Here is a 245,717-nt window from a genome sequence, read left to right on the forward strand (position 1 = left end):
GCGTCAAAGCAGAGTACTCAGGTATATAAAAAATAAAATGAACCCTTAATCAGTAAACAAAAAAACATCATAAACTATGGACAGAAACTAATCTCGTAACTGCTGAAAGTTAGAAATCAAAAAATAACCCACAAAATGAGGGTCAAAAAAAGCTCATAATAATGTGAGCTCTTAAATTACTAAAGTTAGTCTGTCTGTCTGTCTGTCTGTCTGTCTGTCTGTCCGTCTTGTCTGTGCAATTGTGTCCGGTCTATATCTTTCTTATGGAGATACATTGGAAGTTCTTACTTCACACAAAGATTGCTTATGACCTAAGGGTGTGTCATGACCTTGACCCAAGGTCATTCGGGCAAGGTCAAGGTCACTGGCAAAAAAAAAATGCAAAATTCGTGTCCGGTTCATATCTTTCTTATAGGGAAACATTGGAAGTTCTTACTTCACACAAAGATTGCTTATGACCTTAGGGTGTGTCATGGCCTTGACCCAAGGTCATTCGGGCAAGGTCAAGGGCAGAAAAAGTGCAAAATTCGTGTCCGGTCCATATCTTTCTTATAGGGAAACATTGGAAGTTCTTACTTCACACAAAGATTGCTTATGACCTTAGGGTGTGTCATGGCCTTGACCCAAGGTCATTCGGGCAAGGTCAAAGTCACTGGCAGAAAAAATGCAAAATTCGTGTCTGGTCCATATCTTTCTTATGGGGAAACATTGGAAGTTCTTACTTCACACAAAGATTGCTTATGATTAAAGGGTGTGTCATGACCTTGACCCAAGGTCAATTGAGAAAGTTCAAGGTCATTGTTTCAAAAAAGCTAAATTCTGTCTGTGTCATGTCTTATTAATGGAATTATAGAAGCTAAAAATTAACAGTTTCCAAAAATAAAGCAGTTGTTATTTATAAAATATGAAATAGATTCATCCAATATTTTCTATAATAGCAAAAATACACGCGTAATGATTTTTTTTTCTTAGCGGGGGGTATCAATTGTGAGCTTGCTCACAGTACCTCTAGTTTTCTTTTTCAAAACACGTTTTATATGCAGGCTTTCAATCACAACACGTTTTTATAACAAAAGCAGAACTGAACTTAATAATTATAATCGTTTGACACCATATCACATATATTTTCAACTCGCAGCAACAACGGAAGACCTACTCGTGGCTTTGCCACGAGCTCTGCTCTAGTTTAATATATGTTTTCGATATTTTACTTTGTGGCCTTTAGACCATTTGATAATGAAGCTCCAGCTATGAAGGGGGTTGGGGGTTCAAAGTTTGATATAAGAATACTCTTTATTATTTTAAATAGTTCAGACATTGACCCCCAAACTAATATATACTGGGGTTTCTGGAGAGGTTCACAAATCAATATTTTTATTAAATACAGTTATATTAACATATTCGTATCAAGAAATGCAATGCAATAATTTGCATTATCATTAAAATGTATTAAAGCATCTTTCTGTATTTAGTTGTGATTCTAGCAAAATATGCCTGATTTGATTAAACACCGCTGAAATTCCAAAGGGCTCTTGATTTTAAGGTGCTGTATAATGTAATGTATTATCTTCAATTCAAAAATATTTTTAGCAAGAAAGTGTTATGTCCAACCGAATACTTTAAAGTTTTGTAATTTTTTGACGAGCATAAACTCTGTATTTAAAAAAAAAATACGTATATACCGGTATTTTCATAACTCAAATTTATGGGATATGTTCAAAACAAGCTTAAGCAAATAATGTAGCTCTGCTCATCAGACTTTTTGTATTTATTATATATATCTTGTACCATCTGTATGGTTTTGAGAGAATAAATGACTTGAAATTGAATTGGGTGCATTATTACAACAACCTAACATAGCGACGTGCATTCAAGGAAACTTGTAATAAATCATCTAAGCATTTTCAAATATGTAGTTATGCTGTTCACTGTATTTGTCCATTTGATACCTATTTATTTTTAAGAAATAGCTTACTTATAATAAAAGTTTACTCATAAAATAAAAAAAAAACCCAAACAAACAAATAATGAAATTAATCAAGCGATCCGAGCGACAATTGATGACCAATGTTTTTCTTATCTATTCATTTATATACGATATTAACAGAGCACTGATGTTGTATACTATGCATGTACATATAGTCATATATGTCTGCAAATTGTATTCACCATATATCATTTATAAATTTGCATGATCTTCAAAATTCAGTATGGTCACCATGGCAATGAATATTTGATAGGATAACAGAGTAAACTGTATTTTTATTATATAGTGACGTGTACTTAAAATACAAAATAATGTAACAACGTATTTTATAAACATGTATACATATGGAACGCCATAGCTGCCTTAAGGTCAATTTCATATTATATGAACTGGTATTTCATTCATATGCAATAGTAATATCATTATATGCAGTGGTAACATCATTATATGCAGTGGTAACATCATGATATGCAGTGCTAACATCATTATATACTTTTATTTCACCATTATATTCAGGGGTAAAATCTTTATATGAAGTGGTAACATTATTACGTTATGTCGTAAGATCATAATGTGCAGTAGTTTATTCATTATATGCTATGAATAAATCTTTATATGATATGATAAACTCATTTCATACAGAGCTAAACTCATAATGAACTATTGTTCAATCGTTGTTATATGATACACTCTTCATGTGCAGTTGCAAAATCCTTTTATGCAGTGCAACTTCTTGACATTAGGTGATAAGTTCATTATATGCAGTACTAACATCATGTTATGGTGTATTAAAACCATTATGTATGGTGGTAAAACCTTTATGTATTGTGGTGAAAACTTTACATGCAATTGTAAATCCTTTATATGATGTGACAATTTTATAATATGCCGTTGTTGAGTCATTATATTATGAGGTCAGTTCTTTACATGATGTGATCATTTCATTATATTGAGTGGTAACTTCTTTATATGCAGTCGTAACTCTTTATGATGAGGTTGTAAACTGGTTCTCGCTGAAAAGTTTTAATGGAGAAGAGGTCCAGTTTTATTTTTTAAAAGATGCCGCGTTCGTTGTGACGATGCACATTTCCTGGTCAACTTGTCGTTTGTTTTGAAAAGAGAGAGAGAGAGAGAGAGAGAGAGAGAGAGAGAGAGAGAGAGAGAGAGAGAGAGAGAGAGAGGAGAGAGAGAGAGAGAGAGAGAGAGAGAGATACTCTGTTCTTGATACATCGTAATAATGTTACCTCTTCATATAAAGATTGTACCCCTGAATATAATGGTGAAATAATAGTATATAATGATGTTAGCACTGCATAATGATATTACTATTGCATATAAAAAATATACCAATTCATATAATATGAAATTGACCTTAAGGCAGCTATGGCATTCCATATATACACGTACATTACACCCAGCCAATTGGACCTATATATATTTACTTTAGGACGCTATGGATATATACAATACAGCAATTTGTGTACCAGTATTATTTACTCATAACCGTAAATTGAAAAAAATTACATGCATGACAATTATTCCAACATGCAATTAGATTTCTGGCTATTGCACATTAAGTCAACACATGCAGCTACACAATATATCTGTTTGTATTTCTCCTAGCGCAAATTTTCATAATAGCGAGCTCTAAGAACCAGTGTGCGCGGGAAAAAGAACGAGCTAAACCTGCAGTTCATCAAACAAAATTTTTTGTCTACGTCCCATAATGCTCTCTAATGTTTTCACCCGTGGTGCTATGCCAAAAATGGCCGACTTTTAATTCGTAATTTACCGTGACTTAAAGTTTGAAGACACGTTTTGAGTACCGCATATGCTTTGGCGAGACTCAAAAGATTTGTTACATGCTTCCATACCTCCGTATTGAGTCGAGAAACGTAAACAAAGAAGAACATAGTCATGGATGACGTCACAGTGCACTCGCGCTATATTTCCCGCGATAAATTTAGAGGTGGATCAAACATCTGTAATGAGTGTACTGGCTATTTCAGTATAGTCTGCGATACCTGCCTCATTGACATATGATTTGTTTTTATTTTTTTTTAATATAGAGATTTTATGTATATATACTAAGCAAGAGCCATACTTTGCTGTCATATCGATCCATTTTTAAGCCAATTGTGCATGCATGTACAGTAGGCAGGTATATGAGTAGTGAGGAAATAAACAATAGGATATTATTTTGAACTAAATAAAAGGGAATGAAATGAAAAAATAAACATTTAAACAAATTATGTAGATATTGCATATAGTCAGACCATCAAATTTAAAAGTGGGAAATTACACACCTACAAACAAACCGGTCTCTCTCTCTCTCTCTCTCTCTCTCTCTCTCTCTCTCTCTCTCTCTCTCTCTCTCTCTCTCTCTCTCTCTCTCTCTCTCTCTCTCTCTCTCTCTCTGGGTAGGGGGTTGCGCTGTATGTATCATAACCATTAAAATAAGTACCTTTGGCATACTTATTGTAGAGCAATACTATCTCAAAAATTCTTTGACGTTCGTTGATACCTAAATAAAACTATAAGCTGACAATGATGCAAGGTATGTGTAATTCTTGCTGCGCTCGCCAGAACGGTAGCACCGTAAAACATATTATGTAAAAAAAAAAACAACAACAACAAACAAGACATTTATAAAGCTGCATTCCATTTCTATAAGTTTTCAATATGATTTGTGGTGTCAATTATCTTTGACGAGTACTGCATGCACCATCTTAACACGTGCGTGGATCTCGAGAGGGTCGGAAGAGGATCGACCCCCACCCTATAAAAAAATCAAATTTATTTTTTGATTTTATAAAATTTATTTTATATAACATGTATTCACAAATCTAAGAAAAATGCCAATAGTAGGCCTTAGATCCCCTCCCCTGCAAACAAAATCATTCACTGAAACCTCCCTCCCCCCGCGGAAAAATTTCTTGGACTCTGGATCAGTGCTTGACTGATCAATGACTAATTGAGATAACATATACGAATACATGTATGTATTTTAGATGTAGCAACTCCTGTGTATTAATAATAGCCAAATTAATTGCCAAATAAAATGAATTATAGTTTTCTGAAAGAACCCCCTCCCGACCCTACTTGGTAGTTTGGATCCATATACATGTAATTGCATTTAAAAAATGTATGAAGCGCCAGATACACGTATCTGTTTTTAATATATTAACAAATAAAATTTGATCTTTGAATTAATTATTTTTTGAAATATTTTATCACATACACAAAGAAATGATATTATGCTTTTTAAAACTTATTTTCCATCCTTTATCCACGTGGAAAATATATACATGAAAATCGAACATTCCATTCACTTGAGGCATATTTTGACCATTTCATGCAATGGCGATTACTTGATCTTTGTGCAATTTTACTTAGTGTCTTTTAGACATAATTTGCGCTAGTGTTCAGACTTTCTGCAAATTGAATTTCAGCCATGATCACATCAAAAGGTGAAAGGTCACACATATATACATCGTATTCAAATCTTAATTAATCAAAAATATTTGGTCACGGTCAAAATTTTAATCTTTGTAATTTTACATATTAGTAGCGGGGACAAATATCGTGCATATGCTGTTTAATTTTCTTGAAAATTTAGTTATACAATTCCTTTTGAAGACCTATAGCTTTTATAGTGTTTCAAATTTTCGTCTTAAAAGGTTATTCACATGCGCGATTTTTACCATGCTTACATTATGTTACATCAGAATTTACTGTAAGTTACAAATTAAAATTCCTAAAAATAGCAGTAAAACATTTGTAATATCTTTAAAGTAACATTTTATGATAATCAGTGTAATGTTATGTGCTAGTACAATCTTTTGGATACCCCCCCCCCCCCCCCCCCCAATAAAAAAATGACATGAAAGTTATAGATATGAATTGTATGAGATTTTTTAAAGAGATATATAATCATCATGTTCATGTTTAATTGTAAAATTCGCAAATCAAAATTTAAAAATATGCCATATGATATTTCTCTCTAATTCTTCGTTTCGCGAACGACAACTCCTTCTTCTGTATGCATCTGGAACACCTCGGGCCCTGTACAGAAAGAGGTATTCCGGATGCTTACGCGGTGGCGGGAAAATGATGATGGTCGCCACAGCAAGGTTTGTTTATCCAGCATCAGTCGTAGTGCTCACTAGGACACGTATTGTTATCAGAATTAATGCTTTTATTTCAGATAGCACCAATGTTCAAAAATACCTTTCTGCTTTTTTTTGTTTTGAAAACTTGATTTGTAGTGTATTCGTAGTGGGGGTTAACTCGATTGGACGATTGGACCTGCGATCGTTCGACCCGAGAGATGGTTAGACTTGAATTGCACATGTCACATCACATCTTTTTTTTTTTTTTTTTTCTTTTTTTTTTTTACACACAAAACGTTTCTCATTTTGAACAAACAGACATGAATGTATACAACTTTTTCGTTTTCAATAGTCCAATCCACTCTCTGCAAAAATTGTTTCCCTTTGTTGGGTAGTCCGATTCTTTGACCACAGATTTATTATCGCTGAAACAAATACCATAAACGGTAAAATCAATAGTATTTGAATATTCGTGACGGCTATTCTTTTTGTGTTCAAATATTCTTATATGTCATCTACAAAGAATTTTGCATTTTTCATATATGTCTGTGATTTTAATAATTTTTTTTTGAAAATAACATTTTAATCAACTACAATCAACAGATAAACTTTATTACTAGTTTGATATAGTGCAGTTCTGACCCCTGAGACTGATGCGTACATCATTCCAAAGGTAACTGCAAATTTGCTAAAACCATAATGACCTAAATTCTGGAAAGACCCACTTAAATTCAAATTTATACAGAAAAAATTACATAAAAAACTTTCAATATACCTCTTGATATCACTCTGTAATTCCAGTGTGGGGGGGGGGGCTGATTTGGGTCCAGGATTTGACCCCAGTCCAAATCGGAAATTTCCTAATATTTTCGCAATTTCATACCCAAATTTGTCAATTGTAATTTTAAAAGGAAAACTTTTAGAGTTGTAAAAATTTTTAAGAAAGATAGAACAGAATAATATATTACAAGAACTCTAGGAAAAAAACATTGTGCTTTAATAAGTATTTGAATAAATGATAGAAATTATTGAATTTCATTATAATCATAAGATTTTTCGAATTTTTCAGTTTTATCGCTATTTTTCCCAATCAAAAGGGCCTCAGTCTCAAATTGATGAAAATAATCACTGAACTCACATTCGTTCAAATTTATCTAATATTTAATTCAAAGGTGCTATTATCAGTCTATTTGGAACTCTGAATATTTTTTTAAAAAAAAGTTATATACACTGTAACTCTGAAAACAGAGCACACTGGATAAGTGCCTTAAATATATAAACTGAAATTGTAGATAATATGTAAAAGTTTTAATCACATTCAATATGTCAGCTAGGAGATTTTTAATGTCGCCTGGCCTAAAAGACAAGTTAGAAATTGAATTTTTGTAGTAAATAAGATAAAGCAACGCATTGAAATTTGAAGTTTTGCTTGAGAAATCATCATTGACATATTGGAAACGATATAATTAATATACTTGTCTGATGCAATAACAGTAAATAACTTTTAAGTTTTTTCCTCATTTAGAGAATTTCAGGCCAACACCTTGTTTTACATAAGATTATTTATGAAATAAAAAAAGAATGATATTTTTCATTTATTTATATTCTTAATAGAGTCACCCAGAAAATAAGTAATTTTTGGTAACCATTCACCAAGGGTAAGAGACCTTTGAGGATTCTAATGTTGACCTTCAAGTATTTATATTTTTATCACCTTCAGTAAGTATAAGTAAGGCAGTAAACTTAGTTTTCTGCTTTGAAGTTTGATTGGACAATGGTCTAATTGATTTTAAAGACAATGAACTATCTTCCTTTCCTTTCCTGGTATTTAAAGGTTTTGTTTGCCGAAACTGCCAATACAGATTTAACTCCTGTTTTTATAGGACTGTAAATTTAATTTTTGCTGCAGAATTTGATTGGTTTGATCCAAACTTTCAGAGCCATTGAGCTTTCCTATTTTTCATTGCTTGGATTTGAACCAACGACCAATAGATCATTCCCTCCACTCCGGAAATTTATCGTCGGTGTTGATATCGCCATGTATGACTTCACAGTGAAACATGGCGATATCAACTCACTACGACACTATGTTTATAGCGCCAAATTTTGTAATCCCTGTAGCCCAGTTGGTATACTTTGGTTTGCTGACATGCAAGTCCCATGTTTAAATAGAGCAGGGACTTTTGTTTTTCTGAATAATGATATTTTTTAAAAAAATTGATATTTTTTTTCTCCAAAATTTAAATTTTTCAAGACTAGCACTTAATTTCTGGAATTTCATATCTCCTAGGAATTCAATATTGAAGTTTGAGCTTGTATGTGAAATCTTTCTGAAAGGTGTGTGTGGGATTAATATTAATATTGTATGATTAAAATGACATAAGCAAACTACGTCAATTGTTAGAAACAAACATGCCCAAAACAAAAATTTCTTGACAAATAACTAATGTATAATTGAGCTTACGTCATAATCACAGTCTCCTTCCGGAATGGGGAAATTGATAAATCTATTGGGTTTTTTATTAACAAATTCATTGTCAACTTCTTGTTCAATGTCAATTTTGCTTATTTTGAATTTTCACATCAGAATGGGGATATATCACTAGTGAGCACTGGCTCTCAAATATCTTGTTTAAAAATTCTTGAAAAGGTAAAAACTGTAAAATCCCTGGTAACTTTCAAACCCATGACCTGCAAATCAACTAAACTCTTAGTCATCAAGGTTGCTAAAGAAACGTGAATGACGTTTTAGAATTGAAGATTGTTGTTTGTTTCGAAAGAAAGCACGTCACAATTTGAAGGTCTAAATCTCCTTAAATGGCATGAAAATTAATGCTCTCATTTGTTTCAACTGTGAAAGTTACACAAAAGTGCACAAAATACCCTCGATGTCATATCATTTCTTGATTCAAGGCGGAAATAAAAGAATGCGTGAGCTAGATGTATTATAAATCAAGTTATTAAAGTCTCGTCAACTGAAGTAGTGATAATAAAAGTCTATGATATTAAATTATTGCATCATTAAAGGTGGCCAATGTCCTTTGTAATAAATATGAGATATAATATTTTGTTGCGGAAGTGAAGTAAACATCTACATATATTTCCTTGCATATTTAAGGAATGAATTCAATATTTATTTGTTTTATACGATATGAAATGGTTTGGGGCAGTTTACGCTTTATAAACCGCGAAGCGGTTTATAAAAAAGCGTAAACTGTTTCAAACCATTTTATATCGTATAAAACTAAAAAATATTGAATTCATTGCTTATAATTTAATTTTTTTTACTTTTCTTTGAAGATAAAAACGGTCATTTGACCTTTAAAATGACGTAAAATTGTACAAAATTCAAACGTAACGTCAGGCGTAGTGATACGTTTTTGACGTTAGTCTTACTATGACGTAGGCAACATTCTTTATACAAAATAAAATAATTTTTTAGCCAATCAGAAATCGCGTTACAACCAGAATTAAATTATTGATATAAGAAACATGGGTACTGATGAACTACAGTATTACAGAATATCTCCTTTAACTAAATCATGTTTTTGAAGTAAATGAGTAATCAAAATACTCGCAGTGTATACATGTATATGCGGGCTCATTTAATATGAACTGAAAATATTTTCATAACTTGGCATTATTAGGGCCTCGCTCTGCGAGCGCCTTATAGTGATCAGTTGGTCTGTCTGTCCCTCTGTCCATCTTTCCATCCTTCCATCAGTCTGTCCATGTGAGATCGCTTGTCCGGAGCATATCTTCTCTCCCCTTGGCCCAATATGAATTATACTTCACCCACAGACTGCCTTTGGGTAGCAGAATTACATATAACCAAGTGTAATTATTAGGGATGTCAATGAGTACTCGACTATCCCTCGGTCACACCGATCATCGACTAAAATTTTCTTTGTCGATTACCCGTAATAAAGTGAATAAATTTCTGTTGCAGGTTTTGAGCTATGAATGAAAACAACAGTTTTCTTTTCTCTGCATGTTTGATCTGTAGAATACTATTTCTATTGGTGTCCCTGGTGTATTTTTTTAAGCGGCAAATAATTGATCTCTTTTGATTTACTTAATAGGCAAACATGTACTTGAGGAGAACAATTTTTGTTTCTTCTAATCAGTTACCTATTGGTGTAGATGTTCATATACTAAATAAATTTAATAATGTTGATGATTATATCAATGTGTTTGTTTTTATAATCATTAATCTTTGAATTGTTGGATAAGGCACAAACAATTACTAAACATGGAACAGTTTACATTTGATTTGCCTGAGATGATACGGAGATCAATTATGTAAGCGTCACAAGAAAAAAGGAAAGCATGGACATTTGATAATTGATATTAAGATAAAAAATTTCAATTCATTTTAAATCAAATACATTTAGTACATATTATCGTAAGTTTTTAAATACTTTTTAGTTTAAGATAAGATGTATGTGAAAGTAGCATTTTTTGATTTGAAAAGGTCACGCAGTTTCAAATAATTGAACGAGTACTCGACTATCGCTCAACTAAAGCCCCTGATTAATTAACTATATAAGCCAACTGAGTAAAATTGACATCCCTATTAATAATATAATTAGTTTCTTTCCCAATATTGTCACCTAACAGCGTAGCGCACAGGGTTGAAGGGACTACGAATCTGTAAGTCATGAGTTCGAATCCTGCTGTGGATTTTTACAATTTTTACCGCTCCAAATATTTTTAAAAGCTATTTTTTAGTTAGATATTTTAAAATTTGAAAATTCTAAACCAGTGAAAGTATTTCAATTATAATGTACTTTAATCCACATTAATATAGACAGTTGTCCCATACCACCCTAAGTTGGAACTAGGGACATTTTTGTTCGGAGAACGATTTCAACAATTGTTCAGTCAACATCCGGTACCCTGCAACTTAGCTAGAGCTTGGCCTTTGCTTAGGCAATGATTATGGCTAAAATTAACCACTCAAATACAAGTGTACCTCTATTTGCATAGACATTTGATTATTAATTATTGTGGATGATTAAAATTTGAAGTAGGTCATTTTTTGTGGATCTTAATTGGGACCCTCATTCACAACTAATTTACATCCACTGGTTTTTCAGGAAAACTGTAATCTAACTAAAAATTTGAGGGATCAGTCACTGACAGTTAGCAAGATTCCAGTTTCATTCTATTTTCCTTGACTTTGCCATGCGATATACAGGGTTGGAAATAATAGCCCGCCCGACCGCCCGAGGCGGCCTGTTTTTAAGGCGGGCGGGGGCAAAACTTTAAAAGACAGCCCGGCGGTCGGGCTATTTTTAATATCCAGTTTCTATTTTTAAACCGACAGTTAATTACCTCATTCACAAAAAGTACAGGCGCCGTCAGGTTGTTAGGTATCGTTGAGAATTAGGTAAAATCTAGAAATTGTAATCTATTCGCGCATTGGTCTGAATGATTGTTATAGCCAACCAGCGTTTGCAATACAATTTTGTTCGGCAATATTACAAAGTGAAGCAACTTGTTAGATGATGCGCAAGTTTCTGAGGTTGTCACTCCCAAAAAGCGTTACTTGATTGACGCAGGATGTGTATATACGAGAGAAAAAAAACCAGTCTACGACAAAAACAAAACACGCCGACCGATAGTTCCGGGATGGAAAGTAGAATTTGAATGGCTGACAAGTGGCGAAACACATGGGAAGCTGTATTGTAAACAATGTCGGGTGACCACTATTAATTTTACTATTTATTCTTACCAAAATTACGCAAATTAAGATGTGGGTGATTGATTTTAAACAAACTTCTTTGGAAACCCCTCGTTACAACTTTTAAAACAAAAACAATTTAGTAACAAACACAGAGCCATCCACAAACTGACAAAGGCATGAAAGTTTGTTTACAACAAAACTACACGTTTTAAATTGAAGTACGAGTATTTCCATCCCCTGTCGAAACAGTGGGCATAAAAAATCAAGTGACCTCGTATTTTTACAAAAGTGGGAAACTCAGGCATTTTACATGTTGTTTTTCATCACATAAAAAAATACAGCCCCGGTCATCGGCGGAAAATCCCTTAAACAAAAACTGTTGGTTTTTTATTACCTTTCAATGTTTTGGATCTATTTATTGTCGAAATTGTTGTGAAAGTTCATGATAATGACATTGTTAGCTGCCTACCAAAAAAATGTTTGTAACTATAAACAAGTAGATGAATAGTTTTATTTTGTACGCATGTAAACCTTAATAATAAGCATTCTTTGGGTTATGCTTAGATGTAGTTTCAAATACTGTGTAAAAGGTGACGATTTACATATTACGCTTTGTGTGTAGTTCATTCATAAAAGTGAACGTTTTTATCAGGGCTGGCAGATTTTCGGCAGGGCTGGTAACTTTTAAAAGTAGCCAGCCCTGTGGCTGGCTGCTATTTTTAGTGAATTTCCAACCCTGCGATATAGGGTTGTTAGTAGGGATGGGACGATCCACCGATGCACCGGTGCATCGCGGTATTTATTTTGATGATATTTGGATCGATACATTTACCATTAATACAACGATACCTTACCGAACTTTTTTTATTTTTCAAAGATATCCGAGCTTCATATATCGGCTATTTTTAGTCCGCGCGCCTAATATGAAAGTACAAAGATGGTGGAAAACCTCGTAAAGTTGTCAAAACTGTTAGGAAGCTATATATGGAGTGTGGAAAACTTTTGGAGTACTTAAGTGTTTATGATAAACTAATGTACACGAGACTAAAGTAATTTGTAAATTGTGCAACGCTCATTATGAATATAACAAAACTTTGGACATGCGGTAATACATCGGCAGGTTGAATAAATTTTAAACTTTTATTCATGTTTTCATTTAATTGCAATGTATCGTGATATGTATCGTATCGCATCTCATGTATCGTGATATGGTCCGAATCGGCTCAGTACAGTATCGTCCCAGCCCTAGTTGCTAGCGCTTTTCTGAAACTGGCATCTTGCTGATTTCCTCGATGATGTACTTTTTAAAATTGTATACTGTTGCAATTTGTTTAGGGTTCAAAAGGAACCTATGAAATCTATAAGATTTAAACCACTGCAAAGGAAATGATATATTCATGTGAAATATGGCTCTCAATAAATTGACAAATTAAAATAAATGTTGGAATTTCTGTTTCTGTTTAGGCTGACCTAAACAATAAGTGTATAGATGCTGATGATAAACCTTTGGTAGATAAATAGCCAATACCTGATCCGACTTATTATGATCGACGCACCTTTCAATAGGGAGATTTGAACTAGCAACCTTCAACTGAGGAAAACATGCTGGAACTTCATGAATGATGGCAAAAGGTAATTAAAGAAAGTTTTTTGGGGGGGTTTGCTTATGGGGGCTGTACATTTATATACTGTGGCATCATCAGAATTCTCCATGATGTGAATTTCTTGTGTAACTTTACCCATAACAATTAAAATACAAAAAACACATACTTTTTTGTGCAGAAAAACACTACAATGTACTATATATTTCAGTTTTGTGTTTTTTTTCTTATAGGTGGGTATTTGGTGCATTACATGAAATGGGGTTGTCGGAATAACAAAAGAAAATCACCTGGTTGGGGATTTCTAGCTGGCTTGGATTAATACATACCGGTATATACTGTATACTCAAGGAAAAAAAACCAGGTGAGCAGTATTTTTAGTCATACAAAGACTGGAAAGTATCAATCAGGTAAAATTTAAGATATATATTATAATATATATAATTTAATTAACATAAAAAATATTCTTGTTAATTACCATGTGGTTACAAATGTTTTATAATTATTGATAGGAAAAACCCAGGAAATGACAGGTATTCCTCAAATAATATTATAACACTATCCTTATTCATTATGTATGCATGGAGTCATGAGTGTGCTAGGGAAGAGATAGAATCCTGCACTCTACTGATTCTGTATCTTACTGCACGGCTACCTTTGAGGTTGGTGCAAGCAAAATATTTCACGGGTATATAATGAGTAGAATGAATTTCTCTCTCTATATATATTAAAGTATGTTTAAGACAATATAATAAATTGTTTATGTATTAAAACGCTATCACTATCCTTCATCAGGTGTGGAATCATGAAAGAACTACGGAAGGATTTGCATCCTGCATGCCGCTGGTATCTTTCTGCTTGGTTGCCTTTTAGGTAGGTGCATGGTTTGACTTTGAGGCTCTTTCCCCACGTTTTTGGACTGAGGCAATAAAAATGATGGGAATATAGGCTACAATTTGGTGCTGTTGCTCATATTTTGGTACTGGGGACATCAAAGGTGGAAAAATTCTTTACGGACATTTTGGAGAATATTGAGAAATTCATGATATATCTAACATTGTCATGTTTTGGGTTATGTAATTTATCTCTTAATTTTTTTTGGTAAACAGATATACAAGTAACCAAGTTGTAAAATACTCATATTTATGTTCTTAATTTTGAGGGATTAAGGATAATTAAGAAAGCTTAATCATTTATTTAGGGAAAAGGTAGTACCTTTTTGAATTGTGACTGGGGCCTTTTGACGGCCCTATAACAAGACAATCAATAGCCCAGTATCAAACTAGTAAATATTAAATTCATTGCTTATAATTTAATTTTTTCAATCTTCATTGTAGATAAAAACGGTCATTTGACCTTTAAAATAAGTCAACATAAAATTGTACAAAATTCAAATGTATCGTCGGGCGTATTGATACGTTTTTGACGATTGTCTTACTATGACATAGGCAACATTCTTTATACGATATAAAATAATATTTTAGCCAATCAGAAAGCATGTTACAACCAGAATTAAATTATTCAGATATAAATTTAGATATAAGGAGGATCGATGGTCAGTGTATTACCCATCAGAATCACATAGAAATTATTAAATAAAAAATGATACAGTGATACAGTTAAACAAAAAATTCTAGCTTTAAAATTCAAAGAATGTTTTTAAAATTATTTTCATGCAGAGCTTGTCTTTTTTAAAGGTGTTTTAAAGTGCCCCACTACACCTAGACCTAAACTTTTTAAGACACTATGGAAAAACTATTTCAAGGTGTATTGAGCCACCCTAAATTGTGTAAGAATGGGTATTCATGATCATCCAGCCTTAATCATTGACTAACAGCTATACAAAGGTATTGTACTAACCTTGATTATGATACTGCATTTTTAATAGGTATTACAGCCCCAATATTATCTGTATTTTATTCTTTCTTAAGTTTTAGTTGTTGAAAATCATGAGGATTTTTTTGACTTTTTCCAGTTTTACACTCACACAATTTTAGTGTTAATTGATTTGACAGCTAATTATTGGAAATTTTGCTCAACAGCTGTAATACATAAACCTGAATCAAGCAAAATAATGTTGGAGTAAAATGAACTATAATTATTAATTTTATCAAAAGTGACCTATAGGTCCAATGGGCGGGGTGGCTGAATGTTAAATGTACAAACTTGTAATATACGGCACAATTATACATTATATGCATGTCACTATGAATAAAATACTAATACCATGTTACCAGATGCTGGCATTTTGTGGTACACTTGCAAAAATAGCCTAGAAATTCAAAATCTCCTGCATCTTACCACTGCCGATAAACCAACTTTTTTTTCATGCTGTTAAATTTTGCAATTTATCTATATTCTATATATTCTTTGAAGCTTATACAAATTGCCAAAAAAAAATGCAAGAAAAATAAAGGAACATGATGGCAAATGTTTCAAAAACATTTAGACAGACATTTTGTTTCAACTAATTATGTGAACTTTTGACCGAGGTTGTCTGCAAAGCATTAAAACTTGTTGAGGAATAAGGTAGGGACTGATCGAGGCCCGAGGTTGAGGATGGTTTTTTTAATTGAAGATGGCTCTTTAGGTTGTTTGAAGCATAATATTTTAAAAGAATATGATATTCATAATATATTTGTGAAATGTCCTTCTTTCATACACTTTCAAATTTAACTTGTAAATAATTCTGAATATTACTGTACTTTAAGGTGGAAACCTATTCAAGCAGTGACCGTTACATTTAAGTATAGTACTTTTGGATATAATCTGTAAAGTGTTGAATTGCTTATTACGTATGAAAAATCAATTACAATCCCACTGTGGCGGACAACAATTATAGTACTGGCCATTATGTAACAGTGTCCGTTGTGTGAACCCGGCGCTCAAGGTGAAATCCTGGTCAGTGAAGGGTCAGTGCTGTGTGATGTGATTGGCCGGTAGGTACTTCACTCTCGGTCAGTGTATGTACATAATGACTAGCCCTCCCCCAAGCAAAAATAGAATTATATTGCAACAACATGATCAAATTTATAAAGCATGTAAGGCCACTAGACGCAATAACTATATCGTAATTATGAACGAATCTCATTTACTACAGGGGCTACTGTCCTGGCCGGCCCACACTCATTGCTGTGGTATATGAATCATAATTATTATTGGACATGTATTCCTAGCCAAGATATATATCATTGATTGTTATTTTCACTTTATTGCAATCCATTCTGTTTTCACAGAAACCTGTACTTAAATTCTCCTTTTCACCCTTACAATGTTTGGTCATTTGGGTCTTTAAGGTGGAATGCTACACCAAAATTTTATTCTATGGATCGTTATATAGAGTATCATTTCTTAAGCAAGATTGCGTTGTTCAAGAAGGATATTATATATGCCCTTAATTTTTTTTATACAAATTATTTTGTATATATAGGCATATATCCTTCTTTGAACAATGCAATCTTGCTTCAGAAATGATACTCTAACTCTCCTTAGAAAACAAATTTGGTGTAGCATTCCACCTTAATTGAATGGTTGAGGATCGGTAGTTAATACATTAGCTATGGATTGTAAGTGACATGATGGAGATCATGTGTATTTCAACTATAGATATTAAGGTGGTATGGGACATATCTGTCATAATTATACTTTCATGTTAAATACTGAAATCTGATTGGTTCAGTTGATAATCCGTTCTATTACCCTCAGCGTTAGCAACTCACTTGGCAATGGATGACATAATGAATTGTTACATGTGCGTAAATGATGCGAGTACGGTTTGTCGTAGAATTCAAGTCATTCCTATAGAAAAGCAGTTAAGTTTTCTTTAAAATTGACATTCAGTATAATAAAATAAATAGTGTCTGTTTGGGAGGATAACAGTTGAAATTGACACCCTCGAACACCATTGTCAACCTCCGCTTTGCGTCGGTTGACAATGGTTTTCTCGAACAGGCACTATTTATATATTGTTACATGCGCGTAATAGATGCGTGTACATTTTTATAGAATTCAAGTCATTGCTATAGAAAACAGTTTTCTTTAGAATTATGACTTTCAGTATAATGAAATAAATAGTGTCTGTTTGGGAGGATACCAGTTGAAATAGACACCCCATTGAAAACCATCGTGAACCTCTCCTTCGCGTCGGTTGACAATGGTTTTCTTGGAGTGTCAATTGAAAGATTTTTCATTCAAATACTGTAAACCAACTTTATTTCTTGACAACTTTATTTTGCAATTTATAGGAGATAAACTGGTTCTCAGCAACTAATTTTCTTGATCAAAATATACTGTGGAACAATTTTTTGTGATCCAGACTCAAGTCACTTGTTAATTTCAAAACACTTCATTAAACATAATGTTAAACATAATGTTATGTTATAAAGTGGCTATCCAGTTAAAAATAATTACCAAAATATTTGGTCTGATTTGTTGCAGAATCTTAATACCTTTCGTTATGATAAAAATCATTATATACTCTGTTGAAGAGGATGAATGTGCTAAATTATTGAATATGTTTAACAGTCCCTGAAACGTTTTACTTTCCCACTTGAATAGTAAGTGAAAGGTGAGCAAATAGTAGTAATTGGTGAGCTCTCTCTGAACGGTATTTGTGAGCGCCTATGAAAGGGGAACGGTAAGCAAATGCAGATCGAGCCAAACGTGAGCGCGAAGTGAACGGTGAAAGCATGGTGAGCGATATGTGACGGCAAGATGTACGATTTAATATACAGAGTGCCTTGGGAGTTATAATCTTTAACATTATGTTTCATCGGTAATAAGTTAAAAAACCAAAAAAACTACATGTATGTATTGTTATCAGCCTAAATATAATATTATCTGACTGAACAACAAGTGGATGCTGAACGAACGGTGAGCGCAGGGTGAACACTTTGTGGGTGCACAATGAGCGCTTTGTGAACGGTGAGTGCAAATGAGCGGAACTGAGACTGCAAGAACGCACAGTGAATGCAATGTGAGTGCACAGTGAAAACACGGAAAAACGGAAACTTAAGGTAGAACATTTCAGGAACTTTATTTTGTACAAATAACATTTTGCTGTATGTAAAGTGCTTTATGAACACAGCTCAATATGTAATATATTATGAAACAATCCCTTAATCAAATTGACAGGAAATATCAGCAGCTCTCTGACTTTTGACGCAAAAAAAACCCCCAACGCAACGAGGAATTAGATGATTCACGAATGAGATATAGGGTCTAGGAATGGAGATTAGAGACAAAAATAATACACCGCCGTGAAAACGTAATAAGAAGGTGTGTTAAGTAATGGTGGATTAATATCGGGTGTCAGTCATCTCCGTCGGACACCTGGCCAAACTAAATATTGTAACGTCAATAGGAGAGGAGATGTCAGTGACCTGGGGGGATATGTTACATTGTTTCAATATTTACCTGCGGTTTTCGTTTTCACATCCTTAACCCTGAGTAAGGCATAGTATCTCTATTTCCCATTATCTACCCCCCTCCTCTGCCACCCATCCCTTAATCACTGTGTCATTATATATATAGAGAGAGAGAGAGAGAGAGAAAGAGTACTGTACTTGATTTTTTAATAATTTTTAATAATAATTGGCATGTGAAATTTTCATTGATTTAAAAAAAACATATTCAATAAAGAGATCAATGTATTTTTATGGACCTAGCTAGCTGTCTTATCAATTATATAATAGCTAGTATGAATCTTAATTTAATGGCTTCAATGCGTGAAGATTTAATTTTATGTATATTAGATCGACTCTACAACAAAACCTCAAAAATTGTCAAATAATCAGAAGATACAACTTCAATATCACTTGTCAATATATATATTTTTTGAAGATGTTTTGTATGAAAACTGTTAAAGATTTATATTATTTAATTTTATAAGTTCCTGTGAAAAAAAAGTTTCCTTTAAAAGCCGTGCAGTAGGTTAGAGTTGCTCCTCTTCTTTGGAACTTAAAGAACTAGACAGTTTTTTTCTTACTCAAAAAAAATAAATATTTGCATAGACATCATCTTTTATACAATTGTTTTCTTCTTAAATTCAAATGCTTTTTAATTTATTATTTGAGAGAGAGAGAGAGAGAGAGAGAGAGAGAGATTGTGTTAGCCATAAGGATAATTTGTTTGTTATAAAGGTTTTGAAATGTAGACTTGGTAAGGATTTTTGCTGAATATTATGGTCGAGGCAATAAATAACTATTTTGGGCCTATCAATTATATCAATTATTAATTATATTTCCTCTTATCAGTCTCAAATATGATATCTGACATTGATACATGCATTATACATGTAAGACCTACAGTGTCAAGTTGCATAAAGAAATTATAATGAAAAAGTTTTGAAATTTTTTATGAGGATACATGTTTAAAAAAAGAGAAAAGATTGATACACATGTTTGTACTAAGTGATGAAAACATCACACTAAGATATTCCATATTGCGCTGTCGACAATGAGTGTATTTTCTCTGGCATTGTTGGCGATGATTATATTGACTGAGAAATTGGCAGTGGTTAAGAAATCTTATAGCTTGCTTGCACCTGAGACCCAATCTCTATCACAGATTTATTTTCAATCTAGATCATGCTAAGTAATTTGTGAAAACCAATATAATTATATATCGCCTTTTTGATTTTTTGATTTTTTTTTTTACCAAAGCTTGGCATGCTAGAAAAACTTTTTATGATGAAATCCTTCAATCATTGCCTGAAAAGAAAAACTGATTATCTTGTTCTGTGACAACAGGTTTATAACCACTAAATTATACATGTTTTATAAATTATTCAAAATTTAATCTACAAAACATTCTAAACATTGCAACAACCCCCCCCCCCCCCCCCCCCAAAAAAAACCCCCAAAGATCTAGAATTGTGGCAGTACAAAATCTTCTTGTTCTGTGTAATGACATAAACATTTAAGAATATTCAATTTATGAAATCTTTAGCAAATTGTAAATAACACATTGCATGAAAAAAATAAAATAAAATGAATTGATTGTTATATTCATACACTGTGTTGACAGATTTAACCTCTAACAGGTCGGCCAGGTAAGACCCTGGAGTTAACTAGCACACGCCAGCTAGAAAAAAACTCGTACAGCCAACCTCTGGTGAATTGACAGTGTAGGTATGCCGTTGTCGGCACGCTGGGGTCATCCAGCGGTCATTGGCAGCAGGTTTTGTACAGACTATTGATCCCGTCAACCTGCCTCAGGTACGAATCTCAAGGTAGAGCTCCATGCACGGCTCTTTAAAGTTCACACATGCTAAATGCTAAGCCCCCTCCTCCTCTTCCTTTTCAATGATGGCTGTTATTTCATGGCAACAACGATTTTCAAGGTAGAATATGCTAAGCACCCTCTCCTTCCCCCCCCCCCCCCCCTTTTAAAAAAAAAATTTTTCTTTGATATTTGTGGTTATACGAAAAACTATACCATGCACAGATTTTTTAAAATTCACCTTGAAACTAGCTCCCCCCCCTTTTATTATTAAAGAAATGTTTTCAATGATGTTTATTATTGATTGAAAATTATTCATCCCATGCTGCCTTGGTTCTTTAAAATTAACACCCTACACTATCAACCCCCTCTTCCTCCACTCCAAAGCCATAATGCAAGCCTAGCTGCTACAGCTACGAAACTAATGGTATAGCCATTTAGAACTTCATGCACAGTCCGTCAAAGTTCACTTGCACTAATCCCCCCCCCCTTTAAACAGATACATTGATAATGATAACTATGATGAAAATTCATCCCTGCATTTTTAAAAGGGCAAGAAAAGATACATATGAAAGGGAAGTCGGTGGGGGGAGGGGTGGGTTAAAAAATGTGGGTTTAATCAATTACAAGTAGTAATAATTGCATGTTTTTGAACTTCAAGTAGGTTAGATTTTGGTTGACAAAGAATGAAAGGGAAGTCAGTGGGGGGGGGGGGGGTAAAAAATGTGGGTTTAATCAATTACAAGTAGCAATAATTGCATGTCTTTGAACTTTAAGTAGGTTAGATTTTGGTTGACAAAGATAACATTTGCTAAGCGTTTTATTGTTGTGAGAATAAGGTGTTAATAAGTATTTCTATGTAATCTTTTGTTTTCTGAAGGAAAGTACATTTTTATTTACGTCGATAGAAGTAACCATATTAACACTACACGCCTACTGAAGGTCAATGTTTCTTGTTGCTAATGGTAACGGATCATACTGCATGTGTAATTATTTATTTAAACAGCGATGTGACGCTATCATTGAAATATGATATATCGAACATTTTGGGGGTGATACATGTATTTTATCAGAGTATCTCAAAAGCTTTAATTTAAAAGGAATTGAAGGAAAATTGAACGAAGATTTTAAAAAAAAATCTGCCCTCTAGTGTTATTTATTTTGATTATGGAAGTCAGTATTTGAACCAAGCAGATTTAATATGAAGAGAAGCAAAATTGTTTGAGAAGTTTAAATGAAGGAAATTTTGATGAGAACTTTGATGGGTTGTCTGCAAAGATGATTTTTACCAGACAGTAAAGAAGATACTATTGTTAAAACAAATTCAACCAGGTTAATTGGGCATTAAATTATAGATTTATGCTCACTTTTGTTCCACGCCTTGCATTTCCACAGCATACCACACCAATCTACTTGAGTTACAGTTGAATTGTTAGTTAAATTAAGAGTTAAGGAGACTGGGACTGGTCAACCAACTAGCCATCAGACCTACTGATCCTCTTTGAAATTTTAGACATTTTTTTAAAGCATTTAATTTTGTTAAGTAAAGAGAAATTCCTAGTAATATTTTGGCTTTCAATTTTGAGAACTTTCCTGTATTTTTGTTCTTATTTAAATGGAGATTAATATAGTCCCAAAAATGGCCACAACCATTCAAGCCTTCTTAAACTGATCTAGTGATGTGAAATTAATAGAAATTTAAATTTGCAAACTTAATGGTCATGTTCGAAGTTAGACCTATTGGATAATTAGTGCAAATCTCAAGTATTCAGTTAAGTTTAAGGTACCTCTCTACATTCAAGGTTTATCCTTTTTATGACACTACATCACAAGATGGCAATTTCTGTGTTTTGCTAAATTGTTAGAAACAATTACTTTGGTTGAATATCACCATATTAGCCCAGTGGTTAAGTTTTTGGGTTTGTAAACTGCCGATCATGAGTTTAAATCAGCTTGGGGCTTTTGTTCATATTTTCTTTTTCATTTCTTAAAAATCAGGGTTTTTTTTATAATCCAAAATTGCATATTTTTTGCCTATTTGACATATATGTCTTAGGCATCATGGTATCTTTCATAACCATGTAATTTTCAGCTGATTGGAGAAACTATTTCAAGATGTAGTGAGCTTATAACCTTAAGTATGGAGGGTGATGCATTTAGCATGCCCTGTATTGAGCAGGATGGGGTCACATGAAATAATATTTCTGTATAAACAAGAATTGCCCAACCATATTGACTATGGATTTAAAATTTACTACAACATGATTCAAAATCTATTATTTAGTGACTGACATTCTTGTAGAGTAATTAATATTTGTTTAAATAATTTAGTTTTTAACTTTGACAGAAGTCATTCAAGAAAATGCAGCTCCTCCCAATATTTTGATATGGGCCTCTTCAGGAATTTATTCCCTTTTGATGGCCTCATAATCTTCTGAGGCCTCTAAAACCTTCACCTGAAGTGAACCCAGGTTGCCCTGCATGTCGGCTATTTTGACAGAGTGCTACTGTCTACGGCTACTGAGAGAGAGAGAGAGAGAGAGAGAGAGAGAGAGAGAGAGAGAGAGAGAGAAAGAGAGAGGAGAGAGAGAGAGAGAAAGAGAGAGGAGAGAGAGAGAGAAAGAGAGAGGAGAGAGAGAGAAAAAGAGAGAGAGAGATGAATTGTTTGAACATATTTAAATGTATGCATAATTATACAATATGTTTGAACACATACAAGTTTTACAACTTAATGGGTTACATGTAATATCTCACCCTTATGTAACTAAGTTATTTAATTGTCATAAATAAAAGCATCATGTATTGAGAAAAAGAAAAAAATTAGAATTGTTAACTTGGAGTATCAGCAGAAGTGAAAGAATTTAAAGAAATAGACACATATTTGCTCAGGGGGAGAAAAAACGAAAGGCAATTGTAGAATTTAGACAGTGTTTCCAATGAGCTAGCATTGAAATTAAATACGTGAGGAAAATGGAATTCAAATGAGATGAAAAAAAAATAGGGGCAGTGAGACTTTTTTAATGTTTCTCGGTGACGCATGTTCTCTGATACATCTTGTAATGTTGTTTCTTCTTGAATAAGAAATAGAAATCGGCGAGTATGAATTGGAAATTTGTATACAGGTGTTTTTGAGCGTCCAACAGGTGTTTCTTTTCCCATTGACTTTGAGATTCTTTGAGACAATGAGCTGTCTTCTTTATGCAAAGAGTCTGGCAATGTAAATCCAGGTTAAATTTCTCACATGCCATATTTAATTATAGTAGCCATACAAACGACCCCTTTATAAACTCTCTCTCTTCTTTTTGCTCTCTCTTTCAGTCTTTCTCTTTGTCTTTTTCTCTCTTTCTGTTCATCTCTCTCTCTCTTTCTGTCTCTGTCCCTGTCTCTTTCTATCTTTCCCTTTCTGTCTTTCCCTTTCTGTCTTTCCCTTTCTGTTTCTCTCTCTCTCTCTCTCTCTCTCTCTCTCTCTCTCTCTCTCTCTCTCTCTCTCTCTCTCTCTCTCTCTCTCTCTCTCTCTCTCTACCAGGTGTATTCCAACAGGTACTACTTAGAAAATAGCGATTCAAGGAAAAGATAAACATATTTGACGCTTTGTCAAAACAAACTTATCATCCTGACCCCCAAGTTTCAAGGTTGTTTTGAAACAATCCTCTTCTTTATTTAAAGTTTTGTTATGTCTGTAAAGGGGGGTTGATATATGGCTATTTTTTTTTGTCTTACTCCTTTTGAATATTATTTGGTGATGTAGGTCCTATTCGGTTCAGTTGTTTTTTCATTTAATTTGAAGAAGACAATCTGCCTTGAACGGAACAAGAGAATGAATTATGATTTTATTTTTAATAGAGTTTTACATAGATTTCCTTTAAGATTATCTGTGAGATTATCCCTGAAACAAATTGCCGAACATACTTTGTCTGCAGAATCACAACTTGCCAATATGCAAAACACATTTCCCATATTCCATATTTTTTGTCAGATTAACAGAACCCTCGTATAATCTCACTGCTTTGTGAAATTTATGTTAATTATCCTCATTATGCAAAGTTCAATTCTCATCTTCAATTATATTTTTTTATATTTTATTTTTTATATTTTTTATATCACAGATGAAGAAGATCACATGTGTATTTATAGTTAAATATCATAATATAAACCTAATTAAACATGTAAAATTGAACATTATTGTCATTCATTCAAACAGTGGAAGAGTGTTGATTAGGACCTGAGTAAGTTATATTAAAGGTCATGGCCATTTTTTGACCATGACCTTTTGACCTTGTTTATAAGTGATAGCGTTATCTAAGGTCATCAGAAGAGATGGCTATTCCTACAGTAATGAAATGAGCTGCTTGATAAGACATCCTGTATTTCAAAATTTTACTGTATCCAGCTTGTTTGTATGTTTTACACATTGCAGACTTGGATGTGTTTATAAGTGAACTGTTATTAATGACAGAGTTCCACTTCTGTTCAAAGCAGTTGTTGGACTTAACACACACACACACACTCTTTCTCTCTAGAATTAATTGTACTCATGTGATCGATGAACCCATTCGGCGAGTTAATTAAACATTACAGACCTTGAAACATGTACTCCAAAAAGATGTTTGTGATTTCAATGAGATGTAAAAGGAATGCTTGTTTTAATATTGTATTATCATGCTTAATACCTCTTTATTTTATCCCTTTAAGTGACAATCTTTGGACACTTTTAGGGGAAAACACTTGAGCATCTGTACTAATGTAGTTCATTACATATATACGTATATACGCACATAGAACCATTTTAACAAGAGCTTGGACTTTGGGTAGTTGTGTCAATCGGCCATATGACGTAGGCCTGTTTATTTCATTGCTGGCCACTCAGTCATGGCTCTTTGAAATCAACAAGATGTGTCTGGCTTTTGAGCGAAGACTACGCAATCGGTGTGTATTTCGCTTGAAACCAGCGTCATTGTAACTTGTTTTGACGCAAAAATAGAAAATTATATATTATAACTGAAAGTCAAAGGCCGGTTAAAATGGTTCTAAAAGAAAACAATGTAAAGACTTGCATACTTCAAAAAATATTTTTTCTTAGATAAATATTGCATTCTCTATCTCTCTTTTTCTAAGCAGCAAGATCTTCATTAGGGGTTAATTAATTAGAAAAAAAAAAGTGATCAAAGGAGGTTGGATGGTCAGCAAATTAAGATTTGCTTTAAAGTTTTAGATAGGATATATTTGGCCATAAATTATTTCTTTTTTTTAATTATTTTTTTTGACAACATTTTTCTGAATGAGGATACAGCACTCTTAGGCATAAAGGATGTAAAATACTGTAAATTCTTTATATTACGCGAGTACTTAATTACGCGATCCTGCTGGTTTGTATCAAATCGTGATAATATAAAATCGTGAATGTTGAACTTTTCTCCATATTTCTTATAGTTTTCAACTCTCAGAAAACAATGGCGAGATTTTAAAATCTGTGAAGGAGGCTTCTTGAGATTTTACGCAGATATTTATTCCTTATGTTTAATTAGGAATTTACAGTATATAGCCTAAAAATTGGAAATGCCATCCAGCCCTCTGATTTGTTTTGACAGCTGACGAATACTTGTCCTTTTTTTGCTGTCCCAGGTGCTAAAATTACTATTTACCTGACTGTATATTTTTTTTATTTATCTGCAAGGTCCCGGCGGAAACGTGGAATGTAATGGCCATCGTAAAGGGAGAATAGGTATAGTGATGTCTGAGGTGAATCGGCGGCCAAGTTATCCAACAGCCCTAATAATCTTTGATGTTTTGACGGACAGTCCAAAGTGTCATCCATCAAAATAGAACCACTTATTGAGCTGGTACCCACCGCAAATCGGATCTCCATTTGCATTTGGGAGGTATATCGCTATCGCGTCCAATTTATTGCAGTACCTGTACATGGTGCATGAATGTTTTGGCACATGTATTCAATCAATAAGTATTTATTAAACATTTATGCATTTGGACTGATTTGGTGGAAACTCATCTACAAACATTTAATATGCGCGAAAGGCAATAAAATCAGAGAGGATAGTTTAATGGTTGTATCACAAGCAAAGATGTGTTTTAAATCCATTATATAGCCACAATATATAGAATTTATTGTAAAAGGTTGGTGGTACCTGAGGTAGGAAAAAAATTCCCCTAACACCCCCCCCCCCCCCCCCCCCCCCCGAAAAAAAGGGGGAATGAAATATTATACATACCTAGCTAGATAGCAAGATATGACCTTTGAGATATGATCATGTCTACAGATTTAAAATTCACAGATAAATACTGTAAATGTACTACATTTGGCTGTGTATTCTATTTAGCGCTTTTGGCGGAATGCGGCGTCCGCTAAATCAAGTACATCGTTTATGTATAAGAATAGTCACATTCAGGAATACCCTAATTCAAATCCACGCCAACTTGTTTACAAACTAGATACCGCCAAATATTGTACACGCCAAATATAATATGTTTACAGTGAGTCATAGTTATATGTTTCATTGATACATACAGGCAGAAATTGCAGAAAAAAATTTATTGAAACTGAAGAATTGATTAATAGCAAGTTGACAATTTACATGAAAAATGACAACAGTCAATCAATATTCATAAGTACTCCCAATCTGATATTTAGCTCTTGACATAATTTTAATAGATGATAAGGTTTTTGCTATGAAGATCACAAAAAGAATTGAGGGATGAGTTGAAACTGGAGTTAGAATTTTTTTAGAACAGCTGTACCAGAGCTATTGCCTCGAGAAAGATGTGGAATCAGATGCGAGCTTGGAGATAATCGGCTGAAGCCACAGTGTTCTCAAATGATACAACACACATCGGCCAATCAAATTCTGATTAATTATAGGCCATATCGGAAAAGCAAAAAATATGGATGACAAATTGCAATTCAAGTGAATTTTTTTCAATGACTGCATCAATTTTTTCATGAAAAATATTGTTGTTTTTTTTTTTCTTTTTAATTTTTACAATTTTTGAGAACATTTTGATCAATACACATTAAGCTGGAAAAAAAATTGTATTTCACATGTACCTGTACAATCACTATTTTCCAAAAAAAGAATGACAAAATCTTTTATATGTATACATCAGTGTATTAGAAATCTCTCGCATGTATTATCTCAATTTATCAAAGAAATAGTAGATTACACATGTAAGTAATACACAAAATGTACTTGAAATTGCCGCAACTAGATTTATGTCTGTTTTTTCCATTGACATTTTAAAAAAGATTAAAGACAGTCACACACAGAGAGAGTGAGAGTGAGAGGCTGGAGACCTAATCAATAATAAAACTGGCACAAACTCTGGGCTGAGAACATTTTTTCTTTTGTATTTTTTTTTTTAAGCGTCTAAATCATTTTTTGTGGACAAGCTGATCTATTGATCTATTGATATGACCCTGGTCTCTGTTTCAGCATGACCTTGAGTTGACCCAGGAATGACCTCGATATGACCTGAGGAAAAAGCCAATTTCAGCACCGATGGTTGCACGGAGGATGCTAGGATGTCCTTTGGCCAATCCGATGTATTGATCTAAGGCACCATCAGTTTATACATTTCTTCTTTGGTCAGACGGTCAAATGCATACTGCTGGAGAAATGAGAAAAGCCTGCGCGGACAATGGATAGTAAATTAAAGTATATGATTGAAGATAAAGAGGTAAGTGTGTATGAAATAGTGGTCTGGACATGACCGCTGATGGCTTAGTGCCGTATAGGGGTCAGTTAGGTTCAAAGGCAATAAGGGTTCTATTGCTGTGGGGGGATATTAATTCCAAATGGCATTCATGAAAAGACGCGATTTGAGGGTGAACATTTATGTCTCCAGAATAGATGTTTTATTTTCTCTTCATGGCGATAAAATCAATTTTATGTGTTTATTTGTTTGAAAAATAAGAAAAGTTTTGAATATGGCGTCTTTGTCTGTCTGTCTATATATAGGGATATTATAGTTATTATCAGAAAGTATTGTCTGAAATCAATGTTAAAAAGCAAGGAAATAACCATGCATTTAAATATTGTGATTTGTAAATTTCTAGGTTTAAGATACATATATATGTTTACTTCGTTTAATCTACTGAAGAGTCCGGTAGGGTGAAAGTGCTATAGGTAAAAGTTGTTTGAGCATTGGACTTACTTTTTATGTCATAATGATTATTTTAGTGTAATCCATGATTTTGCTTAAGTTGCTGAAGATTTGGACCAATTTATAAACTGGTTAGAACTGGATCATGTAGATTTCAGTCCTGCCAGTTTCTATTCTGTGGAGCTATGAACTACAATTCATTTCCATGGGAAGTAGAGGAATACTAAATGGATGTAAATATATATTATCATTGTGTACAAAAAAATTGTAAAGACTTTTGCAACAATGATTTGAGCTAAAGCTGAAGACTTTTTTAAGCTGCTTCAGGTCCGATTTTTGTTCCAACTAAGACTATCAGTGGAAAAAACTGAAACATTTATTTTCAAATTCATGCAGTTATTAAGTAAGTTCTAATTTAGAAAGTGATACACTGTCCAAGTAGATGAACTTTGACCTTTTTGATTTGAAATGGTGGTCGATCAGCAACTATTGTGAAAAATTACAATTTTTCATGAACAAAAAAAAAAAAAAATCACCACTGTCAAATAAGTCGTGGTATTCGCATGATAGGTCAATCTCCAGAGTTTATGGGCAAGGCTCTTAGTGCGCTTTATCAGCTGAAATAAATAAATGAGAAATACCTTAGATCTATCCACAATTGTAGAAACAGGTTATCCCAATCAAAGAAGATTTTAATAAACTTAAAATCTGGAAATTTGGAAAAAATGTCCATTTTTACATGTTCTTCCTAAAGTCTCAAATAGGTACCCTTTGATGTTCATATGCTGTGATATTTTTCGCTCATGAAGATGTACTTCTGTTCATTTTAATAAATGAAACATTTTATAAGGAAGCTTATGTGGTATATAGTCAAGACAAATTTTAGACCATTTAAAAAATGAGATTGAATTTGAAAGCAAGTATTTTTAAATATTTGAATCATATATCTCTGCTAAATATGTTGAATAGTCATTACAATTTTTTGACTATATAAAAAATAAGATCGAATTTAAAAGCAAAAATTTTTATATATTTTCTTTTTGGAGTAGGTACTTATATTTTACAGCTAGAAAAATCATGATTTTTTATTATTATATTTATTATTATTATTCAATATATCCTAGCTTTAAAATTTGAATACTTTTTTGTATATCGATTTCTATATATCTTTTTCTCAAGGAGATTTTTAAAGTCTAAAAATATACTATAGCTTTTAATCCATGAATTCTCCCAACTGCTGTATTTTTTTTAGTACATAAAAAAACGTACATGAAAATACGAGCACTAGGTGCAGATACTGGTTACCTAATAAAACGCAAAGGATGTGAAAAGTTTTTTTTATGATTAATCAAAATGGAATACGACTGAGGACGACTTTAGGGAGTTGTTTGATGAGACTAATTCACTTGTAGGTTAATGCCAAATCTATTGCTTTTTACGGATTTCAAATGCATTTAAGAGAGGTTTGAGATTCTAGAAAAACCTGAAGTAGTCCCTCGATAGTTAAGTTATGGCTGCTGACATTGAAGATTTGTGACTGTCTGCAATTGCGGCCAGTTCTTAGGTTGTAGGAAGTACTCTTAAGTTTCAGACTTTCATATATTTTTAAATTTATATATTTTATCATTTTAATGTCCCTTTTTTGATTAAGATTTGATTAAGTCCATGCAAGTACAGATCTGGAATTTTTTTTTATATTGTGGATTAATTTTTTTGGTGGAAATGAGTAAGTCTTGCTTTAACCCTTTAATTCTGTTATCATCTAAATATCCTTTGATTTTGAATCTATTTTAAACTTATTCTGGCATTTCTGGCATTAATGCACAAGTATTTTCAACCAGTTGAAACTATACATTTTATATTGGAGTTGTAATTTCTATGCTCTAAAAACAATTGGGGGGGGGGGGGGGAGCTATTTAATGTGGTATGGGACATCTGTCAATATCAATGTGGATTTAAGTACATTATAATTGAAATAATCTCACCAGTTTAAAATTTTCAAATTTTACAATATTTAACCAAAAATTGTGTTTAAAAAATTTTGGAAAATGTAAAAAAAAAATAAAAATCCCCCGTGGGATTCGAACTCATGATTTACATAGGAAACCCTCTACCCACTGTGCTACTCTGTTAGGTGACACTTTGGGAAAGAAACATGGACGTGTCCCATACCATCTTAATGCATTATTCAGAGTTTTTTCTACACTGGGACATCTGTATGGTATTTCATATAGCTTCATATGTTATCATATTACATTTGGCTATGTATCCTTTTAAGCCTTTTTGGAGGAAAGCTACTTTTGCTTGATCTAGTACGTACATCATTAAAGTTTTATATGTACATATAAGAATAATTGCATCCAGAAATTCGTTAATACAAATTTAATCCATGAACAATTGTTGAAAAATCTATTTCTGCCAAATATTGTACATGCCAAATATATTATGTTTACAGAATATGTCATGTGTAAGTGCCCTGTTTTGGAATTTAATCTGCGAATTTCAACTATTGCCTTTCCTTTCATTTAAAAAACTGTCAATAATGAAGATTTCAGTGGATTCATTACGAAATACTTCTCTGAGGGAAAATTTTTGCCCAGGCTTTTTTAATTTTTCCATCCATTCTTGATCCACATTGAGACAAGATGGCAACGTACTTAACACTGGACTCAGGTTAGAATGTCAATCAGCAACTGACTTAAAACACAATTAAGTGAGAATAACAAAAATTGAGTTAAAAAAAAATAGTTAAGTGCAATGTATGACAGTAATTCATATCTATTTGTAGATTTAATTTGACACGTTCTACGAGTTCAGTTATTTTTCTCTCAACAAGTACACATTTATATACTGGCAGTTGCCTGTATATACCTACTTGTTGCTAAGGGGATTGATTTTTTGTGACTGATCTGAGTTAGATTAAGAACACTTTTGAACTATAGCCTGTGCCCATGTACATTATTCTGTGTGTACCATACTTGCCAACCTCCAACATGTGAAAATCTGGTCATGACCAGATTTGGAAAGTAAAAAATCTGGTCATAGCGCGTAACGACATTCACGACATATTTACCATGCATTTCATAGGTATATACAATAGAAATATGTGTTAAAAACTTATGTGTAATGCTTTATTGCAAAGAAGCATTTTAACTAACAGTTGCTGATTTTGAATTTTGCAAAGTGATCTGACACAGAAAATGGTAGGTTGTGTTCAGCTAAAAAAAATGCAAAAAGAGTTTCTGCTACATTAACCTTGCTTATGAACTCTGTAAATGATGGCATGAAAGTTGTAAGTGACTTGGAAGAGTTATGTGTATTAAAAAGCATCCTATACATGACTTAGCGTTTTTGAATGTTTAGTCAGATCATTTTGGGCACAAAATCCGATATTCAAATGTGCGTTATATAGAACATAAAAGCCTCGTTTTGTACTCGATTACTTTGTTTTACTTCTGGGAATTCATTTTCCCAGATATGTTGATAGGTACAAAAATATCGTTTTCTTTTTGTTGGTTTTGATTCCGCTGGCCCCGATGAAGACCTTTTCTTATTGGAAGCCATCACACTTAATGATTTAAACCTTCGCTTAGTCAAAACAACTCACGATAATAATTACACATAATGTGTCTGTTATAGCCATCGGCATTGTTTACGTGTTACGTAAATCCAAGCTCAGCTTGGGTTCATAACTGGAAGTCAAACGCGCAACGTAATTTACGAACCAAATCCGGAAATCGGGAGATTTTCGGGTTGTTCGACAAAAATCGGGTGAAAAGCATGACCCGCCGGGTCATAAAAAATAATCGGGTGAAGGGTTGAAAAATCGGGTGTGACCCGACGAAATCGGGTCAGTTGGTAAGTATGGTGTGTACAATAGTCTCTGTGTACATTTAAGTTGCTGTGTACACTAGTCTGTGTGTACATTAGTCTCTGTGTACATTAGTTTGTGTGTACATAAGTCTGTGTGTACACTAGTCTCTGTGTACATTTAAGTCTCTGTGTATAGTATGTGTGTACATTAGTCTCTGTTTACATTAGTCTGTGTACATTAGTCTGTGTGTACACTAGTCTGTGTGTACATAAGTTTCTGTGTGTACATTAGTCTGTGTGTACATTAGTCACACATTAGTCTATGTATATTAGTCTCTGTGTGTACATTAGTATGTGTGTACATTAGTCACACAATTGTCTATGTATATTAGTCTCTGTGTGTACATTAGTCTGTGTGTACATTAGTCTCTGTGTGTACATTAGTCTCTGTGTGTACATTAGTCTCTGTGTGTACATTAGTCTCTGTGTGTACATTAGTCTGTGTGTAAATTAGTCTCTGTGTGTACATTAGTCTGTGTGTAAATTAGTCTCTGTGTACCTTAATGGTTAAATTTTGAAATCTACAAATCATGGAGATACACTAATGGTTGATTAGGAATGACCTGCCAATACAAATCATTAAATCTTCTAGAGCATGAACAAATCTGGGCATGAAATGGTCGGAGGTTTTGGTATAACAGCAATTCTAACAGTGATTACTATTGCTTCAAAATATAAAAATGGTTAAAGATATTACATGTATATCCCTCCTGCCTACAAGTCCCCCCCTCCAAAAAATAAAAAAAATGAAGAAAAAATGCCACTAATCTACAAGTACTCAGGAACAGATCAACATGCACATATGATATTGGAGTCGGAATGGTAAATACTCCACCCCCTTATAGTTGCTGGACCTCAACTGTGTAGGTCCAGTGATCCTCTACCCTTGAATTAAAAATGGTATAAGGAGTGGAAAATATGAGTGTATTTTGCTGGTTAGTGATGTCATGCTTTAGTCATTTGGACTTGACATACACAGACATGTTTGTCAATTTGATATCCAATTAAGGCAGCAAAGGGTGTAACGATCCAACAGAAAAATTGAATTTTTTCATTTTTATGAAAGCCCGATATTTTCGACCTAAGAAATACATAATGAATATATTAGGGATGTTGCAAATTGAAGAATAATTTGCCTCTAGGGGAATCACATTGTATTTTAAGTATATTTTTCGGAGGAGGAGGAAAAATATCTGAAGTAGGGAGTCATTTTGAAAAGATTGAGGCCTTGCTGAGACTTTGTGTGTGCTGTGATAGATCCGGCATTTACTGGAATGTCGTAGTTGGCTTAGCGGGGACTCGAAAGTGAAAAGTAAATAGGATTAATGGGTAGCAAACAGCCCGTGATGATACATTGTGTGTTGAAGTATGAAGCAGAAAGTGGCCACTGTATCGTAGTATAATGAAGGGATTAAAATAAGACTAATCCGGTGGTGTGGGTCGTTAACCGGCGGTAGTACCGGGATTGGTGTATTTTTTCCTTCTTTGCCTTTTCTTGTGGGTGTCTTTTTGTTGAGTTCTTATACAAACACCATAGGTTATTATAATGCAAGTCACATGTATATATATGAATGTACATATCAGAAAAACTGACAGGTCGTTCGCCTTTATTAGTCAGAGTGTGTTTATCACATTCTGGGGTTGAACAGCTGCCCAAGAGTGTCAAGCGGGAAAGAGAATCAAAATGTGGCTCTCTGATGCGATCATAAGAATTTTGTGCTTGAGAATTTCAATCGTGTTTTTAGAGTGTTAAATGTAATTTAGAATCAGTTATGTTGGAAAACAGCTTTATTTAATCACTAAATGGTTCGATTTTTATGCTAACACATTAAGGCAGATGTACTGTGAATACAGATTAACCACAACATGGATGGGTGTGGCCAATTTTAGGCGATATTTTACCTTCCTTTAACAAAAAGCTGATAAACACATTTAATGTACAGAAAAATGCTAGAAAAATTGTTTAATCCAATATATTTGTATTTTATATCTACCAAGTAATAGTAAATGGCTAATGATATCGGGTTTAAATAAGGAATAAGGAATCATTCTTTGAGTATTATGAGGTGATAATTTTGGTCGGGGCGTGATCAAATCCATTAAAGCCCGAAGGGCTTTATGATAGATTTGATCACGCCCCGACCGAAATTATCACCTCATAATATTCAAAGAATGATTCCTTATTACTTATATTTATATAATCTTAGGCCATCGTACGATTAAATATTTAAATATAAATAAACAAACCCCGCTGGCGCCTCGATTTGGCGTCGTTTGTATTATGAGTTATATAGTACAAAATCGATACGTAGTGTTATCACAGGCAAAGACACTGGATAATGTAAATATAAGGTGGTATATGCTAGTCCGATGGGCAATTTGTAGACCATCCTGCCTCCCATCATTTACGCATCACTTGAAAATGCAAACTTTGATTGCATGCAATGAAGATGCAATTTGATTGCAAAGCATTTCAAAAAGTTTGATGCAGTGACCGACACATTTTACCACTGATGAAAGGAGGAATGTATATATATATATATATAAGTCCAGGGCTGCAATTTACTGAAAGAAGTGGGTATAGGACCAATAGATTATGACCATGCAGATTTATGAATGCTTGTTCATAAATTGGCAAATATGGTGTAACTATCAAGACAACATTTAAATTTACTTATAAGCATTAATACATTTTGATATAAATTGTTAATGTATTAATTTTACTCCAATGTTCATTTTGTGAGACTGAAAAGATTTACAACTTTGATTTATGTAATAAAATTTGTAAAACGCACCCAAAAAATGGAAAATTATGTTTTTGTTCAGAATTTTGTGCATAAAAGCCAATTTCTCATAAGTCTGAAAATCATACCTTTGTGCACTTGAGTAAAACCTGTTGTTATGTTTTCCAAAAAGTCATTGTCTTTTAAGGTGCAGGTTAAAGACATTTTCTGGCCTCCTCATAATTAGTGTTTAATAAAGATGACACATCAGATGTTTTAATTGATATTGGTGCTCATGCCAATCAAGAGAAGAGGGAGTCAAATCAAACTATCATCCATGTATGCATCCAGCGTATATACTATTGGATGGTTGTGGTGTAAATATAAACTATACATATGGCTTGTTCATCAGCGGCCGGGACCTGTTCAAGGTTATCTTGTTAATTTTTTATTGGATGCAAGCTTTGGGAGTTAGGAAACTTATGTTGCTTAGAATTCCCATGTGAGCAGTGACAATATTTTACATATATTAATATATATACACATATATAGAGAAAAAATCTACTTATCAAATATTATTCATCCAGAAAAGCTGTAACTTAATTGTGTGGAAGCATCTGCAGGTATGATAGATTCAAGTTTGTTCAAACTTGACCAAGGGTAGGGTTAAGCAACAGTGGGAGAAGGGGGGGGGGGGGGGGGGGCTAGAATTTTACATAGGAATATACATCATCGGAATTTTTTTTTAGAAAAGCCAAAACTTGTGTGGGTGATTTGTGTTTGTTTGTCTCATTGCTCTACAGTAGAGTGAGTATTGAAAATCATTTGGTGCAAATAATTTTTCATAATTGTAAAGACTCAAATCTCTTAATGTATGTATATCGATTTCATAAATTGGCAAATATGGTGTAACTATCAAGACAACAGTTAAATTTACTTATAAGCATTAATACATTTTGATATAAATTGTTAATGTATTAATTTTACTCCAATGTTCATTTTGTGAGACTGAAAAGATTTACAACTTTGATTTATGTAATAAAATTTGTAAAACGCACCCCAAAAATGGAAAATGTTTTGTGCATAAAAGCCAATTTCTCATAAGTCTGAAAATCATACCTTTGTGCACTTGTGTATAACCTGTTGTTATGTTTTCCAAAAAGTCATTGTCTTTTAAGGTGCAGGTTAAAGACATTTTCTGGCCTCCTCATAATTAGTGTTTAATAAAGATGACACATCAGATGTTTTAATTGGTATTGGTGCTCATGCCAATTAAGAGAAGAGGGAGTCAAATCAAACTAGCATCCACTGCCATGTATGCATCCAGGGTATATACTTTTGGAAGGTTGTGGTATAAATGTAATCTTTACATGGCTTTTTCATCAGTGGGGCCTGTTCAAGGTTGTCTTGTTAATTTTTCATTGGATGAAAGCTTTGGGAGTTAGGAAACTAATGTTGCTTAGAATTCCCATTTGAGCAGTGACAATATTTTACATATATTTATATATATATATATATATATACACATATATAGAGAAAAAATCTACTTCTCAAATATTATTCGCCTAGAAAAGCTGTAACCTGTGTGGAAGCATCTGCAGGTAGTATATATAGATTCAATTTTGTTCAAACTTGACCAGGGGTAGGGTCAAGCAACAGTGGGGGGAGGGGGGGGGGTTAGAATTTTTCATAGGAATATACATCATCAGAATTTTTTTTAGAAAAGCCGATACTTGTGTGGGTGATTTGTGTTTGTTTGTCTCATTGCTCTACAGCAAGTGAGTATTGAAAATCATTTGGTGTAAATAATTTTTCATAATTGTAAAGACTCAAATCTCTTAATGTATGTAAAACGATGAAAATTGATTTATACTAGTTGGTATTGGCTTTTAAATGAATAAGCAACGGGGGCCAGGCCATGAATTATAGCTCAGAGAAAGAAAGCGGATTGAATTTTATTCAGCCGGGTTCTCTATCACATTGTTTTTCAACACAACAAAAATCATTGAAATAAGAAAGAGGTTGAAATGATGTTTGAGGCTAAGTAATAGTCTGTTTGATTATTACGATAAATAAATTATTATGGTGAGTGATTAATTCTTCAGTACAATGAAACACTATTAGGGCCAACATGCTTTAAAAGAATTCATGTTTATCGCATTGTTAAATTCATTCTCTGAAATTCTACCAGGCATTGTAAAATAATTGGATATCACAAATTACGTTTATATTCCTCGGCATATCTGTGATAGCATCCGATTTAATGTTTTTTATAAAATGACATTAACAAGGGAGGAAGGGGATCAAGGTTTCTACCAAGGACTTTTATATGATAAGAACCTAAAAAGGCTCTGAAAATGAAACCAATAAATGAAATGTTATCTTGTTAAAAATTATGATTATTTATATAATTCTATCTTTTAATGCTTTCAGTACTTTGATTGTTAGGAAGATACACTCTGCTCACACTGAGCATCTAAACGATAATAAAAGATTTTAAAGATTTTTCACATGATCGTAAGCATTATAAACTGCAATCAAAAGTCTAAATTTAATGCTTTTGGTGTTACCAAACAGTGAGTAGTTTTGTCGGAAGCTGTGGTTTCTTTATGCATGCTGTATGTATCTTAAGGATACTGTAGATTCCTAATTCAACGCAAGGAGTTAATATCCGCATAAAATTGCGAGAAGCACCCTCCGTGGATTTTAAAATCTCGCCATTTTTTTTCTTTATTTAGTTAGAATTTAGAACAATAAGAAAAAGAGAGAATTTCAAAAATTCCACATTCGCGATTTTATATTTCTGCCATTTGATACAAACCAGAGGGATCACAGAATTAAGTACACCCATAATATAAGGAATTTACAGAATGAATCAAACTGTTTTGGTTGCTATTGAAGAATCAGGCAACTTGTTGTTATATTGTCAAAGACTGTATAGTTACATGTAGATTTCCATTATCTTAAAGCAATGTGAGTTGCAATTTTTATGTTGCAATTTTTTTTTAGGAAAAAGTTATTTTCTTCTAACAAAAAAACATGGCTTTTTATACTATTCTATAAGCTATATTTTTGTGGGAAAAGCTGTTTAGAAGCCTTAACTGAAGCAAAATTGAATTATTGTCATCCTGTACAAAAATTGATTTGCTATATATATTCCATATAAGATTTTCAAACTTTATTTACCATTAATTAAAAGTTTAAGTTACATGCAGACTTGTCATACTATCATGCAACAAAATACAAAATTTTAAAGAAATACAGCTCATATTGCTGTAAGGCCAACTTGATGTAATATTGTCAGATACCATATAGTTCTATTTCCATTATCTTGAGGCGTGGCAGCTACCCCGGCATATGATTTTCTTTTCTTTATAAAGTGATTGCCAACTGAATATCAATTGCATCTAAATCAGTTGGTATGATATTGCTAAGTCATAAAGAATATGTTTTTTAATTTAAAAAAAACCTAAATGTTGTATAGCTGGAAATTTTGTATTTTTCTCTTAATTAGACTATTTTTATTCAGAGATTTTCTCCAACAAGATAAGATAGTCTGAATATGGAAATGACAGACGAGCCCTAATTATGTATTTTTTAATAGGTCTCTCTTCTGTATTTCATTTGTTGTCCTCCTGAAGGTGAAGTTTGTTTCTGAAGGTTTTTTCAAACCTCACTGTAGACAAAATTAATGAAATCAGTGTTAAGAAGCAGTCATAATAAAAGATAAGGTAAGGGGGAGATAATTGTAGACATTAAACTAATCTGGAACAAAGGGAGTTAACTCTGTAAATCAGGAAATCATGCTCCACATCATTTGTCCATTTGAAGATAACGAACTGATGTGAAGGAGAGAAATCCGATCGGGAAATGGGCGCCTATTAAGTCGTCAATATTGATGACCTGCCCTCATCTCTATAGCCACAGCAAAGAGAAACAAGAAACATTTTAACGACTATTGGGAGATGATATATAATTGTGTGTGAGGCCTGCAGTCTTTGACTTAACAATCATCCTTATCTCGTTTTAGTTTTTGTATGTTGTCCCCTCCTCACTTTACAAGGCTTTTATTTTCTTTTTTTATTTCTTTTTCCAATCTAACTTACAATTTTTTGTTGTTGTATTTGTTCGATTTATAAAGATGTATATACCCATATCAGTACTGGTAATCTTAATTGTTGCCATGTTAATTTCTTACTGCCTTCTAATTGCCTTCAGGGAGGCCTATATAGATTTTTGTGCCCATGACACGTGATACGTAATGCATTTAATTTGAAGGATGTTGAGAAGTCGCTCAGTAGTTTTACAGATTAAAGAAAGAGATTAATAAGAACAGTAGAATTATTGAAATAAGAACTTTGATGATTCAGTTTGATTGATTGTTTAGCTGGAATGTCATTTTTGTGTAAAGCCTAGCGTATTTAGAGTTTGCTTGAGAAGTTCTGAAATTTACTAATTTAATACTTATTCTATTACTTGAACTGTATAGAGTGGTTATTTATGCACAGAAGAAATTCACCCTACTTACGCGGTAAGCTTAAAACCGCATACAGTAAAATACCCTCGCGACTATGGTAAAAAAATCAAAACTTAAGATTGGTGAATCCTGGGTCTGAGTATTTAATACATATATAGACGTATTGTTTGACCATAGAAAATGGGTACCTAACTAATAGCATTTAAAATAACCACTTTTACAGTATTTACCTACTCCTTCACTTTTTTTATTAATAAGAATATGAAAGGGAAAAAGAATAACGATTGAAGCAGTAATAAATAGCAAAAAATATTGGATCTAGAAGAGAATTTGTTTTAAGTTTCAAAATGATCATTTCAACCAATGATTTTAATATGTTTTACGGTGTGACCGTTGGGGCGAGCGCAGAAGGAGTCACACATCTGTCATCATTGTTAAATGCAACCCGTGGACTTACCCAAACCAAAAAACTTTGGCTTTGTCTCGAAAACTTTTACCACCGCAAGGAACCGGAAGATATCAAACTTTTATTCCAATGGTCCCTTCCTAGGTTTATACACTTAAACAAAAAACTACCACTGAGCATTAATAAAATGTTAAACAGACTTATTAAAATATTTTGATAAACACAAAGCCGGTTTTTAAATTTTTTTTATCTCTTCTTTACCTTTTGATAATGATCATTAAAATCAATAAATTGTGTGTCTATGTTATTTCTCATTTTGTTCCTTGTAGTTACCGGTGTTTTAGTTTTCCTCTGTGACATCAATTTTGTTTTTAATCTTTTTAATTTTTTACGCTATACGTTGTAGACATGTTCCCTCCCCCTTTTTTTAGTGTGTGATATCCAATATTATTGAAAGGTTTGACCACATATGTTGCATATAACAAATACATGTAGATATTTTAACAGTTTAATTTTTTTCTTTTATATATTCATTACAAAATGACGTGGCTACACGTAGATCTAATAATGATTAGACTTTTCTTTTTTAATAAGTTTTTGTCACCTACCTAACGTATACAATGATTGGATCAATATGACAATAAATTTAGCATGGAACTTGCATGCGTATTTACTGAGCAAAAAAAAATCATTAAAACAAAACTAATCAGCCAAAGAGTCACCGTTAATAGTGAGCGCAGTATCAGTATTAACGGTGACTCCCTACTGTGTACTTCCTACACGTTACATTCAGTACAGATGCTTGATCCACCTCTAAATGTATCGCGGGAATATAAAACGCCAGATCACTGTGATGTCATACTTAACTTTTTGCGCTCGACAGTTTTCGTAAATTGTCGGACAAATTCGGGGAAGGAAATGACGTCATAGGTACAGTTTTTTACGTAAGCATATGTGTTGTTTACTTTAATGTTTTTAAAAGGATTTTTTATTGTTAAATGAAAATGTTGTATGCGATTTACAGGTAAGAATTTTCCTTAGAAACGCTTCCTGTTCCGCCAAGTTGCTATGCACCGCAAAGGATCACTGGGATAGTAGAACGTTTTCACGCGGGTCCACAAAATTTTCTTTGAACAATGTGCAGATTTCAACTCGAATTTCCTCCGTTCGTACACGTTGTCTATGGAGCTCGCTACGCGAGCGGCGCTTCGCGCCGCCTCGCTGCGCTCGCTATTATTCAATACTGATTTACAGAACTTTTGTGTAGATATTACTTTCAATGGAATCGTAATTCACAGTTGGCGATGAGTTATAATAGCCCACAGTCATTCAACCCATATTGAAGGGAAATGGCCAGCAACAGAGCTTAATATAAATGCAACCGTCATAAGCATGAAAAAAAAAATAGGAAGGGGAAGTTTAAAGCCCCACTGACCATGCTGTGTAAATGACAGCATTGTATGTATATGCAGATAAAATCCGTCTGTTTGTGAAAACAGGCCGTGAGTGTCCGTAGAGGGAGAGTAATGACCGAGCAGAAGTGGACAGGAGTCCAAAGTCAGATCATGTAACGCTACAGTGAGTGGGGGCTGTACTTTAGTTAATCAGAGATAGATATATGTAGAGAGAGAGAGAGAGAGAGAGAGAGAGAGAGAGAGAGAGATATGTGGAGAGAGATGTAATGGAGAGAGAGAGAGAGATGTAATGGAGAGATAGATGGATGTATAAAAAGATTGATGTAATCACTAGAAAGAGAGAGAGAGAGAGAATGAGAGAAAGAGAAATAAAAATGTATATATAGAGATTGATGTAATCACTATAAAGAGAGAGAGAAGGTGTATACAGAGGGAAAGATAGGTGAGATATATGCAAAATGGGTGTGATAGATGCAGGAGAGAGAAAGAGAGAGAGAGAGAGAGAGAGAGAGAGAGAATTGTACACAGAGAGAAAAACATCCGGCTTTGTTGTGATCAGGGATCTGTGTTGATTGCATGTTATCTTTACCACGATGTCTGATCATTAAGCGACATGATAAGTTACATGCATGCATACAGATGTTAGTTCATATCCTGGGTTGTATTAGTCAGTGAATTTGAACAGTTTGAACAAATAAAAAAATAAATTCAGGACAAAATTTTTTAAACCAATATCTGATTTAAAAAAGTTGATTTTGAAGAAAAAAGATAAGTATCCTATCTTAAGTTCCACATTTTACAAAATATGTACACCCAATTGCTATGTTAAGTATTTATGTAAGTTTAATGATATGCATTTTAATGAGTCTCACTGGAACCTTAGCCTTTTCTGTCAGTTCATGCACATCAGCAATACATAAGTTCATAATTGAGGTGCATAATTAGTGTATAATGTCAATATATACATTTGACTAAACCAACAAATACATTGACATTGTAAATACACCCCCCCCCCCCCCCACACACACACACACTGCCACCCCAACCCCCTTCCCTTTCCTTCACCCTTTTCCTTTTTAATTTGAAGAGGATATCAGATTTGATCACCTCTCTTGACATATATATAAGTGTAATTAAAACTTGCAAGAGGAGGTGTGCAATAGTACATATATTAATATGTACATTCATTTAAAAGAGCAAATAGCCTCCTGACCTCCTTTCCTTTATAATTAGAAGAAGAGATGATCATTTTTGAACAGCTTTAACGACTATGATAAAAACTTTCAAAGAGGAAAGGTGCAATAGTATGGTCAGTGTAAAAATAGATATCCCCCCTCTCCCTTCTCTCCTTTCCAACACTCTGCATATTGGTCAGCTCTGATGGTAATTATCTGAATATTGACCGACACTCCAAGCGCCCAGACAAACAACTCGGGTCAGGAGATTTATACATACATACATGGCTAGTTGTCTTAGCCTCTGAATGACCCCTCGATGCTCGACCTTTTGAAAAGTGACCTGAGATTACCCCCATGTTAAATAGAAATCGACCCAGTAGCCCAGTATATGGCCGATTATTAACGCAGGAAAAATCTCCTCTTTTTTTTTTTTAAATCGTTCAATTGTTAGAGGCCTTTATAAATTTTTTTTTAACGTACCTTGTGTTTTTTGGATTGTGAATTTATTTATTTTTTTTGGAAAGGAATGTAGAATATTAATCATATAGGAGTTGATTTGTGAATTCTGGATCTTTCTGACTTACTTTTTCCACGTGAGAAAAGTTGGGTAAGTCCTTCACTGAATGGTTATGTAAGCTTAAAGTCTCTGACCTATTGATCTGTGAGGTATTTTACAAACCGTGGACATTGATTTGAAATGGTTTTCATTACAACTTTTTGATCAATATGGTAGTTTTAAATTGTGCATACATTTTGAAAGAAACATTTTATTATGTAGATATTTGATATTATATATGTCACTGTCAAATGTTATTTCAATATCAGGTAAAGGTGAATTTAAATTACATATGCAGTCAGACACTGTTTTAATATGAAATTAAAAGAACTCTAGAGAAAAATTTTCGTAGAAACGAAAGGTAGATTTTGTCAGAGAAATTAAATACTTGATTCTGAAAAAGATATTTATTTAGACCAGCTCAATATGTAAAAAAAAAAAAAAAATAATTTCTTAATGGAAAGTGAATGTTGGATTTAAGAAATAATTTTTAAAGGACAATATAGAAAGAGAAATTCGGTAGCCGGGCAGTGTGCGCACATATATCTATCCAGCAAGGTTTCTCTAATGCTACGGTACCTTGTTCAAGCTGAAATCCACTGTTCTGATTGGTCAATCATGCGCTACTGGCTATTGCATATTAAAACTTGCAATTCTCAGAAGGTATTCACCTCAAAGCCTGGTCATTTTCTGTTTATAGCGCACAACAGTGCTTTAGCTAAAAAAAAAGGAAGAAATTTTTTTTTACACGTTCATCATTATGGAGATATAATTATATTGAGCGTTATTGGATTTAAAAGCCATCCACTCATCTTTCTTATCAATCAGGAAAAAAACCAAAGGTAATCAGTATTGCGTGTATATATATTTGAATTTTTTCGGCTTTACTCTCATTCGTCTATATTTTTTTGAAGCGGATATTTCATTGGCTAAGAGTTAATGGAATGTAAATTAATTAAATAAATGTTAAAAGAATCAGATTTTAAAAATGAATAATTTATCTGTCTTAAAATAAAAAAAAGAAAACTTTGCAATTTTAAAGAATGATTGTAAGGATTGTAAATATTAATTGAATAAATGTCAAGTTAACTAAAAAATGAATATTCTAGATAAGAGATAAAAAAAAACAAATGAATATAAGAAACATAATATTGTGCTCTGTTCATTTGTGTTTCTAATTAAAATTATTAAAATATTACATAATTTGTATCATTTATATTCAGAATTTAAATCTCAAACTAAATTATTATATTCAGTATTACTAGAATTTGAAGTTGGATATATGAAAGGGGAAAGTTTATTATTAATTGTTCTCAAATCAGCATATTGATTTTTTTTCTGTAGGTATCAGTAAAAATTTAAAGACTGGGATTAAATCCCCAAAGTTAGAGGATGATAAGAATTTTTTTTTTCTTTATTTAAATGCACTAAAATACCAATATTTTTAAAAAAATAAAAATCAATGAAGCTGAAATGAGCAGTTAAATTTGCTGTATACTAATTTATTTATCAGCCAAGTTATATTCTGTATGAGAAGTTGTTTATCAGAAATTTTTTTTGATTGTTCCATAAATATGTTTATTTATTAATTTTATGTTTATATAGATAGTTTTTGGTTATATATTCATAAGATTTGTACAATTTTGTACTTCAAAATATTTAATAGATTTATAATTATAATTGGTGTCGAAGGATAAAAAAAAAATCATAGAAATGGCATTCATTTAATTAATTTATGAAATTGATCCCCTTTTCCAAAAATAATTATGAATAATGAATTATTTCAAATTTGCTGGCAAATGCTAATTTACAATATTTTCTATCAAACATGATTTTCATGTCAATTTAGACAGAGTATTGACAGTATTTACTATCAAAAATTCTACAAAAGCTTTAAATTCAGAAAACTGCTTTTCCTTTTGGCTAGAAGTTTTATGTTAGAAAATCCTATCCTTTTGTTTAAGTGAGGATATTTTCCTGAAAGAGGAAGTCTGTTATCAAATTCCAAGTAATGACTACTTTTGATATTTTATTTGATAAGGAAGTACATTAAGGCCACATAAAATTAATTTTTAGATTCTCATCCCCGCCCGCCCTTCTGAAAATGGCCCACCCCGATGCATTTTAATTGGTTTTAAAAAAAGAAAATTATGGAAAAAAAATTTCAGGAAAAGAAGGAGGGCTCAGCATACAAAAAATTCAAAAAGTGGCTGCCTGAACATGTGAACTACCGAGTTATTCCAGTCATGTTTGTCATCATAAGGATACATTTAATGTCTTCATGCATTGACAGTTGAGTCAAAATAAAATGGAATTAAAAGATTACAACTGGGTTTGTGTACTCATATTGATATAAACAACTTAAAAGAATAGAGCGAGCAGTTGTTATTTCTAGAACATGAACGGTGAAAAGGTGGGTTTTTTTTTAAATAGTAAATAAAGTCCGCCCACCCGCCGCATATTTTTGGCAAATTAGGATGAGAATCTAAATATTAATTTTGTATGGCCTTACTAACCAAAATTTATAAGGTTTTTATGTTCTCCTCAATGCTAATATTCTACCACAATATATATTCTTCTATATTGTTTGTAAATTTATAATGTACCTTTTTTACTGTTTATATGGTAATTTAATTAAGAAAAATAATGAACTAAATTGAATAGAAAGCCATATAAAAATATCATTGATTTAAAATCCCCCCCCCCCATTTCCAAAATGCAGATATAAGTTTTTACCATAATATGTAATTGCAGAAGAAATAAAATGAAATGTTAATTTCATTAACATGTTTGCTCAATATGCTGGGATAATGAATATTTGTAAGGGAACTGTCATCTTCATGTCATTTAGTAACACAGTTCTATGCCTTTAATTTCAAAGCGACTGTCTCCAGCAGGGGCTTGGTGAATGTCTTATTCAGGTAGAACAGGTCTTCCATAGATTGTGTTGATGTTGTACATGTTAAATAACCAGTATATCCAGAGTGCATTGGATAATGGTTGTGGTGCAATGTAGGAAATGCAATAGCAGTTGAAGGACAGAATCATTTTGGCAGGCTTCAAGAGCTAGGCTTTAACTGTTCCAATGGAAAGAAAACTTGCAAGCAAACATTCTCTCAAGTTGAGTGACTCAGAAAACCCTGTACATGCAGCAATAGTTTAGAGGCCTGTAGGCACACATATTGCCAACAATGTTTCTCCATGTTAAAGCTGTTTAGTTTATGGCTGGATATCACCGGTCACTCACCTCAGAGCTCTCGGCCGTTACATGTTTACCTGAGCTCAGGTAAAAATGGTCATTTTGTAACACCAGGGTGTGGGTTTAACGAGGTACTTTAAGACCATGTGACGTACAGATTGCGTTGTATCATCCAGCTAAAAATTTATTTTTCTTCTGTGTTCTTTTGTGTGGGTTTGATTAAAATTGTTCAGATAGATATACTGGTATTGACTATATTGATTTGCAGGCAAGCATATATGGCATTCAGTTGACATGTGGATATGAAATAGATACCAATTTTAAGAGGACTAAGTGGTCATGGCCATTTGTAGACTATTTTGATCTCCTTGAAAAGAAGAGCTCTGTTTACAGTTCAAGGAAATGTTCCAAATTTAGAGCTTAGTATTTTTGCCTTACTAGATTATGGTTAATAGCTAAAAAAATTATATCTAATTTAAAAAATGAATGTAGAAGTGATGGATAATTTGTTACCACTCAACTTTTTCAGCTGTTCTAGCTGTATGGTGAATTTTAAAGAGAAAGGGCTGTGAAAATAAACCTTGTCACCACCCCATACCCCACTTAAATTCTCTCCTACTTACAGCTGCTCCCCCAATTCTATTTTACTCTCCCACATTCAAACTTCACTATCTCCATCTACAATTATAGTTGACTTGATATTAACAAAACTATCCAACAACTTAAATGAAATGAAATGTCTTTATTTAGATTTACAGAGACAATATCATATTTTCATCCTCTTTCACATGTTGCAAATTTTAAAGCTTTTGAACTTTGGTCATTTTTTTGGGAACTATGATCAACTCTTTGGAATTATGGTCAAATCTATGGAACTTTGCAATATTGAGAAGAACCCTTTAAATTTTGGACAGTGATAATTTAGGGCCATATATATAAATTATTATTTGTACATGTACCTGACAAAAAGGGTTTAAGTTCATTGACAAAGGTCAAGGTCAAGTTTGGTTCCTTTGGACAATGTTCACAGTGCTGTACAAACACTGATTTATTCCAAGTCTGCTTTTTCCTTGACTCTTAAAACAGAAATAACACAACTTAACATTAAATAAGACCAAAAACCTACCTTTTATTGAACCAAAAAATTATAATTCATGGTACATGTATTAACATGCTAACAAATTGCTACTTGTAATGATTCCATATGGAGTGCAAAATGCAACAGATGAGGACCTGAAGTCTTTGGAAATTTTTGCCAGTATCATTAAAAGGAAACTGAAAGTATAAATTAGGTAAATTGATATTGAGGTTGAGTATGTCACAGATAAGACATGAGATGCAGCTACTTGTGTTGTCTAAGTCATGGGGGATCTGTAGAGAAGTTGCAGAGATAGTGAACAAATTACCCATAAGATCTGCCCTGAAATTTTACATATGATCATTTTGGCCATTATAAATTACAGTATAACACGGTTATAATGAAGTGCCAGGGACGGGCGATTTTGCTTCATTATAAGCATAATTTGTTATATCCGTCAAGTTAACAACATAAAATATAGTCATGATGAATGGAAATCACTTCGCTGTAAGCGTCAATTCATTATAAGCGTGTTCACTATAACCAAGTTTTACTATAGTTTTTAGTAAAGAAGGATCCAAATATTTTTTCATTATTTTTATATAGAGCTCTTTGTGTAAGGGAGATTCATATAGAATGAAAATGGCCAAACACCTGCATCCAGCCCGCCTTATAAGAAGTTAATTAACTGACTTAATGAGTAGAAGCACAGTGTTGAGGATTCCTTCTTTTTTTTTTTTTTTACACAAGATTTACTGTATTTGTACTATAGTCATGATTCCTAATTTAAAATGCGAGGAATTAATATCAACAAAAAATCGGGAGAAGCGCATCCTGCGGTTTTAAAATCTTGCTTTGATTTTCAGACATGTAAAGTAAACTAGCATAAAATTTGGTGATCACAATTTTATAATCTTGCAATTTGATGCAAAACTGTTGAATCTCCTCTTAAAGAAAGTACTTCAAGAAAGTATTTCTCAAATGTTTGGAATATACTTTCAGCAAAAATTAATAAGAATTCACAGTTTGAAAGGTCAAATTTTACCACCGTTTGTACATGCAGTGAAATATCTCATGTTACAAATGGATATTAATTTTTTTTTATACAATAGATATAAGGACATTCCTAGGGGCATTAAGTTCTCATTTATAGATCTTATTAATAATGTGGATTAAGATCAGCTAATAAGAGTTCTTGTAATTTACATGTAGGGCAAAATAAGAATTAGGACAGAACTCGTATATTGGTAGGTTTAATTTTACATTCCAGGAGTCTTTTGCCTATTATCTGCCATTTAACCCCTTGGCCAATTATTTTTAACTTTTGCAAAGGAAAGTTTCTCATAGATATTTATGAAAAAAGTGGTTAATTTTTCATAGAGACATGGTCATAATTGAAATATCTCTGGTAATCTTTTTTCTTGAAATTCATTACTGTTCAGTTTCCAGGACAATTGTAGCTTTTATAGAAATTCTGCTCCATGCAGTGAAAAGATACAATCTATAGTGTCAGAAATCTTCCATTTGTTTTTGTTGATCATCTCAGCAATGAATTTCACAGAAAATAATTGCTCAATAAATATTGATGAAATCAGTAAGCTTTTATCCTTGATTGATTTGTTGTCCTTTTCTCACTGCATTAATGACAATAGCTGGTTCAGAAATCTAGTATGAAAGATTTATATTCTCTCTCTCTCTCTCTCTCTCTCTCTCTCTCTCTCTCTCTCTCTCTCTCTCTCCAAAACATACTTTAGGATTAAATTTAGGGTAGAAAACAATGATTTCTGGATAGACATGAATTTCAATTATTGCCTTTGAAACATTAAATATAGTATACAAGACTTGATTGTTTGACTGTTGTCTAAGACTACGTTGGGTATGACTACATTAGGTGTGACTGTTGTCTATGACTACAATTGATTTGACTACATTAGGTGTGACAGTTGTCTAAGACTACAATGAATATGACTATATTAGGTGTGACTGTTGTCTATTTGACTACATTGGATATGACTACATTTAAGGTTTGACTGTTGTCTAATACTGCAATGGATTTTACTATGTTAGGTTTGACTGTTCTCTAAAAGACTATAATGGATTTGACCATATAAGGTGTGACTGTTGTCTAAGACTACATTGGATATGACTACCGTATATACTCGCCTATAAGTACGGTTCGCCTATAAGTCGGTTGCCTTTTTCCAGCTTTAATTTGAAGATTTTGCTGTTGACTCCCTTATAAGTCGGGTGACTTTTTCAGGACAATTGATGTACAGATACTCTCAATAAAATACCACATTTTATCATACATGTTTTGAGTTCTAAAAAAAATTGTCCTTTTTTTCACCCCATAATTTCTTCTAGACTATTTCTATCATGGGTCTATGATGTTAATAACTTTTGATTTAAATGCCATTATTTTTTGTAACACTAATTACAAGTTGTTAATAGCTTCAAAACTACCAGATATTAAAATAGAGTCCTTTTGAAAATTTGATGATAGTGATTTATTTTCTTACTGACTGATTAGGTTGGTAATTAGCCCCTTAAAATGGGGTGTTGGCTTGTGTTGTTTTAGGTGACATGACCCCTATATCTATTATCACCTTAGGTGTGAAAAACAGACTGCTTGAATTTTCTTTTTATGAACACAGGTTCAATGCATTTATCATAATCTGTTTATTATTTAAAAAGAAATATAACTTACTTCTCTCTTGTGAAATTTTTTTTACTATGTCTCGCCTATAAGTCGGACCCCCACTTTTCACTCAATTTTCTACTCCCAAAAATCCGACTTATAGGCGAGTATATACGGTATATCAGGTTTGACTGTTGTCTAAGATTACATTGGATATAAATACATTGTGTGATTGTTGTCTAAGACTACATTGGATATGACTACATTAAGTGTGACTGTTGGCTAAGACTACATTGGTTATGACTATTAAAGTTGACTGTTGTTTAAGATTACATTGGATATAAATACATTAAGTGTGATTGTTGTCTAAGATTACATTGGATATAAATACATAAAGTGTGACTGTTTTCTAAGACATTGGATACGACATCATTAAGTTTGACTGTTGTCTAAGACTACATTGGATTTGACTATATTAGGTGTGACTGTTGTCTAAGACTACATTGGATATAACTACATTAAGTTTGAGTGTTGTCTAAGACTATATTGGATATGACTACATTATGTGTGGCTGTTTTCTAAGACTACATTGGATGTGACTACATTTAAGGTGTGATTGTTGTCTAATACTGGATTGGATATGACTATATTAGGTGTGACTACCATCAGGTGTGACTGCTGGGAGTATTGTTACATAATGAGTTTGATTGAATAAGACAGGTGGGATAATAGTGGCTTGACATTGAAAGGTGTAAATACATTGGTTGTGACTAATATGACTACATTGACTGTGGTTACTATTATGGCTGTGACAACATTGGATGTGCCTACAAGAAGTATGACTATATTGGACGGGACTACAATTTTTATGGTAATATTGGAAGTAATTTGTATTGGCTATCACTAAATTAAGTGTGAAAACATTAGATGTGCATACAATGAGTATGACTTAATATTGGATGTGACTACATTGTCTATGACTATTTTAGATGTTACTGTATTGGCTTTGACTATATTGGAATTTTACTGTATTGGCTATGACTATATTGTATATGACTATATAGAATGTGACTTCAGTATATGACTATTTTGGATGTTACTGTATTGGCTATAACTAAATTGAGTGTGAATACATTGGTTGCAACTTATAAACACTCTTGTTTTTATTGAATGTGTCTGACATTAATTGATTTTGACTATATTGGATTAGCCAATATGGGCTGCAACTATATAAGGCCCATCCCTACAATGATTCTGACTGTAGAATTTATGCTGTGTCTTCATTGAGTTTGACTAATAGACTAAAATAGCGATGACTACATTCATGTAACAACATTAAGTCTGTCAGTGTATTGTCTGTGACTACATTGATTGTGAATATTTAGTGTGACTAAAGTGGTTTGATGACATAGAATGTGACTAAATTGATTGTGACTACATCCACTGCATTGGGTGTGACTAAAGTGGTTCTCATAACATAATAGATGGGACTGCATGGATTAGGACTACATTGATTGCAAAGAGTGTGATTAAAATGGCTGACTATTTTGTGATTCATCAATTTTTGCTTTGCATCAAATGTGACTAAAGAGGTTGTGACTAATTTTGGATGTCAATACATTCACTGTGGTTTCGTTGGCTACGTTATTAAAGTGGACTTATTTAGGAATTCAATGAAAATTGGCTGAATATGAATAGCAGTTTTCTTCAAGAAGCTAAAATTTTAAGTCGGAAAATTTAGTGATGATGAGAGCCTGGATCTTTTTCACCTGACTCTTCCGGAAGTAAAAACGCCCATAAATTTAGGGAATAAATTCAGGGCTATTTTGAAGGACAATTGCTCTTTTTACTCAGGTTCTTCCAGAAGGAAACACTTCCATGTTGTGACTTGCTATTTATCGAAATAAACAATGAAATCAAGTGTAATCTTTAAAAAAAAGTTTCTTTCCCAAAATCGTCACCTAGCAGTGTAGCAGAGTGGATTAGAGGGTACACTACAAATCTGTACGTCATTAGTTCAAATCCTGCTAGGAATTTTACAATTTTTACCTTTCCGAAAATGTTTAAATCATAATTTTTTGGTTAAATATTGTAAAATTAAAAAAATTTTAAACTGGTGAAAGTATTTTATTAATAATGTACTTTAATCCACTTTACTATTGATATATGTCCCATAACATGTTAAAACACTTATTAATTTAGGAAAGATAAATTAGATATGTATATGGATTAGAAGCTGGTATAGCTCTAGTTCACCTGGTTCTTCAAGAACTTTGAATTTAAGAAAGAAATTTGGGTGAGCATGAAAGACTACCTCTATTTCACCCAGTTCCTTGAGAAGTTAAAACACCGATAAAAAATTTTTCCGCCTGTGCGAACTTCAAGTGAGGCCTGTCTGGTGACCTTGGAGGAACCTTGGGGAGGAGTCGATACATTGTAGCCCATTCATGGTTCAGTCGACATCCTGCTTGCTCAAGGATCTCCCCCACTTCTCATAATTCTCTCGCATTTTCTTGTTTCAAGGAAATAAAAATCGGTGAAGCAGAGCGCCTGCGAGAAAGAATAGGATGCGCATTTATAGATATTAGGAGACAAATTGAAAAATCTTGTAGAGGAATCTTAAGGACATAGGATTGTTGTGTGCTCCTGAACTTAAGGATTTTTACTTATTTTTTCCTTAATTTGGTAATGATAGCATAAATATGTCACAATTGAAAGAAAACTTTTACCTAATTGTTAAATGCAGTTGAAAAGCTTTCAGATCATATCATGTACAACAGATAACCTCTTGTGTAGAAGATGTTAGGTGTATCAAAGAAAGAATAAAAAAAAGATTGAAGAACTTAAAAAGAATAGCAGCCTTTCTTCTAAGCAAAACTGAATTTGAAAATTTCTGCCTGGAAGAAAAATTTCCCAGAAAAAAACCCAAAAAAACAACTCTCCAAATTCTTCTGCCTTTTGAATTATCATGGCATCTAGTACATGTGCTTAGGCAGATGAACTCTGGGATATGGCCAACTCACCATGTAGGAGTTGTTCCGTAAAAAAAAAAATCGCCTTAGTCTGGTCAACGAGAGGTCAACAGCCTACCGATATACAAAGAGGGGTTATTTTTAGGTACACAGCCATTTAAAAAGCAGAAATATACTGACTCACTCACATGATCCCCTTGATTGACAGTTGTTTTTGTTTGTTTGCTGGTGGAGGTCTTCTCTATATTTTTTTTTATACACCTTTAGCCTTCATAAGTTGTTTAGCTTTCATAAGTTTATAGGCTTATTACAGCTATTTGTATATATATTGTGTAAAAATTTGTGAGTGCCAGAAAGAGAGTTTTTAGGGCATCTATAATTTTTCTCACCATATTTTGAAGAAGAGGGAGAAAATGTGCTTTTTTCGGTTACTGCTTTGAGGAATTTTACTTTCCAATGCCTTTTTGTATGGATTAAATAATTACATATTTCCTATTGGATCGAGTTCATCATTTTCTCTTACAATGATACAGCAAGCTGTATGTATATTATTTATTGGACATTATATTCCTGACAGAAAGATGGGTATACAAGGAAATATGAAGGCACGCCTTGTGCTAGCAGGTAAATATGTTATGATGAACATAGATATACTCATCTTTCAGGTGTTGTCAACAATAAAATCTTGTTTATCCTTTATCATCACCTAGCGCTGATTTATCGGAAGACAAATTTGGCCTTACAATGGCTTACTATTGACAAGTTTATATTTTATATATTTATAAATATTACTTTTTTCGGGGAAAGGGTGGGGAGGGGGGATGGGGGCAGTGCAAAGTGTTTTAGCTATAAAATTTAGTGCTTATCTGTCCTGATCTGAAAGCTCTATGCAATGAGAGAAAGGGTACAAAGAATGTAAGGGCATTCAGACTGTGTTGGTAAATGTCACTTCATGTAATATATGAAATATGACCACATGTACATTTTAGTGTAAATTCTGATTACTTATCATTTATGGATGATCAATAAATACAAATCTACGTATCCGTAAGGTGGTATGGGACACCTCCATATTGTGAAGTACTTCCTATAGAAATGAACAATAGAATTGACTATAATTTTATTATTTCTTTTTTTAACAATATGTTACCCAACCTAATGTAGTGCAATGGGTTAAGAGCATGTAATATTTAACTTGAATCTGTTAGTTGTGAGTTCAAATCCCGCTTGGGATTTTAGAAATTTTACCTTGCCAATTAATTTTACAACCTATTCGATTGTCATATACTGCAAAATTTGAAAATTCTTGAAAACAGCTTGGTTTGAACATTTTGATTATAATGTACTTATATCAACATTAATAATGACAAGTGTCCCATAAAGCCTTAGCAATGATTTTCACTTGCAAAATTTATGAACATTGGTGCTCTGACACAAATATTGATGAAACACAGTATATTTTTAATTGTGTACATTGGAGTGTGTGTGTGTGAACCAATTACACATACACCTCTGTCAGTATTTGGTTGTTAACATGTGGCCGGATACCATGTGTGTGGATGTGTATAACATACAATCATAATCCATATTAAGATACAAATTGAACCCTTCAATGAAGAGAGATAACTCTAAGATTGTTCACTTTAATTTGTTCTTATTTAAAGTTTTAAGAAATTAAACGGGTTGGTGATATTTGTCAAATTCAGCATTCCTAGATTGATAAAATTTTAAAAATTCAGTGCTATAAGACATTGTAAATCATTTTTTCTGGGAAAAGCATGGCATGATATTTAAATTTTGTTGACTATTTGATATGAAAAGTATTTAAAAGATTTGGACTTTTTAGATTTAAGTAACAATGATTTATAATAATTGACTGATAGAAATACATTTGAAGATTAATGTTATCATTAACTCCGCCATGATCATCTTTAGTACTTTGATTTTCATTCATGAAAGAGTATTTGTAAAATCAGAGATACTTAGTGATCAATGAATTCATCCCCCCCCCCTTTTAAAAAAATATGCCAGAGTTGCAAATTAATGTAACTAAAAAATAACTTCCTTAAGATTAAGAAAAATTTAATGAAAACAAAAAACCTTTCATAAATAGCAATATTTTTTTGGGTTAAATTTTTTGAGTTTAATAGTATGAAGTTATGATATGTTTATTGTTATCAAATCTTGTTCCTTCATGCTTGGATAGGTAAATATAGCTTATAAAAGTTCAGTGATAGGTCAGGAAGGCCGATTTCTCTAGAGGGAATGGAGATCACATGTTGGCTGTGAATAGAAAATTTGCATGCCTGTGCAGATTAATATTCCCATCCAGATAACTCTCGTTTGCATGTATTTAATATTAATTTTCATCTCCTTATATCTCAAGTATGTTCTTCCTCTTCTTGTGATGAGGCTCTTTATAAAGCAATCTTAAGCGTTAGAATGTATACAAAACCCAATTGTCAAATTAATGACCTTATAGAAATGGAATAGTGTTTGATTATTGAGTACTTTCAAGTATTTGAGTATATATGTACGGTGTCTTAAAATTTTGACCCATAATGCTCCATTTTTAATTTTTCTGTTCTTGAACATCAAAGTTAAAGAGGGTTAAAAGGTTGTGACCGTTTTTAGAATCAATTAATTAATTAATTTAGACCATTAATGATAAGAAGAGAATCATCAAGCTCTGTTTAACAAAGTATCGAACTTTTAGATCTAAGATAAATATTTATGGAAATTTTATTTAAAAAAAATGAGAGTTACTACATGTATAGTTTAATAAATTGTGACTAAAAGTTTAAGGTACAGTACCTTCAACGCGGATCCCGTATTTGACCGCGCTCCCCCCGCGGTTATTTAATCCTTTCCGCGTTACACCATCGCGGTTAATTCATCGCGGTCCTCGCTGCAGCCATGTTTAAACCGCGGCGGTGTGGCCTACCGTTGTACAAGGTGATCGGAGATTTTTACCTGTATGCTATTAGACAATTAGACGGCCACCTAACACTGAGAGTCATTCTATACTAGCCATGTCTGATGTATTGTTTTCATTTCACACATTAAAATGATTACGTATTTTAAATGCACGTTTTCAAAACTCCTTATCGATTATTTTAGAGATATTTAATTAAAGAATCATCTGCACCCGTAATAATTTTCATGTAACTGTTGATATACCTATTATTTCAAAAATATTTAGTCATTTTTATAATGTAATCTACATGACGGAGAGGGTTAGAACTATAAAACATTATTTTTCGATTTTTTAATGATTTTAAACATTTCCGACTACAAAAATGTTTTAATCCATATCAGTTTGTAGCTCGTTGTACGGCACTCTCTCGATGCTCAAGACAATTAATCTAGTCCGTGACAGGCACATGCTACACGGAGAACGTTTACCTACGGTCAACGGCATGATATGAAAATTTTACTCAACCCTAAAAATACTAAATTATATTGACATAATTTTATGTGAGTTCAATATGAAGCTACAACACAAATGTACATGTAGTATCAGCTGTGAATACCGTTTTTCGTAACCGCCCCTCCACCTCTTCAACGTTTTAATGACTGTGAAAGTACATGTAAATTGTACTTGACTTTAGTCCCAATTGTTTAACATAAAGGTGTGAAACCATCGCATTGACGGGAAATCACTCTACGCTTATATGCACAGAATACACTGGTACATGTACATATGAGACAGGTGGATAATCCGTGTAACGAGTGACCATCAGGAATTTCATTTGTTTTTCAAACAATTTTACTAACAGTAATAACGAGAGAGAGAGAGAGAGAGAGAGAGAGAGAGAGAGAGAGAGGCTGTCGATACTCAAGACAATTAACCTAGTCCTTGACAAGCACACGCTACGCGGTGTACGTATACCATACGATCAACGGCAAAATATGAAAAATTTTACTTTACCCTTAAAATATAAAAAGATATTGATATCATTTGATGTGTGTTGAATATGAAGCTACTACACATATGTCGTATCTGTAGCGAATTATAACGTTTTTTGTACCCCCTTTCCAACGTTTAATGACTGTCAAAGTTAACTGTATTTGTCTCAATTGTTTTACACAAAGGTGTGAAACCATCGCACTGACAGGAAATCACTCTTCGCTTGAACGCACAGAATACACGGGTATGAGGCAGGTGGATATTCCTTGCAACAAGTGACATCCAGGAATTCTACCCGTATATCAAACAATTTATATAACAGTGACAATAAATAATTGTTTCATTTTACTGCCTTCTTAAACTGTAAAAGGTGTTTAACATGTCTCTTCCCCCGAAAAGAGAGAGAGAGAGAATTAGTTTTCTTTTTAACAGTGTTTAAATAACGTTGTATACGAACTAAACTTCACAAACACAGTGTCAAGCATTAAACTAAACACCATAAACAGTGTTAACTACTTTATTGTTAGACAAACTTCTTTTTTCCCCGAAGACTAATAGAACGAAACTGTTTTCCTTTATCAAGGAAGAAGCACGTGGTGCTGCTCGCGGGCTGATTTGATTGACAGGTGAAGCACGTGGACTCAGACTGAAACTGCATATTGGATTCAATCACAATGTCTTTTATGAATACCAAACTTAGAAAAATTTTATATTAGTATATTTCAATTTAATGCAGTCGCGTCGTGGGGGGATGGGGGGGCTAAAGAGCATTACCCTCTCTCTCTCTGTCTCAGTCTTTCTCTCACACACACATAAAGATCGTAGATAAAATCAAGATCGGCGACACTCAATCAAGAAGCCTCCTCTGTAAGATAGGTGTACGGTTAGACGAAGCCGTACGCAATTTGGAGATTTTCTTTTGTCTTGAATAGGTGTGAAAACCCCTTGAGCATGTGGCTTTCTACCCTAGGTTTGTTAATCACTATACACAGGAAATGATCGCGACTTATAATTAATATACACAATGAAGGAAATGTGTACAGAAATAGTTGGTATTTGAGTTTTTTTAAAAGTAACTCGAGATGTATGCATTTAATAACATGTACAACTTCCCATTGTTTTGTGATGTAACAACCTCATTCCAATTCTTGTAAAGAAATGTCTATCTTCACGCACACCAGAACGCCTAGCCATTGTTTTATGAAAATCACAGAATATACGTGTATATACACTGTATCTTTCAGGGCAACACTTAGTTTAAAACTGAATAAAACCCGTGCGATGTGAATAATCATACAATCTTAATTATGAGTACCTTTTTCCTTTGTGTTTTAATTAGGAGAACTGATTTTTCTTTGAACATTTAATTGTGAGCAATTGTTTTTATGAGGCTACAACTAGTCGGTCTACAGAACTGGTTGAAATCAATTTTCCGAACAAATTATAATTTTTTTTATCAAAACAATGACGCTTGCTACAGCAATTATAAAGTCGTGATTTTCCGTAATATAAGCGATTAAGCCACTTTTAAATTTTGAATGAATTTTTAACGGTTTCATAGGATAAAATGATATTGAAAATAAAAATATACATACCTGAATATTTATAAAGTAAAATATTTAATTTAAGTAAATAAGTCTTATTAATTTTACATTTTTGGGGTTAGATTTTAAAATTTAATTTAATCGTATATCGATATATCAATAAGTTAGTAAAGCATGATTTTTTAACCACCTGCGGGCATGGCTCATTTTACCTTAGATTGTACAGATAACAGCTTTAAATGATTAGAATTCAAATATTACCCCAGTATTACCAAATAAACAGCAACTATAAAAAAAGAAATATTTACCTTCAAACTATGTGATTTTCTATAAAAGGATCATGATTATCTTTATGCATTTGTTAACTTATATTTATGTTTAATGCATAATATATTTTTTTAATCGAGGGAGATAACTCGTGTTCCTTTTCGATACTTTTTAACACCTGTAATCGATCGTTCAAACCGCGGGGGTGTTGTCATTATGGGTGATTGAACCGCGGGGGCACGCGGTTTTTACCTGAGACAGGTGTTTAAACCGCGTTGCAATTTGGACCGCGGGGGTGCGCGGAAAATACGGGATCCGCGTTGACGGTACTGTAGATCTCTAAAGGGTAAATATGTTGACCCCGCTAGACTCTTTGAATTCTTATAATATTAATACGTATTTATAATACACAATACAAATAGTCACAGATATTAATATATTAAGAGGTTATATAATTCTCAAACAACCTTACGATTGACATGGATATTTATTTTTCCATCCAGTTTAAAAATTATTATGATATGTCTTGATCTTTCACATGCACGAATCTGTTTTTTGAAATCCTTAATAAAGATATCTTCATTCAGGTAGTTGATTATAATGTTAAATTCAATACTGTAAACCATCTTTAAACTGCGTGCGAGAAATTTTCATGAAGTTCGCGAGAGCCTTTTTGTAGCAAATATTTCTCGCCGAAAACCAGCCCTTGTCGTCCGATTATTATCACAACATGGGTCTGGATAAGGCTTGGTCGCAAAAATTAGTCGCCGCGATCCAGTTCATCTCCAGTTAATCGCGAAATAAAGTCGCCGCGAATAAAAGTTGGTTTACAGTATCATTCATGAGTATTAAGGGGGTTAGATGGTCGTGGCCATATTTAGACTACATTATCTTCCTTATAAAGAAGAGCTCTGTATAAACTTAAGGTAAAGGAAAATATACAAACTTTAACGCTAAAATATATGAATCTTTTCTTTACTCAATAATAGTTTGTAGCTTAAAAAATCATTATCTAAAAATTTCAAAAAGATCTGATGGCTAATTTGTTGACCCTCCAGCCTCCTTTGTGACTGCCTACAGTATGTAAAGAAAATAAACGATTTTAAAAACTGTGAAAATAGAAATCACCATTAGGGATCCTCAACACCCCGTGACTTCTACTTTTTATGACAGTATGTCACAACATGGCGATTTTAGCACATTGTGAAACAGTTAATACCACCAAAAGGACTTTGTGCGGTATTATGCATTTTTCGCCCCCAAAATTAAAGTTTAATTTTTTAAAAACTTTAAAAATAAGGTGGAGTATAGTTGAAATCATATTGGAAATAAGTGCGTAAAAGGTTGTCACCATAGTGACGTCATAATGTAGAAATGACATCATGTAGATTGTCTTATTTTGATAAATTTATGTTTTGTAGCAAAATATGGGTGTGTGTTTTCCGAGGGTTTTTCGACTGGGAAACATGGAGCGCAGGCTTACTCAAGTACCAGTTTTTAGTATGATGTGTATATTTACAGAAAGAAAAACAAATCTTAACATCGTACTTGAGCAGGCCTGCGCTCTATACTTCCTAATGCAAAATATAAAGAAAAAATTACAATATTTTCATTTGTTTGCAAAATTGTGGGACTTTGTTCATTTAGGTGACGTCATAAATAAACAGCGACTGAGCAATGATCACTAAAATCAAGATTAAAGTGATAGGCATCCTCTGTACAATATGATTTATGAAGATTTGATTTTCATACGACACTACTTAGAAATTGGTTAAAACTGGGTGCAGATATTTGCCCATACCAAATACAGTTCTTTGTTTGTCTATCTCTGTGGCGCTGTGGTTGTTCCTTCAGTCTTACCAATTTGCTGGTCCTGAGTTTGAATACTGCAGGGGTTTTTATTTTCATGAACAGCGGTAAAATTTACAAAGTTGATTTTTTCCCCCCAAAAGTGAGATTTTTTATGTCATTTTCAAGTCGAACAAATGCTAAAAATCCATAATATAGAAGAATGGGCTTGTAGGCAGAACCTTTCCCAGGTGTGTGGAGGACCCTTAACATCGAACACGTTCCCATAGAACTATTGAGTGGAATTCAGTTGTGACGTCAAATTTGATTATGACATCATAATAGTATGAAGTTACAGGCAATAGACTTTACTTACATATTACATGTAGTTAATCAATCGAGAAGCCTGGAATAACAATTATGAGCCAGGCGTGGCTTTCAGTTGTTCTGAGCTGTCTGAAAGGTCATTGAATCTTTGGGTATATTTCATTACCAATTTATATATCATTGTCTTAATGCAATTATTGGACTGAATCATCATCTGTTTATGGGGAGAAGTAAACTATAAAAATTCATCGTCTAGTCTATCTGGCAAATTCTTCACTGAGCTTTTCTTACCTGTAGTTTGTTTTAAAATTGTGTCATAATTGTGGTTATGTTCCTGAACAGGTGAGAATGTATGTATATATCTGTTGAAGATGCTTGATATTTGTGTGAATAATTGTTAGAGGAACAGATAAATCTGGAACTGTTAAAATATTTGTATTGCTTGAAATTTTGGTAAAAAAAAAAAATATGGCTTTAGAAATTTTGCTACGTTTGACTTTTTTTTTTTTTAACAAACCTCTAGATATTTTTTGATCTAAAGAAAATTGCAAAAAAAAATTTAAGAATTTAAAGCATATAAAAAATTTCCATGGAACATGGGGTTTAGATAGGTTTTAGATGTATATAGATAAAGTAGAAACTTAATGTATATATATATATTTTTTTTTTGGCAGTAACAATATGTTGAAAGTTTTATAGCTTAAAGATACTTTGTGAGTTAATGAAATAAACTTTTAAAGCAAATTTCTCTGTTGCATCTGTGGAAATTTTCAATTATTTGTTCATTTTAATGATCAATATTATTTTAGCTTTTAAATCAAAATTGGCTTAAATCTGAAGTTAGAAATTTCTTCTAAATTTCAGTATCTTTTTGAAAACTGAAGTGATTTATTTTTTTTTAAAATAGATAAAGTTAATATTTTGGTCTTCATTTGTATATTGTAGATTTCTTATGACATCATTTGAGGAAGAAAAAAGTGAAAGGTGTTTGACCTTGACCTTCCCCTTCTTGTGTCAAGGATAAAATGAAGCTGAGATCCCTATGTCTGCAATCGTGGCGTACCAACATCCTATTCACCCCTATAACATGCATGGGCAGTATCCAGATCTATTTATAGATCCGTCCCGATACTCGCCCATCATGGGGAAGAGTAAGTAATTTAATTTTTGATTTCATTCACACATATGCCTTGCACAGACAGTACTGTTGATTCCTGATTAAACGCGAGGATTAAATATCGGCATAAAATTGCGAGAAGCACATTCGTCAAATTTCAAAATCTCGCTTTTTCAGACATGAAAACTACAGGAAATTACCTTTAAAATTCAGAATTTTATGTCCTCTCGATTTGATGGAAAACGGTTAAATTGTGGAATTAAATACTCGCGTAAAAATAAGGAATGTACATTATCCAGATCTATAGATCCATCCAAATAATTGGCCATCATTGGGAAGTAATATTTGTTAAGTTTAAATTAATCCCCAAAATCATACATCGTTAGTATCCTGATCTATATATAGATTCATCCCAATATTAATTCATCATGGGTAAGAGTAAGTTAATTTTTTTTGAAAAGCTATACAATTTGAAAAGTTCGATTTTTCAATACAAAATCAAACTTTTCTGTGAATTCACTAGCCATAAATATATTGTGGAATCAAATTTATTCGTGGTGGTAAATGTTCGTGGGTAGCCAAAATTTTCAGGGTTCATGGTGTTATTTTGTTGGTTATGTAATCGGGACAATTTTGATATTTATGAAGCAAATGCTTGTATGTACAATCGTGGGGATGTAAATTCGTAGGCAGTTGTTACCCACGAAAGCCACGAACACTGGTCCCATCAAAGATGATTTAACCCATTCTGAAACTATGTTCATCGCCAAATTTGAGTGGCCATCTCTGCAGTGCAATGGATGAATAGAGCTTCAGTTTAACCGCAGGGACTTTGTTCTTCGTATGAGTAGCTATGAATTTTTTAAAGATGATTTTTTTCCTCCAAAAGTTGAGGTCTTTTTGTTGTTGTCATTTTTAAGTTGAACCTTTGCTGATTAAATTCTTTATATGTAAGAAATATAGAAGTTCAAACTTGAATGTGAATTATTTTACATGGAGGACTCTTATTATATGGAGATTGAATAAAATATCTGAACTTCTTTTAATTGAAAGAATCCATACAGAAAAAAATGTCCCTTAAAAAAATAAAGCAATAAAGACAGGATTTTTTTAAAAATTTAAACTGATTTATCTGCTTAGAATTAGATGTAAAATTTCTCATCTTTTATACAGAGCGGGACTGTGATTCTGCCCATACTGTAGTGTGCAATTTGATTTGATAGAACTCTTTTAATTTGATAAAAACTAGTCTCAAATAAAAAGCATGAAATTGCACTTATAATTGATCAGAAAAAAATTATATTGCTGCATATATGATAAATAGCTTAAGAGTTTATTTCTGGAAATTTCATGGGCACTAGGTTAGAAAAGGGTCTTATTTCTCTGGGACTCAAGCTTTGAGGGATTATTTTGAGGGACAGAAAAAAAGTCCAAACAAAGCAGTGAACCTGTTAACTAAAATTATAATACTATAATGCAGTTCAAATGATGTCTGGCTAATGATATTTAATCTCTTAGATGGCCTGCACATATGGGCCAGGCCCTCTCACATAGCGCTATCATTCTTAGACATGCAGTATAAATAGAACTGATAAAGAACTATATATGCATTGATCAGTTGACTGATCATTTCTTTAGTTTATTTTTAATGCACAAAGTCATTTTTTAGTATTTCTTTGAATTTTGAGTAGAGAGAGAGAGAGAGAGAGAGAGAGAGAGAGAGAGAGAGAGAGAGAGAGAGAGAGAGAGAGAGGAGAGAGAGAGAAAGAGAGAGATGCATATAGAGGGAAAGATAGGTGAGATAGATGCTGGAGAGAGAGAGAGAGAGAGAGAGAGAGAGAGAGAGAGAGAGAGCACATTCAAAGAGGGACAACTCTCTTCTTCCAAAGAAAAAAAATTAAACAGTAATCATTTATATTTATGAAACACTAATCATTTATATTTCAACCCAAATAATTTATTTGATGAGAAAATAAAAAGGTGGCCTGCATATTTTTGATGCCCCTTAGCCAGGTGAAACCAATTGATCTAGATCTTAAGAATCCTTTGCTGGACAGACATCAAACTTGGTTGCATGATTTGCGGTTACAAAGTCAAGGTGAATGGGTCATAATGCTCTGGACGCTACAGGTGAATCACACGATGTATATTGGGAGAAAGGTTGACCTTTTGAAAATACTGCCGTTTCTATTCATTTGTAACATTGATATTGTTCAAGAAATCTTTCTGAAAAAAAATTATAGTGCTACTTAACTATTTGATCTCATTTTACACTAGCTTGCATTATTTTTTAACTCGAGATTAATATTTTAAGGACCCAAATCATGTACCATTTCCCACTGGCAAATAACAACAGTAGCTGCAATTATTCGATCTACCTTAGGGGACAAATCAATGAATTAATGATCATCCTTTTTTGTTGAAAAAAGTGCATTTATTTATGAAGCCAATATAAAGTTCGTTCGGAGCCTTGTACATTTTTAAAAAAAGATTTTTCCTTTGTATCCATTGGGGATTATGGTTTAATTACCTTTAATCCTGTTCTCCAATGTTTGTAAGTTGTATAATTTCCTAATTATGATGTAGACATACTTTTGCTGAACCTTGAAGCTACTGAAATGATGCGCCATCCAGTTCAGTTTGAATCAAGCTGTTTAGAATAAAAAACTGCAGGGAGCATAAATATTTGGAACATGGAAAATTTTAATCTAAACATTAATTTTTTTTATTTAAATGAATTTTCTCCTTTCATTAATTAAATTTTTTTAATTCAAGCTAATTATGATACATGCAGTTTAGATTATTACATCAATAGTCTAATAATTAAGACAAAGTTAAATGACCAGGTCTGACCTCTCACAAAACCACCTGTCCTCTACAATTTTTTATTTGTGGGGGGGGGGGGGGGTTGAATCAGGATCAATTAACTCTTCTAGTTTTTCAGAATTAATGAAGCTATTTGGTCTTCATCCTAGCCCACTCCTACATATATTTTTTTGGAGGGTGGCAAACAAATCCTTACTCCAACCCAAACAACACCTCTACCACTTTAACATATTTTGGGGTGGGGGGAAGGTGAGGCTGGGTGGGGATGAGTGATGAGCTTATAGAATTAGAAAAGATTCTATATTCCCCATATACCTACATACATGTCCTCAGCTCTCTTCCACATTTTTGTTAAAAGTAGGGGGTTTTAATTTGAAATGTAAACTAACTGATCAAATCCAAACCCCCCCCCCACCCTCAGGAACTCCCCCCCTCCCCCCCGCTTCAATTTCGGGGGAGATGGGATTTTTCTGTGTCACTCCATTGCCCCTACCTGGGGCCCCTAGCTTCCTTCTCAGCGTTCTATTTATATACAGTGTTGACCCGGCCTTCACACCGTAGAAGCAGGCCAAATAAAGTGCAATGTGTTAAACATGCTGCTCCATGCCACAGCTCTGGCGACCAGCTAATGATCTAGGAGATATTGAACCAGGAATTGATTTCAGACTTAACATTTGTTTTATTCCTATATTCTCCTGCTCTTTCCTCTGCCCAATACTCTCAGAGAAATGAATTTTAATGTGATCGGCAGGTTCGACCAAGTGCTTAAAGGAGACAGCCTGTTTTTTTACTGAGTGATCGTGGTTGGATTTTTTTTCTCTATTGTTATTGCACTGTGATCTCTTATTGATATCTTCTAGGGAATTGACGCATTTTGTACAGTGAGGAGATTAGCATTGGGAGTCATTTACTCTGGGATTTCTGTTGTGTATTTTTTGATGCTATGATTTCTACTACATGTCATTCGCCTGAGACTTTTAAATGAAGTTTCTTTACATAACTTGTTGACATTCGTCCATGTGGAACTGTGACAGTCCATTCCTATTTAAAAGCTGGGATATATAGTGTATCACTGATGGATTTATTACCGGTGCTGTACACTGTATTATAGTCAGACAATAATATAAATCTGTTCTTGTCCTGGTGATTATAATTTTCTACCTCATATCATGTTAATAAGCTAGCCCACCTGTATAAGGCTAGTCAGACTGTACGTCACTAAGTTGAAAGTAAATACAGGGAGTCTATTATTTTCAAGGCTGATCTTAACCTCTCTCTCTTCTCTTAATTATTGCAATGGATGATGGATATACTTTATGATGGTGTATATATAGTTGACAACGTTTCATTGTGTCGTATTTCAGTACCAAGAGAATTTTCGTTTAAGATATATTGGAATTAATCTTCTAGTGTATTGGTATTGAGAGCCAATTTATACTGCCTTTATAATTCAGATGTACGTGTGGGTTTCATAAGATACAGGAATCTTGACAAAATGTGACAGATATATACATGGATATATATACGCTCATTTATATATATTTATAAAGGATCTCCCAAAGATTACACGGATTCTTAGAACATGTAAAAACAAGGATTTACATAAATAATCACTTTGAATGGGATTAGAGCCTGTGCCGTCGAAAACCGAAACTGTTTTTTTCACTCTGATGAGAATTAAGCCAGAATTTTCTCTGTTGAGGAATGGTATGGTTCAATGCTGATTCTGATACAGAACTGGAGAAGCCCCCCACTGCTAAAGGTAACGCTACCCCTACTTCCCACTGCTAAAGGTAACACTAACCCCCACTGCTAAAGGTAACACTACCCCCCACTGCTAAAGGTAACAACCCCCACTGCTAAAGTAACAACCCCCCACTGCTAAAAGTAACGCTGCTAAAGGTAACAACCCCCCACTGCTAAAGGTAACGCTACCCCTACTTTAAATCACTTTAGACCCTGTAGGCTCCCCCTCCCAAACACTTAAGAGAATAACATACATACCCTGAGTGCAGCATACCCCTGCTGAACATGCTGAAGGTAAAATATCTGACCCTAGTCATTTTTGAGAAGTGGACAGGCATAGCCAACATCCAGGAAGTGGATATAGGCTATGCCTGTCCACTTCTCAAAAGAGAATAATCTGACCTCTTAATGCTACTATATAGGTATCTGTAAATGAAAATGGTAATGGTACATAATATATACTTTAAAGCAGGTATACTCAGACTCTATTGCTCCTACCCACACCCCCCCCCCCCCCACAACCACACCACACCTCTGAATTAAGGGAACAATTATACTCTACCCCTTCAACTGTGATGTACAGTATTTTATTATTGTACTTAGCCCATACTATGTGTAAATATTTTCTACCTCTAAAGATAAATGATACACTATAATTAGACATTTTGTAATACACTTTGTCTGAGGCTTTTGGTGAAAAAACCTTGGTTATTATTCCGTCCAACAAAGCCACATATATGATTTTGCATATTGGTGGTGATATAATTGCTTTTTCTGAGGCTTTCTGTGAAAAGACCCAGGATTGCATAAGGATGGAGATATGGTTGAAAATTATGTTCCAGTGATTCTTTAATTTAACTGCTTTGTATGCACATTTCATAATTATGTTTGATGACTGGTCTGAATTTGCTCATCTGTATCAGTCAAGCTGGTACTTATTTATAATGACTGTTTACTTTTGCAACTGCATCATCTCTAAAATAAGTGTGAATATGTATGCACAGGCTTGCATGCTTTCAGTAGGTAATGTGTCGGAGTAAACTAGATGAATAATTACTCAGAAAACTAATGATTACAATATACAAGAAATCATCATGTAAATCTCCTTATAGTCCACTAATGCATTTTCCATAGGCGGTAATGTTAACGTTAGGGTTCATAGCTCCCGCCCTAATTTTCGTTCAGCAACGAGGGACCTCTTGAATGAAAGCTCATCAAATTGTCTCTTTCCTGTTAAAATTTCGTGGTTTGAAGTCAGATTCGTTTTCCGGCAAAATGCGTCTGTATTGAAAAACTCTGAAAATGAAAGTAAAAGTAGGGAATTTCTCAGTTTTGGAAAGGGTGTACATCAAACAATTTCAATTCTTTTCTTCAAATGATAATTCAATTTTGACACTTGTTTTTAAAATTGAAAATCCTCTTTTCTGACATGTGTCAAGCATTCTGATTTAAAATGTCCCAATAAATGTATATACACTCTGAAAGTATAGGGACTATTTTGCTTAAAGGCACTACTTTGTTGTCCTACCGATTCTAAAAATAGTTAGAGGGATATACCCATGTAAATCTCCTTAAGAAGAAAAGCTCTGTATAAAAATAAAAGAAAACATTCAAATTTTTAAGTTTAAATGTTTTGAATTTTTGCATGCTAAATAATAGCTTCAGCTAAAAAATCGTTTTTAAAAGCTTATATAAGAGCAATCTGATGGTTATATTGTTGACCACCCAGTCTCCTTAATGCATTGAACAATTTCGTTTTGAAAGTTTTGGGTGGAACAATTTAACTGAACCTTAAATTTGAAAAGAGGTTAGGAAAGCATTTTTGGTAAATATTATAAGAGATCCAAGTTCAATCGAGGGTGTACGGGGATTTATCCTGGGTTGTGTTCCTCCATATCCTGAATGGTGTATGGATTATAAACCAGGGTAAATCTCGGTACACCCTTGTTTGGACCTGAATAACGAATTTATTTCCTATGTAAACCAAATATATCTGTTTTCTATGTCTAATCAACGGTGTATTACACTTTCAAAATATGCAATTTACGCATTCAACGCATTCTGATGTCACATTAAATGCATTGTGATGTTGGTTTTTTTTTTTGCCTCCAGCTCAAGTTGGGTGTACAGAAATTTGCACCCGGCTTGTTAGCCAATCAAATCTTGTGTCACAAGCTACATTGGAAATAAACTTATTTACATTGAATTAAATTGAATAATTTTTGCACCGTAATGTATTTATATAGATATGAATTGTCAAAAGAGGATCATTAAATGAATCGTACTCATGCCGGAATTTAAGTGCTTGAATATATAAAGTCAAGTTAAGAATATTTTGGTTGATTTGGTAATTCAATAGCTATTGACAGTATGTTAATACTTCAGACATTTGCTTTTTATGGGCTATATAATCTTTTTTTTTACTATATGTCAATGCATGGCATAAAAACCTTGCAATGTAGGGCCTGAATTCCAACTGTTCACGACTAAGGTTTAGGACTTTACTATTAATTAATTGAGATTTATGATGTTACTTGATCTAACATTATTTTATTCAGGCTCGTTATAACAGATTTTAATCCCTCTTAAATATTTTTTAAATACATTTTATTTTACGATGGCATTTTTTACATTGATGAATCAGGAATTGAGTTGGTCCGCTATAAAAGTAGGTTTACAGTGATGTTGAATTGATTTATTTTACTTTGGGAAATCTTGCCTTAAATATACAAGTTTTTCATATAAATTGATGACATATCTTGCTGCCCCCCCCCCCCCCCCCCCCCAAAAGTAAATTATGATCTGTTTGATTAATAATTTTTAGTTTCTCATGAACTGAACATTATATTGATATTATGAATATTATATATTATTTAATTTATGTATTTATATTATATAAGATATGATTCATCAATTTTCTAACATTCAATTAGGAATTTAAAAGTGACACAGTATTTTCAAATGTGATTGATCAGTTGACACGTCATTAATTTGTGAATGTATTTTTTGCTTAAAATAAGATCATACACTATACATTACTTAAATGTATTTTTGTCTCACTCAATAAATCTTTGGAGTTAGGATCAAGTTTAGTTACGAGAGAGGGGGATTATAATGCTGTGATAATGGTGTTTTAAAAATAAGTCAACATGTTCTTGAACAAAATTTTTTAAAGAAATATTCAAATGAAAGTTATAAATGCATTGAGTGTTATCAGATTGATCATTTTTAAGACATTTGAATTTGCATATCTCTGATACCTTTTTCTGGTGGGCTCAACAACTGACTGCCATATGACCTTGTCCGTCAAGCAGTTGATATTTAGAAAGTGTCCTCAAAATTGATTTATCAGTGCATGAATTCGCACAATTGATAATGTTCATTTGTTTTTTTTTGAATTTCAATTCTTAATTATATGCATGCAATGTGTATTTCTGTCTTCAGTTAAACCACTCGGCTAATTCTCATTTTCTGTAGAGGAAAAAAAATCGCCAAGACACATTATTAAGTTGCTGACTTCATGAGTGCAGGTTTATGCTAGAATATATGTCAGATAAAATGAGGGAATGTAAGAAATGCAAAGAAACATTAGCTAAAGCACAAAAGAACAAAAAAAACCCCAAAATCATTAAAAGCCACCATGCAGTTTGCATGCCTTGAGGTTTTAGTTAAATGTGTGTTTTACTTGTAAAGTTAGTGGAAGATAGGGGGATAAAAACGCTGAACTGTATGTATCTATATACACGGCCGTAAACTTATTTATTACAACAATCAATTACTATACTAATATTTTTTTTTTGGGGGGGGGGGGGGGGTGTTGTGTTAGGGTAGGGATATAGGTAAGGTCAGCTTATTAGCATAGTGTTTGCTCTTCTAACTTTACTCATGCATTGACACATGGCAACTTGGAATTATTCTGTTTTCCTTAGACAATTTGATAATTAAATGTGCACAGTTAATTTGTTTTTGTAAGATTTTCCATATCTATGCATATATTCATAACTTTGCAGATAAAAATCATGATTGTCAAGTATTATTTTGGGCCCTGCTCTGTGGGCGCTTGATGGTGATTAGTCTTTTCATCCGTCTTTCCATCCTTCCTTCTATCTGTCTGTCTGAGATGGCTTGTCTGCAGGAGCATAGTATCTCTCACCTTGGCCTAATCTGGCTCATACCTCACCCACAGAGTGCCTTTTGGTAAAGGGTGTCCAGTGACCTTGAACCATGTTTTTAGGTCTAAGGTTAAGGTCATAACAGAATGATATAAAATCCTTGTCAGGGAAATATCTTCTCTCCCCTTGATCCAATCTAGCTAATACTTCACTCAGAGAGTGTCTATTGTCAAAGGGTGTGCAGTGATCTTGAATGAAGTTTGTATTTAAAGGGTCAAGGTCATATTGAATTAGAAGTTCTATGCCAGCTGGAAAATTTTCTAAGTTATAGATCAAGGTCAAAGCAAAATTTTCTCAAATTCTTTTCATCCTATTGTCCATTATTTAAGCGGAGCCCTTTGAGATGGTCACTATCTCAATATTTTGTCTAGTTATGAATATTTTCTATAGCTATTATTAAAAAAAATTGTTTTAGTTATTTTGGGGATAAAATATTTAGCTAGAACATGGAGAAACATTATAAACATGGAGAAACATTATAAACATGGAGAAACATTATAAACATGGAGAAACATTATAGGAGGTAGATAGAAACAACCTATTGTTCTCAGTTTGACCAGTGTACTTCAGTATATATTTTACTCATGTACTGGTTACTGTAAATTGGTTTAATTCCACGGTGTTAAATTTCCAACAAGTTTTCTCAATAAGTAACAATCGCAATTGCTATAATTTTAAACACCACAAGAGAATCAAAATTTTAATTATACCTTTATTTTTTTAGATTAAAGAAATCATTTGAAATTGTGTATTTTTTGATGGGTTTAAAAATGAGAAATCGCAAACATATTGAAATATAAGTGAAATATGATTACTGAGGGATATATAAGAATTTAATGCATGATGATTTGAAATGAATGTTCTGTAAGGGACGACTGTTTTTTCTATTCACAACATAAGTAGGACTTTTTGGGAGTTGAAGCAAAAATGTGTTTACATTCTTTTGATACTGATGATAAAGCAGCTAGTACTAGCTGAAATAAATGGGAAAAGAATGATAATTATTACTATGCATGCCTCTCTTTGACAAATGTAAGTATAGGAGATTCATAGTAGGGTGGGGTGGGATGGGGGAAGGAAGCAAAAAGTTTGTACATTGCTTTGATACTAATGATACTACAGCTAATAGCTGTAATAATCTTGGGGGGAAAAAAGGCAATATGATGCCATAAACTACTCGTTGACATAGGGAATCATGGGAAGGGGGGGGGCGCAAAACTTTAATGCTTGTTGTGTAATAAAGCAGATTCTCAGTAGTCCTCAGAATCTCCCTTCCATGGAGATACTTAACTTTTAGTAGGTATTTGATAAGTGTTTATTTTAAATATTTATGCTAACAGTACCATTCCATCTCACACTGTGCCCATAAAGGATAGGAAAGTCTGGAATTCCCCCATCTCTCTCTCTCTTTTTTTCTCTCTCACTCTCTCTCTCTCTCTCTCTCCATATACATTTTTCTACAAAAAGGTGCATAAATTTGGATACAAAGTTTGTGCATGCTCTTGCAGTTTTAAAATATCTAATTTACTATATTATACTAATCTGCCTATTTAATCTGGGTCTGAATCCCTAATGTTTGTAAGCGTCAAGCATTGTAAATATGTGTATTATATAAAATTTTGTTATCTTGTTATTTACTTGCAAAAAAAAAAAACTTAATTGCAACAGCCAATGATGTATATTGTGGCAGTCATCATATGGCAATGAAAAAAACAACAGACACTTCCTGTTTAATACCTATGAATGAAACAACAAAATTAAAACCTGTGGTTAAGTTGTCAAATTTGAATACCTGTGCATATGATGATTGAGAAACCTTTTTCTGTATGATTCAGTACTGGAGAGACGTTTATTAATAGAATTCACATTTTGTAGACTACTGATTCAAATTTGAGACACTTTGTTGAAATTTGAGAACAGATACTGTTATGTATGTATGATGTGGGATGTAACATATACTAGAGCTCTACTTGCTCAAAGCTATTAAAATTATTTAAAGGAGGTTATTCAATTTCACATAACTAAAGTTGGTAAACTGCGTAGTAGATTTAGTTTTGTCTTTATAAAAAAAGGCGGTATGGACACATATATTATAATTTGAATTCAATTAACCAGCATCTTTTTTTAAATAAAATAAAATTTGGTTATATAAGGTCAATGTATATAAATTAAATCTCCAGCTTCCCAGATTATGCATTTGAATGAATTTCTAGACTTCTAAAGAATTGCATGAAACCATAGGTTCTGTATAACAGCAGTGTACATGAATACCTACAGTGAAGAACGACCATTGGGTCACAGTCAGCAACATTTGCACATGTAATTTGTAATGGTCAGCAGTTTGTATGGTATATATCCACACTCTCCCAAATGTTACAGCTGTGTTTCATCAGTTGCTTAATTATCAATTATCTGCATTGAGAGAGAGAGAGAGAGAGAGAGAGAGAGAGAGAGAGAATTGTATTTCTCCTTAAAATTTTCATTTTTCACTTCCTTCCAAACAGTTGAATTTTTATGCAAGAGTGGGATGTGAAAATGTTTTTGTGACAGTTCGATGGTTTTCTTGTATCGTAAAAATCAAAGCCCCAAAATTGAAAACTGAAAAATTCTCATGAGAAATCCATTAAAGAATGAAATATGAAAAAGGTGTGCATATATCTTAAAATGCTAGCTTACTGTCACATTATTCCCTTGAATGTATGCGTTTTTAATTATTTATAACATGTATTACTGAGAGTAGGACCCATTAGTGTAAGACCACAATAGTGGAATGAAAATGAGAATTTATGTGACACAATAGCTTCCTTAAAGAACACATGGTATAATTGTCTTTCCCTCGGACTGAAATCTTAACCTTAAAAAAACTCTGTTCGTTGTGCACTGTGTAAGTATGAACGATTCGGAATGTTTTATCCAAGATGACATCCGTTAAGACAAGGAAATTCATTTGATATTTGGTGCAATTGCAATGTGATCTGTTATGCAGTTTTCATTCAAGTTTATATTTCTATGGAAACCGATTGCCTTATTTTGTTGCTGTATATGACTAATCAAAGGATTGTGCTTGAGGATTGTGCTTATAAAGACTTAAATGGGGATTTATTTGAATTCGATTTTCAAATGTGATTTAAACTAGAATATGTCAAAAAAGAGTAAATTTTTTGCCTTAAGTCACTTTGCCATCATCTGAATTAGATGAAATGTATCTATTTGAGAAATCCCTGCGGATGAAAGTAAAACATATTTAAAATGTAAGTGTTTTTTGGTTATTTTCCACATTGTGCGAAAATTGATCATAAAATTCATTTTAATTTTTTATATTAAAAGGGGAAAAAATGTTATAAATTTGACAGCTGCCCATCTTAAACTCAGGACTTGTACAGCATTTAAAGCTGCTGCTTTAACTTAGTTGCACTGTAGAGATAAGAACAATGGCACTGTGAAAGGAAAAACATTAAGTTACATGATAGTTGATGCTATTACTTATTTCGAAAGAAAGTATGTCAAATCAAGATAGTGAACCATAATTAGCTTTTGAAGCTGGCAAACAATTTATGATTGATTTTTTTTTTCAACTAATATGGTTTGAGATTCATGGTATCTGATCTGATAAAAAAAAAAAATCAGGATAGATGGTTAAAAACTGATGATTAAAAATATTAGTACTTTAAGTTTCAAGATTTATATTGGAGAGCAGAGAGAGAGAGAGCACAGAAAGAGAGAAGTTCTCTCTCTCTCTCTCTCTCTCTCTCTCGCTCTCTCTCTCTCTATATATATGCAGATTAAGAAACTAAATTTATACACCAGTAAATGGGTATACATGTATCTAGAACATTTAAAGTTAATTGTCACATATAGTTTATTGAGAAAGTTTTGTACCTGTCAGTGACTGATAAAAAATGTGGATTCCCCCAATACCACACTGTTAAATACATATACTGTTGTATTAACACCACTGTGCTATAGTACACCCTGCAGGCATGTTCCGTGCAATTGCTCAGAAGTGCATCATAGTTAGTGTTGGTGCAGGTACAGCGGTAATAGTTGTTATTGCTCCATGTTAACATTCCTCCAAGTTATTTGCTTGGCATGGTTACTGTATTGAAGTTCACAGCTCAGCAGCTTCAACTACTTTTTGATGAGAGCAATGAATGTTAAGTAAAGAGGTGCAGTGGAGATGTTGACATTTTTCTATCTTTACTGCTCGAAGCGCTGATTTTTGCCGTGCAACTTTCACCAAAATTATAATTCTGGGGTTTTTTCCCCAATGCTTTATGATGATCATTTCATTAGACTTTTGATGACAGAAATGAATGTATCGAAAAAAATTAAAATAAATGTACATATCAACATCATATAATATTCTTAGATACATAATGCTTAACACACAATCTTCTACACGTGTATATCCACTGCCTTATTCTGTTCCTGCACAAATTTCAACATAATTTGAATTCTGGGTATAATTTTTTTTTTGCAGTACTTCATGACGATCCTCACCCCGACCCTCAAACCTCCCTAGACAATATGGTCCTGAGCCCCTCCGGCCCGTACATCCCCGGGGAGGGGGACTACCAGTATGGTCAGTCAGACAGGATGGTCACCAGTACCATAAACGACAAGAAGAAGAAGGGGGCGGGCGTTCCCGGCAAGAGCATCGAGGAGGAGCTGTGTCGGATCTGTGGGGACCGGGCCTCGGGATACCACTACAATGCTCTCAGTTGCGAAGGTTGTAAAGGTGGGTGATCACTCTCCAGGTGTTATTACTGTGTATTGTAGGATCGCGGAATTAAATACTTGCGTAATATAAGGAATTTACAGTATAACGAATGATAGCCTCTATTGAGATCATTGTGTGCATGAATTCTTTAAAGTTAAAATTGTAAAGAACCATATATGATATGAGTTAAATTTGGCCCCCATTATTTGCCATTTTTAAGTGTTTCGGGTACAATAAAATGTTAACTTATTTTTAAGAAGAGTTGATATAAATTATATTTTTCAACTATTTATTTGATTTATTTGCACTCACTGGCAGTATATGATGTCAGAAGTGACGCTATATTTAGAATTCAATCAAATTCAGTCAAAAATTGGCATTTTTCTTATCTTTTTACGAATGGGAAACATAGAGTGCATGCTTGAACAAGATAAAAAATGTTGTCACTTATTAGTCTTGGTTAGATACATCTCTGATTAAAATATTTTGTTTGTTCAAGATTTGCGCTCTATGTTTTCTGAAAGAAAAACTGCTTGAAAACAAGCTGTTTTATGCTAAAAATGCAAGAATGGCGGGAAAAGGTTGTCTTTACGATGTCATATTTCTAAATTGTGGGCACTTGAACCAAAGTGAATATTATGTAAACACATCACATATATATCTCTACTAAAATAACAAAGAATTACAGAAAAATGATGATGTTCATTTTAGGGGGCCATTTTAGGCCCATATCATATATATAGTCCTTTAGGTAGATCTGATGTTTAATTTGTTGACAATCCAGCCTCCTTTAGAAATTCACTTGAATGTGGTCTATATCAGCTGTTGATCAACACATGATTGTTATATGATTACTGCTTTGAAACAAGATACGTTCCTCAATTTTATATAATTTTCTTTGATATTTTATTCCTTATTTATTAACATTTAAACCTGTTAATTCCCCAAAATTCAGCTGGTACATTACCAGATTCTTTTTGGAGCAAGAATATTTCAAAATTTTTCTTAAAATAGCATGCAATATGTATTTTAATGCTTATAAATAAACCCACTATACATTTTCAATTGAACCCTTTTTATCTAAATAAAAAAAGTTTCATATTACATTAAAATATGATTGTAAAATTATTAATGGAAATCTTCACATTGTGGAGATAGGGAAAAATAGAAAAAATGGAAGATAGGTCGCGTCTGACCTTAATGTTGAAGCTGATATTATAAATTTATAAAAAAATTTTTACCTCGAGTGCATAATAACTGTCCTAATATGTAAGACCCAGACATTTTATCCAAAATAGTAAATATGCAATAATAACTCCAAGTAGGCAACAGCTTGTGATCGTTTCTGTGATAAGTTTTTACACTCTCTAAAAATAAGTACTGTCTCTTGAGGTAATGTTTTGCATAAGTCTATTAAAAATATATACTATGACTTTGTTTATAGGCATCCAAAATAGCATTTTGTATTTTTAACCGGGTTTTCCAACGGAAAAATCCGGTTATTAAAATGGTGAAAATGGCGGGCGGGCAGGAGGGTGGCTGCCAAAAGGTTACCCTCATTGTACGGATAACTCCTCCTACAGTTCTCAAGATAGGAAGTTGTTCTTTTGCAGATCAATTGTACATATATCAGAGGTGTGCATATTGCTAGGATTTTGATTTCTGATAATCTATCGAAAAAAAATACCAGCTTTTGAACTTAGTCATTTTTTGGCAAAATATTGCATATAGGGTACCCTCATTGTACGGATAACTCCTCCTACAGTTCTCAAGATAGGAAGTTGTTCTTTTGCAGATCAATTGTACATATATCAGAGGTGTGCATATTGCTAGGATTTTGATTTCTGATAATCTATCGAAAAAAAATACCAGCTTTTGAACTTAGTCATTTTTTGGCAAAATATTGCATATAGGGTACCCTCATTGTACGGATATATCCTCCTACAGTTCTCAAGATAGGAAGTTGTTCAATTGCAGATCAATTGTACATATATCAGAGGTGTGCATATTGCTAGGATTTTGATTTTCGATAATTTATGAAAAAAATACTAGCTTTTGAACTTAGTCATTTTTTGGCAAAATGTTGCATATAGGGTACCCTCATTGTACGGATAACTCCTCCTACAGTTCTCAAGATAGAAAGTTGTTCTTTTGCAGATCAATTGTACATATATCAGAGGTGTGCATATTGCTAGGATTTTGATTTCTGATAATCTATCGAAAAAAAATACCAGCTTTTGAACTGAGTCATTTTTTGGCAAAATGTTGCATATAGGGTACCCTCATTGTACGGATAACTCCTCCTACAGTTCTCAAGATAGGAAGTTGTTCTTTTGCAGATCAATTGTACATATATCAGAGGTGTGCATATTGCTAGGATTTTGATTTCTGATCATTTATGAAAAAAATACCAGCTTTTGAACTTAGTCATTTTTTGGCAAAATGTTGCATATACATGTAGGGTACTCCATTTCACTGGATAAGGGTTGACATGGATTATGGATACAGTTTACATAAAAGAAAACCCGGTTTGCTGTCACATTGACAGCTTTTCACTTGTATAATAGATATATTCAAAATATTATAATTAAAAAAGTGCCTGGTAAAGTGCCCTGAATTTTTGGGCATTTACAGGTTTAAATGCAAATAAATAAGAAATAATCTGTCAATTAAAGGGAACGTTTCATGTGTCCTTAAGCTACAGAACAGCTTGCATATACAGTCAAACCTCGTTATCTCGTACTAAAAACTTCAAGATATCCGAGTATTCGAGATATCAAGGGTAAAATACTTAAAGTTTAAATGTTTGGGATTTAAAATCACTTCGACATATCCGTTGTATTTGAGATATCGATGTTCGAGATACCGAAGTTCAACTGTATTTAACCCTGTATTGACCAATATTCTCTTAGACTGTACGTACTGCAAAAAATCTGTATTTTATTCTTTCTTAAGTTTTGGTTGTTGAAAATCATGAGGATTGTTTTGTTTGGTAGACTTTTTCTAGTTCTATGCACTCGCAAAATTTCAGTGTTATTATGTTGAGTTGACAGTTAATTAATGTAAGATTTTCTCAAAAGCTATAATATCATACACCTCTTGCTGAATCAAGCAAATGTTGGAGTTAAATTTGACAACATACTGATCAAAGATCAGTTGTAACAATCCAGTTAGTATCCCATGATGTATTGTTAATACAATTTGTTGAATATAAAATCAAAATCCTTCGTGAATTGATAAGGTGCAAAATTTTGCTGTAATGTTAATGCAGCAGCTTTTTTGTGGTTTAGAATTTTTATGGCAACATTATACTGATCAAAGATCGATTTTCACAATCCAGTTGATATCCCATGATGTATTGTTAATACATTTTGTTGAATATAAAATCAAAATCCTTCGTGAATTGATAAAGTGCAAAATTTTGCTGTAATGTTAATGCAGCAGCTTTTTTGTGGTTTAGAATTTTTATGACAAAAAAACTATATGCCAGAGCATTGATAAAAATGGATGCATATGCACTGTAAGATTTTAATGCTTCCTATTTGTTCCAATATGATAACGATAAACGTGACTAAAACAAAATATCGACTTGAAGAATGATTTATCTAACATGGAAAATATACAATTTAAAGCTGAACACTACTCGTAAATGGCATTGCATGCCATATTCCTCTTTCAACTCTGCTCTCCTTACAACCCCGTATATATAAGTAGCAGACCTCTTAACAGTTCAAAGTAATTTGCTGTAGAGGTTTAAACTGAGTGGATGTACATCTTGCATCTTGGTCGCAATAAAATTATAAATTTTTGCGCACTTTTTCCAAACCAGAAGATTGCTATCATCAAATAAACAGGCCAATGTAATGAATTATAATGCACATAAAACAAGAAATAAATGAGCAAAATCTAACTTAACGGCTACAAAATAAATACTATTAACACATGGGCCACGAGTTTCAAGTAATTGAGTGTAACAAAATTGAAGGGTTTATAGATAATTTTTGTATAGAGCAACAAAAATGAGAACTTTATTCAATTGGAGCATTTTAAAACTTTCTTTCTTTCAACACATATATTAATTAAAGCTTATGTAAACCAGTGTTTTTTTTAGGGTCTTAAAAGTTGTGAATGATTTTACACATAAAAATTTATGACTTTGAATATTGCAGCTGCATGCATGGTCTTACTGTTTTAATTTAACAATAAATGGACTAATTTAGAGCTTAGTAAAATTTACACACTACAATTCTAGTTATTTTATATGGCAGATGCTGTATGGGAGGAAAAATTTATTATCTTTTACAACGACAAAAATTGAAAACTCAAATTGACACACAAAAACGTGCTTCTTTAAGGTGCCTCACTACGCCTTAAAAAAGTTTCTCAAATCAGCAGAAAATTACTTGATAATGATAGAAAGCATGATGGATAAGAAGTATGTGTCAAATAGGTGAAATAATGTGCAATTTTAGTTTAAAAAATGATATTTTCAAAAATTTCATTCAGTAAACATAAACAAAAGCCCCAGGTGGATTCGAACTCATGACCTGCGGTTCACAAGTCTGATACTTTAACCACTGAGCTATGACAATATACATCTGAATCGATTGATACAAACAGTTTAACAAAACATTTAAATCGCCATTTTGTGACATAGTGTCTTAAAAAGTATAAGTCTCGGTGTAGTGAAGTACCTTAAAATCCATTCGGTGAGACTTCACATCTGTGCATGTCAGCAGTAACAAATGGTTGATGGAGGGGGAAGAAAGATGACAGGTCGACACAAGTGTGGTAGCATCTGCATGAGACATGCAGTGGGTGAATTTTGCCCATTTCTTAAAAATTGACATTTCATCGGCATGGCAGCGGGTGCATTTTGCCCATTTTATTTTTAATGACATCGCATCAAGAATATATACCTATGGAGTAATTATGCACTAATTATCAAATTTCTACTGCCCCAAATTCCCTTAATGGTGAAATTAACATAAGAACCTGTCTCTTTCTGTTACTGTAAATCTATATAGGCCTATATAATTACTGCTAATGCCGCAAGTTCATTCTATGTCTGCACACACATAGATCAACAAGGTAGATGTCAGTGGTAATGAATTTCACCTCAAAACAACAATTCATTATCAGTTGATTGCAGTGCACATTTGAATTGTGGATAAAAAAAGAAAGAAAATATGTTTGTTACTGACCCTGAAGATTGCTACTACACCAAAAAGGTGTGTGACCTCCATGTAAGAAACATTTTGTGTGAACAGTTCAGTATAATGTTTGAATTGTGTGAATTGTTGTAGCTAGTACATGAACATTTCAGGGTCTGTACCTATCAATAAATGAAAGCAATTTAATGTCTTTAAAGTAATTTAACTTCTTAAAAACCGAAGAGAAAATTTTAAAAATTGGATATATTGAACTTAAATTTCACATCAATAACAGCATTATTGTCCTGTTAAGTTTACGAGCATAAATTAAGAAAGTCAGGTCTTCACAATTGAAAGACAAAATATCTTCTTGTAGCAAGTGATATGTGCTGATGTCCTATGCATATTTATAGTGTAAACTTCAAGACAGCAGACTTAATTATGCAAATGAGGAGGCCTCCTTTAACAAAATTAATAGAAGTAGTGGATAAGATTTCATTAAGGCATCCCTGAAAAAAAAGACCAGTAAAGTAACGAGTCTAGCACAGTGCTCGTATCTGAAGGGTTGGGTAGAGCATGTATTGATTTGTATTCCGTAACATTTAATTTGATTGACCTTCAGATATAAACTTTTATATCCCCCTCGGCCTATAACTTCGGACAACATTATCTATTTTCAGATTGATCAAATCATATGCTGCACTACTACTTTGTCAAATTATAACTCAATAATGAAAGTTAAGAATTTAATGCTGTATCTGAAAATGTCGCATACTTCTCTTCATTGTCAATGCCATATGGTGCATGTTTGCCATTAATGTTGAAAAAACTCTGTTGAGTTAAAAAATTATTTTATTAATTTCACTATTAGGTACAACGATATTTGAATATCTCATAATTCAAGGACATATCATTTTTTTTCTTTTTTTAGATCTTTTAGATTCACCTGCGTGTACTTGAGTTTGCTCAACAGCTAGTACACTTAAAGTACATTACATAACACGCTTATAAGAAATTCATGCTTACAGGGAAGTCAGTTTCATCGCTCCCATTATTTTAAAACTTTATTATTGACTTCTTTGATAGGGATATAACAAATCATGGTGCAATGAATAAAATCAGTCTGAAAATTGGCTTGTTCTTTGTGCTTTACGGGGCTATAATGAACTAAAGTAGCTCGACCTTGGCACACTGCTATAACAATGTTTTACTGTATACTTTTACATATAATACAATGTATTTCTTTGATTGCATTAGATTGACTGATAAATGCTTTGGCTATTTCAGGGTTTTTCCGTCGCAGTATTACTCGAGGTGCTTCATATAACTGTAAATATGGCGGAAACTGCGAGATGGACATGTGGATGCGGCGGAAATGTCAGTCATGTCGCCTCAAAAGATGTCGAGAAGTTGGCATGAAAGAAGAATGTACGTTAAATCTATTATAAATTAAGCTTTCTTCAGTTTCGTTCTCCTGTATATGCATGTATTATTAATTAACATGAATCCAGCAATGATTTTGCAGACAGATTTTACATTTTTGAATGTAATACATTAACTCCATACCAGATGAATTTATACATTTTTTGAATGTAATACATCAACTTCATACCAGATGAATTTGCGCTGCAAGTCTCAAACTATTGTCTTTAGAATCAGTTGACATATCAAATTTACTTCATCTAGCTCTTCTGATGGATATGAAAAATTGAAAAAAAAACTCTCAGTCTGCTGAATTTGAAATTCGAAACATTTCTATAAAGCAATCAGACTAACAACTAGTGTCCTACATCATTTATTTTCTCGTGCCATAACCTGAAAAAACCTGTAATATATGGCATATAGGAATTCTTCAAGTTTCTATTTATGTCCTTTCTGGATTTCAGACATCTTGCTTTAGATTTATCAATTTCACAGTCTTGGAGTTAATTCTAATGAATATAATAGCTGAAATTCAAACATTTCAATATAACAACCAGACAGACTACTGGTGTCCTACCGAACATTTATTTTCTCCTGCCATAACCTGAAGATACCTGTAAAATGACATATAGGAATTCTACAACTTTCTATTTGTGTACTTTTCCGGATTTCAGACATCTTGCGTTAGATAATTATGAATTTTGCAGTCCTGGAGTCAATCTAATCAATACATTAGGAGTACCTACGTCCTTTGTTCTACAAAACTAAATGCAATCGACTTCTGTCTAATGGTTTATTTATGATAATTTGATAATTAGCAAAAGAATTTTTGTGTTATCCCAGGAAGAATATGTTGCTTAGTAAATTTTATGTAGGAAGTTTCAAGATCAAGTGAAGATATCATTCACTCATGCATGGCAGTATGCTTGTATGTGCAGAGAGAGAGAGAGTGAGAGAGAGAGAGAGAGAGAGAGAGAGAGAGAGAGAGGGACTGTTTTTACAAACATGCATGATATTATCTACCTATACCTGTATAAACCAGTAAATATAATCTTGATTGAATGCCACTTAAAGTTCAAGTCTATTTTCATGATCACAGCGTTCTCAAATTTAGGGCAAAATTAGCATAATTTTATTCTGGGATGAACCTGTATTGGGTTAAGTTTTATGACACCGGGCACTAAAACACACTCTGTAGTTACAGAATGTATGAGTACCAAATGTAAATCATGAAATATGAAAAAAAGAAATTATATTTATCATGGCAATTCGATATGGGTTTCGGACATAGTTTCATACAGGCAGAGCAAATTTTGCTGTGATTTGTTCGAGGATGATTAAATCTTTCCAGGTCAAACGTCAAATAAAACTGAAAATAGTTAAGTCACTTTATATTAGAAGATCAACTAGCTATCCAAATAATCATTGAAATGTGAACAAATCCTCAGGTCCTTTTTTTAATAGCTAAAAAAAAAAACACGGAGTATTTTTATGATAATGGAAAAGACTTCCTTGTAGATAGGATATGTGAGAAAATTAAAACTATACCGTAACAGAAAAAAAACCTAGTTATAAAGCCACAGGGAAACTTTAGAAGCCATCTAACCCAATTGATGCTTGATATTTGGCTGTGCTAGAAAAAAGAAAAAATGATCGATTCTCAGAAACTGATATTGCTGCCGATAAAAAGGACTGTTCTTGAGATTTTGACAGCTTCTGCTATTTTGATAATAATAATTAGTTTATAAGAAACAAATTGCTAATCCCAATATTTTCAAATTGTCAACTAGCTATATCATCTATCTCAAAATCAGGGACTTCATCGGAGGAGAGATTTCCCAGAACATATTCTATATTAAACCAGGGCAATTAAATGCTGCTAACCTTGTATTAAGTTGCCTCACAACACCTTGAAATAGTTTCTCAAATCAGCAGAAAATTACTTGATTATGATAGATAGCATGATGGATAAGAAGTATGTGTCAAATAGGTGAAATAATGTGCAATTTTAGATAAAAAATGATATTTTCAAAAATTTCATTCAGTAAACATGAACAAAAGCCCCAGGCGGATTCGAACTCATGACCTGCATTTCACAAGCCTGATACTTTAACCACTGAGCTATTACTATATACATCTGAATCGATTGATACAAACAGTTTAAGAAATCATTTAAATCGCTATCTTGTGACGCAATGTCATAAAAAGTTTAAGTCTCGGTGTAGTGAAGTACCTTAAGGCATGTTATCTGTAATTTTTACGCTGTTATCACTCACAGTTTGGTTGTATTTTTTCATCTCAATTCTGTAATAGACCAAAGCTAATTGTTGATCAGGTCCAATAGAGCATCGACCTTGCAACAGATAATAGTTCGGGATTTTTTTCAACACCCATTTGCATCTTAAGGCAGTGGGTCTTATGCATAGGTATACATGCTGTAAACAAATGCTTTAGGTAATCAGGGTGCATTAATTGTAGAAGTTGCGGTTATTGTGTGTAATTTTTTGCCTTTGTTGCTTGACCTCGATTGGGTTTATCCTTGACCATAAAAAGTGCATCTGAAACATTCTGATGCTTTAAAATAAGAAAATATTCAAGAAATGAAAAATTTGATTGATGGAGAGATATGCTGAAAAAAAATGTCAGCTCTTATGTGCCTAAGACTGTCTAATTTTTTGTTAAACAGAAGTGTATTCATGAGCATGTAACATACTGAAACGTCCTTTGAACTTTATCAGACAAGTGTATTTGTTTATACATGTACCTTAAGCGCTATATACGGTTGGACTTTAATAGATATTGGCACTGAAACTTTCTAATGTTAAGGTCTTAATACCGGACTGATTCTATGGTCACTATAATATTATAGATTCCTAATTAGACACAAGGAATTAAAATTAATATCAACTAAAAATACTGAGAAGCACACCTCATGGATTTTAAATCTCACATCTAATTTTTCAAACAGATGTAAAAAATAAAAATAAAAAAACTATCATTAAAAGTCGTTATTCCTGATTTTATGTTCTCATGATTTGATGCAAAACAGTTTAAGTGCAGATATAAGTACTTCTACAAAAAATAAGGGTTCTACAGTATTGGACTATTACATGTAAACCATGAGTCTGAAAGAAGAAGGATGTCACAAATTTTTTTTTATCTCAAATAATATTTATTTGTCTTTTTGTTACTTCTCAGGTCTATTATCAGAGGAGCAGTGCAAAGCCAGAGATGCACGACGGAAGGCCAAACAACGATATACTCAAAATGTACATGAAGGCAGCTCAGAGAAAAAGCCGGCCTTGAACCCCGAGTGCAGCAACTCAAACTCGGGGGAAGGGATCGAGACGAAAGCCCAGTCTCCCCCCGAAGTCAAGTTTGCCTCCACCCTGTCCCCATATGCTATCATTGACTCCCGGCCGATACAGTCGGTGTGCGAGGACACTCGGAAACTGATAGAGAAGCTCGTCAAACTCCAGGACAAGTTCGAGTTTCCCGAAGAGTCCAAAGTGAATAATGCTATTGTAAGTATAAACATGCATTTAGGGTTTTTCAACATCAACTAGTCAACTACAGTTGTTTCAGTCATTGTTTTTGTACATACAATCATGGCTTAGTAATGGAAAAGGCATGTACTGAAAGTTGTTTTGATTCTTAGTTTGAATCAAAGTTTCAATCGTGATGTTTTTTAGCTCACCTGAGCTGAAAGCTCAAGTGAGCTTTTCTGATCACTTTTTGTATGGCGTCCGTCTGTCAGTAAACTTTTTACATTTTCGACTTCTCCTCCCGGACCATTGTGCCATTTTCAACCAAACTTGGACCAAAGCATCCTTAGGTAAAGGGAATTCAAGTTTGTTAAAATGAAGGGCCATGCCCTCTTTCAAGGGGAGATAGTTAACAGTCATTGAAAATTTGTTGGTATTTTTCAAAAATCTTCTTCTCAAAAACCATTTGGCCAGAAAAGCTGAAACTTGTGTGTGGAAGCATCCTCAGGTAGTGTGGATTCAAGTATGTTCAATCACGATCTTTGGGGGTTGGGTGGGGCCACAATGGGGGGTCGAATTTTTACATATGAATATTTAGAGTAAATCTTTAAAAATCTTCATCTCTGAAACTGAGCAGTTAGAAAAGCTGAAACTTGTGTGGAAGCATCCTCACAGGATCATTGTTAAGATATTTTGTATATGACTCCATAAAGCTGATTTTATTATGTCTATTGTTGCTCAGGAGAGCAATGTGGCCCATGGGCCTCTTGTAATTTTATGCTTTAAAAAATCTAATATGTTAATATATACAGAGAACTTCTACCCTGTGGTATAAAGTACCAGAATTCATTTCGAGGAAAAACAGTAAATTGCGAACCGGTAGTTAAATCAAAACCATCATGTAAATTTCCCAATTGACAGTATATTAGAGAACCTTTCTGTTGGTCCAAGCTCATGTCTGTTATGCTTGCAAACATTTATGTCTGTAGAAAGTAACAATCATTTGCAGAACACATGAAGATTGAAGCCATCACAATTAGGCACTTAACGGATTTGTGAGATGACATAGTATTGATTTTTACAGCATTATTTGGAATCGATTATCTATTGCTCCTTTCACACGCAATGACAGTTATCTAGCTATTGGTTGACACAGCATGGTCTACATAAAAACGCAAGTGCACTCATATCAATGAAAATTACCATTATGAGGACCTAGACAATTTAATTTTTAAAGAATGAGGAAAAACCTAAAATTATAGAAAGCCAGAACTAAAAAGATTCTCTGTACAAGACCAGGAGAATTCATTAGAACCACATCAATGAAAATTGTCATTCTAAGGACCTAGACAAATTCACTTTTAAAAAATGGGTGAGAGAAAAAAAGGCAATTCAAGAAATAAATAAAAAAGACGGGGGTGGAAATGTGGTTGCTTTTACATGAATACTTTTAAAGGAAGAACAGTGGAGAAGTGGTAGATAGCTGTTTGCTACTGGGCATTTGTGCTTGCTACCCCTTTGATGAAACACAATTCTAAACATGTTGTGTTCATCAATGATGACAACCCAGGTGTTTTTTTAGGTCATACATTACATAAATGTAGTGCAGAAGAAAAGTAGACTGTGTAGGAATTAAGTTACACCAGCCTAAAGTGTAGGAATTGTAATGTCAACCTAATGTGTAGGAATAATATTGTCAACCTAATGTGTAGGAATAATAATGTCAACTTAATGTGTAGGAATGTGTACTCCTAATTTGAAGGAATTGTAATGTCAACCTAATTTGAAGGAATGTCAACCTAATTTGAAGGAATTGTAATGTCTCGAGACTTTTGATTTACAGGTGTACTGTTTCTGTCATGATTTGACAGACATGAAATTAGGGGCATACAGTGTAGCTTGTAATCTTTGAATACAAGGATTCCCTCTTTTTTATTCATGACATACATATGTGAATTACAGACATTTTCTGAAAATGATAATTAATATGAGTTAGAAGTCAACTGATAGTGACATTTTTTATTGCACCTCCGAGCGGTCTGTTATAATTCCAACTTGGCGTTCATTGCATTGTGTGTGTGTGTGTGTGTGTGTGTGTGTGTGTGTATATATATATATATATATATATATATATATATATATATATATATATATATATATATATATATATATATATATATATACATGCGCGGATCTAGAGGTGGGGTCGGGGGGGTCCCGACCTCCCCTGGAAAATGAAAATTTATTAAATTTACATAGTAAAATTATCGTGAAAATATGCCTCGGACCCCCCCTGGCAAACACAATTATCCTTCGGACCCCCCCTGGAAAAATTTTCTGGATCCGCGCATGTATATATATATATATGAGTGTGTTTATACTGAGTCAAGGGACATTATTATTCTCCACCTATGTGCAAATCATGTCATATCAGGAATACTAAAATTAGTTTTCAAATTGAATATTTCAATGCAAGAAATTAAAACCACTGCAATTGGTACTTTTTGCGAAACAATGAAAGTTTAACACTTGTCAAATTAAAATGACTTGCAGTTTCTTAATTTATAAATTACCATTATCGAACTAAAACTGCTACCTTAGTTAAAAAAAAATGGCTAATTAGCAAATGGGTTAATGTTATAAGTTTTGAAGTGTTCAAGTAAATTTTTTAACTTCAAAGTAAAATAGTGGAATTAGAATGAGCTGCAGTTTTCCTATGGGATTCCATCATTATCTAATGCTAGTTTTCCTATGGGATTCCATCATTATCTAATGCTAGTTTTCCTATGGGATTCCATCATTATCTAATGCTAGTTTTCCTATGGGATTCCATCATTATCTAATGCTAGTTTTCCTATGGGATTCCATCATTATCTAATGCTAGTTTTCCTATGGGATTCCATCATTATCTAATGCTTTAATTAGTCAAATTGATATCTTTAAAGAATGAAAGATAATGGCAAAATAGAGAAAAGATATTTGTACTGATGTATTTCATCTAAAAATTAGCATTAATAATCTTTATATTGAATTTAGTTGATACTAGTTGGTAAAGTAAGATATGAATTTAAATTGCATGATTGCCATGCATTGATGCTCCATTTCCTGTATTTCAAATGAGACCAAAATTAAATCTACTCGGGGAAGACCAATACTAAATCTACTTGGGGATTTAGAACACATTTTTTAATCCTTTACCTTTCAACTTCCTACTTTTCTTGACGTTCTGGAAATAAACATGGTTCCCTGAGGGATCAGTCTCAACAAACACCTGCTTAGCCAATCAGCTGTAGGAGTTTTGATGTCCTTGACATCTTGGGCTCTGCTTTCCTTATTTTTTTTTTATTTAGAAAGTCGGTAGACTAAAGAGGGAAAATTGAACACAGAAGTACAGTGAGTTTTGGTATCAGTTTTCTTTCAGTTAATCAAAGAAGGCCGGCTTTAGTTTTTATTAGGCATGTTTTTAAAAATTCTAGTGAAATTCGGAGAATTACCTTTTAGGAAATTGTTTCAATACCATTAAAATTGAACACAATAAGGCCACATAAAGTAATATTTAGATTCTCATCCTGATTTGCAAAAAATATGGGGCGGGTGGGCGGATTTTATTTACTATTTTTTATTTTTTGTTTAATCATCTCTAGAAATAACAACTGCTCTACCCTTTTAAATTGTTAATGCTAATGTGAGTACACAAACCCAATTTTAAACTTTTAAGGTTGATTGTCCCTCTGGTAAGAGAGATAACTTCTGTAGAAGATAATATCACTTTGTTTCTGTTAACTCACAATTATTAAGGCATGTAACAACAAGGGAGGTGGTGCTGGGTCCTAATTTATGTTGGAAGGCGATACACTTATTTAAATTTTAATATAGGAAAAAAAATTGACTGGAAAGAATTGAACCCCAGGGCTTTATGAAGCAGGGGGCAAAAAAATAAAGAAACTTTTACAAAATATTACAAGAAATGTTTCATAATGATAAAGTATTTATGAGGCAAAACATGTATCTACATGACTATTCCTCCCCCTACCAATCCCGGTGGATTAATTCTTTTTTTTAAATATAACAAAATTTTATGTACTTGTTCAGTACATTTACAGTTGATGTTTGATGTTTTAGGCCAGAGAATATTTGGATGGAATGTTTTTATTTCTTTATCTATAGCTCGTTCACGGAGCTGAATGAATTATAATTGGGAAAAATGTGACTAAGACAATTACAAACTCAATACTTAGTTATGATCGTTTAAAACTTTTAACATTTCAAATGTTTAAAATTTAATAAGGCTTTTCTATTCTGAGGGAGCAGATATGGGAAAACAAAATTAAAAAACCCAATATCTCATTTGATTCAAGACAATTAATCCCTATATTAATATTATACCAATTACTGGAAGATTATTCGCTTCATCCTATTGTTGTGTTACAACAAAATTTATGCTCTGGTTTAAATTTTTAGGATTTCTTAATATATGGATCCATTTACTATTATCTTATTCAAATTTGAAAACAGAAAACCTTTTTCTGAAAATTTAGAAACTGTGGCAATTTATCATGCAGTGTATGTAAAACATGTATGTAAACCTTTAAAAGTCTATGATAAAGAAAGATAACTCTTGCAGATTGAAGCAATTTTTGTTGCAAACCTATACAACAAAGTGCTATTCTGAACTAAAATGCAGCGCTTTGATATGTTTTGTAATATGATATGAAAATGTATATAACTATATATTATTTTCATATACATTTCGGATTTTTAATTTTATGCTGCGATGGTCAAATTTTGCTTTTTCTAATCACTATGTCTAGTTTTCTTCATATCATGATTAGACACATTATCAATTTTTGAAAAATCTAGCAGCGCTTCATCACTTCATTTTTGTTTCATATGAATCAATTGATATTGACTTTGATGAAAATCAATATGAATTTTTTTTAAAAATATATGGCAAAATTAATAGCAGAGGGATATTACACCTTAAGGTAGCTCCATACTCGTAAAATTCTCTGAGGAAAGTTGAAAAACCGAACTGATTTCGACTTAATAGACTTAAATGTCATCGATGGTTAGAAAAAATATACATGTCATCACACTTTTTGAGATGCCAGATAAACATAAACTAAAGCATATTTTAGCATTAGAAAAATGTATTTTTTTCTGTTAAAAGTAAAATCTTGTAGGCAGAAATTTGTTTTTCTTGTTTAATTTTAATGTCAACTATATCAGAAAACTAAAATTACAAAAATATTTTAAAATTAATCGTTGGAATAAGAAAAACTATAGCATTTAGACATACAACTGAAAGAAAAGTCAGAAAAAGAGTTATTTCCCCTTTGTAAAGATAAAATATATAAAAATTTGGAAATTTAATATAAAATTAAGTGCGAAAATATCTTGAACCTACCAATAATTCTAATTACATCCATGTGATTATATTCACATAAAATAAATAAAACTATCTTGCACAATTTTTAAAGAATTCAAAGTTTTACAAAAAAGTGTGACGTCACAGAACACTGGATCTACTTTAATTCCATTTTTTCAACTTGACTGTTAATGCACGGAGACATTTGTATCCTTATGATAACAATCATTACTGGAATCACCCAAATGGTAATCCACATGTTTAGGCAGCCATTAAAATGTTTTGAAGTTTTTGTATTCTGAGCTCATTTTTTTTCACCGAAATTTAAATTTTTTTTTTTTTCCAAAAAAATAAAATGCATTGGGACGGGCCATTTCAGAGGGGCGGGCGGGGATGAGAATCTAAAAATTAATTTTGTGTGGCCTAAACAAAATACAGATAAATTATTTTACATTTTTCATGGAATTTTTTTTTTTAAATGACTGTTGCGTTTTTATGTTATTATGGTTAAACAATGAAAAGTTTTGCTAATATAGTTTTTACGCAACCCCCCCTCCCCCCAATTGACTTCCTTAGTTGTCCATTGTTCATCAAGATAAAAAAAATGCAAGTTCTTGTTGATTACCTGTCATAACAATAATTTAAAATGTTTTGCAATGGTATCCATTTTTAGCGTACCTAAGCTGAAGGCTCAAGAGAGATTTTCTGATCAAGATTTATCCGTTGCATAGTCATTATTGTAAACTTTTCACATTTTCATCTTCTCCTGACTACAGGGCAAATTTCAACCAAACTTGGTTCAAAAATCATTTGGTCAGAAAAGCTCAAACTTGTGTGCAAGCATCTTTGGGTAGTGTAGATTTAAGTTTGTTCAAAACATGGTCCCCAGGGTTAGGGTGAGGCCACAGTGGGGAAATGAATCTTTACATAGGATAAGATACAGAATTTCTTTAAAAATCTTATTCTCAAAAACCAATCAAACAGGAAAGCTTAAACTTTTGTGGATGTATCCTGGGATAAAGTAGATTTTAGTTTGCCTATATCATGATCCCAGGGGTAGAATGGGGCTCTAATGGGGGTCAAATTTTTACAAAGGAAGAGTAAAAGAAAAGTTTGATCAAATTATGATTCTCTTGAGAAAAGTGGGGCCACAAGGCATTGGGGGGGGGGGGGGTAAAAATTTCAGAGAAAAATCTTTTCACAAATACTAAACCAACAAAAGGGGCTTGATATTTACCAGTTAAAAATATGGATAAATATTGAAAGATTTTTCAACTTTTTGTGCAAGAAATACTGAACTGATTAAAATTGTCAAGATACTTTAAATTTGAAACCGTAATGCTGATTTGAATGGCTTTTTTTGCTCAGGTGAGCAATATGGCCCTTGTACCTCTTGTTTTCCTATATGATAAGACAGCAACAAAATTTCAGTGTTTACAGTGTTTATATTCTTGCAATATGATACAAAACAGTTAAATCTGGAATTTAAGTAATTGTGCAGTCACTGGATTAGAATTTTACTTGTATGGCCTAATTGTTGTTGCAGGATATCGACACGGCAAAAGAAGAATCAGGGGAACATGTGCTCAGCAGCCTCTCCAAGATGACTGTCCTTATCACACATCTTATTGTTGAGTACGCCAAAAGTCTGCCGGGATTCTCCAAACTCAACAAAGAGGACCAAATTATATTGCTCAAGGTAAGTATACCAGGTCAAGGTCTATGATAACTAGGTCTAGGTCAAGGTCAGTTTACCAGGTTATGGTTATTTTACCTTGTAAAAGTCATTTTTATTAGGCCAAGGTCAGTTTATCCAGCAGACTATAAGATGGCTATTATAATGTTTTCTATAAGCATGAACTTTTTAGGGGTACTTGAGTCACCCATGCAAGAGACTGTATCAGTGCCCTAACAACAGAGCAGCAGATTTTATTTGTTTGAGTCTCTGTTTAAAAGGAGAAACACAAAAAGTCTATAACATTATTGGGTTTTGTTTTTGAAAAGTGAAATTGTATTGTCAGTGGTTTTGTTTGGCAATTTTATCGCAGAAAGTAGCTCTTATATTAAATAAACAGCTAGTAGCATATTTATGTGGGTATGTATTGATGTACCTCCCTCACAATGTTCTAGGTAATCTGTAGCCCAGTATTTCTGTTTGTTTTGATATTCCCCCATTTCCTGTGTTGTAGGCAGCTTCAAGCGAAGTGATGGCACTGCGAGCCAGCCGTATGTACGACCCCGCCTCCAGGTCAATCATTCTAGCCAATGGCATTCCACTGACCATGGACAATATGGTGGCAACTGGCCAAACAAAGGAATACACCGAGCTGGTCTTCAAACTCTGTCATGACATGGCCGACCTTAACTCGGACAATGCCGAATATGCCCTCTTTACGGCCATTAGTATATTTTCAGGTATTGAAAGTTATTGAAATTTTCTTCTGTTTTTTTTTTAATATTGAAAGATGAAGATTGTTTTTTAACCCTTTTGCAAGTTGTTTTGGTGGGGCCCTGTGTTGTTACTGTTGAACTAACTACTGATCATACAAGAGAGTGTCAAATTTGTTGCCAAATTAAGTTTGCTGATAAACTGTAAAATTGTTTTAAACAATTCCTTTTTTTAGGGATTGATATACACATATATGATAATTATGGGTTTTTTTCAAAACATGAAAGGTAACATTCGATCATCATGTGTAAATGTAATAATTTTGTCACCCATATATTATTAAGTAAGTTTAACGGGGGTATTTCCAAGACCAAGGAAAATTTGGATTTCTAAAAACTACCATAATTTGCACTCTGCTTTGAAATAGTTTAAATAAATTTATGAGGGCTAATTTTTTGTGGAATGGCAACTTCTCATCGGAAGGTGAAGTCGTGGATTTTCTAGTATAAATTATGACACTATTCCTTTGGAATATAAATATGTTGGTGAGGATTACCAAATGAATACACAAAAAATTGATCCATCCTAAATTTTTTGTGATTCAAAATAATGCTTATAACAGGCAATAATTTTCTTTATTTTCACAAAGAATACAATCTATTTTAGCTGACAGGGCGGGGTTGACAAATCGAGACCTGGTGGAACAGATCCAAAAAGTGTACGTAGACGCTCTCGAGGAGTACGAAAACAAGAAACGGGTAAAAGGAGGGTGTGGGCTGGCCAAGTATCTGTTACGGCTGATTGACCTGCGGAACATTAGTGCAGAACACTCCAAAATGCTGACAGTTCTCCCCATTGATGAGGAAGCGATGCCTTCTGTTGTCCGGGACATTTATATGCAGAGTGACAAGTGAGCATTGGTAATGGACTCAGAAAGAGGAGCAAAACGGGAAAACTTGGGACTGTCTATGTGAAGACAGAGAGGAGAAATTTTTATAGAAAGAATGAAATAAATGATGGACTTTTAAGTTAATTTAGTGGCATTTTTGGTGCAAGACTTGTGGAAAAGAATTTATTGAAAATGAGTTCTTGAGGAGAAGAGGAGAGAGAGAATTATTATGTAATTATCATATTTAGCATGTGTGAGGTTTTTTTTTTAATGATTTTCAAACATCTAATGTTGAAAAAAAATTGTATACATATATTATTATTGTTTGTGTGTACGTTAAAAGGGGGAAATTCAGTATGTTTCAAACTTTCCAAGAGTTGCATCCCCTAATCTTTGGATATGGTTTTGGATTGTTGTTATGGTGAGTTACTATGGTAACAGCCATGGTTTCTGTCTGTTAACTTCCAACTTCTGCTCAATAGCATTGCATTTGTGTTCATATGGACTTTAGTGACTCGTGTATGTATGTATGTATACAATATTTGTTTTTTTTTTATCTTTCCATTTCATTTTACTTTTCTGTTCGTAGAAATGAGTTGTTCCATTGCTATGTAAATTTCTATTTTGAGTCATAGCACATGAGAAAAAAGTTGTTTTTAATTCAGGGACTTGTTGTTTAGTATTGTACATACAGATGCCTTCTCAGGTTAATTCCTGAATTTAAGTTAATTTCAAGTCAATTTCAGGTCAATTTCAGGGCAGCGAAATTAGATACTGAAGTAAGTATTAGTAAAAGAAAAATTATGTGTGTGATTTTATTTAAGTTTTTACCTCCAAAGATATCTCAGTTATACTCAGTTGAAATTAGAATAATTGCAAACAAATTCAACGTGTAAATATGCAAAGAATTAGTTAATTTATTGCATGCATGTCCTGTATGAATAGCAAAGTCTACAACATCAATTTAAATAAATGTTTTAACACCTTAATTCAAATATCAATTGAAATGAAAATTTAGCTTAGCTGTACAGTTAGGTTATCATCCGTAACAGAACCCATTGTCACACATATTTTGGCACTCTGATTTTCTTTAACTTCACTGCCCCCTTGTTTTGCATCAGTTGATTTGCAGATCTAGCTAGAACCCAAAAACTTAAAAACTTTCATGCAAAGAAATTGATCTCAATATTAAGTTTGATTTGGCAAAACTTTATCTTTTTACAGGGGGAATGAGAAAAGGGTAACTATGTTGACTGTATTTTGTTATACAGAATCTGGCCTAAATAAATGATTCTAATTTGGCAGTCGGTAAAAAAGTTGCATTTGCAAACTGCCTTTACCCCTTAACTACCCCATCCCCACCCGTCATCCGCCAGGAATTCGGATGGGCCATCTTGTTGTTTAAAACGTTTTTTTCATTCCCTTGGATGTGTTGCCATTTTACCTCGTGTGTCACGTGACTCTTTTTTCCTTTTGCCGAGCCTTGTCTAACATATCTGTTACTTTTCTTACCTTAAGGGTGTTAAAACATCAAAACATGCATTCAATAGTTCATAATTCATTACAGTATCTTTTAAACATAAAAAGGGAATAGTAAACTAAACGCAATGGTTACTATATTTATGAATTATCTTCAGCTTTAATTTGGTTATCTAGTAAAAAGGGAGGGGGCTGGAAAAAAGGACTTGTCTGTAATCATTTTGTATGGACTTCAAAATGTTCGTATTTTTTGTTTCCAAAGAATGGCAATGGAGGAGCCCGTGTTAATTAATGAAGTATTTGTTTAATATCCGCTGAATTAAAAATCTTGGCAAAAACGCAATATGAAATCAAGTTCTTTGGAAGATGCAGGTTGTTATAAAATTGTCCGTTAATTTCATAAACAGCGCAAAATCTGAAACTTTACACCCGTTGACAAAACTATCAAGCTAAATGTTCGACATTCAAGTAGTCTTAAAAAATTGAAAATTTCTAGTGCTGTAATTGTAGAACGACTGCGTTAATAAATAATGCAACTGTATTTATAAGTAACGGTTTTTAGTTCATTTGTTTTCTTTACTCTTTCCATGTAAGCTTCTAGTTACAGGATGAAGTAAACGTGGAAAATGCATACACTAAATTTTAAACAGGAAAATATCCCGCATCTTTCTTTTATTTTTTTTATCCGTTATCATGTGCATATTTTTCCTGTTGGTAAAAAAAAATTGTTTTATGTTATGTGTTATTCTGTAAATTTGTTCAATTTTAAGTATTTCGATATACATTGAAAAAATTAAAAATACTTGTGGACATGGCATTCATTGAATAATTGTGAAGCGATACTTAGAAATTGTGAAGCCCTAGACAGACATTTAGGTGTTGTTGCAAATTGCTATTACGAACAAGCAAAAGATAATGCCAGCTAAGGAATTATTCCTGTTTAAGCAATGACTTGAATTCATTATACACCCGCAAACGAAGTTTTAAGGATAAACCGGAATCACTTTTGTGCTAGAAACATATCTGAAGTGAACCAATTAATGTTTGAAAACCCTTCTTCAACAGTTTAAATTGAATAGCAGACTTAACTTAATCAAATTTCTCTTTCAGGTTACTATTTTTGCGCCTCGATATGACTCAGGTCTATCTTAAGGTCTCAGGTTATTTACAAACACTAGATGGCTAATGGAATTACCTCTGTAGTAAAAGATATACTTTTTTGTATTCTTTCATCGTTTCAGAAATCGCTCTACCTCACTGTCTGTAACATGATCATTTTATAATGGGTATTTTAGAACAAGAGATGATATTATAATAGTACTTGTAGCCAAACATTATTTTTAGATTTATGTCCTTGAAGGTCCTCAATTGAATAAATTCTTGTAAATATAGATACTGGTTTGTTATGAGTATTTTTTACTGAGAGAGAGAGAGAGAGAGAGAGAGAGAGAGAGAGAGAGAGAGAGAGAGAGCGTGCACGTGTTATACAGTATGACATGGTTATAGCGAACACGCTTATAATGAATTGACGCTTACAGCGAAGTGATTTTTTCCCTAGCGACTTTATACTATTCTGTGTAGACTTTACTTTGAAGACGTACTGTGTATACTTCACTTTGAACGTCTCTAAAGACGTTACTATATAAGTGTTTCTGTATAGACTGTACATTGTACACGATTTCTCTTGGACTAATTTAGAGACGTATCTATGTACACTTCACTTCGTAGATGTCTCTGCATAGGCCTTATTCAATAGACGACTCTGGAAAGACTATATACTTTATAGACCTCACTTTATAAACTTTATTATATAGACAACTCTGTGTAGACGACTCTATAAACATTTATCTTTGTAAATGTCACAGTACTTATATAGATAAAACTTTGTTACCGTTTCTGTTTGTAATTAGTTTATTCAGACTTTTCTTTATGATATACTTCATAGACTTTGCATTGTCTCCGTACATACCATGCTTTTTAGTCGCCTATGTAATGACCATGCTATAAAGACGTCTGTATAAAGATTATACTTCATAGATTGTCTTCATATAGACTATATTTTGAATACGTAAAAATTATATGTCTCCGTCACAATCAGAATATGCTTTTTAGTCGTCTCTAAAGTGTTCATGGTATAAAGACGTCTATATATAAATTATACTTCATAGATTGTCTTCGTGTAGACTATACTTTTTAAGAGTAAACTTTATAGAACTCTTTGTTCAGACTATATATAATATAATAAAGGTCATTCTTATCTGCTGAGGTAAAGAACTGCACGTTAGACGCTCACCATCTATACATCATTGTGCCAAATATTCATCTCTTTTCGGGATGGATTTTTTATACACTGATTTTAGGTGGGAAGCGCCTATGGTAATTGCCAGAAAGAGCTATATAATATGTAATGAAATTATAAGTTCATAAGAGATAGATAACAAGAAAGTCTAATTAGATGGATTAAAAATGAAGAACCAAATAATAACTATTAATTGAGGATTAGAATCTGCATTTTATAGCAAACATGCACCTACAGTATTTTGGAAAATCAACACAATACATTCTCACATGTCTTTAAAAGATTAATATCAGATGAAAACATGAAATGTTTGTACAGTTGTTGATCCAATCAATTACTATGAGCCAGAGTTTAATGTTATGTGCAAATTAAGGTGAAATAACAAAAGAAAATAATTTATTATGAGAAATCATGAGAAAAATATCTGTGACATATAGGAACATTTATCCTATGTGAAAAATATATATATCCCATTTTCTTTATTATGTGGGATTTTTTGTCCTATATGGGAGAATTAATCCCATCTTTTAACAATTATGGGATTTTTTCTCCCACATGGGACAATTTATCCCACAGTACTTTTTCTCCCATGGAATTTTGGTGGGGTTTGAGATGGGATGAAAAATCCCACCAAAATCCCATGGGATTTTGATATATGAGAGACAATTATAAGAAAACTAGAGCAATGTGTACATTCATGCTGACATGATAGGATCAAAGTAAAATGTCCCACCAAGATATATAAACAAAAGTAAGCTATGTCCAACGGAAAGGGTAGCTAAAAGCCCGGACCTTGTCATGTCCGGACTTAAATGTCGCACTGTTATACGCTTTTAAGTTGTCTCTACATAGACCATTCTATAAAAACGTCTGTATAAATAATAGACTTTATACAAGAAAGCAACCTTTTCGGAGTGGATCAAAGTTTTAATCTAAGGTTGTCCGATCCTCAGCAGCCTCAAAGTATTTTTTTATCATCATAAAAATGTTATTTATCCTTCAAACTGTATAAATGAAAAGAAATAAAAAGAAGTTTTTTGATGGTATCCATTCACTATGCGAAATAATTGCAATTTTGACCACGATGAATTTTCAAGTCGATATCACATTAGAGCGAAATAAAATGTACTGCTGCATCGGAGGGTCGAACCCCTTTCCCAGTATGTAGTAGTTCTCCTTGAAACCACTGAACTAAGCGGTCCGTTGAATAACTGTACGTAATATTAACACTACAAAACGACGACAAACTAAATATTCTTTTTATGGTACGAATAAAAAATGAAATCCGGACAATTTTGAGTTATCGAACATTGCTGAGGATGGGAAATCGAAAAATAAAACGAGATTGATTTTGAATATCATGTGATATTCGATTGTTCGGCTTAAAGTAAAATGGAATCAATGACTTCTTCTTACACAACGCGCTTCTAATTTGAGAAGAAAATGGTGGGTTAGATTATCAATTGTTCTTTAAAGCCGTAAGAACGTTTTTGATTGAAAGGTCTTCCACGAAAATAGCACAAAATTCATATTCTCCATTTACCAAAATGACCTTTGCTTGTTCTGAATCGAACTTTTTTCAACATCCCCCTTCCCAAATTCATATTAAGAGATAAAACAGTGAAGTTATAACTTCCCCAATTACTTTTATATTAATTCAACCAAAGACATTATGTGGAAAAGACACTATACTTTGTCGGAGATCCACATTTTTACATGTTCATTCCAGTGTACGAAGCAGTCATCGACAATTTATTCAATAGTGGAAATAGGTCAATCATTTCTTTTTATATCTAATAGCTAGTTTCGACAACGTCCTTGACAGTTTTCACATCAAGTTAGAAAGGAATAAACCAGTCGTTTGTACATAAGGTCCTTTCATTCAAATCTTAGAATGCACACGTCGTTTGTTGCCTTTTGATTTCTGATACGGGTCTAGCAATACAACAAACCTTACGAGTATTAAGCACAAGAAATTTTTCTGTTGAAATAAATTAAGGATCACTTGTTTGACATTCAGTGATCGTTATGAACCATAACTCATTGTCCACCTAACACTAAGTCCAGGGTAGATCAGTCGGAACTGTCGCCTGATTTCTTCTTCTGTATTTAGTATGGCCTTGTCAATCTTTAGGTTTTGATTTCTTGACTTTATTGCTGTTATGATAAGAACTGCCATGTTTTAAATTTTGAATTTACAGGGTAGTCGTAAGTAAATACACAGGTACAAAACATTTGTGTTCACTGCCACCCTGTAAATTCAAAAATGAAAACATGAACAGAACAACAATGTTTCTTTATTATAGATCTTTGATGAGACAAAGAATTATGTGGAACAAAAAAACTTTTTTGGAGATCCACATTTTTATGTGTTTATTCCAGTGTATGAAGCAGTCATCGACAATTTAATTCAATAGTGGAAAGAAATCAGTCATTTTTCTAGTTATCTCAATAGTTTCAACAGTGCTCAACAGTTTCCACATCTGTTAGGACGAAATACACCAGTTGTTTGTACATGTAGCCCATTGATTCAATATCTTAGAATGCACAAGTCGTTTGTAGCCCTTTGATTTCTGATATGGACGTAACAATTAAGTGGCGTCCATGATAACGAAAACAAACTTACCAATGTTAAGCACAAGAAAGTTTGCTGTCGATATGAAATGAGGATTACTGTAAACAGGGTTATTTTCGCCTCGTGTAATTTTGCCCTTCTGTACTCGCAGTTTCGCCCCGTCTTGAATTCTCCCAGTTGTGTTTAACCAGTCTTAAATTGGCCCACAGAAAGCAAGGGCGAATGGGGCATAAAAAACTGTGCCAAATATTTCCTTGTATACAGTATCTTTTTAACATCCAGTGGTAGTTATGAACCATCATTTATTGCCCACCTTACACCTAGTCCCCGATGTGTCAGTGGTACTGTGGTGTGTATTTGGTATTGCCTTGTCAATTTTAAGGTTTTGATTTCTTGGCCATATGACTGTTATTGGACGGACTGCCATGTTTTGAATTTTGAATTTATAGGAAGGCAGTAAGTAGATGCATACTGTAAATTCCTAATTAAACGCGAGGAATTAATATCCGCGTAAAATCGCGAGAAGCCCGTCTCGCGAATTTTCAAATCTTGCTTTTAATTTTGTGACACATGTAAACAACATGAAAGTAAGATAAAATTTCGGCATTCGCGATTTTATGTTCTCGCGATTTGATGGTAAATCGTTGAATCGCGGAATTAAGTACTCGCGTAAAATAAGGAATCTACAGTATGTACAACACATTTGTGTTCACTGCCACTCTTTTGATTTGAAAAAAGATAAAACATGACAGAACAACAATTTTTCTTCATCATAGATAAATGACGTTGACATATGTTAACCTACGCCAACTCTTAGGGTAAGACCTTTAAAATACACAAAATCTTTCTAAGTTACGTTTTAGTTTATGTTTACGATTTTAGTTTCGACTTTCCGTAAAACTTGGCACTGGTTCCTCTCTTCGTTTTCGTGTTTAATGTAGAGTTTTTCGACATAACAAAGCCAAATTTTTGACAAGGTTGTTCAAGTTAGAAAAATACTAAGCAAATCGACACGGGAGTCGAAGATCTGCATTTTTATTTCGAGTTTCTTTGGAAACAACTTCTCGACGTATTTCTGTGTCGAGCGTGTTCGAAAACATAAATCCTTTTCTGTATCAGTCATTTGATATTTTATTGAAGTTATTCTAATTCTTGAAAAAATGAGGCATGAATAAAGTTTTCAGATAGATAGTATTTTGCTTCTTTAAGTTTTGAAAAGCATTTGTGAATGACGATATCATATTCATATTCTTTAATATTTCAAGAGTTGAAAAATTATCGTTAGAAAAAATCCCAAAACTATATTTGGCATTTAGTTACAATGTGATTCTTTATCTTTATGGAGTCTTATCGACGAATCGAAAGTATTACGTCATCACCAACCATTTCTATCAAATGTCTCTCAGTATTCGACAAACATAGTTGAAACTTAACACGTACTGTAAATTCCTTTTATTACGAGAGTACTTAATTCCGCGGTTCCGCTGGATTGTATCAAATCGCGAGAATATAAAATCGCAAACATTGAACTTCTCTCCTATATTCTTATAGTTTTCAACTCTCAGAAAATAATGGCGAGATTTTAAAATCTGCAAAGGATGCTTTTACGCGGATATTAATTCCTTGCGTTTAATTAGGAATTTACAGTAATGTTCTTTTAACGATTATCCAGAATATCAACCGTCATTAATCGAAATTCCTTGAAATGCATATGTCTGAAGAAGACTTAAATGATCTCTTTATACAGGATTTTTCCCACTACATTTTCCAGATTTTTGGTATATGACTCCATAAAGTTCTCACTGATTATATAAGTATTGTTGCTCAGATTAGAAATGTTAGCAATGGCAGTAAAATGATCCATCTTATACACAATGCGCTTTAAATTTGAACACAGAATATTGATTTGGATTGATATAGTGTTCTTTGAAGTCGTTGGAACGATTTTTCATGGAAAAGTCTTCCGAGAAAATAGCACAAAACTGATGTTTTCCATTTTTTTTAAAGACATTTGTTCAATCCGAATAGAGTTTTTTTGTCATCACTTTCCCTCAATTGATAAAAAGAGACGTAAAAATAAAGCATTTTTACCAATTGCCACCGCTAGACAATTGTGTAAGAAAAAAATTGAACTTTTTTGGAGACGCACAATAAACGTGTTCTTAGGTGACATAACTCAAGTCTTTGAGGCAGCCAGCTGCAACCTAATTTAATGGTGGACTAGAAGTAAATTCTCCTAGTAAACCTCTCAAGATTTATTCCAAGTCAACGACATTTTCAAAATCTATGCAGATAGATGAAGTTAAATATAAGAAGATAAAGTTTGAAGCCTTTGAATTCAGAATTCAGTATTCTCGAATGCGAAAGTTATTTGTAGCTCTTTGATTCGTGAGTATTCTGGAATAAACCAGTTGTTTGTAACCCTTTGATTCAATATCCTGGAATACACGAAGCTTTGGCAGCCCTTTGATTCAGAAGTGTCCTGTATTACAGCAGTTGTTTGTAGTCCTTTGATTCATGAGTATCCTGAAATACTCATTGTCGTTTGTAGCCCTTTAATTCATGAATATCTTGGAATACACCAGTTGTTTTTAGCTCTTTTAGTATCCTTGAATACACCAGTTGTTTTGATCTCTTTTAGCATCTTTGAATACACCAGTCGTTTTTAGTTCTTCAATTGATTCAGTATCTTGCATTTCTGATAAAGCTCTAAAAACCAGGTGATGTCAAAAATGGTAAATAAAATTGTCAACATAAAGCACATGAAATTTAGCCATCGATATGAAATGAGAATTATATTATTAGCTTCCAATGGTAGTTTTCATGATTCAATGTCCACAACTAATACCAAGTCCACAACGGTTCAGTCGAAATATTGCTCTATATTTGTTGGTGGGCCTGTCAATCTATAGGTTTTGATTTCTTTGTTTTGTTTTTGGTTTTTTTTTTGCCTGTCATGAAGCGAATTGAATAACGATCTTCCATTTATCAAAATTTGATCCTACAGGGTGGCAGTATATAAATACTGTACGAGAATTTTGTTTACTGCCAATATGTAAATTTAGAATTTACAACGTGGGAAAACAGCGTTTCTTTTTTAGAATTTTGACGTTAATCTACGACAAATCGGAAACACAATATCATTCCAAGTTACGTCTACATTTACGTTTCGAGTTGTGACCTTCATAAAAACTCAGCACTAGCAAAGGTACTCGCAAAAAAAAAAATACTCTTTCAACAACTTCTAGGCAAATTTGAATTTCGAGCGTTTTCGAAAACTTCAAACTTTTTTGTATCAACCATTTGATATAATTTGTTTTGAAAAGTTTTTATCAAATCTAGTTTAACTTACCTATTAGATCGCTTTAGCTCTTTATTGTTCTTGTTAAGTGCAAGTACAAAAGAAGAAAACAAAACTATATTAAATTTGTTGAGTAACTGTTCACTTTTTTTTAAGGTTTCTGGAGTCTTTGGTGATAATTTGAAAGTCTTACGATATCAAAAACTTCGTCCGCATTCTATCAAATCTTGCAGTATTCGTCAAACGTAGATATCGATGAAACTTAGTAAAAAGGAAACAGTAGGAAACAGACTTCTTTAACACAAGTTCATAGTGTAAACCTAGAAAAGACCTATGATGTCTTTAAAAGTTATTCAGTGTTAAACGCTGTACATGTAGAGAGTTACACAGTGTGGTCGAGGAATAGACATAATTAACTTAAAGTAATGAAAATTTTTAAATCAACATGTATTAATAAAATGTAAAAAAAAAAAAGAAAAAAGAAGAGGTCTATTTTTCTATAAAGGAGAAAAAAGTCATCTTTTTACCCTTGGTTGGTTCCTGAGAACATCAAATAAAAATTTTGACTTGTAAAGCTTTAATTTGACAAAAGATTATGCTATGATATATAAATGTCTTTTTTGATAATATGAGTTTCTTAAATGTTTCTAATTTGACAAAGATGTCGATAATTTTCCCAATTGATGGGGACCCGGTCCCTGTATCACACTCTGGTTTTCACCGTCGTGATGTTTGGGGAATAGCTCAGCAGATTTGTGGCTATGTGAGGAACTCACGTTCACAATACCTGAGGAATCAAAATCAAAATCCGTAGAAATTAATTAAAAGATGTTTATTTCGATGAGCCGCAATTGGAAAGTGGTTTCAAATCACAAATATAAAAATATAAAGTTGTACAATTTCAGAGATTAAAAGCATTATCTAAAACACAAATGATGATGTAAACAAACATGTAAACACGAGTGAAAATAACGTACAGTACACATAAAAAGAAATCAAAACAAGATCAAGCACACGGCTTACCTATAAAATGTTTCCTTTGTAACAACATGATGGATCGAAAATGAATTATCGAAAGAATAAAATAATTACTTAAGATTTTGACATGTTTTAGAATTTAGCGGATAACATTTCTATTTTCGTTTTGCATAGGTTAACTTGTTTATCTCTTAGCACAGAAGAGTTCTTTTAATTTAGCGCGGTAAAATTTAAAATTGAAATATGAAAAATTCGTGAAACTAATTAATTTATTAAGGATAACGAATTACTTACGTTATTTAGTTCAATAACAAAATTAATATAAGTTGAACAGAATCTTTATAGTTAGATTTGATAATTTAAGAATTGTCATGATTTATTAATCAAATTCCTTTACAAGTAAATAATAATAAAAAAAACTTTTCAAAATAGTCTTAAAATAAGATTTCCTAAATAAAAAATAACATAAAAAGTACTTATAAATAATTTTGAGCTTACCTGAGGAATCAAAATCAAAATCCGTAGAAATTAATTAAAAGATGTTTATTTCGATGAGCCGCAATTGGAAAGTGATTTCGTAAAAATCACTTACCAACGCGGTCACTCTACGGACTTGAAATTGACCAATCAGGTAACTCATTTTAAAAAGGTTAACGCCCAATTTCGGCAAAATTTCTTTGATGCTTGACACTGTTAACTAAGCCAAAAAGGTGTTACAACAATCACTCGCATTTCCGCAAAGAAGACCTGTAACAAAGACAGGATTAACTTGAAGCCGAAACAAAATAAATAAGTTTATCTACGTGGAATTTCGAAGTGTCAAGCTAATGCGCCAAAGAATTTATTTCCAAAGAAACCGAAAAACAAAATGTTTACATTACTACCTAACAGCCTGTCAAAAATTCTTTAATGTAAAATGACATTCTATGTGTTACATAAGATGTGCTAGTAAACCTTGGGAGTGAAAATTAGTCTAAATAAGATTTATGTAAGAATACCACTTTAAGTTAAAAGAATGTATAAGATATTTCATCGCACTAAACAAAATAAATTAATTAAACTAATTTCAATTATTAAATTTTGATACGTAATTAAAGGTCATAAACGCACGAATTTCTATTTCAAATAACAACATTTTTCAATTAATTGAACAGTGAAATATCATGAATTGCTGATTCATGTTACTTATAACTGTTACATTAAAAGTTTAAAATTTATCAATTTAAATTAAGTTTAAATTGATAAATTTTAAACTTTTAATGTAACACCTGTACCAAAAAATGCTGTGACAGCCCTGATAAACAAAAGGATATAAAATGCCTACACTAGACATAATTATGAATTAACACCATTTGATATATTTCTTGTTACATCTTAACTTTACAACATGATTATCCAATTTTTGACCAATTCATTTAAAAATGTCCTTAATAATATGTTCATTATTATGCTGATGTTACAAAAAATGTTAATATTTTTTTAATATTCCTAAGAAAAACTGCTATTTTTTTTAAAACATATAATTCCAAGAAAAAAAAACACTAATATTTTTATCAATACCCATATATTTCTAAGAAAAAATGATAAAAATTCATATTTGTTTTGAAAAACCTTGGAAGTCCTCATTTTTCAGGAATAAAAAAATTAGACAATTTACATAATGTTTACATATACAAATATAACGTTTTTCAAAATCATTTATCAGTTAGTTCATGATCATGACATTTTTGTTATAAATTCAATGCATAGTGTTATTTAGCGATTGACAAGGTTACTAATCATCATTAACAAAATTTATACAACAATGAAAGTCTTCGATTCTGTATTAAAACTTCTGTACTGGTATACGTATGTATTAACACCTTTGTTAGTATAGCCCTCATAACCATAAAGACGTTTAACAAAAGTAAGAAATTTACAGAATTAAAGTTTAACTATGATTTGATTTGAACTTATTTTATGATGCAAATATACATGCATTTACATAAATGGATTAGGCAGCAGGCAATGCCTATGTAAGCCTTCTCCATAAAGTTTAGCTGTGACATGCAAACCAAAACAAAAGTAGAAAATGTAATTTAGGATTGTTCTCCTTTGTTGTTGCTACATGGGATCATTTTAGAAAAATTACACGTCTGTCAAATTAACTATAAAAGACACAGACAATTCAACACTTTGTAGCACATTTTATGTTTTAATTTCATGGTCAAACACGAAATATATGTACATGTATACACAATCTATCACTATAAGTAACATACAAACCAGTAAAGTCGATATTTAGGCATTAATTTTATATCGCACATTTATACTTCAGGTTTGGTATAAAAGTAGATTGTACTTCAAATAATTTAGCGTGATGTCGGTGTACGGTAATATCTTTTTTTCTAGCTCTAAAAGTACACAAATGATTACAAAACACAATGTATTTCGAGATATTTGAAGAAATGTTAATAGTACAGCCATTAACAAGAAACAGTGTCAGCAATAACTCACAGGATGTCGCTAGATGCCATTAAGTATAAATGGAGGAATAACACTGATTTTTTTTCCAATTAGTATCACACAGTCATCTGATGAATCTGAGATACGTGAATATTGATCCAACGAATTACATTACACATGTTTTATAAACTCCGTTTTCATGTCCCTGAAAATGGATTTTTTTTATTGTCATGTAGAGATTATGGTAATTCAGTTTGATCTCGCAATTGCCTTTGCCCGTGATGGGATGATCTCGACCTATACATTGTTATCTAGTTAATGGATAAAACACAATTAACCATGAACTTTTACTGGAGTATTTATTACTTATTTTGATGTGTTTTAACACGGAGGAATTACAAAACTCTGAGAAAGGATGATGTGTATTTTACATAAAAAATATACACTGCCTTCAAAGATAATTTTACCTATATCGTAAAATAAACCTTAACATCCTTTTCCTTTTTGTTAAAAAATCAAATGTTATCGTTCCTCCTTCAGAATTATAGCGTTCCTTAATAGTGCATCAATGTATTCTTTTGTCGTTTACTGATTTGATTTCTTAATGCACATGTTAGTTTAATTGTGGTCATCTCTCAATTTTAAGAAACATTCTTATAAATCTCGCACTTGTATTCATAATCAAACACCCCCCCCCCCCCCCCCCAATGTAATGTTATGTTATTGCTGATCCATTGATTTACTTAAATGGCAAAACTTATGAAAAAAAAGGGAATTTGTTGTTGACTTTGATGGTGTTCGAAATATCTCCTTAATATCGATGTCGGTTAAAAAGACTTGATGGTCGAGGTCATTTTTAGACTATTTCAATCTCCGTAAGTAGAAAATCTGTGTATGAGGAATTTGGGAATTGATCAATTTTTTATTTATACTTTACTAAGTGTTAGTTTATGAGCACAATTTTCATAAGTCAAAGTTTAACGCAGATGTGGGCGTTAATTTGTAGGCCACTTTGCCTTCTTAACACAGAGATATCTCAGTCACGGAGGGAGATACAGCCTTAGTAGGTTTCAGATACTGCCTCACCTACATGTACATGTAGTCCAAGACAAGTCGTATCAGGGCCGATACACCCCTCTGTATTTGATTCACAGAAATGTACAACACCGTCAATTAAAAACAAGATGGCTGAAATCAAGTCGGGTGTGACGGCGGGAAGTTAGCAAATGAGACTTTCCTCCCCTCTCTCGTAGTTCCCGCTGGATTTCCATTGGATCCAATGGATTCTGTTAGCTCCACTTCTCTCGAGTCGGGTCTTTTAACGTTACTGGTATTTAGAAAATTCACCGGAACTACGTCATTTTCAGCTACGTCACAATCAGCCTGAGACGACATGGTCTGATTGGTGGAAATCGTCATCCGTCTCGGGAAGCGAAAGTACCTGTTGCTAAGGCGACGTCTCCAAGATTTCTTGATATTTGATATCACCTTTAAAAACCACATATAATTAAATTGTAACGTTTCGAATATGTTTATATCATAGTTAGCTTAAACATTAATTCTTCTTACTGAAATCATTTTGATTGTTGTTTAAAAAATAATAAAAAAAAATCATTCCTTACCTCGCCATTCATGTAACAGAAAACAATAGCCACGAACACTCCCTGTAATATTTACAAAATCTTACATTAAAAATAAGTAATAATTAAAAAATATTAAATAAAAAATTAGTATTAGTATCTATGTTATTGCACACTTAATACATGTAGGTGTTTAAGTTTAAGGTGTTAAAATGGATTTCACATACTGAAGAAAAGCAAAACACAAGTGCAGAAAAAAAATCTAGGTTAATAGGTATATTTGCACCTGATATACGCCTGGGTAACATACCTGCTGAAAATCAAAGTACTGAAAGTACTGGAAAGCAAATAGCAAGCTTTTTGTCAAGTTAATTGGAATATTTGCATTAAGATTTCAGTTTTGGGGACTGAAGAGTTCCCGTACAAGCTCAGAAAAATAAAATTCAATAGTCTAGTGCAAGACACGTCAACGTCCTTACTTTCTTAAAATACCGATGTGTTTATGATATTCTGGACATAAATTATTTCAATGATGTTTCATAACATTAGCTTTGTTTGATAGAGAGTATCAGGGCTTATTCTTTGTTAAACATTGTCATAAACAATTATGTGTAAGACTGTCATTTTCTATGAAATATGAAGAAAATACGAAGCAAATCTCAGAGTTTTGTCCATATTTGTCTAATGAAATATATCTAGAATGCCTAAAAACTACAGTAAACAAGCTTCTGAACTCATTTATTAAAATGATGTCAAATTGAATTTAGGTACTGAGATTATTCCCCCCCTGGTTTGATATAGAAATTGTTTCATTTTCTACATATTTACCCTTAATCTGTAAAGATTCATAAAATCAATTATGACGTCATAATGGCAGTAATGTTTTTTAAAATCAAGATATCAAATAAAAACACTTCTTTTTCTAATGTCTACCAGTTTATTTAAAAAATGCGTCAACTTTGAACTCACATTGTGTCCAGTATAAAACTACATTTTAAATGATTCAAACCACATTTCAGGTTGAATTCACACTTAAAAGAGGGACCCATCCTAGTTTATTGATACTTTTTCAGGTTTTTTTTTCAATAGAAAGGAAGCCAATTTTGCTCTTACACATAATAGAGAAATAGAACAGTTACTGCATTTTCAGTTTATCAAAGCAACATTTTACGCCCGTAACATAAACCATTAAAGATATGGGGGATCCAATCTTACTGCTTATTAAAAAATCGCGATTTTAAACACATAAAAAAGAACAGAAGTTGAGCGCAAAATATACAACATTTATAGTAATCAACTCCATTGGAACACGCACAATATTCATAAAATAACATTGTATAAATATGTTTATCTGTAAAGTAGTGTCTACAACTTACCATAAAATATGGCTTTTATCATCTCTGTCTGTCTGTCTGTCTGTCTGTCTCCGAATAACCCCCAGGTGTACATACCTGGGAATGGTCCACAATAATAGTGAATCTCTCATACTCCAGCCCTCCCTCTACGCTGATAGGGACTCTGTATAGGGTGACAAATAACTGGATCCCAAACAGAGGAATCAGGATGAACGTGGCCTTCACAGCTCGCCTGTTACAATCATAAAGGTCAAACTGTCATAGTGTCTGAGTGTCCATTGTGCACTATCGTTCATCGAAAAAAAATATACCCTTGGTTAATGTACAAAAAAAAGTTAACTGCAGGCAAAACTTTACAAGACATATTTTTTCAGACTCACACGAAAAACCGTCTTCGCAAGCCAAACTTAAGGGTTTACGCTTCGTATACAGTATGATCGTAGGTTCGTTAAAGATTTACCATTAGCTTTCTATTCGCATTTATACTTTTTCATACTGTTCATTTATGTATAAAGAAAAGTAACTCGCATCATTATTTGAGACATTGATTTTTCAAATGTCGACAGAGGAAAAATAATCTTGGTTTAAGATTCGTTTACAGTATGATCGTACGTTGGTTTAAGATGTACTGTTCATTTATCGAAGAAATTTCTGTTTGATTTATGTTTATTGAAAAATAACTCTCGTATAGATTTAGCAGATAGAGGAATGACATGTCTTTGCAAGCCAAGGTTTAACGTATGGTACTGTATATTTATAAAATTAATTTTGACTTAATATTAGCAGTTTACTCGCTCGTTTTAAGCGGGGCGCGAAAGGAGGGTTGTTGAAGTATCAAATCAGAAAATATTCTCTTTGTTTCTAGTTCAGCGATATTTATACATATGTATGTAATACACTTGACATTCGTAAACATAAGGCAATTACACAAAGCTTTTGATGTACGTGTACAATAAATTACTTATCGCTGGGATGTACGTACAGGTACATGTACACTCTATTATAATAATCGCCACAGTCGAAAAAAATAAGCTTAAACAGTTGATGTATTTGTTTGAACGTGTCATGTTAAAAACTGATCGCTCATTAAAAACTTCGCTTTAAAAGAATTTAAATGTAGATAACCTTAAGTTTGATAATTTCATGTACAGTTAATTAAGAGAAAGCTTTCAACATAACCAATAATGTATGCTTTCGAGCAGTATGTTCAAACCTGCGATGGATGCAACAATTCTTAGCATATTTCACAGATTTGCTTAACGGGAAAGAAAAATAAAAGACATCAAATTAAGATTAAAAGAAATTGACCTCAAAGTAGATTAATATACTGGGTATGCTGTAAAATTCACCAACTTTCGAATGAATTTAGTGACTTACACTCAAATGATTTTTGTAGGAAGTTTATACGCAGAAATAGTCTTAAATTAAAAATATATCATATTAAGATTAAACCTTAACTTACAGACAATCAAGTACACTCTAAAAAGCACTGAACGCAACTTTTCTTTTCTTTTTTCTCTGGCAACATTATGTACAACAAAAACTGACCTAAAGTTTCCTGGTTCGTTCGGATGAGATTGCATCTGGGTCAGCAATATCCGAAGTATATTTCCAAGAATTATCAAATTTGACTGAAAATATTAAGATAATTCATCTGTACATATTAGGAAAAACTAAATAAAAAACTAATGATAAAAGCAAATGGTTACATATCACTGTTGTAGTCTAAAATGTAATTTTCAAAAATTTATGTATGCCTATTGTCAACAAAATTATAATACAGAAATGTTCTTAACCAACCTTCACCTAATATGGACTAAAATTGTTAGATTTACCACAAGACACGTAAGATTTGGCGCATCAAATATCCACTCTGTAGCTTTATATGAAAACGTCCAGCACCTGCATTTATAGTAAGATACAATCATATAATAATCCGTCAAATAATCTTCTGCAACCACTAAGCTTTACCAGCAGAATTGTTTACACAAAAATAATCTTTAGTTATTATAGGTATATAGGCATGTAACTGTTATTAATGACGAAAGACACGTGGTTTGCTTCAGAAATTTTAAAGCAGCAGTTTAAAAAAAAAGTCAGGACAAATACTTATTTGAAATTGTTTTGATTTAATAACCATCTTTCTTGATGACAGTAAAGGGGTGCTTTTGTAAAACTGTTATCAGTTGAGAGCTGGTTAAAAACATTAAATATTCGAATTCTAAGAAAACGGGCTATCGATATGGGTTGTAATTCTCTGCATTTTCCGCCTTTTGGTCGGATCGTAAAACAATTCAATAGACTGATAACTCATACGTAGGTTGTATCAATTCATTAAACATTCATATTGTCTCTACTGTTCCGAAAATATCAAATTTTATGACACATAAAATCTTAATATTTTGAAAACCACGCATATTGACAAGTTAGTTGAAAGTCGTGGGCGTTGTTTCCCTTTGAACCATAACCTCGATATACCGACTCCTCGGCTATCTCGGAAGATTTCCTCTTGCCATGTAGAATTTTAAAGGATAAGAGAATTAACTATAATCATGAAATTTTAAAAGGATTGGTCATGGTCATGGTCAATTGAAATTAGATCTTCAGCAGTTTCCTTTGACAGATAGGTCCCACTAGTTTAATATCAAAAATATTTTTCCCTTTTCTTTACTTCATATTTTATCAATATATTCAAAATTTTCTTATCAATGTGTCCAGTGTGTCTCTTACGCATGTTTTGATAAGTTGAACACTTGTAACACTATCTATAACAATATGTAGGAGTTCTTAATATGTTGATAATTTGAAGCGTTACATAATCCTGGAAATATGCAAAATCATGATTATACAACGTAAACAGGAATTTCGTCACACTGTAGTGATATCAAAAGCATGACTCATATTTCTTCATATGTTGACCTATAAAAGAATTCATCTGAGAAATGTTTTTCTTTCATAATCGTGACTGATACAGATTAAAATCAACAACAAAAAAGGCAAATGCCTATAAACAGGAATTTCGTCATATAATATCGATATCAAAAGCACGTCTCAAATGTCTTAATATATTGATCTAAACTAAAAATTAATTTGAAAATTTTTCCTACATTAACGTGATATACGGATTAAAATCAACAAAATTAAAAAACCAACATGATTATAAGCAGGAATTTCCTCACATTATATTGATATTAAAAGCATATCTCAAATTTCTTCAAATGTTGACCTTTCCCTGAATTCATTTGAAACATTTCGCCATCATAAACGTGAATTAAATTGTGAAGCTAACTTTGTTATTAATTTGATATTAGAGCCTTGCCTTTCGTCACTCAGCGTTTTTCTGATAATGGCGTAGGTTCCCGAGAAGACCAGGGGTATTCCCCAGCCGATGACGTAGATGAGATGAAGGGACTGGGGAGGGGAGAAGGCGTTGGACATCAACCTGTGGAGGAATACCCCCTCACACAGCATCCACGTGTACGTGCAGCCCTTAAAGTAAATCTTCAGGAAGGAGAGGAGCTTACACCACGGCTAAAATTTTTTTAAAAATTGAAAGTTTATCATTCCGGTTGATTTTTGAAATAATGATATGCATGTAATGGGGAAAATGAGTTGAAACCTCGACTAAAATTAGTAATTAGAGCGAGTTTTAAGGAAACAAGCTGGTCAACAAACTACTTATTAGAATTATTAAAATTTAAACAAATTAGTTAAAAATTTTCGTTACTTCATTACTTAAAAATACTGTATACAGGGTTATTTTCGCCCCATGTAATTTCGCCCTTATACACTTGCAAGCTATTTTGCCTCGTCTTGAATTCACCCAGATGCAGTTGCTTTAACGGAGATATTATTTGCAGCATAGAATTCGCCCATTCTTAAATTCGCCCTCAGACAACGAGGGCGAAAGGGGCGAAAATAAAACGGGGCGAATATTTCCCCGTATACAGTAGTTTATGGCAAATGATATCGGATCTTTAACTATAAGGCAGGTCTGATGAGCTGTTTGTTGACCATCCAGCCTCCTAAGAGAAATTAGGCAGAAAACCAACGCAATTGTAAAGTGTCTGTCGTGAGTGTTGTTGTGAAACATTTTGCCTGTCTAAGAACTATTTACGCTGCATGACAAATATATAAAAGCTAATACTTTCAAAACTATCAGCAAAAATGAATCTTAACAAAGTATCGGGTGACGTCCATTAATCCACATTCCAACTATGTCAGTGCGAGCTAATAACTGCGGTCACGCTATTGTCACGTTTTTATGGTCTTAAGAACGGAACTTAAGTCACTTAATGAGCAATACTTCCACGTTTAATTTTTTTTTCGCAAGAAAATAACAAATCTCTTGGGTGGTATCATGCTTTTCTGGGTCAAATCAATGCTATTAACCATAACTGTTAAGACATTTCTGTTGCCGGATTATCTGGATTAATAGCTTTTCCTCACTTATTTTTGGTTTTTGTTTTTGTGGTCTTGTTGCTATTTTGGATTTGGGATGAACATTTTGTTTTTTGTAGAACAACAAATTTCTTGCACGTCTTAAAGGTATATTGGAATAAGTTGTAGCGTGCATCACGTGGACCATTATAAAATCCTGTTAACTTTCATCTTTGCAACTCGATGTATACAATTGTTAAGTTACGCCACTTCCTTTTTATAATGCTACTATGCTGTAGATTTATTTACTTAATTTCGCAAGATTTCATTTTCGCGTTAAAAAACGCATATTTTCACTAAGGCATATTTTTTCCTAAACTTTTGATAAGAAATTTTGCTTATATATACAATGTACATGTATATGTGATATTAGTAAATCGCAAAAATTTGATTATAGTAAGCCATGGATTCCAGCCAAATCACGCAATGGTGAAAGTTTCACCATAAAAAATAAATGTTATATATATTTCTGTATGCAATTAATAAAATAATTTTTTTTGAGACAGGTGTCTATAAAAACCCTTTTTAGTCATCCATTGTTTTATAGGTGTAAATTTCAAGAGTATCCATAAAAACAGAAAATGAACAAATTATGGCCCCCTTTTGATTTAGACTTATCATTTTAAAACATTGGAAATACCTACGCCATTCTTCATGAGGGCTGTTTGGAACACCTCGGAGCTTTTGATTTTGTCGTAGGTTATCAATATATCCCATAATCCCGATACGACTTCCTGTACAATAAGAGCCATGAAAAAGTTTATGTGCACGCGCACTCTGTTCTGTCGAGATAACGTTCTGCAAAATATGAAACAAAACAAGATACATGTATATTAACGAATTTAGCGTAATAATTATCTGCAATATTAGTAAAACTTTTCACGTTGCGGCTGCAAAGAACTAAGATCTGAACAAAAATTAAATATTTTCAGAAGATTTATGAACAAAGAAATTGGGATTGTTTTCCATTTTGGAACAAAAAATCTTAAAGCCTGAGGAACATATTTACCATATTTATACTCACCTGATAAAAGTTAAAAATACAATGTGTGCCTACGCATGTAAAAGCACCGACAATTTTACGAAGTTTTCAAAAACTAAGTTTACCGTTAATATTTAAGTTCAAATACAAATAAATTTAATATGCTTCACATTGTTGCACGTTCAGATGACCGTATTTTATACCAGAGCTTCCAGATATTTTGTTGTAACTGGTTTATAAACCACATCAAACTATAATATTTTTTTGGCAATCTAAGGCCAACCTTCATTAAATATTATCGCAATATTACGATATCTGTGGGTCGGAAAGACGATGACTATCAAATTGTATTTTTCTTTTTGGTATAATTGCCTCTTACCTTAACCTTAACCTTATTTCGATTTGTCTTGCATATCCGCTGTTAACACACCATTATGCAACAACAGCAAAACTTGCTGATGTATCCAACAGTTATTTATCATTACATGAAACTACTACGGATTACTCGTAATTAAAAACATGTAAACGGCACTTTGCATTTAACAAAAAAAAAAACCACCAAAAAAAAGCAACCAAAAAGCACCCCCCCCCAAAAAAAAAACAACCGCACGATTTTTTTCCCCAAATGACATCAAATGTTGTTTTTCGTCATAAGCTTTGATATCGAGTGAAAAAAAAAATATTGGAATAGAATTTCAATTGACAAAAACGCAGCACTTGCAAGATAACGTTTGATTTTGCAAAAAAGGGATCGATTTTCTATTTCATTAAGCAAGCATCTCTCTGACAAGCCCTTCAATCAATCAATTGCAATTTCTATTTTGCTGTATTAATTGCAAACTACAGTTTTAATGCATATTATCGCCCTGTATCAGCTCGACTTCATCGAACGGATTTCCCCAGGGGGCCCGAAACGGTCACCCCACGATTGCATTATTCTCCGCCGGAAGTTAACGAGTGTTGATTTAAGGTCGTTTGCTGTGTCGAGCCGAGCCGTTCTTGTTTAAATGTCGCGTTTAATTTTAATTAATGAAGGTTGAAATGCCTCGGAGATATTTTACTTCTAGTTATCAAAAGGAAAATGGCATAGATAGAAGTAAGGGAAAGTGAAACAAAAATCATGTAGTCTAAGATACTTTTACATGAAAAAATAGAGAAAATAGAAACCTTATTTAAACAACGGGAGAAGAGGAAGAAAAGGAATATATTGTAACAGCTGGTACATATAAAAAGGGGGAACTGGAAGAGGGCTGGCCAAAAACGTTCCTTAAACTAACATGTAGTAAAGTAATTAAACGTGCACACTAATCAGCCCTTTCACTTTTCGTCTTGCCCATTCATTTAAAAAAAAAACAAAACAAAAAACAAAAACACGATGTAACATGCTACACAGCATCAGAATTCTCGGTTAGACTTATATAATACGCTAGTGTTTCAGAGTGTGCGCCAACTTGCTGATATTTTCTCGTTTTCATGCGCTTAACCGATTAGTTCCTTTACCCTTTTGTTAGGGAAAACTAATTAAACAATCACAACATAAATGTATCATACATGTACATGTATCAAGAAGATGTTTACATAATATGATGTGTTTAAATTTCTCCAAAAACTACATAGTTCCTTTTTTTTTTAGTCAACCATTAACATTTCAACCGTGAAAAATTAACGGTTGAAGCCGAGAGAGTTTTAATCAATCACCAGTAAGTGATAATAGGCCTTGGCTTTCCTAATAGGACCCAACTTACCTGTATCTGATGAAGATGCAAACCGCGGGGACAAGAAATAGAATGCTGGTTATGCTGAAGCCCAGCCCAAGGAACAGACTCGTCTCTATCCCCTAAAGAAAACATCCTTCAGTAAGAAATGTTGACAATTTTAATTTTATATATTAGTGAAATGTTTATAAGTTTCAAAATTTATGTAATTTCGGAACACATTTTATTTGCGACTACCGATTTTTTAGTGTTCAAAGGGATGCAGCGTTAGAACTTTTATGTGTATCAATGAATGACAACTCGACACCATACTAGTCAGTGACGGCGAGAACAAAAATATTTGCGTTGTTATTGCAAAATTTTCTATTAAAATAATTAAGTTTCTGAAGAAAATAAATCAAATAATTTTTCGAGTCAAAATTGGGTTTGAGACCCGCTACATGAAGCTAACCATATCAACCACTAGACAGGCTAGATTTTGTTGATGCATGATTGATGCATGATTGATGCATGATGACGTGTTACTCGAGTGTTTGAGCCTTCCTCTACTATGGCAGAAATATTATTTTTTCTTATAAATATTCTAATTACCAAGACCGACATTGAACCTTTTTCGTAGAAATGGATACTAGCCTGTTTGTCCACACAATGGCTGTAGTCCGTGCGCTCTACCCATTGTCCGTCCTCTTTACACGTCTTTATAGCACTTCCTGTCATAAAAATCAAAGTCCTGAATTGACTGCTACATTATTATTATAATAGCATGCCACAGCATCATAACTTTTAAAAAGCTATCTAATCCCCTGTTTAAAATCAGCAGAAATATCTTTAATATTGAAATGATTGCATAATTTTCCTGAATAAAAAACAATATAGAAGACAAAGATTTAAAAAAAAACCTTTTTATGTACAGATAGGTTACCGAACAGGATTTCAAATTTTAATAAAATATGGGGAAAAAAACCCTGCAAAATTCCGAAAATAAAAAAACTGCAAAAATCAAACTGTATTGGATTACCGCGTCAGTAGTCCAATGAATTGTCACCTTTAAACTGTAAAGAACTTCGTTTTAAAAGTGTTTAATTTCGCTATTATTTACCGCTACAGGACTCAATATCAGTTCGCTATATCCGTAAATTCGTTGTATCCGAATTCGTTAAAACCGTTAAATTTTTCAAAGTTTTGTTGAGCATTTTACCGGGGACTCAAATAAACCTGCTATATCCGAGAATTCTCTATATCCGTGTTCGTACTAAACGAGTTTTACTGTACATATATTAAATCTAAATAAATGTATTGCAACGTACGTACTTAACAAAATACAAGTCGCAGAAAATCCTAAAAAGCAATAATGAACACGGATTGACCAGATCACAGAACGATAAGGAAGTGAGTTTCGTTGATTGATCGTGTGTAGATTGAGTAAAAGCTGTACTAGATCAGTCAATGTCTACAGTTATGCTCTGCGCTCTAACAGAACTATGTGTTCTTAAAGCACTTTTATATGATTACATAAGTTTTTTGATCGATAGAAAAAACTATACTCGTAAACAGTGCGGTTGAATATTAAATGTTATAAATAAGTTTAGATCATGATTTGTTTTACATATATATAATCAATAGATATATAAACGTTGTAAATTTATAGATTTTCATTTTTTTTCTGACGTCGTACTTGATTACGTTGAAAAAATAAATGTAAGACATTAACTTAAAGGTGGAATCATTATTTGAGTGTTATGAGATGATCTTTTGGGTCGGGGCGTGATCAAATCTAAACAAGCCATAAGGGTTTAATGTAGATTTGATCACGTGAAGATATCTGAATTTTTACGAAACATGAGTTTTGTTTGAAATTCTAAACTTTAATGCAAAAAAAATTTCAAAGTGGAAATAATCCGAATTATGTGAATAACAACAATTGACATATAAAACTGAAATTTAAATCATGCATGCAAGGTTTAATAAACTGACATTCAATCTCCACTTAGAGTTGTAAATAGTCACACAGTGGAATCGATTATCTACAGAGTACAATGTACAGTGTATGCACCAGAATACTAGAACCTTGCAATTCGTCTCATTTGGGCTTTTTGAGGATGTGTTTCAAAACAAATAAAGTTCATAATAACAATTGTTCAAAATCTGTTAATCTTGCCATCGCAATAATTCCAATTTATCGAAGAGCAGTAAAGTGTTGAATTATACAGCGGCGCCTGACATATTTTGGATGTTGGAATAAATTGTTCATCGAACCCGATGTTTGGTCTTTCGGGAAAAAGGTTCACTTGTCACAAAAGTGATTACAGAACTTTAACCGTCCCGATAGGTCAAAGAAATGGACACAAAATTCGATTTGACGAGAGAAAAATAAGCGACTCATCACAACAGTGGCCAGATCACCCGAATTTTCTAATCGATAGAAACTTAACCTCCGTCTTTGAAGTGCATAGACTTTATAGGCGCTGGATTTCCGAAATATGAAAAATACAAACGCAATATAAAGCTTTATTATTTCAGATTTCTTTCATCAAACACCGCAAAAAATGCAGATAAAAGTCGACTGGGGTTTGAATCAAAATTAATTGACACTAATGATATTGTAAAGCCCCATTATCTGTGATTACGTGGACGGCTTTTATGTTTTAGATGCTATAAATTAAATTCTACTTAATGTGCTTTAGAGATAGGCCGTGGCAAAAATTATTGAATATGATAGGACTCTCATACATTCGGATTTTGAGTTATTGCAGAACCCTTTTTAAAAGTATGAACATTTGATACATACATAATCGAAATTTTTGTTATCAAGTCACATGACTTAATGTTTCCAAGACCAAAAATCTGAAATTGTAATCTGTCAAGTAAAATTGCTGGAGACTGTCAATGATAGATTGAATTTTTGCCACTGCCGGGGCGAGAAATGCTTTTCGCAGGAACAAAAATGGGGGTGGGGGGTGGGGGGGGGGGTGGTGGTGGATCAGGGGACCGGGGAGCTGTTTCATTCGGAACAGACAAATGACAGAACAGACTGAAAAATGATTTTTGCCAAAATAACTTCTTCATTTCTGTTATTATTATTTCTTTATGAATAATTATAAAGCACATTTAAAATGAGATAATATATTATTTTAATGGTCAATTTGGATACGAATCCACAAAGCAAGAGTCTCTCTCTCTCTCTCTCTCTCTCTCTCTCTCTCTCTCTCTCTCTCTCTCTCTCTCTCTCTCTCTCTCTCTCTCTCTCTCTCTCCATTTATATAACATAAAACGTATCGCACTATATATCCATTGCTCGTCTGTAACCATTTTTCGGATAATTTTAATGTCTTGTACCGGCATTTAATTCGGTCACTGAACCTTTATTAAATGCCAAAGATTGCGTCAAACAAGTAAATGAAAAACAAAATTAAGGAAAGATTAACAATAGTGGTTTGCAACTTTTCAAGCAAAAAAGTATTCATTGCTCAAATTAAAAAAAAACATTTGACTTAAGTTCACTCTTACTTGACTGTGAGAAAAATGGCATGAAAAGAGGACAGGGAACGTAGTTTTTAGTTCCGGGAGCTACGTCATCCCAGCAACTCCAACCATCCCAGATACGACCACATGTATCGTTTACTTCCGGCGGAAGTGCAAGTTGCCTTTGACAACAGTCGTCTGCAGCAGAGCAACAAGATGTCCACTGATGACATTCATCTTGGCTCAGGTACGAACAGACGTTTCCACGTGCGGAACGATTTGTATAATCTAGAGACGGGATGATACGAATACGGCCATCTTGAATAAATAAAACCGAAGGCGTACTTCCTGTTGCGTTCACAATAGATCTGTATTTTATGTAGAATATGAAATGAAAACACCAAGCATAGGAAGTGAGTTGAAATTTTTGGACGGTCCTGTAGGTCCCCGCTTGCGATCGGCAAAACACCGCATGGTTCGAACTCAAGTTGTCCTGTCCAGATATCAAAGTTGTCTGAAAGAACATTATAAATCTATATTTTATTAAAGATGCGATCAGATACGTTCGGGGGTAATCATATCAATTAAAGCCAGAAGGTCTTATATGATAGATTTGATCACGTCCGATTGTATTCGAATACCCCATGATTCCTTATTACTTATATTTCAGTTATTGCTTTATTAGTTATCAATTAAATAATATACATTTTAACATGATTAATTATACAAACCCCGCTTGCGCCCCAACAGTACGTCTTTCGCGTCATTGGTGAACTGTATTGAACTTTACGTTATAAAATTAAAACAATATGCGCTGCAATTTTCATGCTGATTTTTTTTTTTACGAAAATGTTTTTTTCTACTAAAATGACAAAAAATATCATGGTTTTTAATTTCTGATAGCCCTACTTTTGTGGTAAAAGCCGTTAAGAAGCCTTAATTGAAGCAAAATTGAATTATTGTCGCCCTGTACAAAAATTGAACTGCTATTAATATATTCCTTAAAAGAGAGATCTTTCTTCTGACAAAAGTTCATGGTTTTTTCAAATCCCATTTATCATAAAAGTTTAAGTTACATGTACATGCGACCAAGTACACTAGCGGGATTTTGCAGCAAAGTAAAATTCTAAAAAAATACAGCTCATATTGCTTTAATTGATGAGTAGTGTTATCACAGACAAAGGCACTGGAAAATGTAAATATATCCTAATACTGGTATTTGCATGTATTCATTGATGAACGTATTTTTTTCCATAAGGTCATGATAACATAATTAATAAACTTGGGGATTGAATCGTTTAACGTCTTTTATTTAGAACACTTGGATCAAACTATAGAATTCATCTATGTGAAAGGCTAAATCTTAAATCCAATGGTTCGTCTTCTGTATGAGGTTAATCTTTCATGCCTTGCGTATCAAATACGTGTTGTAAAGTTGAATTGTAGCTGTCAATCACTTCTTTAAAACGTATTGTTTTGCGTCTGGCAAGAATGACGCTCTGCAATTTGGATACAACTTGTCATGTGATTGCGGTCTAATTTTCAATTGACGTCGTGTGACAAAATGACGGACGGAACTTCTTTTTTTTATTAAGGTCTTCCGTTGGAAACGGAAGACCTTTCTATTATTGTGCGGGTTAAGATTTTTCTTATTAGGGTTTTCCGTTTTTCAACGGAAAACCCTTCTGTTATTCTACTGTTTCTTATTATTATTTTTTTTTTTTATCCGCAAATTTTGTGTAGGCCATTTCTCGTACATTTGTTGTCTGATTGTTATGAAACTTTCAGGGTATGTAGACAATGTTAATATCTCGGGACGTTTTTTTCAAATTTTTAAAATTCACTTCCGGTTATGAGTTATTGCCCTTTAATTGAAAATTGGGGGGTCTTTTGTCCAGAGTTGATCTCGGGAACTACAGATGATAGATGCATGAAATTTAGCAGAATTGTTGGTAACATTTTATAGTTTTGCTGGCATGAAAAGTTTGGCAAAATGTTTTTTAGTTTTTAAGCTATTTGCCGGTAAAGTATAAAGTTTTGGGGGGTCTGAAATTTTGTTGTTCTTTGTATAATAACCTTTAAACTAAAAATATTTTGTTAATACATATAGAGCAAAAGTTGTTTAGAATAACGAGAGCTTTCATTTAAAATTAAGAAAAAAGGGCTGGCCCCTATAATTAGGGGTCAGCAGCTCATACACGTATTTTTCTGATAGCAAAAATCATTATCATTTAATGAAAAAAAATGAATTCAGTTATTGTTAATATATTAAATAATGTCATTTGGTATCAAATTAAACAAGTTCTGTGCTATATTTTTTTTCAAATTTCATAAAACAAATATGTGAGAATCGTACATGAACGAGTTAATATGTCTACATAGAAATGCCACTTTAAGGCCCAGGCATTTACTGCATTACGTTGTGTTGCGTCTTAGATAAATTGTTGTGATTCAATTTCATTTTTTTCATCTATATCATTTATGAATTCAATGAACACACATTATTTAAACGTTCTATGTGCAACTATTTGTCGGGGCGCCCCTGTATGTAACCCCTGCGCGCGCGCCGAATGTAAACAGTAACGAACGGCATTGTAGAAAAGAGAGAGCCGTAATGCAGAAGAGAAGTTGTGTATTCTTTCGGTGTATACATGCATTTTCAATTGACTGTGAAGCATATGAACATGCACAGGGAACAATACTACATATTTGTTTAAGGAGGATATTTTTCTCGTGTGAATCGTTTACGAGGAAATTCTGACAGCCACACCTCTGTCGACGATCAGCCGTTGATAAGCTACGAGTAATAAAGGAGAAAAGATGGACATTAAAGTGTGTGATTTATGTGGATGTTACTGAAGAAGGTGAGGCTTTTACTCCTTTTAAAGTTTCTTGTTAACTGGTTAAAATTTAGTATATAGTATAGATGTACATGTAAGTATGTGCACACTGTTAGATGTTTTTGTTATGATGTGGGTGTTTGTTTACTAACGTGAAATTTTTACATGTTTCATGGATGTTTAGACTCGCTCGAGGTTCATGGGGGACTGGAAAGGGTAACTGAATTTATCTATTTAAAAAAATAACAGATTGTGAATTTTCAACTCAAAATTCAAAGCAGGGTCTAATTAGAAACATATCATATATTCTTGTGCAGAAGACTCCAAATGTAGTCATGAATACCCTGTAGACTTAACTTCAAGTAAATAAAATTGTATACTTCAGACTTCAGAGTTAAAACATGACTTTAATATCTTTATGATGCCGATCATTGTATCATTAGAGAGGTTTAGCAGACCAACGGGTACCCGGTAAATGTACTTCTACATGTAGGTTACAAGTTAGAACTATGCGTACCATTCTACCAGTTCACATAATTTTTCTTGTTTAGCAGTTATGATGTGTACTTAAATTGTCTTTGTTAATGTTTTAAATGTAATTTTTTATTCTCTTTTTTTAATCTGACTACTGGCAGTACTGGCATGCGAGCAGTTCTCGCCGAGGACCATTTCTCGCTGGTGCACTGTTACATCATATTTTCGTATGTAATTTTATGTGTTGATAAAATGACGTAACAATGCACTGGTGAGAAATGGTACTCGGCGAGAACTGATCGCACGCCAATATTGATTAATTACAGACAAAAACTGAAGGTTGCGAGTGTTATTTTTTATTGAACAACATTGTTTAAAATAATTCTTTATATATGTGACGATCAGACCGGTTTGAATACCAGTGCCAGATAGCTCAGTTGGTAGAGCACCTGACTAGAGATCAGGGGGCCCAGGTTCAATTCCCGGTTTGGTCCTTCATTATTTCTACCATCCTGTTACAATATTGGTGTTGTGACCAACCCCTGGAACTAACAGGTTAACTCGATCCTGCCAGGGGTGATCTTCGAGGGTGAAGATCATTTAAGGGGGGAGGAATGTGACGGTCAGACTGGTTTGAATACCAGTGCCAGATACATGTAGCTCAGTTGGTAGAGCACTTGACTAGAGATTCAGAGGGCCAGGTTCGAATCCCAGTTTGTTCTATCGTTAGTTCTCCCATCTTTTACAATATACATGTATATCAGATATATGACAGATGATTAAGGGTCATCACATGTTTTGCAAGATGCAATAAGTGTTAAAAACCTTTACTTTACAACACAATACATTTAAGTGAATATTTATGTTTCTTGTTATTATTTGGTGTGGTTTTCTTGACAGTGTCGCATAAACAATTTACCCGCTCCTAAAACACAAACTTTCTTTTTGTGGATTCAGCTTACCGCTGATTGGCTGCTGTTGCAGCAGACAAATAAGATATGCACGCACAAAACACAATGAACTTATCAGAGAATGAGTTGAGTTTATTTCAACTGTTGGAATTTGGGTATTTTTTTTTTAAATGTATACTTGTGACAAAACATATATGTGGTACATACAGCTGTAGCTTTATGAAGAAAATTTTGGTTAGACCATATATACCTATCATGCAAGTAAATGATATTTACAAAAAACTTGCAATTTATGGCGCACGAAATATACGCTAGTTTTATAAAGATTGACATACATGTAATGTACCACATTCTGTGAAAAATAATCTATTAAAAATTCTTCATTAAGTTTACTCATACATGTTTTATGCTTATTACACATAGTATTGTTTTTAAAACATGTAATTTATAAGAAAATAAACAAAAACCCTCGCTAAATTTATTTGCCAAAAAAAACAAAACACAGCCCTTACAGAAAAGAATGCCATTGAACTTCCATTATTTCTGCAGTTCATTTCTGGCCATTGAAACCCCATTGCTTTTCCAGTTACCAAGATGTCACATAAAATGGCATTATATATTGTCTACCAAGAAAAACCATTGAATTTCCAGTTTCCAGTTAAAACACAGTGAAAACTCAGTGAAAATCCATTGAAACACCATTGAAAATGAATACTTATGCAAATTAGTTTGCACCAGTTAAATGATGTCATCTTTCAATGCTAAATTAATGGAAAAAGGACGGTTTACATAAATGTATTGAAAACCCATTGAAAACCCATTGATTTTCCATTGATTTTTATTTGATTACTTTATAGAAGATAAGTAGGTCAAGATCAAGTTGCATCATAAGATAACCCTGAACATTTTGCAGAATACTGACCCAGAGAAATCTCAATATAGATCAATTCAAATCTCCCCATAATGCTTGTTATACATGTAACTGTACATAATTCATATGAGCAATAATTAAGGACAACTTAATTGTACTTGATATAAAAAAGGTAATTATATTATCTAAATGTTCTCATGCATGCACATGCATACTTACATGCATAATTAAATTATTTACTAATTTATTGACTTCTAAATACAATCTAAAATGAAGTATATAACATAACTCTTTTTTTTCAATACATCCATGCACTATAGCTGCTTGCAACACTTAAATCACTTGATAGTGTGTAAATGTTAATTAGTCTTTACACAAATTTGTATCAAATCATACAAGTGTAGGAATTTAATATCAATAATATTACCTCAAATGATCGAGAATACATCCCCCCAAAAAGTTCCATAAATTCACTGTATGAGAATGTACATTACATTTAGGCTCCAAGATGAACATTCAAAATTTGCAACTCAACTTCCTGTTATGCAGTAATCTTAATTCTTAGTGGTCAGTTTATTTGGCAGAGGCCAGTGACCCAGATTGGCAACTCAGCTTGAAATACAATGTAAATCTAGAAATGTGTATAAGAATTCCATTTAACTGCTCCTGAAAATAAATGGTATTTTACTGGGAAACAGTAACATTGAAGTTTAAGTGAAATGGAAAACTGGTGTTTCACTGAGAGTTGCAGGCCATTGAAAATGCAGTTATCTGAAAACTGCTATTTAACTGGTAGGTATAAAACTGGTCAGATGAAGGCACAAGAAAAATAAATGCACAATCAATGGTGTTTCAATGAAAACTGGAAAATCAATGAAAGTTCAATGGAATTTCAATGGAAAAAAGCCAGTTCTTTTCTCTAAGGGAGTAGAATTGATAAAAAATGGTATACCAGAAGCTAATACCAGTACATGTACTTTGACGCTGTTTGGTGGGTAATATTCATTTGTAATTTACGAATTGAAATATTGACTGTTGCACTACAAGTACGGTACCGTAATAAACTCTCTCTCTCTCTCAAACTCTCTCTCTCTCTCAATTTGATAAGTGTTTATACCTATGAAAATTTTTTAATATTATATTATGACTTGATATGCAATTTTTTGATCTTGTACTGCCTAAATGTTATATCATGTATTGGGATATGTCATACTTATTACACTGCATGGTCAGTGTATTTTTTACAGAAATACTATGCATATGTTAATGTAAACACAGCTATTACTAGTACATGTATGTAAACACAACTAATTATTTTTTTTCTTTTATTTCAGCTCAAAACAGCCTCTTGTTACCACATGGCTTTTACCGGTACCTGTTGATTCTTGTGGGTCAGCTCCTGAGATTAACCTGTCACCTCTATCCACATGCATATTCCTTGTGTTCTACAGACTATTTACCGGTAATTCAAATTAAATCCGATAATGCATGAACAATAATGGAACTTGAAGAAAGCATCATGCCATGTTGTGGTTTGTGTTTGAAATGAAATTATGAAAACAAAATTAAGGCTGTTTAAAGAAATTCATAATTGCTGTGAAAATTTGTTTTTCAATAAAAGTATGCAATTATGTTTCCTTTATTTTTTATTTCATAAAGATATTAAGATGTGTTTACATAATTGAAAAATCCCCCCCCCCCCCCCTCTATTTAATTGTCTGCATTAAGATTACATGTAGGATATGTAAATGTACATTTGACTTTGAAATAACATCTGCTATAATAATTACTTTTGAAATGAACAAGAAACAACCTATTTCTACCTTTCTAAGGTATATATGCAGAAAAAAAGTAGAAAAACATGTCAAATTTGAACATTTTTCATTGAAATCAACTCTGTCTTCAGCTACCTGGGTGTGTTATAATTTAATTCTAATTTAAGGCAGATGTCTAACTTGTAGGTTGTAACTTACTGTTTTAGCATGGTTAGAAGGAGACTAGAAATCAGAATAGATTAGATATTCACTAAATATGATTGTTAGCTTACTTTTTTCATGAAAACAAAAAATCACAAGCAGGACAGCTGTCTATTTGTTAATTAAAATGGTACAAATCATACAATAAACAAATAAAGATCAAATTTTAGAATCATTGATGATTGTTTTCAAATATGTGTGAGAAATTACTCAAGGAAATTGCCACACGTTTCATAAAATTAGGTAAAACATTTCAAACCATGAATTTTTATGAAAATCAAAAGATTGGGGGGGGGGGGGGGGGTATACATGTAAGGGTATTTCTAAGTGATGTGAAGCTTTTATCATGATTATATCATGTAGGCATATGTTGTATTGTATAAGGTTTCTTTTTAAAGGTGGTTGAACAACAATTGACCTCTAAAAGGTCAGGTAAAGATGTTTTACTATGGAGAACCCTGTAAATCTGTGTTTACTAAAAGAAATTGGAAATGGTGGGTTCACTTAAATGGCCATATTTTTATTAAACCTCAATGGAATTGGCAATATGTAGTATTCTCTTTCTCAGAATTGCTTTAGCTTTCTTATTCTAAGACAAACCGTCTTTTCATAAAAATGTTAGTGTACTAAGTTAAAGGTACAAGGAACAGTTTCGGATAAAGTATCGTCAATATTTTTGTAAAATTGAGAGTGACTGTACTTGAAGGTTTATCATTGTTGCGTAGATTCATGAAATGAATTTTAACGATTATCAATAGTTAGAGGGATGTCTCTTGTTGGAATTGGTAAGCAATATTAACGCCCCTAATTTTAAGTACATGAGAAGCAGAAATAAATTGTGAAACTTGCGGCTATGACAGATGTGTTGACTTTACAGTGAAATTGAAGGTTACAAACGGGAGGTTATATAACATGAAATGTAGGTGGATAGGATATTATATGCCTATTTAGTATTTACTGGGTATGAGGACAATAGCAAGTTTATTGTCCCCCAAGACAGCAACTATTTAATGAGGCAAAGCCAAGGGAAATAGTTGCTGTGGAGTGGGACAATAAACTTGCTATTGTCCGAATAGTCAGTTAATTGGTATTTCATTATACAGAAGAAAACTTTATTTGTCAGCGATGCAGAATTTCTTGATGATAAACAAATTAGAGTTAAATCAAACTTTGTATTTAATGCGGCGATCTTATTAGGTCAGAGGTGTTCCGAGTTTAAGGTGATATGGGACACTTCCATGTTGTGACGTATTGTTTATCGAAATAAACAATAAAATAAAGTGTAATTATATAAGTACATGTAGTTTCTTTTCAAAAATGGTACCTAACTCCTTAACGCAGTGGGTTAGAGGGTTTACTAGGAACCTGTAAGTCATGAGTTCGAATCCCGCTGGGGTTTTTACAATTTTTACCTTTTCAAATATTTTTAAAAGCTATTTTTTGGTTAAATATTGTAAAATTTGAAAATTCTAAACCGGTGAAAATTTTTCAATTATATGGTACTTTAATCCACATTAATATCGACAGATGTCCCATACCACCTTAAAAAGGAGGGAAATCAAATTCTGCTGATGAATGGTTTTGATGACTATTCACCAAGGGCAGATAACATGGATACTATTTTAAATTAGATAAAAAGGCATGTTTATGCGGGCGCCTTCTAGTGATCAATTTGTCCGTCTGTCCATCCGAGATTGCTTGACTGGAGCATAGCTTCTCTCCCCTTGGCCCAGTCTGGCTCATACCTCATCCACAGGGTTCCTTTGGTTGAAGGATGCGCAGTGACCTTGAACCATGTTTTTAGGTATAAGGTTAAGGTCATAGCAGAATTATATATATAAAATCCTTGTCTGGGGCATATCTTTTTTCCCTTTGGTCCAATCTGGCTAATACTCGCAGAGTGTCTCGATGGTTAAACGATGTGCAGTGACCTTGCATGAAATTTCTAGGTAACGGGTGAAGATCATATCGGATCATGCAAAAATCCTTTTTTGAGAGCATATATACTTTCTACTAACCCCTATTTGGCTCAGACTTCACATAAGCAGAGCTTTTGAGTAAAGGGTGTGTAGTGACCTTGAACCTATTTTCAGTGAAAAGAAACTGTGAAGGTCATAGCAGAATTATATTTTTAGAAATCCTTGTCCGGAGTATATCTTCTCTCCCTTTGCTCCATTCAGCCTCATACTCCACCCACATGATGCCTTTGATCAAAATATATGCAATGACCTCGAATGATATTTGTAGATGAAGAGTCAAGGTCATATCAGAACACACAAAAATCCATATTTTAAGAGCATAGATATACTCTCCTTTTAGCCCCTATATGGCTAATATTTTACCTTTACAGAGTTTATTGGTTAATGGCGTGCAGTGACCTTGAACCAAGTCTGTCAATGTGAAGGTCATAGCAGATCTTTTTAAAGTGAGTTTTAGACAGTAGATTATTTTCCAAATATGCTTAATCTTGGTCAGATTGAACAAAAATGCATGTATGTTAGTGGGAATGAAATTGAATTAAAAGTTCTATGCCAGCTGGAAAAATTTCAAGTTAACGGTCAAGGTCAAAGCAAAATTCTCTGAAATAACATAAGCGGGGCCCTTTGAAATGTTCACCATTTCAATGTTGTCTGGTTCATAGTAATTTTACATAGAAAATATTCACAGAGGTACAGTAAAGTAAACTTAACATCGATAAGTTTCTGACAATTAATGACGCAACGAGCACACAGTACGAAAGGTCAACCCTTTGAAAAGCAGTGAAGAGGAAAAGTTGCACAGAATTATGTTTTAAACAAAATTGATTTTTTACGTAAATTTTAATTTTGCATTCTGGGTTAAGGAAAAAGATGTTAGTTCAAGGTAAAGTTAACTTGTACCTAAAATGAAGTCAAATTTGTTAAGTCGTACTTAAACACATTGTTTTTTTTTGTTAAGTCGTTCTTGAAATGGTTAAGGGTTTTTGGTTAAGTCGTGCTTAAAACCATTCGGTTTATGTTAAGTTGTACCAAAAATCATTCGGTTTTTTTAATCTTTTTGTACTTGGGTTTCTTTGTTACTAGATTAAGAACTCTGCTTCTTAGACGTACTTCTAGCGTTGCTTTCGACATTAGCGGAAAACCCACTCGTTGCTTTGCAACGAGCTTTGCTCTAGTTTTTCTTTTTTTTTTTGTTTCCTAGACGCGAACTTTGAGGCTTCATATCTTGCTCATTTCTGAACGGTTTTTGCTCAAATTTTCAGGGCTAGTGTACTTTACAAAACACTATCTTAAGCAATTTATAAAATTTAGAATTCCCTTTTCGTTAAAGAGTTATTCCCCTTTTAAATTTTTTTAGGGCCTTTTGTTTCCAGACAAAGGCTCCGAGACTATGATAGCAGGGAATGGGAATCCAACGAATTTGAATAGCAGAGACATTGTAGTGGTGCACATAGGTTTTTGTTTTACGATTACGTTCCTTATTTAGAAAAAGGTAGGGGTCAAAAAACAGGATTCCAAAAATTGCAAAAATTTAGACATATTTTCCTTTATATCTTTTAAACGAAAAATAATTTGTTAAAACATGTAGAATAAAAGTTGTGCAGAATATCAAGGGCTTTCATTTGACACCAATAAAAAAGGGCTGGCCCCTTAAATTAAGGGCCAATAGCCCCTAAAAGTTTTTGCTTAATAACTCAAAAACGGTTAGGATTTTGATATGGCTGTCGCTGGAAAAGTTGTTTGTTGGGATCTCATAAAGGTCGTAACAATATTATTTTGTAAGTGATTTGTGTAGTATGAGTGTAAAAAGCTTTACATGTTGACATGTACCTGGTTTCATTTGACAAGTAAACGAAAGTCTTTGTGCGTACAACTGGCATAAAGTTGCCGCAGAAAGTATGCTGGTTTATACAGGAGGCAATAATTTATAAGAATATTTTTGTTTGTTGGAGTACATGCTTTTTTTTTAGGAGTTTAAGTCATTGTTGTTAAGTTCTTATAGTGCACAATCATTAAAAACGGCAATTGGAAAACAAAACATTCTTTTTTTTTTCTAGTAAACCACAAAATATGGAATTAAAAAACTCTATGCATTACATTTTATTTATTAACTCCATGCATTTAAAATCTACCTTGAATCAGAGCTGTGTGTATGTGTACCATTACGTAAGTTCTCCCTCGCCCGCGGCCGAGAAAATCGGTCACCATGCTCGCGGCTGGACTACCTAGCGGTCAGCGGTTATCTAATACACGAGAGCTGTGTCTCTCATATACATGTATGAGTTTATTTAGCCGCGAACTCAAGAATTGGTTTCGTTTTGAATACACATAATTTGTTATGGATTAAACGATTGGGTGTCAATTAAGAAACCATTCAGTTAATTAATAAAGGCAATGTCATTCTCAATTTAAAGCAATATAGACACCGATCAATTGTGGGTTTTAAGTTTAAAACAAATAACTTCTATTTGATAGAGTAATGTATGGTCATTATACTGCAAACTTTTCAAATCTTCCTGGGTTCTGAGCTGTGCCTGTCTGTGCGATGTACATGTACCTTTACGTAATATATCCTTCGCCCACGGCCGATGAGATCAGCCACGGCTGCACTACCTAGCGGTAATTAAGCGGTTATCTAATAGACAAGATTTTCACACCGCGACGCAAACTTACATGCATATGAACGTGTTTGAGTTAATATAGCCGTAAAAACAGGAACTCCATCTTGTATTTATTCAATTGAACATTTGAGTGTAAATGAATATTAATAAGCGATATAACTCCAAATCGTTAACATCGTCAGACATAAATTAATGGTTAGTTTGTTTATGTAAAATATTTTAAAAACTGTACAAATAATGTTTTAAATCACCCCCCCCCCCCCCCCCCCCCACACACACACACAAATAGTAAAGCTTTAAATGGTAATCATCCCTCGCACATGGCTGAGGAGAACCGGCGCGAGTGGACAAGTAATCCGCGGTCGGTTCGTGTTCTTCTACATGTACCTTATCACGCGTTCATGTTTCATATTTTGCACGGACACAACTATATTTTATTATGTTTTCAACTAGTATATTCGTTTAAGATGAAAAGATAAATTCATTAAACTTGTACAGTTGATTAAGCATTGATTTATAGATAGCGTACAAGGTAGTTTAAAAATCAAATTATAATCAAAGTTCTATGTAACATGATTGCGGTAGGTGCTAGCACGATAAAAAAAATGTCCTGAATTGAGGCATTCAATTATCTTTTTTTAAAAATTTTCACATGAATTTTAAACAACTTTAGATTAGATTCTATCGGTCACATATTAATCACTTCTGTAGTTTTTCTACATGGTCGTTCGTTTCTTTGTAGAAGCGAACTCATTGCTGCCCCCCCCCCCCCCCTCCCGTTCCGCTGACAGGAGCTCGCGCTGGATTTTTTTAATTGTCAAGATCTATCGAAAATAATTTTTGGTGGCTTCTTTTCATGTGTAACATTTTGTTTCACCTTCCCACCCGTTTGTTTTTTCGGTCAGTCTGTGTAAATTAAATCGCCACGTGCGACCGAGAATCTTGTGTCGCTTCAGCGCACACAGCTCTGAACATATATAGCCCCAGGTCATCAATTGTTATATAATTGAGTAACAGTTGAAATTGTGCTTTTACATAAAATAATAAATGATAAAATCATCCAGAAAAAAGTTACCGTAACTCAATAGTCAATACCAAAAATAAAATCCGTATGATTGCAAACTGAAATCGGTTTTTCAGTATTCGGTGGGATTTGATTTTTCTGCTAACATGGTTTCAGAGATTACGATGTAAAAACACAAACAGTAAATACACCTGATATTATTTACATTGATAATGTTGAAAAATATTTAAAATTAAATTAGTCACAATTGTAAGATTGAAAGTAATTTCACATTGTATTGAAAAGAACAAGAAATAAAAATGATTTAATTTTTTGACTCAATATTCGTATATATTACCGGCGCTTCGTACATGTTAAACGGCGTACAGTGTATAGATTATTATATTAATCTGTTCGAATTAAATAACATGCGTAAAGATTCCCATAATAATAACTAGTAATTGCATGACTGTGTACATTGTAGGCAAATCCCTGTGTGTTAATTACTTCTAAGACTCTTTGTTTTCCGTTAACAGTGGTTTAAATAATTTTCAGATAATTAATAAAATTTTTGTAATTTAAATTGTATGCTTCATCAAATACTGATTCCGATTACCTTGAAGTCATTAATTTTCCATTGGCTATTGACAAAAAAAAGAAACGCTTGACCATCCAATAAAACAAATACACAGAGTTTGATTGACAGGTTCAGCCAGGTGCAGGAGACACCCGATGTCCGAGGTTATGTGTGCTGCTTGTACAAAGTCGAATGGTCTCAGTAAGAGTTATCGGTGTAAATAAATAAAAAAAAATATATGCTTATTAAAACATGACCGTTTAAGTTACAGCGAAGTACGTTGAAGCGTTTATAGGGTTTTACTCCAGAAAAGTTTATACCTAATGTTTTGACTGACCTTTGTCCAATCAGATCGTAGCTGGGCGGAGTTAAGACATTGCCGCTCGTGACTTGAATGAGAGAAAGAAAAGAGAGAGAGAGTGAATTGAGTAAATTATAAGTTGTGCCGTTAAAGGAATAATCATTAGTTATAAACTTGCAAACAAATTAATTAAAGTCTGTATATAAAAATTACATGAATATCCTATATTGTATAACTTGAAAGCGTTTTAAAGAACGATTGTGAAAATTTCTTCGGCCGCGCGCCGTCGACAACATGCACATGGATAAGAATGACGTAGCTTATATCCAACTAAATTTCCTAGCATGGAGTCCGAGAATACGGACATTAAATATTTTGAAATGCGAACGAATGATCACTTATGAACATGATGAATTTAGATGTAGTGTAAAGGAAAGGCAACGAAGGCGGATGCTTAGTGGAAAAGTAAATCGTCTAAGGTAAAGAATGTTTCACACTGAGTAACCATGAAGAAAGTTTTCATACAAAGTAAATTTACAACCTATGTTTAATTCCAGAAAGATTCGTCAAACTTTGATTTGATTATTAACGGTAACACTTGTAATAAAAACAGTTTCTTAAATATTCGTACAGTCTTCGATGTTTGACATTACCTTATCCTATTACTGATCTATATATAGACATCGTTGTTCCCTGGTTAAAGAATTTCAAAACACTTCAAAGTTTCATGAATTTATAAGATATACTATACTATGTCCCGAGTTTTTTCTTCCACCACTTTTTGCTTGATATTTCAATTATAGTAAATACCTTAGTGCTCAAACTACGTTCATCCACTTACATGTATATGGAAAATATCCAGATTATGTGTTGAAACGCCCCCTCTACCGCTTCAGGTTTCAATACACATCCCAATATTGAAAGTCTACGGGGATTTTGCATTGCATCAGCCATTAATAAGCCCGGATGATAACGTTAAAAAATTGCGCGAGGTATCCCGATTACTTTCGAATGAAGAAAAGATGTAAACATTTCCCATTATAAATATCCGTAAGAAAATTGTTTTCGTTCCTGTGAAATTTTATGAGTAAAATCTTGGATATATTCCCTTTCATCAATTTCAGTTGTGTTTCTTTCACAGGTATGTGTATTTTTATTAAAAATCATCAAAAATTGATGGAAGCAATAACTTGGGACATACTATAGACCGTGATTTGTCACTTTATACGATAACTATTGTTGATAGATAGTTCACTCATCTGCGTCATCTATAATTTACTCCATTAACCAGTTAACCTCTCTCTCTCTCTCTCTCTCTCTCTCTCTCTCTCTCTCTCTCTCTCTCTCTCTCTAAAATTAAGTCACGACCAGTATTGTCTCAACTCCGCCTTCTACAATCTGATTGGACAAAAGTCAGTCAAAACACTACGTAACAACTTTTCTGGAGGAAATGCCTATTAAAAGCTTCATCATTTCTTGTAGATTTTTATTCATGAAAATACCTACATGTACAAAAGAGTTTTGCCAATCACAAACAGTTTAAAGTAATGTAAAACACGGGCGCCATTTTGAAACAATTAAATTGTCAGAGAGTTCCGAATGAAATCTGATGAATGTTTCACGCGGTTCTCGCACGCTTTGCCCGAAACAGTAAACGGTTTACACGAAACGTTTCACAATCACACGAAACGCTAAACGGTCTACACGAAACGTTTCTCGCACTTAAGTCGCACATTTTTGGTGTATTAGTACGTTTCAGGGTCTGTAAATTTTGTCATCACACAACAATTCTAAACTTGCACATAGATTTAAAAAATTTAGAAATATTTTTAAATAAAGAAGTTATCTAAGAGAAAAGGTTACGTGTTTTGTAGGCGGGTTCGGTTTTTAAATCAAAGTACTGATGTACTGACGGGAGTTGATTATATCGAATATTATTTATTTTAAAATCAACGATATGCTAGTTTGCTTGGCAAGTAGTTTATAATCTGCATTTGAATTATGCACATTTTTATAATATGATTTCTCTGACTTTTCCGACAAGAATTTCGAGAAAACCTCTAATGAATCATGTTGTGTTATATTTTGAAATAGAATTGATTTCATCAAACTGTGTTTTGGTATTCCAAATATTTCAAAAATTGTATGGATCCAACCAACAATGAACTCTAGTCTCGTTCAACTAGATGCTCGGCTGTCTCCGTTAATCTCCGACAAGTAAGAGATACCATGTCACATGATAGCTTGATGATGCGACCTCTAAATATAGACTGACTCTCTACTTGCCGGAGATGTAAGGAGACAGCCGATGGTTGAACGAAACTATATATTGAACTCTGGCGTAGGAATACACACGACTACAAAAAACTTCTAATTGTTCGTACCATTAAAAATCTGACTATTTCCAAGGTATTTATAAATAAGTTTCCTTTAAAAAAAATGCTTCAGCGTATATTACATCGAAGTTATCGATTATTTTCAAGAACGAAGTCTTGTCAGCGGCGATGATTTGTGCTTAGGTGCAAACACAGTTTCAGTTTCGGTTTGCTAGAGTAACTGCATAGGAGAAATGATTAAAATCAACTCCCCAAAAACACAATTCCTGACATGAATCATGAGTACATGTAACAATGCTTGCTACCCTCTGAAAATTTAACTCGCCATTAAACATCCCATTTTTTAAAAAATGTTTGAAACGATTACATAAACTGTGTTCAACAGATAGTTTTCCTAAAACATTTTCTTTCTTTTTCAAAACACGTTTTATATACAGGCTTTCAATCACAACACATTTTTATAACAAAAGCAGAACTGAAAGTCTAGTCATTATAATTTATTGACACCATATCACATACATTTTCAACTCGCAGCAACAACGGAAGACCTACTCGTTGTGTTTCTTATAGACACGAATTCGAGGTATACAATTCAAAAAAATATCTTTTAATATTTTATTTCTTTTTTTTGCATTTGGGCAAATGAACTTTAAGAGAGTTGGTTTAAGGGTGAAAGGGTGTTGGAATAAAAGTGAGTTGCTTTCTTTAGGATAAAGTGGTTGAGATCATAGGACTTGAGAGAAAAGTCGATGTTCGTTTTAAATATGGTGGACATGTTTGTAAGATGGGAACCATAGTCTGTCCCTAGATATTTATACTGCACATTAGGACGATTTTTTATAAAAATACACATACATGTGAAAGAAGTACAGTTGAAATCGATGAAAGGGATAATTTCAAAGATAATTCTATTCAAACATTATCATTTTTCCCTCGTAAAAAGTCATAGGAACGAAAACAGATTTCCTACGGAGATTTAAAATGGGGAATGTTGACACCTTTTCTCCATTCGGAAGTCACTCGGAATACCTCGCACAATTTTTCAACGTTATCTACCGGGCTTAATAATGGCTGATTCAATGCAAAATCCCCGTAGACTTACTATTTTTAGCTGACAAGCTAGCAGGGGCGTTTTAAAGGGAAATCTTGGGATTTTTTTCATATTTTTGAAAGAACATCGTCTGAATCAAGAGGTATTTATAAATACCGAATAATCTAAGAAAATATGCGGCAAAAATATCTTGGGACAGACTAAAGTTAACATTTGAGACTGGGGTCAAGATATAGCTTGTCTATGTTTAATTACGCCTACTTCGAAAAGGAGTAACCGGAAGAAGCAGGTACGTAGCATCGTTCTTGAAAGTGGGAAGGTCGTAGACCTACCCCAGGTCAATAACAACCCCTCCCCCCCCCCAAAAAAAAAACAACAGAAACCCCCCAAAACTTAATTGCCAATATTTTAATTACTAATCCGATAGGGTGGGTTGGGGGGCAAATTCCTAATATATCGTGATTGGTTGGTGGGGGGGGGGGGGGGTTGTTGATCATAGAAAGTTTTCCCACCCCGATGCTAGGTGTGACGAAACGTTACAGTAGTTTTCCTTTTTTGCAAAATTACTTGTCTGAATCAAAGATAGGCAGCCAGTGATTCGTGGTGAGTTACAATGGTTTTGTGTAAAGTCTAGCAATTTAAGTCTATTTTAAAATGCAGAGGCGACTAGATATTACATAATAACCCAGACAATATAAGTCAGCATTTAAAAGTTTCAGAGAGAATTTTCAATCTCTCATGTTACCACTTTGTTCTCGACAATTATATCTTGGGATTGGAGGACTTCTTGATCAAATCGTGCTGTACAATTGACGAAACTGTTATTTTTTAAAAATAACTTCAAGATAAGGTTTTCAATTGTCAATGTTTTTAAACAATTATGGCCCTAAACAGCGACGCTTATGTAACAAATTATTATAGCCATCGGTTAGTGTTATAAAAATTATGATTCAAAAACGGCTTGATGTTCTTGAGAGGCGTTTCATTACTTGAATACAAAAATAGTGAACGCTTCTTTCTCATTTCTCATGTAGTTTTTTGAATCAGCAATACAGCTATTGCCGCCATCTGATATTACTTTTGATGCATGTATGTCTTACGTACGACGTAGTTAGTAATTCTAGGTAGAGTGGAATGTACACGATCATGCGCGGACCTAAACAAAATTCAAGGGCCGGGGGGGGGGGGGGGGGGTAAGGGATTATTTCTTAAGTTTGCCTTTTTTCGCAAAATTTACTGTGTGAATTTGATCAAATTGTATGCTAAATCATACAAACAATATTCTAAGTCGTTATACAATTTAATATATATGTAATGACAGTGAGATAGAGGCCGTACCCACAGAATAATATGTCATGAAAATATAACACATCGTTCGAACGTAGCGTAAATTTGTTACTCTAAACATGTACTGTATACAGGGAAATATTCGCCCCCGTTTCCTTTTCGCCCCTTTCGCCCTCGTTGTCAACGGGCGAATTTAAGACGAGGCAAATTACAATGTCTCAAACTTTCTCTCTTAAAACACATCTATGTCTAGGCAAATTCAATATAGTGCGAAACTGTTTGCAAGAGTAAAAGGGCAAAAATTACACAGGGGCGAAAATAACCCTGTATACAGTATACGATCGACATAAACAGATTAGTCGTACAAAGTATAATGAAATGTATTATAACGACATCATACATGTAAGTCGTAATTACGAGGTAAACTTAAAAAAATAAACGAAAAACTAAAACGAATTAACGATCGAGATACTACATTTTAAGATAAAACATGTGCAGTCTAGCTTCTGCAGTGACTTTTTACAGACTTACAAAATCTAACCTTACATCCACAAACTCTGACGACATTTTAACACTATAATAAAAGTCCTATAGTGCTCTGCTATTTATGTCTACTGAATACGATCAAATAGATTTTATTTGAGAACAATGACCGTTGAAATCTCGATTATTCTTTCTAAAGTTTTCTTGTTTCTTAAACTTCGGTGAAATGAATGAACAATTGTACATTTGTCTGAAGATACGCGATGGTTTTATTGGGGGCTAAATACATCCGCACTTTAACAGAGAATCGGCCTAACCAGATCTAACATAAAAAAAGTTGTGAAGGCACTTTCTCGCGGTATATTTACACTCAGCAATAATAAGAATCACAGGAAATGCATTATAACGGCGTCTAGATCTCACCCCTAGCAAGATAATGAACAAAAAACATAGTATTACTCGAAACAATGAGTTTCAAGATCGGTTTGCAAGTGCACTTCTTCACTGCCATAAAACCAATAAGTCAGGGAGTCATTATCAAACAACTCAAGCTATTCTCGTAATACCGCGCCGTGGAGCTTTGATCTTGTGTATACAAAGTACTTTTCTGGTTAACTGTGAAGATCATTTGCATTACTGTCAAAATGTTTTTAGGCTTTTTTAAAGAATAAAACTGTTTAGTCTTGCTCGTTGCCTTTAAATTTTTTTTAGTGAAGTTTAAAAAATGGAACAACGGAATGCTACATTCCACCGAAAAACTCGGAATTTTTTTTTATTTACCATTTTAGAATTCTTTCGTGAAAATGCCTGTCTAGTTTTGAGATTCTAGTAATGATTTTTATGACAAATCATATTTCGGTAATAATATAAATGGACGCCAGAAAGCATTTTATCAATCGACGAAAATTCGCAAAAACTTGAAATAAATCTACTCGATCCACAAATTCCAATATGGGATACTTATGCAGAAGAAATCCAGTCACAAATTTCATTGAAGATCGGCGAGATCATTTTGCTGAAAACGACTGCGTCCTTGACCAACTTTAAACTTACGGGGAAACACTTTTCTGTCTTGCTTCTTACGATGGACCTAACATTAAATGTTGTAGAAGCGATAATTGGATAAAAACCTTCTTAATGTTAAAAGGGCAATTTGCGCAAAAAACATTTTTTACTGATGAAAAGAAAAATTGCATGTCATTAAGACAACTCTAAGAGTATCTGCTGAGGAAATGACATTGAATTCAAGAGGATAAAGCCAAGAATGGTTCTCAATTTATGACGAGTAGTTTACAATTAATTCGATAACTTTCGTGTTGTATCATACATGTGTAAAGCAATGTTTTTAGGGAACAAAAACTATGATGGACATCTAAATTTAATCAAAGTTTACCAAAAAAAAAAAAATAAAAATAAAAAAAATTTGCCTCATAACAAATCCTTAGAATATTTTTCAAAATGGTAAAACTTACCTGCAGTGAAGAAGCAATCACGGAACTCCACAAACAAAGAAGACATTTTTCTGTGATCCTCATAGTGCAGCTTGGAATCAATACTAAACAGCGGAGCCGGAGAGCGTATTCCAAATATTCCCGGACAGGAAAACCGAGAAGGGCAGTGATGACACAAATCCAGGAAATTTAATTAAAAGAGCTTATCCTGTTTTGGAAAAAAATCGCTCAAGAATATTGACAAAGGGATGCATCATATTTTGCAAAACTTATCCAACATTGTCGGAAATTCGGGAAAATCGGGTCACATTGTCTCGTGTTGACCTGATAAATACACGTAATGATATCCAAGTTTACATCTAATAACAGGTCTCCTGAAAATAGGATAGTTAAATGATAATAAACACCATATGTTTCTTGTGTTAAAGCGATTCACGTAAAACATTAAACCTGGTAATCCCTACCAAACAAATGAAATTAGTACAAATGTAAACTATAACGAAAACATAATTTTGAAAGATCCTCGAGGCGGTAAAACAGCTGGGAATGGGCGCTTTTAGCAAAATCGATGTGACTGAAATAGATTGATGCTCTCTCTCTCTCTCTCTCTCTCTCTCTCTCTCTGAGTGAACACTATTAGCGACTGCAGTGGACATTTTTTAGTGTATTCCAGCTAAGAATACCCCTTTTAGATCTTAATTGTTTTACCGTAAGGTACGTCTAAAATAAATCTTTCTATAATGCTAGAAAATCTAGTCATTCGAAGAAGCCACCCAAACTCTGAATCTTTATGATACTAATTTATCCCCATCAACACACCCTTTGTTGGCATGTTTAATGAATTATTCATTAAACGACATTTTAATTCCACACACAATCGATGTATAATTATAAAACTTCTGTTTTAAGCCCTGATGCCTCGCGGAAATTGCCAGTTCTATTAATTATATACGAATTTGTTTGTGAGCAGGTTTTTGTCCTTGGTTTATTCAGGCAATTATCCAATAACCAGCTACATTTAACGGTATTAATGTGAGTGGACACATAAAACAAGACAATTTATTCATCATTGACTTTTGATAATAATTATATATATATATGATTTTTATTAATTATTTTTTTGACAATGCTTGGAATATGTAAAGTTCTTAAAATCTCTTTACAAAAGGTGATGAGAAATTAGAAGTTCCGGTGATAAAAGCAAATTACTAGTGACACCTATCGGCAAATAGTGCATTGCCATTGCTAGGTAGCTGTTTTTATACTAAAGTTATGTATCCAAAAAAAAAAAAACCCTCTCCTAACCAAAGCAAATTCTAAAATGACATTTTTATGACGACTTTTAAAGTTATTTGTAAAACTACAGTACATGTTCTAGTACAAAAAAAAAAATCCTAAAATTAGTTCAAATTGCTTTCTATATTATTTGATAGCAAATGGAGAACACAACTTTTACAAAAAATATAAAATTGCCAACTCTAGCAGTTGAGTAAAAAGTCATAGTTCAATACATCAAAGTCAAATAAAGAGATTGTAAAGGCCTTCAACATAATTGCAAGTACATGTACTGAAATACTCAAATAGTCCCTCCAAAAGTCTAGTTTCAGTTCAAATACTAAATAAAAAGCAAAAAAAAAAAAAAAAATAATAATAATTATAATAATTTTAATAGATATCACTAGAACACTAAAGTAACATCATAATTTGTTTAAATTTGTTTGTAAATTTCATTGATTAGCGAATCATAATTAAAATGAAACATAGAATAAGTTAGATATATTTGGTATTTTATTTTTGCTTGTGAATAAACCATATTCTTTACCGTAACAAAATCAACAACAATTGATTTGAACGAATATTATTAAACCAACAGTATTGAAATGTACACACAAATGAAAATATGAAACTAAGCATGAATAGCTATCTTATAAAGTGAAGGATAAAATCTAACAAGCGTTTCAGTCTATATTACATAGTTTCTAACGATACAAATACATGTATATCTAGAATGGTCGACAACTATTAGTTTTTATCATGTTTTGCATATTTCAATTTTTTTATGTTGTTACTTGTCTATGGTTGAGCAAAAAATATAATTGTAATATTGCGCGATATATGGTCCTCGACAAACTAGAAACAAACGATAACAGAGAAAACCACACACAAACACATTGCAAAATGCAAAAGGGGATAAGCGAGACAGAAAGAAAGAGAGAAGCAAACAGAAGAAATAGAGGGAAGTCTGACATAGTTGGATTATCAGGGTTTTCGAATCATCATTCTTGTTTCTTTGAGGGACCAAGTGCCCTTCCACTTGACCCACGTGACGCCCCGCTTATCGTTGACTAACTGCGGCCAATGAACGCCGTTAAGGTTAGCCTCGGTACAAGCATTGTGGTCAGCGTACCACCACCCGCTGAACATGTCCACGGCGCAGTTCTTGGCCTTTGACTTATCGTTGTCGTTGTCGAATGTGGAAAACATTTCCAGGTTACTAGCGGTGAAGCTGTCTGAAAGAAACAGCATTGTGTGTTGTTTCGTCAATGATTTCACAGAATTGACAACTTTTATTCGCGTTCGAGAAATATTCGTGAGGTTTGCGAGAGCCCTGTTGTCGCGAATATTTCTCGCCGCGAACCAGACGTTATTTGTTTCTGGAATATAATTTTTCTGATAATCGACATTGTGATCGCAAAAATTAGTCGCCACGAAAGATTTCTTCCTGTTAACTTGTAAATAATGTACATCGTTTACATTGAGTTAACTTGTAAACAATGCACATTGTATACATATACATGTAGAGGGATCTTTGACGTTATACATTGTATGCAAAGTAAAGGCAACAAAAGACACATTTTCAGTAAATATAACACATCACCTCAGTTTGGTTTTGTGCATACTGTTACATTTCAATTATATTCAGTTGTTGTTGCTCAGTCAACATAATACATTTATGTTTACACGGTAGCTATTTTCAATGTTTCCATAAATGTCAGGTATTTTTAAAGTCTGGTAACATTAAAAAATAGCAAAAACTGTGCTTTTAAATATTTTAAGAATCAGCTGTTTACTTTGAAAGTCTTAAGACTTGAAAGACATGCACTAGGTAAAAGTTTTTGTACTTTGTGTTTAAAGTCTGTTTGAATTTTGTTACAAAAAACCTAAATAACATGAATTAAAAGTATTCTTTAGATTTGCTTTTCTTCTTTCTTTCTCAACAGAAAATAGTTGACAATGATATATAAACTCATTAATATTTTTTTTATGTTTAAGTTTAATTTAAATTTGCCTTTAATGTTAATTGAATTTCATAAATTAATAAAAAGTAATCCAACGCATACAGCATGAATGTCTATTAATAGCATACGTATATTCATAAAAATTGATAGGTAAACATCACATAAGGAGACAAATCGTTTTCAATTCAACATCCTGTTGTAACATTTTCACCATACAGCACACGGCAAACTGAAATAAAGCAAAACATTTACCTATCCCGCTGAAATTTCGTTCGGAAATGTGGAGTTTGTACTTGTTGGTTTGGTTTTCTACCTGGAAGTTGTACTCAATTCGCCTCTTGTCTCCTTCAAAACTTATTAAATCTATCTTGAGAACGGTGTACCCAGCATTCGTCAACTCAGAGATGAAAAAGTTCCCTGAAAATTGAAATAAAAACCTAATGTTTCATGAAAAAGGCCCTGATCTATACAATATTTTGTGCATAATACCTCAAACTAATAATACATATCAAAGTTGCTTTGGTTAACTTTGTTTTTTTTTTATTTAAATTGAAAAATAATTTTGATAAGAAAATCGATATTTATATTTTTATTTAATATCTATGAATTGTCAAAAGGTCAACACAGGATGAATCTCTGCCATTCAGTCAATGGAAAGGTGACTGAAAGGTAACTGAAATGTGACTGAATGGCATATGTGTGCCATTCAGTCACCTTTCCAGACCATTCAGTTATCATTCAGTTGAGTAAATGGCAGAGATTCATCCTGTGTTAAATCAATAGGTTTACCTAACCAGAGGTCGATCTGAGGGTCTCCAAACCCGCTCTCATACTCTGCCCAGGTTCTGTTGAATAAGATAGATCCATTGTATCTTCTCTGAATCACCTTTGAAAAAAATATAGAAAATCATTACAATAGTTATAATGTATACCAACTAAAATATATGCTTATTCTCTTCTGCGCTTATCTAGTTAAAAAAATGGATCTTAAAAAAAAAAAAGGTTCTCAGCATGGTTAAGGTTAGGAAGCACTTTATTTTTTGGGGTTGATGTTGTTTAAGCTTAAAGACGTTAAACACTGTCTTATTTGAATGGCACAATGTGGATTTGCGGGAGAGAGTATTATGGGAATTAAAATGTGTAAACATAATGTAGAAATAACATGTGTAAACATGTTAGGCAAAGTTATATCTATCAACTATACGCTGGTGTGTTGTGAAAGGTTCGGTAAGCATGGCTGTTCAAGCGCAAATACGCTTTTTAAGATATTATGTGAGCGCAATTGTGCTTTGTTTATTGTTGATACAGCGCTGTGGCATGAGTTAATGGTTATGCAAATAATGGTTTTATTCAGACGTCATACGTTATTTTTCTCTCAATAAAACTTATTTTACGCATATTTTTTAAAATTGTTACACGGCATGTTCTTAGAACTCTTTAAAAATCTAGTGAAAACTTACTATCCACGAATAACCGTCGCTATAGTGGCACGGAACCTCTTTGGAACTTCCATTGGAAGTCGTAAATGTCATCAGCCAGTCTTGGTTTGCTGTGAAGATTAAAATGGACTTTCGTTTGCAAAAAAAAATATAATTTATACACTGTACTTAAATATTTAGGAATATTACATATTCCGAGTAGCAAATAGTAGTTTTGACGGGTGTTTTGTTCAAGTTCAGATTTTTTTTGCATACAGACCATAAATGAAAGAATGGACGCTTGTATATAATATTATTCCAAATATTGGTTATGGTCAAAATCATTATTTTTTTATGATACGAATTTATTTGTGGTCTAGTAAAGTATTCTTAATAAAATTCTTTAAGAAAATTGGTGATTTAAATTTGTGTTACTGTTCGTTGATTCCGTAGACGTATTGAAATTTTGAATCGGAGTGGTTGAATCATTCTGACTATTTGTTGGCTCAGTTGACGCAAGTGATATTGAGTTCGTTTTGTCCGTTGCCGAGTCGGTAGAATAAATATCAACTGTGGCAGTTGAAATGTTTTCATTACTACTTGTGAGGTTTTCTATCACTGTTTGGGTAGTAGCGTGACTTTCAGTCGTTTTGTTCGTTGCCGCTTCGGTAGAATGGATATCATCTATGGCATTTAAAACATTTCCTTTGCTTGTGAGGTCACCTATCACTGTTTGGGTAGGACCTTGGCTATTAGTTGTTTTGTCCGTTGCAGAGTCGGTATAATGGAGGTCATCTGTTATTGTATGGGTACTATCGTGGTTATTAATTGTTGAATCAACGGAAAGAAAGTCTGACGAACTGAAAACGTTCCCGCTAGTAGTTGTCTCCGCCGAAACTCGAGTTGTGAACGGTTCACTACTTTCCTGGATATTTGCTTTGGTAGAAAAAGTTAGAGTTGGAGGGTCATTAATATCATTTGTTGTTGTGTAGTTTTGGGCTGAAATTGAAGAAGATAATGTGAAGTTGCGGTGTCTACTGAAGCTTGAGCGGACGCTTGTATATCATGAATATAAGGCACGTTTGGCAAGAACCTGTCCTCACAATATCCATAATGATAAATAAATGCTAACAAAAATATCTGAATCACTTTTAGCAAACATTTTGTATCAAATCAGTTGTCTCGATAGCAGAATTTTGCCCCTGATGCCTGACTTAAGCAGAACTTAAAGAAAATAAACAAAATCCTCAAGTAATTTTGTTAATACATTTATTTTTAAGGTCTTCCGTTTCCAACGGAAGACCTTTCTATTATTGTGCGGGTTAAGATTATTAGGGTCTTCCGTCTTCAGCGGAAGACCCTTCTATTATTGTAATGTTTCTTTTTCACTTCTTTTTTTAAGGTCTTCCGTTTCCAACGGAAGACCTTATAGTTTTCGTACTGTTTCTTATTATTAGGGTTTTCCGTTTTTCAACGGAAAACCCTTCTGTTATTCTACTGTTTCTTATTATTTTTTTTTTTTTATCCGCAAATTTTGTGTAGGCCATTTCTCGTACATTTGTTGTCTGATTTTTATGAAACTTTCAGGGTGTGTAGACAATGTTAATATCTCGAGACGTTTTTTTCAAATTTATAAAATTCACTTCCGGTTATGAGTTATTGCCCTTTAATTGAAAATTGGGGGGTCTTTTGTCCAGAGTTGATCTCGGGAACTACAAAAGATAGTTGCATGAAATTTAGCAGAATTGTTGGTAACATTTTATAGTTTTGCTGGCATGAAAAGTTTGGCAAAATGTTTGTTAGTTTTTAAGCTATTTGCCGGTAAAGTATAAGGTTTTGGGGGGTCTGAAATTTTGTTGTTCTTTGTATAATAACCTTTAAACTAAAAATATTTTGTTAATACATATAGAGCAAAAGTTGTTTAGAATAACGAGAGCTTTCATTTAAAATTATGAAAAAGGGGCTGACCGCTATAATTAGGGGTCAGCAGCTCATACACGTATTTTTCTGATAGCAAAAATCATTATCATTTAATGAAAAAAAATGAATTCAGTTATTGTTAATATATTAAATAATGTCATTTGGTATCAAATTAAACAAGTTCTGTGCTATATTTTTTTTCAAATTTCATAAAACAAATATGTGAGAATCGTACATGAACGAGTTAATATGTCTACATAGACACACAAGCGAACAAATGTTACTTTAAGCCCCAGGCATTTACTGCATTACGTTGTGTTGCGTCTTAGATAAATTGTTGTGATTCAATTTCATTTTTTTCATCTATATCATTTATGAATTCAATGAACACACATTATTTAAACGTTCTATGTGCAACTATTTGTCGGGGCGCCCCTGTATGTAACCCCCGCGCGCGCGCCGAATGTAAACAGTAACGAACGGCATTGTAGAACAGAGAGAGCCGTAATGCAGAAGAGAAGTTGTGTATTCTTTCGGTGTATACATGCATTTTCAATTTACTGTGAAACATATGAACATGCACAGGGAACAATACTACATATTTGTTTAAGGAGGATATTTTTCTCGTGTGAATCGTTTACGAGGAAATTCTGACAGCCACACTTCTGTCGACGATCAGCCGTTGATAAGCTACGAGTAATAAAGGAGAAAAGATGGACATTAAAGTGTGTGATTTATGTGGATGTTACTGAAGAAGGTGAGGCTTTTACTCCTTTTAAAGTTTCTTGTTAACTGGTTAAAATTTAGTATATAGTATAGATGTACATGTAAGTACGTGCACACTGTTAGATGTTTTTGTTATGATGTGGGTGTTTGTTTACTAACGTGTAATTTTTACATGTTTCATGGATGTTTAGACTCGCTCGAGGTTCATGGGGGACTGGAAAGGGTAACTGAATTTATCTATTTAAAAAAATAACAGATTGTGAATTTTCAACTCAAAATTCAAAGCAGGGTCTAAATAGAAACATATCATATATTCTTGTGCAGAAGACTCCAAATGTAGTCATGAATACCCTGTAGACATAACTTCAAGTAAATAAAATTGTATACTTCAGACTTCAGAGTTAAAACATGACTTTAATATCTTTATGATGCCGATCATTGTATCATTAGAGAGGTTTAGCAGACCAACGGGTACCCGGTACATGTATTTCTACATGTAGGTTACAAGTTAGAACTATGCCTACCATTCTACCAGTTCACATAATTTTTCTTGTTTAGCAGTTATGATGTGTACTTAAATTGTCTTTGTTAATGTTTTAAATGTAATTTTTTATTCTCTTTTTTTAATCTGACTACTGGCAGTACTGGCGTGCGAGCAGTTCTCGCCGAGGACCATTTCTCGCTGGTGCACTGTTACATCATATTTTTGTATGTAATTTTATGTGTTGATAAAATGACGTAACAATGCACTGGTGAGAAATGGTACTTGGCGAGAACTGATCGCACGCCAATATTGATTAATTACAGACAAAAACTGAAGGTTGCGAGTGTTATTTTTTATTGAAAGACATTGTTTAAAATAATTCTTTATATATGTGACGATCAGACCGGTTTGAATACCAGTGCCAGATAGCTCAGTTGGTAGAACACCTGACTAGAGATTCAGGGGGCCCAGGTTCAAATCCCGGTTTGGTCCTTCATTATTTCTACCATCCTGTTACAATATTGGTGTTGTGACCAACCCCTGGAACTAACAGGTTAACTCGATCCTGCCAGGGGTGATCTTCGAGGGTGAAGATCATTTAAGGGGGGAGGAATGTGACGGTCAGACTGGTTTGAATACCGGTGCCAGATACATGTAGCTCAGTTGGTAGAGCACTTGACTAGAGATTCAGAGGGCCAGGTTCGAATCCCAGTTTGTTCTATCGTTATTTCTCCCATCTTTTACATATACATGTATATCAGATATATGACAGATGATTAAGGTCATCACATGTTTTGCAAGATAAAAGTTAAAAACCTTTACTTTACAACACAATACATTTAAGTGAATATTTATGTTTCTTGTTATTATTTGGTGTGGTTTTCTTGACAGTGTCGCATAAACAATTTACCCGCTCCTAAAACACAAACTTTCTTTTTGTGGATTCAGCTTACCGCTGATTGGCTGCTGTTGCAGCAGACAAATAAGATATGCACGCACAAAAATGAACTTATCAAAGATTGAGTTGAGTTTATTTCAACTGTTGGAATTTGGGTATTTTTTTTTTAAATGTATACTTGTGACAAAACATGTATGTAGTACATACAGCTGTAGCTTTATGAAGAAAATTTTGGTTAGACCATATATACCTATCATGCAAGTAAATGATATTTACAAAAAACTTGCCATTTATGGCGCACGAAATATACGCTAGTTTTATAAAGATTGACATACATGTAATGTACCACATTCTGTGAAAAATAATCTATTAAAAATTCTTCATTAAGTTTACTCATACATGTTTTATGCTTATTACACATAGTATTGTTTTTAAAACATGTAATTTATAAGAAAATAAACAAAAACCCTCGCTAAATTTATTTGCCAAAAAAAACAAAACACAGTAGAATTGATAAAAAATGGTATACCAGAAGCTAATACCAGTACATGTACTTTGACGCTGTTCGGTGGGTAATATTCATTTGTAATTTACGAATTGAAATATTGACTGTTGCACTACAAGTACGGTACCGTAATAAACTCTCTCTCTCTCAAACTCTCTCTCTCTCTCAATTTGATAAGTGTTTATACCTATGAAAATTTTTTAATATTATATTATGACTTGATATGCAATTTTTGATCTTGTACTGCCTTAATGTTATATCATGTATTGGGATATGTCATACTTATTACACTGCATGGTCAGTGTTTTTTTTTACAGAAATACTATGCATATGTTAATGTAAACACAGCTATTACTAGTACATGTATGTAAACACAGCTAATTATTTTTTTTTTTATTTCAGCTCAAAACAGCCTCTTGTTACCACATGGCTTTTACCGGTACCTGTTGATTCTTGTGGGTCAGCTCCTGAGATTAACCTGTCACCTCTATCCACATGCATATTCCTTGTGTTCTACAGACTATTTACCGGTAATTCAAATTAAATCCGATAATGCATGAACAATAATGGAACTTGAAGAAAGCATCATGCCATGTTGTGGTTTGTGTTTGATAAGAAAATATGAAAACAAAATTAAGGCTGTTTAAAGAAATTCATAATTGCTGTAAAAATTTGTTTTTCAATAAACATGATAAAAGTATGCAATTATGTTTCCTTTATTTTTTATTTCATAAAGATATTTAGATGTGTTTACATAATTGAAACCCCCCCCCTCCCCTCTATTTAATTGTCTGCATTAAGATTACATGTAGGATATGTAAATGTACATTTGACTTTGAAATAACATCTGCTATGATAATTACTTTTGAAATGAACAAGAAACAACCTATTTCTACCTTTCTAAGGTATATATGCAGAAAAAAAGTAGAAAAACATGTCAAATTTTAACATTTTTCATTGAAATCAACTCTGTCTTCAGCTACCTGGGTGTGTTTGAATTTAATTCTAATTTAAGGCAGATGTCTAACTTGTAGGTTGTAACTTACTGTTTTAGCATGGTTAGAAGGAGACTAGAAATCAGAATAGATTAGATATTCACTAAATATGATTGTTAGCTTACTTTTTTCATGAAAACAAGAAATCACAAGCAGGACAGCTGTCTATTTGTTAATTAAAATGGTACAAATCATACAATAAACAAATAAAGATCAAATTTTAGAATCATTGATGATTGTTTTCAAACATGTGTGAGAAATTACTCAAGGAAATTGCCACACGTTTCATAAAATTAGGTAAAACATTTCAAACCATGACTTTTTATGAAAATCAAAAGATTGGGGGGGGGGGTATACATGTAAGGGTATTTCTAAGTGATGTGAAGCTTTTATCATGATTATATCATGTAGGCATATGTTGTATTGTATAAGGTTTCTTTTTAAAGGTGGTTGAACAACAGTTGACCTCTAAAAGGTCAGGTAAAGATGTTTTACTATGGAGAACCCTGTAAATCTGTGTTTACTAAAGGAAATTGGAAATGGTGGGTTCACTTAAATGGCCATATTTTTATTAAACCTCAATGGAATTGGCAATATGTAGTATTCTTTTTCTCAGAATTGCTTTAGCTTTCTTATTCTAGGACAAACCGTCTTTTCATAAAAATGTTAGTGTACTAAGTTAAAGGTACAAGGAACAGTTTCGGATAAAGTAACGTCAATATTTTTGTAAAATTGAGAGTGACTGTACTTGAAGGTTTATCATTGTTGCGTAGATTCATGAAATGAATTTTAATGATTATCAATAGTTAGAGGGATGTCTCTTGTTGGAATTGGTAAGCAATATTAAGGCCCCTAATTTTAAGTACATGAGAAGCAGAAATAAATTGTGAAACTTGCGGCTATGACAGATGTGTTGACTTTACAGTGAAATTGAAGGTTACAAACGGGAGGTTATATAACATGAAATGTAGGTGGATGGAATATTATATGCCTATTTAGTATTTACTGGGTATGAGGACAATAGCAAGTTTATTGTCCCCCAAGACAGCAACTATTTAATGAGGCAAAGCCAAGGGAAATAGTTGCTGTGGAGTGGGACAATAAACTTGCTATTGTCAGAATAGTCAGTTAATTGGTATTTCATTATACAGAAGAAAACTTTATTTGTCAGCAATGCAGAATTTCTTGATGATAAACAAATTAGAGTTAAATCAAACTTTGTATTTAATGCGGCGATCTTATTAGGTCAGAGGTGTTCCGAGTTTAAGGTGATATGGGACACTTCCATGTTGTGACATATTGTTTATCGAAATAAACAATAAAATAAAGTGTAATTATATAAGTACATGTAGTTTCTTTTCAAAAATGGTCACCTAACTCCATAACGCAGTGGGTTAGAGGGTTTACTAGGAACCTGTAAGTCATGAGTTCGAATCCCACTGGGGTTTTTACAATTTTTACCTTTTCAAATATTTTTAAAAGCTATTTTTTGGTTAAATATTGTAAAATTTGAAAATTCTAAACCGGTGAAAATTTTTCAATTATATAGTACTTTAATCCACATTAATATCGACAGATGTCCCATACCACCTTAAAAAGGAGGGAAATCAAATTCTGCTAATGAATGGTTTTGATGACTATTCACCAAGGGCAGATAGCATGGATACTATTTTAAATTAGATAAAAAGGCATGTTTATGCGGGCGCCTTCTAGTGATCAATTTGTCCGTCTGTCCATCCGAGATTGCTTGACTGGAGCATAGCTTCTCTCCCCTTGGCCCAATCTGGCTCATACCTCATCCACAGGGTTCCTTTGGTTGAAGGATGCGCAGTGACCTTGAACCATGTTTTTAGGTATAAGGTTAAGGTCATAGCAGAATTATATATATAAAATCCTTGTCTGGGGCATATCTTTTTTCCCTTTGGTCCAATCTGGCTAATACTCGCAGAGTGTCTCGATGGTAAAACGATGTGCAGTGACCTTGCATGAAATTTCTAGGTAACGGGTGAAGATCATATCGGATCATGCAAAAATCCTTTTTTGAGAGCATATATACTTTCTACTAACCCCTATTTGGCTCAGACTTCACATAAGCAGAGCTTTTGAGTAAAGGGTGTGTAGTGACCTTGAACCTATTTTCAGTGAAAAGAAACTGTGAAGGTCATAGCAGAATTATATTTTTAAAAATCCTTGTCCGGAGTATATCTTCTCTCCCTTTGTTCCATTCAGCCTCATACTTCACCCACATGATGCCTTTGATCAAAATATATGCAATGACCTTGAATGATATTTGTAGATGAAGAGTCAAGGTCATCAGAACACACAAAAATCCATATTTTAAGAGCATAGATATACTCTCCTTTTAGCCCCTATTTGGCTAATATTTTACCTTTACAGAGTTTATTGGTTAATGGCGTGCAGTGACCTTGAACCAAGTCTGTCAATGTGAAGGTCATAGCAGATCTTTTTAAAATTAGTTTTAGACAGTAGATTATTTTCCAAATATGCTTAATCTTGGTCAGATTGAACAAAAATGCATGTATGTTCGGGGGAATGAAATTGAATTAAAAGTTCTATGCCAGCTGGAAAAATTTCAAGTTAAAGGTCAAGGTCAAAGCAAAATTCTCTGAAATAACATAAGCGGGGCCCTTTGAAATGTTCACCATTTCAATGTTGTCTGGTTCATAGTAATTTTACATAGAAAATATACACAGAGGTACAGTAAAGTAAACTTTACATCGATAAGTTTCTGACAATTAATGACGCAACGAGCACACAGTACGAAAGGTCAACCCTTTGAAAAGCAGTGAAGAGGAAAAGTTTCTCAGAATTATGTTTTAAACAAAATTGATTTTTTACGTAAATTTTAATTTTGCATTCTGGGTTAAGAAAAAAGATGTTAGTTCAAGGTAAAGTTAACTTGTACCTAAAATGAAGTCAAATTTGTTAAGTCGTACTTAAACACATTGTTTTTTTGTTAAGTCGTTCTTGAAATGGTTAAGGGTTTTTGGTTAAGTCGTGCTTAAAACCATTCGGATAATGTTAAGTTGTACCAAAAATCATTCGTTTTTTTTTATCTTTTTGTACTTAGGTTTCTTTGTTACTAGATTACGAACTCTGCTTCTTAGACGTACTTCTAGCGTTGCTTTCGACATTAGCGGAAAACCCACTCGTTGCTTTGCAACGAGCTTTGCTCTAGTTATTATTATTTTTTTTTTTTCCAAATTTTGTGCACGCGATTTCTCGAAAACTATTCGACCGATTTTCAACATTTTTTCACAGATGATGAGTCATCATCTGAATTTTATATGTTATTGAAATTTTTGTTGTCGTCACTTCCGGTACCGATTTATCGACCATTTTGTAGTTTTTTACGACCTATTTTGTGCAGAGCTGATCTCAGAAACTATCAGAGATATGACTATGAAATTTTCAGGATAGGTAGTCTATAGTCTGAAGTTGTGCACTATTATTTTGTTTTACGCCAGTGGCGCCATTTCTTGGAGCTCGCCTGGGCACGAAAATTGAGTACGAATTTTCATTCAAAAATTTCAAACGTTTTGATCTGTATCTTTTTATCAGTTGATATTTTGTTAAAACATATATAACAAAAGTGGTAGATAATCATAAGTTCTTTCCAACGAAATCAAGAAAAAGGGGCTGGCCCCTTTTTTTAGGGGCCAAGGCACTCGTAAACTCTATTACATATAACTTAAAAATGATAAAGATTTTGTAATGCATTATAGAAGCAAAGTTGTTGATCGTACCAATATCTATTCGAAAAAATCATTGTCACGCCCATTTATTACGTAATTAGGGATTTTTAGGGGCCAAAGTACTTAAACTTTGACGAAAAATAACTATAGAAGTATACATATTTTTTTAGACATCATAGAAGAGAAAATGTTTGAATAAATGATTTAAATCGATTCCACTGATCAAAACACGAATTTCTGTCCCCATTAAGGATCTAGAGGGCTGGCCCCTAAAATATTCAATCATTTGTATCTCAAAAATGATCAACAATTATACATGGGTGTAAGAACAAAAAATGTTTGTATTCTTAAGACCTTTTCAAAGAAATCAAGAAAAAGGGGCTGGCCCCTTTTTTTAGGGGCCAAGGCACTCGTTTACTCTATTACAAATAACTTAAAAACGATAAAGATTTTGTAATGCATTATAGAAGCAAAGTTGTTGATCGTACCAATATCTATTCGAAAAAATCATTGCCACGCCCATTTATTACGTAATTAGGGATTTTTAGGGGCCAAAGTACTAAAACTTTGACGAAAAATAACTAGAGAAGTATACATATTTTGTTAGACATCAAAGAAGAGAAAATGTTTGATTAAATGATTTAAATTGATTCTACTTATCAAAATACGAATTTCTGTCCCCATTAAGGATCTAGAGGGCTGGCCCCTAAAATATTCAATCATTTGTATCTCAAAAGTAAACATCAATTTTAGATGGATGTAAGAACCAAAAATGTTAGTATTCATGAGACCTTTCGTATAAAATCAAGAAAAAGGGGCTGGCCCCTAAAATTAGGGGCCAATAGACTCCTAAACTCTATTACTCATACGTTAAAAATGATCAAGATTTTGTAATGCATTATAAAAACAAAGTTGTTGATCGCAGCAATATCAGTTTGTAAAACTCATTTCCAAACCCATTGATGACATATTTAAAGATTTTAGGAGACTAAAATCTTAAATCTTTAATGTGCTGTATGTTAAAAAGCAAAACTCTTTGTTAAGCATTTCAAAGGATATTGACAATCGTATACACTATCTAAAAGGAAGTGGTTGAGGGAGAATTTTGAAATTTCATTGATATCTTAATCGAATCGTTTAAAAAATTGAACGGAAGATCTACTCGTTACTCGTAACGAGATCGTATCTAGTTATTATTATTTTTTTCCACAAATTTTGTGCACGAGATTTCTCGAAAACTATTCGACCGATTTCGACCATTTTTTCAGAGAAGATGAGTCTTGATGTAAACTTCATATGTTTTTGAGATTTTTCCTGTCGGCACTTCCGGTACCGATTTATCGGCCATTTTGTACATTTTTACGACCTATTTTGTTCAGAGCTGATCTCAGAAACTATCAGAGATATGACTATGAAATTTTCAGGATAGGTAGTCTATCGTCTGAAGTTGTGCACTATTATGTTGTTTTACGCCAGTGGCGCCATTTCTTGGAGCTCGCCTAGGCACGAAAATTGGGTACGAATTTTCATTCAAAATTTTCATACGTTTTCATCTGTATCTTTTTATCAGTTGATATTTTGTTAAGACATATATAACAAAAGAGGTAGATAATCAAAAGTTCTTTCCAACAAAATCAAAAATAAGGGGCTGGCCCCTTTATTTAGGGGCCAAAACACTCGTAAACTCTATTACAAATAACTTAAAAACGATAAAGATTTTGTAATGTATTATAGAAGCAAAGTTGTTGATCGTACCAATATCTATTAGAAAAAATTATTACCACGCCCATTTATTACGTAATTGGGGATTTTTAGGGGCCAAAATACTTAAACTTTGACGCAATATAACTAGAGAAGTAGAAATATTTTGTTAGACATCATAGAAGAAAAAATGTTTGAATTAATAATTTAAATTGATTCCACTTATCAAAACACGAATTTCTGTCCCCATTAAGGATCAAGAGGGCTGGCCCCTAAAATATTCAAACATTTGTATCTCAAAAATGATCAACAATTCTAAATGGGTGTAAGAACAAAAAATGTTTGTATTCTTAAACCTTTTCAAAGAAATCAAGAAAAAGGGGCTGGCCCCTTTTTTTTTTGTTTGGGGGGGGGGGGGCAAGAAACTCGTAAAGTCTATTACAAATTACATAAAAGCGATTAAGATTTCGTAATGCATTATAAAAGCAAAGTTGTTAATTGTAGCAATATCTATCTGGAAAACTCATTGCAACACCCATTTATTACGTAATTAGGGATTTGTATACATTATCTGAAAGTGTGTGTGTGTGTGTGTGGGGGGGGGGGGGGGGGTAATTCTAAAATTATATCGATTATTCATGGTATGATTAAAAACAGAAATCGCAAGGAAGACCTACTCGTTACTCGTAACGAGATCGTATCTAGTTTTCTTTTTCTTTTCTTTACAATTTTTGTGCAGAAGATTTCTCGGAGATGGGTGGTCCGATTTTTGTCAAATTTTCAGCATCGATCTATTATCTTCTAAACTTGATACGCTTTTTTTTATTTTGTAAAAATCACTTCCGGTTCGGACTTATCCGCCATTTTGTCAGTTTTTAAAAAGTTCTTGTCCACACATTTTCTCAAAAACGAGCAAAGATAGGAAGCTGAAATTTTAAGGAATGATAGATAACATGAACATCTAGCCTCACGAGGAAAATCATTGTCCGGAAACTCCGAGTACGGAAGCTAGCTGGGGTCAAAATATAGGACACATTTTTGACGAATACTCCTTGTCCACACATTTCCTCAAAAACGAGCAAAGATGGGAAGTTGAAATTTTCAGGAATGATAGATAACATGAACATCTAGCCTCACAAGGAAAATCATTGTCCGGAAACTCCGAGTATGGAAGCTAGCTGGGGTCAAAATATAGGACACATTTTTGACGAATACTCCTTGTCCACACATTTTCTCAAAAACGAGAAAAGAAAGGAAGCTGACATTTTCACAAATGATAGATGACATGAACATCTAGCCTCACGAGGAAAATCATTGTCCGGAAACTCCGAGTACGGAAGCTAGCTGGGGTCAAAATATAGGACACGTTTTTTTCAGATTCTCCTTGTCCACGCATTTCCTCAAAAACAAGCAAAGATAAGAAGCTGATATTTTCATAAATGATAGATGACATGAACATCTAGCCTTACGAGGAAAATCATTGTCCGGAAAGTACGGAAGTTAAATTTTAAAACTCAATGGATGTGTAATAATGACCTCAGACTAATTTTAAAACATATTATCTAAGTTGCACTTTAATTCTGCGTCTAATAAAATCGTTTTCAAAATGATGGGATGAAATTTAATTTTTTTGAAAATTTTAAATTTAAATAAATCGTAATAAAATGACCTCAGACTAATTTTAAAACATAATATCTAAGTTGTGCTTACAATTTTGTGTCCAATGAAGTCAATCTCGAATAAATAAGATTAAATTTAATTTTTTCAAAAATTTAAAATTTAATTAAATCGTGTTAAGATGATCTCAGACTAATTTTAAAACATGATATCCAGGTTGTGCTCACAATTCTGCGTCTGATGACATCTTTTTCGAATTGATCGAATGAATTTTAAATTTTTTAAAAATTTTAAACTCATTTAAATCGCGTTAAAATGACCTCAGACTAATTTTTAAACATGATATCTAAGTTGTGCTTAGAATTCTGCGTCTAATGACATCCTTCTCGAATTGATTGGGTGAATTTAAAAATTTTCAGAAATTTTAATTTTATTTAAATCGCGTTAAAATGACCTCAGACTAGTTTTGAAACATGATAACTAAGTTGCGCTTACAATTCCGCGTCTTATGACATCTTTGTTGAATTGATTGGATGATTTTTAAAATTTTTGAAAATTTTAAATTTAATAAAATCGTGTTTAAATTACCTCAAACTAATTTTTAAACATAATATCTAAGTTGTGCTTTGAATTCTGCGTCTAATGACATATTTCTCGAATTAATTGAATGAATTTTCAATTTTTTGAAAATTTTAAATTTAATTAAATCATGTTAAAATGAGCTGAGACTAATTTAAAAACAAAATATTTAAGTTATACTTACAATTCTGCGTCTGATGACATCTTTTTTGAATTGATCGAATGAATTTTAAATTTTTCAAAAAATTTAAACTCATTTCAATCGCGTTAAAATGACCTCAGACTAATTTTAAAACATGATATCTAAGTTGTGCTTAGAATTCTGCGTCCATTGACATCCTTCTCGAATTGATTGGATGAATTTAAAAATTTTCAGAAATTTTAATTTTATTTAAATCGCGTTAAAATGACCTCAGACTAGTTTTGAAACATGATACCTAAGTTGCGCTTACAATTCTGCGTCTGATGACATCTTTGTTGAATTGATTGGATGGTTTTGAAAATTTTTGAAAATTTTAAATTTAATTAAATCGTGTTTAAATTACCTCAGACTAATTTTTTAACATAATATCTAAGTTGCGCATAGAAATCTGCGTCTAATGACATCTTTGTCAAATTGATCGGATGATTTTTTAATTTTTTGAAAATTTTAAATTTAATTAAATCGTGTTTAAATGACATCAGACTAATTTTTAAACATAATATCTAAGTTGCGCTTTGAATTCTGCGTCTAATGACATCTTTCTCGAAATGATTGGATGAATTTTAAATTTTTAAATAAATTTAAATTTAATTAAATCGTGTTTAAATGACATCAGACTAATTTTTAAACATAATATCTAAGTTGCGCTTTGAATTCTGCGTCTAATGACATCTTTCTCGAAATGATTGGATGAATTTTAAATTTTTAAATAAATTTAAATTTAATTAAATCGTGTTTTAATGACATCAGACTAATTTTTAAACATAATATCTAAGTTGCGCTTAGAATTCTGCGTCTAACGACATCTTTCTCGAAATGATTGGATGAATTTTAAATTTTTTGAAAATTTAAAAAAATTTAAATCATGTGAAAATAAATTATTGAACGGAAGACCCACTCGTTGCTCGCAAGGAGATCGAATCTAGTTCTTATTTTTCTTTTTTTTTTCTTCCTAGACGCGAACTTTGAGGCTTCATATCTTGCTCATTTCTGAACGGATTTTGCTCAAATTTTCAGGGCTAATGGACTTTACAAAACACTATCTTCATCAATTCATAAAAGTTAGAATTCCCTTTCCGTTAACGAGTTATTCCCCTTTTAAATTTTTTTAGGGCCTTTGGTTTCCAGACAAAGGCTCCGAGACTATGATAGCAGGGAATGGGAATCCAACGAATTTGAATAACAAAGACATTGAAGTTGTATACATCGGTTTTTGTTTTTGGATTACGTTCCTTATTTAGGAAAAGGTAGGGGGTCAAAAAACAGGATTCCAAAATATGCAAAAATTTAGACATATTTTCCTTTATATCTTTTTAACGAAAAATATTTTGTTAAAACATGTAGAATAAAAGTTGTGCAGAATATCAAGGGCTTTCATTTGACACCAATAAAAAAGGGCTGGCCCCTTAAATTAAGGGCCAATAGCCCCTAAAAGTTTTGCTTAATAGCTCAAAAACGGTTTGGATTTTGATATGGATGTCGCTGGAAAAGTTGTTTGTTGGGATCTCATAAAGGTCGTAACAATATTTTTTTGTAAGTGATTTGTGTAGTATGAGTGTAAAAAGCTTTACATGTTGACATGTACCTGTTTTCATTTGACAAGTTAACGAAAGTCTTTGTGCGTACAACTGGCATAAAGTTGCCGCAGAAAGTATGCTGGTTTATACAGGAGGCATTAATTTATAAGAATTGTTTTTTGGTTGGAGTTCATGCTTTTTTTTTGGGAGTTTAAGTCATTGTTGTTAAGTTCTTATAGTGCACAATCATTAAAAACGGCAATTGGAAAACAAAACATTCTTTTTCTTTTCTTTTTAACCACAAAATATGGAATTAAAAAACTCTATGCATTACATTTTATTTATTAACTCCATGCATTTAAAATCTACCTTGAATCAGAGCTGTGTGTGTGTGTACCATTACGTAAGCTCTCCTTCGCCCGCGGCCGAGAAAATCGGTCACCATGCTCGCGGCTGGACTACCTAGCGGTCAGCGGTTATCTAATACACGAGAGTTGCGTCTCTCATATATGAGTTTATTTAGCCGCGAACTCAAGAATTGTTTTAGTTCTGATTACACAAAATCTTTTGTGGATCAAACGATTGGATGTCAAGTAAGAAATAGTTCATTTAATTAATGAAAGCAATGTCATTCTCTAAAGCAATAATAGACAAAGATCAATTGTGGGGTTTAAGTTTAAAATATATAACTTCTATTTGATAGAGTAAGGTCATTATATTGCAAACTTTTCAAATCTAGCGGTAAGCGGTTATTTAATACACAAGATTCGCACACCGCGACTTACACTTACATGCATATGAACGTGTTTGAGTTAATATAGCCGTATATACAAGAACTGTTTTAATTTTATGTTATAAAAGTTTGTCCTACTTGTATATATTTAATTAAATATTTGAGTGTAAATAAATATTAATGAACGATATTACTCCAAATCGGAAAAATCGTTAGACATAAACTAATGGTTGGTTTGTTTATGTAAACTACTTTAAAAACTGTACAATTAATGTTTTAAATCAACACCCCCCCCCCCTCAAATATTAAACATTTAAATGATGATAATCCCTCGCACATGGCTGAGGAGATCCGGCGCGAGTGGATCGGTTCGTGTTCTTCTACATGTACCTTATGACGCGTTTATGTTTCATATTTTGCACGGACACAACTATATTTTATTATATTTTCAACTATTATATTGGTTTAAGATGAAAAGATAAATTTATTTTACTTGTACAGTTGATTAAGCATTGATTTATACGATAGCGTATAAGGTAGTTTAAAAATCAAATCAAATTATAATCAAAGTTCCATGTTACATGTTTGCAGTAGGTGGTAGCACGATAAAGGAATGTCCTGAATTGTCCTGAATTGAGGCATTCGATGATTATTTTAAAAAATATTCACATGAGTTTAAACAACTTTAGATTAGATTCTATTGGTCACATATTAATCACTACTGTAGTTTCATTGTGGAAGCGAACTCATTGCTGCCCCCCCTTCCCCCCCCCCCCCCCTCCTCCCGCCCCGCTGACTGGTGCTCGCGCTGGATTTTTTTTTTAATGGGAGAAAAGATAGCAAGATCTGTCGAAAATCATTTTTGGTGGTTTCTTATGTGTAACATTTTGTTTCACTTTCCCACCCCTTTGTTTATTCGGCCAGTCTGTGTTAATTCAATTGCCGCATGCGACCGAAAATCTTGTGTCGCTTCAGAACATTTATAGCCCCAGGTCATCAATTGTTATGTAATTGAGTAACAGTTGGAAGGGTGATTTTACTACATAAAATAATAAAATCATAATATAATCTATTTGAATTGAGTGCCATGCGTATAGATTCCGGTAATAATTAATTTTTGTATTACCTTTCTATGTTTACATTTAATTTTGTTCAAATAATTAATACATTTTCTATCATTTAAATTGTGTGCTTCATCAAATACGTATTCCGATTACCTTGAAGTCATTAATTTTCCATTTCCATCCAATGAAAACAAATACACAGAGTTTGATTGACAGGTTTAGCCAGGTGCAGGTCTCACCCGATGTCCGAGGTTATGTGTGCTGCTTGTACACAGCCGAATGGTCTCAGTAAGAGTTATCGATGTAAATAAATAATAAAAATACATGCTTATCAAAACATGATCGTGCAAGTTAAAGTTGATTTAGGTTTGTTCCAATAGAAATCATGTTTCACTAACTGTATTTAATATTTTTTATGTATAGCGAATTTTAATATTGTTTCAGTACTGAAACATCGCATGAAAACGTTAAATATACATGTAATTATCTGTTACTAGTCGTCTTTTAATATATATACCTTTCTTTTGTTTGTTAAAAATTCGCTCAATTTTGTTAAAGTAATGTAAAACACGGGCGCCATTTTGAAACAATTAACTTGTCAGAGAGTTCCGAATAAAATCTGATGAACGTTTCACACGGTTCTCGCACGCTTTGCTCGAAACGATTTACACGCTTTGCCCGAAACGCTAAACGGTTTACATGAAACTCTAAAAGGTTTACACGAAACGTTTCTCGCACGTAGGCCGCACGCTTTTTTGGTGTAGTAGTACGTTTTAGGGTCTGTAAATTTTGTCAGCACGCAATTCTAAACTTGCACATAGTCTTCAAAAATTTAGAAATATTTTAATATAGAAGTTATCTTTGAGAAAGGTTGACGTGTTTTGTAGGCGGGTTCAGTTTAAAAAAGAAATACAATTCCTGACATGAATCATGAGTACATACTGTTTATAACAATGCTTGCTACCCTTTGAAAATTTAACTCGCCATTAAACATCTCATTTTTTAAACAATGTTTGAAACGATTACATAAACTCTGCTCGACAAATAGTTTTCCTAAAATATTTTCTTCCTTTCTTTGTTTCAAAACACGTTTTATATACAGACTTTCAATCACAACACGTTTTTATAACAAAAGCAGAACTGAAAGTATAGTCATTATAATCGTTTGACACCATATAACATATATTTTCAACTCGCAGCAACAACGGAAGACCTACTCGGGGCTTTGCCACGAGCTCTGCTCTAGTTACCAAGATATTTTCATTGAAATAAAATGTGATTTTTTACGAAAAATACTTTTAGCCTGCCAATTTTTGATTTGTCAGTATTAGAGCTACTTTTTACAGTATCAGACTTACATTCATCAAATATAAAGACCAAAAAATTTCAGAAAACATTAGAAGAAATTTCAATAACGTTTTGAATACTCTACGAAATTTCGTGTAATTTTATCTTTACATTTATTTTTACCAAAAATATTTTCATTAAAATGAAATGTGATTTTTTTTACTACAAATACTTTTACTAATTTTGGGATTTGTAGGTAATAGAACTACTATTATTTTTCATTAACAGACTTCCATTCATCAAATATAAAGACCAAATTAAGAATCTCAGAAAACATTAGATTAAATTTTATTAACATTTTAGAAACTCTACGAGACACAAGTGGACTTTACTGAAAAGTCTGTTGTGTCGTGTGGTATTTAATTTCTATCAGTTCTGAACTTAAATAACGGTTATCAACTGCTTACCTTTAGATGTTTGGCTAAAATCCTCATGAGTATTTTTTGGTAGTGCCTGTAAAGAAATGTTTGGCATTCATAAAATAGTGTAAATCAACATTTTTAAAGAAATTTTAAAAAAATTGTTAATTGTAGATATAAGCTTGTTTATGCAAGGATGACTCAAGCATGGTTCGCTGGTCTTTCTAAGAAGGTCTCCGTGAAGAACGACAACCGGATATCATAACGATAATCAAACTCTTTAACAATTGAAGGCTTCGGTAGACTTCGGTCACAATAAACATAAGGTAATGGTAATTTATTTTACAATTATACTTTATGCGATTTTTAGTTGGGTAAAACAAACAAGTCACAATATTTTCAAAAAGAGGAAAAGGAGATAAATTTTCTTTATCTTATATACGGTATATAATATCTTAAAAAAACCTTATCATCGAATACATACTTACTTTTTTGTATCGTTGACATGTCTTTGTTGTGTTGATAGTTGTATCGTTAGTGAAAGACCCGTTCCACAATCGGCACGATACATCATCACATATTTCAATACCAGTGCAGTGGTGTATCATACTACATTCTACTCCACACTCAAAGACTGGTCGAATCTTCTTCGTCAAAGGGATCTCCCGAAATACGTCAGCGTCGAGGATAATATTTGATACAGTTTCAAGGAAATAAAATGTATTGTTGTAAATTTGACTTGAAGAAGCAAGAATCATCGTTGCAAAGAAATGTAAGTAAAATGTCATTTTGTTATTACACATTACTTATAGTAAGTGTCAAACTTTTCGTGAACGTTATCCTACGAAATCACTTTTACCCAGTAAGTAGTCCGCTTGGATTTTTTTTTTCAATTTCACATCTTAAGGAAAATTTAAATATAAAAGGAAAAATAAAGTAAAAAAAAATACTCTACAAGATTAGTTTAATTTAAAAAAGTGATGAAAGAACAGAGAAACTCCTACTATTGGCTAAAAATCAGGAGCTAGTAACACGATATTGATTAAAATATATTATTGTATTGAAAGCGTCACACCTTAATAACATTTGTCAGGTAGACATTAATTAAGATAACGCCGTCAAAAATGAATTATTCAGAACTTGTATTTCAATTCGACTTTGAAATGAAAATGATTAGCATTCTAATGTTCATTATATAAAATCATAAAAGCAAAGGTTTTGAGTGGTATAGTTCTTTAACTGACCAAACAATCACCGCAAACTTTGGGTTATCAAATTTTTGTGAAAAATTGAACCAAAAAATGAAGCAACTTAATTCTCAACCTATATTTACTTTGTACGGATTACAGAAGTAATTTTCCATACATCTATATAAATGACTCTAAGAAAGCTTTCTACCTTAAACTTTAATATTTAAAAATGATTGTTTTTCTTCCATGACTTAATTTTCTTCTACATTCAGGTTTCACTGTTGCACCGATTCTTTTCACATTTATTACAGATTTTATATGTATATAGTATATAATATGCATTTTTTGGTTTTTATTTCAGACTTCATAAGATGTTTTCTTTATACAGAATGAATATGGTAATAAAATTAACATGAGTTTTTGCTATTTGTAGGTTTATAATGTATTGTGTATTTTTAATGACATTATGATCTGAAGTTACTGAAATTTGATTAGATTAAATGACCGAAATTGGATAATTGCACATAATTTATCGGTTTCAGTTTCCATGCTTTGCCATAAGTATGTACTGGATACGCGGTTATTTTTCCCCCGCTAAGTACTGTTTTGCCTTGTCTTGAATTCACCCTAACAAAGTTGTGGTATGTTGTGGTATGTTGTGGTGTGTATACACACACACACACACACACACACACACACACACACACACACATATATAGTAGTTTCCTTTATATCAGTTGGTATTTTTTTTTTATAAAATAGATTTTCTAAAATTCACAGTTTTATTTGGGGGGGGGGGGGGGGGAGGGCTCATGCAATCGTGGACAAAACATTTATGCAACTTGAGGTCTTGTATATTTTAATGAATAGCTGATATAAACAACAATAAACAACAAATTTGACAAAATACCTAACGAAAACGGATTAAACGGAAAGCGCAAGTTTTCAAAGTTTTCTAAGGTCATTATTGTCTCTCTGGGTGTCAATTGCCTTTCCCGTCAAAACCAATAGATTACTTGTTGAAAATGTACATGCTAGTTATAACAGACTCAATTTAGGTTACCATCGGTAAACCATGCAAACATAACAATGAAAACGAATAAAAACGCTAGTGTTACAGTTTTCTAAGCATCGTTTTTGTTTCTTTGAGAGTCCATTGCTTGTCCCACGCAAACCAATATACTCCCTGCTGATAATTTTTATATTCGTTTGTATATATTCCATTTAAATTACCATCGGTACACCATGCAGCTTTTGAGTGCCACCAACCACTGGCATGTTCTGATAATTCAGCACAATTTGTAGTTCTTATATTATCGTTGTCTTTGTCATATGTACAGAATAATGCTAAGTCGCTGGTCTCCAGACTATCTGAAATTAAATAAAAGACCAAGAAAGCGTTCATTTCAGGGCTACTTATTCTCTCAGCTAATTATTCTTTAAATAGAAATCGTAAACGTACACAGGACACTGGATATCTTTTATATCAAACAATTTCAGAATCTATTTTTTAAACACCATTAAAATAACGATTACATGCACCTACAAGATAAAAAAGAACTTTATTCTTATAAAAATAGGTTCAGTAATCAACTAACATTAACATTACTAGTTATTCTATTTCTTCAAATGATCTTTTAGACGAACAGTTTTGTATTTTTGTTAAAAAAGAGCATTGAAAAACCCCAGCAGTACTGTACTACTACTTTAACTTAGACTTCTTTTTTTTACAAGACACATTATGTTGACAACACATCTGTTTCTGTGCAGAAACCACTTACATGTACGTGTAAATGACACAGTGTAGGACATTAGAACCATATTAAATTGTGCAACAAGATTTTTTTTGCGAACCTTGCTTCTAGCATGAGTACAAACATCGATATTCATTATATCGGTGATAATACATAGATAATACAATATAACTTTTTAATTATTACCCACATCTTAAAGCTAAGATACTTTAAGTTAATAAGAAGATTCGCTAGTTTTAATCTATTCGTCTGATTAAAATGCAGATTAAATGACGCTCGATTTGATAAATATTCATTAAAAGAACTTGCTGTTTTCCTTAAGTATAGATTAATTTTTTCTCTCCTTTTCCAATACTAGGACTTGATGAGACTCTTTTGATGATAAATTCTATACGTCGGAAAAGAATTGATATCCGATAATCTCTTTCTTACATTCTTGAATTGAAAAATCTAGGTTTAGAATAATGAATTATTCATTCCAGTTAATTACAAGTCATAATGATTAATCTATGTAAAACAAAGATGTATATAGATATGTAAATTTCTCTGAAAAACACGCAAAATTGAATTTGTATAAACTTCCATAAAACTAATAAAACTAATAAAAATTGAAAGTCATTGACAATACATGTGAGCAAATTCATTGTCTGCATTTCACAAGAAAACAAAACCCACTGTACTTAACAAAGATAAATGTTCCTTGCCATATCCAAGTGCCCGGAAAACCAATTCGGGATTTTCATAACCTGGAGTTATCGTTCGTAACACGAGTTATCTCTCCATTAGAGCAGGTATAGCGCTATGTAATCAAAATAAACAATTGGTTGAAACAAACGTTTTTTGTCCTGTTTAATCGGTTATTGATGTAAATTGTCAATGTAGAAAGACGATTATGCAATTAAAGGATGATGTTATACTAAAATACAAAAAAAAAAGAAGAAAAGAAACAGTAGAGAGATTTGACGAGCGCATTTAATTGTACCATCTCCAGGCACATGTATACAATGTACCATGGTTTTTGAAAGTGGATTGGGAGGGGGCACTCATAAAAAAAAACTCGACAAACCAAAACATATAAAAAAAAGAAAGAAAATTACAACTTCTCCAATCGTGAAAATCCTAATCCGTGTGTGTGTGTGGATGGAGAGGGGAGGGTTGTAGTGTACTACTTTACTGTATGCACACCATAAATCATACTGTAACACCATTTCCTTCTTATCGCATATTCACAATTTATTTACTTGCTCCGGAAAAGGCGGGGGGGGGGGGGGTCAACTTCATGTTTATTCACATTTTTATATATGTAAATTTATGAAGAAGTTGGGAGGGAGGGAGGGAGGGGGGCAACTTCATGTTTATTCACATTTTCATTTATGTAAATTTATGAAGAAGTTGGGAGGGTAGCCCCCCCCCCCCCATTGATGCCATGCGCCTGCCATCTACCAATAAATAATGCAGTTGCTGGCGGTGAAGTGCGTGGTTTCAGGAGAGCGCTGCTGATACATGTACACTGTATTATACAGAGAAGTCGACATGCAAACCAATCCTAAAGACATGGATGGTTTTGTCTGTCCACCTCTCAAAACAGAATATTTCAATCTATCAGTATGTCGAAGTACAAAGATTGGCATAATACCTACGTACGTACGTATCTGTATTGATCAATGGCGGATCATCATGGGAATTTTAGAGATAATGGGTAAAAACATATACAACCTACAAATGTAGCTTTTGCGCATTTTTTCGCATACACCGCTTGCAATCATGTTTCCATTTAAAGTTGCGTTCCGATTTTGATCGACAACATTCACGTTAATATTTATATATATAGTTCATTACATTTTTAATTTACACATGAATAAAGTACAAAACAATTATATAAAGGGCACTGAGATAATGATAAAAGTAATAAAGGTACTAAAAGTTCAACAAACTATAAAAAATGTGTTTAAGCTGTCTCCTCAAAGACTTAAAAGAAAGAGGATCTCTTATTTTAAACCAAAGACAAATTCTAATTTCGATAAAATCTATATTTCAAAGCACTGAGCTCTATTTTTAACGCTGTCATTCTTCTTAACCCTATAATACCGGTATCTATATTATGCAAAGAATCTGTTTTGTTGAGAAATTCAAATGATTTTAATTAATTAAACATCCTGCAAGACAGGTACAGCTGCCTGAATTGATGACCGTCGTTGCCCAATGCGGGTATACATATTTTTTTTCATCAAAGCTTGGCATTTCGAACGAATGCATCTCAACAGGCTAGAGCGAACATCATATTTTGAAAGAGTGTTCGGGGCGGGGGGGGGGGGACCAACCGACCGAAAATCAAGACGAAAAACAATTAATAAATCAAATAAATCACTTCACAAATTACCAAAATCCTAGTCCGTGAAGTGGGCTCGGGGGGGGGGGGGGGTCTCGTATATACGTCATGTATGTATCTTTGAATTTATTCAGAATTATATATATGCATACTTTCCCTTAGTCCTATATTGTTTTTGCGTTGTCCCCAGAAGAAGAAAAAATAGGGAAAGTCTGTTAAGAATTTATGTTTCTATATTTCATTTTTATAGAAAAAAGCTCCTGCCCTCTCTAATATTTATAACATCTTTCATTTCTGCGTAACAGGTGGATTCATTTTATCAGAGAAACCAATATACCAACATCCATCCGTTAGCTAACAAAAGGAGTAATTGTCCCAAAAATAAGAACCCAAATTAATGTTTCCCTCACATTGTTTGCCGAAACTTTGTAATCACGTTATGCATTGGAATCAAACGCATTCTTTGCGTTCAATTTAATTTTTTAGATAACTTTTGATGTTTTCTGTTTCGTAATTTGAATATTATCAAATGTTTTTGCTGTAAGAAAAATCATTATTAAGTAAACGTCCGTCGTCGTATATGTAGACTCCCGCACTGCTTACTTATCTTCTAATAACCGGAAGTACTGCATACCTGCTATGAGGGGAAGATAACTCTTTCAGTAACGATAACTCTACTTTATGGGAAGACCGATACCGCTTCTCTGACTCGGATGCCATGCAATATATTAAAAACGTCTGTTTGTCGACCAATCAAGACTTGAGTTTCAGATAGACAAAAATATTTGTGTTTTGGTTGCTAAAAATGTTCAGAATTTATATTTTGTAGCATTCTATTAGCTACACAATGTTCGATTTTAATCGGTAAAAATGTCATATGAATGTTCATGTCTTACTTAGGCCAGAGACTCCACGTTCAGAAATATGAAGTCTGTAGTTGCTGGCTTTGTCATCTATGCTAAAGTCATATTCTATTTGTGTTACTTCCCCTGCAAAGCTAGTGAGCTCAATTCTCAAAATGTTATATCCGACGGTTGTAAGTTCATGGATGTACTGGTTACCTGAAACAAAATATTAAACAAATTTAATCTCAGACCTCTTTTTTAAATAGAGAAGACGTACTTCTTGATATATTGACTTTACAGATTAAAGTAGAAATTACTTATTCTAATACGAAGCAGTGATTCACTTTTACCTAACCAAATTTCGGTAGTAACAGATCCGAACCCGTTTTCATAATCTGTCCAATTTCTGTAAAATGACGTAGAACCGTCGTATCTTCTCTGTATTATCTTTAAAAAGGTAAAAATACACATGATATTTCATACTGGAAGTAAAATGTTTATGATGAAATTTTGAAGATCTATTAGTATTTACATAATTATAAATAAAAAATGTATATTGTGAATTTGACATAATCATTTCATTAATGATAAGTTGAACATACGGAAAACACTCCTAAGCTTTAAACCTTATATATGTAATGATTATACAGAACAAAATTAAAAAAAATAAACTATTGGGCCTTACTCTTTAATATTAGAATAGGTATCATATTATCGACCAATATACTGGAAATATTGTGGCATTATTTACAAGATGCTAAAATGCTACAGAGACTAAAATCGACGAATAAGAACAGAGCAAGTTTTTTTAAAAAAAGATTCTCATTCATCAAAATCACAAAACGATTTAACCCATGGCATAAAATTTTAGTTAAAAATTTTACCAACCCTTGCAATTTAAATGAAATGAGTGTCATTAGATAATAGTGGATAACAATCATATTTTGTACAAGTAACTATTAACGATATCTTATTATTTTGTTTAAGATAGAGTTTGTCCCTCAAGACTGCTCGGAGATGTATACTTGATAAAATCAACCACAACATCAATGAACATACAATCCAAGAATAACTATCGTTGAAACAGGGAACTTCATGTAACTTCCCGCCGAAAAATTCGTACGTAAAGACACAAGTCAGGTCTGATCGTCCTGGAAGTAAAATGAAAGTACTTAGAAATTCCAAATTTTAAGCAAACTAAACTATACAAAAGACTGGCGTTGTTTTTCTATGCAATGCTGCACGTTTCTATTTTTTCAACAAAAATGAATAGATAGTTCATGTACGTATACTCTTTTTAGATTTTATTCCTTAATACTCTTAATTAAATAAAACAATATCAGCAAAAAAAAAATTTCACTCGTTTTTTTTATAATACAAAAATAAGAAACATTACACACTTCTTAATTTATAAACAGTTGCCCCAATAAAACCTCATAAAACCTGACAACAGTGTCCATTTTAAAAATTAATTATTCACATTACCAATGAGTAGTAGTATAAAAACAAGAGGCCCATGGGGCCACATCGCTCACCTGAGCAAAAATCGGCGTTCAAAAGATATTGTGCCATTTAGCCCTCGGTAGAATAACAAAAAAAATAAATATTGTAAATTATTCGAATTTTACACTTATTTTTGAATACACGTAATCTTTGACATTGTACCTTCATGAAATACTGTTTTTACACAGAATAAGAAAATCCTACGCAAGTTATAGAACTAAATATTTGGTAGGGGTACACTGTAATATAACTTCTAATTCCCTGTATTTTCGTTCTGCCCCCCCCTCCCCCACTTAATACAGCGATCAAAATATATGAGAGCATATAGGTACATTTTTTTCCTCAACTACCTACTAGTTATTGTATTTTTTTTAAGTATAATAGTTATTGCATTTTATCAAAAAGATCCTACATGTATATATGTGAAGAAGAAAATTGCACCTCATGCGCTCAGTTTCTCAAATTAAAAATATTCAACAATTTAATTTGTCTTCTCCATTATAATTAAATGACTGTTGTTTACCTCGCGTAAACTAGTGACTTTTATAACTTTACTCACACTTGATTGATGAATACACTGGAATGAAAAATGTTGTCACGTGACATGATAAAGAGCTATAAAAATCAATGTTACCGTATTGACAGGCACATCACTCTAATTTACTATGGCCCACCCATTATTTTCATTTTTATTCAAAAATAACAAATGGCTACAAACCAGGATAATTTTCCGCTGTAATATTTTCTGAGGAATAGCGACAATTCCTTTATCCCCGCAACAGAAATGTGTCAGAACTATGAAAACTGTTTTAATGATATCGTTTTTATTTACTCATATTTCACATTATTCATTGTATAAAGAGGGGGGCCCAGAGAGTAGTTATGTACAGCATATCATTCTTTCATTTTTTTGTGTACAAGTATTTATAACATACTCTAATTCAAATAGAATTTCCAATGATCAACCAAAATTTCAGCGTCAATCGTAGAATTATAAGCAAGATGAGCTCAACATTTTGCTAGGTTTGAGTCATATTTTGTTCACATGAGTTTATTACATTCAGCTTAAGGTAACTCCATACTCGTAAAATTCTCTGAGGAAAGTTAAAAAACTGAACTGATTTCAACTTAATAGACTTAAATGTCATCAATTGTTAGAAAAAATATACGTGTCATCGCACTTTTTAAGATTCCACATAAACATAAACTAAAGCATATTTTAGCATCAGAAAACTGTTTTTTTTTGTTAAAAGTAAAATCTTGTAGGAAGAAATTTGTTTTTCTTGTTTAATTTTAATGTCAACTTTATTAGAAAACTAAAACTACAAAAATATTTTAAAATTAATCGTTAGAATAAGAAAAACTATAGCATTTAGACATACAACTGAGAGAAAAGTCAGAAAAAGAGTTATTTCCACTTTGCATAGATAAGATGTATAAAAAAGTGGAAATTTAGGATAAAATAAAGCTGCAAAAATATCTTGAGCCTACCAATAATTCTAATTACATCCAATATGATTACATTCACAAAAATAAATAAAACTATCTTGCACAAATTTTAAAGAATTCAAAGTTTTACAAAAAAGTATGACATCACAGAACACTGGATCTACTTTAAGATTTTTAACTTGGTACGTATTTCCTATTCGGCATTTAAAATGGAAAAAATGAATGGCCTCAGATCTGTGTACAAACATAGAATTGTGAGCAAATCTCTGTATCTTGCTTATAATTCGAAGCTTAACACTCAAATATGGTAAGTAAAAAAAATTGTAAACAATTTAACACAATAAACATGCACTATAACAAATAAAGAACACAATTTATTTTTCAAAATGAATCATATACATGTATATATACCTACATATTTTCGTCAGCGATATTAAACTCTATTTAAACTGAATAAACTCGAGAAAATGCCGAGCATCTCAACAAAACATATTGCATTATTCTACCATTACGCAAAAGATGATAACGAATTACCGATAGCCTGAAATAATTGCATTTTAGTTCTTTCTTAATACATCAGATGTTGCTTAATTTGCGCAGGTAAACAGTAAACTGTTTGATTTACCGAAGTCTCTGTTTGATTTGATACGTAAAAATCAGGAAATACAAGCGACAGTTCCCAGGTTAACGCAAAGCATAATTGAAACCAAAACGAAAATCACAACAAGCTAACACCACCGTCATATGTGAAAACTGTCACCGCATTGAAATATTTCGCCTCAATTTACTTCACAAAATCGGCACCAATGTATTTTGCATGTTTCAAAGATTCCCTTCGTACACGAACTGTTGCACAACAAACAAATTCATCATTGCCAGATCGACCCGTTTATCAAATATTATCATGGCTGCTTTAAACAAAGAACCTCGTTTTAGAATTATGGAATAGGATTCTTGGTAAAATGGGTAAGCAAACCCGGGCCAGGGCAAAATAAAAGCAGGGGCAGATCGGCAATTGTCAATTCCAATTACGCATTATTTTGCAGCAATATTTACAGCGAATACAAATATACTGGTCAGTAAATATCTTGAAATTTTAATGAGATTGGCAGATTAATAACTGTCAATCTTTTGTTTTGCCCTGGCCCAGTCATGCCTACCCATTTTACCAAGACTCATGGATGCTATAAATTGCTTGAAACACGCATTTTCTTTCTTATCATTTTCGTAATAACTCAGATTTGAAGCAGAATTAGCCCATAATTTTTGCATATTTTCCTTCCCATACAGATTATTCATGCTAAATAACGTTGAATTTGCCTCAGTAGTTTTTTTAGAAGATTTTTTAATATGAACCCCCTATTTTTTTTTTTTTTTTACAGTTTTGAGTTTTCTCCGCTTTCATTGAAAAATTTTCTTTCATTTCTGCAATTGATATTCATCTTTCCATAAGAATGCTTTGAGCCAAATTTGGTTGAATTTGGTTAAGTGGTTTTAGAGAAGAAGTTCAAAATGTGAAAAGTTTACAGACGGACAGACGGACGGACAGACGGACGACGGACAAAATGTGATCAGAATAGCTTACTTGAGCTTTCAGCTCAGGTGAGCTAAAAAACCCATACCAGTTGTAGTGTGCTCTGAGCTTGGGTAAGCCATAGTTGAGTGGGTGGCAAAAGAAGATTTAATTACTGAGATATCAGTGGACGCTGGCGAGTAACTCGTCTGCTCAGTTGTTGCTGGATCCTGAGAAGTTGAATGTATAATATTTGATATCTGTAAAACTGCAGTTGTTGAATCAACATGATTGTTTGTTAGAGTTGTTAGAGGATCTGTGATGGCCAGGTCAATTATACTTGATATCTCTGTTGTTGGAGATTCTGTGGTAGTCAAGTCAATTATACTTGATATTTTAGTTGTTGAATGGTCAGTGGTGGTCCGGTCATTTTTAGTAGATAATTCAGTTGTGTGCAGATCTGTTGTAGTTAAGTCCAGAGAACTTGATGAACCGGTTGAAAGCTGCAGGGCTGTGGTAGATATATCAGTTGCTAGTAGGTCTGTTGTAGTTGAACCAACATTACTACTTGTTGTGTCAAATAAGGGTACATCTGAAGAAGTTGAGTCAAAAAGACTAGTTAATTCAGTAGTTGCCGTATTTGTGGAAATAGGTTCGACAAGAGAAATCGGTTCAGTCTGTTGCAGGTCCGTTGTGACTGAACCGATTGGAGTAGACATATCGTTTGGTTGTAAATCTGTAGTTGCAGTGACATCATGACTCAATATTTCAATGACAGGTGTGTTTGTGGTCGTAGTTTCTGGACGCAATGATTCACTTGTATGTGGGCCAAGGGTGGAGCCAGTTTGACTTGACATATCATGTGGTGACTGATCAGTGGTTGTGGTGGTACCCTGACGGGATGTTTCAGTGGCTGGCTCGTTCGTAATGGTCGTTTCGAGAAGATGTGATGATTCAGTTGAAACTGGATCTGTAGCTATCAATTTACCATCAGCTGACGAATGAGTGTTGGGGATAATAGTAACTGTCGAGTCTGTTGAGCTTTCGGAAGATGTTGTTTTGTCAGTGCTTATTATGTCAAATGACGAATATGTTGTCTCAGATCCAACCTCACGCGTTGTAATGTTTGTAGGAGCAATATCTGCAAAACATATTTCAATTAAATTGGAACAACAAATTTAATCATGCTCATATCAAACACAAACCGAGAGGACTATCAGAAATATTGTAGCTCATAAATGGAGTTGTGAACCTTCAAATTGGTAAGAACAGTGTCTATGAGATTCTGATGCATAATCTAGTAATACAAACAGTGCAAATCTTACCACTTGTTTTCATTGTAGATAGCTTGTTTTGTTCTATTTCTGATGCATCTACCTGTAAATAACACGACTTATCTTAAAATTAATTTTTACTAAAAAAAAAAACACCCAAAAACCCTAACATTTTTTGACGTATCTAGGTAAAATTGCTTTCTTTTAAGCTTACGATATGCATCTACAAATGCAATTCATTTTAAAGGTAAATTCTACTGAGTCCATCTTGGTTTAGTATATAAGAATATTCTTGAAAAATTTGTCATATTGACCATTGGATGCTTTATTTTGGCAAAGAACTAAACAGGTAGTGAAAATAACTGATGCACAAAACCATGCACATAGAAAATTAAAACGCTTTAACTCCTAATTAAAGAAATGTGTATACTAAGTACGACTTTGGGATGTTATTCTAAATGAAGCATCTTACAAAGAAGCCAAATGGAAATGCTCGGCAGATCAATAAATCAAAATATTCTTTTGCTTAAATATTCTATTTTTAACACAAGTACGTGTAGATTTATTTTTTTTATTTCCTACAAGATATATAGTTATATATTTACTCACAATATAATTAGATTTTACCGATCACAATTTTGAACACATCTTACTTTTAACTTTACAAGAAAATTCATGAAGTAATGGAAAAATTGCCACTTTATAGTACTCGGTAATTTGAAAATAAAAAGCTGTATCGTCTCTTGAAATGAGGTGATTTTAAGCCGTATCGACAACAATTCATTAATTATTCAAAAGTCATTTACAAATTCCCTCAGAAAATTAGTGTTCATTTTTCACAAGGAATCATCGATTGTCTCTTCATTTTTTTTACCATACAAATAATTAATGCTCTCATCTTTGGTTTAATTATACAGTATGCTTTATTTGTAAACACACGCAATGCTTCCTTTTTGTGAACAAACATCATATCTTGTTTCACATGTAAATGATTAAATCATAATTGGCTTTGCACAGTTTCGTAATGTACGTTTTCTTAATATAGCTGAGAGATTGTCACTTGCTAATAACAGTCTTTATTGTAAAAAGAAATATTAAAAATGTTCAAACATGCATAAAATTTGCTCTGGTTTTATTATAATACGTTGAATTTCAATGTTTTGGATTATGATTAGTAAGCCTGTGAAATTATGTCTCCATTAATATTGAAATGCAGTTTTTATAACATATTGAAATGATAGCATTATGGTTTACAAATTTACTCATGCGTGACACATAAGATTTTATTTAAATCCTTAATCAATTTCACAGTTGTTTGGTACATGTACCACCTTAACGGATCTTCATTCAATTTTGAAACATTGCTATCCATGACAATAAATAGAACAAAAGCAATATAATTATGTGGTTTAGTGTAAAAGTATCTTTATACAAGGTTTTTATTATTATCATAACCATTGAAAGAAGGCCTTTTGAAAAAATAAATACAGATACATGTAAAATAGACTGCATTTGCTAAGTTTAATGTTTGTAATTAAAAAATATTGACAAAAAAAAAATTATATTCTTGCAGTGCAAGTTTATTTTAAAGCCCAATCAGCATGTGTATATATAATTAGAATTATCGAACGAGATGATTTTTTAAAGTTAATTCAGCTGATGTGTTTAAAAGTCTGTCAGACTGTTTGACTAGTTTTACTTATCATATTATGTTTTACTGATGTTTATGAAAAGGTAATCGGTAATACGATTCAAGTATTTTTCCATATAATACATGTATAATAGGCTATATTGTATTTTCTTTATAACTCATGCATGTCTTACATATTTTTTATCATGCTGACAAATTATTGATGATCAAGTGTATAAATAAAACATTTTACAGTTTTTTCCACAGAAATCTGATACCAGAAGATGCACCCTTAACACCGATTTCTATCGAAAGCAGAGCAGATAAAACCATTTTAGATCAATTAAATACTGGGTATATAAATATAAGAAAAATGGACAATTTGTTCCTTGAATTAGTGCTTGCACTTATCAAGTGAGACCAATTTCCTGTTGATTTTTAACTACAGTTTTTGAGAACTGGCGCTAAATAGTCCGCGGATACCCTTTTCAGAATAATAAAATGTCAACATGCGGGTATAAATAAGGTGTCCTATACCATAACTATCACTTTCTAGATTTACTTTAAAAATTATGAAAATTGGGAAAATTTCTGAATATGTATATATTTTGACATTGAGCGATTGTTTTTTTAAAATTTACTCAATGATACTGTTTTTTGTCTTTATGAGGGGTATATACTTTTGATTATAATATGATTTTTAAAATTTCTAAACTAAAAAAGGAGCTTCGTATGGATTTTCTTCAAAAAGGACAAATGCAATATAAAAAAAAACATTCCAAAACTAAATAAGTAATTATCAAAATAATCATGTTTAAGTCCAATAACAAAACAACAAGCAACAACAATAAATATCAATCAATATAATATAACTTAATTACACTAAGAAATGTTCTGCAAATACCATATAGAGAGGGAAATTTTATGAAAAAAGGAAAAGTCAGAGCTTCTTAAGTTCAACTGATTCTTGAATAATACCTTTTAAAAGGATACCGATTTGCAAAAACTTAGTTTAATAATGGTTTAATTCTGCTACAAAACTTAAGCTCTCCTTTGTGATTTGTGTTAAATCTGCATTGAATGCTTTGTTCCAATAATTTGAAATTTAATTGTGTTAATAAAACGGATTTTGTTAGAAAGATGAAAATTATTACCTTCATATAACGTCGACACGTTTTAACAGCTGTGTCATTAGAATTAAAGTTCTCCACAAAACCTATTTCCCAAATTCTACACCGACCTACTTCTTCACAAATGTCCATTCCCGAACAATTGTTCTGGGCATTGCATTCGGTACCGCACAGTAAAACAGCATTGCTATCTTTAGACATTGTGATATCCAAGACCACGCTTAAGTTTTCAGTTTGTGGTACTATTCCCCAAAGAACAAATCTTTTCTCCTCAATTTTTGATATCACTGTAGCAAAAAACAAAACTGATAAGTATATTTTCAGCAGCATGACTGCATGAAAGCTTACTTTGTCGCTCGCAAAATATAGATAGAACACACGAACGTGTCGCAATAAAATCGTATATCAATATATTGATCTTATTCTTGGTTACTTTCAACAATAGAGATTTTAATCTTTATTACTTTATGTACATGTCAAAGTTTACGACCCCCCCCCCCCCCCCCAAGAAAAAAAAGCATAAGCTAAACGTGTTACAAATCAAACTTTGCTGTGAACTTCAGAACAAGAAAAAATATGTTTTTAAAATTGTATCTGCTATTCAAAACAGTCTCAGAATTTATGGATCAGTCTTTCAAGTGTTTACATTAAACGAATACACAGCAGTTCTAGTTATCTGTCTCTGATATTAAAAACTTACTTATTTTTATCTGTAGTTCTTCTTTACTGAATTTTTATAATGAATAGAACTTCGAATTAACAAGAACAAAATAATTCTAAATTTAAGTTTTTTTTCTTTAGATTTAAGCAAGCTTTATGATTATCAGCTCTAAATTAAGAATGTTTTATGAAAACGCACAATGAATAATAATCAAAGAGTAATTCATTTTTGTCGGATTAATCGGTTTTAAATGTACTTAATTTTCTCTGAACTTAAGGTACATCATCAACGCTTCGCATTTACAAAAATCTACTACTTACAACTTATTATTAGAACCGTGACGTACTGTCACTGAAACTGAACTTTATTTATTTTACAACGATTGATAAGCAAGTTCTACAACTTATATTAATATCTCTCGTTAGCACGTATGATAGCGCGAGGGGGGCATTGGTGTGGAAAGAAGCCAGATTACCCGGAGAGAACCCATGTATCCAAGCGGGCGACCGCCATACCCTATCACAAACCACCTCTGTCGATCACGGGGATCGAACTCGGGTCGCAGCGGTGACAAGCGAGTGCATTGTCCACTACACTACTTGGACACCTTGACGTACGTTATGCTTTAATAAGGATATTGATATTTTTGGCTCTAATGTTCGCTGAGGATTTCAAATATTTTGATTTACAATATAAAGCTTGACCTGATGATATTTATCATTGCATTTGAGATAAAAAAAAAAAACATTTAGGAAAATATAACTAAAGAAAATGCAATTTTATTACATCTATTCGTAACACTAAGCCAAATAGAACAAAAATTGTAAAGAATGTTATCAATTACACAATTTCAGTAGATCGTTTGAAAACATGATAATAAAACTATACAAAGTATCATGGGTTTTTAATCAGTGTTCTTGTCTCTTTGAGGGCCTACTGTCCGTTCAATTTCATAATATATTTTTATCAACTTATCAAAAGACGAAAATTTGATGTCATTTGTTTATTATAGTTTTCCTTATGCAGTCACACACTTTCTGTAATGTTTGAGTTTCTTTTAGCGTTCTGCATTCATGGCGGTAAAACAGCACAATAACTTCCGGTTTGAGTTCCGAAAATTAAACAGTCAATAATATATTTTAGATCATCCATTATGAAAGCATCATTTATCATCATTAATATGGGAATAAACGTAGAAATAGGATACGTTTATTCTAATTTGTTCTCTATTTTTACTTATTGATATGTGTTGATTACGTACATTGATTACGTTGAATACGTACATTGACATTTATTATTGTTGTTCTTGAAGTGTTTGTCGCATCATTTGATCATTCTACATGTCCATTTATGATGGAATTTTGATCACTTGGCTTTTCCTTTAACAATGTTATCACTTGAAAATCTATTTCTTATTTATAGTTTTTATACCTTTCGTGATTTTATTGTTAATTAATTTTCTTATAGGCTAAAGATACTTAAAAAAGAATGTTTATTTACTGCAATACTGTGTCGTGAAAAATTATTCTGACTGTTATTGGGTTTAGAGCTACTTGACCTTTCATCGTTTTTTGCCTTTGATCTTTGAAAATAAACCTGTTAAAATCATTTCGAACTAAATCAAGGTACCTCCATAATAAGAAAGGTTAATAAAAATTGTTTGACTGTACCGTTCGTCTCTTTCTTGGTCCTTTAAATTTTTAGGACTGAAGTTGTTGAAATTCCATTTAGATACATCAAATCTACATAAGTAGAACTCGTCTCAAGATCGGATATACAGTACCGATCAGACACAACCTAACACCAGAGTAAACCCCAACTGAACCCCGGGTTTGCTTTTTGGGTTTAATTGGGGTTTACTCAGGGTTTACTTTTTGAAAATTTGGGTCCACTCGGGGTTTACTTTGGGTTTACTTTGAAATTGCGTTTGAGGTCAACTGAATGCACTGAAGTGTGAAGCAGACTAGTATTTTATCTTACCATCCTACTGCCTGTAATTCCTACCCTTTGTATATTCAAAATACACAGTTAGCGTCTGCTTTCAGGGGGTATACTTCGGACTGGGTTTACTCTCTATGTCCACTCTGGGTTTACTTTGGGTTTACTCTGGTTTACTCTAGTAAACCCAAAGTAAACCCAGAATAAACCCAGAGTAAACCCAGAAAATAAACCCAGGGTTTAGGTGGGGTTTACTTTCTGTTAGGTTGGGTCTGATCAGTACTGTACTTATTGTTGAATCTTCCGATACATATAAAATATGAACCGTGTGTTAAGTCAATCTAAAATAGTTGGAGGCATTAAACAGCTAGAGAGCTGCATTATTATTAAAAACAATCGATTAATGGCTTTATTTTTAATCCTGACAGCTTAATTGAAAGTAATACAAAAGAAGCTCCAATAATCATATAAATCTTAATCTTGTTGGAAATGTCAATTGTTTTATCGGTATAGATTGGATTTTCCTTTCTTCGGGAACATAATCCACAAGAATAGATAATTAACGGATATTGATCAAACCACAGAGCATGCAAATACTAATTCGACGAATGCAGGCCTATCGTCCTAACTGACTGCTATCTATTACATCCAGTACCTCTTGGAATTTTCAAACTTTGGCAATTTTCCACAATGTCTGATAAACCATCTTTAATTTGTGTTCTCCCTCCTGCAGTATTTCATTGCATCGACAAATTGCAAACAGATTTTAAGGAGAGCCAAAAAAATGTTAAATATTTACATTAACGCTAGTTTTCCAAAATTAATTAAAAATTTGTCTCTTTACAAGTACTTAAACTATCATTTATTACTTAGTTTTGACTAAACATTTTTTTCCTCGAAAAGAACACAACTTTTTGAGCTCCGAAATTCAAATAAAATAATGATAAATGATTAATTTTATATATTTTGAATAATTTATTACATAATTAATACTTTTACAATTGGATACTTTATAAGATTTTAATATTAACATAGTTTTCATACATGATAAGTTGAATTCTATTTGTTTACCTTGTTATGTTATACCCTTCATGTTAACATATGTTTATATGTTATATGACTGTATATATGTAAATATGATTTCCCGTCAATAATGAAGACAAATTATCCAATTTATTCAGATAGTTTTAATAATGTAAATTCTTAGACTCTGTAATATACTATAATAAAATATATACAACATATTTTTATGTTATCAAGTTATAAACATACATTCATGCATTATTACGATATAATTATCTTTGACTCCATTTCTATTGAAATACAAACATTTCACTATTCCTATATTCAAAAATTCACGTTCTGTCCAAAATCATAAACATAATTAACGGAAATAACTTTTTCTTATTTTAACAAACACGAGTTATCTATTTTTTTAACATTAAAATATTAAAACGTACAATTATTTATCAAAACAATTTATGACATTGAGTCCAGTTTCAAATACTGATCAATAAATCTACCATGTTTATTCATCTGAATATTATATATATTAAAATTCAATTTCTATACATATTTTTCCCTCTAACAATATAAACACACTTAAACATTTCTTAAGAAATATTAAATACCTATTTACTGGCTATGAGGACTATAGCAAGTTTGGCTTCGCCTCGTGAAATACAGTACCGATCAGACCCAAACTAACACCAGAGTAAACCCCAACTAAACCCCGGGTTTACTTTCTGGGTTTACTTTTGGTTTATTTTTTGAAAATTTGGGTCCACTCGGGGTTTACTTTGGGTTTACTCGGGGTTTACTTAAGGTTTACCCGAGAATTGCTTAAGAGTCAACTATACGCACTAAAGTGTGAAGCAGACCTGTATTTTATCTTATGATCCTACTGCCTTTAATTCCTGCCCCTTGTATATATTTCGAATAAACATGTAGCGTCTGCTTTCAGGGTATACATCTGATCGGGGTTTACTCTCCGTGTCCACTCTGGGTTTACTTGGGGTTTACTCTGGGTCCTTTTTAGTAAACCCAGAAAGTAAACCCAGGGTTTAGTTTGGGGTTATTTTCTGTTAGGTTGGGTCTAATCAGTACTGTAGTTGCTATCGAGACGGAGAAAAAATATGTTATTCATCCGAATAGTCAGCAAATATGTGATTTAATTTACCGATGAAAACTTTATTCGTCGGTGATGCAAAATATCTGGATGATAAACAAATTAGAGTTATCGGACTTTGAATTTAATTAAGCGATCGGATTACGTCTGAGGTGTTCAAAGATTTAACAGGAGGGAAATCGAATGCCGCCGGTGAATAGTTTTGATGACTATTAACCATGGGCAGATAGCACGGAAACTATTTCACAGTTAGATAGAAAAACATGTTTATTCATTGTAATTTTACATAGGAAAAATACACATAGGTTAATGATAATTACCACAATATATTAAACTGTGTTTACTATGCTTGTCCATCAGATTTATCGACATCTGATGTAATGATGAATACGCTTTTACTAGTCAGATTTATCTACATCTGATGCATGTATATACAAATTTTACAAAGTAATCCTTTTTAAATTCTTCATCCTGAAAGTTCATATTACAAACTATCTTTCCTACGATGATAGTAAATAGTTAAGACATAAAATTACATTGGATGTGTGTCTTCAATTCGTCAGAATAAATTTAATTGGAAAAATCATGAAATATCAATTTCTTTTTTGAAAATCTAAGAGTGGTTGACTTGAATACTATTCACAGGACAATGTACACTCTTAACCAATAAAACTCGATAATGTTCAATACTGGGTCAACCATTGAATGTAAAATGTTAAATATTTGAATATGTGGATCGAAAGGGATGGACAGCTCTAACTAAATACCTTGTTAAAAGGAAAAGAAATTCAATTTTTTTTTCAATTTGATAAAAACTTTATTTCATTCTTTAGTTTATTAATCAATATAACCAATGTTATAAGGAATTTTTGTGATTGGCTTCGGCCGATCACAGTTGTATCCAAATGAGGTACATGTATCTGGCAAATTTTGCTAACTGCACACGCATTGCGCCTTGTACTGCTTTATTTACTATGCAATGACAGATTCATGTACACCTTAATTAACATGTACATGTAGCTATCTAGATTACTAAATTAAAAACATTGGCAATGATTCAAATTACGTCAATTTTGTTAACATGCGTAAGAATATTAGTCGGATAAACAATTTGTCTACTAAAACTTAAAATCAAGCTAATCTTGCTTTTTCGTGTTTATTGCATGTATCGTAATGCTTTTGCATTACATTAATAGAGCTGGCTAATGATACATTATTAAATGTATATGCTGATCATTCCTTCAAAAGAAGTACTTGTTTTTTTTATATATATACAATTATAGTGCAGTAGACAATGTACAATTTAGCCTTAATGGATCTCGCATGCATACATGTACCTTTTAAAGTTATAAAGAAATAATATGAATAATTAATAAACAATTAATTGTTTAACAATTAATTCAACTCTTGATTAACTATTAGTTGCCCAACAATTAATTCAAATACCAATGCTTTATGAAATGTCAAAGATGTCCATGTATTAAAGGACCACATCATATTGTACAAATGTGTTTCATCAATCTTAATTAACATCAATGTTTGGTACATTTTCTAAAATATATAGTGCTATAAATCCATAAATCCGTGGACAAAGGCTCATCCAATATACATGTAGAGATTTTACTTTATGTTTCTTGCTTCGAAGAACATCTACTATAATGCCCCAGTCACACATTCACGGATCAACTCCACGGTTCTACTACGGAATATTTTCCACGGTTGACACCGGAAAATCAAATAATCGTTAATGCCCAAGTCACACATTCACGGATCAACTCTTAGGTTCTACTACGGAATATTTTCCACGGTTGACACCAGAAAATCTAATGATACGGAGTTAGTACGGATGCACTAAGGAATGGATACAAATTGATACATACGAATTACTACGGATTTAGACGGAGTTAAAACGGACTTCTACGTTCTAAAACGGTTTAGTAAGTTTTTCTAAGGAAGTACTACGGTGGTTTCATCCGTAGTGGAATTTTGAACATGTTCAAAAATTGTCGCAGCTATACAAGTATTGCTACGTTTGGATATGATAACAGACGGAAAAGCAACGGGTCAATACATATCGCCACGAATGATTCCGGATCGCTTCCGTAGCTAATCCGGCATTTAATCCGTGAATGTGTGACTGGGGCATTACGAAGTTTGAACAACATCAAATTCTACTCAATATTATATGATACGAAAAATGATAAAAAAGGAACACAGTACATTATTGTTTTCTTAGCATCATTTTTGTCTCTTTAAGAGTCCACTGTCCGTCCCATTCAAACCAATAAATTCCCTGGTGATAGTTCATATACTGGTCCCTATATATCCCATTTAGGTTACCATCGGTGCACCATGCAGCTTTTGAGTGCCACCAACCACTTGCACATTCCGATAATTCTGCACAGTTTGTCGATCTGATATTATCGTTGTCATTGTCATACGTACTGAACAGTGCAAGGTTGCTGTTTGCTAGACTATCTTAAAAAGAAAAAAGCCAAGGAAGTTTTTGATTCAAAGCTCATTTTATCTATAATCTCTCAAAAGCTATCATATATCACAATTTGCTGAATTATGCAATATTCATAGAATCCTGCCATTTGAAACATTGTTTATCCAAAAATATAAAAAAAAATATCCAAGATGTCCTTTTAAAAAAGCCTTCTAGCCTGTTCGGTTTCAATAAGCAGCTAAAAATAGACCTTGATGGCACCTGAATACCATAGCCCTGAGATGGTATCCAGAACTATGAGTTTTACAAAATATATTATATCTTGCACACAAGTACACCTCACTTCACTGTGTATAAAGGTAAAGGTCGTAGGGGTCGGAAATTGGCGGGATTTTAGCTATATTTATGGAATTAGTAAATCATGCATATCAATGAATTGAGTCATACATTTCTGTTGGTCAGCATTAATAAAGAAGTGAAGAATAAACACGTGGTCAACTTACACCCGTAAACAAAATCCTCACCAGACTAACCAAAACTCATTCATACATTCACTCATTCACCTCTCATACACGATCGATTAGCAATGCGCGCCAAAAATGCATGTAAAAATGCAAAATATAAACTTTTAAATGACAACTGCGACATTCTCCGCAGCTTGGGAAAATGGCTCCTGATATTTCAAACAAAATACAGCAGGAAAATGTTCAATTAAATGAAACATTACCTCATTACTTATATCTATGATATTCTCTCCTGCAAAATTGTGACAGGTTTCCAAAGTATTTCTGAACATCTTTGCTAGCCAAGGGTTTTTTGTCCATTCTGTTTGCCATAAACCCTTGGCAGATCTCATAACGAAAACTCGATACGGTGGCGCTATCTAGCGAGCAACTGGACTTGCACCCCTTTCATATTTACATTAACGTATTTTCGTTAAAACTATTTTAAGGTGGCGGAGATAGTATCTTGGGACAAACTTTACCGGAAATGAAAAAAACACTTTCTTCACATATACATAATAGATGTTTACAAAAAGTTTAATATCTTGTTTTCCAAAATACTCTCAAATTTAAGAATAAATATAATAATAAAATCACTGCATAAAAGCTATACATTGGTGGATTGGATTTAAATCTCGATATCAATTTACTAATAATCTTTTTCCTTGCATTGAAGACGGTAGAAAAAGCACATTAATAAATCAACAATTAACACAAATGTATAAAAGCTTCAAGCGTGTAAATGTGTCTGACAAGAGCGAAAAGCAGAATTTGTACAAAGTTTCAAACTCAGAAGAAAAAAATTGACAGATATTGCAAGTTAACTGCTGACTTTATTCATCAAAGAATTTGTACCTTTTACAGAAATAAATTCTTTGCTATATCAAAGTGCCTTGAAAAGCTATATACCGGTTTCTGATTTGGATGCCATTCAAAATAACTGGAACTATTGGTTTTTCGATTAAACAAGATTTTACTTAAAGTAGTAGACAAAATGTCTGTTTATAACATTAGAGTCAGTTGAATAAAACTCGCAAGTTCTGAAAATGTATATATTTAAAATTTCTGTGAGCTATATTATGCTCAAATTTAATCGGTAAAATGGCACCTGAATGTGCATGCCTTACTTAGGTCAGAAGCTCCACGTTCGGAAATATGAAGTCTGTAGTTGTTGGCTTTGTCTTCTATGCTAAAGTCATATTCTATTTCTTTCACTTCCCCAGTAAAGCTAGTGAGCTCAATTCTCAGAATGTTATATCCGACAGTTGTTAGTTCATGGATGTATTGGTTACTTGAAACAAAATATCTATTTTCATTTACATGAGACCTTTTTTTTTTTTTAAATTTAAAAGACTTTCTACCTTACATATTGATGTTATATATAGAAACTTGATGAAAAAAATAAACGAAAAGCAGGAAATTACTTTTACCTAACCATATTTCTGATCTAGCAGACCCGAACCCATTTTCATAATCTGTCCAATTTCTGTAAAATGACGTAGATCCGTCGTATCTTCTCTGTATTATCTTGAAAAAAAGTAATACATATACATGAAAATTCATACCAGAACTAGCAAATTTATGAAAAAATAAGATATTTTGGTGTTTGCATATTTATCAATGCTGAATTTATTTTGTAGATAAGAAGAGTCAATTCAATAGCAATAAGTAAAATATGCACAGAAATCATTAGCTATTATTCTTACAGGTATTATAATTATGCTGTACAAAATTAAAAAAAGCCTTTCTCTCATACATTATAATAACATCACGATCACGATTAAAGTATTCAAAATACAGCGGTATTATTTAGACTATGTTATGGTGTTATGACGAAGGTCATCAAGTACGAGCAAAATTGGTACTTCATCAAGATATTTTATTCATCTTATTCATAAAAGGATATAACCTATGGCATGAGTTCTAGATGAAAGATTATTTTCGTTTAAATTCACCCCTTCCTCTCCTTGCCATTTAAATGAACATGAGGTTTTGTCAAGACAAAGGAAAAAAAGTTTTGTCAAACATAAAATATCTTAAATAATTATTTCCGTTATCGTACATGTACGAGTAATGATATTTTAATATTTTGTTAAAAATGAAGTTTATTCTTAATAACTGTATTGAGGTGTTTCTTTGATAAAATCAACCCAACACAATAAACATACAATCCAAGAATAACTATCGTTGAAACAGGGTACTTCATGAAACTTCCCGCCGGAAAATTCGTACGTTATGACACAGATGTAGTCCGATCGTCCTAGAAGCAGATAGAAATTACTTTAGAAATTCAAAATTTGAAGCTAATGAAAGAATGCAAAAAAGTCGTTTCTAATTTTTGAACAAAAATTAATAAGATACTACATGTAGTACATGTACGTAAATTTTCTAAAGATTATTTTGCAATTTTGATCTTTATTATTCTCGATAAATAAAGCCATTTCACCCAAAATAATTTTCATTCGGATAGTTTGTTTGTATTAAAATATCAATAAACATTACTCACTTCCTGATTTATTAACATTTGTCCCAGTAAAACGTGATAAAATCCTGTCAAAAATTTCCATTTCAGAATTAGTTATTGACATATGTAACAGATAAAAAACCAATACCAGTCGTAGTTTGCTCTGAACTTGGGTTCACAACCGTTGAATGGGTGGCAAAAGAAGATTCAATTACTGAGATATCAGTGGACGCTGGTGAGTAACTCGTAAGCTCAGTTGTTTCTTGATCCGGAGTAGTTGAATATGTAATATTTGATACTTCAGATGTCTGTATACCTGTTGTGTGTAGATCTAATGTAGTGGAACCAATCTGAGTAGACATTTCGTTTCGTTTTGAATCTGTGATCTTAGTGGAAGCATGACTTAATGTTTCAATGACTGGTGTATTTGTGGTCGTAGATTCTGGACGCAATGATTCACTTGAATGTGGGTCAAGAGTGGAGGCAGTTTGACTTGATATATCATGTGTTGACTGATCTTTGGTTGTGGTGGCACCCTGACCGGATGTTTCAGTTTCAGCCTCGTAAGTGGTGGTTGTTTTAAGATTTGATGATTCAGTTGAATCAGGTGGGCTTCTAGAAAACGTCGCTTCATCAGTGGTGGTTAAGTCAAATGACGAATATATTGTCTCAGGTTCCATTGTATGCGTGGTTATGTTCATTAGAGAATTTTGTTCATGAATCGGAAAAGCGGAAGTGTGATTGTTTACGATATCTGCAATAATTATTTGAAATAAATCAGAACAATAAATTATACGTTGTGTCATGAATTGTTTTTTGAGATAACTACCAGAAATATTTTAGATGATCCAAATTGCTCCTTACAAACTGAGTTACGGACCTTAAAGTGGGCGATGATATTGTATTTAAGATTCTAATACATGATCTAGTAACACAAACAAAACAAATCTCACCGTTCGTTTTCATTGTAGATCGTTGATTTTGTTCCAATTCTAATAAATGTACCTGTAAAAAAAATAAGAACTATCAAAAACTCATAGGTAACGTCTTACAATACAGATTGAGATTTGCGTTTAAAGCATGTAGAAAAAATTGCAATTCAGTTTAATGGTAAATTGTGAGTTTTCTTTGGTCAAATTTTCTGTTATGAACTAAATTGTAGAAATTAATATTTTGCATCAACAAACAGTTTAAATATATTTCAATTCTTGTCTTTAAGAGAGAAAAATACACCCTATTGGCAAGTGAGCACTGAAAACCATTTATTATTTAAACGTTGAACATTTTCACAAGATTAGTGCTCTTAATGTTCATCATTTACACAACATCATCGACTTATTTATAAAGTTCACTTGTTTGCTTAATTAAAAATGCTTTTTTAACATTGTAATCACACGAATTGCTTCGATTTGTGAACCATATCTTTAGTATATGGTTAACCTATAATATTGAAGAACACAATTACTTAAAATGTATAAATAAAATATTGTCACGTATGCTGTGAAAAAAATAATAGTCAAACATGCATGATTTATACTGTGGTTTTGTTTAAAAATAGTGAATTCCAGTGTCTGTTGATTTTATTGTTGACCCACGAAATGAAATATTCATTGAAGTTCCATTTCTAATGACATAATATAATGAAAGAGTCTTTTTTTCACGAGTTTATGTATGTTTTTAAAGGTTGTAACATTTTTTTCAGTTCCCAAAAGAAATAGTGCTATGTGGCAACGTACTTTGAAAAATCACGCACTTTGAATTTTTTTTTTCAAAGTGCGTTAAATTTTGGACAAAATCAACGCACTTTGAAAATGTTTTTCAATGTGCATTAAATTTTGGACCAAGTTAACCCACTTTGAAATTTTTTTCAAAGTGCGTTATGAAGGTACATCAGCATTTTTTAGTATCGAGACACCTAACGCACTTTGAAAAAAAATGTATACGCTTTGTTGTAAATTAAGTACAGTGATAAACGAGCTGATCAAACAATAATTTCTCCAATGGTGTGGAATCTATAAGTGTTTCAACATAGACCCTCTTTTCAAATTCTAATAGTGTAAATCACTTCATTATAAAAAAAAATTACATGTACATTGACAAACATCAAATTATTATTAACTTAAAAATAAGCAATAGGGTATGAGTTTTTTTTCTCGCACTGATCCTCGAAAAGATCATATTGTTTTTGATAACCATAACTAACGTACAATGTATCATTTTTTCACAGCATATTTGTTTATAAGCACATGCAATTGAATACACTTGAAATACCTTATACATTATCTCCTATCAATAAATAAATCAAATAATTTTCGTTTCTGGCACAGCACAATGTACCAGATAATTATTAATTTTGCAGTAAACAAAAAAAGAGGAAAATGCAGTTGCTAAGCGTTGCAGTTTATGTCATATTTGAATAATTCAAATCTCCCGAGTTGTTCTTTATGTAAATTGTTAAACTACGCAGGCTTATTAAAAAAAGGAGAAATTTCTAATCGAGAAACTGTTTTTTAAGTTAGCTGAGAATGCAGTGGGTTCTTTCTAAAATATATTCCATTAAGCTACACAAGGTTAAAACAATTATTATTTGTCTAAAATCATATATTACTTCGACTAAACCCTGATCAATTTTTTTTAAAAGTGCGTTAATATCGCCGATAAAACGCACTTTGAAAAGAATATGTTGACTTAGTCCCAAAATTAACGCACATTGAAAAATTTCTTCAAAGTGCTTACTTTTTCTGCTTTGTAACAGTGATGTTATTTAATTCAAAGTTATGTTTATACAAAGCTTTTCATCACCATAATATTGAGAAAGGGCCGCAACAAATAACAAAAATATTAAAAAGACTGCATTATATTTGCTTTCATTAGTATAATTGAAATATTGACAAAATATGATTCATATTCTTGCAGTACAGATTAGTTTCAGTTTCAGTTAGAGTTCTATTATCGAATAGAGGATTGGTAACCAATGTTTAGGCAATTTATTTAAAGTCTGTCAGATTGTTTGATTTAGTTTAATTTATCAATTAAAGGTAATGGGTTTATTTGATCCAAGCTCATCTCCAAAATATAAAATAACCTTCTATAACTTATTTATGTTTAAAAAAAAAATTGTTATTTTGACAAACAAAATAATTCAAAAGTGCACAGATAAAACAGTTTACAAATGAGTCCCATGGAATTTTAGTGCCAAAAGATGCACCCGTAACTCCAATTTTTGTATAAAAAAATTATTGGAAGTAGTCCAATTAAAACCTTTTTAGAACAGTCAATACTGAGTATGTAAGAGTACGACCTTTAGACCTTTGATTAGTACCTCCAAGGAGTACTCTGCGAAGATTAGGGGAATTTCCTGCTGGTTTTGTAACACCAATGTATATCAAAATGGCGCAAAAGAGACCGCAAATACTTTGTTCAGAATAATTAGATATTAACAAAAGGGGTAAAAATAATCCGTCTGGTAGCTTATCTAGAGCTTTCCAGATTGACTTAAAACATTACAAAATATGAAAATTTCTAAATTTATATGTATTTTGACTATAAATTATTGATTTGGTTTGTTGCACTTGGGCCGTTAAAAGGGTTAGATACGTTGAGCTATAATTTGATTTTAAAAGAAGTTAAAAATTTGAGGTCAGAGTATGAACTTTTTCAAAAAATGGTGAATAGAATAAAATTTCAAACCAAAAACCATATCAGTAATTATCAAAATTAATATTTATCCCCTCTCCGTTAAATAAGTGAAATGACAAAAACAAAAAAACAACTAATATAGATACCCATCATTACGATACAGCTAAAAACACTCTAAAATGTACTTTGAGAACTATCTTGAAAAAAAAAAAACATAAGCAAGAAAAAACAAAGCGCGAGCGGTTCACCGATTCTTCAAAGCATATGCAATTTTGCAAAATCTAATTTCATCATAATTAAATTTTGCTTGAAACTCTATTCTTCATTAAATTGTCCTTTTGGGTTTAAGATGTTTTTGTCATGAGTGTTCTTGTTAAATTTTTGTACAATCAAAAAGCTCTTATAATTGATTGGGTGCTTAAATTGTGAAAGTAGAATCATTTTAAGAAGATTGAAATTTTTACCTTTAGATAACGTCGACAATTTCTAACAGCTGTGTCATTTGAATTCAAGTTTTCTGCAAAACTTGTTTTCCAAATTCTACATTGACCCATTTCTTCACAGACGTCCATTCCCGAACAATTGTTTTGGGTGCTGCATTCGGCACCACACCGTATAAAAGCATTACTGTGCCTAGGTATTGTGATATCCAAGACCACGCTAATATTTTCATTTGGTAATACTGTTCCCCAAAATACAAATCTGTTTTCCTCAATTTTAGATGTCACTGTGGCAAAAATCAGAGTTGATAAGGAAATTATAAGTAGCATGACTACACGAGAGCTAAGTTTCTTCTGTGCAGACTTAGTAGAACGCCCGTAGTGTGGAAATTTAGTCGTGTATTAAGATATTGATCACACTCTTTGAAGCGTTTAACAGTAGAAATCTTCATCTACATTGCATGTCAAATTAAAGTGTACGCAAATACAGTCAGTAACTTGACTTGCAACAAATTGAATTTTGCTGGGAACTTTAGAGAATACATGTAAAGTGAGTAAGACTGGCAAGAATTTGAACACGGGACACTTAAAATAAACATTTGAATGTCACATCATTGCAGGTAATATCAAGTGGACATACTTCAGCCAGTTCCTATCTTATTTACAGATAAAATGTATGCTGTTAAATTTTATCTGCTTTTCAAATTCGTCAAGATTTCTTAACATTGATATCAAATAAGGTAATCCTATTTAAACATACTTCTTACCATTTATTAATATAAAACAAAAAACTAAAAAAACAAACCATAACTGTTTAAAGGGAAACATTAACCCCCGTTTTAATTTCGTTCCCTTCTCCATCGTTGGGAGCGGGCAAATCTAAAACTGTGCGAATTCAAATATCAAATTATCTCTCATTGAACACAACCTTGTCTGGGCGAATTTAAGATGGGGCAAAACCATTGGCAATTTAAGAATGGCAAAAATAACACAGGCCAAAGTAACCCCTGATACAGTATTGTGATGAGTTTTGAAATACAAACGGTATATCAGAAAAAGACTAAAAACAACATTGAATATCTTTTATTTAATGCTGCAACGAATGCTTGTTCAAAAGCATTTAAAGTCGAATATATGACTTCATGACAAATGCAGTAAAACTTGTCTAATCCGGCGGAGGATGGTGCTGAAGAATTTGGCCAGATAAAGCAACATCCGGTTCGGAGGAAATTTTTGCAAATTAATTTTAGTATTTGATGCAGTAGGTATCAATCGTCTATTCTTGCAAAATTTTCAATTCTTTTTAAGTATATTAGACCTTCTCGATCGTGATGATGGTGCCAATTTTCATTTTCATATTTTATTTGGAAAACAATTATTGCACAACAGAATACGTAAAATGGTAAACCTTTTTCAATCAAATCATAGTAACTGATAAATTTATAAACACCCGATTAACCTAAGAAGTCCAACACGAGACAAGTGCATGCTTCACCGGAAATTCTTAAACAAACATTGACCATGCTACAAGTCAACAGGTGGCTGATTACGTAAAGGCGAGAACTGTTTTGATGCAGGGAACAATGGATAAATATTTATGTACACGAAAATTTAATAACAAATGGAGCATTTTGACTGAATAAAATGTAACTCTGTAAGTGTAACCACACAACGGACATTTCAAACGATATTGGCAGTCCCGTGGTATCCAGAATCACGGCCTTAAAAAAAATTAGGTGAAGTATAATCTAAAAATGTAATTTTGGATAAAAATAATGCGTATTTCCTTATAACAAGGCTTAATGGTATAAACTAAAATAAACAGTTAATTGTTTAATTCAAATGAGAGCAACGATCGATAATTGATCGATATTTGAACAGTAATTATCGACAGTCAACAATGAGAGTGGCCGATCGAGAAGAGACCAGATTACGGGAGATAACTCTCATTAATTAAAAGTAAGTTAGTTATTTTCATCGCGGCCCGTTTACAGAATAGACAAGATCGGGAATGCAAAACATTTTAAAACATAAATGATACGAAAATGTGACGTGACTGAATAATTTCGCCGGATTGGACAAAATTCCGGAATGCACAACATCCGGATTCAAGTTTCACTGTTTATGGCAAAATGCACAGAATATGCGGGAGAAAAGAATTTAAAAATATTTATAGTATAAAACTTTTTTGGAAATGATTCTGCATTTTATCGCATTATTTGATTAATAACATATTCATTTGAGAAATATATTTTATAATTTTCAAATTATTAACTTTTCCATATTTGACCAAAAAAAAATCTTCAAATCCTTTTAAGGTAATTGCTCTTATTACATTACGAATCGATTTTAAGTTTACTTGTTTTGCTATAAATCCAAGCTAGTATTAGAGTGTTCTATATCTAATTTATTGATTTATAACAGAGTTACGTATGATATGCAAGGTATTAATTGTCTGCTCTAGGTTGGCTTCGTTTATACAAGTTTTAAAATCCATAACCAAAAAGTCATTCTATTTGGGATAAAACGCAATAAAACCTAAAAAAAAAAAATACAATTTAATAACTAACATATTTTGGTACAGGAATTATTGATTTAAAAAACCCCAAAAAATTGGTATGGTAAAGTCTGTCACAACGGAAATCATTACATCGTTTGATAACACAAGAAGATGATTCTACAAATTATTATGGTTTTCTGAGCATCATTTTTGTTTCCTTTAGAGTCCACGCTCCTTTCCACTCAAACCAATTGATTCCCTGCTGATAGTTCATATACTGGTCCTTATATATCCCATTTAGGTTCCCGTCAGTACACCATGAAATTTTAGAGTGCCACCAACCACTGGCTTTTTCAGACATATCTGCACAGTGAGCTGCGTTCCAGTTGTCGTTGTCATTATCAAATGTACAGAAGAATGCCAAGTCACTTCTCTCTAAGCTATCTTTATGGAAAATAACCAAACATTTCTCAGTTGTTAATTATTCGCATTTATTATAATTATACATGACATTCTTGAAGAAACCAATGGTTTTGTGTTTAGTTTGAATTTAGTCAAATCGCACGTGACGGACACTCTCGATCTCAAGTCTATTATATTGGCACCGATATAATATGTTAACTTTATATTTACGTTTACAATCATTCAATATTGATTTCAATTTTTGAAATTGTGAATTATTTTGGTTAAAAATTGTCTTGAAATATTTGAATCTTTTGTTTTTTAGATAATTTGAATCGAACCATTTTACGTACATCTTATGGTTTTAGATAATTCTGTCGTTTACAATGTGCTTTAGGGAGGCTAAAAGGGGCAGGGTCACGATTTTGGTCAAATTTCATTTTTGTTATTTGCAATGCTTTAGAAATGCATTTCTAATGATCAAATGAAATTTCGGTGCCAGTCGTTGAGTTTTAATCAAGATACAGGGCTCACAATTCTTCGTCCTGTAAACAAGATTCGTGCCCTGTTTTTGTTTACATAGGTTCAATATACCAGTAAAAAATCTTTTTAAAGCTGGTTTGTCTATCTTATTATTCATTTAAAGTATAAATAAACAGTTCCTAACGATTAAGACATCTATTTTAGGTCTTTTCACTTCAACATTCGAAATGTATACAAACGCTTTGTTTACATAGCGAAAAATTGTAAGCGCTGTAACTCGCTTATAACTCATCAAATGGCACTAAAATTTTCGTTGCTTATTAAAAATGCCTTACTAAAGCAGTGAAAACATTAAAATTGAAAAAAATAATTTTTGACCAAAATCGTGACCATGACCTTTTAACACTGAATTCAAACAAAAGTAGTATAATGTTTGAACAAACTTTTACAATCTTCATTTTTATAAATGATTAATTTTGTTTGTTATTTTAACTCTCACTTATTTTAGTCTTTCAAATAAAAATATTTAATTTTGAAAGTATATTATTTTTATATATATAGTACATGTATAACAATGCCTACCTATTCCAGACATACTGCGTTCGGAAATATGAAGTCTGTAATTGTTGATTTTGTTTTCTATGCTGAAGTCGTATTCTACATGCCTCGTCTCTCCGTCAAAGCTAGTTAGCTCAATTCTCAGAACAGTATACCCATTAGTTGTTAATTCGTGAATATATTGATTACCTGACAAAGAAATGAGGCTTCAACCTTCATTTTGTCCACAAAATAAACTAATATTTTATATAAAAATGTCATATGTTCTTCCACAGCATTAGCCACATTCAAGTACAGAACAAGACAGTTAGGCATTCGCATTCCATCTTATAATGTGGTTTGACTTCTTAATAAACACAATTTTTATCTTCTTCCTACCCACCTAACCAGAGCTCAGATTGAGGAGAACCAAATCCGTTCTCATATTCGGCCCAGTTTCTGTAGAAATCAACTGATCCATCAAACCGCCTTTGAATCACCTAGTGAAAATAAAAAGAGGAAAAGAAACAAAAACTAAGAAAAACTTATTACTCCCATTTTTAATGTATATTCAAATATTTAAGAAATGGTCATGTTAGTTTCAAAATTTGTTATCTATCGGATGTAAAATAAATGACTTTTTATGCTAGACCGTTTTATCGTCTTGTCTTGCAATTACACTGAAAAACAGTCAAACAGTGTTTGGATCTAAGCGCAAATTATCTCCACCGACAGAGCTTAGAACTTACAAATAATCGATAGATTCGATGCTATATATTTAGAAGCATTGTTTATTTTTAAATACCTTGAAAATAGGCAGATTAAACAATTAGGATATTTCTGACTAGTGTTTTCCTACACCAGTGGTTGGCTGTTTCAGTCGTAACAACTAGGAAATTTCCCATGGCGAAAACTACATTTTTTCGCCAGCGGAAATAACCGAGCAATTACGATGGCTTTGATTCAATTTTCAAAAAATATTTCGATCACTGATACATAATGCATCGTAGATTTTGTTGGCGTTAATTCTATCTTTAAATATTACACATCATAAATAGTAAAGGGTTTTCGTCTTGAAGAATAGCTCGAGAAGTTTGTTCAAAAAGCTCAAGAATTCATTTTAGAAGAAAATGTGCTTAATTATTTAAATACAACAAAGACTACTTGCATGCAAAATAACACAGCGTTACGTTTAAAATAAATAGTTACCAATAAATTCAACTCCCGTCAGTACCTCAGCATTTTGATTTTTAAAAAGTGTTTCCATGAACTTTAAAGAATTACAGAGTCAATGAATACTTTCATGGCATGTTATATCAAAAAATGTGAAAAGCTTTCCTAATACCTATTTTAAATAAATATAATGATATTAAATATGACCTTAAATATTTCAAATATTTTTTTTTAGAGAATAGTCAATTTATTTCATTCATCAGACTTGTAATGTGAACATTTGAAATAAAGCTTTTTTTTTTAACTTTGTTTGAAAATGAAACTTGACATACTTTACACTTGTGTTTTAAAAAAAATAATCTGCATATATATGTACTCTTTTTCCGTTACAGAGTGAGGTATTCCGAATCCTTGTTATCGAACTTTGTCTGTGTGTTGTACTTTCATTTATTTGCATATACATATGATTATCAAATCCTTAATTTTACTGAACATTTGACAAAACACTTTGTTGATTTTGGTCAACATTAGCTACGAGGGAGCAAGTTATCAACCCCTGCACCTCTGACAACGTTCTTGGGAGAGAAAGAGAGAAAGAGAGAGAGAGAGAGATAGAGAGAGAGAGAGATAGAGAGAGAGTTCTTCCTCGAGTAAATGTTCTTAAAAAAGGGTAAAATATGTTTATCAATGGAAAGAGATTTAAACCATATGTAAGAAATGAATCCTAATATTGTTCGTTAAACATGACAAAAATATCTATAGCTACTGCGCCACTTACGATCCAAAAGAAGCTATCGTTATGATAAGGGACTTCTTGTTTTCCATCGCTGAATTCAAAGCTCATTACATTAACTCCATCAGCAGGACCTAAAAATGTAACTTAATTGAATAGAAAAACAGAGATTAAGACAACATTTTGATATATTTTTATTAACTTATCAAAAAACAAAAAATCAATTTCATTTGTTCCTTACATTTTCTAAGGAGAAAGAAAAAATATTAAGTTGTAAATACTTGTTTCTTATTCTTTTGGGCAATCTATAAAATATGTTCAAAACAAAACATTTTCTAAACCAGCCAGAAACTCTATGTAATGTTTGAATTCCTCTCATTGTTCTGCTTCCATGGTGGTAAAATAGAACAGAAAAACTTCCGATATTATAAACATAAAATGAAATAGAGTCGGATCATAAAGTTTTGTATATTATATTGTTCAATGATATACTATGGAATTATCATTTATCATTGTCAATATGTTAATTAACGGAAAAAGGTTATGTTTTTTCTACTTGTGTTATATATCAAATATAGGTGTTTCAGAGAGAATCAAAACGATTCAACACGTTTTAATCCAACCACCAAGGGATTGAGGAACCAAAATATGTTCTTTTTTTTTTAGTCCTATTGGTCTGTGCGGACGACATACAACATCTTTAAGCTTAGAACAGTACTTAAAATCACATCTTTCCGTGTAGAAAGAACCAACGTTTGTTTGAGTTTTGAAGATGTTGTCGTGTCATACTTAGTATATTTAGTTATAAAACCTATTTTCGCTGTTCTTGGCCTGATCTTCGCATTATTAGTTTTGAATGTCCATTTATGACCGAATTCGAATGTTGATTACTGTGATTCCATACTTTAAGCATCTATACATCTGAACATCTGTATATCTTTAACTGTGATTCCTATTATGATTCTTGAATGGGCTTAAGTTACTTTCTAATTAATGTTGACCTTTGTAAATGTAAAACTGTTGAAAATATTTCTTACTGCTGGTGGGAAATGAATTGCTTGTCATGTCATCATTTATTGTTCTGGTAACTTAGAATATTAAACAGAATTTAAATTCCTTAGTATCAATTGTATTCCGTTCATCAATACTTTGAAAATGTTGATCAATATTGGTTGACTGTACCGTGAGTCGAATTCGTCGTGGTTGTGTAAGCTCTCTGGATTGAAGCTGTTGAATCCGTATTATGGGGCGTCAAATCCATTTCAGTGGAAGTCGTCCCTACATCGGATGTACTGATAGTTGAATCTATCGATATATAGAAAATATGGACCATGGATCTAGTCAATTTATTATAGTTGGGCGCATTGAAGAACTAGAGAGATGCATTATTATGAATAAAAAATCAATCTATGGCTTAATTTTTTTCCTGACAGTTTTATTGCAAGAAATCGAAGGAAACTCAAGATCACAAATTATTCCTACATTTTATTAAAATTGTAAAATGTTGTTTGTATTATCTTTCCAAGATGACAAAATGAAGTCGTATTAAGTGTTTCCGAATGTTGTACTTGCATTACACATTTATTTGTTTATCCTAGAATGCCATCTACTGATATACTGTAAACCGAATTTTATTTGCGTGCGATAAATATTCCAGAGAATCTCTAGAGCTTCTTCGTTGGGAATATTTCTCACAGCGAGCTAAGTTTTGTCATATCAGTGTTGTATTTAAACCAGCGTTGATAAAGAGAGGTCGCGAAAAATAGTTGTCGCGAACAAGTTTATCTCCCGTGATTCGCGAAAAAAAGCCATCGCGAATAAAAGTCGGTTTACAGCCAATCAATTCAATCTTCATTGATTTAAAAATTTAAACATTTAAACAAGAGTTTAGAAATTTTACATGTAACCACTCCTATCAAAAACTTTCTTACGGGTTTAGACTACATTTTAAAGAATATTTGCTTTCTTCAATGTAAAATTACGGAAAATATATCTTACTGTTGGTCCAAATAGAACTACTTGTCCCATCATCATATATTGTGCTTGGTCCTTGAAAATATAACAAAAAAGCATCAAAAGTGTTAAAACCATTGGTACCGGTTGTATACCAATTATCAATACTTCGAAATGTTGATAAAATGTGTTTGACTGTACCATGAGTCGAATGCATCGTTGTTGAAGTTGTTGAATCCACATTTTGGGACGTCAAATCCATTTCAATTGAAGTCGTTTCTAGATCAGATGCACTTATAGTTGAATCTATCGATACATATAAAGTATGGACCAATTTATTAAGCCAATTTATAATAGTTGGGCGCATTGAAAAACTAATAAGATGCATTATTGTTGAATTTTTTTCATGAATGTTTCATTGAAAAAATATAGACTGTTTAAGCATATCTCTTACAACATACAAATAAACAATTGGATAACATAGCAATGAAAAATTGTTAAAGCTATGCATGAAATTATTGTACAAAAGAAACTGTTATGGTATGAATAAATCTTACTTTCAGTAGAAATATAATATATATTATCACTGTCGTTTGGATTTTTCTTGAGGGCACTCTGTAAAAAATAAAACAGATTAAATACTTTAGTACCTTTAAATAATTTCCAATGTTTAAGAATTTTTATATAACTATGCTTAAATAAATATTTTATCTGTTAATTTCACATTCGCTGTAAATATTTTTATTAGAAATATCAATCAAACACATCTTAAAATATTGTATGAAATTATTTTTAAGAAGAAGAGAATCTACCTTTCACCCAACCTTTTTACCATGGATTTGTTTCTGCATCATTTATAAAATATACCCTCGACATAAAGATACTTGTATTTTCATTTACGGAAAGTCAATGATAAAAAAAATGACAAACTATCATCATTTGAATTGAGAGAGATATCTAAGCATTGAATCATTATTTTTTGAAAGATATAGTTTCAGAACTGTAGTGGTGTGTGCATACAACTTGAGTAACGCGCGCCAGCGCGTTATGAAAATTTGTATGCACACACCGCTACAGTTATGATACTATATCTTTCAAAAAATAATGATTTAATGCTTATATTTACATTTTTTTAACTTCTTGCCTTGTCTGCAAATGTGATTTAAACGTCAAAATTTCCGTATTATCCTAAGGATGAGTTCAAATAAATGGAAGAGCCACTGTAACAGCCACAAGCGGAAATTTTATTCCCGCTTGTGACGTTGCATTTTACAGCGTTTAGCGTTTGCGACGTCATAATAAAACTAGTCATTCTAACCTTTGAGTACCCTGTGTGTGTTACGGTCTTATAACTGCAGTGTCTTTTCACACACTTTACATGCAAAAAATATTTGGAATGTAAATATATGTATTATATTCACTTAGTAAATTGTCATCCGTAACTTCAGAATATACAAATTCATAATATTTTACAATACTGTCTCAATCATATAACATAAAACTGCATGATGTGGCATAATGTCAAAATACAGAAATAATTTAAAATATTGATACTTTTCCATATATGAAACAGACCAATTTGTTTATGCATTTTTAAAAATTTCACTTTAAAAGAAGATAAAAGAAACCCCTGGATCATATACTTAATTGTTGAATACGAAATAAGTAAACACTATGCTTGTATTTGTGTGCAGAAAAAACATACACGTAATATATGTCTTCAATTTGTGCAAACATTTGGACCAGGGACATTTGTTTACATGTAAGAGGGCTCAATGATTATGTCCATTTTAAGACAGTATTTAACTCCTTTTAAAAAGGCCATTTATAAAAATATAGGAAAATACCAAAATAAATAAAAGAATAAATAAAAATAATAATTAATAAATTAAGTTATTGAGTTCTTCTTTGCATAATTATAGTTTAGAGCTACACAAATCATATTTCACCATTTTAGATAGGTGTGGTCCGTAAATTGTTGACCATCCAGTCTCCTTAAAATTTGAAAATATGACAGATAAAATGAATAATCAATATTTTGATAAGTGTAAAGATGTACAGTTAAAATATAAATCTATAAATATAAAGATTTTTTTACAGTAGAGTATTACACAAATACATTATTCAGTACGTCTTTCTCCAGTAGCTGAACCACTTATTACAAAATAATGTTGTATGTTCAAGGAAACATTGTTCAAGTTGTTTAACAAACACACTGTTTAGGAATATTATGGTTATTAAAAGTAATGCATTGTTCAAGTTATATGAAGGTGTTTAAACGTTGTTATCAAAATTCACCAAGTATTAACAAGAACTTAAGAGGTATGAAATGGATATGATAATGGAGAGCCATGAAATAAAAATATTAATTGTTTCAATTTACGTGAGCTAAAAATAGAATTAATTAAAAATCACAAAAGCAACAATTAATACAAAAAAAAAACATAATTATGTATTATCCAACCATAATGAGGAGAAATATACCTTAAAATTGTTTTAAATAACTTTCATACAATTACCATTACGGATACAAAAGATATACCTTCATATACCATCTGCACAGTTCGTTTGAGATATTTGACAAATTACTTTGGTAGTTGGTAGAATTCCACAGACGACAAATTCTGCCATCACAAATGTCAAGTCCAACACACTGTTCTGCACTTCTGCACGCGGCGCTACACTCCACAATGAGGATCCTTTTTATTGATAAAGTAAACTCGCGAAAAACATTTGGTTCTATATTCTTAGATATCGTCGATATGAAGGTAAACCGATTTTCCTCAATATTAGCGACACATTTTTGGAAACAAATTCCTATCAATGTCAGGATAAAGACCATAAAGGATTGAGTGTAAAATAACATCGTGTTGAAAAAAAAATCAGAGCTAGTTTTTTTGAAAATCCTGAAAAAATCAACTAACTGATGAAACCTGAGGTTTAATATCTCATTTATAACATGCGGTCAGTAAAATTAAAATGTTTTATCCAAACAATTTCCAAGTTATTTACGCACTGATCGATTTACAAGTATTGAATTTTTAAAGTTCAGTACCCATCATTTTCCTATTGTTTTGAAGTCCTTTTTCCGCACGGCGATGAAAAGAGACATAGAAATTCTTGGTTTTTTTTTAAAGTAGGTTTTCCTGAGATGAACGTTCTCATAAGTGTTTAATACAAAAATTGCTTTTAAAACATATCATGGTGTTTATTAACATACCTAAAAACGAGATGCAAAAAAGATGCTAAAAAATACTCTCCACAATTGCAAGTTATCTAACCTTTAAAATTCCCACGATTCGGAAACAAAAGAATGGTTCTAGCAATAAGATAGGGGCTTTATATCAAATGAATAGTTTTCTGGCAAACTTTATTTTGTTTTATGAATGATATTGGTTCGTTTCCTTAAAGAAATATATTAAAATAATATACACATAATTATTTCAACAGAATTCCTGGGACAAAAATATCCCAACCACACATTAACTATTAAATAGAGTATTTTATATAATGAAGGTTCAAATAACATTTAAGTGTTACCATATTTGTTTTTAAAATATCAATTAACAAAACATACAAATGCATTTATAAAATTCTTATTTCGTCCTCGAAAAATTGACAAATTTAGAGAGAAGATGCTTAACCACAAAAAAAAAATTACCATAGTAAAAACAAAACTATGGCGTTGTAACTTTTTTGGCACTAGAATTTCTTTTGTTTTTGTTTTTGTTTTTTTGCGTCTATTTAAAAAGAAATCTATAATTCAACCGGAAACTGCTGTTCAGTTGTCGTAAAGGCAAGGCATCATCTGTAGTTGTGATTTATTATATCTCAATATATCAGTTTGTGCTGTCGTTTAAATACTACAAATCCGATCAAAGCATGCATTACACATATTAAGGTTTAAATGTGATGAACCAAATTACTTTCGACACATAGTCTCTATCTGTGTGTCGTTTAATTACCAAGGTTGTTAAACAGTTTGTTACAGAGGACTAAAACTCTGTTACATTTCTAAGATCGACAAACGGCCGACGGTTATTTGGGAGGCAAAAATGGAATTATTCAAACGCCAGTCAGCAGTTTATCAGCTATTGTCCTGGCCGAAATGGATCTAGCTCTCTTTTGTCAGTCAATAAGTTTTGCGTCCATTGGGCTATGTTATAATGTTTTCTCCGTCTGTGGCCGATTTCTTTACTTGATATAGGCATTGAATCATCCCTTGATCAACCTTCGATCATCGTCTGATTTTCGGCAGACTGTTTGTTATGTCCGTCGTTGGTCGGTCGACATTTAGGCACTTCAAACTTTCTTAAATGTCGGCAGACATACACCGATTTACCCCCAAAAATCGACCGAGGGTACAAGTAGATTGGTTTATCGGGCGAAATTGATAAATCGGCTGGAGGACGACCGACTGTAAACGGAATACATTTTATCTACCGTGTGCCGGGCGGACGACGCCATTCCATTGAATTGAAGTAATGTCCGCGTGGTTTCAGATGAAGTTTTAGCAATTTTGAATTCTTGTTTATATTATCGGCCGACCGTACAAATCAAACTTACAACTTACCGACTGAAATAAGTTTTCAAACGTTTGAAGATATCAGTATTCCTAGGAATTAAAGTGAAGAAATCAATTGCAATCATGTTTCTTCAGCCTACGATACAAGGACAATTGTTTTTTCGACTATCGGCCTAAATGTGACATAGGCAAAACAAAACAATAATTTCAATATGCTGCAGTGCGCGAGTCAGATAGATGGGCGAGATGCTTGTTAAATTTTTGATTTACACATAACAAAACGTATTTTTTTACATTCACTTGGCATTCAATTCCCTAGAATACAGTGGTTGTAAATTAGTATAGACGAATCGGATAATTTATACAAGTATCTTTCTTTCATGAAAAAATACGAATCCTCGTACCGCGAGCAGTTTCGTTTACTAGAGAAAGGGAACCACGTTTGTCAATGAATCTAGGTTATCTCTAAAGTTTATTGTTAACCTATCAGAGGCAGGTTATAATTTCAAAAAAGTTTAGGTAATTTTAATTGATACCTACCGAAGTGAATAATTATAAATCTAAAAAAATAGAAAAAATAGTTGACACATCAAATATATAATTATGATATCATGAAAATAAGACAAATAACATTCATATTTCAAATTCCAGTTATTTTTTAAGGAATAATTTTTTTTTAATTTTTGCTTTACAAGGTAGCAAATAACGAGATGAAATGTGATGAAGCCTAATTATGACAGATAATCACGCCTAATTATAAAGAAAATCACGCCTAATTATAAGAGATAATTACGTCTAATTAAGATTGATAATTACGCCATACAATTACAGATAATCGCGCCTGATTATGATAGATAATCACGCCTATATATGATAGATAAACACGCCTTTTTATGATAGATAAACACGCCTTATTGTAATAGATAATCACGCCTTATTATGACAGATAATCACGCTATTTATGATAGATACTTATGCCTAATTATGATAATTATGCCTTATTGTGAAAGAGGATTATGCCTTATTATGAGACACAATCACGCCTTATTCTGATAGATAATCACGCCCCTGTTATTTTATGTGTCTATCCCTTTGTCGACAGTAATTGACACAACGACGTCAAAATAAAGCATACAATGCTAATATTAAATATATCTTCTAATTAGTGATAAAAGGTATTATTTCATCAAATAAATCGGTACATATTATAAATCAAGGAAGAATTGATAAGTAAGAGGGAGATTAGTAGTTTTCTAAAACAGCAGTTTAAAATGATTATCACATAGACTGTTGAGATAAGCCTTGAAAAATCTTATTAGAAATTACTCTTGTAATTTTGCTTTTAACAACTGAATCAACTTTATTGTTTAAAGATTGTAAACCATATTTTTAAACATATAGCATAAAAAGTATAAGAGAGATTTATGCTTGGAAACTCTTCATATAAGTAACATTATAATGTAAATTCACAACCATTGATTCAGTTGCTAAATTTAGAGTCATTTAAAGGTCATGGAATTTATTGACAAAACTTATTAGAATGCAAATATTTATATAATTCTAGCAATTGTGCGATTAAAGTTTGAAATATTGACATTTTACGGGGTTTTTTCGGGGGTTGGGGTGGGGGTGGGTGGGGTCGGGTGGGTATAATTATGCACCCGGCATGCACTTTAACAGTTGATCATTCGACATATGGTGTGTCGACATGACAAAAAAAAAGCATTGAACTAAAGAATGACAAATCTGGTTTGCCATCACCAACTGAGACACTGGGATATATAATTTTTCGCATGTCACCACTTGGAAGAAAGAGTTTCGAATGTTATTGGCATTCACTGCACTGTTGGAAACTTCCAGATACGTAATCTAAATGGTATGAATTTTTCCCATCTAATACATAGTCTTGGTCATTTGGAATTTCGAGGAATTAAAGAAGCATGAACATGGATTTGGTCAAAAATAATTTTTAAGAATTTAATGGTTACAATGTTTCAGAAAGATGTTTCTACGTGTGTAATAGCCACCGAAGATTTGAGTGTCAGTCGTCGTGTTTTAAGCGAGATACAAAGTTCAAAAATATTTGTATGTAAATATATGTTAAATCATCTGAACTAAAATTAGTAGTCGGGATATGGTTTAATCGCACAACTAAGTCATCGCGAATTTAAGTTACTATACACAAATATGGATTTATTTAACGACATATATGTATATGAATTTCAACAACATAAACTTTTGAGTAAATGAAGGTGATGGATAGAATTCTTATTAGTCAGTACACAAATAGGCTGGAATAATTGACAGATTTTTGGCAAAACGTGTTCGTTTTAATGAATTTGAAAGATGTATTCATAAATAAAAATTTGTTTTTTTCATACGTTGTTCTTACACGATATGTACTCTTGTTGGTACATCGATTGGTTTGTAAGGAGACTGAAAGCAGTTTAGTTTCTATAAAAGTTTCCTTAAAACAGAACCTTTTTAACGTTTTTTGGTGAAGTGAACATTTAATGATTGGCTGTTGATAATCAATAGACACTGCAGAAATTAATGTTTTTTTAACTAACGTAACGATTCATATATCCTTTTGTTGTGTATACCTGAACACCACTTAAAGTCATAGCTGCAAGGAAAAACTCCTGCGGCCCGAGACTCCTTTAAAAGGGCATGGTCACGATTTTGGTCAAAGTATATTTTAATGTTTTTATTATTTACAATGCTTTAGAAATGCATTTCTAATGATCAAATAAAATTTGAGAGCAATTCGTAGAGTTATAAGCAAGATACAGGGCTCACAATTCTTTGTCATGTGAACAAAGCTCGTGCCCTGTTTTTGTTTACTTAAGTTCAATGTAGCGGTAGAAAATAATTTTCAAGCCTATTTGTCTATCTTTTTATTTAATTCAAGCATAGATACACAGTTCCTAAAGTCTAAAACATTCGATTTAGGTTTAAAACTCAAATTTTTACTTCAACGTTCAAAATGTAAACACACGCTTTGTTTCCATAGCGAAAAATTTCAAGCTCTGTTCCTCGCTTATAGCTCAACAAATGACACTCAAATTTCGACAGTTTAAGGTAGAAATCATGGACAGCTATTTTTTTTAATTTATTTACTTTAAGTAAGTATTCATGCATAAAAACCTGTGATTTCACATCTTATTGTGAAATGAAGTGTATTCTTGCTGGCATATCGATTTAAATTTGTTTGCCAAAGACTTGGCAGCACTTGAGTTCCTTTTTGATGGTTTTAAAAAGAGAACCTTGTTCAATTTCTATGAATAAAAAGTGAACACTTATTTATTGGCATATTGAAAATTAATAGGCATTGCGGCTGTAAATGTTTTCTTACATACATGTACCGTAACGATTCGTAATCCTATTTTTGCGTGACCTTAAAACCATAGTTTCGTACTTCCAAGTCATATCTGCAAGGAAAATTTCCCGCGGCCCGAGGTTTCTTTAAAATCGATCTGGAAAAAGACTGCGTCCTTTTAAAGCATGCAAACATTTGCACCAAGAGCAGTCTTTCCTATACAGTAAGTTTAAAGAGCATATTTCTTGAAAGAGGCGGGGAAATATTCTTTTATTATTTTTATGCCTTGAAATCAATATATTTTATTAATTAAACTCAAACATATTACACATGAAAAGGGTTCAATATTCTTTACCTGAAATCATGTATCTGTGTTTTCTAAATGTGTATTTCATTAAATATAAATTGGGAAATGTTAATTGCAAAGCCTGCTATTGAGTCTTCGAACATTGTTCTAACCATTTGTATATCGCCGTTTGTAAGACTTATCAAGTTTCGGTAATTTGTATTACTTTTTTTTGTACTTGCATCATAATGTTTAAGATTTGTTACGTAAGATAATGCACAATTTTACGAAATATTAAAGATTTTCGTTCCTGAAATATCCTTCTTATACTTAGTATACTTGCATAGTTGCAAATAACCATTGTTTAAATGTTTTAATGTGTCATTGGAAAACGTTAGAAGGTCAAGGTAAAAGAAACTTGAGAATCAACTTTTAAATAGTAGACAATACTAGTATACAACATTTTATAAGAAAGATTTGTTGTAATACTAATAGAACACCTATAAAATTCATTGATTAAAAAAACAACCGATATTAGAACGAACTTTTTCTTTTCTTGTTTCTTTGCTTTCAAAAGTCTTTGAGTTTTAAAGTTGATTTTCATATTGCATCTAATATATAAATTGAAGCAAAGTCCAACCAATAAAAAGGTTCATACAATCTATTTTAGGATATTTTAACCTCTAATACTAGAGTGCAAGGCTCTAAACCCATTGCCTTTCCTATACCTAGTTGCACACTTGAAACTCAAATCTGACATTTATAGTGCTTTACATTCCGCGTTATCTTTCTTTCCCTTGCTTACATTTTTTTTGTTTTGAAGTGAATTGATTTTCTAATTGTAGTTTTCTCTTGAATTTGAATACGTGCATACATTTATCTATGTCAGAGCGACCGAAAAGCATTGGCATTGTTAAATGAGCATTTTTATATTCAGGTGATGTATGTACATAAAAAACCCTACAAACGTTGAAGAAGACGAGGACTCATTTGGGAGTTGAAGGGGTTGCAGCGAGGAAAAGAAGTAAGATAGACGATTCACTTAACGAGCCCTGATCGAATTGAAGGATTCAAAGAGATGTGGCATGTTTTTAAATACGTTAAGGGGCACACATAAGAGATATTTTCATTCTTTTGGTGCTATTTTCCGTTTAATATGCCTTTTGACCATTTTAAAAATCAATTTGATACAAGTCTTTATGATTAACAGATGTCATCCTATTGGTACTCATGCATATAAAGGAATGGATAAAATTTAACGTTAACATATGTTATTGATATTTTTCAGAGTATTCAATATTTCATAAAAAATAGTTGAAAAAATATTTAACAGTTTAATTTACTTATTTTTGCAATTCACTCGACGTAAACAGAAATATAAATTCTATAGAAAGAAACCCATTACTTTTTAGATTTTTTTGTGATCAGCTTCAGTTGATCACAGTTGTGTCCATATGAGGCATTCGGCAAATTTTACTATTTACGCCCTGCATAACTTTATTCAGTACTATGCAATGACAACCTCAATTAAGTCTTGCTATTTCAGAAATGGTGCTATTTATAGTTTACTCCATAAGATTTCGTATGACATTAACAGAGCTGGCAAATGATATTACTTGGCGATCATTCTTTTAAAAGGAATAGTTGTTTATCATTACAATTTTTTACTCTATAGCATTAAACAAAAAATGTCACATTGTCACAATACTTCAAAATAAACAATTTTTAGGTTTTATGATGATTACAGTCAGTTCAAGCATATCTTTTTAAAAATACACCATAGCATACCATATCATTGAAATTTCATAGCAAAGCATTGGTATTTCATACCATAGCATTGAAACCTCATACTATGGCATACATTCTCATAGATTCTTATTCGTGATTCCATGCCATAGTAAAGCATACAACATGAATATAACTCGGTTTTCATTTGTTTTACATGTATTTAACGAATGTTCACATTGCAGATTAGTGGTATAATTTTGGCTTCTTATAGTTCGTAGTAATTGGAACTCTTCTGTTTATGACAGCGTTTTTGTTCAATTCTCATAGCATACCATAGCACAGCATACCTTACCATACAATATCATTAAGCACTTCATTTCATAGCATTGCATTGAAATCTCATTAAAATTGCATACCTAAGCATAGCGTGAAATTGAAAAGATATGCATGAAATGACTGTAATGACAATATTTATTCTTTTGGCGTATTTATTGCATGTCAAAATATAAGTAAATACGAAAAAAGTTTTTTTTTTAACAAATGTTATGATATATATAAATTTAATCATCATTTTATACACATAATATACATTAAAAAATGCTTGGAAAAAGTATTTTCACCTTGATTTGTTTTAAATTATAAAACACAATCTAATATTTTTATGTTAAAAACATAACACAAAATGCAAGAGACACAGTCTATATAAAATGAAAACGCCACAATAAGAACAAACAAAGAGAAAAAAAATCTAGATTTACGATTAAAGAAATAAAATTGTGAATGTAAGGAATGAATGTACAGTGAAAAATATTTGAAGCATTTGTAAGTGGTCCTCAGTGGGCTGATTGATCGTGGCCATTTTTAAGCTATATTTAGTTTCTTTAGATAAATCCAGTAATTGTGAATAAAGATATAGTAATATATCAAGGTTTTTAATATGAAGAATTCTTTTTGATACTATCAAAGTAATTTTTATGCCCAAAAAATTATATTTCAAAACTTCAGGCGGATCTGATGGTTAATTTTTTAACCTCTCGACCTCCTTAATACCTAAATTGTTTTGATTAGCAACTTTAACAACTGACATCTTATGTTTGGCAGATAAAATTATCAATTTTGATGTGTGAGGACGCTGGGGTGTCCGGAGAAATTCCACGAATCCAAGCAGCCTTCCACCATTCACTTTCACTTTGAAGCACTATCGATCACGGTAATCGAACTCGGGTCTCATTGGTGAAAGGCGAGCGCATTTTCCACTGCGCCACTTGGACGCCCTATGAAATGGGTACCCTAAATGATTAGACTCTTTTCTAAAAAATAATAATTCTTGAAGTTTTATTGTAGAGAAAATAATGATAGATTAATCACTCAGGAAATATACAAAAGCAATAACAAGTCATGCGTACTTTGTGTTTTATCTGTTTTAAATATGCATTAATCAGCCAAGGGAGAGATTGAATGAATCAGTCTAAAGGACTATTTGCTGAAATGATGACATAATTCTACTTGACTTAATAACTTAATAACCTGCAAAGAAGAGCACGAGAAAAAAAACCCCAAAACCCTAAAAATAGTTGAAATTCTAAAACAAATTGAAAATATACTAAACTAAAATAATATTTTGCATTATATTTTAACATGATTTCAATGACATTTCAAATTGCAGAGCAACATGTATGGCAATGAGGTTGGCGGTTTGAGCCAACTTAAAAAAAGACCACATTGATAAACTTATAGATGAAATGAAACTATTGACTGCAAAGAAATGAAACTTTTCTCATATCTTTTATGAAATATGTTTATATGGGTTGACATTTTACCCTGTTTCAAAGTTATAGTTCAATCAAATAGTAAATTAATAAGAACGTTTAACAAAGAATTAAAAAATAATGTTTCTTTAACTCATTAAACACTCACAAGGATAAGTATACCATAACATAATACTTTTCCGTAATTTTCTTGAAACTGATCAAACGAAATGAAAATATTTTTCTTTATAGGAAAATGCGTCTCCATATATTGCCTACATTAAAATTCAAATCGTAGCATAAAACACCTACTGGTTTTAAGACGTATATTAAAGGAAGCTGTGACTTCTATTTTTAAACCAATAAAACCTTGTCATTCTTAGGGAGAAAGTTTAACCAAACATTATTTCTTCTGGATTGAAATAAATTGTGTTTGCCTGCTAATAACCCTACAAGATAATTACTGTGAAATCGCCTATTTATCAATAAAGACCATACAACAAATAAAGAATCTGTCAATACCAAATTCTTAAGTAGGTGCGTTTCAATGTCGGTAGACAAAAAACGAATTCGATATGATAAATATTTGCTTGATTTTAAAGAAACATTTAAACGGCAATGCGGTTTTTAAAGAAACGAGATGCCTCTTTTTGTTGGAAAAAAGTCAATGCACAAAAAGTAACGTCGATGCCTGTTTGACGTCCCGATTTCAGGTTAAAATACTAAGGAATCACTGATTCAACCTACTACATGTATAGACGTACGATACCCAAAAGTATAACTAGCATGGAACCAAAAGCGTATATAACAAGGAACCGTGTACGTATATATGGTTACAAGTAAGTGAATCCACGAAACACAAAAGACAAACGGTGATAACGAGCAGTGTACAAAATCAAAAGACCAAAGAAAAATAAAAACAAAAACAGGAGCAAAGTAAATACGGACCTTTGAAAAGATTTAAGGGGATGATCAGGTGCTATGGAGGAGTGAGCATTCTCTGATTGGTCACTCCTGCGGTGTGCTCTTTGTCCTAATCAAGAAAAACGAGGGGGAAAACGTAGTCAATTAGGTTATTAATTACGGTCTTATGATAATTATGAAAACGTCAGTCAGCAGGCGACTCAGTGAAAGATTGTTTGTGCTGACAAGGTCGTTGTATCTACCATTAAACTTATGAAAAGATTACTTCAATCAAAACGGTTGATAGTCCGAATATATCAACTTGTTTGTCAGTAGCTTTCAAATGACTTGCCTTAAAAACTATTCGTACGTAGGGAATGTCCCTGATTATCGAATAAACTGAAAGACAAAAATCCTCATTCGTCCGAACAAATCCTGATTCGACTGAATAAATCTATTCTCGTTCGAACAAATACCTTAATTGTCCAAATCGATAGCTTTTTTGCCGAACAAATTGCTATTATGTCTGAACCAATCCTAAATCTTGCGAACAAATCTTAATTCGTTCGAAGAAATAACTTATTCGTCCAAGCTGATGATAATTTTCTTTTAAATATGGCCGTGCATTTTCCCATCATATTAAATTAAAAAAGGGAAGTAATACAAAAAGTTTTTGAAATGGTCCCTACTTAAAATCCTATTTGATATCTATGTTATTTATAGATTGATTTTGACATTTATTCACCCTAAATGATCGTGAAATTTCGTGAAAATCACTATTGCAGATATGAATTGGTTCCGTTGTCCTTGACATATGCTACGTTCAATGAATTGTTCAAATGTTAATATAGTAAACGCCTTTTTTCTTTATTTTGTTTAAGAAATAAAGTACGAGTTTTCGTGAATGTTGCAAAATAACCTTCGAGGTTAAGAAATGTTGTTTTGAAATATAAAAGCCGAGGCATTAGAAGAGGCTTTTATATTTCAAACAACATTTCGAGACCGAGCAGGTTATCCTGCAACATTCACGAAAACAAGAACTTTATTTCTATTCTACTAACAGCCCAGTATTTCTACAGATCGTTTCTCCTTTAGAAATTTTGACGGCTGTTCCGTGTCACCCCTACGGTTTTGTTAGTAATGTTTATATGTGTATCGATCTAAAGGAATCACATGCAGACGACAGACCTTTTCTTAGGATTTTAATACTCTTCACCTATTTATAAAATATCTTTGAATCACATTCCTAATATTTTAAGGGCAATTTAATACGATTATTACTACTACACAATATTTTATTTAAAAACACGCTGTAAAAATGTGCTAGGGAGGTCCTAGGAACAGCTGCATTGATCTCTTAAAATAAAAAAATTGAGGCAATACACAATGTTTTGACTAGAACTAACACGTGAAATTGACATGGTTTTAAAACTTTTTACGGTTTGAAGTTGTACTTCCATGATCAGTGCGAGACAAATGGGTATTTCTGATCTGATAATTTACTGATTACGTGCGTGCTATATTAGAGAATAATGTCCGCGGCATCTCTTTGATCTCGGCAATAACGGTAGTAGAATGATATTTATAATAGTTGTCCGCTTGTCGCCCGACTAATTACATATCAAAATTATAATGGACTACGAGAACACTTTAAAGTTTATTTAACAAATGAAATGATGACATGTATATGACTTTGATAATCTTTCAAAACAATAAATATAAATCACACAACTGCTAGGATAATTTTTTCATCTTGAATTGTTTGATAACGATAAAACACAATCTTACACAAACTACGCAAAGAAATAAACAGCAATATCAGATCAAATTTTAACACTTTTACGTTTAAAATATGAAAATACAAATAACACCGTTTATTTGAAATGAAAACGACATAATTAGAACAAGCAATTGAGAACTACTCCAGATATACGATACAAAATATATAATTGTGAGTTTTAGGAATGAATGTACAGTGAAAATCAGTTTAAACAAATGTTCTTTAGAGGTTTCAAACGCCATTTATAGACTATATTTTACTCCTTTAGATGAAGAGCTTTATGTAATAATAAATAAATAAATATCTTAAATTACACTATTTTTTTTTATCAAATAATTTTTTATGTCCAAAAATATATCTAAACGTTTAAGGCAGATCTAATGGTTTACTACTTAGCCTCCTAAAGACGATTATGGTTTTCGTATCATCATTCGAACTTCTTTAAGAGTGTGGTAAGAGGAGGTGCCAAAGCCAAACCAGAAAATTCCGGTTTTTTCTGGTGTATATGTATAATAATATAGGCCATTCGGATTAGCCTCTGTGCAAAAAGCACTCCAGGCATACCACCAGCCTCCGTGGAAGTCAGTTGTACACACCTTTGATTTGCTTCCGTCGTTATCTTGATCATAAGTACAAAATGAAGCGCCGTCTGTAAGCCATAATTTATCTGTAATGAACAAATGACAATAACAAACCATCAACCATATCAAAAATCCATAAAACGAAATACAAATTCAAAGCAGAGCAACACGGACCTCCAAATAGATAGAGGGAGGATCAGGTGCCTAGGAGGAGTGAGCATCCTCTGCTGACCGGTATCACCCGCCAAATGCAGGTGATGTAGCAAAAATTAATTAAAAAAATCATTTTTGTTGCAAATATTTGATTTTAAAAGTGGTTTCGAACCACTTTGGAATAAAAAAGACAACAAATTATTGACTTCATATATGTAGACCGCGGAATTGTTCTTGTGAAAGTACTTTCAATGTTCAATACACGGAAGTAAAAAAAAAAGTATATTCATACGATTGTTCTTGTGCTTAATTCTCTAAATATGCAAGACACTGAGGGTGGCTCAGTACATCATAATAATGATTGATGGATCTACCGAGTTTATCTTTTTGAAATCATTTCACACTTTAATCTGTACCAGTAATGTTTCCCGATATCCATAAAATGTGTATCATATATAGAGAAGATTCATCGTCTATTGAGAATGTGTATTCAGCATATCCCTCTTGGCCATCAAAGTCCTTTATCTCAATCCTTAAATGAGTGTACCCAAACACACTCGTCAGGTCATGTATGTTGTCGTTACCTAAAATATACAAAAAAAACAAAAAAAAAAAAAGAAAAAAAAAACAACAACAACAACAAAAAACGGATCTTAATTAAAGAGTAAAAAATGTAAGATTTACCACTCAGAAATATATACGTGTAAAAATTATAACAAACATATGTACATGTATAATGTATCTTGGGTTTTAACCATTAGGGTTTTTTTGTAAAAAAAAAAAAAAAAAACTGCGTATAATTTCATTGAATGCGTATTAAATTAATGAGAGAAAAAACTTGAAAACATCAACATCAGGACTTAGTACGATAAAATATATTTGCTGAAATAATGTTTTAATTCAACATGACTTGATAAAGTAGTTCACTGATTGCGTCAAATATTTAGAATAACTGATTACCTAACCAAAATTCTGTGTTTATGGAACCGAAGCCTAATTTATATTCATTCCAGTTTCGGTAGAAATCAACATTTCCGTCAAATCGTCTCTGTATAACCTGCAAAGTAGAACTTGAGAAATATAAAAACAGATTGAATAACTGAGATATAATAACATACCGCGATAACATGACTTCTAAAATTTTAGAACATTGTACATATACATTAATGAAAGGAGCAAGAGTATCTAATCACTTTTTTTAATTATACACTAAGTAAAACAAGTTGAAAAACTACATTGATACACATTAGATTAATCAAGACTATCTACCGCATATAGAGGATGTTGTAAAATTCTTATTCTCATATTCAGCATTGTTCTAAAGTCATTGTTAAAATCAAGACTATCTACCGCATATAGAGGATGTTGTAAAATTCTTATTCTCATATTCTGCATTGTTCTAAAGTCATTGTTAAAATGGGATTTAAATGGTTAATTTATTTCTATGGTAATGACAATGAATTAAAACAAACGATTAATTATCTTATGAAACATTCACATTGGCAGTAATGAAACATGATATTATGTATATTGATTTATGCCTACAAATAAATATATTCGACATGTTTATGCGATTTCAAATAAAATAAATTGATTTTCTTTCAGACGACGGCTGCAGTTACCTTTTCTTAATTGGAAAGCTTTGAAAAAATCATTTACTCTTGATGATAATTGTTTCTCTAGAAGTTAACATAGCTAATACGTCAATATTACCACACGGTGAATAAAAGTTAAGTAGTATTTCTATGAACACTGCGTCGAAATAGGACAATATTGTTTCGGGCATAACATGTATAAATTTCTTTTTATTTTTATCTAAATGTTACGGTTTCGGCAAAAGTTAAAAGAACTGTACTTAAAAAAAAAATTAATCCAAAATCCGGATTCTTTTAATAGTATTTAACGTCGTTTGATGGCGTTTATGAAACGACACTGTGTCTTTCTTATTAAAAAAAAAACCCGAAAAAACATCTTGACATTCGTTGGCTAGAACGCTTAATCAAACATTATTTCCTCTTGATGAAAATCAAAAGCGTTTTCATGCTGATAACAATACTTTTCATCTAACATAATAACTGTGTAAATTTAGAAAATATTATAAGTACATGTAAGTGCAATTTGATGCCCGTAGACAAAACAAATTAGATCTGATAAATATTTTCTCTAATTTTAAGATACATTAAAAAGGCAGGCATATTTTTATCAGACGATTGTTCTATTCCATAGATGCTTCTTTTACAAGTTAAAGAATCAATGTAAAGAAATTAACATCGATAAGTATTTAGTCTACAGATTTTAATGATAAAATACAATCACTACAATCAGTTTAAGCATATCTGTTAGAATATACACCAAAGTACAGCATAGCATTGAAATTTAAGAGATATTTTAGAAATATATGCATAAAAGTACTCTACCAATGAAAAGAATATCTCATTCAGTGAGATAAACTAAAGTGGCAAAAGCATGAAGTCAAACGTGTATATTATTTTTAAGTAAATCAACGGTTTACGTAATAGGATGATTCCAATTCAGATAAAAATACTTTTTTGATAGATTTTGTAGAAAAGTTTAAAAACAGAATAACATACGATCCAAGAATAAGTGTCGTTATAGCAGGGTACTTCATGGGTCCCTCCAGAAAATTCGTATGTCATGATACAAGTCTCATCTAACCTCCCTGAAAGCACAAATTTATCAGCGGGAAATTATATAAATGTTTGAAAGACTTCAACTTTAACAATTACGATTTACATTTTATAAAGGGTTTATAAGCTACTTTTTCAAAATTTAAGCCCCCCCCCCCCCCCCAACAAAAAAAAAATAATAAATAGAAATACATTTCTTTGTAATTACAGTGTTAATCTTTAAACAATCACTGAAAATAAATGTATACCCAATGGATAATTTGTTGTCCACCGACCTTCTTTATATTCATTAACATACCTTAATATAACATCGCAAGACTGATTAGAATATTTTCCTAGAGGAACATTAATTTTATAAGAAGATAAACAAAATCATCATACCTGTTGTACTCATGATAGAAGTTGAATCAAAATAATTTGATGGTAAAGTTGTTGCCTGTTCATCTGGTGTAGGTGTGTCTGAGATATTCACTATTGCAGACGAAGGTACAGCTGTGGTTGTGCTGTCAAACGCAGTAGGTGTTTCAGCTGTTGTTTGGAGTATGGAAGTGGTTGCAGTCAAGAGTGCATTTGAGGTTGTGCTTTCAATAGGAACTGAAATCAGAGCATTTGTTGCTGTGCTGTCAGCGGGACCTAATGTTTCAGCTGTAATTGTATCCGTGGCTGTGCTGTCTGAAGTGACAGTTGACATTACCTCTGTGATTGTGCTGTCTCTAGGACTTGACTTTTCAGTTATCATTACTTTTGTAGTTGAGCTGTGAGTAAGACTTGAAATTTCAGTTGTCATTAAGTCTGTAGTTGTGCTGTCAGAAGGACTTGATGCTTTAGTTGTCACTACCTCTGTTGTTATGCTGTCAGTGGCTCTTGACGTTCCAGTTGTCACTACGTCTGCTGCTGAACTGTCAGTTGGGCTTGACATTCCAGTAGTAATAACGTCGGTTGTTGTGCTATCAGTTGGGCTTGATATTTCAATCGTAAAAACGTCTGTTGTGCTGTTTGTGGATCCTGTTGTCTCAGTTGTCATTGGGTCTGTGGTTGTGCTATCAGTTGACCTTGACGTTTCAGTTGTCATTGCATCTTTTGCTGAAATGTCGGTAGAGCTTGACGTTTCAATTATCATTACTTTTGTGGTTTTGCTGTCTGTGGTACCTGACTTTTCAGATGTAATTGTTGTCTGGTCAGGAGAACTTAACATTGCAGCAGTGTGATTATCGTTCGATGTGAGGTCTACGTTAGCTACTGAAACGGTTGAGATTACATTTGTGCTTTTCACCTCAGTTGACAATGATTCTGTTTCAAACGACATTGTTTGCATTTTTCTGTCGTAAATCGAACTCTGATCATTCGTAAGAGAAGTGGGTGCTTGGTTGCTACTTGTATCTGTAAACAACATTCAATTTAAAATATTTAATTGTATCACGACCTTATTAAAAATTGAATGAATGATAAATAATGTTATGGTAACTTTAAAAAAATCATTAAAAATCAAGTTGACTTTTTTTTCAAATAATCCTGTTGTCCTAATGCCCTTTTTGTGTGATTATATATATAGTGTTTGCTTTTAATAATACATGTAACACCATTATGGAAAATAAGACAAAAAATACGTACCCAATGCCTTCGATGTAAATTCCAAAAATTTACTTAACATTGAAACCTAAAAAAACCCATCAATCTTAAAAGTCTAATATATCAATTTTTGACTATTAATCTACATGTATATAAGATTATACATATAAGATCTCTCATGATTTGCGATGGTATATGATTTTTATTCAATGAGTTGTGTGATTTCTTAAAAAAAACCACACACAACGAGTTGGATAAAAATCATATACCATTGCAAATCATGAAACAGATTCTTTTTATCACATGTTTTACCACATATTTTGTTAATCTCAAATCTTTCTATAAAAATTATCATTGTAAGCCGCACGACATATTAACTGCAAAACGTCATCTACTTAACGCAAGGAAAAGATGTTCCTTGAAGTTTAACAAACATTTTATGAATGAAAGATCAAACATTAAATGATTCACATTTACAACTCAGCTCTTTTCAACTGAATTATTTGCTTTTTCATTCTACGTCAACCAACCGTCTATACTTACATAATGTTTAATTATGACGTCATGTGGCGTACGAACACACAGTGAAATATCAAAAATTTATCCCATGAGTGAATACCATTGCATATTGAGATAAATATGTGTACTGTGAAAATATACCACTGAATATAACAGATAATTATAGTAGTCCCAACTTTATTCTTTTTTTTAAACATAATCTTTTGTTTAATTCAGATTTGAACTTTATATATCGTACAATCATATGTCTCTAATAGTCATGTGTTTCCGATAGTCTAATTTAGTTGCGTGAGTTTTTTTCCAAAATGGCATCATGTTTCAAATTTACTTGCGACACTATACGTCCGAGATCTCCTTTCCTCTATATACATGTATGCAGCTAATGTAAATGTTTTATCTTAAAGTCCTCTAATGATTTTTCTATTATTTAAATAGAGGTTAATCAAATTGCTTAAAATTCTAAATATATTATAACAATATAAAACTTGCTTAGCGTCTAGTAAAAATGCATTTCTAATGATGTATATTCATGCTTAAATTATCACTAGACGTTGTGAATTTTTTTCTTTTTATTGATGTCAAAGAGCGCATTGAAATGAGCTTGTTTAAAAAAAAAACGTAACTAGGGATTTACGTAGGGATTGACATTTCAGTTGCCATTACGTCTGTAGTTGAAATGACGGTAGACCCTTGACGTTTCAATTATCAGTGCGTCTGTTGTTGTGCTGTCAATGAGACTTGACGTTTCAGTTATCATTACTTTTGTAGTTATGCTGTAAGTGGTACCTGACTTTTCAGATGTAATTGTTGTCTGGGCAAGAGAACTTAACGTTGCAGCAGTGTGATTATCGCTCGATGCTGGGTCTACGTTAGCTACTGAAACGATTGAGGTTACATTTGTGCTTGTCACCTCAGATGATAAACGAGTTTTATTGCATTTAGAGTATGTTTTAATGGGTATGAAATAAATTTGATGTAGTGAATGTAAAATACGTAATACAACTCAAATAACGAAAATATAAAACTTTACTAAAGGAGCACAAATTTACAAACCCTACAAAAACGTTAGCTACTGAAACGGTTGAGGTTACATTTGTGCTTGTCACCTCAGATGACAAACGAGTTTTATTGCATTTAGAGTATGTTTTAATGGGCATGAAATAAATTTGATGTAGTGAATGTAAAATACGTAATACAACTCAAATAACGAAAATATAAAACTTTACTAAAGGAGCACAAATTTACCAACCCTACAAAAACGTTAGCTACTGAAACGGTTGAGGTTACATTTGTGCTTGTCACCTCAGATGACAAACGAGTTTTATTGCATTTAGAGTATGTTTTAATGGGCATGAAATAAATTTGATGTAGTGAATGTAAAATACGTAATACAACTCAAATAACGAAAATATAAAACTTTACTAAAGGAGCACAAATTTACCAACCCTACAAAAATTAGACATAAGGGTGATATACATGTACGTACCATATAATACATAAATCGCTCGTACCTTAATATATCGCTGGCAGAATCCGTTGGATTTATTCGACGGAACGCTCGTGGAAAATGTTAAGTTCAAAAGGCGACATATCCTTCCATCGCATATATCAATCCCTATGCAGTCTTTTTCAAGTACACAGTTAGCACTGCACGTTAAAATAAGGTTTCTTTTATCAGGAACAGGAAATGTGAGATACACACTTCCATCCACATTCATAGGTATACTTTTCATTAAAGTAAATTTACCTTCCTCTATAACACTAAAACATTTATGAAAACAAAGACATATCGATACAAGAAAATGAGTGAACGACGAGAGTTTGGTGACAGATAGCATACTGATGTCACTGTCAGCATAAAAGAAGTTTGAAATCTTTTTAAATCCTAGAAGGTATATGCGGTTACTTGTCCTTGAAATAGTTTAATTAAAAAAAACCTAATATTTGTTACCACTATACACATTTGACAGTAATTACGGTGATCAATGTAAAAACTTTAAATATGTTTTTTACTGACTTGCAGCCTCTATTTGTTCTCCAGCAGTGATAAAACAAAAGATTCAACTAAGGTAATGCGTTAATTAAAGCTCTCGCTGCAGTATGCATGTTTACTTTAACTGGCGCATTCTGATAATTAATAACTAGCAGCTTATAAGTGAATTATGCAGAATTTCGATTGAAAAGTTTATAAATTAAAAATGTAGCGTAAGATGTCAAAATTAGAATTCCTGTAAATATTGAGGCTAATTATTTAGACATAATTTTATATCTTTTATTTGTCTCGGGAACATATTTGTCCCTCCAGTAAAATGAATGAACCACCTTCCTGAGGAAAAAATACAGTCTCTGTTTTTTTTCTTGTTTTTAATAATTTACAGAAACGTGGATTAATCTGTGTTTTAATATGTCTGAAAACATGTTAAAGTACATGCGACCCTTTGAACAAAAACCAAATACAAAAAAATATTTAAAAAACCCCCTAATGAATGAAGTTTAAAGAGTTTAAGATACCCTTTAACAACTGATTTTAAAAAGTCAGCACAAATGATAAAAATATCTTGTGTCTTGGAATAGCAACTCACGCAATAAAAAAATGTTTGCAACCTACATGTAGTGCATGTTTGAGCATTGTTTTATCTCTTTTCCTAAGACATTTTAATGTAGTATTCTTTGCCCCCTTCCCAAATGAACCCTTTCGACTATTGATTTAATATTACATTAAGCGAGCAGGATACGTGGCGGAGAATGATTTTACATCAGGTCAGCAGGAATTGAAATTGGCGAATTTCTGAACCTACCTCTTTATCTTTTAACTAGTATATGATTTACACTTTGTGATATACATATTGTAGCTTAAGTTGCATTCCACTAAAAAATGTTAATTAAAACGCCCAGCCAAAAATTTACAGACATGATGAGTTAACGTTTTTCTCGCTGTCTGTCAATATCTGTATCAGTCATGCAATATCAAACCTATAAGCCCATATCTCCTCCCTTCGGGCTTTATTGTATTTGATCATACCAAATTGTATTCCATCACCTCATACTATCAAAGAAATTATTCCTTGAAAATATTCATAAAGAGTAACAAATGATTGCAAATTTTTCAGATATAATTGCATTTTGTATTACATGTATCACATTTAAGTACAATAGTTGTTTTATTTGTTATGAAAAATCATAGAACAATATCTTTGTAAAGACCTTGCATCAGCTGTACTGTTTATTTACAGGAATCAGGATGATATTTTTCATTAATAAGTAAACTGGGATAATAGGTAGTATTTTTATCTGGCAGATAGGTCACAATTGTGGAATTGAAGTAATTATGATTATTTGATTGAGGATTTTCAGCTAAGGATAAAACACTTCATTTTATAGTTCTGTATACTAGTATACATTTTGTTTTTATGCGTCACATTGCTATAGCACACTTATATATTGCTGTCAATACAGTCGGAATGTCTGATTGTTTACAGCTAAATGTAATTTGTGTCATTTCGCAAGCTTGATTGTTTTACTATGTTCTTATAACTTTTATATACCAGTTCTTTTAAATAAAATGGGGAGGAATGTAGTGATAATTATAAAGCATAATTATTTACATCGAGCCCGGGGTTCAATAACAATCAGCTGATCAGGTGCGCGAAATCGACAGTTGTATATATACCCTAATTACAAACGGACGCTCTCGCCGATCCTGTGCTCTTGATACAACTCAGCCTGGTGAGTTATTCACAAACTGCATGGGCACTCTGCATGTTATAAATATACACCTTCACAACAGTACTTATAGCGAGCGCAGCTCGCCGGCACGCAGTGCCGGCGCGAAGCGAGCTCTACCGGCAAGGCGTGTGTGAATAGAAAATTCGGGCTAGTTGCACATTCATTCAACAGATTTTTTTGGCGTCAGTAAATCGGACCAGTAATGCATTGTTTTAATCGCCCCAGTAGTTCCATGTAATTATGGTTTCCCATTTTCACACTCTCAGGAGAACAAGTACATGAATTGTTACCGCTGACACAACGCAAATTCCATTACAAAAGATTAACGGAGTTATCGCCCCTTCGAGTGACGTCACAATGGATTTCTTACACATTGATCCGACAGACTTTTTCGGCGTCAGTAAATTTCGACCCACAATGCAATTCCTCAATGTCGGTCGATCTCACTAGACTAGATACTATCTCATGAGAATCAAAGTAAAACTTTTGAGAAACAGATAAATTGTGTAATTTCCATGCTTTTTAAGTAAACGAAACAGTATTTTTCGCGTATTTTTTTTCAGTGTGTTTTCAAAGAGACAGGCGACACTTGACAGACGTGAACTTTGACGTCACAATAAGGGGAAACTACTCTAAGTAGTTATTGTAAATCTGCTGAAATATAAATACCAAAATCTTCTCAAAATTTTGCAGAGCTAACGAATCGGGACATTTCTTCTGAGACAGGAAACAGCTCTCATTTGGATAAATGCTCACATATATTTTATTCACTATATTTACGGTCCAGGGACGTTTTTTAAAAGGGGGCGTGGCAACATCATTCAAAAAATCTTCACAAGCAAAAAGAGAAATAAATTCTCAAAATCAGGAAAATTCTAATTGGGGTGAGGAATGGGGAGTGCGTATTATGCCTTTAGCTCCTTAGCTGCTCAAAAGTTTCTTTATTTTCACTACTATTTATTACATACTCCCGGGGGATCCATTTTCCTCACATAATCAACAAATGTTTTATACGTTAATTTGATTTTTTTTAAACGGGGCCGGAGGGGGACTTTGTGATAAGTCAATTTTATTGAATTTCAACTTAAACACTTTTTCAAACATAATTTTTATGTTCATTATGATAAGCGTAGCGCAATAGGTTAGAGCGTTAACAATGAATCTGTAAATCATTTATTAGAATTCTGCTGAGACTTTTGAAATTTTAACTTTACAATAAAAAAATAATAATACACATTTTGGGGTCAAATATTGTAAAATTTTAAATTTGTAAACAGTGAAAGAATTCAATTTTAATGTACTTTTATTCACATTGATATCGACGGGTGTTCTCTGGTGCGAGCTCGTCATCACCCAACAGAATATCTCGTGATACCCAAAATAATTGTCCAATAACTGTAACATATTTGTAGACACCTAGTGCAATATATTTCTAAATTGTGTTCAAGCACTTTTTACTAAAACGTTGAACAGCTACAAACAAGGTGCATTATAGTTATTTATGGTTTTATTACACAAAAGACAAATCTTAAAATTTTCATAAATAAAACTTGTACTAAAATGATTATCAATCTATATAAGGGATCATTTTGAAAACCATATCAGGGACGACAAAAAGACAATAGCAATTGTTTTTCTTCCCGCATTATTTTTGTTATAGTAACAATATCGAATATTCATTTTTGTTAAAAAGAAAAAGAAAAAACAAAATACAGTGATTAAAAAGACCACCAAAAATCTTTTTAAAATTGTTTTGATAATAAATAAATAATTATGTTAGAAAATAAATCCGGATTTTAAACAGGAATCGACTTTAATTTTGTCCTTCACAAATATAAGACACTTAAACGTCACGTAAAAAGAATATCAAGCTGCAAAGCGGGTATGATAAGGCAACTCTCAGCGATCATTTAAGTAGAAATTCCTCTGGCTCCACCGTCACCAAAATTTTCAAATCCCTCAGCTCATTCCTCAACTCAAATCCTTTAAAGAAAAGTGCATAAATTTGAGGTCAAACCTCAGATTTGAGGCTGAGTATTGACTTGAGGAAAGTTGGTGACGGCGGGGCCTGATTGATATGACGTCACAGTAAGCAGCATGATGTGATCATTGAAACGCAACGTGTAGTATTTTATTTGCAGCTGAGGGGGAAAATCATCAAAACACCTAATTATTTCTATATGTTTTTATATCATGAAAAATGTTTAAATGATCAGTTAGTCGTCTGAATTGAGTTATACAGTCTTATTAAATGTTAATTTACACGTTTTAAACCTTTATAGGAATGCATCAAGTGCTAAACAGGTGCAGGATGTCAACTATAGAACAGTCAGTTACATATGTCTCTCAAAAGTGTTAAAATATTAGGACATATCTCATTGAATTTCAAATAAAACACTTTTTCAAACATAATTTTTATGTTCATTATGATTTATATGTATGAACGAAATGTGTCATGTTTAACTCCAGTATAATTTACATTGAAAACACACTTTTATTGAAATATGTAACTCATTTAGAGGTACACATGTATGTATTCAACTATTGTTTGTAAATAAATATATTTTGTAATGAAAGGATGTACTAAAAGATTTGTTTGGATATTGTCCGAAGACATTATGGAGAACGAGCTAGGATCAAGACATTCTGATTGGGTTCAAAGATAGCTTCATCGTGTTGCAATAATTGTGAAATTTAATGGTAATGAAATTAAGTTAGGATTCTACTGTATGGATTAATATTAAGAATTTAATCACAATAACTATTTGTAATTGTTTATATTCTCATTTATCACAATTGGGTCAAGATTTGACTAAAAGACAATTTTTGTGCGTAATTTTTCTCACTTATAAAATATATTTTTATCGTGTTGATTTTTAATAAAAATCTTATGATTGTATTTAATTTTAAATGAACATTTTAAGAAAGAAATCAAAACCTGATTCGTCAGGAAAAAGATTAAAAAAAATGAAAAGTTAGAGTGGGACAGAAATCAGGCTAAATATTCACTAATTAAAGGTAAAAAGTTTATACAGTATATTAATGTTAATCTTCTCTGACTTTTCTTTTTAGCCACTAACTTCCAGGCCACAAACTTTCTATAAATGTACAACTAGGATTATGAAATGAGTATAGTTTTATTGACTTTATTTTTCCCAAAATAGTTATTAATTAGCGTAGCGCAATAGGTTAGAGCGTTAACAATGAATCTGTAAATCATTTATTAGAAGTCTGCTGAGACTTTTGTATTTTTATTTTTACAAAAAAAAAAATAAATAAAAATATTTAACACGTTTTGGGGTCAAATATTGTAAAGAACTATATATGCTAAAAGTTAGATTTGGCCCCCATAATTCGTCATTTTTTTTTAAAGTATTTGATTTATTTGCACTTACTGGCAGAATTATAGCGTCAGAAGTGACGCTAGTTCTATAATTCAATCAAAATCAGTCAATAACTGACATTTTTCTTACCTTTTTATCAATGGGAAATAAAGAGCGCATGCTTGAACAAGGTAAAATAATGGTCACCTATTAGGCTTGGCTAGATACATTTCTGATTAAGATATTTTGTTTGTTCAAGCAAAACGAAAAAACTACTTGAAAACCATCTGTTTTATGCTAAAAATGCAAAAATGGCGGGAAAAGGTTGTCTTTACGATTTCATATTTCTAAATTTTGGGCAGTTAAATCAAAATGAACATTATGTAAAAACATCACGTATATATCTGTACAAAGAAAACAAAGAATTACAGTAAAATGACGATGTTCATTTTAGGGGGCCATTTTAGGTTCATATCATATATAGTCCTTTGAACATTTTTAAACAATGAAAGTATTTACTTTTAATGTACTTTTATCCACAGTGATATCGACCGGTGTCCCATACGACCTTAATGTGTTCAATGAAAAATATCCCTAAAGAACCTTTGCTCATCCTCAGTACGCTTTTTGTGTTGAATATTTTCAGCAGGAGAACTGTTTAAAATTACTTGGATCAAGTTTCATGCTAAAACCATTATGAAAAATATTTTAGGCGTGTCACATTGAAATTTTTATATCTTTAAAATATGTTACAATATAAAAAGATATCATGATAATAAAATGATTATGATGAAGACACTTATAAAGATCATTTATGCAAATAGAAAATGGTGGAATCAAATCTGAAACAAATGAAGCCCACCTTAATAAACAGGGTTTAAATAAAAGCGGACCGAGCCAATTATTTACTTACATTACGATCACTGACAGTGATGAAAGTAACTCCGTGATTTGCCTGAAAGGCAATTTTCTACGAGAAGATCTAGGTCAATCCTCGCCTTTAAACTAATTTATTTTTTTATATTGTGAAATATAAGAGTTTATGAGAATTACAACGATGCCAAAAAAAGAAGAAGAAGAAAACGTATGAACAATGACAACAACGCCAACCCCCACCCCCCTCTCCACATTACCCTTATATTTACATTAATTTCCCATTTTTCCAAATTCCTTGAGTTCTTTTTTCCGACTATTTTGGATTTAGAACGTGTTGGTAAAAGCAAGTTGCACTTTTTTCTTTATTTTTTAGTTTACAGTTAGACGTTTATGCATAAACTGAGTGGATAAATATACATGTACATGAAACACAAATTACGAGGGTTGTCCAAAAATAGCGTACATGTACACAGGACACATGATTTATAATCTGTTCACTGCGATTTCATTAGACTTCTATTTTTTCTTCAATGACCCTTTGGCAAACAATACTGAAAAATTCAAATCTTTACTTTATCTATTTCTCGAGAAAATAAATAATTAGTATTGTTATACTTTCATGTTAAATACTGAAATCTGATTGGTTAAGACGCAGTTAATAATATTTACTATTACCCTCAGCGTTAGCAACGCACTTGGCAACGGGTAACATTAAAAAATGTTACATGCGCGAAAATTATGCGCGTACGGTTCGCTGTAGAATTCACGTTATTCCTATATAAAAGCAGTAAAATTTTCTTAAAAATTATAAAAAAGACATTCAGTATAACAAAATAAATAGTGCCTGTTTAGGAGGATAACAGTTGAAATTGACACCCCTCGAAAACCATTGTCAACCTCCGCTTCGCGTCGGTTGACAATGGTTTTCTCGGGGTGTCAATTTCAACTGTTACCCTCCCAAACAGGCACTATTTATATAATAACAAGTTTTGTCAGGCGGCGCAATGTGCGACGTCGAAAATATCCAGTTTTACGTTGTTGCTAAACCCTCCACATCGTTTAAGATAACATTTACGTTTTATTTCCGAAAAAGTCTCAGAAAAAATATTGTCTTTAAACAAGTAACCTGAGTGCACATTCAACAAATATTTCTAGTTTTTTTTAAATATTTTCTTTGTACAAACGATCTGTCGGCTCAAAACTTGTCCTGTATTACTTGTTGTCTAAGGTCTGTCTTGCCGAAATGTGTCGTTGAGCATTTTGACGTCCATTGATATCGTTCGGGGTTTCTTTTAAACCACTAATTGTCATCATTCTAATGATGTCAATCATTTGATCATTTGATAATTGTTCAAATATTTTCAATGTTTTTTAACTACTTATTCACAAAACGCATTTTCAATCGACTTTGTTAATTTCATTTACTTTCAAAGCCGCTTAGCATTTATTTCATGATATTTACAAAATTGTATCAGTTACTGCTGCACCGCCTTAAACGCTGACATTGTCATTTTATTATGAGTTAACTTTTGAACATGACACAAAACGCGCTAAAAGATATTTAAAGGTTTTGTTATAGCCCAAACATTTTTTGAGTAAATAATAGAATTATTATCAAATATCAATGTATGTTCTTTTTGAATTTTTTTTATTCGAAAAGTACTTTTTCTCGCAATCTTTATTTCATTATGTTGATTTTAACTTTATGTTTTTGACATTGCGCCTTATGTCGAATTTCTGATCTAACATGCTTTCATTTCACTAATTTAATCTCAAACACTATTTGATTTTTAGACATTATTTGAATGCAAATTTCTTGAACCCTTTGTGGCACAAATTTCATCTTCCTTTGTCTTCGATTAACTGAATAACGCCACTTGTCTACGCTATTTTGGTACAACCATCGTATATCAAATGACAAACCACCTATAAACATAGTCGTACATATACATGATTTTCGTGAATCTTTTCAGAATTTATTTCATCAAAATAGAATAAATCTAAAATCTACAGATTTTGTAATCATAAAATATTCCTTTTGATCTTTCGTAAAACATAATTGACCGTTTGAAAGCTGATTCATACGTATAGTCCAAATATGACTAAGGTTTACGTATCATCATTCGCACTTCTTTAAGAGTGTGATGATTGTCAAATTGAAACCAAAAGATCCCGGTCTTATCTGATTTATAAACGTGGTTGTATTTCCCATTCAGATTCCCTTCTGTGCACCAAACAGCCCATGAATACCACCATCCTCCTTGATATACATCTGTGCACACTTTGGTCTTGCTTCCATCATTATCCTGATCCATAGTGCAAAATGAGGCGCCATCTGTTATCCATAATGTATCTGTAATACGACACCATAAATGTTATAACAAAACGAATAATTTAAGAATCGATGATGTAATTGATAGGACGAAAAGAAATTTTGTTAAGTTAAAAAAATAATAATAAATTACTATTTTTTTTATTAACTGAATTAATAAAGTAGACTTTAAGTCACTTTATAACTGTTCATAGTAAAAATAAATGCAATGCAACTACTTTGATTTTCATTTTCAAAAAATCTGAAAGGATAATCTTAGCATTGCTGCAGGCATCTACATGTAATACATATAACTGCTATAATTGTACAAAAGCAGGTTGTACATATGAAACCATCAAAAACACATTCTTTAGAATGATATTTAAAATATATATAATATTAAACATAATAAGCAATGATATAGTATTTTCATATTACTTTAAATAAAGTCGTAAAATAATTGATAAAAACCCTCACCACCAATGTCCCCCGATATCCATGTATTGTGTATTTTATACAAAAGAGCTTCGTCGTCTACTAAGAATGAGTATTCAGCGTATCCCTCTTGGCCATCAAACGCCTTTATTTCAATCCTTAAATGAGTGTATCCAAAGATACTAGTCAGCTCATGTATATAGTTGTTTCCTAGAATCATGTTTTGTTGAGTTTTATTGCAGACAAATGAAATATTAAATATATCAAGTTATTACTCTAAAAATGCCAACCAGACAAATCATGTATAAATTGAGTTTTACTAAGTTTGGATTTTAAACAGATTATTTGTCGAGATTAGGAATAAATGAGATAAATTCTATAATTATTAAAATAATGACGTTCATATGGTTTTAAAAAAATATTGACAACGTTTATTTCAAATACATTGTGATACCTGACTGCAACATACCTAACCAGAATTCAGAATCTAGGTCACCGAAGCCAACTTTATATTCAGCCCAGTTCCGGTAGAAATCAACACTTCCGTCGTATCGTCTCTGTATGACCTGCAAAGTAGAACATGAGGAAAATTGACCAAGCAGCGACAGCGACAGCGACATGTTGGATGCGAATAAAGATAAAGTATATTGATTTCCATCAATGAGAAAAGTATACAAATGATCGATTAACTATTGTTTTTTCTGAAATTTTACCCATTTATTACGTAATGTTTTCCTAATGTAGAATTCTATACACACTGCTTCAGGATGTCATAATTATATTTTAGGTATTAAATGATGTAATATCATACGTATAATGTAATAAATAAGTGTAATCTGATGTAACATCGTAAAGGCCGTAAAGAACACAAATTCGATTTGATATATTTTTGTTCAAAAGACGAAAAAAAATTGATTAACGTATCAATCTTTGGGATTTCTATCGGGCTTAAAGTATTTGTCAAAAATGTAGCTTTGATTTTTGATTTGTCGACAGAGTTAACAGCATTATCAGGTCGGAGATACCGTTAAGCTCAAGGTAAGAACAGCATGTAGCCATATGCATATACAATTGGTATAATGATTCCACAGATTACGAAACGAAGATTTTAAATAAAATGAAAGAATACTTATTATTCATATACATTTCATACATGCATTATGTTAAAAAAGATGAACATACAATCCAGGAGTAAGTGTCATTAAAACAGGGAACTTCGTGGTTTCCTCCAGAAAATTCGTATGTCATCACACAACGCTGTTCGGAACTTTCTGAAAGTGTAACATTTTCAAATTGCAATTTTCAAATATGATCTTACATAAACATTTTTTTTGTTTTAAAGAGCTGGATGTTCATGACTATTTTACAACTTTTCCTGATCTTCTTAGGAGGAAAGGCTTTGCATAAAGATTAAATGTATTTTTAAATTGTAAGGCAAAAATACATGGAATTTTTCTCTTTTATTAATATGGTACCGATAACAAAACCATTTTTAAACATCATAGGAAGATCTGTTTGCTAATTTCTTGACCACAGAGCCTCCTTAAATTTGGTTACATATCTTGAATAATAAAATTGATTCACTTGTGAAACATCTTTCTAAATATTATTTTGAAAAGAAAATGTTTTAAAAAATAGTACCTGTTGTCATCTCATTTGTGCCGTCAGTAAGACCTGACGCTTCAGTTGTCGGTGCGTCTGTGGTAATGCTGTCAGTAGGGCTTGACGTTTCAGTTGTCATAGCATCTGTTGTTGTGCTGTCAGTAAGACTTGACGTTTCAGTTGTCGGTGCGTCTGTGGTTGTGCTGTCAGTAGGGCTTGACGTTTCAGTTGTCATTGCATTAGTTGTTGTGTTGTCAGTAGGACTTGATGTTTCAGTTATCGGTGCGTCTGTGGTTGTGATGTCGGTAGGAGTTGACAATTCAGTTGACATTGCATCTGTTGTTGTGCTTTCAGTAGGGCTTGACGTTTCAGTTGTCATTGCATCTGTGGTTGTGCTGTCAGTAGGAGTTGACGTTTCAGTTGTCATTGCATCGGTTGTTGTGCTGTCAGTAGGAGTTGACGTTTCAGTTGTCATTGCATCTGTTGTTGTGCTGTCAGTAGGACTTGACATTTCAGTTATCGGTGCGTCTGTGGTTGTGATGTCGGTAGGAGTTAACGTTTCAGTTGACATTGCATCTGTTGTTGTGCTGTCAGTATGGCTTGACGTTTCAGTTGTCATTGCATCTGTTGTTGTGATGTCAGTAGGAGTTGACGTTTCAGTTGTCATTGCATCTGTTGTTGTGCTGTCAGGAGTGCTTGACGTTTCAGTTATCGGTGCGTCTGTGGTTGTGCTGTCAGTAGGGCTTGACGTTTTAGTTGTCAAAGCATCTGTTGTTGTGCTGTCAGTAGGACTTGACATTTCAGTTGTCGGTGCGTCTGTGGTTGTGATGTCGGTATGAGTTGACGTTTCAGTTGACTCTGTGGTTGTGCTGTCAGTAGGGCTTGATGTTTCGGTTGTCGTTGCGTCTGTGGTTGTGCTGTCAGTAGGGCTTGACGTTTCAGTTGTCATTGCATCTGTGGTTGTGTTGTCAGTAGGGATTGACGTTTCAGTTGCCATTGCATCTGTTGTTGTAATGTCAGTAAGAGTTGACGTTTCAGTTGTCAGTGCGTCTGTGGTTGTGCTGCCAGTAGGGCTTGACGTTTCAATTGTTGGTGCGTCTGTGGTTGTACTGTCAGTGGGACTTGAAGTTTCAGTTGTCATTGCATCTGTGGTTGTACTGTCAGTGGGACTTGACATTTCAGTTGTCGGTGCGTCTGTGGTTGTGCTGTCAGTAGGGATTGACGTTTCAGTTGTCGGTGCGTCTGTGGTTGTGCTGTCAGTAGGGATTGACGTTTCAGTTGTCATTGCATCTGTTGTTGTGTTGTCAGTAGGACTTGACATTTCAGTTGTCGGTGCATCTGTGGTTGTGCTGTCAGTAGGACTTGATGTTTCAGTTGTCGGTGCGTCTGTGGATGTACTTTTACTGGGAATTGACGTTTTAGTTGTCGGTGCATCTGCGGTTATGCTGTCAGTGGGACTTGACGTTTCAGTTGTCATTTTATCTGTGGATGTACTGAGACTTGACGTTTTAGTTGTTATTGCATCTGTGGATGTGCTGTCAGTACTACTTGACGCTTCAGTTGTCATTCCATACGTGGTTGTGCTGTCAGTAGGGCTTGACGTTCCAGTTGCAGGTGCTTCTGTGGTTGTGATATCAGTGTGACCTGACGTTTCAGTTGTCGGTGCGTCTGTGGTTGTGCTGTCAGTAGGATTAGACGTTTTAGTTGTCATTGCATCTGCGGTTGTGCTGTCGGTAGGACATGTCGTTTCAGTATTAATTGTGTCTGTGGTTGTTCTCTCAGTAGGACTTGACGTTTTGGTTGTCATTACGTCTGTGGTTGTGCTGTCATCAAGACTTGACGATTTAGTTGTCATTGCATCTGTGGTTGTGCCAATAGTGGAGCTTGACGTTTCAGTTGTCTTTGCATCTGTGGTTATGCTGTCAGTGTGACTTGACGTTTCAGTTGTCATTGCATTTGTTGATGTGTCGTCTGTTGGAATCAACGTTTCAGTCGTTATATCTTCTATACTGGTGCTGTATGTACTACTTGACGCTGAGTTTTCAAATGTCATTACGTCTGTGGTTGTGCTATCAGTAGGAGCTGATGTTTCAGTTGTCATTACAACTGTGGTAATGCTGTCAGTTGGACTTAACGTCTCAGTTGTTGAAGCTTTGTTTGTCAATTCAGTTGACAATAATGTTGTTTCAGGCGACATTGTATGCATTGTTCTGTCGGATATTGAACTCTGATCATTCGCGGGAGTATTGGATGTTTGGTTACTCCTTGTATCTGTTAACAACATAATATAGAAAACTGTATCAAAAATAAAACAATACAGGAATACCAAATATCTGGGGTTTTTTGCGTTTCACAAAATTTCTTAAAATGGGGAATATGTAAAGCATTTTTATTAATAATGCGTCAGTCATTTTTTGCGATTTAAAAAGCTTCATATAGAAATGATACAGAATATACTGTTTGCGTATTCAATATCTGTACTTTGATTTATAAGAAAAAGAATTGCAAAAAAGCGAAGATTACATCTTTGCAAAATTTATCATACATACAACTTAATTTAAGACATCGTTTATTTCCACACACTATTTTGTCACTTAACTTATCATCTTTGAAATTATATGGTACTCTGATGCATAGCCTTTTGATTTTTTTCAAAAAATACGTACCCACAACATTCAAAGTAAATTGCTGAACTTCACTAAGCATTGATACCTGAAATATTAATGTGAAATAATAAAAAAACCTCTAACAACTGTATTCCTATTTACTTTTTTATTCAAGCTAGGAAAAAACTAAGAAATGTTTGTAAAGAAATTGATAAGTCGATCGTTCATGTTGAAATTAAAGGGAATAACCTAGGGAAGGGGTCTCTTTTGGAAATGAAAATGGTGATTCATGTCTGCACGCAAATTTTTCAACTCATTTGTGAATTAAAAAAAAAACCTTACTTTTTAAATGCACATCGAGTAATTCTCAAGTGAATAATATGTCGGGATTTAAGATAAAAGCAAAGCAAAAATGTGTTTGTAAAAATAACATTTTTATAAAAGTAAATGTAGAAGTGTGGCTACTTATAATCACAAGATATCTTTAATTGCATACAAAGACACACCTTGGTGTAAAAGAAAATATGCCTTTAAAGAGGTTACTTTCTATATCAGCTGTTAAAGATCTATATTCTTGGCTTAAAAAAAATTGTTGAGTCTCTCCGCTTATAGTGAATATTTTAAAACCAATTTCATTTAAAACATTTAAAAAATAAATTATTTTCTTTGGTGATTATTGAGGGTTCTGAGTGTGTCGACATTGAAAAAAAAAATAAATAACCTGCATAACGAATAACCTGAATACCTTGCAGCGAATGATGTAATTTTTGCAATGATCACTACCTTCATAACCAGCTTGAATCACCAAAGAAAGCATTTTATTTTTGTATTTACATCTCTCTTTTACCAAATTAATAAATTGATTGTAAAAAGTAAGTTATTTTAACAAAATTACTGTTCATGTACATCAGTACGTTAGATAAAAGAACAGTTAAATCGCCTCAAACGGAAATTTAAGTCTGACATCATCATAGTTATTTCGTGCAGTCCGAGAATTTTTTAAGTCGCTTCTGCTTTCGAAAATTGATAAATGAGGAGTGTAGATTTTAGTCTGGCTGTTTCTTTAGAGCTATGAATTAACTGAATTTTCCTTAAGAATAGAGGGACTCTGTAGATACTCTGCAACCCACACAAAAGGAAATTATAGGCGGTTAAAATAATTTACTTTCTTCAGAATTTGAAAATATAACTTTAAATGGTATAAAATTCTAACGAGCTAGCAGGAAATAAAAAGAAACACGTAATAAAAATAAGATTTTTTTTTATTGTATGTATCAGGATAAAATTGATTTATTGAAAATGTAATACATGTATACATGTACAACATAAGGTACTTAAAGTGGCATGGTTACGATTTTGGTTAAAAAAATATTTTATCGATTTTAATGTTAACAATGCTTAAAGCCACAGTTAAAACCGGCCGCACATGTTTGGTGATTGTGCGTGTGCTTCGGGTTTTGCCAGTCGCGGCTCCCGTGGTTGATCGTAGCGTTGAAAATCATATTGAAGTGACTGCGAATGCAACGTAAGACAAATGGACGTTTGATGTGCCAGTCGTACGTGTCACGTACAATTATCTTTAAAGATGGGTTGCCACTCAGAGCGTTTGTTGTCCGTAGGAACTGTTCTTCCGTCTTACGATTATCGTGCACCAGACGTACGTTCGCCATGCCAACGGCATTAATAATATTCACGTCGTATGTCACCTGCAAGTCAAACGTACCGACGTTTTTTTTGTGCCCCACGACAACTGCACGGACAATTGTTAGTTTTCACGTTCAATAAATAACATTTCTTCTCTAGACATGTACTGAAATATTTATCTATTAAAAGCAAGTAAGTATTGGAACGTCAAAAGAACTCGTAGAAAAAAGACTATTGTTCTGTTATTTCGGCTTTTTTAATTAGACTAGCTAAACTGGTCGGCACAAATGAAGAATGTTTTTAAAACATTTGTTAACCTTTTGTATCTAGTAGCAAAAAGATATGAAAAATGTAAAAGAAAGTCTGTGCAAAAATCTGATTTCAGCGAATTAATTATCAACTGATAATTTTTCTTGCTAATGAAATATCTTTAAATGATTATACAGTTTTAATAACAATTTGTTGAATTTTTCGAAAAAAAATATTTGACGAAACTATTAATTGAAATAAAAAAAAGCCACATCGAATTACATTGCTTTTACAAATGTTATCATTAAAAGGGTGACATCATTTTCACTTCATACATTTAAAAATCAAAGTTTACAAATTCTTTTCTGATATTCTGATTTTAATACAATTATTAAGACATTTTTATTAAGTTTAAATGGTCATATGAGATGACCATACTCACGAAAACAACAACTTCCACCAATAGGATGTGTTAAAAATTTTTGTGTAGTTGGTTTTAAATGAGTTAAAAATATCATTCTGCGCGTAAAGATAATTTTTCCTCTCCTTGCTCCGAAAATGCATATGATTCCATCTTAGCACGTTTGCAGGTCGAAGTAATTTGGAAATCTTATGCATTTTCTGTACTTCTATTACTTCTAATATCTAAATGTACTTCAATATTAAGTTCCTTCCTATCCTGTTCTTCTTCTTTGCCTTCCATCTTTTAGTTAAAAACAACGCATTTGTTTGTTTGATTCGGTTTTTAGAAAAGAGCTGAAAACTAGAAACTTTGATTTGATTTTGATGAATGGTAAAACTGTTGATTCTCTTATCCTTATGTGGATTTTTTTCATAATCCTTTTTCATAAAAATACTATTTATGGGCAATGCGTACGCATCAAGAGGAATTGGTGTACGCATGACATAAGTGTGACGTATGTTTACTGTACGTTTAATTTATATGTTGATGGTGAACACAAGCAACTTGCAGTCAACGTACGTATTACGCAAGAGACAAGCGAAATCTCCCTACGTTATTCGTGCAATTTAAATCGTACGGTTATCTTATGAGTTTCTTGAAGTGAAGCACAAGTGCAGCGTACGTTTTAAGTTCTCGCAAGGAAACCGCGATAATTGTTGTACATGTCCAACAGCCACCGCGCGTGCTTACGGGAAGCGTACGTCCTTCCAAAATCGTAAGATGTACGTGCGTGTCTCGTAAGATTTTCATTTAAATCCGCCCGTAGACCACCCGTAGAAGCTCATGCGACCAGTAGTGACTAAGGCTCAAGTAAGGCATTTTTAAAAGGCAACAAAAATTTGAGTGTCATATGTTGAGTCATAAGCGAGTTACAGCGCTTACAAATCTTTGTTCTGTAAACAAAACTTTTTTCTTACATTTTGAATGTTAAAGTGGGAATTCCAGTTTTTGGCCTAAAATGAATGTGTTAAATGTTAGGGGATGTTTATTTATGCTAAAAATGAATAAAAAGATAGACAAACCTGCATGAAAAAGGATTTTTACTGGTATATTGAACCTATATAAATAAATGTTTATATGACAAAAAATTGTAAACCCTGTATCTTGCTTATCATTTAACGACTGACTCTCAAATTGCATTTGATCAATATAAATGTATTCTTAAAGCATTGTAAATAATAAAAATAGAAAAAAAGAATTAACAGAATATTGTCTTAAGAAGGTAATTAAACCTTACAATGGTAACAAACACCAAACTTTCTTAAGTAATGCATTTATTACCTTGATATACCGTTGACAGAGTTCTTGTGAATGATTCATTGAAATGCCTTGGTAGAAAGTTCCATTCCATAGACGACAAAGTCTTCCTTTGCATATATCAATTCCAACGCAGTCCTCGCTCCTTCCACATTTTGAACTACACGTCAAAATAGGATTTCTTTTAAACGGAACAGAAACTTGTCGATATACGTTTCTCTCCTCATTCTTCGATATCGTTTTCCAAAAAGTAAATTTATCTTCCTCAATAGAACCAAAACATTGAAGAAAACAAGACCATACCAATACCAGAAAATGGATGAGTGATAAACGTTTGATGAAAAATAGCATTCTGAAAACAAACTCATCCGATGGTAAATTTGAGAGGTTTGAACTATTTTATATCCTAAAAGGTATATAGGTTTACATTATCTATGAACCGATTTAACGAAAAGAAAAAGTTAAAGCTTTTTATCTGTTATAAACATTTGAAAAATTTTGGATGGATCGATGTTTTTAATTTAAAATCCTTCCTCACGACTGGCAGTCTTTTTCCCCAGCAGTGTTTAGACAAAGAAACAAGGACGATTAACGTTATTTTAAATCCTTGCTCCAGAGCGAATGTTTACTTTGAAGATTTTCTGATGAGAAAGAACAGCCCATAAGTGTATTGCGTGAAAAGTCGATTAAAAGTATCTCATTTTAAAGAATGGCTAAATAAATTTTCTTGGAATACCTTGGCCAGTTTTAAAAAAAAAAAACCTTTAGAATATTAATGTCCTACTTTTTATTTGTAAATGGGTAGATATTCGTTTACAAATGAAATTATAAAAACTATTTGTTTGAATTTGTTAGATTTGTATGGTTTCATCTAATATATCTTTCGATTTGCGAATATTTTAGCATAATCCAATCAATGATATAATAAATTCTTTCAGATGGCGTCAAAAATTTCTTTTGTATATATCTCAATCTAAACTTCATTATGTATACAAAAAAGCTATTTGATAGAGAAAGTGCGGTCCAAGTTCTCTTTAAATTGGGACCTGTGATTTAAAAAAATCATGAGTATTTTAATCAAACCATCAGTGGTCGATTGCTTAAACATTCAGCTAACCAATTCGATGCAAAAAGGATGCTTTGGCATTGTTTTCAGATAAGCTGCACCGGACCTCTTTTAAGTTAAGGACCAATTTCAACTCCATAGCTACCAATTTCATATTAGTATATATCTGGTTGGAACAATTTACACACTATCAATCGCAATGCGAAAAATTTATACAGAATTTTTTATATAGTTTAATTTTCTGCTATTTATATATAAAAAAATCCAAAAGTTTTAATTTTAAGGTGACTTTAAATTAAACAAAATTCAAACACAAATTCAGGCGGATTAATATGCTCTTTAGACGGGGTCACATGACCCCATTTATTGGTTTACTGTCAGACGAACTCTCAAACCGAAAGGCACGCGTAGAACACATGAATTGAGTCTACGCGTAAGAAAAGATTGCAGAAAGTTTTCAGGCATTTCAGGAAATGTATCTATGATCAAAGTACTGACGGGAGTTCACGCAAAAAATAGTAAGTGGCGAACGGATTTACTTGATTTTATATGAATTGCTGCCGATAATCGTGTCAGATAAGCCGGTCTACAAATCAAAATGGCGACCGTGACAAACCTTGTGATTCTTCTTTAAGGTGGAATGACACATCATCACAAATGGCTGACCGCTGATCGAAACGAAATGTCGTTTTATTAAAAGGATTCTATGGACTGCAGTATATAACTTTCTCTATAGCCGAGTGGATAAAGTGTCAGACTTGTGATCCGTACATCCCGAGTTTGAATACTGCAGGGGCTTTTGTTGTTACTTCCTGGACTGATTATTTTAGATATTCATTTTCTATTCCCAAAACTGCAAACTTTTCGCTTATTTGACATTTGTACAGTTTATTTATCATTATATCTTTCAATATCAAAACATTTCCTATTAATTTGAGTGACTTTTTCCAGGTGTGTAATTCCCCCTTAAATCCATTCATTACTTTCCAAATGATACTGAATACTATAATACTTGTTAATAGCAACACTCTGTGTGGAATTAGCAACGTCACACTGCGGCTATTTAATTTTAAATGTACAAATACATAATTATGACATAAAGTTGGATCACACGATTTATTTGTAAATACTATTAAAAGTATATTAAAAATAATACTTTAATAAATCAATTCTGAAAATTTAAACTTTCCGTTGTACGTGTCGTCCTAAACTGGTACTTTTAAACACCTAGGCAATTCTTTATATAGCCTTGCTTGCAAACGGGTTCCTAAAAACCAGGTGACATATACAGGTTTTCGGATGAAAACCTTATATTTCCGGATAATTAATTTATTATTTCACAAAATAGAAATTGACTTCTGTCCAATTCGTCCCTCTAACGAAAGGAATCATATTTTTTATAGTACTTTGAATTATCTGATAGTAAAAATAAGTATTCCTAACGTCAGGTGGCTGTGTTTGTTATCGGTATACAACTGTTAACTTTGTTCGGTAATTCAGCAGTTGGGGTGTTTTCATAAACCTTGTATAACGGATACCGACTTGTGGATTTTCCCTTTGACCACAAAGTAAAACAAATCTCATAATTTAAATTATATACCCAGATAAAGTTGTTTTGATTTCCCCGCTTAGTTGCAGGTTTTTTTTTAAATTTTTCATTGGGGTCTTATTTTAGCATAAAATACCGTTGTGTCAATTTAATAAAATTATGAAGGAGAGTCCCATCCAGGATTTGGTAAAGATTTTAGACAAATTATCAGGCAATTGCAAAATGTCTAATTTTAACATATATTGAAACATCTAATTCAAACTCATTTTTTGAAGTCTATTCGAGGAAAACGTGGACAATTACAAATTCAAACTTTCAAGACCCTGTCTTTCAGTACTCTCAGCACTTTGATTTACATAGGTCTTATAATTACTGCGACGTAGGAAAGATTATTTAAACGATGTTTAAAAAACATTTTATTCAATCATGAACACATCAAACGTAAAATTGAACAAATTATAAATAAATCAAATTTCTTTAAAATCAATATGCGTTTTGCATGATACTACTTTTGTAAAATTGATCTAGCAGTATTTCTTTTGATACTTGTTAAACATATAGACTGCCATTTCCCCTTTCTTTATAGATTAAATGACTTATTCATGAGAAACCTCTAAACTTATCTTATTATTCCATATTACATAAATTAGCATGTACAAAGGTGAAAAGGGGTGATAACGAACAGTGTTCAATATCAAACGTCGAAACGAAAAATACAGGAGCGGAGCAAACACGAACCTCTAAAAGAATTAGAGATCGGATCGGGCCATGGAGGAGTAAACATCCCCTGCTGTCGTTGTATCGACCTTCGAACTTGCGAAAAGATAATTTCAATCGAATCTGTTTATAGTCCTGTTTTATTCACTTGTTTGGCAGTAGCTTGCCTCGCCTTAGTAACTGCTCATACGAAGAGCATGCCCTTGCGTATTGAACTGAGACACAAATTTCAATATGTAGGTGATGAGGATATATTGCTACATAAAGAAAGTTACTCTTCAAAAATTGAAGTCAACACGTTTATCATAAAGTTTTGTTGTTACATGTAGTTTGCTATCATTGTTCCTTTTCTGTTGAATATCAAACCATGAAATAAATGAAGCAGGCTCTGAGGTACCTTTGTTTCAAATACACTGGAATATATCGAGCCGATGTTAATATGGTAGTAACATTTGTTAACTGATGATACGTCGTCGATATACCTAAATGTTGAGGTGAAGCTAAAGTTGAAACAAAAAGCAGAAGAAAACCAGTGAATAATCAATTGTCTGTTTCTGTGAATATTTTTTTTTTCAATGTAAAGCCATTCCACTTGAATTGTAAAAGAAATGTTCAATCATTGGACGGCTGTTCTGATTTCAAATGTCATGATATTGGAATTTTCATGAACAACAAAAGAGGTGACACTCTGTTATAGTGCAGATGTCTCTGACAGGGATATCATGTACATTGAGAGCACTATTGGGAGAGAACCAGATTGGAAAAAGGTGTAAATCTTTAACTTTCATTTGTATGTGAATCCATGCCTTTTAAAACAGGTAAAGATTTTTTAAGAGGAACATCAACAGCACTTTGTTGGAATATTCTGTCAAGTACACAAAATCTATAACTTTTGAATATCATCTTAAAAGTGAGGGGTTTTTAAAGATTCCCATGAGATTTCAAATCTTTAAATAATGCTATTGCACTTAAAGGTTATTTAAAACTATTGCAAACGATTATGATGTTGCATGATTTTGCAATTTCTTTTTTCTAATTATCTCTAACAACTATCACAAGACCTAAAAAAAGGTTTTAATAATACAAATTCATCATATTTACCCAACAACACCATAAAGAACCCTCATATATCAATTACAATATCTTTGTTTCGGGGAATAAAACTCAGACGAGGTTTATTTTGTTTCAGTTACACTTTTTTGTTTTATATTTCCGAGATAATATTCATATTAAAGTTCGAAGTTTTTTCATCGTCACTCATCTCCATGCTAATGCAACGATCTATAATGGTGAACAATGTGTACTGAAGGAAATCTTTGGGCTTCTAGTTCCTGTTAGATGGGTATTTTCTGAAATCCTTTTATTGGCTTGATGTGTTTCTTTACTCCCCCCCCCCCCACTTCTTTTCCCCCAGCTTATATAAAAACAGCCTTACGAATGTCCAAAACTGAGTTTCAATCTACCCTGAAGTTTAAAAAACTTCTGCAACATATCTAGTTACTTTTTATCATTTTAAAATCAAGCTTAAATAATATAATCATGAATTTGTTGACAAGACTTGTTCACTGGTTTGCTTTGTAAAATCAAAGTCCAAAGCAAATTTTGATAATGAATGGATAATTAAGTAATAATTGTATCCACTTCAATACGAGTTTTTTTTAGATCAGCATGTGTCATTGGTCTTTACAAATAGATACTTTGTCAGAAGGCTTTCAACTTTTCTTTTACTGTGATTTCATTAATATTCAAGGGTATCAATTTTCGTGGATAAAGTAAACATCAAAGTTTCAAGGATACGTAAATTTGTGGCCACTGATCAAATGAATACAAAGTCTTGATAGAAACTGCAATTCGATGAACATTAAATTTCGTGGATCAACTTAACAACGAAATCCACAAAAATTGGTATTCAACGAATATTGATGAAAGCACAGTACAAAAGTTATTTTTTCTTTCATTAGAATGAGGAAATTAATAATGAAAATTTGAGTGGCATGACCTTTAATAGGATCAATGAAGCTTTAAACTTTTGTTAATATCAAAAGGAACAAATGAACTTATTCAAACAATTCTCCACGGTAAAAGGGGTAAAACTTGTTGTTCAAATTTTGCGTATAAATTCTTAATTGAAGCTGATCTTATTCTCTGAGAAATACTATACCACTGTAGATTTGTCAGGAAAAAACTGCCTAATTAATTTCCAATAAAAAATTGATATTTAATTTCCAATAAGAATTGACTCATTCTTTTGAAATAGTCCCTGTAAATCACGACATTTAAATCTTACTGTTGAATATATCGAATACAAAGTCAAGTTATCTCTCTTTGACATACATGTACAATGTGACCATGTTTTCCTTTTACATGTTTATAACTGATCGCGATGGACACAAAACAGGCTACCTTACCTTTGTCAATATACCATATAGTCAAAATTAACACAACTGAAAAAGTGCGACGTTAATAGTATTTCAAATATGCTCGACTGTCCAAATTTTTTTAAATGTATTTTATTTTCTAAAAAAAAGTATCATACATCCATGCATTCTGATTTCGTAACATTTTAAGAAGTTTGATAGTTGATTCCCATAACAAGTTATTTATGATCATGTATTTACAATACAGAGTTATACTAACCTAACTTTAAAGAAAATGACATCGTTTCACCCCTATCTCTTTAAACATCAATTACCTTTAGTTAATGCAATTGTAATTGATAAACATATTTTACCAAAAGTGCAATAAAATCCAACCTGGTTCGGAAAGACAAATTTTGTTTATGTATTTTGGATAAAGATATCTAGGGACACAATAGAGAGTTGTGTACAATTGTGGTACGCTAGGGATGCTTTTGGCACAGTGAATAACCTAAATGGAGTTTACTATGATATTAATGCATGTTTACTAGACCAGACCGGAATAAACTGGTTTGATTTGTATGCTGCTTGTGGTTTTTTACATCACTTTCAAGAATTTCAAATGATGACACGAAAGTGAGAAACAAATTTTCACAAACAGCAAGGAATCGGCAAAGAAACACAGCTAAAATATTTTGCATAGCAACAACTTTGGAATCATTTTATTCAAGGGGGTCAGTGTTGGATTTGCCGAGTAAGCAACATATTCCTGATTCGAGTTGGCGTAATTTTGTTGGTAACAAGTTCGGTAAATATTCAATAAAAATTTAACAAATGCTTGAACATACGTTCGTTGGGATCTAAATTCATGGACTAGGATAACCTGCTGTGTACAGATCTGAATGTGAATCTTAATCTGCTTCCAAATATAGCTTATAAAATAGACACTTGTACTGATACATTCCCATATTTATATGTTAGAAACAGCTCGCTTCACTGTAG

The 245,717-nt window shown here is 32.6% G+C and overlaps 8 protein-coding genes across 13 annotated transcripts; 1 reads left to right on the forward strand and 7 right to left on the reverse strand.

Moving 5' to 3' along the window:
- Positions 1-14,184: 14,184 nt before the first annotated feature.
- Positions 14,185-97,233, forward strand: LOC128162781 (ecdysone receptor-like). Of its 6 annotated transcripts, XM_052826159.1 has the most exons (10): positions 14,185-14,262; positions 26,285-26,489; positions 28,056-28,299; positions 62,022-62,227; positions 75,418-75,675; positions 82,098-82,238; positions 85,431-85,756; positions 92,632-92,784; positions 93,275-93,500; positions 94,141-97,233. In XM_052826159.1, the coding sequence occupies exons 4-10, from the start codon at positions 62,119-62,121 to the stop codon at positions 94,386-94,388; spliced, it is 1,461 nt and encodes a 486-aa protein (XP_052682119.1). In that variant the 5' UTR covers positions 14,185-14,262; positions 26,285-26,489; positions 28,056-28,299; positions 62,022-62,118; the 3' UTR covers positions 94,389-97,233. The 6 variants fall into 6 exon arrangements, with proteins under 6 accessions (XP_052682119.1, XP_052682122.1, XP_052682124.1 ...); XM_052826162.1 differs by lacking the exons at positions 14,185-14,262; positions 26,285-26,489; positions 28,056-28,299 and adding an exon at positions 43,169-43,404; XM_052826164.1 differs by lacking the exons at positions 14,185-14,262; positions 26,285-26,489; positions 28,056-28,299 and adding an exon at positions 44,066-44,195.
- Positions 97,234-108,164: 10,931 nt separating this feature from the next.
- LOC128164267 (calcitonin gene-related peptide type 1 receptor-like) lies at positions 108,165-141,498 on the reverse strand. Its single transcript, XM_052828040.1, has 11 exons — positions 141,157-141,498; positions 121,020-121,488; positions 118,146-118,222; positions 117,543-117,634; positions 115,460-115,613; positions 113,695-113,906; positions 112,211-112,277; positions 111,924-112,006; positions 110,472-110,607; positions 109,063-109,104; positions 108,165-108,928 (listed from the first exon to the last, which is right to left on the reverse strand). Exons 1-11 carry the CDS (start codon positions 141,217-141,219, stop codon positions 108,635-108,637), a joined length of 1,689 nt encoding a protein of 562 aa, XP_052684000.1. The 5' UTR covers positions 141,220-141,498; the 3' UTR covers positions 108,165-108,634.
- Positions 141,499-142,954: 1,456 nt separating this feature from the next.
- On the reverse strand, positions 142,955-145,918 carry LOC128162450 (fibrinogen-like protein 1). Its single transcript, XM_052825662.1, has 4 exons — positions 145,835-145,918; positions 145,164-145,260; positions 144,627-144,791; positions 142,955-143,645 (listed from the first exon to the last, which is right to left on the reverse strand). Exons 1-4 carry the CDS (start codon positions 145,904-145,906, stop codon positions 143,395-143,397), a joined length of 585 nt encoding a protein of 194 aa, XP_052681622.1. The 5' UTR covers positions 145,907-145,918; the 3' UTR covers positions 142,955-143,394.
- Positions 145,919-166,265: 20,347 nt separating this feature from the next.
- LOC128162269 (angiopoietin-related protein 7-like) lies at positions 166,266-174,881 on the reverse strand. The gene is made up of 5 exons (XM_052825432.1): positions 174,848-174,881; positions 171,333-171,424; positions 170,624-170,720; positions 170,325-170,489; positions 166,266-166,716 (listed from the first exon to the last, which is right to left on the reverse strand). The coding sequence occupies exons 1-5, from the start codon at positions 174,879-174,881 to the stop codon at positions 166,460-166,462; spliced, it is 645 nt and encodes a 214-aa protein (XP_052681392.1). The 3' UTR covers positions 166,266-166,459.
- A 10,839-nt stretch (positions 174,882-185,720) lies between these two features.
- On the reverse strand, positions 185,721-191,195 carry LOC128162270 (ficolin-2-like). Its single transcript, XM_052825433.1, has 6 exons — positions 191,187-191,195; positions 189,869-189,920; positions 188,620-188,711; positions 187,882-187,978; positions 187,579-187,743; positions 185,721-185,977 (listed from the first exon to the last, which is right to left on the reverse strand). Exons 1-6 carry the CDS (start codon positions 191,193-191,195, stop codon positions 185,721-185,723), a joined length of 672 nt encoding a protein of 223 aa, XP_052681393.1.
- Positions 191,196-195,681: 4,486 nt separating this feature from the next.
- LOC128162271 (angiopoietin-related protein 7-like) lies at positions 195,682-203,617 on the reverse strand. Its single transcript, XM_052825434.1, has 4 exons — positions 203,318-203,617; positions 197,320-197,416; positions 196,962-197,126; positions 195,682-195,938 (listed from the first exon to the last, which is right to left on the reverse strand). Exons 1-4 carry the CDS (start codon positions 203,615-203,617, stop codon positions 195,682-195,684), a joined length of 819 nt encoding a protein of 272 aa, XP_052681394.1.
- An 11,485-nt stretch (positions 203,618-215,102) lies between these two features.
- On the reverse strand, positions 215,103-219,752 carry LOC128162272 (angiopoietin-2-like). The gene is made up of 5 exons (XM_052825435.1): positions 218,828-219,752; positions 218,390-218,478; positions 216,759-216,855; positions 216,215-216,382; positions 215,103-215,731 (listed from the first exon to the last, which is right to left on the reverse strand). Exons 1-5 carry the CDS (start codon positions 219,750-219,752, stop codon positions 215,475-215,477), a joined length of 1,536 nt encoding a protein of 511 aa, XP_052681395.1. The 3' UTR covers positions 215,103-215,474.
- Positions 219,753-230,561: 10,809 nt separating this feature from the next.
- Positions 230,562-235,004, reverse strand: LOC128162273 (mucin-5AC-like). Its single transcript, XM_052825436.1, has 6 exons — positions 233,653-235,004; positions 232,976-233,298; positions 232,388-232,476; positions 231,675-231,771; positions 231,248-231,415; positions 230,562-230,812 (listed from the first exon to the last, which is right to left on the reverse strand). Exons 1-6 carry the CDS (start codon positions 235,002-235,004, stop codon positions 230,562-230,564), a joined length of 2,280 nt encoding a protein of 759 aa, XP_052681396.1.
- Between the last annotated feature and the right edge of the window lie 10,713 nt (positions 235,005-245,717).

Source organism: Crassostrea angulata, chromosome 9 (genome assembly GCF_025612915.1).
Source record: "Crassostrea angulata isolate pt1a10 chromosome 9, ASM2561291v2, whole genome shotgun sequence".
Taxonomy (NCBI): Eukaryota; Metazoa; Mollusca; class Bivalvia; order Ostreida; family Ostreidae; genus Magallana; species Magallana angulata.

Excerpts from the sequence above, each read along its gene's own strand:
- LOC128162781 (XM_052826159.1), top strand. The coding sequence starts at position 62,119 with ATGTCTGCAATCGTGGCGTACCAACATCCTATTCACCCCTATAACATG. Across the intron at positions 85,757-92,631 it reads CCAAAGTGAATAATGCTATT|GATATCGACACGGCAAAAGA; the intron begins GTAAGTATAAAC and ends TTGTTGTTGCAG. Across the intron at positions 93,501-94,140 it reads GGCCATTAGTATATTTTCAG|CTGACAGGGCGGGGTTGACA; the intron begins GTATTGAAAGTT and ends AATCTATTTTAG.
- LOC128164267 (XM_052828040.1), bottom strand. The coding sequence starts at position 141,219 with ATGAGGATCACAGAAAAATGTCTTCTTTGTTTGTGGAGTTCCGTGATT. Across the intron at positions 117,635-118,145 it reads GCCATTGTGTGGACAAACAG|GGGATAGAGACGAGTCTGTT; the intron begins GCTAGTATCCAT and ends TGTTTTCTTTAG. Across the intron at positions 109,105-110,471 it reads TTATTGTGGACCATTCCCAG|GGAGTGTTCGTGGCTATTGT; the intron begins GTATGTACACCT and ends TAAATATTACAG.
- LOC128162450 (XM_052825662.1), bottom strand. The coding sequence starts at position 145,906 with ATGACATTTACGACTTCCAATGGAAGTTCCAAAGAGGTTCCGTGCCAC. Across the intron at positions 145,261-145,834 it reads GCGACGGTTATTCGTGGATA|GTGATTCAGAGAAGATACAA; the intron begins GTAAGTTTTCAC and ends TTTTTTTCAAAG. Across the intron at positions 143,646-144,626 it reads ACGAAATTTCAGCGGGATAG|ACAGCTTCACCGCTAGTAAC; the intron begins GTAAATGTTTTG and ends TGTTTCTTTCAG.
- LOC128162269 (XM_052825432.1), bottom strand. The coding sequence starts at position 174,881 with ATGGCTTACCCAAGCTCAGAGCACACTACAACTG. Across the intron at positions 171,425-174,847 it reads CTCAGAGCACACTACAACTG|GACGATCAGACCTGACTTGT; the intron begins GTATGGGTTTTT and ends TTTTACTTCCAG. Across the intron at positions 170,490-170,623 it reads TACTACCGAAATTTGGTTAG|GTAACCAGTACATCCATGAA; the intron begins GTAAAAGTGAAT and ends ATTTTGTTTCAG.
- LOC128162270 (XM_052825433.1), bottom strand. Across the intron at positions 187,744-187,881 it reads TAGATCAGAAATATGGTTAG|GTAACCAATACATCCATGAA; the intron begins GTAAAAGTAATT and ends ATTTTGTTTCAA. Across the intron at positions 185,978-187,578 it reads ACGTGGAGCTTCTGACCTAA|ATAGTCTAGCAAACAGCAAC; the intron begins GTAAGGCATGCA and ends TTTCTTTTTAAG.
- LOC128162271 (XM_052825434.1), bottom strand. The coding sequence starts at position 203,617 with ATGGTCTTTATCCTGACATTGATAGGAATTTGTTTCCAAAAATGTGTC. Across the intron at positions 197,417-203,317 it reads TGTGCAGATGGTATATGAAG|GTGATTCAAAGGCGGTTTGA; the intron begins GTATATCTTTTG and ends TATTTTCACTAG. Across the intron at positions 197,127-197,319 it reads TCAATCTGAGCTCTGGTTAG|GTAATCAATATATTCACGAA; the intron begins GTGGGTAGGAAG and ends TTTCTTTGTCAG.
- LOC128162272 (XM_052825435.1), bottom strand. The coding sequence starts at position 219,752 with ATGTCGTTTGAAACAGAATCATTGTCAACTGAGGTGAAAAGCACAAAT. Across the intron at positions 216,383-216,758 it reads AAACACAGAATTTTGGTTAG|GTAACGACAACATACATGAC; the intron begins GTAATCAGTTAT and ends TGTATATTTTAG. Across the intron at positions 215,732-216,214 it reads GATATCGGGAAACATTACTG|ATAAATTATGGCTTACAGAC; the intron begins GTACAGATTAAA and ends TGTTCATTACAG.
- LOC128162273 (XM_052825436.1), bottom strand. The coding sequence starts at position 235,004 with ATGTCGCCTGAAACAACATTATTGTCAACTGAATTGACAAACAAAGCT. Across the intron at positions 233,299-233,652 it reads ACCACAGAGTCAACTGAAAC|CACAACAACAGATGCAATGA; the intron begins GTCAACTCATAC and ends TCCTACTGACAG. Across the intron at positions 231,772-232,387 it reads ATGACACTTACTCCTGGATT|GTCATACAGAGACGATACGA; the intron begins GTATGTTCATCT and ends TCTACTTTGCAG.